Raw genomic sequence first — 288358 nt, forward strand, 5'->3', positions numbered from 1 at the left:
TGTTTTGCCTAATCTTACTGGGGTAAGGGTGCTGATATCCATGCTTCTCCTCATTGAAGTCAGTTCTGTGGAGAATAGTTTTCAATTGCTGGAGTTGACTTTATTTCTTACCTGAGGATATCTTACAACTTCTCTGTCATTGTAATATATGCAATATTAATGAGTCTAGAATATTTATAGTACTAATTGAATGAGCTACATGGGTTGGCTGGAGGCAAAGTGTGTTATCCATTTCAATAACACCCTAGAGCACTTCAGCTCTTCTCAGTTCATCAGCAATTATTAAGGAATTTTAAAGCATAAATATAACAAACCAATGGCATCATGAAGAAAGCCTCTACTTCCTCAGGAGTTTGCGGAGGAACTAGTGGAGTTGTTCAAGTGAACCGGTATGGACTTGAAGGGCCGACATGGCCTGTTTCCGTGCTGTAAACGGTTATATGGTTGTATGGAGGTGAATCCACGGGCACTCAGTGACTCTGAGGGGACTCTCTTCTGCTTTTCTTTCTCAGACAAATTATACAGATGGGACAATGATAAGCGAAGCATTCCCTTCCCACTCCATGTTCTTTCACAGCCCCCAGGTCCCCGTACCAAGGGACAACACAGCCTGATCTCATCAATTATTGTGCACTTTTCACACCCAAGCGACGTAGCATGAATTTGAATGAAAAGAACAAAAAAACATAATTTTTAATCTATTTATTCACAGGATGTGAACATATCTGTCGATTCCTGCAATTATTGATTACCTTTACCTGAGTTTGAACTGAGGAGCCAGTTAAAAGCCAATCACATTGAAGGATCTGGAATCATACAGGACCTGGAATTGATAATCATACCACATTTCATCCCTGATATTTCATGGGTTCACAGTTAAAACTAGATGTTTCAACTTTCCCTCCAAATTTATTTACCTGAATGGAGTTTCCACAGTGGGATTCCAAATTGTCTCCTCATTAATTTAGTTACCCAAACAAACCTGTCATTTTTATGGGTAGTAACATTATTAAGCAATGAAATATAATTAGATATTAAATTCAGGAATGTGCAGACAGCAATCAAGGTCAATGATCTTGCCAATAAAATGATAAAGAGAACATAGTTTCAGTTACATCAGTTAATCGGTTAAAATTGGTTACATCAGTTAAAAAAGGCTTTGCTTTCTCGTGTTCTATTTACATTATCAGGCTAAAGTCAGAAGGAAAGATTGTGCTTGCATTTTTTGTGACAGACGACATGAACGAGCTTCAGATTTTCCACAGTAAACAAGTGTTTGTAGAACTTTTCAACTTTATCATTGTCAATGTTTTGATTTAGCACTGCTTTGACAATATCTGGAATGATGGTCCGTTTCTTCTCAATCCTGTGAAGAAAATACTGAACTAAGGATGATCATGTTAAGTCATAGGTCTGCAAGTCTATCTTTCAAGCACTGTTGGCTCTTGCAAAGTGGAAGGGTCCAATGTGAATCAGGGTATGATTTTTCAGGGAAGTGCAATACATTCCAAATCTTCTCGAAGAGAATACAGGTACTCCACGACGTGACCTGCGTGACTTACGTCTGTCGATCGAAAATTTGTTGAAAAAATTAAAATGTATGCGCTTTATTTTGTATTTGACAAATTATAGCAGGGATACAGGGCATGTAAGAGTCAAAATGCGCTTATTTCCCTTGTTATTCGGCGTCCTGGGGTCCGTAGGCTGGACGCAGCCATCTTGATTCCCATGTGCATGCATGAGTCTTCGGTTGGCGCATGTAAACCCACCACGCGTGTACCAACCAAAGACTTGCCCATGCGCAAAGGAATCAAGATGGCCGCACCCAGCCTATGGATCCTGGACATTGACGCAATTCTGACATACATCCATTCCGAGAAACAACCGATCCTTTAGTCCAAATTACGGTTTTAAGTCAGAGAGTAACTGTACAGTAAAATACAATTATCTGGAATTCAAGCAATTAGCAGCCACAAAAAAAAAAATTTGGCCAAAAAAGTTTAAAAAAAACGATTTCTTATACTTTTAAAATTATTTTATCCCTGCTCGGAATGGTGTTTTTAATACTGGAAATCTTCAGCAGGTCAAGCAGAATCTGTGAAAACAGTTATCAATTCAGGATGAAGTTCCCCCTCGGCAGGTTCTGACGAAAGGTCTTTGATCCAAAATAATGAACTGTGCTTCCCTTTCTGTAGATGCTGCTGGGTTTTACCCGTATTCTATTTTTAAGATTTCCCTGATTTGTTTTTAGTTTTTGATTTGTGTTGTCTTATGGCTCCTATTGAGAACCAGCTCTCTCCTTCCTTCAGCATCAACCATCACTCTTCAGTGAGGACCAGGAGTGAACAGACTGGCACCCTGAACTACTATCATGAAGTGTGGGATTGTTTTGTGCCTCTTAAACCTGCGCTAAGGGCAATGCCTGGCACAATCCTGTCTTGGGAATAGGTCCCTCTGGCCTGCAACCTCCCTCATTCGTGGGCTTTACCAATTCCCTGAAACTTCCGTAATTTTCCCACTGCTCTTCAGCTTGCGGGTCCCTTGCTTAAATATGCATGTGGCTGGGACACGATGATTAAAAAAGGCAGCCCCTTATTATTGTGGCCTACTCAGGAACTCCAAATCATTCCTTCAATCTGTCTTGTGGAGTGAATTTACATTCTGAGTGAAATACCAGCTGTCACTTCTCATCAATATCTGGCAGGCTTTGGGACAGTGGGCAATTTCCTAGGTCTCTCATGTTGTGCCCCAGTTAAGATCAGCCCTCTTTGATATATCTTCTGAAAGCCTAAAGTGGTGCTACAAGGAAAATTTAAAGAAACAGTATGCAGTAATATTTTTCTCATCTGTTTGACATGTCAACTGACTAAAGGAGGAGGAATTACAGTAAAACTCTGATAAACCGCTATTGAAAATTCATGATGGATCGGCAACCCTATCATTAGGTGAAGCTTTCTTCATTTCCTTTCCATTCCCCGGACCCTAATTCTTGTACTCCCTTTCCCATTCATCAATTCTGTTAAGCAGCCAACTCATTAGCACATTTTATTATAATACAATCTAACATCTAAAAAAGCAACTTTAAAGTGTGTTGGAGTATTAACTGTAAGTAACTTCTAACAACATGGAAAATCTGTCATAACACCATGCCAAATTAATGGAGTTTACTGCACAGATTTTGATGAAATTTGCAACAGGTTTATATAGAATATAGAAAAATACAGTGCAGGCCCTTTGGCCCAACCCATATATTCCTTCCTAAAAAAGAGTACTAACCCCACCCTTCCCCGTAATCCTCTATTTTTCTTTAATCCACGTGCCTGTCTAAGACTCTCTTAAATGCCCACAAAAATTCAGCCTCCACCACCATCCCTGGCAAAGCATTCCAGGAACCCACAACTCTTCATGTAAAAAAAAAAATCACCCTGATGTCTCCCTGAAACTTCCCTCCCTTCACTGGGCATGTTTGTTGATCCTGCCCTGGAAAAAAAAAGTGCTGGCTGCCCACCCTGTCTATGCCTCTCATTATCTTGTAGACCTCTCATCTCATCCTTTAACACTTCAAAGAGAAAAGTCCCAGCTCTACTAACCTTACCTCATAAGACTTGTTTTCCAATCCAGGCAACAGTCTGGTAAATCTTCTCTGCACCCTCTACATAGCTTCCGTATCCTTCCTATAATGAGGTGACCAGAACTGAACACAATATTCCAAGTGTGTTCTCACTAGAGATTTGTGATGACCTCCTGAACTCAATTCCCCTATTAATGAATCCCGCATCCCATAGGCCTTCTTAACTATCCTATTAATTTGTGCAGCGATCTTGAGTAATGTATGGATTTGAATCCCAAAATCCCCCTGTTCATCCACCCTCTTATGTAACCAACCATTAACCCTGTTCTCAGTCTTCTGGTTGGTCCTTCCAAAATGCATCACCTCACACTTATCCAGATGGAAATCTATCTGTCACTTTTCTGCCCAACTCTGCATCCTGTCCTTATCCCATAACTTTCAACAACTTTCAGGTGCATCCACAACTCCTCCAACCTTCGTGTCATCTACAAACTTACTGATCCATCCTTCTGCTTCTTCATCCAGGTTATTTATAAAAAATCACAAAGAGCAGGGGTCCAACAACAGATTCCTGTGGCACTTCACTTGTCACCGACCTCCAGGCAGAATACTTTCCGTCCACTACTACTCTCTGCTTTCTTCCTACAAGCTAATTTTCTATCCACATAGCCAAGATTCCACTGATCCCATGCCTCATGACTTTCTGGATGAGTCTCGTGGGGAACCTTGTCAAATGCCTTGCTAAAATCCATGTAGACCATATCTACTGCTCTCCCCTCATCAATTTCTTTTGTTACCTCCTCAGAACACTCAATTAGCCTTGTGAGGCACGACCTTCCCTACACAAAGCCTTGCTGTCTATCCTTGAATAGACTGTACTTCTCCAAATTCTCATAGATCCTTAAGAATCCTCTCCATTAGTTTGCACACCACTGACTTAAGACTCACCGGTCTATAATTCCCAGGAGTCTCCCTATTACTTTTTTTAAGTAAAGGGACTACATTTGCCATTCTCCAATACTCTGGCACATCCCCTGTGGCCAAAGAGAATTGAAAGATCATAGCTACTGCCCCAGCTATCTCTTCTCTCACTTCCCACAGAAGCTTTGGGTATATCGTGTCCAACCCAAGGGACATCAATCTTAATGTTTTTAAGAAGATCCAACACATCCTCTTTCTTAATCTCAACATCAACCAGCACACAAGCCTGTTCTATTCCAACCTCACCCTAATCAAGGTCCTTTGCTCTTGTGAATACTGAAGCAAAGTATTTATTTAGGACCTCCTCTGCCTCCAGGCACATGTTAAGCCTCAAGCAACTGGCAATTTTTTTTTTAAATCACAGAAAATAAATAGGTAAAACAATACAAAAGTTTAAAATTTCCGTCTTCCCCACGCAACATGCAATCTCAAGCAACCAGAGAATTTGCTTATCCAATCCCCACGGGTGCCGGATAATGTATTTAGATTTAATTGCCTACCTGTGATCCAGATTCCAAGTGCTGAAGATAATTCTGTTCTCCTTGTTACTGTATGGATTGATGGAATGGTCATACCCACACGATATACTATCAAATGATCCCTAAAAATGTGTAGAAATTCAATTAATTATTTTCAGCATGACCTCTTTTTTTCCTTATCTTGAAAGGAGACTGGCTGATAAGCTTGTTTCAATGGCAATATTGCTTGGAGAAAGTGCTCGAGTCCTTGCTCTATCAACTGCATTCAAACAAAGTGCTGTGCACCCAAATTTCCTCAAACACATATGTCAATGGTGTGCAGAACGGGAGTAAGGAACTTGAATTGTGGTAAGGCTATTTCCTGTTAGTCTATGTTTTCACATCCTGCTCCTGGCTACCTTTCCAGTTCAGCACTGACAAAGCGCAGGGATAGTGGAGATGGTGCCTCTTAGATTAGATCAGATCCTCACCTGCCCTCTGCTCTGCATATAAAAGAAACCAAAAATTTCCTTCCAAACAAAAAATTAACAAGTTTTCACCATTGCTTTGGTTAAAATTGATCTCCAAAACCTTTTGACTGTTATGACAGAAGCTTTTGGGGTGCTATATATCCCCAGTGACTCCGGGAAACCTTGGTCTCATAACTGCTGAAGCTGGAGAAGGAACATTCAGGGTGGTAATGAGAGCCTCAGGGCCCTGCATCAGGAGCACCCAGGTGGGCTTGTGCAAGCAGTGAACAAGCCCACTACCTCACAAACCACCCACCCACCTTGACTCCTACTTAAGCATCATCATCCCCTTCAGAAAACTCAAAAGCCAGAGTGGAAGCAAATCACCTCTGATCCCAGGGCACTGACACAGGCTGCTTTATAAACTCCTGCCGTCACAGTTGATGCAATATAAAATGTAAGGCTTTCTACTTTTATTCCATCTTTAGGTTAATTGAAAATATTGTCTGATGTTTGTGTCTCTGTAAAAGAATGTTCTGATGAATGGCCCTTCGTTGTGACCACCTTCACAAGGGCCATTAGGGATGGGTAATAAGGGATGGGTAATAAAGGATGGCCCTGCCAGTCATTCCAGAGAAAGTACTACACAAAAAATATTTGTCCAGCAAGACTTACCTGTCATCTGGCTTTTCCAAGATCAATAGGAATAGATCAAATCCAATACATTGAAAATCTAGCTCCAATTTAGGATTTTTTAAAATTTAAAAATCTGTCTTATCTCGTGCTATCTCTCATAATTATTTTTTTTCGTCCATCAAGAATTGATCAATCTTCCTCTATAGGAAAATTAAAGGTATTGTTTCATTTGCAAATTTATTTAAGGAAGGTTGTTTAATGTCTTTTCAACAGCCGGCAAGTATAACTTACCAAATTCTCATTTTTTTTAGATATTTATACATTAGAAATTTCTTAAATACCACATTATAGGATTTTTCATTTGTATATCCACCAAATTAAGGGTTATATATATAATAGATTATTGAAATTACATCCAGTACTTCACGATGATTAAAAAAGGCTTGGGAACTGTTTCATTCTAATATTAACCCCATTTGTGACAGATCCAAATCTGAAATTGTTACATTGACACACATGTTTGGTCTTGTTCATCCTTAGAAAACTATTAGAAGGAAATTTTTAATAGCTTTTCAACTACACTCCAGCTATGACCCCATCCAATAATTGCTCTTTTCATAGTTATTGACCCAGACACTTGGAGTTTTTCTGTACCTGTTGAACAGGTTGTGGCCTCCTCTACACGAGCTGCCCTATTCAAATGGAAAGACTCTAGACCGCCAACAGAGATATCATGTATTTGAATCATTGATGAAATTTGAAGATACATGGCGACCTTTATGTCTTAATAATCTAATCTGATTAGATGTATTTACTCTTCCAGATGAGATATTGACAAACCTTTTATTTTGATTTACGGTAGGAACCAAAAACTACAAAATATATGTAACCCTCAAGGTAAGCTGCTCAGCTGTTTTTTGTTAGTTTTTTTTTAATTAGGTTAGGTGGGGTTTTTTTTTATATAATACTTCTGATTTTTTTTCACCAATTCCAGTGGAGGGGGATCGAGTTTATATTGTTTGATCTTAATATGTGATATTGTAATTTCAGTTTTGTTCCCTTTTCTTCATTGTACTGGACTCATTTTAAAACCAATAAAAAAGATTAAAAAAGAAAAGACTTACCTGGCAAATAAAATGGCCATTGTTATCACAAAGCCGACTTTTTTCAATTGCTGTCCTGTCAAAGTAACAGCCATTAAATTTACTTTGTTTAAGCCTTTTTTCAATTTGTTTTACAAATGCATCGTACATATTCACCATTTTTCCTTCAAGTATTTTCCCGTGGTTCTTCACCTGCAAAAAAAAGAGGTGTCCACTTAAAATTAGTTCAACAAGAAAGTCTGCAGATTCTGTGGTTGAATGCAATACACAAATGTGCTGGAGAAACACAGCCGTTAACACAACATTCAGCGGAGCATAGGAGATGGCAGTAGAAGAATGGGCGAAGGGAGATAAATGTAAGGCCTCTGAGTTGCTCCAGCACGTTTGTGCTTTATTCTTAAAATTAATCAATTTATCTCTTGACTGAATCTTGAATGTAATTGCACCATGGATGCAAAACAGCTGAGATTATAGATATTTCAAAAAGAGAATAACTGCAAATTGAATATTTGCAAGGAATTATTTCAAACATTCCAACACTGGCAATCACAGTTTCAGATGCCCTGTATGTTTGTTGAGTTTTCCTTTACATTTTAACGATTTCATTCATCTTCATTAAAATCTACCTGTAAGACCAAGCTTTTGATCATCTGCCTTTATTGTTCTCTTGCATTCATGATTTTACGTGTCAATATTTCCTGTGAAGTAGTTGGGACATTTCAGGACTTGTATACAGAATGCATTTCCACAAGAGGATGATCATTTTGAATTCCATGCCACATCTCTGACTGAGATTCTGGTTACATTACACCCCTTACTTCTAAAGCCCGACAGATGGACATGTTGGTTCATGAAGAAGCTGGATAAATTCAAATTCTCTTCAATTAACAAAGACTCAGGTAACTTTGAGGAAATATTTAAAATAATGAAGCTGCAGAATAAAAGGCCTGCATTTATGAAGCATTTTTCACAACCTCAGAACTTTCCAACATGTTCTACAGCCAATTAATTAATTGCCAAATAAAGTGACATTGGGGAAATATGGTAACCAATTTGCACACAACAAGGTCCCACGATAACATGAAGGTGAGTACAAGTTCTACTTATTGATAATGTTGGCTGCGGGGTAATGAATTCCCTACTCTTCGTCAAGAGAATTGAATTGAATTGGGTAGTCACATGATTGAAATACAGTAAAAAGCTTTGCTTGTTGTCCAGGAAGTTATAGTCAAGGTGTTTGTGATCGTTTACCAAGATTCTCTGGATTCTCAGTATGTCACAGTGGATTGGAAGAAAGTGAATGTCACAGCACTGTTTAAGAAAAGGATGTCGGAAAAAGGCAGGTAACTATTGGCCAGTTAGTTTGATATCTATAGTTGGAAAAATGCTTGAAGCTATCAGCAAGGGAAAAAAAATAGCAAGACATTTGGAGAGAAATCGCTCCATAAGGCAGAAGTGGGATGGATTCAGGAAGGGCAGGCCCTGTTTGACAAAATTATTGGAGTTCTTTGAAGTTATCTCAAGCGCATTGGATAGAGAGGAAGAGGTGGACATTGTGTTCTTGGATTTCCAGAAGGTATTCAATGAGATGCCACATAAAAGACTGACCAATGGAGTGGGGGGGATGTATTAGTCTAGATGGAGGATTGGTTAACCAATCGAAGGCAGAGAGTTAAATAGATGTTTCTTTTGTTGGCAATCAGTGGAGACCCAGAGTGCCATAGGGGTCGGTGGCGGGCCCACGACTAATCATGACATACAGGTACTCCCCGTCTTGCGACCTACACGACTTATGTCCATCCACACATACAACCGTAATTTTGTTTAAAATATATATAAAATTTACATGGATTATGTTGTATTTGGCAAACTATAACAAGGAGAGAGGACATATAAGAGGCAAATGTACTTACCTTGTTAGTTGGCGTCCCAGGGTCCATATGCTGGGTGCAGCCATCTTGATTCCTGTGCGCATGCGTGAGTCTTTGGTTAGCTCATGTGCAGTGGGTTCGCGTATTGGAGTTCATTTGGCACAAGCATGAGAGTTAAGGGTGCAAATTCAGTATTGTTGGGGTGCTTAATTCTCGCGCATGCGCACAGGAATCAAGATGGCTGCTCCAAGCTTACGGACCAGGGGATGCCAACTAACAAGGCAAGCATGGACCAAAATGTGGAAATATTCGCCAAGGGTGATCGACAAATTCAGGAAGCTTTAAGTTGCTATCGTCAAATCTACGATGAAAAAAAGATTTGATTAAAAAGTTTTCTTTAAAACTTCGGTACGCAAAATTCTGACTTGCATCCATTTCAAGATACGACCAATCCTTCGGTCCCAATCATGGTCGTATGCCGGGGAGTACCTATACATTGACAATTTGGAAGAGGAGACCAAGGGATGTGCATCTAAGTTTGTTGATGTAACTAAATCGAGTGGAAAAATAAACTGTGCAGAAGAGTTTCCAGAGAGACATAGGCAGGATAAGCAAGTGGACAAGGGTGCAGTAGATGGATTACAATATTGGTAAATGCAAATGGTGAAGGATTGCAGAATGCTGTCATGGGAGGGGCTTTGGCGTGTATGTGTATGGTTCGTAAAACATTGGTTTGCAGGTCCAACTGGTCATCAAGAAGACACTGAAGATCTTCTGCAACTTTACAGGATACTGGTGAGACCACTTCATGCTGTTCTGGTCTCCTTACTTGACAAAAGATACACTGACTTTAAAGGCGGAGGACAGCAGGTTTATTATGTTGATTCCAGAGATGAGGGGGTTAGCCTGGGAAGTGAGATTGGGTGATCTGAGACTACACTCGCCAGAATTCAGAAGAATGAGAGGGAATCTTCGAGAAACATAAAAAACTAAAAGGGGCAAGTAGAGGTAGGAAAGTGCTTCCATTGGTAGATGAGATCAAAAACCAAGGAATACAGCCTCAAGATTCAGGGGAATAGGACAGACTTGAGGAGGAATTGCTTTTCCCAGAGAGTAGTGAATCTGTGGAATTTTTTACCCAAGGAAACAGCGGATATTTTTATGACGCAGTTAGATAGATTTTTGCGTGGTAAGGGAATTAAGGATTATGTGGAAATAGCTCATCGGTGGCGCTAAGTCCATGACCAGATCAGCCATGACCTTATGGAATGGCAGAGCAGGCTTAATGAGCCAGGTGACTTCTATTTCTTCTGTTCTTAAGTCAATTCATTCAGGGGAGAGAGCAATAATGACAAATATATAAACAGCAGTGCCAGGAGTAGGGTTACAAGAAATCAAGTAGGGAAGGACATAGGGAACAGTACAAAAACATATCACAGGGTATCAAGAAATAGACAATTAAAAATAATGCAGAATATTAGAACTTGCAGGACCCAATACAAGGAGCTCAACACAGCTGCAGCAGACAAATCTACAATGTGCTCAAACATACATTCATTTTCAAAGTGCAATCCAATCCTAAAGGACCGAAAAACATTTATTTACTCGATTAAGGAGGAAGGTCTCAGTTGTTGATTTCACTATACAGTAAAATCCCTGTTATCTGGAATTCAAGCACCGGCAGCCTCAAGCAACCAGCAAAAAATAATTGTGGAAAATAAGTACAGGTAGTCCTCAACTTACAACCATAATGGGGACTGAAGGGTTGGTCATAACTTGGATTGGTCTTAAATTGGATTCGCGCATCTTAACGCGGTATTAAAACAATTTAAAAACAAATGTTAAACTTTAATTAAGAATCTCAGCATATGTACAGTATTTTTTAGAAATTTTGGTCATATGTGCAGACGTAACTCATGAAGGTCATAAGTTGTGGACTACCTGTTAGTAAAAATCACAAAAGTTTAAAATTAGAGGCCCCCCCCCCCCTTCCCTGCCCCAAGAGATCAGTTTGCCAATCACACAAGATCCAATCTCAAGCAACTGGCAAATTCACTTATCCGGCATCTACCAATCCCTATAGGTGCCAGATACTGTGGAGTTTTATTGTATTTGTTTGATCGCAGGATAAAATTACACCTCAAGAACTTTTATTTTGAAAACCTAAGTAGAGCAAGCATTAGACACCACAATTTTACTTTGGCAAAACTCTTGCAAATTCATACCTCTGTCAAATAATTTCTCATTCGTTTGCCACAGCTGAATCTCATGTAATCTGATTTGGTTTTGAATCGCAAGTCCAGACCTGTAAATTAGCAGATTATTATTATATTAATGCTTCTAATTTGTGGAAAAGATGAACACAGTGAAACTGTTTATCTGGTATGCTTGTGCCTTTAATGAGTGACTGACAGATTTTCAGAACCGTCGGATGTTATTTTCGCATTTATAATCAGTTTTGAAAAGTTGTGATAATTTTTCCAGTGAACCTGATAAATTTAATGCAAGGGTGGGAAATGGAGCCCCATTGAGTTTAAAACAAACAAGGAGGAGTCACGTGATGGAGTAGTGGCCGGACGGTGAACTCCAGCCCTCTCCAGAAAAGTCGGGAAAAACGAGAGAAAATACAAAGGCACAGAAATACAAGTTAAAGAAAAGTGAATATAAAGGTGGAAAGAAGATGGAGACAAAAGGAGAAAAATCAAAATCAACGGAAAGAAGAGAGGAAGAGAAGACAACGGAGGAAAAAGGTGAAGGCCTTACCTGTCCGAAGAGGCCCGCTGTGGAGAGAAGACCCCACTACCTCAGGTCGGTAGAAAGAGAACTACAACAATGGCTCACAGAGCCGAGTAAAAGTGCGCAACCGCGCATGCGCGACTCCTCGCGCATGCGCGATGCGCATACAAAAAAACACACCGACGGGAGGGGGGACCAGCTGGGGAGTCGATCTCCACAGCCGGCAACGACAGCTGCAGAACACCTGCAGCAAGAAGACACCACAGAAGACAATGGAAACAAGAAAGAAGAGGAGGAAAGGGCAACAAAGAAACAACAGATGGTCAACCTAGAGGAAGAAGAAGAGGAAGAGGAAGAGTACAGGGAAATAGAAGAAGAAAAGATAGGCAAGGTAAAGGAGGTACTTGCTCTTGTTAGAGGATACATGGAGTCATTTAAAGAATGGCAAACACAGGAATTCAATGATTTAAGAAGAAGAATAAACAACACAGAAAAGAAAATAAATAAAATGGATATGACCTTAACAGAAATGGGGAAAAAAATGGACAAGATGGAAGAACGGGCAATAGCAGCAGAAATGGAGGTAGAAGACTTAAAAAAGAAATTGGAGGAATCTAATAAAAAAACTAAAGAGACACAAGAATTACTAGCCCAAAAAATAGATATAATGGAAAATTATAACAGAAGAAATAACATAAAGATAGTGGGCCTTAAGGAAGATGTAGAAGGCAAGAATATGAGGGAGTTTATAAAAGAATGGATCCCTAAGGCCCTAGGATGTCCAGAACTACAGCAAGAAATGGAAATAGAAAGGGCACATAGAGCATTGGCCCCTAAACCACAACCACAACAAAAACCAAGATCTATTGTAGTAAAATTCCTAAGATATACTACAAGAGAAAAGGTGCTGGAGAAGACAATGGAAAAAGTAAGAGAGGGCAACAAACCACTGGAGTATAAAGGGCAAAAAATCTTCATTTATCCAGATATAAGCTTTGAACTCCTAAAGAAGAGAAAAGAGTTCAATGCAGCAAAAGCGATTTTATGGAAGAAAGGATATAAATTTACACTGAAGCATCCTGCGGTATTGAAAATATTTATTCCAGGACAACAAAACAGACTATTCTCGGATCCAGAAGAAGCACGAAAATTTGCAGAACAATTACAAAAATAGACTGAGGGATGAAGACGGGTAATGAGAGCAAAAATTATCACGATTGATATGTATGTGGGTAAAGACAAAAATAGACTGAGGGATGAAGACGGGTAAGGAGGGTAAAAATGACCACGATTGATATGTATGCGGGTAAAGAGGTATAAGAGTGAATAGAGACAACGGGCATATGTGAAAGTATCTGTAATTAGAGGAAAACATAGAAAGTATAGACAAGAATTAATAAGGGAAGGTAATGGAATAGAGAGAATAAGGAGGGAACTAAAAGAGTGACCTTTGTGACATATAAAAAACGAAATCTTTTCTGGGGGGGGCTGGGTGGGGGGAAAAGAGCGGTCACTGCAAAATCAGTTGACGCTTGCGAGTGGATTCGCAAATCCAAATGGAGAGGGGAGATGTGGTTGTCCGACAAGGGATAAAGGGCAACTCAGGAGGGGAAGGGGAGATTGGGGATAAAGAAGATAGAAATAGGAGAATAAGGAAAATGTTGGATGTTGTAGGAATGTTGTCTGGTAAAGAGTTGAAAATAAGAAAACAGAAATGGAAAAGGAGGAAAGGTAATGATGGAAAAACGGAAAGAGAAGATAAACAAAATATAAAATGGCTACGCTGAACTATATGACTCTAAATATTAATGGAATACATAACCAAATTAAAAGGAAGAAACTACTAAATTTACTGAAAAAGGAAAAAATAGATATAGCATTTGTCCAAGAAACACATTTAACTGAATTGGAGCACAAGAAATTAAAGAGAGATTGGGTAGGACATGTAACAGCAGCATCGTATAATTCAAAAGCAAGAGGAGTGGCTATATTAATTAGCAAAAATGTGCCATTTAAAATAGAAGAGGAAATAATAGATCCAGCAGGGAGATATGTTATGATAAAATGTCAGATATATTCAGAGCTTTGGAATCTACTTAATATATATTCACCTAACGAAGAAGATCAAAAGTTTATGCAAGATATCTTTTTGAAGGTAGCTAATACGCAAGGGAACATACTAATAGGAGGGGATTTCAATCTGAATTTGGATCCAAATATGGATAAAACAGGGAAAAAAATTAACAGGAAGAACAAAGTAACCAAATTTATAATTAAATCAATGCAAGAAATGAAACTTGTGGACATATGGAGGAAACAAAACCCAAAAGAAAAGGAATACTCATACTACTCGACTAGACATAAAACATACTCAAGGATAGACCTATTCCTGTTATCAGCCCACATACAAGGGAGAGTTAGGAAAACGGAATATAAAGCTAGACTATTATCGGACCACTCACCCCTGTTATTGGCAATAGAGCTAGAAGACATCCCTCCAAGAATGTATAGATGGAGTTTAAAACAAACATGAGAAACAGACACCAGTGAGTTTCAAGGAATGTCCAATGGGTTTAAAGAAAGTGCAGGAAACAATACCCAGTGGGCCAGATGCAAAATCATGGGCATTTCCGAATAATCATTCAGGGATTCTCATTTAAACCTTTAAGCCACCTTGATATTGGACAGCAACACGAGAACAAATTCTGCATTAAATCTCATACAGCTGCACTGAAGTGTAACCTTATCTCCAGCACTGATTAATCTTTTTTTCCCTTTCACTTCACCCATGGCAGAAATACCGTAAATATTCGAGTATAATGCGAAAAATGTTGTACCGAAATTCGAGCTCAAAGTAAGGTGGGGGGGGGGGGGGTCACATTATACATGGGAGTAAAATTTAAAAAAACATTTCCGCCAGTTTTAACGATAAGTAAGATTATCAGCAGCCGCCTAGAGGGGGCGGGGGGAGAGATGCTAGCACGACTCGAGCTGGTGGGGGGGGAGAGACGGCAGTGCGACTCAAGCGGGTAGGGGGAGAGACGCCAGTGCGAATCGGGCAGGTGAGGGGAGGGGGCTTGTATTATACATGGGGTAAAATTCCCCCCCCTTTTCCCCTCAAAAATGGGGGGGGGGGGGGGGGGGCGGTCCCGCATTATGCACGAAACGCATTATAGATGAATATTTACGGTAAATGTTGAGATACTTAAAGCACTACTTCAAAATGTAACACACGTTACCTTCAAACCATTTCAGATCATCCTCACGGTTTTCAGCTGAAATATTTTCATTGGATTTTTGGATAAGATTCTGTAGCAACACTCTTTTCTTGAATGATTTCTCATCAGATAACATTTGGCTAGCAATCTGAGTTAACTCTTCACTGTTTGCATAAAATGTATTCAAAACTTTATTTATACAGTAATGAAGCCCTGTAAATTGAATGAGATACAAGTTATTAGTGGTAAGTAACAGCTAAGCAAAATCGATCAATACATTTAAAATTTGATTTTATTGCTCTTGATTTATCGGAGGACATGACTGCAAATTGTTTTGATCTGGATTAAGCCAGGCTGCTGACCGTTTCTGAGCCATACACATGAAAACTACATGTAGTCATGAGATCTAAATTTTATATTAAGTACTGTATAGACATGTGTAATAGTCGATACCATATAAAAGTCGACCCCCTCCCCCTATTTTTGATCCAAAATCTGGTATTTACCATATATCGTGAACTATTCCCTCGGCCCTGCCTGGCCAATCTCCTACCCATCCGAGCTCCCAACACCCCGATCGCAGGCCTACCACCCGATCCTGGCTGTCTGCACATCCACCTCGAAAGATGCAGGTACTTACCGTGGTCAAAAGTAGTTATTGTGTAATAGCTGATCCCCCCCCCCCACTAACTTTTACACTAAAAATTGATCCACCCTTGGAGAAAGTTACATAATCTAAGGAAAAAAAATGAAATTTTTCTTAAAATCTGGCCACCATACCTGCGTTACATATGTGCAAGGATATAGTGTGGTCCCCTGTGCTTCTCTGCCTGCCACCCCCCCCTCCCCAACCTTATCCTTCCTCTCCTGGTGGGGGGGGGGGGGGTGGGTTGGGTCCATTCCAATCAGGCTAAGTCAAGATGAATGTAAAAGACTTGGAGAATGTTGAACTCCGACAGACCCTGTGTTCAATGTGTTTTTCTTTTCTTTTTTAATTTGTTATTTGTCTTCGATCAGTGGCGTCTTGCTTTTTTTAATGTTAAATAAGCACTTTTGCCTTTTCATTTAAGTTAAATTACTTTATTTAAATTTTAACGTGATTTTTTTTGTTATTTTGTGTTGTTGGGGGAGGGGGGATAAAACCAGACTCAGGAGAAGAAATGTAAATATGCTTGATGAATGAGATGGTTGAACTGTCTGAGTTTGGTAAAATCATTAAAAAATTGGTCCATAAAATTTGACTATTACACACATAAATACAGTATGTCTGTCTTCTTTGCCTCCGCAATGTGCCTTTTAGGACACTCCTGAGAGAATGTGATGTTCAGGTAAGTGGGAAACCTACCTAGATAGAAGCACATTTTAAACTCAATAGGACCATTCCCCAACTCTCTGAACTCATTTCCTCCCTCTGACACAGTCCTGGCCTTATACATACACACTATTCAATTTCCACTTCCAACCCCTCAATCCTAATGCTGTGGTCCATGTCAACACAATGTCAATTGTCTTGATGTGGACCAGTTGGTCTACCTCAACATTGCCAAAGATCTCTCCTCATTGCTGCCTCCAAATGACCCTCCCCAATACAAACTCAAATCACTCCCTCAAATGACCCTCCTCCAATGCTGCCACCATCAAACCTATCCAGTGAGATCCTAAATTGCCTCCACCCCACCAATGCTGCCCTTGATCCCTCCTCTCTCAATGCCCAAGGCTGGTCTCCTCTGAACCGCAGTGTCCAAAGAGAGCATGATTTCAGATTTATTGTCAGAGTACACACTTTATATCACATACAATGCTAAGATCCTTTTTGTCCTGTGGGCGAGGCAGAATTACTACTTATTGGTAGTGCAAAAAAATAACTGCACAACTTACAAATATAAACAAATAAATAAATGTAAACAAACTGAAAAAGAATGAGAAAAAAAAAATTAAATAAAGTGGAAGACTCCTTAAATGAATCCCTGATTGAGTTTGTGGTTGAGGGGTCTGATAGTGGAAGGGAAGCAGCTGTTCCTCAACCTGGCAGTGTGAATCTTGTGGCCCTGAGACCTCTTTCCCAATGATAGTAGTGGAAATTTACAAACCAAGTAAGTGCACAAGAACAGGGTACATGGGATATGTGGAAAATGTCGGTCCATCCAATATTTGGTGCACAGAATTTGTTAAGTGTCAAGAATTGGGTCGTGTTGATGTTCAAAGGAATCTAACGTGCGTCTCCAGCAAGCATGGCATGCCTGTTTTATTGTGAGAGAATTTAAGTACAGGTGTGAAGATTTCTTATTCCAGTTATGATAAGGATCCAGCTGGAACATTTGGTACAGATTTTATAACCTTTTTTTTTTGAAAAAATAATACTTGCCATGGAGAGAATGCAGGGATTAATTATACTTCTTCCTTGAATGGCGAGTTTACCATTTGAGAAGTTCAGTAGACTAGGCCTGCAGTCTTGAGAGAGTTTAGGAAAATGAGGGTGATCCCACTGTAGCAAAATTCTTTCAACAGTATTGATTTAGAGAAAGAGGGGAGCATTTAGGACATCAATGAGGAGAATTTTTCAAATAAATGAAAATCCCCGTTACCCAGAATTCAAGCAACCGGCAGCCTCAAGGAACTGGGAAAAAAAATCACGGAAAATAGGTTAAAAAAATACGCAGGTTCTCCAATCAAGCAACACGCAATCTCAAGCAACAGAAAATTCACTTATCCGGCACCTATCAATCCCCATGGGTATTGAGGGATTCAGTTTACTTCGAATATTTATGCCCTAGCATGCTGTGGAATCTCAGTTGCTCAAGGCAGAGAATGATAAGATTTCTGGTTCTGACGAGGATAATGCTGTAAAATGGCACTGGGCATAAAACAGCCGTGATGTTGATGAATGCTGGATCATGTTTAAAGGGATTGAAGCGGGGTAATGACCTAAAATCTCAGCCATCCCTTTATTTCCACAGATGCTGCTGAACTCCCCGAGTTCCTCCAGCAGTTCTTTTTTCCCTCTGTTGCTGAGCCCTGCATCTGCAGCTCCTGCCATCTCGAATGATAACTTCTTCCCTCTCAACCAATGGTTGCCACCGTCATCCAATGTCCAAACCCACAACCATGGAATGGACCTGTTTGTACTGGGAAGTCAATTGAGATCTGGCTGAGCTCAGAACCAGCACTTTGCCCACTGTATCATGCCCCGCCACGCCGTCCCTCAACCCAGATCATCATTTCACCCTGCCACCCTCTGCCAGGATACCTCACCCTGCCCCTTTCTGCCCATCCTCATTTACCTCCATTCCACTGCTGCCCTTCCTTAAGAATGATGACCTCACAGTGATCATTCAAGGTGTAAAAGTAGTCCGCATCAATTTCAGTCCCATCTTCAAATAGGCATACACGACATCCCTTCTGTGGCAGCTATTCAAAATCAAAATGAGCAGTTATCATCATGTTTTGAGTGAACAATATTGCTATTTTAATAAAATAGTTTTCAAACGACTCATTGAATCAACTGCCTATAGTCTCCCATGCCCAGACATACCATATCCAAATGTGGAATCTCGGGCACTTGTTGGTCTTAAGTGCCCGAGATTCCAGTAGCTAAAATCCCTGGGTCAAGGCTTCAGCTAACAGATCATGAATACCTTATGTACATGTGTAAAGGTCGATCCCCCTATATTTTTGCCCAAAAATCTGCTATTTTCCATATATCGCTGTAAAAGTCAATTACCCCATTTTTGGCCCTGGCTGCCTGCCCATCGGAACACCCAATGCCTCAAAAGCCATCAGAAATTTAAAAGAAACATTAAACTAAACCAAAAAAATGAAACTTAACATTCTCCATTTATATCCCAGAATTATTCCCGTTGATGTCATGGATACTGTACCCAGTCAAACTAAATCTGTCTATAAATTCAAGCCGTAAGAAGAATGGTGGTGGTGCCAGATCTGCTACAATGGAAGCACGGCCACTGGTGCGGACCCACGGAGAGCGAGGAGAAGGAGACACAGCGATCCTCTACCACCCAGTCCAACTACTGACGTCTCCGTTCAGGTTTTAAATGACCTGTTAAAGGAACTGACGGTGGTTATTTAAAATCCTGCATCTGCCGGGTCTGGGACCAAGATGTTTTGCAGTGGCCTGAGGGGGTTGCAGACTCTGGGGAAGCAGGGGGCTTGCTTAGGGCACCAGAAAATGAGCAGCACGGTGACCACCAGCGAGGGGCTCTGAGCACAGGTTAGTGGCTTGAGGCGAGGAACCCATGTAGTGCGGGATGCTGGCGACTGTGGTCAAGAAACTCGCACCAGGCTGCAGACTGCTGGAGAGTGGCTTGAGACTTGCTGAAGGGGTACCAGGTATCGGAATGGAATCCAAAAGGGTGCCGAAGGTGGGAGGGGCTCCCGAGGGATCATGGGTGCAGAAGACTTACTGATCATGTCGGTGGTTTGGATCTGGAGCTTGGGATGGCTAATCTTTGTCTAACAAAAGTCCATATTCTGTAATATTACACCTGCTTCATTACATAACAATAAAGTGATTTTGAACCATATGCATGTTTTAACAATGCATTGCAACTGCATTACACTTACACTTGCTTTCATTTAAACAGGGTAAATCGTGGTGTTTCCATGTGGAACCAATGGCATTTATCTGGGTACACAAATCACTAACCCATACATTTTACCCAACTTTAGAGTTGGGCAATATCTCCATTCATATGAATCATATTACAGCTTTGCAACTGGCCCCTAAACTCATTTTGACCCAGAACCACCTCTGGACTTGGTGGTGAGTCCATTGGTGACATAATTGCAGATCCAACGCACCTCTCTCTTTCTATGTTTGACTTGTGTTGCAGTGCATGGATGCAGAATTGGAAAAAGTGCTAACTTGAGAGGGTAGATGGGCTGAGGTTCTCTTCAGCCCTTGATCAGATCTCAATCTGGCTCAACAACAATGAAAAGTCCATGTATTTACAATCATTCGTATTGGATTTGTCAATATCAAACAGGCATTACTGGCAGCTGCATTGTGTGATAATTCAGAGTTCAGTCACCAACATTTCCAAATGATTATTTAAATAACAAATCAAAATCATACAGTTTAAGACCCTTCATCAGAACTGGAAAAGAGACAAGAAAAACAGGAGAATTGCAGATGCTGGAATGTATGAGCATGCAGTGAGAAGGTTGAAAGGACTCATCAAGTCAGGCAGCCTTCATGGAGAGAAACAGTCAGTCAATGTTTGAGGTCAGGACCCTTTATCAAGACTGAAGTGGATAGAGGAAGCAGCACCGATAAATAGGGGAGCAATTAGAGAGTGGTGATTAAGTGGCAGAGAAGATCACTGGAATCTCCCTCCCCACCATCTACCGGGATCACTGGAATTTCCCTCCCCACCATCTACCGGGATCACTGGAGTCTCCCTCCCCACCATCTACCGGGATCACTGGAGTCTCCCTCCCCACCATCTACCTGGATCTCTGGAGTCTCCCTCCCCACCATCTACCTGGATCACTGGAGTCTCCCTCCCCACCATCTACCGGGATCACTGGAATCTCCCTCCCCACCATCTACCGGGATCACTGGAGTCTCCCTCCCCATCATCTACCTGGATCTCTGGAGTCTCCCTCCCCATCATCTACCTGGATCACTGGAGTCTCCCTCCCCACCATCTACCGGGATCACTGGAGTCTCCCTCCCCACCATCTACCTGGATCTCTGGAGTCTCCCTCCCCATCATCTACCTGGATCACTGGAGTCTCCCTCCCCACCATCTACCGGGATCACTGGAGTCTCCCTCCCCACCATCTACCTGGATCTCTGGAATCTCCCTCCCCACCATCTACCGGGATCACTGGAATTTCCCTCCCCACCATCTACCGGGATCACTGGAGTCTCCCTCCCCACCATCTACCTGGATCTCTGGAGTCTCCCTCCCCACCATCTACCTGGATCACTGGAGTCTCCCTCCCCACCATCTACCGGGATCACTGGAATCTCCCTCCCCACCATCTTCCCGGATCACTGGAATCTCCCTCCCCACCATCTTCCCGGATCACTGGAGTCTCTCTCCCCACCATCTACCGGGATCACTGAAGTCTCCCTCCCCACCATCTACCGGGATCACTGGAGTTCCCTCCCCACCATCTACTGGGATTGTTGCCTAAAGAAGATGCACAAAATCATTGAGGACCTCTTCCAGCTGCTCTCATCAGGAAAGAGATACAGGAGGATCAGAGCCAGCACCACCAGGCTGAGGAACAGCTTCTTCCCACAGGCAGTGAGAATGCTCAACGGCCAAAATAACTGTTCACACTAATCATCCGAAACTCTAAAATGAATGAAACAATATTTATTTATTTAATGTATACTTGTCCTGCATGTGTATTGCCTGTCTGTATGTGTGTTCTGACTGGCTGGGTGTCTGTACGTTTTGCCCCGAGAACCAGAGAACCAGACAACTGTAGGTAGGGAAGAGACAACTGTAGGTGGGGGAGAGATTACTGTAGGTGGGGGAAAGACGACTGTAGGTGGGGAAGAGACGACTGTAGGTGGGGGAGAGATTACTGTAGGTGGGGGAGAGACTACTGTAGGTGGGGGAGAGATGACTGTAGGTGGGAAAGAGATGACTGTAGGTGGGGGAGAGACTACTGTAGATGGGGAAGAGATGACTGTAGGTGGGGGAAAGGTTTGAAGAAAAATGAGAATGGGATCAGGTGAAAGAGAGATGGAAACAGTGGAACTGGATAGGGGTGCGGTTTCAAAACTGAAGAGACAAGTAGCTTGGTAAGCTTCGGGGAGGAGGTGTGAGAGTGGATAATATCTTTGATGCAGTAAAACTAGTAGAACTGGATGACTTCTTCCATACACTAGTAAAACACGAAAGTCTTCAGACACCATTGTTGGTAAAAACACAATGCTGGAAAAACTCAGCTGATCAAATTCACTCATTGACCAGATCATATCTTATCCTTAAGTTTACCCTAAAAAGACTTATTTTCTTCCCTTTCACCTGAAAAATTAACCCTGTTTCTCTTTCTATAGATGCTGCTATTTGGCATGTAAATCCAAGACTGCAATGTACTAAGAAACACAACATGGCATTAAAAAATAAAAACAACATGCCTAATTTGCAATACTGAGGAAATACCCCAGAGCAAATTTTAATATTTTGTATCTGAATCAGTGAGACTTACTGAGAATTTTTCACACTGCATTGTAAAATGGAGATTCTCCGGAAATTATCCCGGGAACCCTCCCATGAACCCATGGTGTGAAATGGTCTGCCTGGGAATTTTAAACAGGTCCACGGAAATTGTTTTGGACCACTCGCTCCCTGCGGTGTGAAGAGCCAAATGGCCAAGCAGGTGAAGCCTCGTAAAGTCAGAGCTTGTTGGCAATTAAAATTAAAAGATACATACCACCTGACAACAGCGGACTCCTTCAGACCGTCGTGATGGCAGCGCAATGCGGGATGAATGGCTGTCCTCGTTAACCATGATCCCTCACGCGGCTGTATTTCCCAGAGTGGTTCCATCTGCATGAGGGATTATGGGAAACAAAGTTGGCCATTCATCCCACACTGTGCTGCCGTCAAGACATGCTAAAGTATGGTGGAGGGGATATGGTGGGTGGGTGACTGACCGACCAATCAATGGACAGACGGAGGGAGGGAGGAAGCAGGTGGGTGAGCGAGTGACCTATCGACAGCCGGGAGCGGTGGGTTGGCGAGTGATGGATGGGCAGGGAGTGAGCGCGCAGGCAATCAACAGATGGATGGGGGAACTTATTCTTACTCCCGTGACTGTGTCATGCATCATCGGTTTGGGGGGGGGGGGAGGGTGGGAGCCCATAAATTGCCGAGGAGGGCAAATTCCCAGGAATTTGGACCATGGTGTATGTGATAGTACAGATTCTATCACCAATGTGTATATGTACAGATTGTAGTGTAGGATGATTGTGATTGGCTGAAAGCGAAGCCAAGCCTATTGGCAGGTCTTAAAGGGTTGCTCCTAGCCAGACCTGATCATTCTGGACTGGTCGACCTACATGTGATACGCTCCAGTCTTCTAGTTAATAAAAGCCTTGCTTTGGATCAATAAGCCTTCGATTCTTTCGACGCGCTCTACAGTGTGAAAGGCCCGGGAGGTCCTGAATTCCTGGGAATTTCTCCAAGACAAATTAGGGTCACCACTCGCTCGCCTGTGGTGTTAAAGTGCTACTGCAATTGACTATTTAGAGCCAAACTGGCAGATGAAAGATAAATTAGATACACAAAAAAAGGAAAATGTTTCAAAACTGTTTCAATGACATTCAGCATCTGATTTATCTACGATGTGGCTTATGTGGTGATGACACAATGTATTGATGAGAAGTGGGTATCACCTATCTTGCATGCTACACTGTTAACAGTTTAAAGAATGTCCATGTTTAAAACAATGCATGATACTTTTATAACCATTAAACTATTGCAATCCACTCATTCAATTGTTTTGTGGACAAATTTACATTGTAAGCAGTTTTGTAAATGATTGGATTTGTATAATTAATGGCTTCCATGTACACTGGACAACAATTTTTTTATCTCCAAGCTTTGCTTCCTGAAAAAAAAATGGGGATTATGATAGACAACGTCAAGCTGAAAACAAAGATGATTTCAAATTTGCTGTATCACACAGAAAGTTGGCAAAAAAAAACATGAAATTAACTTTTATTGAATTTAGCACGTTTAATCACATAATGATACTGACAGCGCTTGATGTCCTGTTTTGCGGAAACTGCCAAAATGTTTGGCCTGGAAGAAAACGGAGGTCCTCCATCAGCCAGCTCCCCTCCATGACTACCAGCCCCCCCACATCTCCATCGGGCACACAGAACTCAAAACGGTCAACCAGTTTACCGACCTCGGCTGCACCATTTCATCGGATGCAAGGATCGACAACGAGATAGACAACAGACTCGCCAAGGCAAATAGCGCCTTTGGAAGACTACACAAAAGAGTCTGGAAAAACGACCAACTGAAAGACCTCACAAAGATAAGCGTTGTCATACCCACGCTCCTGTTCGGCTCCGAATCATGGGTCCTCTACCGGCATCACCTATGGCTCCTAGAACGCTTCCACCAGCGTTGTCTCCGCTCCATCCTCAACATTCATGGGAGCGACTTCATCCCTAACGTCGAAGTACTCGAGATGGCAGAGGCCGACAGCATCGAGCCCACGCTGCTGAAGATCCGGCTGCGCTGGGTGGGTCACATCTCCAGAATGGAGGACCATCGCCTTCCCAAGATCATGTTATATGGCGAGCTCTCCACTGGCCACCATGACAGAGGAGCACCAAAGAAGAGTAACAAGGACTGCCTAAAGAAATCTCTTGGTGCCTGCCACATTGACCACCGCCAGTGGGCTGATATCGCCTCAAACCGTGCATCTTGGCGCCTCACAGTTCGGCGGGCAGCAACCTCCTTTGAAGAAGACCGCAGAGCCCACCTCACTGACAAAAGACAAAGGAGGAAAAACCCAACACCCAACCCCAACCAACCAACCAATTTTCCCCTGCAGCCGCTGCAACCGTGTCTGCCTGTCCCGCATCGGACTTGTCAGCCACAATCGAGCCTGCAGCTGACGTGGACTTTTACCCCCTCCATAAATCTTCGTCCGCGAAGCCAAGCCAAAGATACCGATACATTGCGTTCATTCAACTGACCTAAAATGTTTTGCCACTGATTTTTGTTTGTACCCAACATCTCCCATTGAGTACAATAGTTGGCCAGCATTGACGGATTCCAGTTGCCCTTTTCCACGGTTGCAATGCCCTGATGAATCCTTTCACCATGTTCAAAACTGACTGCACCAAGATCAGCAGGGAAGAAGTCCAAGTGCAAATGCAGGAAATTAATTTTCAATGAATATGCTTGAAGTCAAAGTAAAATGACAGAAAATCACAAAATAGGTTACATCTAAAAAAACGCTGGAAAACTTTTGTGATCAGCACCAGGATCCATAAAATCCACCCAACCTTCATTGACCGGTGTTATCCCCTAATCCACAGGAGATGTGGAAACTGTCTCCTCCTTTCCAGAAGTAAAATCAGTCCAACTTCGGCTGTGGCATGCAGATGGCAAACTTTCATAAGTCAAGCTCAAAGTCATTCTTGACTGATTCACGGAAGCATTTGAGAGAATATGTCTTGCCCTGCCAGATGTTCATAAAACCCAGTACTGTTGCCCAACTATCATCAGTCACTGCCAATCCTCCTCCCTGACTACCCCCCAATCCAGACCTACACCCAGCCACCTGGTCAATAAAGACACACAAGGTGACCCTGGAAAACTTGAAGCATTTTCCAGAGCAAATGTGTCATATCCATCTGATTGCAATGATGGTGGGAAAAGACAGTCAGATTAGCCTCAAATAATTATTAGTTCATTCTTCTGATGATCGACATGAGTAATCAGCAAGTATATAATCGAACATTGAGGTGTTGTGGTCGTTACAGATCGGGGAAGCATGCTGGACAAGAAATAAATGGAGGGAAGTTTGCAGATGTTCAGATTGTAGTAAAAACACATGGAAATCCCGGAGGAACTCAGCCGGTCTCACAATGTCCACAGGGGGTAAAGAAACTGAGGGAAGAACTCAGCGCGTCAAGAGGTGTCGATGGAGATGAAGGAATGACATCCTTTGGCACTTTTACGCTGCAGCACCTGGGTAGCCCTCCTGGGACCCAGGTGCGATTAGTGGGGCCAAGGTCCTTCCAGAACCTTTTAAGCTGCAGGGGGATCGAGCCGTAAAATCGCCAACCGGCGATTTGAGGGGGACCCTGCCCCCGCGATGATGCGTCGAATAACGCGCCACGCACTTACGGGGAGTGACAAACCAAACTCCAAACGAGAACGGGAATGATCTTCAGATGCTGGCCCTGTACAACTCTGCTGGACTGCTGTGACCACCGCTGCCAGGTGAAGGCTGCAGTCATTGGAGCAGCAGCAGGACGGAAGCTCCGGGCATTTCAGTCGCCCGCAACGGCTGACGTCACCGGAACCACTGGGTCGGCGTCGTTCAAGCCGCCGGTGGACGGGACCTGGTTCAGGTTAATGGGGTTGCCTGGCGACCTTTGGACCACGTTGACCGGGTCGGACCCTTTCTAATTCCCATGTGAGTGGGGCGCCAACCGGTTCACCCCATCTTACAAGGCAGCTTGAAAGGACCTAATAAGATCAATGGGGATGGTTAGAGGAGGAACCTGGTGGGGAAGTGCAGTGAAACTCTTGGAAAGTTGGCTGATCGCATCTGACTCCAGTCTCAGAAGAGCTTCGCCCCTGGAACTGGATCTAAATGCCAAAGGGAGAAACCGTGGCGGAGCTCTTCATTTACTGGCCATGAAAAGGCACCACCTGAACAGAAAAGGCGCCACTGGGGCCGCTGCCCAGTTCCGGGTGGAGAAAGGCCGCCCCCCGCCCGTCCGCGCCCCCTGCCCCTCTCGACTCCACACCTGCCATTTCCGGCACCCTTTCCGCACCAGCTCCTCCAGGCTGCGGGCCGCCAGTCCGTACCTCCGATCATCCTCCAAACTCGCCACCTTGAAAGGTTTCGCTCCCATGGCTCGGTGGCGGAGGGCGCCGAGTGCGCGTGCGCGGCTCCCTTCCCGCCGCCCGCCCCGGGAGGCGGCAGATTTCGGGGTCCTGGTCTTAATGCTTCAGACCTTGACTTGCGTCGGAGGTGGAGTGAGCCAGGGCCATTGAGGAAGGATGCCAGGGCCATTGAGGAAGGATGCCAGGGCCATTGTGGAAGGATGCCAGCGCCATTGTGGAAGGATGCCAGGGCCATTGAGGAAGGATGCCAGGGCCATTGAGGAAGGATGCCAGGGCCATTGAGGAAGGATGCCAGGGCCATTGTGGAAGGATGCCAGCGCCATTGTGGAAGGATGCCAGGGCCATTGAGGAAGGATGCCAGGGCCATTGAGGAAGGATGCCAGGGCCATTGAGGAAGGATGCCAGGGCCATTGAGGAAGGATGCCAGGGCCATTGAGGAAGGATGCCAGGGCCATTGAGGAAGGATGCCAGGGCCATTGAGGAAGGATGCCAGGGCCATTGAGGAAGGATGCCAGGGCCATTGAGGAAGGATGCCAGGGCCATTGAGGAAGGATGCCAGGGCCATTGAGGAAGGATGCCAGGGCCATTGAGGAAGGATGCCAGGGCCATTGAGGAAGGATGCCAGGGCCATTGAGGAAGGATGCCAGGGCCATTGAGGAAGGATGCCAGGGCCATTGAGGAAGGATGCCAGGGCCATTGTGGAAGGATGCCAGGGCCATTGTGGAAGGATGCCAGGGCCATTGAGGAAGGATGCCAGGGCCATTGAGGAAGGATGCCAGGGCCATTGAGGAAGGATGCCAGGGCCATTGAGGAAGGATGCCAGGGCCATTGAGGAAGGATGCCAGGGCCATTGAGGAAGGATGCCAGGGCCATTGAGGAAGGATGCCAGGGCCATTGAGGAAGGATGCCAGGGCCATTGAGGAAGGATGCCAGGGCCATTGAGGAAGGATGCCAGGGCCATTGTGGAAGGATGCCAGCGCCATTGTGGAAGGATGCCAGGGCCATTGAGGAAGGATGCCAGGGCCATTGAGGAAGGATGCCAGGGCCATTGAGGAAGGATGCCAGGGCCATTGAGGAAGGATGCCAGGGCCATTGAGGAAGGATGCCAGGGCCATTGAGGAAGGATGCCAGTGCCATTGAGGAAGGATGCCAGGGCCATTGAGGAAGGATGCCAGGGCCATTGAGGAAGGATGCCAGGGCCATTGAGGAAGGATGCCAGGGCCATTGAGGAAGGATGCCTGGGCCATTGAGGAAGGATGCCAGGGCCATTGAGGAAGGATGCCAGGGCCATTGAAGAAGGATGCCAGGGCCATTGAGGAAGGATGCCAGGGCCATTGAGGAAGGATGCCAGGGCCATTGTGGAAGGATGCCAGCGCCATTGTGGAAGGATGCCAGGGCCATTGAGGAAGGATGCCAGGGCCATTGAGGAAGGATGCCAGGGCCATTGAGGAAGGATGCCAGGGCCATTGAGGAAGGATGCCAGGGCCATTGAGGAAGGATGCCAGGGCCATTGAGGAAGGATGCCAGGGCCATTGAGGAAGGATGCCAGGGCCATTGAGGAAGGATGCCAGGGCCATTGAGGAAGGATGCCAGGGCCATTGAGGAAGGATGCCAGGGCCATTGAGGAAGGATGCCAGGGCCATTGTGGAAGGATGCCAGGGCCATTGTGGAAGGATGCCAGGGCCATTGAGGAAGGATGCCAGGGCCATTGAGGAAGGATGCCAGGGCCATTGAGGAAGGATGCCAGGGCCATTGAGGAAGGATGCCAGGGCCATTGAGGAAGGATGCCAGGGCCATTGAGGAAGGATGCCAGGGCCTTTGAGGAAGGATGCCAGGGCCATTGAGGAAGGATGCCAGGGCCATTGTGGAAGGATGCCAGGGCCATTGAGGAAGGATGCCAGGGCCATTGAGGAAGGATGCCAGGGCCATTGAGGAAGGATGCCAGGGCCATTGAGGAAGGATGCCAGGGCCATTGAGGAAGGATGCCAGGGCCATTGAGGAAGGATGCCAGGGCCTTTGAGGAAGGATGCCAGGGCCATTGAGGAAGGATGCCAGGGCCATTCATGAAGGATGCCAGGGCCAAGTCAGGACCATCAGAGGAGGCACAGTGACAGGAGCATTAGGCAAGGGAGGCAAGGTGGCCAGACCAAGGCAGAACTATCATCTATTGGTCATTCAAAAGCTGCTGAAGAACATTTACACTCCCAGACTTCCAGCAGGACAAGCCATACATAAACACAGGATAAAGTGCTGGGCCAGAGAGTGATCAATTAGAATTGAGGGATCAATTCTAATGGGAGGTTTGTTCAGCAGTCTGATAGCAACTGTTTGACATCTGATGGCAGATGATTTCATAAGCGTGAAACCAGTCATGGTGGGCACAGGCCTTTAATGAGTTGGCTGCTCTCCTGAGACAGTGGTGTTCGTAGATGGGGGCGGGTTAATGGAGGGGAGATCTGAAGTACATTCACCACTTTGTAGGTTTTTGCATTCTCGGATGATGCAGATGCTGAAGCTCACAGCGATGCATCCTGACATGATGCTTTTTTGTACATCTTTGAAGGTTGTTGAGGGATGCAGGGGACAAGTCAAATTTTCTCAGACATCCGAGGAAGTCGAGATGTTGGTGCATAATTCCTGCCCATGGTATTGAACAATCTGTGACCAATCGATTGGTCACCAAGACCAAATCCAGGAGCATCAGAGAACAGAACACAGCCAGCCCCATACTGGGCAGCCGTCAGAAGAGGCAACGTGGTCAGGGCCAGGTGGAAGAGGAGGTAATGTAGCCTGAACCTCATTACAAGAGGACCAAACCTGGTCCATCAATGGAGGTCAGATGGCCAGGAACCAGCTTGGATCATTTGCTGAGGAAAGTAAACCAGGACTAGCCAAGGAGGAAGATGGCTTGTTCATTAATTGTCATGTGCACTGGGTTACAGGGAACAGGTTCATTCACATGCTGTGCAGCACTTCAGCCCATACATAAATGCAATAACTATAGCACAGCCCAGAGTAACATTGTTTTATTATGTGAGAGTCTTTCAGGAAAATGACAGCAGGAGTTGGGTAACTTTTGAATCTGGTGATGTGTGAACATTCATTCATCCTGATGGAAGGAGGAATAAAAAGTGTGGCTGGAGTGGGATGAGTTCTATAATATGTTGGTGCTTTTTTCAAAGGCAGTAGAATATGTATTTGGAGTCAGTGGAGGGAAGTGAAGTTTTTGTGATGGGTCTGAGCTCTGTTCACCACTATCCAGTTTGTGGTGAGGATGGAGCAGTTTCTGTAGCATGAAGCGATGCAACCTGAATAGGTGCATTTGTGAAAGATGTTCCGAGATGCAGGAGACGTACCAAATTTTCGCAGACATCTAAGGCAGGTGCTTGTGCAATTTCTTACCCAACCTGCAGCTATTGGAAGAGGTGGTGTGGCCAGGAAATATCTGGTTGATCTGAGAAACCAATGTGGTTAAGACCATGCCGGGAGAGCATCTGAGGGCAACAAGTTGGCCCAGGTCTATGCTCACTCCATCAACAAAGGGAAGATGACCAGGACCCAGCACGGACTGTCAGCAGAGATAAGAGAACCATGAGCAGGCGGACCAAGCTCTTGCTCAGATTTATTGTCACGTGTGCTAAGGTGAAGTGAAGAGTTTAGATATGTATATTACCCAGAAAATGAATGCATGCATAGATGTAGTTAAACATTTTGCTACAGGCTGTAGATTTACAGAAGCCAAATGGAGAAAGAAAACATTATTTTACTGCAGTGATGTTTGTGAATCTTTCAGTCAGAAGGAGGGTGAAGAATGTGTGGTGGATGGGGTGAATTCTTTAACATGTGTGCATTTCAGTGGCAGGAGCATGTGTAGATGGAAGGAGACAGGAATCTGATGGTCTGAGCTGTACTCACCACTTTCTGTCATTTTACGCACTCTAAGGCAGTTGCAGTTGCTCTTCCACACAGTGGTGCATCCTGACAGGATGAATTTGATGGTGCATCTTTGAAGATTGTTGAATGATGCAGTGGAGAAACTAAATTTTCTCAGACATTTGCAGAAATAGAGGGGTTTGGTGCATATTCTTACCTGTTGAGCTGAATAACGTACAAGCTCTAGATGTACCAGGCTCAGCGTCATGGCGGGGACATTTCTGGACCATGCTATCCCAAATGAGTTAGTGTGTCCCCCCCTACCCACCCGCAGCACCAGCGTCACTAGGGGGTTGCAGACCGCACCAGGTGACATCATCAGAGGGGAGTGTCACCAAAATGAATCACGTGATTTCATCTGCACGCGCAAGAAGCACGCGCATTTGCCTGAAGGGCCAGAAGGAGGGGGAAGTGTGATGGCATTGTAGTCAGAAGAGATCCATGTCAGGTTTGGCACCCACTCCCCCCCCCCACCACTGAGTGAGTTCTCAAACGTCAGTTTGTGCCCCCCCCCCCCCCCCCCAATTAAATCTCTTCTGACACCAACTCTGGGATGCACCGACCAGTCTAGGAGCATCAGGGAACAAAATATGGCCAGCACCACAGCAGTACCCTATCAGAAGAGGCAACATGGCCAGGATCACAGGGGGAGCATCTGAGGTGGCAATGTAGCCAGAACATCATCGGAGAAGCATTGAAGTAGATGTGTCTGGGATCAAACTGGGTCAATAAATGGAGGGAAGATGGCCAGGAACCAGCTTGGACCAATTGCAAAAGAAAGGGGACCAGAACCAAGCTGGGACCATCCAAGGAGGAAGATGGCTCGTTTACTTACATGAAATGAGTTGCAGTGAACAGGTACATTTTTCATACTTTATAGCAAGTCATAAGTACAGAAAAAACAATATAGTTCACACTGAAGAGTTTGAATGGAGCAAGGGTAACGTTTTATTTGAAAACCATTGGAGATGACAATATGGCAAAGAACAATCTGGGATCGTCAGAGTAGGGAAGAAATTCAGGAATGAGCCGGAACCATTGCCAGACGTTGGGAAAAAGCTACGTATATCAGAGGAGGACGAAACAGGGATAACTGGAAGAGGGATGTTTGTCATACACACTAGGAATGTCAGAAGGCAATGTGGCCAGTACCAATACAGAGGGAACAATGTTCCCATGACCAGTGGAACAGGCAATGTGCTGAGGATACAGCCAGTATTATCAGAGCAGGCAATGTGGCTGGGACCAATCTGGGACCATTGGAGAAAGCAATGTTGTCAAAATTGAGCCAACGATTGGAAAAGACAATGTAGTTATGAACAAACTGGGGCCAAATGGCAGGGTATATCTGGAATATCAGAGGATAACGTGGCCAGTCAACAAGCAGAGATGCCCAATTAAGGCTATGTGGCTAGGAGAACATTGGGGAAGATACAGAGGAAGCAATGTGGCCTGGACCAATCTGGGATCACAGTAAAAGGCAAAGTGGCCAGGACGATGCTGGGTGCATTGGAGGAGGCAGAGAACACCTCCCAGTTGTACCAACAGAAGTGAAAATGTGACCAGCACCAAATGGAGTCATCAGAGAAGGCCTTGTGGTCAGGACTTTATCTGGAACATCAGAGCAGTCAGCACATCAGAGGTAATGTCAGAGAAGGCAATGAGGCCAAGACCAAGCCAGGGGAGAATTGGAGGAGGCAATGTGGTCAGTCAGATCCATCAGAGGAGACAATGTATTGAAGACAAATCCAGTAGGGACCACGCAGTGGGTGGGGGGGGGGGGGGAGGAGAGGTTGGGAGGAGAGTTGGAGGGGGCAATGTGGCCAGGGGCAATGCAGCACCTTGGGTACATCCAGTGTGGCTAGGTTCAAGCCAGACGATTAGAAGAGGTATTGTGGACAGAAGAGAGCTGGGCCATTGGAGCAATCAACTCATCTAAGAACCATCAGAACCATTGGTGAATGCACTAAGGCCAGGATATACATATCTGGAAGATCAGAGGAGGCGATGTGACAGATACAAACAGGACCATCAGTTGTTGCAATGTAGCTAGGACCAATCTAAAGCATTGGAAGAGGCCAAGTGCCCAATACCAAGTGGAGCCAACAGATGAGGCAATGGTTGGGATCATGCAAGGAAAGAATTTGTTGAAGAGAAATCTGAAGCATCAGAGACTCCAATGTTGTTGCAACCAGGGCAGCGGAGCATCAGAGGAGGCCATGCAACCAGATCCAGTCCAGAACCATGGATAGAAGCATTGTGGTCAGGACAGAGCTGGACCATTGGAGCAGTCAACGTGGCCAGGAACAATTCAGTACTATTGCAGGATGTGATGTGGCCAGGATATATTCAGGAGATCAGAAGAGGCAATGTGGCTAGGAGAACACTGGAGGAGAATTGGATGTAACAATGTGAAGAGGACCACACCGGGGAGCATCTGAGGTAATGTCATCAGACCACACTGGGACCGTGGGAGGATACTGTGTGGCTAGTACTAATCCAGGAGTATCAGAAGAGGCAAAATGGCCAGAACCAAGCCTATCAGAGGAGAGAATATGGCCAATAGAAAGTAGGGACCAATGGACGAAGCCAGAACCAACTCAGGATCAGCAGATAAGGTAATGTGGATGGACCAATCTGAGAGTGTTGGAGGAAACATTGTCACTTAAGACCACTTTGGGGAACCATCTGAGGAGGTAATACGTTCAGGATCATCAGATGAAGCAATGTGGCTGTGATCATTGAAGGAGTCACTGCATCCAAGTGTAATCCATGAGCATTGGAGAAGGCAATGGTACCAGGGCCATGCCGGAATATTGGAGTAGACAATGGGGCAAGGACCAAGTTGGGACCATTGGAGGAGGTAATGTGGTCGGGATATATCCAGACAATTGAAGGAGTCAATGTTACCATAAATCCTAGATCATTGGAGAAGGCAATGGTGCCAGGGCCATGCTGGAATATTGGAGTAGACAATGGGGCAAGGACCAAGTTGGGACCATTGGAGGAGGTAATGTGGTCGGGATATATCCAGACAATTGAAGGAGTCAATGTTACCATAAATCCTAGATCATTGGAGAAAGCAATGTGGTTAGATCCGAGCCTGGCTTTGAAGGTCATGCGGAGCAAGATGGGATCAACATTTGAGGACAGGGCAGAAGAAACGGTTTGCAAGTTGAGCTCAGGAAATTGGTGACTAATGTACCTCTCAAGTGTGCCCCCAGTGAATTCTGAAGTGTCTCTTCATGACTGACCTCTCACTGTTGGTCTGTGGGAAATGCACTGAGCTGCTTCTCCAAAAATTATCCTCCCAGGATCTGGTGTGGGAGTATGGAAGGATGATCTGCCTTGTATAGAATTATGATGATTGATCAATGTGACTTAATGTTCATACATGTTTTGCTGCTTTGTGAGAGAATGCACGTCAGATTGTAAATACCATAACACATCATGAGGTCCCACGCTGCTCTTATCAGAGCAAACCTTTACCTGCTAGTAAATCTTCTGTTCACCTTGAATTACCTAGGCTATGTGACTTGCAAAATCAAAGCTCAAATGTACAAGCCAAATGTTTAAATTTAGACATATAGCACAGTAACAGGCGATTTTGGCCTATGGGTCCATGCTGCCCAATTTACACCCAATTAACCTACATCCATGGTATTCTTTGAACAGTGGGAGAAACTGGAGCCCCCTGGGGAAATCCCACACAGACCCAGGGAGAACATACAAACTCCTTACAGAGTGGGATTCAAACCCTGGTACTGATCATTGGCATTGTAAATATGAACTAACCACTTTGCCAGGGGTCTCCAAAGTGGTCAATATCGACTCCTGGGGTTGATGGGATAGTCCAAGGGTGATGTGCCAGGGAGGGTCAAAAGAGAGGGGGGGGGTGGGGTTTGATTGAACTTTTGAAAATAATGCTGATGGCAAGGGTGGCCAACCTCTCGTGAGAGCTGGTCTTGGTGGTTGCCATTTTGTTTTTGGCTTCAGCCTCTTCTAGAGAGCGAAGGACTGATGAAGCAGAGAAGGAGGAGGTATGTGTCCAATGTCACCACACCTCTTTCCCCCCCCCCCCCCCACTTCCAGTGCCTGGGGGTCGATGTGGCATCAAGGATTCCATAAAGGGGTCGATGGTCCAAGAGGTTATCATTTGGAAAAGCCAATGAAACGGCAAGTTTTTTCGGCAAGACACTGAAGTACTGATCATGGGAAATCAGTTTGTGTGTGTGTCCAACGAGCAACAAATCTCTCTCTGAAACCAATGAGAACCCTCCTACCTTTTCACTAGAGCCTGGTGAAAATTCATAAATGTTAAATTCTGTGCATAGTATAAGAATTGCCTGATACCGGTAAACTTGGAGGAGTGAGAAGTGAATTTTAAAGCAAAGAACTTTCCTGAACATATACACATTACGCTTAGAATTAGAAGGGGGTTAAAGTTAAGAGTAATGTTAAATTTTGATCCTCTTTTTATGTTGAAAGATAATTGAAAGCAACTTTTGTTTAAGTAACCATTTGTCTCGGTGAATTTCTATTGCTGCTGGGTTTTGGGGTCCTCTGGGCCTGTAACAAATTGTTTCAAAATGCTGATGCCAGGGGTAGGGAAGAAAGGACATAAGGACAGGAAGTAGGCTGATTACTGACTGAGATCAAGGCCAGATTTCTGGATTTAAGCAGTAGATTCTAACCAATTAGCAGACTGATTTACTGCAGGGCCTGCTGTCTGATGACCTGTATTAACTGAGTTCTCAAGTTTTACAAAACGAATAAAGTGTTGCTTTTAACATAGTTGTGGTCCTGAAATTTGTTCAAAAGTTCGGACAGCATGGAAAGTTTCACAGGAGATCACTCGGGACTTCAAGGCAGACCTCTTCTCCCAGAGCTTTGCCATCATGGATCTGCAGGACTCCTTGATTGGCCAGTGACACTTTGTGAGTATAGCATCCTGTGTACCATCCAAGCCATACCCTATGACCAAAGACATTGAGCTGCCCTGTCACATTTGCAGAAACACACCTTAATCTCTTCCTCAATCTCAACCCTACACAAGTCATTTTTAAGAGCCAATGAAAAGCAACTTTATTTCACCTGTCTTGTTTAATCTGTGTATTACTTAATTCACAACATTTTATTGCACTCTCAGGAGAATAAAGTACATCGTATCAGTCTCAGGAACATTTTACTGCCCTCACCATACCCTTTGATATCCGTAACATCTCAGCAGAATGGATATATGTTTTAAATGAACAACACAGAGATTTATAAAGTCCATAATTTATGAGAAATCTTATTTGATGGATTTGCAAATTGTTCTACCCCAATAGTTATGAGATGCCTTTGCATGTTTTGAGCAGATACGCATTGATCCCTGTAATACTCCGAGTGTTTATTCACAGCACCAGCATTGGAGATGGTGCTGTCCCGTTTCCTGGAGGCCTGTACAATGTGTCCTGGGAGTCACAATCTGTTATAGATCTCTAGATGATATTGGTGAAGGCCATAGGAAGGAGCTATATCTGTGACATCTGCCTTTTGACAGCTCATGTCTGATACCATTTGAATTCACTTTACCTCACATTAGGTCTTTAGTTTGTGGAACAGTCCTGTGTAACTAATAGAATTAAGGTCACAGATTCCAAAGTGATCCCCCACTGACCCTGACACTTGTCTTGCCTCAGTACTTAAAAGAAGGTCAATGTTGACCCCTCTCTTGTAGTGTTATGCACATACTGCTTGAGAAAACCTTCCAAGACACACAAAATATTCTGCCTCATCCAAGCCCTTTGCACTTTTGCAGTCCCATTGTCAAAGTTGAGGAAAGTTGAAATTCCCTTTTGTTACAGCCCCTTTATTCTTGTGAATATTTGTAATATTCTTTCATATTTGGCCCCACTAATTGCTGTTGTTATTGGGGGCAGATGTCGAAAGTACAATCCCATCAAAGCAATCATCCCCTTCTCATTTCGAATGTTCACTGACATGTCCTTATGAGACAATTCTCCAAGAACATCCACCATTACACTGGACAACAAAGATTTTGCTTCCTGAAAACATTTGGGTGTATTTTATAGATTTTGGGTTGCTGATCACAAAAATCACATTAAAATTTTCCTATTGTGGACCGTTCTTTAGACATAATCTAGCTTTGTGATTTTCTGTCATATTTTAAGTCTACGTCAATCAACATTTCATTGAAAATTCATTTTCTGTAGACTTAGACTTTTCCCGGCTGATCTTGGTGCATTCAGTGATGAACATGAGGAAAGGTTTCACCAAGACACTGCGACCATGGAAAAGTGGTATTAGGGCAACTGGAAACAATCAATGCTGGCCGACTATTGTTGGACACTGACATGAGAGGCATCAGAATGAAAATCAGTGGCAAAACATTTTTAGGTGAGATGAACTAACCCAATGTGTCAGAATCATTATGTGAATACACAGAATTTAAAAATAACCTCTTGCATGGCATAAAGCTGGCTGTACTTTAGCTCTTAAAAGTGCTTTTGTGGGGCTGAGAATGTGGAAAGGTTCAGGAGTAAAACACAAAAATCTGCAGACGCAAAACTGGAGAAACTCAGCAGGTCAAGGAGTGTCCAATGGTAAAAATACAAAACCGAAGTTTTGGCCATGTAGCCCTTCATCAAGGTATGAAAAAATGTTGGTAGGCATCCAAACAAAAGAGTCAGGGGGAGGGAATGTGGTCACAAAGGCTGGAGGTGATAGGTGACAATCAAGAAGAAGAGGGATGGCTGGGTGAACGGAGGGAGGAGAACTGTAAAGGGGAGGGGAGGAGGGAGGGATAAGAGGAGAACAGGTTAGTGGAAACTGGGATAAGTTGATGTTAATGCCATCTGGCTGGAGAGTGGCCAGACGGAAAATTAGGTGTCGTTCCTCTAATTTCCGGGAGGTCTTGGTGGGATAGCACACAAGGCATGTGTGACATAGAACTGAAATGGTTGGCTATGGGGAGGTCTCTGTCACTGGTGTAGACAGAATGAAGGTGCTCAGCGAAGCGATCTTCCAATCTGTCCCTAGTCTCTCTAATGTAGAGAAGGCCACAAAGGGAGCACTAGATGCAGTAAACCAGTCCTGCGGATAAACAAGTGAACTGTTGCTGCACTTGAAAGGCCTGTTTGAGGCCCTGAATCTCCCTTATCCTCACCTACCACCCCATCAGCATCCAACACATAATCCTCCAGAATTTTTCGCACACAATAGGATCCCACTAGCAGACACACCTTCCCCTCTCCTCCGCTCTCTGCCTTCCATAGGGTCTGCTCCCTCCATGACTCTCTCATGCGGGTGCAGGTTAAAGAGAATTTGGTGAAGGAAGTCAGTGGGTCTAGCAGGAGGAAAAGAGTGGTCAGTGTCTCGATAAAGGGCTCTAGCCTGAAACCCGACCATTCTTTGTCTCCCGCTACGATCCCCCTGCAGAGTGGGTTTTGCCTCAGATCCCAGCACCCTTGTGTATTGAGGGTTTATGTGCAAGATGGCATTGTATAACAGTCTCTCAAATGCATCTTGAGTGCATAATGCAGGGTCTCAAATACATCATGGGTGCTGTGATGGATTATATCATATTTTATAATGTATGTTTTTGATGGAGATTGTGGAAGTAGCGTAGGTCACAAACAAACACAAACACTTCACAAAACAGATTTCATTGAAAATACAAGAAGTTTGCTGAAAGTGAGTTATGCAGGCACTGAGAGCCTTTGCAAAGACAATACAACAAGGAGACTTTGCTAAAGAATTTCGAAAGCAGGTATAAATGGATTATTGTTTTGAAAGTAACAGATGAACAGGATCAGAAGTTTGGGTCCGGTGCTACAATCTGTCTGGTTGCAGTTTGCTGTGATAAGAATGTCATGTGGTTTTGCAGTGAGAGAGAGAGAAAAAAAAGAGTCCAAACAGGCTTTCTTGAAGAGAGAGAGGGAGAAATGGTTTCTGCAGTCATGGCAAGCTGGCAGCTTGTTGAAAACCCATTTTGAAGCTGGGTCGTGAGTTCTGAGTTCAGCCTGTTGAAAACCCTTGTGGTCTATACAAGAGGAAATGGCAGGCTAGAGTGTATCACCTGAAATCAGGGAAACAAAAGGAACTCTGTGGTGCCCTGCAGAAGGTTATCATTTGGAAAGCCCTGATTGGGCAAGCTTCTTCGGCAAGGCACTGAAGTGGCTGATCAGAAGGAATCAAGTTTGTTCCTGTCCAATGAGACTAATCTCTCTGAAACCAACTAGAACCTTCCTGAGCGGTAACCATTTACCTTTAAGCACCAGAGCCTGATGAAGATTCATAAATGTTAAATTCTGTGCACAGAATCAGAATTGCCTGATACTGGTGAACTTGGAGGAATGAGAAGCAAGATTGGACTGTGAATCAAAGAACTTTTCTGAATTTATACACATGTGCATAAAATTAGAGGGGGGTAAAGTTAATAGTAGTAAGTTAGGGTGAGATCCTGTTTTTATGCTTAAAGAAAATTAAAACCAACATTTGTTTAAGTAACCATCTATCTTGGTGAATTTCTATTGCTGCTGGGCTTTGGGGTCCTCTGGGCCTGTCATGCATCATGGGTGCACATTGCAGAGGGAAACAACTGGTACAGACACGTTAACACAACAAATGCAAAGTAAGACATGTACTGATTGTTGCACATGCTATGATAAAGTATATTTTTGATTTTGAAGGCGCTTTGACAACGCAAGTCGGCATTGCCTTGTGGGTGCGTCACGCGGCGAGCAAGCCGCTGACTTCCGGCCGCTGACTGACTTCCGGCCGCTGGCGGGGCCTGCGCAGAGCGCTCGCTGGTGGCGATGCGGACGAGGCCGCGGCGAGCCAGCCGCTCACTTCCGGCCGCTGGTGGCGCCTGCGCAGAGCGCTCGCTGGTGGCGGTAGCGATGGAGATGCGGTGCGCGGACAAGGCCGCGGCGAGCCAGCCGCTCACTTCCGGCCGCTGGTGGCGCCTGCGCAGAGCGCTCGCTGGTGGCGGTAGCGATGGAGATGCGGTGCGCGGACAAGGCCGCGGCGTGGAGACATGTGGGCCGGTGGATGCTCGATCGCGGCTCCTGACAGCAGGTCAGCGGCGTGTAAGTGGTGGAAGCGGGAGCCCCCGCGGGGGGGAGGCGATGCGGAGCGCGGGCCCGAATTCCGCCGCGCTTGGCCTCGGGCCCCGGGCCCCCAGCTCCAAAGGTCGGGTGGGATTGAAAATATCACCTGGTGATGGGAACCGGCGCCTTGTTTTACTGTCATATGTCACGATCTTCGTGGCAGGTCGATAACCTTACCTGATGGCCCTGTGTTTTGTACAGGGAGCAGGTTAACGATAAACTGGGGAAGTGTGGAATTATAATGAAAAATACATCAACGGCAACGAGGGAGAAGTGTTTATTTATGAGCCTAAAACTGCCTGAGCCTTGGGTTTCTGATATCAAACTCTTGAAGCCCCACCCCCCTCAACGAGATGAGGAAAGAATATGGCATCTGATGGAGTCTTCAGGAGGGCATGGCTGTTCTGAGCTCAATAAAAGGGTTTGAGATAGTCAGCACACTTCCTCCTCTTTGGGAACTCGACCCAGGGACATTGGTCTGCTATTTCTGCCCTTTCCTCAGTCACGTTTCAGTGATTGACACAATTTCATCATCCCACATGCTGATCCATGCCCTCAGTTCTTCCATCCTGCCTACAAATCCTTACAATAAAGAAAATGTGGTTAAGATTACCAGTCCCCTTTATTATTCCCACCCATCTGCTTGTTGTACACTACACCTGCCTGATAGCTTTACAATTTATGCTTCTCCCTCTCCTCCAGCTGCAATATCATCTTGCACCCCTACCCATTTGCATCACCTGTTTAAATTATTCGCAGACATTGAGGCAAATCTTCATGCCAAGATACAAATCTCCATGCAGTTTAGGTTCAACTTGTCCTGGTGTTCTTCACCCTGCCTTGGAAGAAGAGTTACCACATCCAAATACCTGAAGGCTGACACCATGCATTTGGGTGTTTTACCTTCCTGTTTCCAAATTTGCTACCCCACGGCGCAAGGAGTAATCCTTAGTACCCAATTTCCTAAATTCCATTTCTTGAGCATTAACATGTCCCATGACTTCAGACTACTTGCACTTCTCTTTCAGAATGTTCTGTACCCACACACATTTCATCACTGATGCATGCAACCATATCTGACGTGCTTATTTCCCCCCTTCCCCCCCCCCCCCCCCAGATAAAACCCTTGACCCTGGTACCATCCTGCTGAACTGTTTGACCTGCTGAATTTCTCCAGCACGGTGTTTATACTTTCTACCTCCTGGATGTTTTCTCCTTGGTGAATCCAACTAATGCTGGAAATGACCCAAAGAGTCAGAGGGTGAAGCTGGACACACATCCCTCAGATGTCATTGTCAGGGGCATTTAACTGCCCAATCTATATTCCACAAGAGTAGGATATCACTCCTCCAAATGCCATTCCTACCTCTGAATTAAATACTGGGTTGCCATTGATGACCTTACCCTGACTTGCTGTGCCCAGGCACTGCCCAGCTTCCTTGTTGTTGTGGTCCATGCTGATATGTTGGTTTTGATGATACAAGTGAAGAGAGCAATAATGCCTTGCAAAGGGAATTTAGAGAGTTGGATAGAAAATTGAAATGCACTCCAGGATAGTAATATTAGGACTGCTCCCTGGGCCCAAAGACTACTTCCTCTCTATCCCCCGCACCCCCACCCCCTTTCTGGTGTTAAACGTGCTCCCTGAGCTATGTGTTGCTGCCCCACCCCAACCCCCAGTGTAATCTGCACCGCTGCCCCCACACAGCCGTGTCCAAGCTTTTTTCCCCAATATGGCGGCACATGAGGTTGCTGTGGCTACTTCAGCTCCTCACAACTGAAATCCCTAAGCTGCTACGTTGTATCTACGATTGGGAAACTTCATCAAAATACAAAATTTCAAATTAGTGGATCAGGTTGGTAAGATTCTGTGAGGTTTAAACTAACTGAAACAGGAAATCTGTAGAGCGGATTGAAGGAGATGTGTGGGAGGCCATTGGAAGGGCTGCTGGACAAGGCAGAAGCATGAAAAAAATTGGGTGGCTTCAGGGTTAAACTGAAAGTTAACCCCTTCAGACTTGCACTTCCCGTGACCTTACTCTCATGTGTAAGATCACTGGAGAAGAAAATGGATTACCTGAGGCTATATCTGAACCAAAGAGAACTGCACGGTTACTGTGCTCTGTGATTACAGAAAATGGCTCCAGGACACCATTCCAGACTCAGCGATCCAGCAGCCCAGACAGAGATACTGGTGCTTTAGACAAGAGTCATGGAAAAGTCTGTGCATTTACATCAACAACAACCAATGTCTCTGTTGTGAAGACCTTTGGCTCAGCAGAGATAGAGTGCCTCTTGATGGAATGCAGAACCTTCTACCTACCCAGGGAATTCTTGGCCACACTGATGACCACAGTCGTTGTTCCGCCTTCGGCTAACGAGGGTAAAGCCATGAAGGCGCTTTATGGTGCCATCTATGAAGCCCAGACTTCCCACCCTGACAGTGCCGGGTGGGAACACCCTGATTGTTGCTGGTGACTTCAATCACGCCAAACCAAAAGTGGTCTTACCATGGTTTCAACAGCATGTGAATTTAGCCACCAGAGGAGAAAACACCCTGGATTGGGTGTACACCAACATCCCTATGGCATACAAGGCTACACCTCTTCCCCCACCTTGGATATTCAGATCACGTATCTGTCATAACCCCGGTGTACAGACTGCAGGCAAAGAAAACTAGGTCAGTTCGCATGGAGATCAGGGCATGTCCGGGAGGGCACCATAGCAGCGCTGCAAGACTGGTTTTAGTCAATGGACTGGAGCTATTTCAGGGAAGCGGCTACCGACAAAGGTCATGTAAACATAGAGGAGTACATAATCTCATTGACTGGCTACATTGACAAGTGCATTGAGGATGTCACCTCGATCAAATGCTTCACAAGCAGGGCTAACCAGAAACCATGGTTGGATGCAGAGGTCCAGGCTCTTAGAATTTGTGATGGGCTGAACTCTCCCATGCAATCTGGAAGCCAAAACAAAGGTATGCGTAGATCCACTGACAGCTATGCGACACTGGTGACGTGAAGTGCATGTGGCAAGGGAGCAAGACTATAACGGATCACATCAACCTTACAAATTAAGGACAATGACATCTCCTTTCTGGATAGACTGAACATCTACGCACGGTTTGATGAGAAGAACAGGATGATGCTAAAGAAAGCTCTGTGTCCCCCTGATGAATGGGACCCCATGTAGCTGCGGCCGAGGTGAGGAGAACCCTATCCAAGGTGAACCCACACTAGGTGACGGGACCAGAAAATATACTTGGTCGGGTACTGAAGGACTGCAGTTGATGGAGATTTTCACGGACATCTTTCACACATCACTGCAGCAGTCCATCGTTCCTGCAGGATTCAAGACAGCCACCATTATCTTGGTATCTAAGAGGGTGACAATAACAGGCCTTAATGACTGTGGCACTGACTTCCACCATTATAAAATGCTTCAAGCGACTGGTGATGGAACACATCACAGGGTTGCTGGATCCATTTCCATTTGCTTATAGAAGAAACCATTCTGCAGACGATGCTATAGCTTTGTTGCTTCACTCCGTCCTGGCCCACCTGGAGAACGATGCCTCATATGCCAGGCTGTTCATTGACTTCAGCTCGGTTTAATATCATTCCCCAGAGGCTGGTGAAGAAGTTGTCTTTGCTAGGACTCAAAACACCTCTCTGTAACTGGATCCTGGACTTCCTAATGGAAAGACCACAGTCTGTCCAGGCTGGTAGCAGCATATCGAGCACCGTTATGCTGAGCACTGGTGCACTTAAGGCGTGTGTGCTCAGCCTGCTCCTCTTCACACTGCTGACCCTTGACTGCGTCGGCGGATCCAGCTCCAGTAGTTTGCAGATGACACAACAGTCGTTGGCCTCATCAGCAACAATGATGAGTAGCACTAAAGAGAAGAAGTGGAAAATCTCAAGAAATGGTGCGAGAGTAACAAACTGAGTCTCAATGTGGACAAGACGAAGGAGATGATCATAGACTCAGGAAGACCAGGAACAACCACCCTCCACTACACATCAACAACTCTGTAGTAAAGAGAGTGGAGAGCACCAAGTTCCTTGGAGTTAACGAGTGGTCTATTGTGGACACTCAACATCTCACTTGTCAGGTGGGTGCCACAGCGACTGAATTTCCTGAGAAGACTGAAGCGGGCAAGGCTACCGGCCACCATTATATCAACCATCTATAGGGCCTTGAACAGCTAAATTCCAATGTACTGTTGTTACAGAGAAATGGATCAGAGGTCGATCCACAGCACCATAAGAGTGGCAAAGAGGATCACTGGAGTCTCCCTTCCTCCCACCCCTAAATCCCAATTGACACGATCTACTGGGATCGTTGTCTGAAGAGGGTGCGCAAAATCACTGAGGACCCCTTCCTGCACTCAGGATCTTTCAACTGCTTTCCTGTCAGGGAAGAGATATATAGGAGGATCAGAGCCAGCACCACCAGCTTGAGGAACAGCTTCTTCCCACAGCAGTGAGAATGGTGAACGACCAAAGGAACTGCTCACACTGACCATCCGAGACTTTAGTTTGTTCGAAGCAAAATTTATTTATTTATATAGATAAAAATACTTGTCCTGCATACGTATTGTTAGTCTGTATATGGGTCCTGCCTGGGAGCCAGGTCTCCTTGATGACACTGGCACAGTGGAAAACCAAGTACAGTGGACAGTAAAGAGGAAATGGAAAGAGAGCAGGGAGAGAGTTACCCAAAACGGGGTCAATTTCCCCATGTGCTGACTTCCTCCAGACCCTCTCTGATGTTACCAAACTGGCGCTAACAGCTAGTCAGAGCCCCACATGAGATGTTTGGTAAATTTTTTTCCAACTTGTAACGTCATGTTTCTGCTGAAAAAAAAATTCTTATAACTGAGAATTTCAATTAAAGTGGTGTTTGGATAATCAGAAATGTACTGTATTAATAATTGAAGTTTTCTTTCTTTTAGGCTTCGCCTTTACATGTGCAAAACAATAAATTGGCTTGCTGACAGAGACTACTTTGTTGAGCTGAAAGATATTGAATACAGAAATTAGTTTCATTTTAGTGTCCAGAGTCCTGATTGGTTCTGTCTAGCATTGAACTTGCTTGTGTTCCTTGGTCCCTCCAATTTTTCCTTCTATGCCCAATTAGTGATTCTATTTGTTTGCATTGTGAACGAGATGTACGGATGGAATAATTGACTTTCACGTGACTGCTGCATTATGGGATGGTGGTTTGTGTGCCAAGAAAACAGATTGTATTACAACTTTTCATAACCCAAAACTCATCTGAATATGTCTCAAAAAATGTGGGTTGGAAAATAATTGTTTTGCAAGTACTGTGGGGGAATTTTATTCTGTATCTTGCTTTTTAGCAGGTGATATTTAAATTTTGAAAGGACAAATTCCTTTACCGAAAACAAAGGTCACCTATGCTCCAGGATAGAAAATAGTCTTTTTGCAAGATTTTTTTTGTGAAGGTTTTCAGGGTTTCCTCTCTTTTGAGGACCTTATGGTGTTGTTCCATATAAGTTGAAAAATAAATGCCACGAAACTCAAACGCAGGCAAATTTGAAAAAAAATCTTTTCTGGAGTCCCTTCACAGAATTTTTAGGTGAGCCGTTAACACTGACAGTCTTTTTGCTTTGTTGCATTGACTGCTGAATCAAATCAAATGGGACTTTTTAAAAAAAAAAGCCTCATTGGTTCTTAACCTTGCCTGCAAATTAATGCACCTGCTTCCTGTACTTCCCAATTTGTTATTTTTTAATCATATTTTGTGGAGGCACCTCAGTTTTTTTAAAATAGTGCGATATTATTGAAATGTATGCACATCTATACAACTCTTGATTTTCTGATTTCAGCTTAAAACTGCAAAATGCCACACAAAATTGGATTTGTTGCTATAAGCTCATCTGGCCATGAAGATGGTTATAATTCCAATGAACTGATGGTGCATGCACCTACAGTTAATGGTTGGCGGTCTCCAAGGTAAGAAAGAGATAAAAGTATTGCAATTAATTACCATGGGGATTTGTGCTTGTAGAGAAATTGCTGAGAATTTTCAAGTTGCTTAATTCTTAGCCTTAAAATTGCTTGCAGATCTTTCAGTTATCTCACAGTGGAGCAAAGGCTTGCTGATATTTCTCAACACCAAGATTCAAATGGAGACATGGAAGCTACAGGGGAAGAGAGATAGGAATGTTACATTATGTTAGTGACTTAAATTTCTTGTTTATCCAATATTTGGAATACTGAATATCATGGGTGTTTAGAAATGTTGGTATCTGGCAAAGCTGCAGTTGTGCTTTTTCCAATTTAAAGATTTCTCTAGTTTTTCATTCGTGAGACTCTAGTAACTGAATGTGTCACAGACATTTACAATTTATATATACCCCAAAATTCTTAATTGCTGCAATTCAAAATTTATTTTGTAAAGAAAAGAATGCAGAAACTAAAATAAAATCAAGCTTAATAGTATACTTAATTGAATTAAAATGATACAATAATGCATAAAAAACCTCAGATTATGTTACACAAGGTATCAAAGCCATACCTGGCTTTGAATGGGATGCAGCGGTTCTCAACCATTAAGTTTCCCAATTCTATGTGCAGTAAAACCCTTGGTATCTGGCACCTTATGGGGATTGTTAGATGGCGGATAAGTGAATTTTCTGGTTGTTTCAGACTATGATTGGCAAACTCGTGGCAAGGCACACCAATTGTTAACTGTTTATTTTCTGCGATCTTTATGCCAGTTGTTTGCGGCTACAGGTTGCCTGATTTCCGGATAACGGGTTTTACTGTAGTTGAAAATAGTTGTATATTTTTGTAGTCAGCACCACAGCTCTGCTTGTGAATACTTTTTGTCTCAAATACAATTAAAACTTTAATTGACATTATCTAGTTATTGGGTTTATTTTAAAAGTTTATATTTATTTGCAAAGGTCTTTGAAAATTGCTGGAGGGTTTTGCCCAATTTGGCAATCAGTAGTTGAGATTGAAACATTTGATGCCTCAGTCCCCCAATTATTTTCATTTTTCAGTAATCTGCTGATGTCTTGTGTTCATTAATCAATCTTTGGTATAGCAAGTCAGTCAGGCAAGCTTGTGCAATTTTTGTAGCAAGTGGGTGAAATTTATGTACCTGACTTCCCAGCTGGAGTTACTACTTTTCCCCCTCCCCAATACAGCTGCAACCTGATCTTTTCTGGACATGCATTGTAGGGGGTTGTGTTCTTAGAAAACGGGCCATTAGGGGCAGCAAGCTTTATCATAACCCAGCGATTGGGTTCGAATCCCATGGTTTTTGTAAAGAGTTTGTACATTCTTCTGATGCCAGCGTGGGTTTTCTCTGGGGATTCCAATTTCCTCCCACCCTTCAAAAATGTACTGGGGCATGGAGGTCAATTGGTGTAATTGGGTGGCATGGGCTCTTAGGCTGAAATGGCCTGGAATGGCCTGTATGTCTCGGCATGCAACTGCTTATCTGCATTCTTCAAGAAATGCATAATCCAGAAAAAAAATTGATTTGTTTACTTTTTTCCACCCGCACATAGATTTTGTGAGTGAATTTTATCCCTTTTCTTAAATTTTTATTTGTCATATACAGTGAGAAGGATTCATCTGTAAATAATCAGTCAACATCAAGCAAGAGAACAATGACAAGAGTGTAGTTAAAAAGAATTAGTGTAAAGCAAGTGCAGCATGTGAACATTGTTCGGGGCTGGCATTCAGAAGCCTGATGACTGGAAAAGGAACTATCTTTAAGTCTGTTGATGTGCAAGTGCATATTCTTCAGTCTTCTCCCTGATATGGGAAGAGAGTATACCTGGAGTATATTGTAAGCCTTTCCAGGACAGTGGGCAATGTGAATGGAGGGTGGGAGGGTTCCATAATAGTCTGAACTCCATTCACCACCACCTACAGCTGCTTTTGATCTCAAGCAAAGCATTTCTTGCACCATGCTGTGATGCATCCAGCAAGTTTACATTCAGTAGAAGGAGGAGGTGTGGAAGGTTCCTTTCACTGTCATGTAATAAGGCAAAAAAATGTAATATACATGATGTACTTCAACTTTTGCCTGCTGTAAAAGCAAACAAAGGTGCAAAGGGGACACATGGAACTTCCTCAGTCATCAAAGTAGAGATGTTATGAATTTCAGGGTGAATTTCAAATGTTTAAATGATTGTAAATGGTTTAAATGGTGATCATCTGAAACTGATTTTTCATTTATGAATCCATTGGCTTGATTTTCTCTGTTCTCTCTTGAGCGAAAACACACTGATATGTTGGTCTTGCAGTCTCCATAGGACACACGTGTCAAACTCTGGCCCGCGATATAATTATATTTGGCCCGCAAGATCATATCAAAAATGTATTAGAGGTGGCCCGCTGGCTGCCGCGCCAGTATAGCGCATGCACAGTAACCGCTGTGTCCCAGGGTGAGAGAGAGAGAAAAAAATCCTGGTCCTTGAAAAGTAGTGGTGGGTGGTTTTATAAACACGCTGTCGTGTCCCCCCGCCCACCCCCCCACCGCAGCGCGGCCTGGCCGGTGTCAGGGGAAGCCAAGGCCGCTTCCCAGCGCCCGGAGCCCCAGTGGCACAGCGTTTCTTGGAGCTGCAGATGGAGTCGGAACGCTGGAGGGAAGATTGGGGCTCCCCGCCGGGCGATGGGGGCGCCGGCCGCCCTGCTCCTTCCCACCGGACCAGCGGCGGGTGCCCGGAGTACACGTGGAGAGTGAGGCTGGTCGGGCAGGTAGGGTGGAACCCCCCGCCAATCTCGGGAGTGGCGTGGGCTGGATCGGGATTAGCCGTGCTCACCTACTCCTCCACCGCTGACCGGGATCCCAGCGCGGTCCTGAGCGCGGAGACTGCCCTGGAAAGGTCCTGGGACACTGGCACGGAAAGAAAAGGGGGATCCGGGAGAAACACAGCAGGTCAAAGGGGGGTACGAGAGAAACTCAGCAGGTCAAGGGGGAGGGGTCCGGGAGAAACTCAGAAGGTCAAGAGGAGGGGGTCCGGGAGAAACTCAGCAGGTCAAGGGAGGTCCGGGAGAAACTCAGCAGGTCAAGGGGGGTCAGGGAGAAACTCAGCAGGTCAAGGGGGTTCCGACAGAAACTCAGCAGGTCAAGGGGGGTCCGGGAGAAACTCAGCAGGTCAAGAGGGGTCCGGCAGAAACTCAGGGGGGGCCTGACCTCGCCAGGACCGTTGCCCACTCCCCCTCCCTGCCGCAGGCTGACCCGCGACTCACGGTGACGGGGCTGCTGATCCGCCGAGATGCCGCCCTGCAGCGAGAGCCGATGCCCCCGCACTGTCGTTGTCCAACCCGATCGCCCGCAAACCCCGCCCTTCCGCACACAGGCCTGAGTAAGTATTATGAACTTTAATCTCAGGATAAAACGATCTTCCAATAGTTTCATGTCACAGTGATAAATATATTCCTGGTTAAAAATGGTCCTGCACCTGGATACAAGCTCATTAGGCATAAAACTTGAAAAGTGTGTAAATCAAAGGATATCTGTACCAATGGAAAAAGGGCATGGCAAATAACCCTGCTAGAGTTCATGACCACAATCAGTCACCCATTTGATTGTTTCAGGAATCATGTTATTCTCCCAAATTCTCAATAGCCCTCAGATTTTACTATTCGACAGCACACTAGCAACATTTGACAAATCCTCTATAGAGAAATATTATTTATTGAATATTTTATTTCTCATTTGTTAATGCTTCTGGAAAGAGTTTATCCAAAACTATTATTAAACATTTATTTTAATAAGAAAAAGTTTAACATTACATATGTTGAAAGAAGAGAAAACATGCAGATGTTGTTAAAAATTTTCAATAAATATTTAGTTCGGCCCTCGACTTAGTCCAAGTTTTTAATTTTGGCCCTCCGTGAATTTGAGTTTGACACCCCTGCCATAGGAGGTGAAAATGTATTACCAGCATATTGGGCCTGAGCCCTTCTTCACGGTAGGGGCAAAAAGCAGGCAGAGATCTCAAAGCTGAGAAAGAAAAGGGGAAGGAGTCCAGACCAATAGCTCAAAGGTGTTAATTGGATGTGATAAGGGGAAGGATGAGAATTAATTATCCCTCTAAAAGGAGACCGGGAAATGGGAAGTGAGGGAGAGAGACAAAATTTGAGGAAAGGAGATGGGGTGAAGAAGATGGGGAGGGGCTGTTTCTAAAGGAAACGAGAGAGGTCGATATTAATGCCATCTGCTGGAGGGTGCTAAGACAGAAGATGAGATATTGTTCCTCCAATTTGCGGGTGGTCTCAGTTTGGCAGTGCACAAGACCTCGTACAGACATGTCAACATGCTGTTATGGAGGACAGAGCTGAGGCACTCAACAAAATGATCTCAGTCAGCATCCAGTCTCTCTGATGTAGAGGAGACCATAACGGGAGCACTGGATGTAGAGGATGATCCATGTAGATTCACTGGTGAAGTCGATATGATTGACGTCTTGGCAGCAGTTAAAAATAAAGGTCCAGAACAGGCAGAAGACCAGATGAAGTGTGTAGTGGGGGATGGAAAATCCTGGTTGTGGAAGATGGAGCTGACAGAAGAGTTTGGCATCATACAGTGTACGGAACTCATTGAGTTGTGGGCAAAAGAGGAGGAAGGTGAGACCTCTACTGAAAGATGGAGCATTCCATGTCCAATAGGGGAAGGTCAGAGGGGATGGTGAAGACCAGGCAGGGGTTGGGGAGACGGTCAGTGGGGTGGATGGGGGAGGGGAGGAGGATGGGTGGATCGGAGGTGAAGAAAGATCCGAGGGAGGGAGGGTTGGCGAAGTCAGGATGAGAGGGGCCAGGGAGAGAGTACATGATGGAGCCTTGGTTCTCTGGGCCGCCAGGGTAAGAGTTTGCATCGAATGCTTGACTCTGTAGCTTCGGGGGTCAGGATAAGAGTTCACGACAGAAACTTGGCCCTGCAGGCCGCTGGGGCTAGGTTGGAGACTTGAGTTGGAGGTCACAGAGGTGGCAGTCTCAAGGGAGGCAAGCTTCCGATCCTTGATTGGCAGCAGGTGAGTGTAGAACCAGCAGCTGAAAGTGTGGATCCAGTGGAGGATGAGGTGTAGGAGAAATGCTTGTACCTTGAAGAAGGGCTCAGTCCCAATACATTGGTAATACATCTTTAACTTCTCTGGACACTGTGAGACTGAGTTACTCCAGCATTTCTGCGTTTTTACTGCAATCACAGCATCAGCAGACTTTGGTGTTTCACTCCTCTCTTGAGCAACCTGTCTGAACTGGTTGAGTCTGCAGGATTTGTTTTGGTTTTCAAGCTAACAAATTGTCCTGATGGGCTTGTTACTGTGCCAACCTTCCTTCTGATGGGATTGAAAAGGTTGAGATTAGTTTGAATTAGACTTTTGCTTGGTTCTGTGATTATGCATTGAATACAGGAGTAAAATCACAGCTGAGCACAATTCAGTTATTGGTAGTAGGAACTGTGGTTGTTTATGTCTACAAATGTTTGCTTTATGAAATTAGTGGTGATATATTGTGAAAAATAAGGTATTAACTTTCAAATTCCTCTTGAAATATCCTTATCTATATTTTGTCAGTTTTTGAATGTTCAAATAGATTCAAATTTTATGTTCTCTGGATATGGATTATCTTTGGATCATGATGTGGTCATAATTGCACATCTTTATCTGAGTTCAATTTGGTTTGTTTAGGTTCTGCCTTTACCCCCAGGAGATTGTCCTACAAATGGTGGAGCGTTGTAGGATTCGCAAACTTCAGTTACTTGCACACCAGTATTTGATTTCGACAAAAATTGAATTTTACATCAGTGAAAGTCTTCCAGATCACTTTGGCTCCCAACACTTGGACGGATTCCGCAGACTTGGGTATGGGTGAATTACAGACTAAAGTATTTCAAAATAGCTGCAAATAATTATGCTGCTACCTGTTGTGTTAAAGTAGGTATATAAAAAAGATAGAAAATTGAAAAATTAGGGATTGGAAGCTAAATTTTCTGGATTAAATTTGATAGGACACTAACCAAAAAATAAAGAAATTTAAAATCTTCAAAATATTTTTCTGATTTCATGAGATTTCATCTCTCAGCATTGTCACTTGGAAAGCAAGCATTGTACATTGTAGGAGTGGGACATTGAGGCCTTGGTTTGAGAGGCTCAGTGCAGGAGTGGGACTTTGAGACTTTAGTTCAAGAGACTTTGATGAGCTGAGGTGGAGGTGTAGGAGTTGAGGCAAGGTAAGGAGGTTTTTCCTAACTCTTTAATAGATGGAATGGCAGTCAGGGGCATGCTCCTCTTGCAGAATGTGGTCAATTAGGGAAACAGACAGTATTCTTGATGACTTCAGCTGCAAAAAGTGCGTCCAATTTTAGTTCCTTTTTAACAGCGTTTGAGAGTTGGAGTTGGCTGAACTCTGGGTCATTTGGGAAGCTGAGGTGGTGATAGGAGTTAAAGGGATGCAGTCACATTTAGGAGGAAGGTAGGTGGGTGACAGGTGATGAAAGGGAATAGGCAGGTAGCGCAGGGAATGCCTGTGGCCATTCCCCTCAGCAGCAAGTTTATCTGTTTTGATACTGCTAGAGGTGGAGAGGGGAACGACCTATCTGGGCCAGGAAGCTCCACACCAGTAGCACCATGGTTAGCTCTGAGCCTCTGAAGGGAAGAGTGAAGACAGGGACTCGATAGTCAGGGGAACAGATAGGAGATTCTGCAGTCACAAAACAGTCTCCTGAATAATGTGTCTCCAGGTTTCATGGGTCCAGGATTTCTGAGTGGTGCAGAATATTCTTGAACCTTGTAGTTCAGCTACACATAACCAGGTATGATATGATTAAAGGTTGGATGTCATTGGGAGCTCAATGTCTAGGGGTACACAGGGTATCGAAAAGATAAGCAGGTAAGCAGAGGCAGGTAGAAAAGGCATGTCAGAAGGGCAATGTTATGCTAGTCATGTGGGATTTTAACATGCAAGAAGATTGGGAAAACCAGGTTTGGGTTGGATCTCAAGAGAGCAAATTTGTGGAAAGCCCATGAGAAGGCTTTTTAGAGCAGCTTGTTGATGAGTCCATGAGGGGACTGGCTGTACATAGATTGAGTGTTGTGCTGGAAAGGGTTCTGAGGAGATTCACAAAGATGATTCTAAGAATCAGAAGGGTTTTCATATGAGGAGTGTTTGATGGCTTTTGGCCTGTAGATGTTGGAATTTAGGAGAATTGGGGGTGGGTGGGTAGAGAGAGATCTTATTGGAACATTTTGGAAGTTGAATAAATGTAGAAAGTTTGTTTCCCATGGTGGGGGTGAGAAAATGATCCAGCTCATGATTAAATGGCAGGGCAGACTGGATGGGATGAGTAGCTAATTTTTGCTCCTTTGTGTATTAGTCTTGTGTTTGTCTTTTAACTCTGGGACCTTGTGGAACAAAATTTTTCTTGACGTTTGATGAATTGAATGGTGAAATGATGGAGCTACTTCACTTATTTGCAGGCCTGTCTTTTTAACAATATGTAAAGGATTTATCCTCTGATTAATGTTGTTTAGGGGGAAAAAAAAAAGGAACTTCATTAAGCAGATAATTCCACAGATTCACTTCTCCCTGGGAGAAGCAGTTCTTCCTCATTAGTCTTAAATCTCCTCCCCAGAATCTTGAGGCTCTGTCCCCAAGTGCTAGTCTCACCTGCTGGGGGAAACAACCACCTTGCTTAGTTCTTATCTATTCCTTTCATAATTTTATGTTTCAGGTTTCCTCCTCATCTTTCTAAACTCCAAATTCGCATTGTCCTCGGCTACTCAATCTCTTCTCGTAGGCTAACACCCTCATTTCTGGAATCAACCTGCCTCTAAAACAGTGTATCCTTTCTCAAGTGAGGAGACCAGAACTGAACACAGTACTCCACAATTTGCCTCGCCAGTATCCTTTATAGTTGCAGTAGAACCTCGCTGCTCTTTAATGCAATCCCACTAGCAATAAAGGCCAATATTCCTCTTCCTTCCTGAAGTTGCTAATCCTGCAAGCCAATTCCGAGACTCATGTATAAGAACTCCCACGTCTCTGCACAGCTCCAATTTTTCAATGTAAATGGTTTGATTTGCAATCTTCAAAGTGGATGACGTAAGATGCACCAGTGTGTTCCTTCGGCCAGATTTTTGTCACTTACTTAAACCAGTCTATATCTCTGCATATTCTGTGTCCTAAATGCAATTTGTTTTTCCACTCAATTTAGTGGTCATAAGCAATCTTGTATATACTACAGTCACTCTCCTCAAATATATGTTGTGACGAGTTGTAAGCCTGACGCTGATCACAGCAGGAACCCACTAATGACTGTCAACTAGAGCCAAATCCACTTATCCCAACTTGACCTCCACTGGTTAACTAAACCATTATCTACACTAATGAATTAATCCCAACTTCATGTATTGTTATCTTATGCAAATGCATTTGTGCAGCACCTTATCGCACAGCTTCCAAAACTCAAAATATACCGCATCCATCTGATCCTTCTATCCATTGCACTTCATGCATCCTCAGTAAACTCCAATATATTAGTTAAACCTAACTTCTCCCTCTTGAATCCATGCTATACCTGGCTAATGAACCAATTTCTATCCCATTGTCTCATTACTTTCCTTATGGTGGCTTCAAGCATTTTCATGCTTTTTTTAAAACCATTTCATTGCATTCACTCTTCCAGTATGGTGGATTAGTCCAGAAAATGTTAGTAAATTCCCGCCAATGCATCTTTTTACTGCTAATGTTTCATTTTTACCATTTCTTTCATAGCCTCTTGAGATGCATTCCGTCAGAACTAAGGTTACATGTCTGGCTTTAAGCCCGCTAGTTTGCCCAGAGCTCCCTCTTTCATGATTTAAAAAAATAAATTAGACAGCACAGTAGCAGGATATTTTGACCCATGCTGCCAATTTACATCTAATTAACCTACACCCCCTGTATTTTTCGAACAATGGGAGGAAACTGGAGCCCCCGGGGTAAAAGAGACGCAGACACAGGAGAACGTACAAACTCCTTATAGACTGCGTGCTATTCGAACCTCTGTTCCAATCACTGCCACTTTAAAGGCGTTGCACTGACCGCTATTCCAACTGTTAGATCAAGGACCCCTCGCCTTTCATCTCTATTACTCTTTGGCATATTACCTGCATCTTTCATAGTCTGACATAAAATACTTGTTCAAGGCCACAGCCATTTCTGTTTTACCCATTATTATTTCTGATCTTCTAAATGAGCTACTTCAACCATTCTTTTCTGATTTGTGTATTTATAAAAACATTTTATAAGCTTTTCTGTTCAGAGCGAGTTTCATTATTTATCTTTTATCACTGAGGTTTTTGTGCTTTTCAAAGTTTTCCCCAAACTCTGGGTACCTCACTACTGTTGACAACTTTGTTGCATTGGCTTTGTCTTCATTTGTTTCCTTCATTATCCAAGGCTGGCAATCTTTCTCATTGTATTTAACCAGGATTTGCTTTGGTTGAACATTCTGAAAAGTCTCTTTGGAAGTCTTCCAATGTTCATCAACTGTACAGCTGTGTAACCTGCTATTGCTGTCAGTCAACTCATCCCTCGTCTCATCGCTGTCTTCTTTGTTTAGCCATGAGGCACTGGCTTTAGATATTTCTTACCCCCCACCTACAGAATAAGAAACTCAGCCATACTTTGATCACTCTTTCAGAGTGCATAATATATTTAATGCATAATATATTGGAAATCTTTCTGTAAGACATGAATTAGTACAGAGTAGGTCAAAGCTTTTAATTCTACAGTGCCTTTTAATATGATCATGCTTGATCCACTTGTAGACTTAATTTTGCTTCTTGTTTTATCAGCAGTAATTTGTCACTAACTTGCTCTTTGAAATTGGTTGTTCCTCTGTCATACTATCTTTATTCCAGAACATAGAGATGTCCTTCAGAAAACGTGACTTCCCTTCTTCTGCCATTAAATTGGCCCTCAACTGCATCTCATCTACACTTGCCCTGACCCCTTCTGACCTGAGACGTAACAAGGATAAGGTTCCCCTTGTCCCTACCTGCCACCCCACCAGCCTCCACGACCAACATAATATCCTGGGCAATTTGCAGCACCAATAATTGGGGTTGCACCACCATACACATCTCTGCATCCCTACACTGCTTCCTGTAGGGACAGCTTCCTCCAGGACTCCCTTGTCTGCTCATCCCTTTACCACGAGTTGCTTTCTCAGTACCTATCCCTGTGACAGCAAGAATGCTACACTCCACCTACATTTCCTCCCTTATATTTTATATATAAAAATAACTGCTTCCACTGACCTTTATTGGTTCCAAAGACGGTGGCACAACATTTAGTGCTGCTGTTTCCCAATTTCTGAAACCCTAGTTGTAACCTGTTAATGTGAAATCTGCTTGTTTCCTATATTGAGATGGTTTTTCCCACATTTCAAAGGAATGTAGGTTGATTATTTGCCTATTGTAAAGTATACCTAATGTACCTAAGCTAGGAAAGGAATTGTTGATAAACTAGGTCGAGTAAGTTTCAGGGCTGCAGGGAGATGAATTAAAGAGACTTAAGAAATTACTGTGCTGGCAGCTGGCATGAACCTGCTAGACAAAATAGCTTACATCATTGTTGGGGTGGGAGGGAAAACACAACTGTTAAATGGGTGACCTTTTCTGAATTCGAGCAGCAATGGAGGCAATCTCCATTATCATCGACTTTTCCCTAATTTTTTTTGTATGGATCTAAATATGGAGCTCCCTAAAATTTTGAGTGTCTAGTGCTGGTTTATTTATTTTGAACAAGGCTTATGAAATTTATTTTAATTGTTCTTGCAGGTATGTTTCCCTATCAGATAATCAGAAGACAGGGTTCAAAGCCCGAGAACTCAAGTCTGTCCATGTTGATGCGGTTGGGAAATATCTGAAATTAACTTTCCACAAAAATCACGTCAATAGATACAACTTGTACAACCAGGTAACAGCATTCATTTATGCACATTAGAACTATTTGTAAGGATATATGAAATCTTGTTTTGCAGACGACAATTCTTCCCACCTTTCTTTCAGTAAGGATTCTATTCCTTTCTCTCAATTCCTCCATCTCTGCCACATATGTTCACAGGAGAAAGTTTTTCATGCCAGAACGTATGAGATGTCCTTCTTCAGAAAACGTGGCTCCTCCTCTACTGCCATTAATCCGGCCCTCAACTGCACCTCATCTACACCTGCCCTGGCCCTTCTGACCTGAGACGTAACAAGGATAAGGTTCCCCTTGTCCCTACCTGCCACCCCACCAGCCTCCACGACCAACATAATATCCTGGGCAATTTGCAGCACCAATAATTGGGGTTGCACCACCAGTCACATCTCTCCCTCTCTCCCTATTCTGCTTTCCATAGGGACAGCTCCTTCCAGGACTCCATTGTCTGCTCGTCCCTTACCATAAGTCACCTCCTTTACCTATCCCTGTGACCGCAAGAAATGCTACACTTGCACCTACATTTCCTCTCTTACCACTAACATGGACCTCCTATTCCTAGCCTCATGTCTCTCTCTTTCTCTTTCTTCTGTCTTCTTTCCTCTAGCTCCCTACTCCTTTCCTTCTATCAGAAAATCATCTTCTCCCTATCACCTTTCAGCTTTTTCTCATTTCCCCATCTGTATCAGCTGGTGCTCCTCTCTTCTCACCTTTTCAGTGGTGTCTGCCTTATTAATTTTTCTTATTCCTGATGAAGAGCCTGGTCTGAAACTTTAGTCAAACTTTATTTCCTATGAATGTTGCATCTCTTAAATCTATCCCTCTATGTCTTTTTCTGAGTTTCTCCAGCATATTACTATATTGCCTCTTGTGCATGGACCTCATTGGGTCATTAATGAAGCCTGACTTTCACCTATGAGGGAATTAAGATGTTCAAGAATGAGATGAGAGAAATTTCAAATTTTGGACAGTGTGGTGAAGTAGGTTATTGGATTAGTTGGGGCTGCTTCATAAAAGGAGGGTAGACTTGTTTCGTTTGGTATGAAATAAGAGTTTGGATGTTATGTTTAAAGAGTTGGAATGGAAAGCCAAAGGACAGCATGGTTGGCGCTAAGGGCAGCGCGGTTGGGGCTAAGGGCAGCGCGGTTGGGGCTAGGGGCAGCGCGGTTGGGGCTAGGGGCAGCGCGGTTGGGGCTAGGGGCAGCGCGGTTGGGGCTAGGGGCAGCGCGGTTGGGGCTAGGGGCAGCGCGGTTGGGGCTAGGGGCAGCGCGGTTGGGGCTAGGGGCAGCGCGGTTGGGGCTAGGGGCAGCGCGGTTGGGGCTAGGGGCAGCGCGGTTGGGGCTAGGGGCAGCGCGGTTGGGGCTAGGGGCAGCGCGGTTGGGGCTAGGGGCAGCGCGGTTGGGGCTAGGGGCAGCGCGGTTGGGGCTAGGGGCAGCGCGGTTGGGGCTAGGGGCAGCGCGGTTGGGGCTAGGGGCAGCGCGGTTGGCACAGCGGTTAGTGAAATGCCTTTACAGAACCAGCTATTGGGACTGGACTGGGGTTCAAATCTCGTGCTGTCTGTAAGGCGTTTGTACGTTCTCCCTGTGTCTGCACGAGTTTTCTCCAGGGCTTCCTGTTTCCTCCCACCCTTCAAAAAAAATATATAGGTTAATGGGGTGTAAATTGGTTAGCACAGACTTGTAGGGCCAAATTGGCCTGTTAAAGTTCCGTAGGTCCAAGTTAAAAAATTAAATTATCAGTAAATTTTAAAAGACTTCTCAGTACCTATCTCTGTAACAGCAAGAATGCTACACTCGCACCTACATTTCGTCCCTTGTATTTTATATATAAAAATAACTGCTTCCACTGACCTTTATTGGTTCCAAAGACGGTGGCACAACATTTAGTGCTGCTGTTTCCCAATTTCTGACACCCTGGTTGGATCCTGTTAATGCTTGTTTCCTATATTGAGATGGTTTTTCTAGGTTTGAAGAAATCTAGCTTAGTATGAAGTCTGAGGGTGATGGTATTCAATGAAGTTTTAAAGAATTGTGTCCAATCTAAATCTTTTGAATATTTTTGATTTTCCAAAGACTTATGTAATACCAATAAACAAAATATTACATTCTCTTTCCATGTAATGTGATATACAGAGTCCTTTTTTCCCCATCTTACACCCTCCCCTCCCTATTCCTTAAATTATACAAATATCAAAATATAAAAATACAAAAACTACCTAATTACCAACAAAGAGAATGATCCCCTTCGAGGCTAGAGGACCTCGGATATTAAATAAAAACTGGTAGGGTCAAAAACACGATGTCTGCGTCACATTCCCCATTTCATACGCTTAATCCTTTACCTGCTGAGACAAATTTTTTATTTTATTCAGAGATTGGGGAGGGGGGTTGTGAATTATATCTGTGCACCTACATGCCTCAGATACAGTTGCCATATTTCAATGAATGTGTCATATCTTTTCCATAAATTGTGGGTGGTTTTCTCCAAGGGAATGCAACCCTGTTTCCATACTCCATTGTGCGATATTTAGCTGGGTTCAATCTAAATCTTGAAACTTTCGAATTGTTTGCATCTGTTAAGTCAAGAAAAAACCCAACACCCAACCCCAACCGACCAATTTTCCCCTGCAACTGCTGCAACTGTGTCTGCCTGTCCCACATCGGACTTGTCAGCCACAAACGAGCCTGCAACTGATGTGGACATTACCCCTCCATAAATCTTTGTCCGCGAAGCCAAGCCAAAGAGACAAAGAGGGCTATATCTATTGTTATGAGATTGCATGGATTAGAAGAAATGGACGAATGAATCAAGGTAGATTCTTGCTAGGCTTTTTATTAAATTTCTGCTGTTAGTTCTGTTCCTACTTTAATGTCAACAGAAGCATTTGAAGAGAATGAAAAGCATGGACACACTGGCAGAAAGTTGAGTGAGTTATTGGCAGGAGTGGAAAAAATATTGCTGCAATGCACTATTGCCATTGGCAAAGGGAAATACTTTCATGGCTCAATTAGATTAAATATGCAATACTTCTATTGAATGGTAGGTTTTTGATTTTTCAACCAAGTAAAAATTTTACATTAATGTAAATATCCCATTCCAGGATAAGGGTTCATAGAGATCTTGAAAATTTCCTGTATTTTAAGTTGAGACAAGGCCATAGGGCAAAAAAGAAATGCAAGGCTACATAATTCCCTTGTTTTTTTTATTGCTGTCCAAAAGTTTGTGTTTGTAGTTTTACCCCAAGTTACAAAAGAACTTTAAAAATGAAAGCTGATGAAGCCATGATCATAGGTAATAAGGCAACTTTCTTGCTGGTTCCTTGTATCATACAGTGGTGCCTGATCTTAATGGTTTTGTTTCTACTCAATTATCGATCACCAAAATGTTTCTGAGGTAGAGAATTTCAAAGATACAAATTCACTCCTTTGTAAAGAAGCTATTTCTTCCCTTGGACTCTTCTGAAGTTTTTAGCTTAAGGGAGTAACCCTTGGTAAAATCCTGTACATCTCTGACATGTCCCTGAATTCCATGGTGACACAATACCCATTTGCTAATCTAAATATTTTTTTTAATTTTAGGTAGCACTGGTGGCTGTAAATATCATTGGAGAGCCAGTTGAATGCAAGGAGACATGCATAACTGTGAGTAAAAATGTTGTTTCCATACTTCATTCTTTGAGCTGACAAACTGCTGACAGAGTGATGAGAACAGGGATGATGCTGAATAGCAAAAATCTGAAAATGAAAAATGCAGAAAACGTTAAAGACAGTGTAAAGTAATATTGGGTGTTAATTGAGAAGGATGACTATGATAGAATGATGCTCAGGGAATAAGAACTGATTACAAATTTTAATTTTTAGTGATTCAGCATGGGAACAGGCCCTTCTGGCCCACAAGCCTGTGCTACCCAAATATACCAATTCACCTACAAGCCCAATATGCTTTTGGAGAGTGGGAGAAAACTAGAGCACTCGTATCATTTACTTCAAACTAATGTATATTAGTTTGGAGGGAAAAAAACCTGAGAAGAATTCCAAAGACGATGATGTCGAAAACACTGACAAGGTTTCATTATTCTAAAAAAAAAACTAGTGTGCAATTGGCCCCCTGCTTTGCCTGTTGTACCTGCAAGATAACTGTGATCTCATATTTCTCTGCATAATCAACATCTTTCGTCTTTTTTTTAAACTTCCTAACAAAATTCAAGTTCCACCTGCAACCACTTTGCCGTTCATCTAATCTATCCATACTTCACTTTCTATGCATCCATCTGGCTCCTTAATTTCTCAAGTGGTGGCATCAGCACACATAATGCTTTACTCATTGTCTCATCCGCCTGTCATTGTTATGTGGAAGGAAACCAATGTACCTGGCAGAAGCCAGGTGTGAACTGACCTCGGCCCTTTCTGTTCATTTCAACCTAATAATTCCAGGAATGCATTGAAAAAAAAGGTTTTTATTTATCTTGTAGCCCACTAAAGACAAATTGATTGATCACTATCTTGGATGCAGCCCAGATGATCCAGCACTGGATGCAACTTACTTTGGGTAAGTGGTTGAGCATTTAAACAGCAAAACATAGCTGTAAGAATTGTTGCACTCCACCGTGGAGTTGCAAGATATGCATATGACTGCAGATCCGTGTACAGATTTAGGCTTTGTCAAATTTTGACTTTTTTTTAACATTTACAAGTAAAAATGACAGAATTTCATAGAAAATTGGTCTCTTGATTGACCTTCTTCCTCTCCAAGATATCAATGATTTGATGAAGTGCTCATCTCCAACATAAGTTGAGGACAATAGAAGTTTGTCAATTCTTTAGAGAATTGTGATAGCTGTTCAGTGGCATGAACCTGTTGGAATCCATTTCATCTTTCTGGTTTCATCCACACTAATGATGAAACTATTTGTGAGTACCTTGGTTACTTTCCCATGACTTGAGTTGAATATCTTGTGTGAATTGCCTTCACCAGCAGATGAGAAAGGAACAATACATTACAAACTAATAAATAATTGTACAGATTCTTCACATTTAAGAAATTCAGTTGGAAGTTGATTTTTGTTTGCAAGTCAGAACATTTTTTTATTTTAACCCAGTATCTTTGCCTCGTAACACTTGAAGTCCCCAGCATATCGCCTCTCTAACTTGTACAGAGGTACTTGTAACTGCCAAAGTGTTTTCTCATTAAATATTTGAACTAAATGCCATCTACTACAGCTGGATTCTTTCTTCTGGCACAATTGGTTTGCAATTTATATCAGGCTACATGCTGAAATATCATTGCACACATGGTTGAAGTACTTAATGCATATGGGTTGCTCATATATCAAGTTATAGAAACTTAGAGGACCTGCAATAATGAGAAAAAAATGCAGACTTTGTAAGTTTTAGTTATTTTCAGTTTATTGCATCATGAGCATTTATGAAAACTGTCCTGCAGTTTTGAGCAATTTCATTTGCTCAAAAGTGAAAATATTGACAGGTGTAGTTCAATATTTGGCACAACATAACACTCACGTTTTTGCGCAGTCCTCAAATCAAACTGAAGTGCTGTGCAAGACTCATGCGTGAAGCCCCTACAAAGCTTTAATTAGGTGTATTGCAGAGTCTTTGCTTTTATTCAAATTTTTAAGGTTTTCATGGGAACTGGAAGGTCTGAAAATTTCCTGGGACTGATCAAGTGTATTCTCATTTTGTGGGAAGCTGGAGAAGAAATTTCTGGAACCCTGGCGGAAATATTTGATTTGTTCATCATGGGTTATTCAAAAAGGCATGGAAGAACAAACTAAACAACTACAAACCATTGATCCCAGAGCACTGGAGAAATGTCACCAGCACATTCTCCCCAAAATAGTCTCAGTTCACTGGCGTTGCAACCAAATCAATGTCAACTTTCGCTCTCCGCTTTACCTTCCCAGAATTGAGGCACTGATTGCACGTAATTTGTATGATTGCTGTTAGATTCTTGGAACAGACACAATTCCAAGACAAAAACAGTTAATGCAGTCAATGGAATAATCATGCAGTAATGCGTACTGGGTAATTATGGATAAATCCATAAATAGTTGTTAGTGGTTAGCTGATATTCAATAGTCAAGCAATGCATTTTCAGAGAATACGAGTACATCATTAAATTGTAAGATTTTTTTGAAATACATTACAATAGAAATTTCAAGATATTTCTGTCAGAAATGTGTGTTCCCTTTTCCCTGCTAGCTAAATTCGACCTTCCAATATGCATCACACCAAAATCTGGATTGAAATTAACCAGGACACAGCAAACTTCACCTCATTACTGCAACATCACTTTGCAGTGTCCTTTCTCAGGATTTCTGCTTCTACAACTTGTGTCCATGTATTTTGTTACCTCTGAAATTGCCCTTTCCAACAAATTATTTCTCAGTTGGCCTTCTCTCTATTAACTTGAGGTTGGGGAAAGATCTGCCTGTGTTGCAACAAGTTCAAGTTGGCCATCTGACCATGTCACATTTCTTTTGAGAAAATGTCTTGTTCTTGTCTATTCCTCCAGATTCTCCACTTTGATCAACTTTTTCCTTGGTTCATAGAAATTTACAGATGGATAATGAATTCCAACATTGTCTCTGATGTCCACATCGTGTGAACTTCATTGGCTCTTGTCTTAAGCATTTCAGAATCAGAATTTATTGTCAGGAACATATCATGAAATTTGTTGTTTTGCAAATATTTACAGTGCAAATACTACTATAAATACAGTTCAAAAATAAATAGTGCAAGAAAGGAGGATAAAGTGAGGTGGTGTCTGTGGTTAATTGTCAATTCAAAAATCTGATGGCAATGGGGAAGAAGCTGTCCTTGTGCCTTTGGGTGCTCGTCTTCAGGCTCTTGTACCTTTATCCTGTTGGTAGCAGTGCGAAGAGAACATGGCCTGGGTGGTAGGGATCCTTGAGGATAAAAGCTGCTTTCTTAAGACACTGCCTCTTGTAGATGCCCTCACTGGAGTGAAGACTGATATCTGTGATGTCACTGGCTGAGTTAATAGCTGGGTTTTTTTGTGTCCTGTGCATTGGTAGCCAAGCAGGATGCTCTCCACAGAACACCTTGAGATACTTGTGAGATCTTTGATATCATATTAAATCTCCCCATGAAGTATAGCCGCTGGTGAGTGTTCTTCGTGAGTGCATCGACGTGGAGGCAGGCCCCAGGACAGATCTTTGGAGATGCGAGACCAAGGAATTTAAAGCATTTAAATTTTAAAATTTTCTAATTTTTAAATTAAATTTAGATGTACAGCATGATAACAGGCCTTTTCAGCCCACAAGTCCATGCTGCCCAATTAACTTACATCCCTGGTTCATTTTGAATGATGGGAGTAAAATGAACTCTGTGGGGAAAACCCACACAGAACGTACCAACTCCTTACAGACAGTGCAGGATTTGAACCCTGGTACCAATCACTGGTGCGGTAAAGGCGTAGTGCTAACAGCACTGCCAACTGTGCCGCCCGTGTTGACACTTTCGACTGCTGATCCCTCGATGAGAACAGATTTGAATTCTCCTGATTTCCTCCTGACGTCCAAAATCAGTTCCTTGATTTTGCTAATGTTGAGTGCAAGGTGGTTGTTGTGAGACCATTCAACTGACTCATCTATCTGTCTCCTGTACGCTTCCTCATTACTATCTGATTCTGCCATGTCATTGGCAAATTTATAGAAGGCTTTGAATTGTGCATGGCCACTCAGTCATGGGTGCAGAATGAGTAGAGCAGTGGGCTAAGCATGCATCCTTGAAGTGCTCCTGTGTTGATCATTAGTGAGGAGGAGACGTTTTCAATTCATACTGACTGTGGTCTTTCAGATTTATTGTCAGAGTACATACATGACATCATATACCATCCTGAGATTCTTTTTCAGTGGGTGAGGCAGTTTTACTACTTATTGGTAATGCAAAACAAACTGTACACAGTGTATACTGTACATGTAAACAAAGAACTGTAAGCACTTAATGAATGTAAACATACTGACTATGCAATACAGAGAAAACTAAAAAAATTCTATAAAGTGCACAAATAAGAATCATTAATTGAATCCCTGATTGAGTTTGTTGTCGAGGAGTCTGACAGTGGAGGGGTAGCAGCTGTTCCTGAACCTGGTGGTGCGAGTCTTTTGGCGAGAACAGAGCGTGTGGATCCTTGATAATTGCTGCCGTTCTTCAATGGCAGGATCCCCTGTCGATGTTCTCTGTCGTGGGAAGGGTTTTGCCTGTGATGTCCTGGGCTGTGTCCATTACTTTTTGCAGGGCTTTACGCTCGGGGGTATTGGTATAGTCCGTGATGTAGCCAGTCAGCACACTTTCCACCATACATCTGTAGAAATTTGCCAGGGTTTCTGGTGTCATACCAAACCTCTGCAAACAATGAAGGAGTCAAGGATCCAGTGGCAGAGGTGGGCCAGGGTTTGTAGTTTGTTGACCAGTGCTGATGGAGTTGAAGGCTGAGCTGTAGTTGATGAAGAGTAACTGGAGGTACATGTTGCCGCTATCTAGGTGATCCAGAGCTGAGAGGAGAGCCAGTTATATTCCATCTTTTGTGGAGCGATGTGATGGTAGGTGAATTGCAGTGGGTCCAGAACTTTATGTAGGTTTGTGTTAATTTTGGCCATGACCAACCTCTCAAAGCATTTCATCACAGTAGATTGAGTGCTCGTGGGCAATTCACTCTGCTTGGTCACCAGGATGATTGATGCTCTTTTGAAGCAGGTGGTAACTTCCGACTGCAGCAGTGAGAGATTGAAAATGTCCATGAACACTCCGGCAAGTTGGTTGACACAGATTTTAACTATCCTGCCAGGGCCTGATGCCTTGCAAGGGTTCACCCTCTTGAATGATGCTCTGATATTGGCCTCTAAGACAAATATCTCAGGGTTGTCAGTCTCTTCAGGGAATCTCGTAGGCACCATTGAGTTCTCCTTTTCAAACCCAGTATAGAGGAGGCTGAGCAGATGATAGACAGGAGTTACAGAATCAAAATCATAATGAGGAGGGAGGAGGAAGATGGCTGGTAACAGTCATGAAAGGGAAGGGGTTAGGCAGGCAGTGGATGGTACTCCTATGCCCATTTCCCTCAGCAACAAGTACACCCCTTGTGATACTGCTAAAAGGGATGACCTATCTGGGCCAGGCAACAGTGGCCAGCCCAATAGCACCATGTTCAGCTCAACCTCAGAGGGGAAGGATGAAGTCAGGGCGAGTGATAGTCATTGGGGACTTGATCATCGGGAATGGGCAGGAGGTTCTGCGACTATGAAAGACTCCGGAATAGTGTGTTGTCTACCAGGTGCTCGGGTCAAGGATGTTTTGAGTGGGTACAGAATATTCTTAAAAGGGAGGGTGAACAGCCAGAGGTCATGGTATATATTGGCATCAATGACAAAGATAGGAGTGGGGTAGCCCTGCAAAATAAGTTTAGAGAGTTGGAAAGAGGCTGGATCTCCAAGGTGGTAATCTCAGAATCATTTGTGGTGCCATGAGCTGGGGATGGTCAGAACAAGAAGATACTGCAGACAAATGTGTGGCTGAATCTTTGCTAGTGAAGAGGCCACCTGTACAAGTGATGGGACAGGTTGCACCTGAACTTGAAAGGAACTAATATTCTGGCAGAGGGGGATTGCTCAAGTTGTTGGGGGGAGGGGGGGGGGCTGGAATCAAAGTGAAGAAGCGGCGGAAGAGGTAGTTGGCGCACCAGTAGGGACAGTTGGTAGGGAGCTTGTGCGGAAGGACAGGTGAGAATAAGGAATGAAATGAATGACCTTGTCTACAGCTACAGATTGGCAAGTAAGATGTGCCCATTGTGGAGTTGTGGTTGAAGGATGGATGTCATTGGGAGTTTAATGTTCAAGGCTGCAGTGTTTTGAAGGGATAGGTAAGAAAGCAGAGTGGGCGGGGGCCTCTGTTGGTGAGGAACAACATTAAATCATTAGAAAGAGGTGACATAGGATCAAGATATAGAATCATTGTGGGTTGAGTTAAGAAATGGCAAGGGTTAAAAGATGCTATTGTATACAGAATTCCATGCAGAAGCCATGATGTGGACAGCAAATCGCAACAGCATATAGAAAAGGCATGTAAGAATGGCAATGGAATGGTAGTCATGGGGAATTATAACATTCAAGTAGATTGGGGAAACCAGGTTTGGACTGGATCTCAAGAGAGAGAGAATTTGTAGAAATCCCAAGAGATGGCTTTTTAGAGCAGCTTGTTGATGAGCCTATGAGGGGATCAGCTGTACTGGATTGGGTGTTGAGTCATGCGCCAGAGGTGAATAGAGACACGAGAGTAAAGGAGCCATAAAGGGGCAGTGATCGCAATATGATTGTTCAGTTTGAGATTTAACAAGGAGAAATTAAAGTCAGATGTGTCAGTATTTCAGTGGAATAAAAGAAGTTGCAGTGTCATGAGAGGAACTGGCTAAAATAGATTTGAAGGAAGCACGACTAAGGAAGACTGAAAAGCAGCAATGAATAGAGTTTCTGCAACAAATGGGGAAGATGTGAGATAAATGCACACCAAAAAAATGGAAATATTCAAATGAAAAAATGTCACAACTGTGGCTGATTAGGGAAACAAAGCCGATGTGGAAAGCATAAAATGAAGCAAAATAGTGGGAAGATAGAAGATTCCAAAGTTTTAAAAAAAAGGTAACTAAAAACTCATAAGGAGAGAAAAGTTGAAATATGAACGTAGGTGAGTAAATAATATCAAAGATGATACAAAAAGCACAAAAAGAATAAAAGAGGTGAAAGTAGTTATAGAACTACTAGAAAATGACACTGGAGAAATAATAATGGGAGACAAGGAGATGGCAGAGGAACTAAATGAATATTTTGCATCAGTCTGCTGTGGAAGACATTGGCAGTGTGTCAGATGTTGAAGGGTATCAGGGAAGTGAGTGCAGTTACTGTTTAAAGGGAGAAGGTGCTCCCAGACCAGATGGATTGCACCTCTGTGTTCTGAAAGAAGTAGTGGTATAGATTGTGGAGGCATTGGTAATGATCTTCCAGGAGTCGATATATTCTGGTATGGTCCCGGAAGACTGGAAAATTGCAATTGTCACACCACTCATCAAGAAGGGAATGAGGCAGCAGAAAGGATATTAGATGGGAAGCTGTTGGAGTCAATTTTAAAGGATGAGGTTAGGGAGTACTTGGAGGCACATGATGGATAGGCCAAAGCCAGCATGGTTTCCTTAAGACAAGCCTATTGAAATTCTTTGAGGAGGTGACAAGCAGCCTGGATAAGTGAGATGCAGTGGATGTTGTGTATTTGAATTTTTGGAAGACCTCTGACAAGATGCCACACATGAGGCTACTTAACAAGATAAGAGCCCATAGAATAACAGGAAATGTGCTTGTGTGGGAAGAGCATTGGCTTATTGGCAGGAAGCGGAGAGTTGAAATACAAGGATCATATTCTGAATGGCTGCCATTTGCTTGTAGTATTCCACAGAGGATGGTGTTAAGGCCGCTTCTTTTTGTGTTAATTATTAATGTTTTGGATTATGGAATGAATGGCTTTGTGGCTAAGTTTGCAGATAATACAAAAGTAGGTGGATGAGCAAATAGTGTTGAGACACAGGTTGAAGAAGGAATTAGATAGATTAGGAGAATGGGTGGAGAACTGGCAAATGAAATATGTCAGAAAATGTACGGTCATGTACTTTGGTTGAAAAAATAAATGAGCAGATTAATTTTTAAGTGGGGAGAAAATTGAAAATACCCAGATGCAAAGGGACCCGAGAGTCATCGTGCAGGAAAACTTGCAAGCTGAATAAGTAGTGAAGAAGGCAAATGAATTGTTGGCATTCATTTCAATAGAATACAAGAGCCGGAATATGATATTGAAGCTCTATAAGGCATTGGTGAGACCTCACTTCGTGTATTATGAGCAGTTTAGGTCTCCTTATTTAAGAAAGGATGTGCTGATGTTGGAGAGGGTTCAAAGGAAGTTCACAAGGATGATTCCGGGAACGAAAGGATCATCATATGAAAAGCGTTTGACAGCTCTTGGCTTGAAACTATTACAATTTAGGTCAATGAAGGGGAATTTCATTGAAACATTTCAAAAGTTAAAAGGCATTGACAGAGTAGATACAAAAAGTTTATTTCCAAGATGGGAGAGTCTAGGACAAGAGAGCACAACTTCATGATTGAAGGACATTCACTTAGAACAGAGATGGGTAGAAATTTCTTCAGCCAGAGGGTGATAAATCTGTGGAATTTGTGGCATAGTTGTGGCGGATGTGGAGACCAGATCATTGGGTGTGTTTAAGACCAGATTAATGGGTTCTTGATTAGTCAAGACATCAAAGGTTGTGGGGAGAAGGCCAGGCAGTAGGGCTATGGGGAAATGGATCATTTCATAATTAAATGGTGGGGCAGACTCGATGGGCTCAATAACTTATTTCTGCTCTTAAGACTAATGGTTGTCCCTTCTCTCTGGTCAATAATCCATTCTTAATCCATGTTGATTGGAGACAGTATTTGGCTTTGCAGTATGACCTCCCACTCTGAATGAGTTACAACATTTCAACTTTCAATAATAGGAACGTGTGATTTTGTTTCTTTACTTTTTAGTTGGATCAGTCTTCACCATGAATTGTTTAAAAGTTTGATTTATTCAAGTTGCCATTACTTTATTTTCAGTAAATCAGAGGTTATCTCGCCCTTGGATGACCTTGCCTTTGATATGTACCAAGATCCTGAGGTGGCCCAAATTATACGTAAATTGGATGAAGAGAAACATGAAGCAGTTAAACATGAACACTATGATTTCGCAAAGAAACTTAAACAAGCTATAGCCGACCTTCAGAAGGTAAAAGGCAATATTTAGATACTGTATTATACAAAAGTTTCAGTAGAGACATTGCCAGTTATGAATGTCATATCAACATTCTGGTTTTGTAGTATATTTTCAGCATTAATGGTCCAAACAATGACTATAAAGCTGATGGGGATTATTCTAATTTTTCGATTTCTGCCCTCAATGTTTATTGCTAGAATGCAAAGATGAGGATCAGTTCGATGCATTTATATGCATCCCAATTTTATTGAAAGATTCATTGAAGTATTTTCATAGCTCTTGCACTGGGAATATTTCAAATGAGGAAGATGATCAAACTTTTTGACAAAAAAGGTGCATTGATATGGATTTTAAATGGAGATGGGCTTCAGAGGAATGGCACATGTCTGAGCAAACTAAATACTTTTCTGCACAATTTTGAAATGCTACGGTATCAACTTTGTTTCCACTTTAATCTTAAAGATAGATTAAAATGTCACTCTTGACCTTGTAGGATGAGACTCCAGTAAAACTGAGCATTATATAGCTGGTATCATTTAAAAGCACATATGGTGTGGACATGAAGGATTCTGTTATATACTAGAAAGTTTATCAGCCTGCAAGGAATTAGTTTGTCATTGATCCATTACTTTTATCTGAACTATAGTGTATGTGGATATGCTATTCCATTTGCAGCAATAGTGTCAAGATTTCAAAATTAAATCAATAATTATACTTCACAGGCCAAGGACTGGAATTGAAGGAAAGTTTAATTTTAAAAGTTCCACCAGTGACTCCCTCTTTCTGTGCTCGAGCCTTAAATATTCGTGTTCCTCTTGCATGTCCCATATTTTATCACCCCATCTTTGGCTTTTGTGCCATGATCAGTTTGGGCCATATACCCTGAAATTCTCTCACTTGACCTCTGGGAAGGAAGGAAGCTCCTTGTAACTTACCTCTTCTTGTGGTTAAATATATTTCTCCTATATTGTACAAGAATCTCTTTGCAATTCTGAGTGCTGTGGTGCTGGGTAAATGTCTTGGTAACTGTCGCTTCTGTTAAATTGATTGACAAACTTTCTGGCAAGGTCTTAGTCCATCATATTTGTATTGGGAAGGCTGAGAAGCAATGCAACTGGCAGCAAAAAAAAAAAAAGCCGGAGTTTAGTTCTCCTGTGGGGATTACAATTATTTTTATATCATGCTGGGAAAATTTTATGAAGCTGTTTATTGAGGAAATTTTAAAAAATTGTCAGCATTGAGTTCATAACTATTATCCAAACAACATTTCAGCCCTGAAAGAAAATAACAATTCTGATTCTTTTCCTAATTATCGCACTTCTTGTATGCCAGAAATTAGTAATGCAATTTATTATGTCGAGGATTTGATGGTTATTCATCTTTGCCAAGTAGATTAAAAGTTGGACTTGACTAATTGGATGATGTTTTCTTTCTGTGATGGTCCTGCAATATATTTAGTCCCACAGCACAAAATTGTTCCCTTATGGCATTACTGCAAAATGCCACTGACCTACAAGGTTTAGGTTGTATATTTAAAAAAATCTCTTGTTCTCTAACTAATTTATGTATTTCTCAAGTTGGTGCACTATTGAAGCTAAGTACAGGTACACAACCCTTGGGGGACAGTGTATCCCGAATTTTGGATTTTTCTGGATTTCGGAAAGCCAGATTTAAGCCCACCCGAATTGTGCTGCTGTATCCACCCCCACCCCCTTCCAGTCGTGCTGCCGTCTTCTCCCCCACTCGCCCGCCCGACTTGCGCTGCCGGTCTATCTCCCCACTTGCTGGATTTTGGAGCTTTCTGGATTTTAGATGTCCGGATAAAGGATTGTGTACCTGTAGCAGTTTTGCTCGTTTCATTGTTCCTAAAACAGAAAGGATCAGATTCTAAAACTGTGGTGGGAGGGAATTACTACTTGAATTTGTTTATTGCTTATTGCATTAGTTTAGTTCCAGCATTCCTGTCATATTGCTGAACTCTCAGACAGGATGTTCTATCGAATTGAAAAGACTATTCCAATCTTAAGTAATGCGACAGCCATTTTGGACATAGCGTAATGCCACAAACAGCAAACTGAATGTAAAATGGCTAGATTATCTATCATGGTGCAAACCTGGCGGTTCTACAATAAAAGAGATTTGATATGCACCAGATTTTAAAAAACACTGGCAAATTGCTACTCCATCAGTTCAACCTTTCTTTGCCCAGCCCCACTCTTGGTTCTGTCAAATATCCAAACTTTTGCTGTGCATAGATTGTTCTTGTTCACTATTCAAAAGTCTTGGGTTGAGAGTGGAAGATCTTCCAGCTTATTAATATTGACATTGAGCCAGAAGATTGAATTGCAGCAAAATTGAGACTGTTGCCAGTGATGTTGTGCTTGTACTCGAGAAAGTTCATTTTGAATCAATTATTTAATTGGCTCCTGGAAACCAAAGTTCAAAATGTAAACCCAGTAAAAGCAAAATGTGTCCATTTTGACAGTTCTTTTGAGATGTGGGCAGAGGTTTAATGGTTAAAAACTGAAGGGAATATTTTCCACTCCTGTCATGCAGGTGGCCCAACAAATTATCATGCAACTGATGTGGCCACTGCAAAGAGGATATTTATTGTCCAAAGCTCTTTTTTATTTTGATTTTTTTCTGTTTTAAACCTTTTGTGCACCTTTATGACAAAACCTACAGTACCTGTATTATGTTTTACCTCTGATCCAGAATAAAAACACATGCTAGTCCTTATTTTTGTAAGATCAGAGATTATCTCTGAGCACAATCTTATTTTTGTGGATTGTATCTATATTAATCATTTGCTTCCTGTAATATCTTTAGTGTTATGTAAATAATAATTATTCAGCATCCACAGCATATTTTTATATTTGAACAGATAGTTGAATTTCATTGAAAATTATTCAGAAAAAAACTAAATTATGCATCAGCCACATGCCTTATTGTACCTGTAAACTGTGTTTCTAGTTTTTATTGCTCAAAGACCAGCCAAATCAGTAACTTTGAAAATTATTTGCAATTTAAATTATTCAAACAAGTAATAATAATTTGTTTTGTTCAGGTAGGAGAATGTCTTGGCCGTTATGAGGTGGAAAAGCGATGTGCAATAGAGAAAGAGGACTATGACCTGGCAAAAGCGAAGAAACTGCAGATGGATGATTACAGGATGCAAGTTTACAAACAACTGGAGCTACATAACTTGTTAGACATGGGAATGGTTAGTATCAATTCTGGTCACACAAAATTTGACATTTATTTATAGTAATAACTAAAATTTATTAAAATGAAGAATATTTTCAGTTGGATGGTCAGTAATCGAAGGATGTTGAGGACATGAGCTGAATCAATGAAGATACATTTTTGCTCTAAGGGACATTATGGAAAATCATGCAACTCAGGCCATTATCAGATCGGTATCATTGTTATTGAAAGGCAGAACAGGCTTGAAGGCCCATGTTGATTAGTCCTGGTCAATCTCCTGTTGGATATCATCCCAGTCTTGAATATCATCTTTGTTGGCCTCCACAGTTTGCTGAGTTAGGGGACTCCAGAGGTTTACAACTTTCTGAATACAAATGTTCTTGCCTCCATCTTAAATGAATGGCCCCTTACTCTGACGATATGATCTCCACTCTAGTTTTTTCTTTCTTCCCCTGACCCTGAGGAACACTTCAAAGCAGTTTTATCAAATGTTCTGTCAAATGAGTTCGCCTTTCATTCATCTATTTTGAGTGGACAACTATTGTATGCCTTGAAATCCTCTCTTGTAATAAAGGACAAAATATTATTTGCATTCCTAATTGTTTAAGTACATGCTAACTTTGTATTTCATAGAACATTACAGGTCTTTTCTGTAAAGAACCCTCTGCATTGGAGCATTTCATAGTCTTTATTTAAGCAGTATTATTTTTGTTTTCCCAGATAAAAGGAGAAAACTCCTAATTTATAGCACACTATTTGTTACAGCTTGCCAACCCAAAAATTACTCATTAGTTCTTGGTGCTTTCTGTGGTCAACCAATCCTCTTTCATACTGCTTTCTGTCATACCATGAGCTCTTCTTTTGTGTCACCTTTATGTGATACCTAAAGAATTGTTTTTTTTTGAAATTCAGATATACTACATCTCCTTTCCCCTTTCTATATGCTTGAAGAACTCTTCAGGAAATTGTTGAACATAATTTTCCTGTGATAAATTCCTGTTATTCTGCTTGATTGTATGATTTAGAAAATCACAGCTTCCAGCTTTGTGTGTCTCCTTTCTTATAGACAATAGGTGCTGGAGTAGGCCAGTTGGCCCATCGAGCCAGCACTGCCATTTATCAGATCATGGCTGATCTTTCCCTTTCAATAACCAATCCCATCCTTAACCCCATAACCCTTAATTCACCTGCCCACAAGAGCCTTATCCAACTCTCTCTTAAATCTATTCAACGAATCTGCCCCCACTCCCCTCTGTGGCAATGTATTCCACAGACCTGCAACTCTCTGGGTAAAAAATTTTTTCCTCATTTCTGTCTTAAATGGCCTTCCCTGTATTTTTAAACTATGCCTTCTAGTCCTAGTCTCACCCATAATTGGGAACGTGCTCCAATTTAACGCTGTCAAGCCCTTTGATAATCCCAAATACCTCAATCATGTCTCCCCTCATCCTTCTAAACTCCATCGCATATAGTCCCAAGTCTTTCTAACCTATCTGCATATGACAATCCTGCCATCCCAGAAACTTGCCTTGTAAACCTGCACTGCACTCCCTCTGTAGCAAGTAAGTCCTTTCTTAAATATGGGGACCAAAACTGGACACAATACTCCAGATGAGGCCTCACCAGGACCCTGCACTCCTATACTCCAATCCCCTCTTTATGAAAGCCAACATACTGTTCACTTTCTTCACTGTTTGCTGAACCTACATGCTAGTTTTCAATGACTGGTGAACAAGTACGCCCAGATCTCTTTGCATTACCCTACTCCCTAGCTTAACACCATTTAAATAATATTCTGCTCTCTTGTTTCTGCCTCCAAAATGGACCCTCGCATTTACTCACATTAAACTTTATCTGCCATCTTTCTGCCCACTCCCCTAACTATCCGTCCCCTTGCGATTTCCTGACATCCTCCTATTTACACTCCCACCCAGTTTAGTGTCATTTGCGAATTTGCATATGTAGTTATTTATCCCCTCATTCACACAACTGAGGGCCCAACACCGACACCTGCGGGACCCCACTCGTCACATCCTTCCATCCAGAAAATGACCAGTTTATCCCAACCCTTTGTTTCCTATTTCTCAACCAATTATCTATCCAGGACAGCACCCTACCCCCGATACCATGCTCCTTAATTTTGCAAACTAGCCTCCTGTGTGGGACTTTAGCAAAGACTTTCTGAAAGTCCAAGTATACCACATCCACTGGCTCTCCCGAGTCCACCCTCTGTTTCGTTCTCAAAAAATTCCACTAGATTAGTAAAGCAAGAGTTTCCTTTAAGGAACCTATGCTGACTATCACCAATACTACTATTCCTTCCTAAGTGTTCTGTTATTTCTCCTTTAATGATGGATTCCAATATCTTCCCCACCACCGACATCAGGCTGACCGGTCTACAATTTCCCGTATTCTCTCTCCCTCCCTTAAGAAGTGGTACAACATCAACCACTCCAGTCTGCAGGCACTTCCCCGGAATCTAAAGAATTTTGGAAAATGTCGACCAGTGTCTCCACAATTTCCAGAGCAACCTCTCTAAGCTCCCTGGGATGAATGCCATTAGGCCCAGGGGACTTATCAGCCCTCAGCCCTAACAATTTACCCAAAACTACCTGCTTCTGGATCTGAATATCCATCATATTCTCGGTTTCCTTTGGTAATTTCACCAAGTCCCTAGATACTGCTTGACCCCTACCCCTATTCTGATCATAACCTATATCCTCCTTGGTGAAAACAGATGTAAAGTAATTGTTAAATTCCTCAGCCCTCTCCATGTCCCCATTGGTAATTTCACCTTTCTCCGTTTTCAAAGGCCCAATTTTGGCCCTAACCAATTTCTTCCTTTTAACATATCTGAAGAAGCTTTTGCTATCCCATTTTGCCAATTTGCCCTCGTACTTCATTTTCCCCTCCTGAATGATTTTCTTAGTTTCTCTCTGTTGGTTTTTAAAGGCCTCCCAATCCAATTCTGAATCCTGTGAAAAATATCTAGAAATACCTGCCATTTTTGCCCAGTTGCCCTCCCAGCTAGAATGTCCTTCCATTTTATTTTGGGTAGCTCCTCCCTCATAGCTGTATAGTCACCCTTATTTAGCTGTAGCTCTAATGTTTCTGACTTCCTTCTCTTCTCCCTTTACATTTGCAGATTAAAAGTAATCATATTATGGTCACTATTACCTAATGGCTCCCCAACCTCAAGGTCCCTTATTAACTCCACGTCATTGGACAGTATCAAGTCCAGAATCAACTTCCCCCTGGTAGGTTCTGTCACAAGTTGCTCCAGGAATGTATCTCGGAGTCATTCTCTAGCTTTCCCACACCTACTTGATTTTCCCAGTCCACTTGCAAGTTGAAGTTACCCATAATGACTGTATCACTACCACTCTGACATGCCATTTTTAATTCTTTATTTATACTGATTCCCATATCTAAACCACTGTTCGGAGGTCTGTATATGACCCCCATTATGGTTCTTTTGCCTTTGCAATTTCTCAACTCTATCCAAACAGACTCTACTCCACCTGATTCAACGTCTTTCCTTTCCATCGCCTGAATGTCATTCTTCACCAACAGAGCCACTCCACCTCCTCTACCTAACTTTGTCTTTTTGATAGGACATATATCTTGGAACATTAATTTCCCAATCCTGTCCCTCCTGCAGCCATGTCTCTGTTACTCTAATAACATCATTACCTTTACTGTCCATTTGAGCTCATCCATTTTATTCCTTATACTCTGTGCATTCATATACAATACCGTGAAACTGTACTGCCCTGCTCTCTCCAATTTGCTACCTGACAACCTCTCTGAAACTCTCCTATCCCTCTTTGCTCCCTCCGGCTTTGAGATTTCACCAACAATTGGAACTACCCCTATGTTCTCCTTCCTATCCATTTCCCTATCAGTCTGGTTCCCCTCCCCCTGCCAATTCAGTTTAAAACATATCCAACAGCATTATTAAACCCTGTTGCAAGTATATTTGCCCCCTTCGGATTTAGGTGCAACCCATCCTTCCTGTAGAGGTCATGTCTCCCCCAGAAGAGATCCCAATGGTCTATGAACCCGAAAACTTTCACCCTGCACCAATCCTCCAGCCATACATTTAACTTTATGATTTTTTTTCATTTTTGTCCCTTTGCGCACGCAGCACAGGTAGCAACCCTGAGATTATGACCTTGGAGGTCCTGCTTTTTAATCTCAGTCCTAGCTCACGGTACTCCCTCTTCAGAATCTCCTCTCTTCATTTGTCAATGTCATTGGCACCCATGTGTACCAGGACATCCGCCTGCTCACGCATTCCTCTCAGATACCATGAACCCCGTCCGAGATATCCCATACTCTAGCTCCTGGAAGCCACATACCATGCGGGAATACTTGTCAGGTGCACAGAACCTTCTGTCTGTTCCTCTGATGAATGGAGTCCCCAATGACCACCTTGTCCCTCTTCCATTCTGCACTGCTGGCTCCCTTGATCCAATCTCAGCCTGGCCATCTTCCCCAACATCATCCAAAACAATATATTTGTTGCTAAGAGGAGTAGCCACTGGCATGGTCTCCAGTGGCTGAGCAACCTTCCTCCCACCCTTGACAGTTGTCCACTTACCTGACTCTCCCATTCTGGGGGTAACCACCTGCTTGAAAGTCATGTCAATAACTTCCTCACTTTCCCTAATGCCTCAGATCATCACGTTGCAACTCCAGTTCCTTAATTTTATCCTTTAACCATTGTGTCCCGGTGCACCCCTTACATGCATGCACTTTGGAGAGGGGAAAGGCCCTCTCACTTGCCTCCTCACTTTCCCTGATGAGCTGTTGGTCCTCAAGCTGGAGCTCCAGATCACTAACCCAGTTTCTAAGGAACTTCACCTCGTTGCACTTAGCACAGACATGGCCACTTGGGAGGGAGGAACTCTCCTGTGGTTCCCACATCTGGCAACTTGAGCAGAGTATTAACCCCATAGGCATGGCTCAGCTCTTTAATGGATACTGACCTAAGAAGGGCAAATAAGAAAGCCCACCTTTCGCCAAAGCCTACAAGTCCCACTCCTTCACCTGGCCACTCCATAATACCTACCCTCCTTTTATTGGCCCTTGACCAATTGACCTATTAACCAATTAATTAAATAAACCTGGCCCAGTGAAAGACCTTAGAATAATACCTCTTACCTGCTCTGCTCAGCTCCTCCTTCCTTCCTCTGTTCCCTTGAGTGTTCAATCAGGCCCCGGTCACTGCCTTTTTATAGGGTCCAGCAGCCTCTTCTCCTCTAATGGTCACCTCTTGAGAGATGTAACATTTATAATTTACCAAAGCATGGAATCTTTTAAGATTTTGTGATATTTGGCAACTAATCATCACATGTTCCATTGGCTGCTTCACACCCTGTATTTTTAGCCTTCTGATTTTTCTATTTATGGGAAAGCTTTTTGGTGTGTTTCTGTTATGAAGACAGATCAAAAAACTTGTTCAAAGTTTGCCACCAGCCTTGTTTTCTTGGACATCATCTGAGGGATCATATTTAGTTTGTCTTCTCACTTCATTTTTTTTGTCTACTCTTTTTGTGTGAATTTTTATATCAATTGAAATGTTGTCAGTTTTTAAATTATTTACTGCTTTTTAAATGTGTTCCCACTTTGGACTAACAACATTGCAATAACAAAAGCCTGTTATTTCAGATTGATTCTGACTCTTGGTTTGCCATGAATGAAGTATTTGACCCTTGAAATCTTTTATTTCTCACTGAAATGTATCTTTGAGAATTGGGTTCCTTTTGACATTGTTTTTCTATCATCTTGCCTGTTCTTTATTTTCCTTGTCTAAATAAATCTTTCTTCCTTCTTTAAGTTTTAATATGTTAGTTTCAGACTCTGGTTTCTCAATCATGTACTGGATATGAAACCAGCCATTTTTGTCTTCTTAAACATGACCACATCTGAAAGGTTTTTTTTTGGGGTGGGTGGGTGGTGGGTAGTTCTACAATGTTGTTTTAGTCAGCTCCTCAGCATTCGTTGATATAGTTTCTGCAAACTTTAACTGGCACCAGAATGGTGGTATGATCTTGTAAGAATCATTACATCAATGCGCTGTTGAGATTCTGTACCCTCCTTTCTCAGTTTGCTGTTTTATGAATTGAATCACAGTTAATATTTAGGAAGTGAATGTTCTTCATTATACTCTGACAATAAAAAAAAACTAGAACTTTTGAACTTTATGCTTTAGAAAGTAACCACAGGTAACTAGATCTGATAATGCTTTAGTTTATAAATCAATGATGTTTTTACTCTCCAGATTCGAAAACTTCCTGAGTTCCCTCTTGAACCAGTAGATCACCCCAGTAGGCTTCAGCAGCAGAAAGTTCTGGGAGTAGAGTCTGAACGGCCACCTATGAAAGCCCATCTGCATGAATCAGCTCAATCAAACTCAGAATTACATCAAACCTCGAAAAAGCCACAATGGTCTCTGACACCGCAGCATTCTCCTGCTCCATTGGCCAGATTACCTTCTCCAAGGGTAAAATATGCATTGTGCTTTGATAAGCATTTTAGTTACTGAAAGGAATGAAAGTACTTACATTGGTTATAATGGATGAAGATTGCTGGAATCTGAAATTGTAATCTTCATATTTCTCAGGCATTTATGATATATTTTAACATTAAGATTGATGAAACTGCTGATACAGCATATATTTCAAGAGGCCATCTCAGCAACTATGAAATACTTTGATATTTCATAGGCAGTGGGGGCATAATTCTCCTTATCCTTGAGCGTTGCTCCACCGGCCTCCGCATACAACTTGTCCTCTGCAGTTTCTGCCACTGGTGGCATGGTCCCTCCCCTGATGCGTCTTTCCTTCTGTGTAGGGCTCCTCCCTCCATGGCTCCCTCATCCACTCTGCCCTTCCTTGGTCCCTACCCCTGTGACTGCAGGAAAGGTTACACGTGCTCATGCCTCCTCCCTCATCACAGTTCAGGGACCCAGGCAGTTCTTCCAAGTGAAGCAAAACTTAGGAATCTGCAGGGTTCATCGGCTACGTCCGGTGTTCTTGTTCTAGCCTCCTTTGCTTTGCATCGGAGGGGCTGGGTCGTGGGGATATCCCATTGGCAATCCATTTAAATTCCCCGCCCCATTCCTATTACGACCCCGATATATTTATCAGTGGTCTTGCATGCTGCCGGGTTGGAGCTGCAATGAATTAGAATCCCTCCTGTTCTGTCTGGGCACCCTTAAACAAAATGGCTTTAGCATTGAATGCTGAGGTTTCTGTTGACCATCTTCCCTTCCCCCTCCCCCTACCCTTTCCATATCCCTCTGTCTCCTTTATTCTAGCTCACCACGCCCTTCTCTCTCTAACCTGTCTCCTTTCCTCCAACTCTGCTTTCACCCCTCTCAATCAATTCTCAGCTTTTCTCTTCTGTTCTATCCTTGGCCACTTGGCTGTAACCTGTGCTCCTCTTTCCTCCCCCCCCCCCCCCTCCTTTTTTAAATTCAGGCACCTGTCTGCTATTTGCTCCTACCTTGACAAAGGGCTCAGGCTGGAAACATATTTATCTTTGCCTACTACAAATGCTGCAGGACCTGGTGAGTTTCTCCAGCATTTTGGTTTATTAAACTACAATCACAGCATCTGCAGATTTTCTTATTTCATGACATCTTTTTCTTGACTGACTAATTTTTGCCTAGTGCTTTCGCATGAGATGCTTCAAATTTATTCTTTGTAAATAAAAAGTATTCTAAGTGGTCAACTTAAAAATTTACTCAATCTTTCCTTTTCATTATTAACATTTTTAAAGTGATTGTAAGCAGCTGGGGGAAAGTTAATGGATCAATTGTGTGACAGGATGAATTCCTGATAACCAATTTATGTTTGAAAAGTTTTCTTAACAGGCCAATATTGAATGTATGCTCTTACACAAGTTATTGGGAATTTATGGGAACTGATCCATGCATGTTGATTGGTGAGGGATATGATGCTTCAAAAGTCACCTGTATTCGATGATTTAGAGCGAAACATAGGAAACTAACCATCAATTTCCTGTTTGCTATTTCTTGTTCTTCCCCAGATGCATACTGGCCCACTTCCCTATGACGAGAGACCACTACCAGCTCAACGCAAGTCATCAGAATTGTATAGTGTCCCCCAACTTGACACTAATGAGATGCTTCCTGTAAAAATGGATACTTCACCCACACCAGGAAGTGGAATCACTGGAGAACCAGAGCCACTAACTGAGAAAGCTTTCAGAGAAGCTAGTTTTGCCATTGATATATTTGGAGAGGCTATGGTGAGCATTATGTGTACGTGTGAATTTACTCTATGTGTGTCTATATAAAACAAAACAGCACAATAGGAGGAATTCCTGCCCGTGAACCCTGTGCTGATCAATTAACTGACCAACCCCGTATATTTGAGGGTGGGAGGAAAACAGGAACACCCAGAGAAAAGCTACACGGGTCACAGGGAGAATATACAAACTCCTTACAGACAGCGCCAGATTTGAACCTGGGTTGCTAGCGTTATAATCTTTGGCTTGGCTTCGCGGACGAAGATTTATGGAGGGGGTAAAAAGTCCACGTCAGCTGCAGGCTCGTTTGTGGCTGACAAGTCCGATGCGGGACAGGCAGACACGATTGCAGCGGTTGCAAGGGAAAATTGGTTGGTTGGGGTTGGGTGTTGGGTTTTTCCTCCTTTGCCTTTTGTCAGTGAGGTGGGCTCTGCGGTCTTCTTCAAAGGAGGTTGCTGCCCGCCAAACTGTGAGGCGCCAAGATACACGGTTTGAGGCGATATCAGCCCACTGGCGGTGGTCAATGTGGCAGGCACCAAGAGATTTCTTTAGGCAGTCCTTGTACCTTTTCTTTGGTGCACCTCTGTCACGGTGGCCAGTGGAGAGCTCGCCATATAACACGATCTTGGGAAGGCGATGGTCCTCCATTCTGGAGACGTGACCCATCCAGCGCAGCTGGATCTTCAGCAGCGTGGACTCGATGCTGTCGACCTCTGCCATCTCGAGTACTTCGACGTTAGGGGTGTAAGCGCTCCAATGGATGTTGAGGATGGAGCGGAGACAACGCTGGTGGAAGCGTTCTAGGAGCCGTAGGTGGTGCCGGTAGAGGACCCATGATTCGGAGCCGAACAGGAGTGTGGGTATGACAACGGCTCTGTATACGCTTATCTTTGTGAGGTTTTTCAGTTGGTTGTTTTTCCAGACTCTTTTGTGTAGTCTTCCAAAGGCGCTATTTGCCTTGGCGAGTCTGTTGTCTATCTCATTGTCGATCCTTGCATCTGATGAAATGGTGCAGCCGAGATAGGTAAACTGGTTGACCGTTTTGAGTTTTGTGTGCCCGATGGAGATGTGGGGGGGCTGGTAGTCATGGTGGGGAGCTGGCTGATGGAGGACCTCAGTTTTCTTCAGGCTGACTTCCAGGCCAAACATTTTGGCAGTTTCCGCAAAGCAGGACGTCAAGCGCTGAAGAGCTGGCTCTGAATGGGCAACTAAAACGGCATCATCTGCAAAGAGTAGTTCACGGACAAGTTTCTCTTGTGTCTTGGTGTGAGCTTGCAGGCGCCTCAGATTGAAGAGACTGCCATCCGTGCGGTACCGGATGTAAACAGCGTCTTCATTGTTGGGGTCTTTCATGGCTTGGTTCAGCATCATGCTGAAGAAGATTGAAAAGAGGGTTGGTGCCAGAACACAGCCTTGCTTCACGCCATTGTTAATGGAGAAGGGTTCAGAGAGCTCATTGCTGTATCTGACCCGACCTTGTTGGTTTTCGTGCAGTTGGATAATCATGTTGAGGAACTTTGGGGGACATCCGATGCGCTCTAGTATTTGCCAAAGCCCTTTCCTGCTCACGGTGTCGAAGGCTTTGGTGAGGTCAACAAAGGTGATGTAGAGTCCTTTGTTTTGTTCTCTGCACTTTTCTTGGAGCTGTCTGAGGGCAAAGACCATGTCAGTGGTTCCTCTGTTTGCGCGAAAGCCGCACTGTGATTCTGGGAGAATATTCTCGGCGACACTAGGTATTATTCTATTTAGTAGAATCCTAGCGAAGATTTTGCCTGCAATGGAGAGCAGCGTCATTCCCCTGTAGTTTGAGCAGTCTGATTTCTTGCCTTTGTTTTTGTACAGGGTGATGATGGTGGCATCACGAAGATCCTGAGGCAGTTTACCTTGGTCCCAACAAAGCTTGAAAAACTCATGCAGTTTGGCATGCAGAGTTTTGCCGCCAGCCTTCCAGACTTCTGGGGGGATTCCATCCATAGCGTTATAATAGTGTTGTGTTAACAGCTATGCTAATTCTGCTGCCTTGAGTTCAAACTAGTGCTTGTAGCCAGCAATAGTTCTGGTTCAATAAAATTAAAAATTCCAGAAATACTCAAGTCAAATGCCTCTATTGAAACAGAATTACCTTTTAAATGATTGGCCTTTTATCAGAAATGAAACGAGTTTAAAAAATCCTATTGGTTGTAAAGAAAGCAGGGAGGGGAAGGAAAATGAACGATTAACGGTCAGGTGAACAGAAATGGGAAGAAAGCAATAAAATTAACACTGAAATATTGTAGATCCCTTCAAAGATCAATTGCCACAGTTGAGTAAGGCAATGATTGAAAAGTTCAGCAACCGATATATGTGGATGAGGTCAGAGCTCGTAAATAAAACATTGGAAGTCCCTGGATTTTGTGAATGAAATCATTTGAAATTGTCAACAAGGTAGAATAGCATAATAAGACCTCAGATCAGTGTGGGAGCAATATGTGATTTGGAAGCAATATTTTTGATTCCAGTTTAAACTTATTTCATTTTTATTTACCTATTGGTTGTTATTTAATATTTGCAATTCATGTCCTAGTTTCTAAGTATATTACCTCTGAGATTCATTGTTAACAAATCCAAATTAACCATCCTACTGATCATACAAGCTAAAAATAGTTTGCATAACTTGTTTATATGCTCCCAACAAATAACTAGCTTGAGGGTCTTGCACTCGTGGGTTTTATGTGCCTGACTGTCATCTCCTTTAGGACCACCTGGAAATCGCTATTGCTCCTCCTTTGATCATTTTGTTTTTAGCAGAGAATGACTAGAATTTGGGGAGAATTTGCTCCAGAAATGTGAACTTTATTACATAATTAGGCGTATAAGTATAGATCAGCTGGTGAATCGAGCATATTCTCTGTATCGGGTTGTGCTCTTGCTTGATTCAAGATTTTTTGGCTATTAGATGCTACTTTTATTGATAACCAGATGTACTTTTCTGTTTGCATGTTGCTTGATAGTATATATTTTCCAGTGAATCCAGTTTTTTTTTGAAGGTGTTAGAGAAGAATACAAATGTCCTGGATCCACCTGCCAGCCTTACCCATGTTTCTGATCCCCTGGTGTTCGGCATACTTGTCCCAGCTCCAGAAACATGCCTGGTCCACAGTATGGATCCCAGTTCTGGCAGCACTCTCGATTCCTTGCTTACATTCTGAGCTCTGTTTTGTGAGGCATTTACTGGACCATAAAGAGATAATTATTATTAGGAGTAAGAATGGTCTTTGGTGTTTCAACCATTACAAAGAAAACCAATGATTCTTCATCATGAAGGCAGTGAGGTAAAATTTCTCTTGGCACAGAACGAGGCAGTAATAGAAACGTAGGGGGATGTATGTTAATTGGGTGTCATTGGGCAGAATTGGGCCATTAGAATTTTTAAATTTTAGTCTGTTTATAATTTCTGTTTAACACATTCAAATCCTTTGTGTAAATTTATAGTCATGCATTCTGTTTGTCATAGGTGGCTGGTGCCTATTCAAAAACTTGGTCGTACAGAGAAGATGCTTTGCTCGCCGTATATCAAAAGCTTTCCACTGTTTCTGATGTGTCCAAGGATGAGCTCAAGAACATGTTACGAGCAGCAATCTTCCTTGTTTGTAGAGCTATCAAGGACAAAGTATCTTCTGTAAGCACTAAACAATGAATGAAGGCTTTCTTCAGTTTAAATAGTTTTTGGGGGCTCTAGGTTTTCCCCATCTGATGCCAACACTTCTTCCTGAATTTAGTGACTCCTGTTGTGGTTTCACCATTTGCTTTTTGGTATATTTGCAATAGGCTTTTTTCACACATTCAGCCATGACTATGATGACTGAACCCACACTTTCACTCTCTCACATGTTTTAAAATTTACAATGTGTAGTGGAACATAAAATGATTTATAATTTATTTCCTACCTTGGATACTACCTACATTATTATTAAGAGGCATTTGACAAGATGCTGCATTGGAGGCTTACACAAAAAATACCCATGGTATTCATCAAAGTATATTACAATGAATTCAGAACAGTTGGAATAAATGGAAGTTCCTTGGGAAACTGTTCTTGCCCCACAATTTTTCACAATTAACATTAATAACCTAGAAAAAGGTTTCTGAGTTTGCTGGTAGTAGGACATGTTGTGATAAGTACGTGGATAAATGGAGTTGCTGGTAGTAGGACATGTTGTGATAAGTGCATGGATAAATTGAGTTGCCGGTAGTAGGACATGTGATAAGTACGTGGATAAGTTGAGTTGCTGGTAGTAGGACATATTGTGATAAGTACGTGAATAAATGGAGTTGCTGGTAGTAGGACATGTTGTGATAAGTGCGTGGATAAATTGAGTTGCCAGTAGTAGGACATGTTGTGATAAGAGCGTGGATAAATGGAGTTGCCAGGAGTAGGACATATGGTGATAAGTACGTGGCTAAATTGAGTTGCCAGTAGTAGGACATGTTGTGATAAGTACGTGGATAAATTGAGTTGCCGGTAGTAGGATATGTTGTGATAAGTACGTGGATAAATGGAGTTTAAAGTGGGAAAGTTTGAGGCCTTTGAGAAGAGAAATCAAAAAGCAGATTATTATCGACATGGAGAGAGACAAAATTAATGAAGTCGAAAGGGATCTAGGTATTCTATGGTATCAATCACAAACATTATAGCAGATTGGTTCAAAAAGTAGTCAATAAGGATAACAACTGTTTGGTCTTTATTGCAGAGAGCTTGGAGCTTAAAGATGGGGTGGGGGGTTGTTGTTGAAATTGAAAAGGGTGTTGGTGAGGCCTTGCCTAGAATATTGTGCATAGTTTTGGTTCTATAATTTAGGTAGTACAAAGTGGAAGATAGCTTTTCAGACTGGAGGCTTGTGATGGGTGGTGTGCTGCACCGATCAGTGATTGTTGTTTGTAAATTATTTGGATGAGAACATGGGCAGTGTAATTAGTAAGTGCTATGACACCAAAATTGGTGGTAGAGTGGATAGAGAATAAAGCTGTCTCAGGTGAAAACCATATCCAGATTATCTGGGAAAGTGGACAAAGGAATGGCTGATAAAATTTAATTATGTCAAGTGTGAAGTAATGCATTTTGGGAAGTTCATCCAGGGTGGGTGACAAGGCCCTGAAAGATATTTGAACAGAGACCAAGTCCATAGTTCAATGAAAGTGACCACACAAGTAAGACAGTCTGGTGAAGAAGGCCTCTGGCATTCATTGGCCAAAGCACAGATGCAAGAGGTGGGATGTCACGTTACAGTTGTACAAAATGCCAGTTTAGCTGCACTTGTCAAATTGTGTTTAGATCTTGTGGTTGCCCGGAATGATGTGATTTAAGATAGGATGGGTGCAGAAAAGATTCACAAGGACCAGAAGTTTTAAGGAGAGAGTAGATAGACTGGATCTGTTTTCCTGAGAGGACAAGAGGTTGAAAGGTTAAGTAGTTAAGATAGGATATATAGTCTTTTTGCCAGGGTCTCAAACTAAAGGATATAGGTTTATCGTAAGGGAGAGGAGTTTAAAGGGACTTGAGGGGTGACTTCTTTGTACTGAAGAAGTCATTGGAATCGGAATAAGCCTCTCATTTCCTGTCTGATGAGAACATAAACATAGAAACAACACTTAGCCTCTGCACGTGGCAGATTTTGTCTCATCATCATGACCTTTGAATCCCTTGGTCTTCTAAAATGTATTTGTATTAGCCAAAGCATCCATCATCCTCTGTCTAGAATTCATAAGCTGTAAATGACCCAAAAGAAACTCATTCCTGTTCTGATGGATTTCCCCTTATTCTGAGAAGACAAATCTTGAGTTCTTGGCTAGAAAAATTAATTTATTTTCCTGTCAGTCTCTATCAAAAGCACATGCAGGATCGCTTCTTGATTTTCTGATCTCCAGTAAATTGACAGTTACGGACATTTTTCTGCCCCATATTTTCAAATCGCTACCTTTTACCTCCCGCTTGCAAATCTATTAATTTTCAATCCCCCATATTTGTCATCAAGAATGACATTGATAACTTGAAGTGTATAGGTTGAATCTCTCAAAATCAACTGATTGGCTTATTTATTGCCCCAAGTTAAAATAGAGGTCTAAATTCTAATTAGAAAAGATGATTGCAACTCCAGTTCGATGCCTCATGAAGAATTGAAATGTGACTTTGATCTCTTTGCATTTGAGATTAGAGGATAGTTTGCCTCGTAATGTAAAACTCCGATAATCTGACACCATCAGGATTTTGACGGTGGACTGGCAGATTTTACAAACAATTAGATGTTGCGGTGAAATCCAAGGCACTTTAAATTCAGTTTTTTAAGCACATTGCAGAGTGGCTTAATACATTTTAGTGAGCCTGAAAGGAAATGAGAATTGTGCTCTGCACCTCAGATCTGGCAGTAAATCTTCCCACATTCCTGAACCTGACTGCAGCTCCAAGTGCACATCAGGTACTCTGTTTAGACCCTGACCCTTGTTGTTCTTTGGACCTCTATCTCTGGCAATACAGTCCACTTGCATTCTAGACTCTTGGCGCTCACTGAACTAATAAGTGAATCAGATGCTAAGTTTTGTTGGTCCCCAGAAGGCATGAGGAAATTAGAAATTGTCTTGTGCATCCTTTTATGACCTAAAAGCCCAATAAACTATATTCTCAGAACCATAGAACTCAAATGGTAAATAATCTTGAAAATATTATGAAAGGAAGATTTTTGAAGTGACTTTGGATTCCTGGAGAAAAAGTCTGCAACACTTTTCTGTTCCACAAATCACGTGTATTGTGGATCTGCATACATCAAGAAATACAAGTTGAAAAAGGATGATTTACTTTTTATCCCCCGACATAAATTCGAAGAGAGCAACTTTTATTCTGCATTTCAAATAGTTGTGTAGTGATCTGAGAATTCAGCACAGCCTGCATTGACTTTTAATTGCCACTAGAGGATAGCCTTGTGTTGCAAAACTAGGTTTATTTGCAGTTGGTAAATATTCAAGTTCAGTGATAATTACTTTTTTTAAATTGATAATTCCAAAGTCATACCAACTAAAATAATTGAAGAAATTAATCCTTAATTAAAAATTAATTAAGAAATTAAATACCAACTAAAATAATTGAAGAAATTAACCTTAAGTGGTTATAAAATGATGCGGCGGCCGAAGATCGTGCAACCCGTGCGCCAACTCCAGCCCGAGGCAGGAATTGGGGGCAGGGTGTCTGGTACATGAGCTCCAAAGACTGGACTTGGCTAATTTCCTGTGGTTCCGTGCCACTTTGTGCGTGTGTTGCTCATGTGGCCTGCAGCATCTTTGGTTCACGAGTTGCACGGTGGCTCCGGTACCACAAGAGGCCCAGATGTATTGGGTGGGGTCCCCCGTGCCGCATAAATAGTTCTGTCTTTCTTTGCAGAGTACTGTTACTCAGTTCTTTGATTCCTGAGATGTTTCTGTGTCATTCTAATTGCTTCCTGGTTGGTGATCCAAGCATTTGTGATATGTAACAAAAATCTGATTCTTTTTGTGAACAGCAGATACGTACTTTTGAATGACTGCTGTCTCAGGTGGACTTGGAAATAACTGAGTTTTTATTTTAAAAAAAAAAGTGTGGAGAAATTTAAACGCTTCCTTGCTTCACTTGTATCTGAATCATCCAATCCCACTCAGAAACTGGAGGAAGGAAGATGATATTGCACTCTTCTCTTCTGGCATGAAAATAATTAATAAATATGAAATGAATGGTTTGCTGTGCCTGGGACCACTGAACCTTTTGGATTCTTGTACACAATTTAAATTTCATATCAAAAGTCATATTTATTTGAAAACTCATGATGCCAGCAAAGGAAAAGGATTGATGTCATTGTATTGCATCCTGTAAGCCAATATGTGGGCACAGACTTGCTTTTTCCAATTCCGCCCCACTGAAAATGAGCTGTAATTCCTTTAAGTGAAAGAGCACTACCACTGCTTGTGAATTCACCAATATCATAATGATTCTTATGTTTAGGTCTTCTCGCAGGTGGAATAATGTTCATTGGGTAACATTTTAGTTGCCATCTTGCCTTTATCTTTTATTCTGCATTAGTTTTTTTTCCCCTTAACTTTAATTTCTTCCAACAAATTCAGTCCATGGGACAGCACGGTTGGTGTAGCGATTAACGCAAAGCCTTTACAGCACTAGTGATTGAAACTGGGGTTTGATTCCCATGCTCTCTGTAAGGAATTTGTATGTTCTCCATGTCTGCATGAGTTTTCTCTAGGGGCTCATGTTTCCTCCCACCATTCGAAATGTTAATTGGGTGGCATGGACTCGTGGGCCAAAATGGCCTGTTACTGCTGAATTTAATTAAAAAAAAATTAATTCCAACACAAGTTTCCACTTTCTTTTCAAACAATCACAATGTTCCTTACAAGTCTTCATTTATTATTTTAGTTACCAATGCCTTGCATCTCTCTCATTTCAAAAATATTACCAAAAACATGAAATATAAAAAATTCAAATTGAAAGGATCTTTTGTATAATCCATTGGGTCTTGGCAGCAAACTTTAATGTGGCTTCACTGCAGCTGTTGCCATGATTGATTTGAATTATGGTTTGTTTTGCTTTAGTCTTGGGTTTCAATGGAAAACAATGGAAATTGACTCATTATCAGATGTTGACAGTATTGGCAGGCATTGCTTAGTTTATTTGCAGGTCTAGGCAAGGGCAGATTGTCCTGTGGTGAACTGTTCGTTGAGGTTTATTTGCCATTAATCCTATTCTTCCCATGGTCTGATAACTGATTGTAGTAAAAACAAAAATGCTGGAGAAATTGGGCAGGTCTTGCAACATCCCTGTCTTTTTATTCAGGAGCCTGCCTGCTTTTTGCTTGTACCTCGACAAAGTGTTCAGGCCTGAAACATTGGTTATATATCTTTACCTCCTATGGATACTGTGAGACCTGTTGAGATCCTCCAGCATTTTTGTGTTTTTACTCTTCTTCCCATCAATCATTTTATGGGCTTCTTCATCTGTCTCTTACTGATCTAAACGGGAAGACAAACCATCTAGTTCTAATTGCGAAGCATAATGAACTACTGATCATTCTCTCCCCCAGCAGTGCAAGAATGGCTTGGAAACTTTTTAAGAGGTGCCAAACTTCTGCTTTTTACCACTAGCAAAGTTTAGGACTTCGTCAAGCTTTATTGATTCTTCAATATGTAGCTCCTTTTTTTTCTATTTTGTTTTTCATATACTATAAACGTAATTACAGTTAGTTGTACTGTGGGGAAACTATTGATAACAGTTTCAATTTAATGATCCAAATCATTGCAAAAAGTCAAAAAATTACCCACTCTGATCCTCAGTTCTCCATTCCATTTTTGTCATTTGCCTTTATAAAGCATGTCATTGACAGAATGGGCAATAATTGGGAAATGGAGATTCATGAAACAAAGTCTTGTGAGGAAATTGATTGAAATGCAGACTATTATGTAGGTCAAAAGGCAGTGAATATTTGAAGTGTTCCTGAGCACGAAACATGCAAGTTAGTAGGCAGGTGTAAAAAATACTTTGGAAGGTTCAGGAGGATGGAGTTTAAAAGTAAAGGAGCTTTATTACAGTTGTACAGAGCGTTAATGAGTGGGACCTGGAGTACAGTGAATAGCTTTGATCCCTTATTTAAGGAAAGGTATGCCAACCCCTGAATTCAGAAAAGATCCAGAATGTTGCCTGGGTTTAAGCATCTGGAGTATGGGGAGAGATTGGACAGATTGGGTCTTTATTCTTTGGAGCGTAGAAGGTTGAGAGGGGATTTGATAGAAGTATTTAAGATTATGAAAGGGATAGACAGAATGGATGTGGATAGACTATTTCCGTTAAGAGGAGGAAAGATTAAAACAAGAGGACATGAGTTAAGAATTAAGGGGCAGAGGTTTAGAGGTAACATGAGGGGGAACTTCTTTACTCAGAGAGTAGTAGCTGTGTGGAATCATCTTCCGGGAGAAATAGTGGCGGCGGAGTCAATTGTATTATTTAAGAAAAGGTTGGACAGGTATATGGATGAGAAGAAGATGGAGGGTTATGGGAGGTGGGACTAGAAAGGGGTGTTTGGTTCGGTGCGGACTAGAAGGGCCTAATGGCCTGTTTCCGTGCTTAAATTGTTATGTTATGTTAATTCTTGTGATGAGATGATTGTCCTATCACAAAAGGCTTGGATAAAATTGCACCTATTTGTACGATACAGCTTCTCGGGGTTTGATAAGGCAAATGTTGAGATGTCTCTGCTTATAGGTGAATCTTGAATGAGGATGCAGTTACAAAATGAGCTAACAGTATCTTCTCACATAGAGTGATGAATCTTCGGAAGTTTCTAATCCATAAGATTGTGGAGACTAGATCCTGGGAGTATTTGAAGAGGACTCTCTGACCTGCTGAGTTTCACCAGTATTGCACTTTTACTTCAACCACTGTGTTAGCAGACACTTTTTTTTAAGCATTTGGAATGACGTGGAGCTGATGCAAAGAGGAATTGAAATTAATGGGGGGGGAGGGGTGGTGTGGTAGGCGGGGCGGTTCAGGTTTAAGGGACCAGAAGGTCTATCTTTATTGTACTCTTTCTAAACTCTGCTTACCTATATCTTCAACTATTTTTCTTCTCAATCATTGTTCTTTTAGATGGGCTAGTTCCAACAATGACCTTTCATTTTCATGTCACAGCTCATTCCTTGTGCATTTTACACAGTCCCTGAAATGTGTGAAGGATGAAAAATTCAGCTGCTTAATCGTGAATCCTTAGTGAATTTAAAATATTTTCAAAATGTAGAAGGCCCATTTACATTTTAAATTTTCATGAGTATATTTTGAACAAACAGTTGGGCTTTTTTTTCATTGTAAAATATATAATTGTTTCTGTTATTATTACAATTTTTTTAGGTTTTCCAAGTATCTCTGAAGTTACTAAAAATGCTGATAACACAGTATGTTCCCAAACATAAGCTGGGCAAAGTGGAAATTATACATTGTGTTGAGAAAACATTACCCATCCTCCTCTGCAAGATTGGAGATGCAACCACGCATCTTCGAAGGGCAGCAATTAATTTCGTACAGGTAAGCAACGGAGTCCTTTTCATGCTTGTGTGTTTAAAAACCCAGGAGAGATGCTTTTGGGGAAATAGCATCTGCCTGGTCTGGTTATCAAGCCAGTCTGAAGATTATATCCGTCAAAATTTGTCTTGCTCTCAGAGTTCCAATTTATTTCATGAGCTCCAAAGCGATGCCAAAGTATGATACATATGTCTATGTAGCAAACTGATTATCATGTTCACAGTCAAAATCTTTATTGGCAGAAACTGAATGAATGACAATTAAAATTAAAGTTTATAGACAAAGGCAGCACTACTGAGTATTTGGCATTGGTTGTATGAGAGAGTGAAGGGCTTGGCTATAACAAAGAATGGAGCTTATTCAAATTCTGCACAAGTATGAGAATTGGGAATAGGAGTTTCCATTCTTCCACTTGCTTTCCCTTGCTTATGCCAGTTGATTCATGTCAAAGGATACAACAGAATCAGGAAGAGTGGGCACAGGAATGACAGATGAAATTTAAGTCTGAAATTTAGGAACTTAAAAGGCAGGAACATCCACAGTGCATGGCAGGTCTCTGTGGAGTGATGTCGAACTTGAGGAGGTACAAGTGTGTTGTTCCCTGAAAGTGGTGCTATGGATTGACAGGGTGGTGAAGAAGGCATATGACATGCTTCCCTTCATCAGCTGGTGAATTGGGTACAGGAGTTGGGACATGTTACACTGGTCAGGGCTTTGAGATTGCCCTTGGAATATCTGGTCACCATGCTATAGGAATAATGTCATTAAGAAGGTACAGAAAAGATTCCCAAGGAAGTTGCTGAGACTAGAAGGCTTGAGCTATAAGGGGAGAATTGATAGGCTGGGACTGTTTTCTTTGGAGACTGAGGGTGAATGTATAAAGATTTATAAAATCATGGACATGGAGAGAAAAAAAGTTTCTTTTTCCCAGATTAAGGGAGTGTAAAATAGGGGACATAAATTCATAAGAGAGGGGGATGATTTAAAGAGGACCAAAGTGGCAAGATTTCCAGAGGGTGATGGTTATGTTGAACAAGCAGTCAGAGGGATATGGACCAAATGTGGGCCAATGTGATGAGCTCAAGTTGATACTTTAGTCAGTGTGGACACATTGGATTGCAGAGCCTGTATCTGTGGTGTATAAATCAATGAGTCCTTATACTTTGCCACTAAGGTTAATGACATCAGTTCAGCCACCTCCCTTGCTTCCTGTCCTTCTGTCTCATTTACTCAGTGCTGCCTTTGTCTATGAACTTTAATTTTAATTGTTCACGATTCTTGGCAGTTCCCTGTCCCCAGTCCTGCATCTATCATAATCCTTTTTCAAAAACAAAACACTAATTTTTAAACTCTTCATCTCCAGTCTCCCTTTCCTCTTCAGTTCACATATCCTTTTCCAAATCTGTACTGTTTTACTCCAGACTGCCATGGCTAAATTAGTTTGCTAAATGTATAATGAGAAATTGCTTTTAGGCTTTTTCAAGTGCCTTCTATGCTAAGAATGCGCCTGAAGAAGCAGAAGCGGCCCTTTAAATTGCCGCTCAGGTGGCAGCGTTTAAAGTGCAACGCCGGCCACCTGAAGGACACAGCTGCACAGGATGCGGCTCTGAGCACACTCCGGCTCCTGCCCAGTGTCAGCTGTGATCAGCAGCCTGACCCTTTCGCATCCGCTTTCTGCCAGCTGCATTCAGGTGGCTGGGGGAGCCACTGAGCTGACCTGATTCTCCCTCTCGGAGGAGGGTTACGTAGCTCACCTCAAGAGCGCCTCCTGAACATTCAGGTGGCCTCAAAACAGCCGCATATCACCTAAACATGCGGCTTTACATGCGGGGCAATTGGCCCATTTTCAAAACCCATTACCACTCTGGTCCCATAAACACATAATCCCAATCAACATCTTTGTCATTGATTTACTGCTGCAAAGACCTCTATTCTCTAACCTTAGAGCTTTTGTTAATTGTTCTCTATTCTGTAAGTGCAGACCATTGTAAATTGGGTTGTTCTGTTGTGCCAAAGTTATGATTGTATTACCTTGACAATCTCGATCACATTTCTCAGTTTTCTTTTTTCCAACAATTACTTCTGACATTAGTTCTTGTGGGAATTGTTGATATCATTAATTTACAATTTGTCCTGGTCCAACCTCCATGCTACTGCCAAGAAATCAACTTCCTCAGAAGCCTCAGGGTGGAAGGGGCCAAGGCAGGAAACGGATGAGATAAGAGTGGAAGCCACTTTTCTGAAGAAGGATGGCATCTCAGATATGACTTAAGAATGTGCTTGAGAGTTTGATTTCTAGTTAAACAAGTCTAAGAAATGCTGGGCTCATTAGTCCCTACCAAAACTCACATCATTATTATGATAAAACTTTGTCAAGTTTATTGTCATCTGATTGTACAAGTCCAACCAGACGAAACAGCGTTCTACGGTCCTCTGCAAAGCATGCAGACACACAACCAGACATAAAACATATAGACAAATAATAAATATGCAGGACAAGTATTTCATCTGTACAAATAAATAAATATTGTTTTGTACATATGAGAGTCTCAGATGGTTGGTGTGAGCTGTTCCTTTGGTCATTCAGCATTCTCATTGCCTGTGGGAAGAAGCTGTTCCTCATCTTGGTGGTGTTGGCTCTGATATTCTTGTACCTCTTTGCTGACGAGAGTTGCTGAAAGATGATATGTGCGGGGTGGAAGGGATCCTCAATGATTTTGTATGCCCTCTTCAGGAATGATCCTGATAGATCACGTAGATGAGGGAGGAAGGAGACTCCCTTAATCCTCTCTGCCTTTCTTGTGGTCCTGTGGATTGACCTCCAATCCATTTTTCTGCAGCTACCATACCACACTGTGACTCAGCGGCCAGGATGCTCTTGATAGCGCTCCTTTAGAAGGTTGACATAATGGTGACCGGTAGCCTGGCCCATTTCGATCTTCTCAGGAAGTACAGTTGCTGATGTGTCTTCCTGACAAGTGAAGAGATGTTGCGTGTCCACAATAGGTCACTAGTTAAGTGAACTCCAAGGAATTTGGTGGTCTCCACTCACTTTAGTAGTTGTTGATGTGTAGTGGAGGGTGGTCATTCCTGGTCTTCCTGAGTCCACGATCTTCTCCTTCATCTTGTCCACATTGAGACTCAGTTTTGTTACTCTCGCACCATTTCATGAGATTTTTCACCTCATCTCTGTAGCGCGACTCATCGTTGTTGCTGATGAGGCCAACGACTGTTGTGTCATCTGCAAACTTGATGACATTGTTGGAGGTGGATCTGGTGATGCAGTCATGGGTCAGTAGCCTGAACAGAAGCGAGCTGAGGACACAGCCCTGAGGTGCGCCTTTGCTCTGTGTAATGGCGCTCAATGTTCTGCCTCTGATCCAGACAGATTGTGGTCTTTCCATTAGGAAGTCTAGGATCCAGTTACATAGTTGTGTTGCATCCCAGTGAGGACAACTTCTCCATCAGCCCTTGGGGAATGATCATATTAAACACAATCTGAAGTCGATGAACAAGAGTCTGGCATATGAGATGTTGTTATCCAGGTGGGCCAGGACTTAGTGAAGCAATGAGGCTATAGTATCATCTGTGGATTGAATTGGAATGGGTCCAGCATCTCTGGGAGGTGTGTTTTGAGTTCCATCGCCAGGCACTCAAGCATTTCATAATGGTGGAGGTCTGTGCCACAGGGCAGTAGTCATCGAGGCCTGTTACTGTCACCTTGGATACTGGGATGACTGTGTCTGTCTTGAGCCCTGCAAGAATGATGTACTGCTGCTGTGAGGTGTTGAAGATGTCTGTGAAGATCTCCGTCAATTGGTCTGCGCAGCCCTTCAGTACCTGACCAGGTATGTTGTCTGGTCCTGCCTTCTTGTGTGGGTTCACCTTGAATAGGGTTCTCACCTCAACAGGGAGAACTGATTATCTCCCTTTTGGCTGGAGAACATGATTGTCATCTACCTTGGAAACATTGGTTGCAGATTGCTTTTTAAAAAAAAAAATTGTGCGTTCATAACCATTCACAAATCCATATAGTGAATTATTGAGAATATCCAGAGTAAAAGGAGCACCAATAATAAGTTCCCATCTAGATGGCACATTACTTGAATTTGAACGAATATTTTTCATCATTGTATTAGAATCCTAAAATGCTTGATCAAGTGGCGTGGTGAAAAAACTATCACTTACCAATCTACATTGATTTGAAAAAAGGTCCTTTCACTCCCTCCTCAAGGCAAATAGGGGTTGGAAGAAAATGTGATCTGTCCTGGAACCTTCATGTTGATGCAGTCACAAAGAAGGCTCGCCAACGGCTATACTTTGAGGTGTCTGAGGAGATTCGGTAGGACACCGAAAACTCGCAAACTTCTACAGGTTTAGTGTGGAGAGAATTCTGGGTTGTTGCATCACTGCCTGGTATGGAGGTGCCAACTCTCAGGACAAGAATAGACTCCAGAGGGTTGTTAAATCGGTCTGTGACATCACAGGCACTAGACTTAACTCCATTGCGGACATCTAAACGAGGCTGTGTCAAAAAAAGTAGCCTCTATCCTCAAAGACCCCCCCCCGCCCCATCACCCAGGCTACTGCCCTCTTTACTCTGCTACCATCAGGGAAAAGGTACTGGAGCCTAAAGACAGGCACTCAACAGCACAAGGACAACTTCTTCCTCACCCATCAGATTCCTGAATAATCAACAAACCAAAGACACTTCCTTTCTTTTTGTGTACATAGCAGCCCACGAACCGAGTTGCAACCTGGCTCACAAAATAGCTGGTGAGGGCCCCACAGACCAACAGCTGTCATCCCGTGTGACCTCCACACGACAGGGAACGGCGGGAACGCCAACCAGAGGCTGGCACTGCGATGTCATCATATAAACAGCTGGCAGAGCAATAAATCAGTCTTCAACCAACTTGACTGTGTGTGATTCTTGCTCCACACTTCACGTAACACGCACGCTACAATAGTGACCCCGGCAGGTCCAACCGGAGTTGGACCAGAAGATGACGACCAACCAGCTCTCCACTCAGTTTCTCTCAATCTGCAACGTTCTGGGCGTTGCAACAACACATATAGTTCAAACAGGCTGAGGTCCAGTTCCACCTTCAACAGATCACTGCTACTACTATGTAGTGAACTCGCACGACCAGGACATGGCAGCAAGGGTCATCGATATCCTATGGTAGCCTCCAGAGCAAGGCAAATATGGTGTCCTCAAAGAACTACCGACCTGAACTTTTAGGTTATCACAGCACGAATGCGCCACCTGTCTGCTGCATTTGGACGGTTTGGGAGATAGGACCCCATCTGCTCTCATGAGCGATATGCTCACACTTTGCGAGGGTCACCCAACTTTTGTTCGCCGACGAGGATTTCAGCGACCCGAGTAAAGTTGCATCCTGGGCATTTGTGCTCTGAAAAGTGAAGAAAGAAAATGGCTCCTTGGTGTTACGGATCGCCAGGCCCCAACCGTCAACAAGGCCGCAGCAGTATAGTTATTACCATCATTGGTGGGGTGTGGGGGCCCGTCGATGTCACCCACCCTACGCATTTCTGGGAAACACCATGGCCAGCTGTTAATGGCTGCAGCGGTTGGCCCACATGACAGCCTCCTCCATGTGTGGGACTCTGTCAGGAACGTGGTTCCTTGTTGACAACAGTGCTGAAATGTGTTTTCCCCCCCCCAAAACCCCCGCCACAGCCTACGACAGCCGACCCAGCATTGAGGGCAGAGAACAGCAGTTCTATATGAACTTACGGCCCCCGCGCCATCCTCCTATGATTTGCTGGCCACCAATTTAGTGGACTTTTCACTGTCGCAGTAGTGGCGCAGCCTCTCCTGGGAGCCAATTTCCTATGCCCCCACTGCCTGCTGGTAGACGTGAAAGGGCAGCATTTGATGCATGCCAGAACTTTTCAAACGATGCCCCTGGAGGAAGCCAAACTATTGGTCCCCACCTCGACTCCGTTGTACTGTATGACGATACCTACACACACGCTTCCTGGTGGAGTTCCATGCAATCGTGATGCCACAATTCTCCGCAGAACCAAAACACCACATCCTAATTGATGACCACCACCCCCCCCCCCCCCCCCACTCCATGCCAGGGCACGAGAAATGCCCTCGCCAAAGAGGAATTTAAGAAAATGTAAGAGTTGGGGATAGTGCAGAGGTGGAATAGCACCTGGAACACTCCCTTTCACATGGACCCAAAGGCAGCAGGAGGGAGGCTGTGTGCTGATTACAGACGCCTCAATGAGGCTACCCCACTGAACAGATCTCCCATGCGCCATATCCAAGATTTTACCGCCAACCTACAAGGGCATGGGTGTTTTTGAAGGTTGATTTAGTCAGGGGCTATCATCAAATCCCAGTACATGCCAAGGACATACCCAAAACCGCCATAATCACCCCCTTCGGCCTGTTCGAATTCATGAGGATGCCCTTCAGGCTGAAGAATGCTGCTCATACTGTTCAATGACTGATGGATATGGTGGGCCGGGACCTCCCTTTCGGTTCATCTACCTGGATAATATCCTTTTTTCCAGCTGCAACCATTCAGATCACACGGCCCACCTCAAACAACTATTTACCCATCTGCAGGGGTTCAGGCTGACCATCAACCCTGCCAAGTGTCAGTTCAGGCAGGACCCAGTTGACTTCCTCAGGCATCGAATTGACAGGTATGGGGCAAAACCACTGCCCAAGATGGTGGAGGTCCTTTGGCGGTTCACGAGACCCTGGACCGTGAAAGGGCTACAGGAGTTCACCGGTATGATTAACTTATACCATTAATTTATACTGGCAGCAGCTTGCATCATTTTCGTGCTCATGGTATAGTAAAATAAAAACATTGCCTGGGATGGGGAGGCCTCGGAGGTATTCCAGAAGGTGAAGGACGCTCTTGGTTAATGCCACTCTTCTAGTTCACCCCAGGCCAGAGGTGCCAATCGCTCTCATGGTGGATGCCATCAGCACAGCGGTCGGAGGGGTCCTCGAACAGCTGATCGGCGGGCATTGGTAGTCCTTAGCCTTTTTTAGCAGGCACATCCAGCCACCTTTGACCGGGAGTTATTAATGTTGTACGTGGCAGTCAGGCACTTCTGATACCTCCTGGAAAGCAGACAATTCAAGATCTTCACAGACCACAAACCACTGACTTTTGCCTTCCACAAAGTGTCTGACCTGTGGTCGGCCAGGCAGCAGAGGCACCTTTCCTCCGTATCAGAATTCACCATGGACATCCAATACATTGCTGGCAAGAGCAACGTGATCACTCTCCCATCCCGCCATAGAGTCCGTCCATGCTCTATCCCAGGGCATAGACTATTCAGCCCTAGCCGGGGCACAACATGACAACCCTGAGATCCTGGCATATAAGACGGCATTTTCTGGGCTGCGGCTAGAGGATGTTGTCAACACCCCTGACAGCGTGGTGTAGGTTCAGCCACATACAAGTCGACATTGTGGGGCCACTTCCAGTGTCCCGAGAAGTGAGATACCTCCTCACTATGGTTGCCTGCACCACGAGGTGGCCGGAGGCTGTCCCAATGGCCGACACGACCACGGAGACCTGCGCCAGGGCACTAATCAATACCTGACTGTTCAGGTTCGGAATCCCGGAACATCTCACCTCCAACAAGGAGGTTTACCTCTGGGCTCTGGGCTGGCCAAACTGTTGGGATCCCAACTCCACCATACCACAGCATTTCACCCGCAGGCCAACGGGTTGGTGGAGTGGTTCCACAGACACTTAAAAGCAGCTCTGATGGCCCGGCTCAAGAGGCCCAACTAGGCAGACTAACTGCCTTGGGTCCTACTGGGGATAAGCACCACGCTGAAAGAGGACTTTAATGCCTCTGCAGCAGAAATGGTCTACAGAGCACCCTTGGTATTCTGGGGGAGTTCTTGGCCACTGCCAAGGCTCCAGAAACCCACACAGTAGCACTGAAACAGCTGCGGGAAAGACAGGGTACCCTAGCCACCCCCCACAGCCCCTGCTGCATGGCCAGCCCAAATCTTACATCCCCAAATATTTGCACACCTGCAAATATGTTTTTGTATGAAGGGGAGTGCACTGGGCACCCCTCCAACGGCCATATGAGGGACTGTACATAATAGGTTGACATGTGTATTGGTCACTGCTAGCAAACGGGAAACATTCACCCTCGACCGCCTGAAACCAGTCCATGTAAACATTAGCCAGCCAGTCGAGACTCGGCCCCTGTGACGCAGAGATAGGCCATCCAAAGTGGCAACAGACAATCCGATCACTTGTTCGGGGTGGGGGGATCATGTCGTGGCCTGGCTCATAAAATGGCTCGTGAACGCAACGCTTGTGAGAGCCCCGCAGGGACCAACAGCCATCATCCCGTGTGTCCTGTGGGAATGCTGGACTGTCACTCCTGTTGTCAGAGGCAGGGCTGGCAGAGCAATAAATCAGTCTTCAACCTAGATTGTGTGTGTGTGTCGTTTTTACTCCACACTTCACGTCGTGTGCATGCAACACCGTATTTTTATAGTCATATTGTAAGATGGTTAGAATATGAACATTTCCACTATAATGCTGCCAAATTACACTGAACTTCATGACTTGACTCTAAATTCTGATCCATTCCAAAAACAATTTTGTGGAACTATTGTTCTCAAGATCCATATGTTCAGATCTTTTTAATGAAAAGTTAAAATAGGAATAAAATAATTTAATATTCTACCTAATGTCACAAATATTCAAAAATTCAAACAAAAACCTCACTGAACAAAGAAATGTGGAACGGGTTGTACTAATAGGTTTGACTGAATGAGACTGTTTCTTCATCACTCTTGCTTGTAAGATGGTGACTGATGTGATTTTAGTAATTGTGTGCATCATATTCTTCTTCTTTGGCTTGGCTTCGCGGACGAAGATTTATGGAGGGGGTAAATGTCCACGTCAGCTGCAGGCTCGTTTGTGGCTGACAAGTCTGATGCGGGACAGGCAGACACGGTTGCAGCGGTTGCAGGGGAAAATTGGTTGGTTGGGGTTGGGTGTTGGGTTTTTCCTCCTTTGCCTTTTGTCAGTGAGGTGGGCTCTGCGGTCTTCTTCAAAGGAGGCGCCAAGATGCACGGTTGGAGGCGATATCAGCCCACTGGCGGTGGTCAATGTGGCAGGCACCAAGAGATTTCTTTAGGCAGTCCTTGTACCTCTTCTTTGGTGCACCTCTGTCACGGTGGCCAGTGGCCAGTGGAGAGCTCGCCATATAACACGATCTTGGGAAGGCGATGGTCCTCCATTCTGGAGACGTGACCCACCCAGCGCAGCTGGATCTTCAGCAGCGTGGACTCGATGCTGTCGACCTCTGCCATCTCGAGTATTTCGACGTTAGGGATGAAAGCGCTCCAATGAATGTTGTGGATGGAGCGGAGACAACGCTGGTGGAAGCATTCTAGGAGCCATAGGTGATGCCGGTAGAGGACCCATGATTCGGAGCCGAACAGGAGTGTGGGTATGACAACGGCTCTGTTCACGCTTATCTTTGTGAGGTTTTTCAGTTGGTTGTTTTTCCAGACTTTTATTAAAAGCATATTAAAAGCTCAACTGCTGACAACGTGTGTCTTGTCTGCTGGCAAAGTGGTGTACTGTATGATTGCATTGTCATTTTAAGCTCTGATTTATTTCATAGATGAACACAAGGGAACAATCATTTCAACAATTTAGTGTTAAATTGTGCACCTGAGAGATTTATTGAAATCATGAGCAATTAATTTAATGTTTACTTTCAAATCAAACTTTGCAATGAAGCTTGAGAGCTGTATTTGTACAACCATATTGATCATTTAATCAGTGAGTAATGAAATGCCCATGAGACAATTTTTCTTTAATTTCCATCTGCTATTTTCCTATTCTTAACCAAATCAAAATATTGCTGCAAAAATAAACCTTCATTTCTCTGACCAATCTGTATGATTATTTTAAATAGCACTTTTCATTGTTACAAAATTGTCCTTTCACCACTGATTTGCACAAATCTTGCATGGTCATTAATCCTTAACTTTTAGGGTTGAGCCATGTTGAAATTGGGCCTTTTGTTATAAATTGATGCTTTGAAATTTTGCTTTTGAAATTGTTATTTCCTATTAGTAATGCCATTTTCTGTCTTCATTTGAACATGTATGCATTTCTGTCTAATGCATTTGTAGATATTTTGTTTATGTATTGCATATTCTGCCAGCACAATTTGGAAAACTGTGGAAGTCAACCTCCACTAAAATGAAATTAGACAACAGAATAGAACACACACGGAGCAAAATATCACATAAGCACACAGATCTTTATTTCAGTAATAGTCAGTTCATATATGGGAGTAGGGCTAATCAGGAGATGTCAATTTCTGATTCCTGTCTGAAATCTTTAGCTCTCTTTCCAAAGATACAGAGATTTCATTCTATATTTATATAATTTCAAATGGTTAAGGCGTAGAAGTGACTCCCACCTTTGCATTACATCATTTTATCATTAAAAAAGCATGTTCTTAGCTCTATTTTCTGGTGTTTATCTTAGACAAAAGAATGGTATGTTTTCTTGTCTGGTGAATAATCAACATTACCCTGAAGAATACAATTTTAATAATGTTTATGCATTTTTATCTGTCTTGACAAGGTCCACAACCTATTTTCTACAGTTTGCAAAATGAGTTCAGCCATTTTATGCCACACTATGATTTTAACCATTTTATGATTATAAGCTGCCTTCTAATTCTAACAGTAAAAGCTTTAAGCATTGAGATATAAGCTATACTTACCCAGAGACCTGGGCATTAAGTATTCTTTCAAGAGTAAGTGATCATATTTTAATTGGGCACAACGAATAAGCATTTACTTCTTTGACAGCCAGTATATAAAGTGTTTTGAGAGTCTGGTCAGGACTTGCATCAACTCTAGTCTATATAGGACTCAGGAGCCCCCATCACCCCATGCAAGTGGATCCTTGGCTTCCTGTGTAACAGTGAGGATGGATAAGAACATTTCCACGATCATGGTAAAGGTCCTAAAGGTTGTGTACTCGGTTCACTGCTACGCTCCCTCGACACCAACGAATACAGCTGAACAACATTACAACTCCATGTTCAAATTTGTTGATGACAGTAGTGGGCTAAGTAATAAATAATGATGAAATGGAATGTAGGAAAGGGATTGAAAGTCCATTGGACATAGTGCCAAGATAAAAATCTCTCTCTCTTTCCCCAACCCCCACCCCCCAATATCATTGGGACAAAGTAGATTATCATTGACTAAGAGAGGGGGCAGGGTCTTAATAGAGTTGAAGATGAAGAGTGAAGGCTTCAAGTTCTAAATAAATGTCTAATGCCCTGACCTGGGACAAGCAAATTGATGGTTTTACTTTTCTGCAAGACTAAAGAAGTTTGGCATGACTCCCTTGCCCCTCAACTTTTGTAGGTGCACCAAGGAAAGTATATTTGATGGATGCATCACATGCTCAAGATCAGAAGAAACTACAGAAGGCAGTGAATGCAGATATAATGTAAACTTCCCTCCATGGATTCCATCAACCTCTCCTGCCTTGGAAAGGCAGTCATCCTACCCAATGACCCCCATCACACCCCAGGGACACTCTCTTTTCCCTTCTTCCATTGGGAAGAAGGCTTAAAAATTGGGAAATGCACCAACCGCCTTAAAGATATCTGGCGGGCATCAGCTCCTGAATGAACCCCATACCAATGCTCCCATGATGCCCTTGTTTGGTGCTTAATTGACTTCTTTTCATGGTAATCATGTATTCTGTGCTCTACACACAGTTTGTAATGCCAGAGATAAATGTTGATTGGTATGTAGAAGAATGCTTCTCATTGAATGAGGTATTTTGTGACAAACTTAAACTGTCTACGGTACGCATTTGTCTTAAATAAATTGAGTTTTTTTTGGGGGGAATATTTAGCTTTGTTTTGTTTGGAACAATATTCAAATATTTGCACTTTTATTAAAACATTCTTAAATCATGCTTGAAGAGGGACCCCCCTACTTGTGTGAGAAGTTGGGTTTGGGAAACATTTATTGGGAGAATTCAGCACTTGTCGTTCTAATCTTCTGCAATATTTCCATGTCAGAGGACATTACAAGAAATGTTTAACCTCTGATCAATTCATATCACTTTACAGCAATTAGGATGACAAAGTGAGGAAACTACCTTGCCATCTTGAATTACATTGGTTCAAACCTGGCCTCTGGTATTCTTCATGGTCTTGTGATCATGTGGATTACCTCCAGGTGCTCCATTTTCCTTCATTGCAAGCAAGTGCAAGTTGGTAGATGAATTGGCCATTGTAATTTGTCCCTAGTGTGGGAATTGTAGAATCTGGATGGGGAAGGAAGGGAGGGTAGCATGAATGAAATCGTTGGACCGAGGAAGATGGAATTGGATTTAATGGGTTTTTGTTGGTGGCCATGGATTCAGTAGCCCACAGGGCCTGTGTCTATGCTGTGTCATTCAGAGTTAATCTGTAATGCAGTCAAGCACAATATGATAATACTGTCTTCCCTTTCCATTACGCCTAAGGGAATTGTTGCATCTCTACAAAACTCTGGTAAGATCCCACACTTCGAGTATTGTGTTCAATTCTGGTCTGGAAGGATGTGGAAGCAATGGAATGGAGTCAGAGGAGATTCATCAGGATGTTGCTTGGATTAGAAAACGAGTCTTATGAAACTGGGACTACTTTGGAGCATAGAAGGATAAGAGGTGTAGATAGGGTGGACACCTAGCACCTTTTTCCCAGGGCAGTATCAGCAAACACCAGAGGACATGTGCACAAAGTTAAGGGAGGAACGTTTAGGGGAGACATCAGGGGTAAGTATTTTATCCAGGGAGTTGTGGGTGCATGGAATGCCTTGCTGGGGATGGTGGTGGAGGCTGAAATATTAAAGGTATTTAAGAGACTCTTGCACGTGAATGAAAGGAAAATCGAGGGTTATGGGGTAGGGTGGGTTTTAAAGAATATATGAGTCAGCACATCGAGGGCCTGTCTTTGGCTTGGCTTCGCGGACGAAGCTATGTCCTGGATGAAATATTTTGATATAAAACTGATTGATCTGGTAAAATAATTGGATGCCACTGAGAAAGCATTGATTTAAAAAATGTAACTTTACATCATGCACCTGAATCATGCGGTGGTAACTGTATGTTCATTATTAGCGGTGAAAGTTGGTGCCAGATCAAGTAAATCTGAACAGTCCTGAAATGATCCTCCGAACTCTGTGGCTGTTGCAATGATTTTTTATAGATAATTGATGTTTTCTTAAAATTTGTTGATTGCTGTTTATGTTGTGATTGTAACTATGTGCGGTGTCCTCAATCAGACAACTTTGAAGCGTCACAATTTAAAATTGAGTGACTATTTTTCCTGTCAGGAAATGGCACTGCTTAAAGAAGTACGACCATTTCAGATCATCCCACCCCAGTTGGTGCAGCGTCTGAAGCCACACATTCCAGTCCGCTTGGTAATTAATCAGATTGAATTAGTGGAGCGTTTACTGAAGGAGTTGGGCACGGAGGATAGTGGCTTCACCACAGACAATGTCATGAAGGTAAGTGAAATCCCGTAGCATCAACTAAAACCTCTGGTTAACCTTCCTGTAAAATTAAATACAAAAAACAAAGGGGTAACATCTCATTAAAAGTGTGCATATTTTCTCCCTTTCTTACTTTCAAACCAGTCTTGTAAGGGCAAAGAGTTGGATATTAAAAATCTTGCATAATGGTCTGAATATATTAATTGTAATATATTACACAAGTAATAGAACACATTCAGAAAATTGCTGTCAATTTAAAACAGTAATGCACCTTATAAATAAGTTAATGCATTAACTTGTAGTCATTTGTCTGCATATATGAAAATATAATTGGTTTCCTATTAATACTTTTGAATAGTTCATTTTCAAGGATGATCCTTTTAGGTCTTTTCTATGATCCTGTAGGCTTAACGGAGAGTTTTTCATTCCGTACCAAAATTTTGACCTATTACTGACCAAATATTTAAATGCAGTCTTCAGCAGTTATTAGGGCTTACATATCGAATGATTTTTTTAATGGGGAAGTTGCATCTTCCTTTTTGGTGGATCAAAATGGAGAACAGCTGATCTGTAATTTGATAAATCAATCCATGCCAAGAGAAGTAACAATTTGTGTTTCTAACCATTTCACTTGAAAAGTTGTCAATTTGAAATCAGAACAGTTTAATCTTAGTTGTATTCTGGGGGTGGGGGGGGGGGGGGGATGGGGTTCAATCATATTATTGCTTTCTGTAGCAACTTGTGAAGTGACTTGCAGACTTTCCAAGATCTCAGGCCTTTACAATTGACCCAGGTATGTCTGTCTTTGGCGGGGGTGGGACAGTGCCACATAAATTCAACTTTTGAAACTGTTATCCACAATGTACAAGTTGCTTTTAAAATCAGCAATTTACAGTGAATCCAAATTAGAACTTTACAAAGTTGTTCGAGCAGATTTTTTAATCCAAATTTTGGAACTTGTGTAGTTCAGCAGAGATCTTGGGTTTTTGGTGCCATTGTTATTTAAGCTGTTAGTTGCATATTTTGCCCCTTTTCTGGTGAGCTCCTTGTGAAATTCGTAGGGCTGTGTGATTTTGGACAGATTGGAAAACCGAGTTTAGAACCTCCTAGTAAAAGCAAAGCTCTGTTCCTATTCAAGCCAATAAGCATAGTTGTCTACCAGAAAGAAGGTGTTTTTAGCTTCAATATCTTGAATTGATGAGTTAATATTAAAAATGATAAAGGCAATATTTTTAAAACTTGTTCCAAATTGAACGATTCTGGTTGTCACAGATGTGAAAGGTGATCTGGATATTCTTGGGATAGGACTTCAGGATAACTTGGTTTGGAGTAACTTGTAGTTGATGACCTTGCTCTCTCCATCTGCAAGAAGGCTGTGGCTTTTTATCCAAGAAAAGTGTCTGGGAGATGGCAGGAGAAATGTTTCTGCCTTTTTTGGGATTCTGAAAGATTTCGTGTTTACGCTTCAAGTTGGAGTATGTATTAAAATATTGGATATTTAATAGAAGAAAGACTGTAGAATACTGAACATATTCTAGCTATCTCTGTTTTAGATTTTGTTCTGTTGCAGCCTGAATTATAAAACCTTGACTGGAATTACTGGAATAATTCAAAAGTATCCTGTCCCTTATGATTTTTTTTTAGTGTCATAATTTTTCTTTGCATCTAAACAGCTAATAACCCTGAGAAGGAATTGCAGTGGGAGGAAGGGGGTGGTTGGTAAAAGATTTAAAACTATCAAATTTTTCAAAAATTCGAGGCCAGATCAATTTTAGTACCTAAGTGTCATTTGAGAGAAAGCCAGCAAGAATTGCAACATTGTTGGTGCAAGAGTTATATTTGAGGTCATGTGCTGAGATTCCAGTCACCACTGGCAAACTAAATAATACTGATGGGGAGTTTGGCCTTGACTTGTATTTCTCACATCCAAATGAAAAGGGAATCTAGTGCTTACATAAGTGACATGCTTTTAGAAAATATTCATGGAGAACCAAAAACCTATACTCGTCTTGAATTGATGTAAGCAGTGAAAACCTCAGAAGTGTATTCCAGAACTTTGGAAGGATTATTCAAATATGGATTGGACATTCTCACAGGGAAGGGGGCAAATGGCACTTGAGGTTTTTGTATCTTGTGCATTTAAATCTATTTTTTTGAGATCTTAATTCATAGAATGTTATGTCAATGAAACAGGAAATTCATCCTATCTGTATGAAAAACTTAATTCATACTTTTTATGCGCTCTAATACTGTTAAGCAACCGTCTATTTATTTAAGTGAATTGCTCAAACAAAATGCAGGGCTAATACGTGCAAAGAATTTGGTTAAAAAGGTGACTGTTACACAAAGAAAATCTGGTCTTTTTTCTGTAGTCTCCAGCGTCTCTTACTCACTTTCATGGGATGCTTTCTTTGATGCATCTGCCTGGAAGCATCTCAGCTTGGATTAAGAACTGCTCTCGTCAAGTCTGCAAGAAACTGCAGTGAGTTGTGAATGCAGTTCAGACCATCGCAAACCAATCTCTTCTCCATTGACTCCACTCCACTTATACTAGTCATTCTCAGCCTTTTTTTTTTAGCCATGGCTAACTTTGCTCAAAGTTTATGGTTCTCCTTCCCTGTGAAGCAGTCAAATTTAGTATGCTTCTTCCATACTTCTCTCCAAACAACTACATAAATGTTCTTTGGCCCCCGGTGGGGGTGGGTGGCGTATGGCCCCAGTTGAGAATGGCTGATCTGCACTTCCTATTGCCTTGAGAACCTTGCAAGGATATGATGAGACTCGTTATACCCAGTTCATACTCTTTTTCCACCTCCTGTCTGGCAGAAAATGCAGAAGTTTCAAAACACCATTGGATAAAAGGACAGTTTCTTCCCTGTTTGTGGATTCTGGATGGATCTCTCATTAATAAAACTTGATCGCTTGATCTCACAAACCTACTTCATCACATCCCATGTACTTTTAACAGTACTTTCTGACACTATTTTGCTCTTTTTAAATTTTTTTCTGCATCTTGGTACAGTTTTCAATTCAAAGCTAGTCCAATGGTTTATTTCCTTGAAAGCTGCACGCTGATCTGTTAGTATGCAGCATTGGTCTGAGGATGGTTAAAGTGATCATGAAAATGCAGTGCCGTACGAGTTCCTTTCACTATAATAACTAGTCATTTTATTGCCCCAAAATTACTTCAAAATTGACAGTTATGTGCATTTTCGTGTCTACCATGATAGGCTGCAGTTGAGCAAGGAGTCCTGAACCTCTGGCAAAAGCTCAGCTCAATCTGTAAAGAAGGATGGCAGCTACAGATAATATATACTTACAACTGAGGATTTTCTGATAACTGCCATCCATTCAGTGAATTTTTGGACCATTAAACAGCAAGCAAAATTTCTCCAAGGAATTAGGAAGGTGATTTTTAGGAAATCTGTGAAATTGTATCAATGATGACACCAGAATAAGTTACATCTGCAGTGCACTGTAATTTCACACTTGGCGAGTAAAGAATACTGCAGGAAAATCCTGACTAATTTATCAGAACTGGCTAATTAATGAGGTTGATTTTGATTGCCAAGGAGTGAGATTCTTGAATGCAGCAATATGATGGTTTAAGTTACTGGGCTACAGTTCAAAATCAGAATTTATTGTAGCATCATAAAATAATTTTTTTTAAAGTACAGTGTCTGTGATTCATTGATTATTCGGGAATCTGATGGCAGCAGGGAAGACACTGTCCTTGTGCCACAGAGTGCTCATCTTCAGAGTCCTGTACCTCTCTTCTGATGGTAGCAGACCGAAGAGGGCATGGTGTGGGTGGTGAGTTCCTTGAGGATAGAGGCTGCTTCTTAAGATATTGCCTCTTGTAGATGTCTTCGATGGAATAAAGACTGGAGCCTGTGATGTCACAGGCCGAGTTCACAATCCTCTGGAGTTTTTTTTGTTGTCCTGAGCGTTGGCATCTCCTTATCAGACAGTGATGAAATCAGCCAGAATACTCTCCACAATACACCGGTCGAAGTTTTCAAGAGTCTTCCATGTAATATTGTATCACCTCAGACACCTCCCAAGTATAGCTGCTGGAGAGCTGCCATCTTGATTGTATCGACATGGAAGCTGCAGGCCAGATCCTCAGAGATGTTGACACCCAGGAGTTTGAAGTTATTGATCCTCTCCGCTGCTGACCCCTTGATGAGGTCGAGTTTGTGTTCTCTTGACTTCCTCTTGAAGTCCACAATTAGCTTCTTGGTTTTGCTAACATTGATTGCAAGGTTGTTGGTGTGACATCCTTCAAGTACCTGATACCTCTCCCTCCTGTATGCTTCCTCAGTGCCAACTGTGATTCTGCTGACAGACATGGTGTCATCGGCAAATGTGTAGATAGAATTGGAATTGAGCCTAGCCACACAGTCATGGGTGAATAGTGAGTAGACCAGGGGGCTAAGCTCACAGTCATGGGTTAATAGTGAGTAGACCAGGGGGCTAAGCTCACAGTCATGGGTGAATAGTGAGTAGACCAGGGGGCTAAGCTCACAGTCATGGCTGAATAGTGAGTAGACCAGGGGGCTAAGCTCACAGTCATGGGTGAATAGTGAGTAGACCAGGGGGCTAAGCTCACAGTCATGGCTGAATAGTGAGTAGACCAGGGGGCTAAGCTCACAGTCATGGGTGAATAGTGAGTAGACCAGGGGGCTAAGCTCACAGTCATGGGTGAATAGTGAGTAGACCAGGGGGCTAAGCTCACAGACATGGGTGAATAGTGAGTAGACCAGGGGGCTAAGCTCACAGTCATGGGTGAATAGTGTGTAGACCAGGGGGCTAAGCTCACAGTCATGGGTGAATAGTGAGTAGACCAGGGGGCTAAGCTCACAGACATGGGTGAATAATGAAGTAGACCAGGGGGCTAAGCTCACAGACATTGGTGTATAGTGAGTAGACCAGAGGGCTAAGCTCACAGTCATGGGTGAATAGTGAGTAGACCAGAGGGCTAAGCTCACAGTCATGGGTGAATAGTGAGTAGACCAGAGGGCTAAGCACAGATCCTTGAGGTGTCCCTCTGCTCTTCTTGGCATTGAGATTATTGATGCCTTTTTGAAGGAGGTGGGAACCTCCGACTGCAGAAGTGAGAAATGAAAAATGTCCGTGCACACTCTGGCTGATTGGTTGGCACAGATTTTCATTACTTTGCCAGTTACGCTGTCAGGGCCTAACACCTTGTGAGAGTTCACCCTCTTGTATGAGACAGATATCACAAGGTCCTCATCCTTTGTAGGGATTCTCATAGGCATTATTTTCAAAGCAGGCATAGGTGTTCAGCTCATCGGGCTTAAGGAATTGATCAATAAAATTCTTCGTTTTATCATGCCACGTAAGAATTAAATAATTAATGAAAACTAGAATTTTTAAAAGTTGCTCTTGACAGTAAGGGTAATGTTTTAACTACTGGGCAATCGTGAATTACATTGTTTAAAAATTAATATATTGGGAATTAAGTCTGCTTTGTCCTTGTCCAATTTGGCTACTTCATGACTGCAAGATCCCATTGAAATTGACTCAAATCTGTTTGAAATGGCTCAGTAACCTCATCAGTTCTGGAAGATGTCAGAGATAGACGTGCATTCCAGTAGCAGCTGCATGTCTTGAAAGCGGGCATGAATAAAATTAAGAGGTGAGCAGTACAGTTTCTGATATTTTTGACAACAAAAGGTTCCTGGTGTTGCTAAAACTGCATATAACTTTTTTGGTAAAGAATGGAGTAACAGGGGGATGTGGCAAGATGGCATAGAAGAAAGAAGTATGTTCCACCTTTCCCCAGCTGGATTATTAAATACCTGACTTTAAAGAGTACAAAAGTGGTTAAAAATAATATTTATAGTTTTTTGAATAACAGTGATCCATCATGGCTACTAATGTGAAGAAATCTAAAACTCAACTTCAGAAGAAATTATCATATAAAAGTATAGACAATCTGAGGCCGACCTGCACAGCTGAATCCACAGAGTCGTTGTTGGGAGTCTCCAAACCTCAGAGGACTCCTGCCCGTTCAAGTTTGACCTCTGCACCGATCCTGCAGTTGCAAGATGGCGCCGGCACTTTGGTGAGTTCGGTCATAGCCGACCGATAAAGGGGCCTGTGAGCCCGCAACATTGCTGGGTGGCCCGGAGATGCGCAGTGTAGCGTTGGAGGATGCCCCTGCACAGCCGGTGGTTCTGCCGGGCATGCGCGGAGCATCCTGGATCCGGGACGTTTTGGAAAAAGTGTGGGCTGGGTGTCCAAACCCGCAGCCGCACAGTCAGAGGACCTATGGTGACTGAAGAGAAACCTTGTTGGAATTTGCCCAGGAGGAGGAGGAGTCTGTACTTACAGAAGGTAGACCTCAAAAAGTGGCTATGGAATCTGGATTGGACTCAGTGTTCATGTTTTGGAAGGGATTGGTTTTCAAATGGATAATATGTCAAAACAAATGTCAACTCAAATAACCCAAGGATTTATGGATGTGAAAATAAAAATGAATACTTTGTGTGAAGAAATGTCAACTATGAAACAAGAAATGACTAGTTAAGAGTGATATTAACAGATGTATAAAATCTGTTGATATTGTACAAGATAATTTTTTAAAAATTGAAACAGCTTTTTCTGAATGTCAAAATCAAGTGGAAAGCAATAAAGAAAAAATGGAAAAAGTGGAAAGTTCTTTTGTAGTTTGGGGGATTCAAAGAAGGGATTTATCAAAATCAAAGCCGGAGAAATAATGTGAAAATAGTTGTCTTCCAGAGGACTTTGAAGGTTCTGATCCAATAAAAAAAATTTAAACATTGGATCCCAGAGGTATTGGGTAAAGAGTTTTTTTCTGAAGGTTTGGAACTGGATCGGGCCTATAGAACATTGAGGAAAAAAAAACACTTCCTGGACAAACACTTTAATTCAATGTTTGAAGTATCAAGATAAAGAAATGATTTTACGAATGGTTGTACAGAAAGCGTGGCAGAGTCAATCCCCATTGATGATTCAAATTAATAGTTTTTTTTAATGCCGATTTGAGTCAAGAGGTTATTAGAAGACGACGGGAATTTAATTCGGCTAAAGGTGTCTTATGGTGAAAGGGCTATAAGTTTGCTTTTCGTTATCCTGTGATTTTGAAGGTTTTTTATGGAAATTTTCAATCTCAATTTTTTGAGAACAATCACGATGCCTTGTGGGTTTGGAAAGAATGGAAAGAAAGAAGAGCTGACACAAAGTCTTCTTGACATTGAAGATCAGGAACAATCATTGGGCTTGGAAAACATTGGGTTGAATATATTTACTATACTTGATTGTTCTTAATTAAATAATGAATATGTATCTGGCGGGGGGGGGGGGGGTAGATTACACTGAAAGCTTTGACTGTCATCTACCACTAGTGGGTTTACCACACCCAGATTTTTAGGGTATTACTACCTTTTGGGTGGTTTTTAATTTTTGGGTTTTTAAAAAATATATATTTTGTTTATTGAGGGGTGAGATTTTTTTTCTGGTGTTTTTGAAGAATTATAAAGGGGAGCATTATTTTATAGAGTAAATATATTAGTAGTTAGTAAAAATGTCTACTTTGAATTTTGCAACTTTTAATGTTCAGGGATTAAATCATCTAATTAAGCGAAAGAGGGTATTGGCTTATATTAAAAAAAATGAAAATTGATATTGCCTTTTTACAAGAAACACATTTGACCGAAAAGGAACATTTGAAATTGAAAAGAGATTGGGTTGGACATGTGTTTTTTTCTTCTTTTAATTCTAAGGCAAGAGGGATGCGATTTTGATTCATAAAAATTTATCATTTGAATTGGAATCTTCAGAAGGTAGATTTTTACGGGTGAATTGTAAAATCTTGGCTGAATCTTGGACTTTGCTTATGCACCTAATATAGATGATGAGCGGTCTGTTTCAGAAGCTATTTTATTGTTAACTCAAGCTAATGAAAATATTTTAGTTGGGGGAGATTTTAATTGTGATTTGGAATCTTTATCGGATAGAAACCCGAAGAGTATAAGGAAATCAAAGACAGGAATACAGATCAAAGCGTTGATGAAAGATTAAAAATCTGGTAGATATTTGGAGAAAGGTTAATCATACAGAGAAAGATTTTTCTTTTTATTCATCACGACATGATTCGTTTTCTAGGACTGATTTTTTTTGGTATCAGCATACCTACAGGGTAGAGTATCGCAAGCTGAATATAAAAGTAGAGTTCTATCTGACCATTCATTATTATTTTTTTCATGTGAAAGTTCAGAAGTGGTACGTTCATCATATAGATGGAGGTTTAATGCAATGTTATTGAAAAAAAACAGAGTTTGTTATTTTTGTTAAAGAGCATATCTCTTTATTCTTGACTGAGAATATTAATTCTGTGGATAGTCATTTTGTAGTATTTGAGGGGGCAGGTTATTAGTTACTCTACGAAAATTAAGAAACAATTTAGGGCAGAAAGTTTAATGTTGGAAAATCAGATTGCTGAGTTAGAGAAAGATTTTCAGAAGGAAGACAAAAAAACTGCATTAGCAAAATTGAAATTACGTTATAATACTTTACAAACATCAGCTTGAGCTGATCGAACTAAATAGAACTAAACAATGTTATGAGTTGGGAGAAAGAGCTCATAAGGTACTTGCTTGGCAATCGAAAGTTGAACAGGCATCTTGGACTATTAATGCTGTTAAAAAGTATTTAATAATTACCTATAAACCTCAGGAAATTAATGACCAGTTTTATTCAATATATCAAAAATTATATACTTCTGAGGGGAAGTGAGATAATAGTTCTATTGGATCTTATTTATCTAAATTGAGGTTACCGGTGTTAGATGAGAAAGATATCCAGGAATTGGAATCTCTGTTTATAGATTTTGAAATTAAGGATCTATTCAGGAAATGCCAAATGGAAAGTCCCTAGGGCACGATGGAATTCCTGTGGAATTTTATAACTTTTTTTATGATTTATCTAGTGTATTTGGAGATGTGTTAAAACAAGTTACTGAAGAACAGAAGTTGCCGGAATCTTGTTCAAGTGTTTTAATAACTGTTATTCCAAAAAAAAGATAGAGATCCATTAAAGATGTCTTCATATAGACCTATTTCTTTATTAAATGTAGATTATAAAATTATAGCCAAGGTACTAGCTAATAGACTTGCTACGTACTTACCTAAGTTGATACATACTGATCAAACAGGTTTTATTAAGAATAGAAATGCATCTGATAATATTCTTCGATTAATTACTTTGGTCAATGAATACCGAAAGCAGCCTAACCATCCTATGGTGGTTGCACTAGATCAGAAAAGGCTTTTGATAGGGTTGAGTGGGATTTTTTATTTAAGGTGTTAGAAAAGTTTGAATAAGGCCCTTTTTTTATTGGTTGGGTTAAAGCCTTGTATATGAACCTGATTGCTAGGGTGGTGACAAATGGTCAGATTTCTTTCCTATTTAGGTTGACTCGTTCAACTCAGCAGGGCTGCCCATTGTCACCTGCCTTATTTGTGTTGGCTATTGAACCATTAGCTCAGATTATTGGGCAAAATTATGAAATTAGAGGGATTAAGGCTATGAATGAAGAATATAAGATTAATTTATTTGCAGATGATGTATTGATCTATTGATGGAACCGGAACGGTCATTGAAGCAGTTACAAGAATATTTGTTGAAATTTGGAGAATTGTCAGGATATAAAGTTAATTGGGATAAAAGCGAAATTTTACCAGTTGGAATAGGAGATTATTCAGAATTTTAAATTATTACAAAATTAAAGTGGACAAATAAAATTAAATATTTAGGTGTGTTTGTAGATGTTAATTATCAGTCATTATATCAGTTAAATTATGTGCCTATATTAAAATGGATTAAAGAAGATTTGATTAAGTGGAAAGATCTTCCATTAACTTTGTTTGGAAAGGTCAATTGTATTAAAATGAATATTGTTGCTCAAATTCAATATTTATTTCAGTCAATACCTTGTTTACTTTCAAAAGGTATTTTTGAAATAAGGTAGTGTGGGAGTTTTTATGGAAAGGTAAATTTGCTCGAGTGGCATTGTATAAACTTATGTGGAAATATGCGTTAGATGGACATCAGTTACCACATTTTCAAAATTATTATGAAGCGGCCCAGTTGAAGTTTATTAGCAGGTTGATGGACTTAGATTATCCTCCTAGCTGGGCTAAAGTGGAAATGGCGTGTATTTCTGAGGGTGAGATACATGAATTTATATTTCGTTGGAACTTGAATTTGCTACAGGAATATAATATGCCAGTATTGAAACATTTGTTAAAGATCTGGATTTTTAAAGAATAGGGTTTTGGGATCAAAAGATAAATTATCAATTTTAACTCCATTGTATTATTATCAGCTTATTCCTTTTTCACTGTTTAATAATTATTTAATGTGTTGGGATTTTAAGGGTATAAAGACAATACAGGATGTTTTGAAGAGGGACAATTTCTTTTAATCAGCTGAGAGAAAGATTTGATATATCTGTAAATTCTTTGTTTGTGTATTACCAACTTAGAGCCTTGGTAAAGGATAATTATGGTAGACAAATGAATTTACCCACTTTGTCGAGATTTGAGTCTTTGATTTCCTCTGTACCAAAGAAGGGTTATATTTCTGTTATGTACAATTTGTTACAAATAATATGGATAAACTGTATTGGGGAAAATCTAAACTTAAATGGGAGAGTGATTTAGTGTTTATTTTTCCCGAAGATAATTGGACAGATATGTGTCAGGACAATGTAATTAAATTGACAAATGCAAGATATGTAATGGTTAATTATAATTTTTTACATCAACTGGAGAAACTGAAAAAATATGGGTTTAGTAATTCAGATTTATGTTTTAGATGTGATTCATGTATTGGAACTTTTCTAAATGCTGTTTGGATTTGTGTTAAAGTTCAACCATTTTGGCAAGGAATTAAAGTAGTTTTGGAAAAATTGTATAAAACATTACCATTAGATCCAACGATTTTTTTTTTGTTGGGTAATTTGATTTCGTTGAGGGGATTAGGTTTGGATAAAATTCAAATTGCTTTTGTACATTTGGTGTTATCAGTAGCGCGTAAATGTGTTGCGAGTACTTGGAAAGACAATACAGAGATTAATATACTATGTTGGAATAATGAATTGAAAGCTTGTATATTTACATGATACTTATACTTAACATGATAATTATTCCCTTTTTGTTAGCAAATGGTCTCCGTATTTGAAATATATGCATTTAGATATACTTTGAATTGTTCGCAACATTATAATTTTTTTATATATATCATTTATATTTTTGGCCCCCCTTAAGGGAGCTGGCTGAAGGGGTGGGAGGGTGGGTTTGGGATTTATCTTGTAAAATCAATTTTTGATGATTATTGGATTGTATGTTATTTTTTTTATCTTTAAATAAAGTTTGACACAAAAAGAATGGAGTAACCAGCACAACAGTGGTTATCATAGTACTCTAGTTCCAATAAAGTATTTAAGAATTAAGTAAGGGCAAGAAACATACAGTATCTGCTAAAGATATATGGAAGAGGATTCAGTCACCTTCCTTTCAAGTTCATTATGTTGATTGAGGGAAAAAATGATGTGGCACTGCTGGTTCAACATTTCTGGATATGTTTTCTTTCAGTTAAATACCCATGGTATCTGATAACCTGTGGGGATTGGTAGATGACAGATAAGTGAATTTTCTGGTTGCTTGAGATTGGGTGATTGGCAAACTACTAGCAAGGCGTGCCAATTTTAAAATTCCCTTTTTTTTTAAATTTACTAATTTTCTGCAGTTTTTTTTTACCTCTTGCCTGAATTCTGTATAATGGGTTTCACTGTACAAATTTGGGTTGTGAATAAGTTCTCCATCTTCTGTAAGTTTGCAGCAGAAGCTTTGGAACACTCGGCATCAGAAGTTCGTGATGCAGCTGTGCGGATTATCTTTGACATGTATCGTCAACGAAAGAGTGCAATTCTGCATTATCTTCCACCTGAGGATGCAAATATTCGCAAGAATGTACTATACAAATCACTTTTTGACGGGTTTGCCAAAATTGATGGGAGGCCAACAGAAGCTGAACAACGAGTAAGTTTCAGTGGTGGTTGAAGTGCGCTGCGTTCAACTTTTCACACTTCCCGGTTCACAATGTCTAGCTCTTCAAGTAATTTTGGATTATTTCTCCTTTTAAACCGCTTGTCGGTGTGCATTTTTTTGGGGGGGTAATCATAAAATGGAAAAAAATCCAATTCCAAAGGTTAATTTTATTTCATATACCAGAGAAATGAACATGACATTTTGAAAGGAAGTCTCAAGAGTTCATTGAAAGCAAGTTGAAAGTAGCACACCTGGCATATTGGGTTCACTTTCTTGTAAGAAAGGGAAAAGGTGCAAGGAATTACTGAAAGCTACGTGAGAAATGATTACTCATACAGATAAAAATATATTTAAAAAAAAAATGATTTATTCATTCACGTGTTTCTGCTAGGCGCATAAAAAGGCAGCTGTGGAAGAGGCAGAGCGGCGGAAGAGGGAAGAGATAAGAGTTCTTCAAGAGCAACTTGCGGCATTGAGAGAAATGCAGGCTGAAGTCCAGGCTGAGAAGGTAAATAAATCCGACTTAACGGTGCAATGTACAATAGTCCAAAATAACAAATTAATGTGAGAGGAACTGGGTGAGAGGCTAATTGGATGGCTCAACTGATGGAATGATGAACTAAAGCTTTTGTGTTGGGTTCTGGAACCCTACACCTGGCCAAGGAGGTTAAACAATGGTTGTCTTCAGAACCAATATCTGAGGTGACAGTAGTGGAGAAGGAAATAATTTTTCTGTTTGGCTCAGCTGCTGATCATTAACTTTTGGTACGTTTTCCATTGAGTGTGTCCTGATTACGTACAATTTTTCCATAATATCGAATGATGAGCTCTAATCTCGTTCTGAATTAGTGGTCCCTACTTGAAATAATGTCTGCTTTGTTTTCTTTCCATGGATGCTGTCCGACCTGCTGAGTCCCTCTACAATGTTTGCTCACTAGTTTTTCTTCTGAAAAATTACAAATCTGTCTTTTGCTAATTTATATTTGGAGTTCTGTTTGAAATACTTGTTATTTTTCAGCCATCCTCCTTTCACATTTGTGGGTGGGGAGAAACTTGCACTCCCCTTGCAGTGCTATTTGCTTTCTTTGAATCTAATCTGCTGGCCTTGTCTAGTGGCTTGGCTCTCCATGATTTTTGCCTTTGTCTCGCACATTGGTTCTGCATTTGACATTTTTTTTACTGTGCGAGGTTTATAAATTGAGATAAACAGAATAGAACATTATTTTGAATGCCTCCTATAATTCTGGCCTAGTGCAATGGGATTGATTTCTGTTTGATCTCTTCAAAGTATGCCTTTAATAAGTTGAAAAGCTTAGCTTTAGACTATTGTTTTACCCTAATATTGACTGCACCGTTGACTAATAATGAATTGCCATCAAATAGTACATTAATAAGGTGTTGTAGTCCCTAATATAACTGATCTTCTGGAATTGTATTCATTTGAAATTTTATATAAATATGCAAAAGAAGCAGACAAATTTAACAAGCATCAGGCAAGAGAAGTACTGTATATTATTCCCTTGACTATTTAGGGGCTTTCTTTGAAATTTTAATTCCATGAGGACATGACAAATCTCGAGAGCTTGAATAATCGAGCAGTTAAGTTGAAATGTGCCTGCTGGTATTAATACAAATGTTTGCACAAAGTCAACAAAAATGATGGACTGTTGGCATTTTTGTAGTTGAAAGGAAGAAAAGTCTCCAGTGTTTTTACAGCGCAAATGGCCTTTTCATTAATAATATGCAGATTTGTCAGGCTTGTACTGTTAAACTGCTGACTGTAACTGCAGTGACACCTTCCATCCTTGTTTCTTTGCTTCTTTAAACTGGTTCTTTTTACTCATCAAACTTATTCCCGTTCGTTGGCTGCTCTTGTTTTTTTTCATTTTACTCTTGTATTTTTTGCTTTGCTTTGATGTCCACTGTCAATTCCCAGCAGTACATTGGTCTTTATGGCAGCTTGATCCATTCATTTGGCCTCACAAATTGGCTCTTCCAGTAAATCTGTTATAGTTTTGTTGCTGTATTGTGCTTCCCCGTCATAGTCGTACAGCATAGAACATGAAACCTTGTGAGTATTTTCAGTAAAGAGCGTGAGGAACTCCCTTCCATTGAACGGTACTTTTAATGTAGCTAGTTTAGATGTTTTTGTTAAATTGTGCAGCAATTTATTTGGCACTGCAGCTGTGTGTTAAACATTGATTCTTTCAGTAATTCATGTTGTGAGGAAAGTAATGGCTTAAAATTCATTTTTTCAGGGGAAAGATATCGAAAACAGCAAACGTTCAAAAACAGGTTTGTGTAGATATATTTCTATAATCTATGCACATGTAAAGAAAAGTACGTGATAGGCTTATTGCTTTTCAGTAATAGTATTAGCACTCCATTCAGCTCCCATTCAATGGTCATGACTCATCTTTTCAAATGCCTTTTGCTAGTAATTCATTAAATAAAGGGTTAATTTTTTAAACATTGTTAAACATTTGTTCAAAATGCTTGCAGCCACATCAACTCTCGCCCTCTTGTCCAACTCCCTTGCTGTTTGTTAGCCCCATCTCAGCATTTCACTGCTGACTCACTCCTTCTGAATGGGAGGAAGATAGGGCAAGAAATTTGGCAAATTAAGTCGGAGTATTGCAACTCCTCTGCCCTTCTCCTGTGTTGCTCCCCTCTCTCACTCTCATTCTGTCAATACATTGGGATAAGAGGTGGTGATGTAGCAGAACTCCATTGTGTTCTGCGACACTTCATTCTCAGCTCTATGGACAGATGAAACATGAACATTTCACCATGGTGAAAATGCAGAGGATTTGCATACTTCGTGTTTTTTTTTCAAATTTAACAGAGATTCATGGATTGCAGAAGCATAAAAAATCAATTTATTTTATTCGTCGTGAAATTGCGATGGAATATATCGATTTACTTCTGATTCTTGTTAGTATAATACAGATCCTAAAAATAGAACATAAACACTGAAGTAAATGTGAGTCCACGCAAACATTCAGAAAGAATATGCTGTGATCTGAGGCAATCCAAATACTTTATATATGTATGAATTTTCCAATAGATTTCGGTATCACCTATTAAAGTGAGGCTAAAATAATGAACAAAATTAATATTTGAAATTGGGCACTGCAAATTGTGTAAGAAAGGGACCAGAAAAGAAGAAATAGAACAGGAAGATACTGATCGATTCTTGTGTCATTTCAGCAATATCTTGGTAATTTTTATTTGTGACTTTAAAATGCCTGCTTCTTTCTAGAACATGGGACAAAACTTCCTGCCTCACAACCAGAAATAAGAGTTGAACCATCCACAGTTGCTGAGTATTTGGAGAAGTAAGTCCACGTTTAACAAGCATGTCTAAAATTTGTATCAACCAAATTCCATTGCTCAATCACTTTGAATTGTTCATCCTGATTGAACAAAGTTGGCACGATTGAAAGTTGTGCAAGATTTGGTCAGAAGCACTTTCGTGACTATAATTTGAATGAGTGGAATTTGAGGGGCAGTTGCGAGAAACTTAATATTCACAGTCATTCACAAAATCATAAAGAATAGTCAGGCTTAACCAGATTTTCATTCCAAGATTTCAAACTGCTGTCTTAGAGAGTGGATCTTTTTACCGCTGTAGTGAAAACATTTAGGTACAAGAATTCAGAAGCTTGTTTTGTTATCAGCACAATTGCAAGGCTGTGTGTTATCAGCTGAATATATGAGTAGAACTTTGATCATTCATTGTTATAAATAACATGTACAGGCTCAGAGAGGATTAATAATACATATAGATGGAGATTTAATTCTTTGTTGTTCAAAAAATGTAGAATTTTGTAATTTTATGAGATCAAATGCAGCTATTTTTAGAAATATAGATTCAGTTAATATTAAATTTGTTTTATGGGATGCTTTAAAAGCATATTTGAGGGGATAAATTATTAGTTTTACGACTAAAATTAAGAAATAATATGTAGCTGAAGTCAATAAATTAGAGAAGGAGATAGAGATTTTAGTAAAAGATTTACAGCAATGGAAGTTAAGAAATATGTTTGATATGAAATTACGGAATAATTAATTACAAATAAGTTTGAGAAGTTATTACAGAGAACTAAACAAAGATATGAATTAAGGGAAAGAGCTCATAAGGTTTAGCTTGGCAATTAAAAACGGAACAAGTTTCAAGAACAATAAATGCTATTAGGAAAGATTCAATGATTATATTAATATAAACCTCAAGAGATTAATGATGTGTTTAGGGAATTTTATGGAATTATATACATCTGAAGTTGAGGAAGATGAAGCTAAAATTGATAAGTTTATATTTGACCTTGATTTACCTTCTTTGAGTAGTATGGATATTAAAGATTTAGATGCTCCTTTTACTTCTAGAGAGGTAATAGATGCATTGCAGTCTATGCCAAATGGGAAGTCTCCAGTTGATGATGGCTTTACTTCTGAATTTTATAAAAAAATTTCAGGGCTTACTAATTCCATTATTTATGGAAGTATTTAAACAGGTGACTGAGGTTCATTCTTTTACGGATTCTTTTTCTCAGGCAATTATTACAGTTATTCTTAAGAAAGATCGAGATCCGTTGAAAGCTGGGTCTTGTAGACCAATTTTGTTGTTGAATGTTGACTATAAGGTTGTAGTGAAGGTTTTAGCTAATAGATTGGTAAATATTTACAGATTCAATTCATTTGGATCAGGCTGGATTTATTAAAAATTGTTATTTGGAAGTCAATATTGTGAAATTAATTTCTTTGATTAATAGTTCTCGGGAGGAATCCAACCTACCAAATGGATGCGGAGAAGGCTTTTGATAGAGTTGAGTGGAGTTTGTTTGTTTAAAATTTTGGAGATATTTAAATTTGGTCCAATATTTATTGGTTGGATTAAGGCTTTATATAAAAATCCTATTGCAGGAGTTGTGACAAATGGACAGTTATCTTTACCCTTTATGTTGAATAGATCAACTAGACAAGGATGTCCTTTGTTGCCAGCTCTCTTTGCGTTAGTTATTGAACGTTTGGCTCGGATGATTAAGCAAGATGGTAATATTAAAGATAAATCTGATGAATTTAAAATTAATTTGTTTGCGGATGATGCTTTGATATATTTAACAGAATGACAGACTTCGTTGAAGCAGTTGCGTTATAGATTGGAACAGTATGGCAAAATATCAGGCTATAAAATTAATTGGGGGAAAAAAGTGAAATTATGTCATTAACGGCAATGGATTATTCTCCTTGTAAACATATTGTTAAATTTAGATGGTCAGATCAAATTAACTATAGAGGTGCTAAGGAAGATAGTAATTATAGTCATTTAAATGAATTATTTACCGTTACTTTCTAAAATTAAAGATGATCTGAATTGATGGAAAGATTTACCAATTACATTAACAGGAGTAGTTAATTGTATTAAAATGAATATTTTTCCTAGGATTCAGTATCTATTTCAATCTATTGTAAGATTCCCAAAAAATGTTTTAAGGATTTGAACTCTATGGTGAGAACATTTTTTATGGAAGGATAAAATGGCAAGAGTATCTTTACAAAAATTAACTTGGAAATATGAATTAGGTGGTTTACAACTTCTGAATTTTCAAAATTATTATGATACGGCACAGTTGAGATTTATTAGTAGAATGTTTGATTTGGAAAAATCATTGATATGAGCTAATATTGAATTATTTCAAATTGGTGAGAAGAGGATGGATTAGTTTATTTATAGATGGAACTCTTTAAGTTATTGAGTAATTATAATTTACCTATTTTAAAACATTTAATTGAAGTTGTAGTTACGCAAGGGAAGATTTCAGGAAAAAACTCCTTTGTATCAAAATAAGCTTTTTCCCTTTATGCTTAATAATCAACTTTTGAAGTTATGGGATCAAAAGGGTATTAAATTTGTACAAAATTGTTATAAAGCGGGTTATTTTATTTCTCTTCAAAGAATGAAAGAAATATGATACATCTTCAAATACTCTTTTTTATTATCAAATTAAAGCTTTATTAATGGATAATTTTGAACATACTTTATGGTTACCTAGGCAAATTAAGTTTGAAATTTTACTTACAGAGGGTGGTAAGAAGGGATTTATATCTGTGATGATTTTTTTTATTACAGAATAAGATGCCTACGTTGGATATATATAAATCTAGGTTGAAATGGGAAAAGGATTATTCATCAAGATGATTGGATGAATTTATGTAGGGATAGTATGACTAAAATTATAAATGTTAGGTATTGGTTAGTTTGTTATAATTTTATTCATCAATTATATTTAACTCTGAAAAGATTAAGGAAATATTTAATTTCTTCAGATTTATATTTTCGATGTCAGAAGGAAGTAGGTTCTTTTTTTTTTACATTCTTCTTCGTTATGTGAAACATAACATTCCTCTATTTTGGAATAGAGGAATTTTTAGAAGTTATTTTGAAAGTGAAACTTTCATTAGATCCTTTTGTATTTTTGTTGGTTAATATTAAGAGGTTGAGTTTAGAATTAAAATTAAATAGATTTCAAATTGCATTTTTTGAGACTAGCATTAGCTGTAGTTAAAAAATGTTTAGCAATTACTTGGAAAGTTGAGACTGATGTGGAATTTTTGTATCCCATTGGAGAAAATAACATATCTTTTTTATTGTAAAACTTGGAGCCTTTATTTGAATTATATGGGTTTGAGTTTCTAAATCCCCCGGCCGCACAGTGGTGGAGTTTCTCTAATCTATGGTAATTATTTAATGAAATTTGTTAAGGTTAATCTCCTCCTTTTCTTTCTTTTGGGGATAGGTTGGTGGGGTTGGGTGGGTTGTTGGGAGTTAGTTTGTATAATATACCACGTATGTAGGTTTTTCTAAGTTATCTAATAATCGTATATGATTTTTGAATGTATGTATCATGGTTTCAATAAATAAAATATTTTTTAAAAAGAGTTCAAAAGCTGATGTGGGGCATTCTGGCTGTTTGTCCACCACTAATTAATATCCTGAAGTCAGTTTACAACACATTGTGGGGAAATCAAAGTCATATTTTCGATTGTACTTTTATTCTTTCAGCTGAAGCTATTGCTAGGCTGTTAAATTAAATGAGGACTCCCTGATTTGAGTGAGTGCTTTACAAGCAAAGTAGAAATGGATGCATTATTTTATCGAATGTTTCATACATATTTTTGTGCATTACTTAACTACAGTGCACTGGGAGTCACATGTCAAATAATTTGACTGAATTGTTTATTGTCACATACAGATATAAAGTGGAAAAAAAACTTTGTTTAATCATGCCATTCTGGCAGCTCATAAAAAGTCAACAGGCTCCATCCCATTTTGGATACACAAAAAAAAGTTTGCAGAAAATGGTCACAAGATTCATGACCATGTTAATGTTTAACATTAACTTAATAGGCCAATCACTTTAAACATTTAAAACAAAATTAACTGCATTCTCGAAGGGAATCCTGCACAACTCCTGTCCTGTCATAGTCCTGTAACTATCCTGGATTCAGCCAAGTTAAGGCATTAGCCCTTTATTGAGAAAAGCCCAAGTCTCTATTTGGAGAGTCAGCCACTCTCCACAATACATCGATGGCTCCTTTGTGGAGAGCACAAAGTTCCTTGGTGCGCATATAATGTATGACCTATCCTGGATCAACTGCTCATTAGTCAGGAAGGCACAGCAACACATGCTTTTTTAAGGAGGTTGAGGAGGACAAGACCCCCATCTTGACATCATTTTACAAGAACACAATTAGAGAGTGTCCTATCTGGCTACATCATTGTATAGGACAGTAGTTACAAAGCATCTGGCCTGAAGTCAATACAAAAGGTCATCAAAACAGCCAAGAAGTTCATTGGGGACTCCCTTTCCTATGTGGACATTCACAGAGAGCGTTGCTTATAAAGAATTATTGAGAACCCTTTCCATCCACCATACATCTTTGACCCTCTACCATCATGAAGGAGGTTTGAGAGCATCAAGAACAGGACGGCCTGGCAGTGAAGTAGCATCTTCCTGCAGGCTCTGAGACTGATGAACAGTATTGTCTCAGTAAATGATTCCTATATTTTTTTGTGTGTTTATTGTGTATCACCATGGTCCAGTGAAAAGCTTTTCCATTTGGTTGTGTATGTACAGTCAGATAATAAACTTCAAATATAAGACAAGAGGTATTTAATTTTCTTGAACTAATTTCATGTTTTAAGATTTGTGTATGGTCAGAATAAGGTCATGTGAGCAGCTAGTATTGGCTTTGAAGTACACAATGTAACATCAGACACTGTTGTTAATTATTTATATCTATTTATTTTGGCCTTTTCAACTCCATGTCAGCTCAATCATTTCCTTTCCGCTGCCTTGACACTTCAATTATTGTCTCCGTTTCAAGATAAATTAGTCCAGTATCAATTGCTCTCTGATGTAATACCCAAATTATTGCTATTCAAGTACCAGATTGATAGTATGATCAGTTAACCACCCCACCATCCAAGTAATAATCCATCTGAAATAATTTCTGTTCATTTGGAAAATGAGCAGCTTTTATCACTGAAATCAATTGCAAAATGCTTCATCTTTGCAATAGCAACTTGAAGGAAAGAAGCTGAAAGTCAAAATGTTTTCTGGAGTTAAAAACATTTCAGGCTTGTAGGAACAGTATGTAATGTTCCATCTGGGCATCCAACCAGATGGCATCAGTGTTGACCTCCAATTTCCTTTAAACTTTCCCACCTCCCCTCCCCCAACCAAGTCTCTCTCTTATCCTTCTGTCTCCTCCAGCCCTTCACACCCTTCCTTCTCCATTAAGAGAGCGACCTTCTTCCCCTATCACCTCAGCTTCTTTTTTTAATCTTTAACCCTCTCACCTATATGCTCCTGTGACTAACCTGTTGACCTGTGCTCCTCCCTGTTCCTTTCTCCCTCCCACCAGCCCCCCCCCCCCCCACCCCCGAACCTATCTTTTTATTCAGGCATCAGCCTGCTTTTCACTTGTATGTTGGTTAAAGGCCCAGGCCTAAAACGTTGATTGCACATCTTTGCTATGTAAGGAATACTGGTTGACTTGCTGAGTTTCTCCAGCAGTTTTCTGTATTGACTAGCTATCATTTACCTAAACTATTAGGTCTCATTAATAATAATTATTTCCCAAATTCAGCTGGGCTTTCTCTAACTTGGTTAATTTTATTCAAAACTGCTTTACATCTCGATTGATAGTTCATCTGTGTGGCTCCTTTTTTTTAAAATTTGTGGCATGTCAGAGAAATTCCTGGAGCAATGTCAGTTGAATTTAACATGAGCCCATGTAGCCAGTTACAATTATCTTGGTACCAAGGCATTGAGCTTCAGATGTGTCGGCAGTGGGAATTAAAGGTTGGGAGGATTTAATGGCCCTCTTTTGAACCCCAGCTTAATTACTGGGCTGATATCAGATGTGCCAAATAAAGCCTGGGTTTGATATGGGGTCAGGATAAATAGTGTAGATAAATTGTTGTATTACTTATCTACTGCTCTTTCTTAGTGATGTACTACATTACTGTTGCTCTTTCTTAATTCTAGAGCAGTAGTTCTCACACACATAACACTTTAAGCCATGGGTGCTCTGCGATTAATAAGGGATTACTTAAGGTGGTAGGTGGATGGAAAGAAAAAGTTTGAAACCCACTTTTTAATCGTATATAATTGACTCATAATGTGCATGGTTTCATAACTCTAAAGGAAATGAGCCAATCACAGTTTTTCTCAAGCAAAATATTTCAGTAACAATTGGGTCTCAATCTTCCCTTCCCACCTACATACCACCTTAAACAATCCCTTACTAATCACAGAGATCTGGTGGCACAGGGATTACTTAAAGTGGTATGCAGCAGAGCCCACCTCATTGACAAAAGACAAAGGAGGAAAAACCCAACACCTAACCCCAACCAACCAATTTTCCCCTGCAACCGCTGCAACCGCGTCTGCCTGTCCCGCATCCGACTTGTCAGCCACAAACGAGCCTGCAGCTGACGTGGACATTACCCCTCCATAAATCTTCGTCCGCGAAGCCAAGCCAAAGAGAATGTGAGTGGAAAGAAAAAGGTTGAGAACCACTGTTCTAGAGCATACCATCTCAAGGTTTAACCCCTTGCTTTCCATTGTTAATCCAAGCATATTCATTTGCAGCCCTGCTTAAATCAGCTACCTTGTTTGTTTGTTCCAGGAGAGCTACATGATGAGATTGCTGTCTAACTTCAGTTCTCTGCCCCATTCCCCTGCTGACATGTCTGTCTGTGGTCTTCTGCACTGCCAGACTGAGACCACCCACAAATTGGAGGAAAAAATACCTTGTATTCTGTTTTGAGTGCTCTCCAACTGGATGGCATGAACATTGATTTCTCTGGTTTCCATTAAGCCACTCCCTCCTCCTTAACCATAGCTCTGTCTCTCTTCCCTTTTCCCCTCTGTCTCTTTTACCTCAGCTCTGCAGCCACAGCCAATGCCCCCTTTCCCATATCATTTCTAACCTTTTCTCTCTCATGACCTCTTCTTTATCCAATTATTATCTTTTGTCTGTTGCTCTGTACTCCTCCTTCTGCCATTTATTTTATGCATGGGCTACCTGCTTCTTCCCATAGCTTGAAGAAAGGCTCAGGCCCCAAACATCGGTGACATATACCCTGCGAGTCCTGAAGAGTTTGTAACAGCACTGATTTACCACAGCTTACAAACACTCACTCATTTCTTTTAGCACACCATGAAGTTGATGTTCTTTTTTATTCACTCGGCACAACATTTCATTCTTCAAGTCCCCAAACACCACCGAGCTAAACTCATCTGACCTTCTCATTGGCTCACTACCACCTGGGTGATCCTGACATTGTATCAGCTATCTTGTTTGTTCCTCCTGACGAAAGTAAAAACATGACCATGGCAACCACCACTCCTCCCCCCTCAGCCTCCAAGCCATGCAAGGATGCATGTCCCACTACATAATGGTCTGGAGGGCTGACAGTTCAGCCCCACCTTGTCCGATAGTGCAAGGCAGGCGATGCATGGTCAGACTGGCAAGGGTGCAACTTGTCCTCTGACCCTGGCTCAGATGCAGAACATGGACCGTTGATATATGCTGGTTTCAGCTTGCCAATGGAAACTGTCACCTTTTCCATTCCTGTCGATCACTAAAGTCTTTGAATGGTGTTGTAAGACCTGAAAAGGACCAGGCTGAGGTGGATTGAGAACATCATTGTACTGGAAAAAGAAGAATTTGTGGTGGCTCACCACAAGGCAGGCGAACTGGCCCTGCTTGTAAGACACGCGGCGGGGCAGCCAGCCAAAATGGCGGCGTTGGGGTTTTCCCTTCCTTCCAGCTCGGGGCTCAGAAACCCGCGCTTGGGGACCACGTGACGCCCGGATGATGACAGTGCGGTTCTCAGCCAGGTCCGGACTGGGAGTATAAGTGCAGCCCATCAGCCTACAATAAACTAGTCTGCTCACTGAGCTCAACCCGTCTGGTTGCGTGAGTTATAACCATGTAACAATTACAGTGCGGAAACAGGCCATCTCAGCCCCTCTAGTCCGCACCAATTTTAGTGATCTCCTCTAGTCCCACCTACCTGCTCCCTGTTCATAACCCTCTAATCCTCTCACATCCATGCACTTATCCAACTTTCTCTTAAATGACAAAATTGACGCTGCTGCAGCCACCTCTTCCGGAAGGTCATTCCACTCAGCTGCAGGAGCAGTGTAGCCAACACTACAATTTCAGCATTCTAAATCATTCGGCACGTACACTGCAGTGATGCCTGCCATGTAGGAGTAGGTTAGAGCAATCTCATGTTTTTTTACGAAGACTATTAACATAACTAGCCAGATCATAGAGTATTATGCTTGGACTCAGATTCACAAACTCGCCTGGAAAGGTTAGCATGGTGCCCATATACTAACTAGCTCTGCCGCTACACATCTAAGGTCTTCCTAAACAGCAATACACACTCCAAGGAGAACTGTGGGCAAGTGTTCACTGAACGTAGATGCAACACCACCTGCTGTTAATGCCTTCAATTTGTCGATGGAAACGCTCAATGATGCCTTTGCAGATGATAAGCCCTAGTGCGAATACGTGTAGTGCCCAGAAGATCAGTGAGAGCTTGGGACAACACCAATTTGAACTGAGACCCTCGATCCATTATAATAGTGACCGAACACCGAAAGATGGAATCAAAAGATTCACAAAGTCCTGGCGACTGTCTCCGCAGAGATGTCAGTGATAGGAATTGTCTCCTTCCACCTGGTAGTCCGGTCTTCACATGTGAGCAGATGAGTATATCCCCGAGATGGTGAAGTGGGCCTACCAAATCCAGGTGGAAGTCATGAAAATGGGAAACCGGAATAACAAAATCTCCTAGCCTGGATTTTGTGCGTCTGGAGACTTTAGAGTGTTGACGCAGCAAGCAGGTCCTTGCCCATAATCCAACATCCCATTTAACATGAGGTCAGGTAAGATGTATCAGGATGCAATAGATTGTTTAGACATTCAAGAATCTCCTGCCTCGTAGCCGCCGACACAAAAGGCCTAGGCCTTCCTGTGGAAAAATTGCAGACTAACTTTTTACCTGATTCATCCATGGTCACATCTTGAAGATGGGAGACGAGAGTTGATCCAGCGATATCAGATGAGATTGAGATTGGTGTGCTGTGCATGAGCTATGGTAGTGAAATCAATGGCAGTAATTGTATGAAAGGCTTCATTGTTGTGCCTGGACAGGACGTTGGCCACAGCATTCGCTTTTCCTCGGATATGCCATATGTCCGATGAAAATTGCAGTATGAAGTCCAAGTGCTAAATCTTGGGGCATGTTGAGATGTGTGCTTGTACTTGCAATATGCATAAGAGGCTAGTTGTCTGTATAAATGGTGAAAGGACAATAAAAGGCCAAAATGTTTCACTGCGAGATAGATGGCCGAGTTCTCGACCAAACATACTATACTTTGCCTGAGCCAGTGACAGCTTGGCTGAAAGAAATTCCAGAGGTTCCAATACCCACAGGCTAGACCTAACACTGCTCCCACAGCTTTGACAGATGCATCTGTGGTAAGAGAGAGCAAGGCGTTGGGCTTTTAATGTACAAGCGTTGTACATCAAAACTCTTCATATCATTGAAAACATGCTCAGCATCCCAAAATTAATGGTCTTTTCGACACTGACTTATTGGTCCTTTTAGTAGTTCAGTAAGGGGTAATAGAGATTCTGCAGCATTTGGGAGGAATCAGTGATAAAAATTCATCATGCTTAACAAAGTTGCAACTGGCCAAACGTAATGGATGTAGAAATTCTTGAATCTCTAGCACTTACAATTCATTGAGCAAAATACCATGTTGCGTAACTCTGACCCAAAAATATAAGATCACTAGCACCAAAATACTGGGATTGCTCACAGTGCCAAACTCATCAAGCCTCTGAAACAATAAGATATGTGGATCTTGTGCTCCTCTTCATCCACACTTGCATCCAGAATATCGTTGATGTAAACAAAATAAAGGCCGGTGAGTACATGGTCAATAAATTGTTGGAATATCTGAGCTGCATTCCATAGACAGAAGAGCATTCACAGAAACTCAAGCATGCAGAAAGGGATGATGACTGCCGTCTTTGCAACATCGGAAGGCTCGACTGAAATCCGACAGTAAGCATGTACTAGATCTATTTCTGCGAATACATTTGCCATAGAGGTTTGCTGAAAAGTCTTGTAAATTCAGATGTTGTATCGGTCAGGCACAGTAGAATTGTTCAGGGCACAATAATCACCACAAGGCCACAAATCCCCAGGAAATTTTTTTTGGAACCATATGAAGTCCAGCAGCTGTCAGATCTGTGGACTATGCCCAACTCTTGCATGTGGTCAATTCCGATTTCGCAATTTTTAAAAAAAAAAAGACATTTCAGGAATAATCTACAAGCTGCACTACCACTGGAGGACCCCCGAGTATCTATATGATGGGTTACTGCATGCTTAACGTCTGTGTGACAATGCGATAGGGTCTCTTGAACAAGGCTTGGAAAGACAGGAGCCAGGTTGAAGGCTCAGCAGTTAGCTGATGATATTGGAACTCACTTGCAAACTTCAGCCATGACACATATCCACCAACAAACCAAATTCTTTCAAGAAATCTGCTCCCAAAATGGAATTTGCCACGTTTGCAACCGTAAAAACCCAACAAAAAGGTTTCTTGAGACATGAGTGACCTTGGCCATATGTTTGAATATTAGAATCATTCGCGGCTAAAAGAATGCGTGACATATTGGGGTGTTTGTTCCTCCACGTTTGGAGGGACCACTGAAATCTCTGCACTAGAGTCAACAAGAAATTGAACACCCAATGAGGAAAAGACAATGGCCAACCTGCCCATGGGTAGCAGTTGCCTCTACTGCCGGGCTTGGTGATTTCTCAGCTGCCATTCGTGGAAGTTGCAAGATGGCTGACAGGACCAGACAGCAGCACCCTATCTCCAATGCTTCCAACAAATATGCTGTCCTTCACCTCTGCCACATCTTCAGCCAACATGATTCCAACCAAATTGACGGAAGGGATTCCACTGCGTGCCCAAAGCCTGGACCTCCATAGTCAGTGCTACCATTTGCTGCTCCAGCTTGGTTATCTTCGATCTAGAAGGTGCTGGCGTGTCACATGGTGCAGTAAGCAGTTGTTCCAATTCTGTTTGCCCCTGTTCACTTGGGGAAGAAGCCTAACCTATCTTCAAAGCAGAGGTCGGCATGATCCACCAACTGATTGAGGGTGGGCACCAGATGCTCTTGAACATAAGGAGGTCAACATCGACAGGTAAAAATCATTTTCGACGGGATCTCTTCCAGCTACCCTGCGCCATCTCCTCAACGTCTATGATAGTTGCCTATCGCCCAGGCTGTCAACAGTTAGTAATTGGGCAGTACGAGTCTCTAGATGGCTGTGTACACTGCAGAATAACCACCTTAAGCATGTCATGTAAGCGATTACCATCTGGATCCACTAAGACATCCTCCACTTCACAGGCAATCTGCTCTGGAAAATACTCCACAAGTAAACAGTACTTTGTCTTCTGACTCATCACACTGAGGGCAGAGAAATATGGTTCGAGGATCATCAACCATGCTAGTCATTATTAATAAAAGTGGGGGGGGGGGGGATCTTTACTTTGACCACACCCCCCCCTCATTGCTCCTGTAAGGGGTTTAACCTCATCACTGTCCATTTTAAATTAGAAAGTACTGTGAGCACATGGGGGTCACCACTTGTAAAGGCACAGATTTACCACAGCTGACAAACAAATGCATTCACTTGTTTCTTTCACCACATGAAGTCAATTTTCTTTTTTTTTTATTCACTTGACACAGCATTGCATTCTTCAACTCCCCAAACATCACCCAGCTAAATTCCTGTGACCCTCTCATTGGCTCACAGCCACACAGTTGATCCTGATACTCACTGTCCTCCTGACAAGGTAAGTACACGACCACGACAAGTTCCTCCAGTATTTCTGTGTTTTAACTAGTCTGGTCTCTGTGACAACAAACCACACAGATTATGAATCTTGAGCAAATACCCAGACCAATATTAGCAATGTCCTGTGAACAAATAAATCACTTTTTCTCTATTTGTCTCATTCTAAAATGATTAGTCAGTCCATGCTGCCAGAGTATAGGGAGACCTCCATTCCAGCATATCCCATAGATACTATTTAATATTCTTTGTATTTTTCCAGCTATTAAATATGAGGATTATTTTCAGCGGTGAAATAATGCCAGCTTGAATAGAATGATGAGAGCATTATTTCCAATGTACAAGCAGAAATGCCTGAATGTGTACTTTTATTCAGTTATTGTAAATGTTTGTGATATTCCCTGCTTTACCGTCACAGAGAACAGATACTTGCAGTAATGGGTGTCGCTAGGTGAACCATACAATCTGCTTTGCATTACAATAGCTTAATTCTACCCCAAATTAATTTCCTGATGTTACACACTTTTGACGAAAACAAAGTTTTAAAAAAACAGGAAAAATCTACACAAATAGATCAATACAAATAGATAAAGGGGGATTTCTTATGACATTTATTGATAGATACACTTAGCACTTGGTTAGAAGTGGATAGTGGATGAATGCCTTTTTGTTGAAAAGGGAAATGATTGAAGTGGGCCTGGTGCTACATTAACAAGATCATTGTATAATGATTGTTGTTGGAGTGCTAACAAAAAGCGGAGGTTTTCCCAAGACTTCTGAGGTAGCAGTGAAGAGGATGAGTTAATTCTATGTTTTTGCCACAGCAATACCGTCAAAGCTTGTAATTTGTTACTTGTCATTTTCAATAATTGGAATGAGTTTGTTGTATTTCAATTTCCCCTTTCAGTTTATGCATATTCTGTGGGGAGAGGAACGAAATGTTCACTGATGAAGGCTTGGACATCCACTACTGGAAGCATTGTCCAATGTTGAGACGTTGTGAGCATTGTAAACAGGTGTGTAGAATTCATTGACAATTTACTGTCTGAGCCTCACTAATCTGGCATTGCATTTTGACCATTAGAACATTGTGTTTAAATGTAAATTTTTGAAGTACTGTACCATTTACAAATCCTTTATCTGAACATCTAAAATCTGGAAAGCTCCAAAATCCAGCAAGTGGGGACTGGCGGTTTGGGAAGGCAGCCGAGTGGCGGCAATTGGGGGGGGGGGGGGGGGGTGCGGCAGGGCGACTGGGAAGGGGGTGGGGGATGGATACGGCAGCTCAATTCGGGTGGGCTTTCCAAAATTCGGAAGACACTATCCCCCAAGTGTTCCGGATAAAGGATTGTGTACCTGTACTTTAGAATAAAACCTGCAAATTTTTTTGTGTCTGGTCTTTTCATCCATTGTGGTTGTGTTGACCATGATGCTATTCTAAACTAATCACATCACGGTTCATAACCTTGCATTCTTTGCTTGTCTATGTGTCTTTCTAAATGTCTAATAAATATTTCTGTTGTATCTAATTCCATTGCCACCCCGGCAACTTGTAATGGCCACCTACCACTCCCTGTTAAGCTAAAATTAATTGCCTTACCTATCTCCTGTAAACTTTCTCTCGACAAAATGACCCTGAGAGGCATTAATCAGCGAGCTAGAGAATTTTGTATCCCATCAGATTGTCCCCACCCTAGACTTGGATCCAAGTCGATCCAATCTCTCCTTTGAACTTGTACACCTTAATCCAAGCAGCATCCTGGTGAATCTCTTTTACATTCTCCAAATTTTCCACATCCTTCTGAGAGTGGCGACAAGGACTCCATGCGAGACCAAAGTTTTATAATGTTACGCATGATTTTTATCCCAATCCACTTTATCCACTCAGAGAAACACCTTCTACCATTATCCTCTATCATTCATTTCTGATCAAGTCAATTTTGTATCCAGCTCAGCTAACTCACCATGGATTTTATGGACCAGCTCACCAAATCTATATCAATGACATCCTCTACTCTACCTTCATTTATCATCTTTTTCAGTTCCTCAAAAAAAATGGATCAAATTTGTGAGAGAGCATTTTCCTCTTGGACGTCCCATGCTTTTCCAAATGTAGATGACAATAAACTCTCTGGTTATCCAACCAACTAGCCTTTAAAAGGTTTCCGCATTGGATAACGGTAGAGTTCATTGTCAGGCACATTGTACAATTTTGTTCCAAAATTCTTGGTGCATCTAAACACCCACTTTATTTAAAATAAAATAAAAACAACTACAATCATATAACCTCAGAATTAATCAGAGACAGTAAATACAAAAGATGGATAGTTAATTTTTGTAGTTGCCTTAATGTAAGAAAAAATGGCATTACAATACTTCAGAGATCCTTTTTATGGTGCCCAAGAGTAGTTCATAGTTAGTTTACCAAGGGAGGTTCGAGAATCTGAGGTCTGTTGGACTTCAGGCGTCTGTACCCACTGCCTGAAGGTAGCAGTGAGGAGAGATTGTGACCTGTGTGATGGGGGTCGTTGATGTTGATTGCCTTCTGGATGCTTTTGATGAATGGGAGGTCAGAGCTTGCTACGTTTGCCTAGTCCTGCAGCCTTTTGCGATCCTGAACACTCGAATTACCAAGCCAGGCTGTGACGCAATGTGCTTTCTGCAGTGCACCTGTTGGAATATAAAGGAGTCTTTCTTTTCTTTGGCTTGGCTTCGCGGACGAAGATTTATGGAGGGGTAATGTCCACGTCAGCTGCAGGCTCGTTTGTGGCTGACAAGTCCGATGCGGGACAGGCAGACGCGGTTGCAGGGGAAAATTGGTTGGTTGGGGTTGGGTGTTGGGTTTTTCCTCCTGCCAAATCACCTTCGAAAAAAATAGGTACAGTTGCCTTGCTGTTCTTGCTCCCGGAGAGGTTTTCTGATATATGCACTCTCAGGAACTTTTGGACTTGCCCTCAAACAGTGCCTGCCAATTTACTTCCCTCGACCCTGCCTAATACTGTTGTAATTTGCTTTACCCCAATTGTAGAAAGTTGTGCTTAAATATCCTATAAAATGATTTTTTAAATTCCAAGTATTTCTGCAGTATTGTTGCCTACGGTACAGCATGTTTACAGTTAAAAGCGTCAGGTTGTGAATAAGAAAATAATATTTTGTCCCAACATTTTGCTGCTTGGTATAATTTCAGAGTTTAAAAAAAGGTTATAATTCTGTTGGGAAATGTGTAGGCTGAATGAGACTAAAATTGAAGTCATTTGATACCCTTCATTTTCCCATCAGCGACTTGTTGATTTAAATTTAATTTAGACACCTAACACAGTAACGGGCCCTTCTGGCCCACGAGGCTGTGTTGTCCAATTGACCTACATCCCTCATATGTTTGGGAGGATGGGAAAGAAACCCACGCAGACACAGGGAGAATGTCCAACTCCTTACAGGCAGCACAGGATTCAAACAGGGGTCACTGGCATTGTAACAGCATTGAGCTAACCACGATGCGAGTTGTGTTGCCCTTAGTTCATTGAACTTTTTAAGGTAACCTGAGAAATATATGTGCTTGAAACTCATGACTCCAGAAAAATAGAGCTGCCATAAAAATATCTCGGGCAAAATAGAAGTAAGAGAAAAAGAAATGTGTGGAGAAAGTAAAGGCTCAATGAATGAATAATGCATTGTGTCAAATGTTTAAAATTGAATGCACGTTTTACCTCTCCTTGATTGTGAGGTCTGATGTCTGCTCTTTCCCTAATAAAGAGTATGACGTTTCCACAACGTGCTAAAGCAAATGGGGACAACAGGGCCGTAAGTCTCCAAAGAACAGACTAAACGGTAGTATAAGTCTGCAACATAACTAATGTATTGATGATTAGTTGGGACAGAATTACTTTATCGAGCAGAGTACTGTGTTTTAGCATAATGCCAGTGGAGTATAGACTTTGAATAAGGAGGTGCCTTTTTAGTGTGTTCTATTTTCTCAGACCTTTCGTTTGCAGTGCAGTAACAAACAGACACAATTTGATAAGCATCTTGATCTATAAACTAAGCTGATTCAGAACATGTACCTGAGAATGTACCTCAGTAGATTGTACAAAAGCCCTGAGTGCAATGTCCCTTTGATTTGGTGAATTATAGGCCTTGCTGAGACAAGGCAGTGATGTAACCCCTTATTTAAAGAATTAGATAAATTAGCAAGGCAATTTAAATAAAGTATAGCAGAAAATTCAAATTTGTAGAATACCAAGAAGAGTTCAGTCAGAATCTAGACCCAGGAGGATTTGCTGCAGAAATGGAAGAGAAAGGTCAGGAGAACCAAGGTAAGGGAAGTAGATGTGTATTTCTGAGGTTCAAGAAGTGATTCGGAGATGTCATGTTGTCTCTCTGGTGCCAGGAATATTTGCTATTCACAAGAATAGCAAACAGAACATTCTGGGGGGTGGGGGGGGGGTGGGCAGGGAGAAGGTATCTGATGGTGTCAAAATTAGAAGAAAAAGAGATGGTTATTTCAACATATTTTAAGGACTTAAAAAGATTACTGAATAAGACCTGAAAGGTAGTATCTCCTCGTCATATCTGCTGCCATTGAATGTAAATCTTGTAGGATCCATGCAGATAAAAGTGTTGCTGAAGTTCCTGTAATTATTCAAAAACGTTCCGTCACTGTATTCATGGTAGTAAATTTGATTCAACATTGGCCTCATGGGAGAAGCCAGAGAGTTGGAGTGGATGATTGTTTGTCTGTGAATAGTGGTGTTCTTCAAGGATTGGTGGAAGGTCCATTACTGTTTGTCATCTGCATCAGTGGTATCGATGATGATGTGGTCATTTAGTTCAACGCATTTGTAGATGATACAGATTAGAGGTGTAGTGGACGGCAAGGAAGTCTATTAAGGCTTGCAGAGGGATCTGGATCAGCTGGAAAAATGGACCTGAGAATACAGATACATAATTCCCTGTAAGTGGTGTCATCGGTTGATAAGGGCGTAAATAGAGCTTTCGGCACTTTGGCCTGCATAAATCAAAGTATTGAGTACAGGAGTACTCAATAAAGTTGTATAAGATCCTGGTGAGGCCAAATTTGAAGGATTGTGTGCAGTTTTGGTCACCTAACTACAGGAAATATTATCAATAATATTGAAAGAGTGCAGAGAAGATTTACTAGGATGTGGCTGGGACTTGAGGAACTGAGTTACAGGGCAAGGTTATTCTCTGGAGCATAGAAGATTGAATGGAGATTTAGTAGAGGTGTACAAAATTGTGATGGGTACAGATAGAGTAAAATCCACTGAGATTAAGTGAGATACAACCCAGAGGATTTTTAACATTTAAGTAAAATGTTGACAGGCAAATGGATGGGAGGGGGTGATTTGGGCCAAGCAGAATAATGGTTTGGCACAGACTAGAAGGGCCAAATGGCCTATTTTCTATGCTGTTAAGTTCTGTGGCTCCAAAGGGATAAAGAGGGGCAGCAGTAAGCAAAAATGATGTGTTGAATAATGAAAGGGGGGGGGAAGCTGAAAAACAGAAATGGAACTTGGACTGGCTCAGCAGACTGGGCAGAAGTAATGTTTCAGGACTAAGATTTTGCTCAACACTGAGAGAGAGAAAGTAAGTTCATTCTAATATGCTGAGATGGTGGTTTGAGGGAGATTGTATCAAGGCTTTAACTCTGATAGAGTGTGGACAAAGTTGCTCTGGGGATAAACGGCAAATGGAGAGGGAAAACAAACCAAGGAATGCTGTACATCCCATACAATAAAGGAGAATGTGACAACTGTGTACACTGTTGGAGCCATTTACATGACCATGTCGATTCTCTGAGACTTGGACTCCCTTCTAATTGATGTACAGCTTCAGATTTGCAAGGTTTTCCCCATAATTGAATCCATCTTGAGAAGTTCTAGTGGGGTAATTGTTTGACTTCTGAGGAAAAAATAGCTGATGAAAGAACTTGGAAAAATCATTGGGAAAACAGGATAATATATAACTATTTAAAAATGCATTAATTAAGCACCAACGCATTAATAAAGGACACTGCTTTACCTCCTGAGTTTCTCCAGCTCTGTGTTTTTACTTCAACGTGGTGTTTGAAGATTTTTGTGTTTTACTACCATCTTGCATTAATCCCATATTTATATTTCCCACATTCCCCTCTTCTGAACCCTGCCCAACCTCCCACCCCCAGAGTGTAGCTGTGTGGCAATTTATTATGGCCAATTAGCCTACCATCTTTCATGGCTTTGAAATGTGGACTGCACTGTGAGCATCCAGAGGAAATGGACGTGGTGACTGAGTGAATTTGTAAAATGGTACACAGAGTGCCAAAGGACGGGATTGCTCGAGATGTGAGGCACCAACTCTACCAGCTGAGGCTCAGCGCAATAACTTGGCATTCATAATAACGTAATAATGGAGATGGCAACTCTCATATCTGTGTGACCAGTTGACTGAAATGTTGTGTTCCGAAAATAATTTTGGTCTGGTTTCTCTCTCCAGGTAGTAGAAATAGCCAGTCTCACTGAGCACAGTCTGACCGAGTGTGATAAAAAAGATAGCTTTGGGAAGTGTCCTCGATGTGGTGAGGCAATAGCAAAAGAAGATCTCCAGGAACACCAGAAGATCAAGAGCTGCAATGGTAAGATAATTACTATTTGTTTAGTGAGAATGATGAAATTACTGTGCAAGCACAATTAATGCTGGTGGAATTTAGCAGGATGTGCAGCTTCCAGAGAAGGTGTAGATATATTACCAACATTTCAGGCCTGCGCCCTTCTTCAGGATATCAGCAAATAGCAGTCTGAATCAAAAGGCTGGGAGAAAGGGCAGGGAAGGAGCACAGATAAAAGGTAATAATTAGACATGGAGGAGAGGACGACAAGAGAGGAGAATTGATCAGGGGAGGGGATGGCTCTGTGAATGCAAAACTGGAAGAACAAAGACAATAGGTAAAAGGAGAATGAAAGAAAGCGAGAGGATAGGGGAGGGGGGATGGGGGGCTGGGGGCTAGTGGAAACTAGGGAAGTTGGTGTGAATGCCATCTGGTTGGAGGGTGCCCAAAAACAACATGAGGTATTTTGTCTGCAAATTACTCTGGCATTCAAAAGCACTCAGAAACTATTATAGTTTAAAAACTTCAGAGGAATTAAAATAACTAGATAAACTTGTAAAAACTTGTAAATTAGTTCTTAAAAAAAATAGAAAATTACCTTAAAGTTGTGTAATGCATCTGTGTTGATATTAATATTTAGGATAATGTTTAATGTTAAGCTATTTTTCTTTTAAATACATCTTGGTTAATGTAGTGGGTTTGGAACAGGGTTACGCACATCCATACAATACATTCAGAAGTGAGGTAATCTTTCGTAGTCTTGACATCTGCAAGGCAAAGTTATGAAGGTCACAAGGTTTTCAAGAAACTAGAATTGGCAATTGTTAAAGATTCCAGCAAATGATCACATGGTTTCCAAGACTTGAGATTGATCTCATTGGTGATATTACATCAGATGATGTCAGAGAACTATATGACTGAAGGCAGTTTGAATCTGAAGACTACTGAAGAAACACTTGACATCCTGGAAAGGCAGGATAATAATCTCCTTATTATAGGAAATACAAAATAAAGTGGCTTTTAATGAGTAAGACCACTTCCGGGCAGCCTCATATGCCCTAAAGATGGTTACTCCTGTTTAAGAAAAAATTCATCATGAAAATCAGTTTCACAACCCTAACAAGAAAGGAGGAAAACATTCATGAAGAATCTCTCTCTGAAAGACAGCTCATCAGGAGACTTGAGTTTAAAGAGATCTGAAGACATAATGTTTAAAAGCATTTATTACTTCTGAACCACAATTTAAAAAAGATTCTGAAGTTCAACAGGAAGATTGAAACTGGACTTTAAAATTGACTTCTCAGACTCGTTTAAACTGTAATAATTTTGACTTTAAAACACACACGTTTGTACATAGTGGTGTTAAATTTAGAGTTAAGTTTAAAGATAAGTTAGAAATGTTCTGTTATTAATAGTTTAATAAAAGCTATTTTGAATTTACCATTATCTGGTGATTTTTTTATTGTTGTTCCTTTGTTAGTATTAATAATGTTTTATTAGTTCGTAAAAGTAGTCTTGTTGTCTCAGAAGTAGCTCTCTCGTTCTCTCCTTTGGAATGAATGAAGTCAGTTTTCCAACCAGGTTTCTTGAGGTCACTACATGAAGTTAACATTGCAGCTCAACTTCACAATGTTGGAATGCAGTTGGGTAAGGACTTGGAGGTTTTGCATCTTCAGAATTACCTCTGGTTGTTGTTATGAACCTTCCCATAAGAAAAAAATTGTGTCCTCATGTTATATTTTCTCATATTCTTTTGTAGTCAATAGTTTAAGTTATGGATGTCTTGACTGTAAAGATGTACAGAGAAATGTTTCTCATTCATGCTAAATATGAAAATTTTGAGGAAATATCTTGATTGTAAATAATTTTAATTTAGATTATTTAATCTCATAATTATAATTTCATAACAAATAGTGCAGTCTTTATTATTGTAGAATTTATTGCTCCACCTGTCATTTATTTACACGTTTCTTCTTTGGCTTGGCTTTGCGGACGAAGATTTATGGAGGGGTAATGTCCACGTCAGCTGCAGGCTCGTTTGTGGCTGACAAGTCCGATGAGGGACAGGCAGACACGGTTGCAGCGGTTGCAAGGGAAAATTGGTGGGTTGGGGTTGGGTGTTGGGTTTTTCCTCCTTTGTCTTTTGTCAGTGAGGTGGGCTCTGCGGCTTCTTCAAAGGAGATTGCTGCCCGCCGAACTGTTAGGCGCCAAGATGCACGGTTTGAGGCGATATCAGCCCACTGGCGGTGGTCAATGTGGCAGGCACTTAGGCAGTTAGTCAGTCCTTTTACCTCTTCTTTGGTGCACCTCTGTCTCGGTGGCCATATAACACGATCTTGGGAAGGCGATTGTCCTCCATTCTGGAGACGTGACCTACCCAGCGCAGTTGGATCTTCAGCAGCATGTATTCGATGCTGTCGGCCTCTGCCATCTCGAGTACTTCGATGTTGGTGATGAAGTCGCTCCAATGAATGTTGAGGATGGAGCGGAGACAACGCTGGTGGAAGCGTTCTAGGAGCCGTAGGTGATGCCGGTAGAGGACCCATGATTCGGATGCAATCCGCCTGATGGAGATGCTGGTAGTCATGGTGGGGAGCTGGCTGATGGAGGACCTCAGTTTTCTTCAGGCTGACTTCCAGGCCAAAGATTTTGGCAGCTTCCGCAAAACAGGACGTCAAGCGCTGAAGAGCTGGCTCTGAATGGGCAACTAAAGCGGCATCGTCTGCAAAGAGTAGTTCACGGACAAGTTGCTCTTGTGTCTTGGTGTGAGCTTGCAAGCGCCTCAGATTGAAGAGACTGCCATCCGTGCAGTACCGGATGTAAACAGCGCCTTCATTGTTGAGGTCTTTCATGGCTTGTTTCAGCGTCATGCTGAAGAAGATTGAAAAGAGGGTTGGTGCGAGAACGCAGCCTTGCTTCACGCCATTGTTAATGGAAAAGGGTTCAGAGAGCTCATTGCTGTATCTGACCCGACCTTGTTGGTTTTCATGTTGAGGAACTTTGGGGGGCATCCGAGGCGCTCTAGTATTTGCCAAAGCCCTTTCCTGCTCACGGTGTCAAAGGCTTTGGTGAGATCAACAAAGGTGATATCGAGTCCTTTGTTTTGTTCTCTGCACTTTTCTTGGAGCTGTCTGAGGGCAAAGACCATGTCAGTAGTTCCTCTGTTTGCGCGAAAGCCGCACTGTGATTCTGGGAGAATATTCTCGGCGACACTAGGTATTATTCTATTTAGGAGAATCCTAGCGAAGATTTTGCCTGCAATGGAGAGCAGCGTGATTCCCCTGTAGTTTGAGCAGTCTGATTTCTTGCCTTTGTTTTTGTACAGGGTGATGATGATGGCATCACGAAGGTCCTGAGGCAGCTTTCCTTGGTCCCAGCAGAGCTTGAAAAACTCATGCAGTTTGGCATGCAGAGTTTTGTCGCCAGCCTTCCAGACCTCTTGGGGGGGATTCCATCCATACCTGCTGCTTTGCCACTTTTCAATTGTTCAATTGCCTTATATGTCTCTTCCCGGGTGAGGACCTCATCCAACTCTAGCCTTAAGGGCTGGTGAGGGAGCTGGAGCAGGACAGATTCTTGGACTGAGCGGTTGGCACTGAAAAGAGATTGGAAGTGTTCTGACCATCGGTTGAGGATGGAGATCTTGTTGCTGAGGAGGACTTTGCCGTCTGAGCTGCGCAGCGGGCTTTGGACGTGGTGAAGGGCCGTACACAGCCTTTAGAGCCTCGTAAAAATCCCTGGTCGCTAATGTCCGCGCTGAGCTGGGTTCGTTTGGCGAGGCTAGTCCACCACTCATTTTGGATCTCCCGGAGTTTGCGCTGAAGATGGCTGCATGCGCGACGGAAGGCTCGTTTCTTCTCTGGCCAGGGCGGCTTTGCAAGGTGAGCCTGGTGGGCAGCTCGTTTCTTTGCCAGCAGCTCCTGGATTTCCTGGTTGTTTTTGTTGAAATAGTCCTTGTTTTTCCTGGAGGAAAAGCCCAGTATCTCTTCAGTGGATTGCAGTATGGCCATTTTCAGCTGATCCCAGAGGGTTTCAGGGGACAAGTCCGTGAGGCAGATTGCATCCTCGAGCTTTGCTTTGAGGTTTGCCTGGAAGTTTCCTCTCACTTCGTCTGACTGCATTTCCAACATTGAACCTCTTTCTGGGGGCTTTACTGTTCCTGGACTTTGGCGAAGTGAAGGTTAAGCTTGCTGCGAACAAGCCGGTGGTCAGTGTGGCATTCCGCGCTGGGCATGACCCTGGTGTGGAGCACATCTCGTTTGTCTCTCTATCGCACCAGGACGTAGTCCAGGAGGTGCCAGTGTTTGGATCGAGGATGCATCCAGGTAGTCTTCAGGCTGTCCCTCTGCTGAAAAAGGGTGTTTGTAATGACAAGCCGCTGTTCTGCGCAGAGCTCCAACAGGAGGCGCCCGTTGTCGTTGCACTTGCCGACACCAAGCTTGCCCAGGATTCCTGGCCAGGTTTCTGAGTCTTTGCCGACGTGAGCGTTGAAGTCACCAAGTATGACAACCTTGAAGGCTGTAGGGTTGCGTTGAATGAGGTTGCGCAGATCAGTGTAGAACTTGTCCTTTTCTGCTGGTTCCGCCTGGAGGGTTGGAGCATAGACACTGATGAGGGTGATGCGACACTTGTTTTGAAGGGGGAGTCGCATGGACATGATCCGGTCCGAGTGGCCTGTCGGGTGGTTTTCGAGTTTGGAGGCAATGGAGTTTTTGACCATGAAGCCTACACCAGATAGGCGTCGTTCATCCATAGGCTTGCCAGACCAGTAGAGTGTGTAGCCCGCGCCACGTTCTTGGAGGCTACCTACATATGCAAGGCGGACTTCACTGAGAGCAGCTATGTCGATGTCAAGTCTGAGGAGTTCATGTGCGATGAGGGCAGACCGACGTTCAAGTCGGTGGCCGTCAGCCTTGTCTAGCATGGTTTTGATGTCCCAGCATGCTAGCTTGAGTTTGTGAGCATCTTTTGAGGGGGAGGACATGGAGGGGGAGGACGGGGACATGTCCTCGGGCCTGCGCAAAGGAGCTTTTAGGTGGAGTGCAGTGTGCGCAGTACTGACCCTACCCTTTACACCCATGGTTTGTGTGCCGTGGCCAAGCAAGCTGGGACGTGGCAGCGAGGTCCTTGGGTCGTAGGTTTTATATCGGAGTGGCCTTCTCCTATGCAGGTTTCTTACCCGGGCTGGAGGGGCCTGCCTCCCCTCCTAGGTCGGACCATACCTGGTTGCAATCCAACCTGTTGGCCTCCGCCTGCTTCTTGGGGCCTCTGCCTGCTTCACTCTGCCGAGGCCGGGGCCACTGCCTCCCCCTCACTTTTGCCCGGATCGGGGCTGCCGCTGCCTACCTTCTGCTCAGACTGGGGCCGCGGCTGCTGCGCCTACCTTCTGCCTGGATCAGGGCCGGGGTCGCCGCTGCCTTCCCTGTGGCCGGACCGGGGCTGCCGCCTCCTTTCTGCCCAGACCGGGGCCTCCGCTTGCTTCGCTCTGCCGAGGCCGGGGCCACCGCCTCCCCCTCGCTTTTACATGTTTAACATTACAATAATCTCAATATCTGAGTTACACTCTGTAACCATTGTCAAAAATGGTTTGTGACAGCCATTTTTCAGTAAATTTAAATATTTTGGTTAGGTTTCAGTTTCAAATTTACCTCTCTTTTTCAGTTCTTGATAGAAGCATGTTATTGGTGCTTGGGAAGCTAAAAGGTCTGAAGGCAGATAAGTCACCTGGACCAGATGGACCACATGCTTGAAAGAGGTAGCTTAAGAGATTGTGGAGGCATTAGTCGTGAAGAAATCACTGGAGTCAGGAATGGTTCAAGAGGACTATGAAATTGCAAATGTTACTCCACTATTCTCGCACCATTTGATGATATTTTCCACCTCATGTTGAAGATGTCCATAAGGATCTATTGTCAGTGGTCCATGACTCATTCAGTACAGAACCGGGTACGTTGTCTGGACCATGTCTTGTATGGGTTCACCTAAGATGGAATTCTCCTCACCTTTGCCACATCTGTGCAAGGATTCCATTTATCAGGAGGAGATGCATCTTTCTTTGGCATCAAAATATTCTTCTCATCAAACGATGCATAGAAGGTGCTCAGTCTGTCCGGAAGGGAGGTGTCATTATCTTTTGGTGTCGACCCCTTGCCACATGTGCTGGTGTTGCACAGCTGACTGGGTCTTCTGTGCATCTTCTTTGCCTTCCAGATTGCATAGGAGAGTTCAGCCTAGGCTGATAGTGCCATCTTGTCTCCTGTCCTGAAGGCAGCATCACGAGCTCTGAGACGTGCCTGGACCTCTCTATCCAATCATGGTTTCTGCTTTGCCCTGATTGTGTAACATTTGAGACATCCTCGATGCACTTGCTAATGTAGCCAGTCACCAAGCTCGTGTACTCTGCAATGTTTACATGGATGTTGCAGGTGGCCCGAAACAGCTCCAGTCTGTGGTCTCAAAGCAGTCTTGTAGTACTTCTGTTGTCCAAACAATCCACCCTCCAGCCACATCTACCTGCAAACTAGCTTTGTTTGTTTTGCCTGTGGTCTGTAAGCCGAGATTAACTGGATGAATATGTGATCTGAATAACCAAGGATACTAAAGCGGCAAAGGGCAGCCTTGTACGCACCAGGGACGCAGGGGGCGAATTTTTTTAAAATTTAGAAATGCAGCACGGTAACAGGCCATTTCAGCCCACGAGTCCATGCCGCCCAATTTATACCCCATTAACTTACACCCCCAGTGTGTTTTTGAATGGTGGGAGAAAACCAGAGTCCCCAGAGAAAACCCATGCAGACATGGGGAGAATGTACAACTCCTTTCAGTCAGCGCAGGATTCAAACCTTTGTCTGGTCCCAATCGCTGTTACTGTAAAGGTGTTGCACTAGCTGCTACACGAACCGTGAAGTTGACATGCTGTTGAAACCTTGATGGAACAGCAATTGAAGTCGCCAGCTACAAGTATGGCCCCATCAGGGTGGGACATCTTAGCTTCACAGATGGCTGCATGAAGCTCCTTCATTGCTTCACCCTCATTTACCGAAGGCAGAACAAAAATTGGCAAACAGCATGGCTGAGAATTCCCTGGGTATCAAGAAGGGTCTGCATTTCACCAACATGAACGTCTTTATTACAGACAGATTTGTGCATCAGTTTTCGCTGATGTAAGTGCATAGTCCCACTCCTCAAGGTTTGTCAGAGGCACCAGCATTTCTATCTGCCCTGAGGAGATAAGGCCATCAAGCGGGATTGTCAAGTTTGGAATGGAGTCCTGGAGCCACGTTTCTGTAATCCACGAGCACAGCAGCCTTGAAGTTCTTTGTGGTTCAGATGCCACCTCAGGTAATCCATTATCTTCTCCAGCGATCTTACATTTACGAGCAAGCTCACATGTCTGAATAGGTTACCTCTTGGCTTATTGTTCAGTTGCCATTTAAATCAGTTTGCAGGCTCCACTTGCTATGCCTTTCAAGAACAAACACCAGTTGGACAATCTCTTCAGCTACTCTAAATGTGTAAAATAACTTTTCTGAAAATATGGAAGAATTCAGTAAAATTAAATTTAGAATTCAAACAAAATCAAACCAATAGTATGCTGCAATTTAAAAAAAGTCTTCATCGTTGCCTGGGTGCAGCCCTTTGGCTTGCCGTGAAATTTTCATTGCGAAATTTTGAATACAAAAGAAATACCAAAGACATGAGAGAGTTCATTGTCATCAAGAAACTGATATGAACCTGGGTGAGTTTACCTCAGTGAAGGCATCACAATTAAAAGCTTGGTGTTGATTGTTATTACTTGTGCAGATGGAAAGAGAAGGCAGGTGAAATTGGACCGCTTTTCCTGGAGGTGTTTTTATCTCAGAGAAACCTTCTCATGGATTACACGATTAAAACCTGAATTAGAAAGCTCCAGCCGTAACACAATGGAACCATGGTAATAAACATTTTAAATATCTGCTGCACATCAGTGAAATGATCATGGACTAGGTGTAACATGGATGGGCTGTAAATGAGGTTTATTTTTAAAAGTGTGCAACTTTTACCATTAATCTGCCATCGTCAGGATCTACTTGACTCCCTACTGCTTGGAGGATTTACCTGTGCTGAAATTGGTTCAAAAATAGGTACAATAAAACTTCAATTCTTCCACACTCTACAGCTCTGCCATGCTGACTGATTTTCTACATGACTGAATGTTTACTGCAGACCAGGTGAATTTCAATAGAGCAGGAAACGTAAAGCAGTTGCTGCTCAAGCTACAGGCTTCCTTTTTTTTGGATCGCAATTCGTATTCTGGCAGCACATTCAGCCTGTAGTTCAGTCCCTGGTCTCAATTACACTTACAAACAATGGCTCAGGTGGTATAATTTGTTCTCTGAACCACTGACTCTCATTCGGGACAAATGAATTTGTTAAGTGTTGTGCGATCAGGATTTCTAAACAGACCAAAACTGGATTATTGGAGTTTCTGTGCAATTAATTCTGAATTTTTTTTTGGTTATGCAGTTATCTCTTTGGAGAGGTGGATCATTGCTTCTATTGGGCTTTGGTTCTCATTTCCATTAAGCTGGCAAGCTCTGGAGAGTAAGAAGTACCTCAGAGTATGTAAGACCACTTGAGAATGAGTTTTGCCAAGCAATTTAAAGGCTTAATTTAGCAGCATGTATGAGAACCACCTTATTCATTTAAATGCCGTTTTTTAAAATTATTTGACTTTGAAATTGCAAATTAATTGATTTTTAAATAGTAAATTTAAATAAAGCATTTATTTGATTTCTATTAGTTTTCATATTGAGAGGGATAGCAAGTCATGTAAAATATTTCATATCCACCAATATGATGTCAAATACCTTGGGGTGGCATGGTTAGTGTAGCAGTTAGCGCAAAGCCTTTACAGCACCAGCGATCGGGACCAGGGTCCAAATCCTGAGCTGTCTGTAAGGAGTTTGTATGTTCCCCGGGGGCTCTGGTTTCCTCCACTGTTCGAAACTACCAGGGGTTGTAGGTTCATTGGGTGTAAATTGGGTGGCATGGACTTGTGGGCTGAAATGGCCTGTTACTGTGCTATATGCCTAAATTTTTTTTAAAAGGGCTCAAACCTGATGCATTGGTTATGTATCTTTATTTTTGCTCCATAAATGACCTGCTGAGTTTCTCCAGCATTGTGCTTTTACTTCCACTATGGTGTCTGCAGACTTTCACGTTCTACTCCTACTTACTGATGTCAAATGGAATTTTATGAGCACCATAAAAAAGAGATGATCCAGATGTAAGGAGATATGAATGTACTAGACATCTTGCATCTGCCAGAATGGTAGAGCAATGCTGTCACTTCACTTTAATGAGGGCAAAATCAACTGTATGGTCTTAAACATCTTGTCCAAGTGGATTACTGCACAGAAAATGGAGTATATGGGATAGGAGTGAAGGATGTTGCTAGGTGAGAAAGAGTTAAAGCATTGATAATGGCTGAATATTGTGCAAGATGATAAGTGGTAACCAGATGAAATGGTTTTGCTCCAAAATTGAGCTTGGATCCAAAATTTTGGTGAAGAATTGGGGTGTTGATATTTTGACTATTTTATGGGGAAATCTGAAACAAAACAAAACACTACATAATTATTGTTAAACAAACTCTGCAGGCATAGTGTCTATAGATTTTGCACATATCTTAAGAATCTATACCATTTTCTTTGTTATTTGGCCTGGGATGCTTTGGTACTGAGATATTTTTGGATGCTTAGGCACAAATTCAGAGTGAAGGGGCAATGCGATAGATGATCCACCATAAATAATAAAGCCTGCTTGAAGAAATGCAAGGCATGTTTATTTCTGATTCTTTGTTTTTAGCAATGGTGTGGTGTTGACTGCGTTTGCAAGTGGTTTGCTTGCATTGCTGGTTATCTGAATGATTTCATTCCTTCTCCACCTCCTTCTCACTCTCTTAACCTCATCTACCTCTCCACCACCCAGTGATAGCAACTCTGATGTAGATTGCAATTTCAGCAAATCAAGCCAATGAAAAAGAAAACTAAACTTGAAATAATTGTCCCTCCAAGCAAGGCTGGCAAACATCTCTGTAAGGGAAATGCAAAACACCTTTCTCTTCCCCTTGAAAGACACTTTAACCAACTGGATGGAGAAATGAGATCTAAAATGCTCCAAAAATCTAATTTCCATGTGCAGCTTCATAACTGAACCAAAAGGCCAGGCAAGGTCTTCCAAAATGCCAGGCAAGGTCTTCCAAAATGCCAGGCAAGGTCCTCCAAAATGCCAGGCAAGGTCTTCCAATATCTTGTAGATGCCTCCGACATGCGAAGCGTGGAATCTGGACTGCATCAGTGCTTTGATATTCTTTGTTCATGGCTGTCATTGTTTGTACATCCCACACTGCCTCCCTGGAAGCATTTATGATCTGAAATGATCTATAAATCAGATCAGATATGGATGGCAGATTTCTTGGAGGATTTGAGTTAAAGCTATGTTTATGTTTGAATTATCAACACTGATGGCTTTTTAATCTAGATTTATCTAATTGATTTTAATTTCTCAACCTGCTCTTGTGGGTTCCAGGCTCTTGTTTCCAGATATAGCCACTATTGTGCAAAATTCAAAGGGATCTGTGGTTTGGCAAATTAGATAGAGGTTGATGTAGAAACTAGTGGTAATATGGCCATGTCCATAAATATTCTCATACACATATATAATGTTCAGTTTACCTACAAAGGTGGAAAAATGTTGGTAACACTGGACAATGAAGATTTTGCTTCCTGAACACTTTTGGGTGTATTATGAATTTTGGCCTGCTGATCATGAAATAAATACCTTAAAATTTTCCTCTATCACACTTTTTTTAAAAGATATGACCTCTTTTTGTGATTTTCTGTTTTATTTTAAGTCTTCTTCAAACATGTGGTGCAACACGTCATTGAAAATTCATTTTCTGTATTCGTACTTGGACTTCTTCCCTGCTAATCTTGATCTAGTCAGTATCAAACATGGTGAAAGGTGTCACCAGGATTTAGAGAACATGGAAAATCAGTATCAGGCCAATGCTGGCCGACAATTGTTGGACCCTGACATGAGAGGAGTCAGATGCCGAGTACAAACGGTAATAAGCAGCAAAACATTTTAGGTCAGTTGAACTGACGCAATGTGTCAGCATCATTATGCGATTGAACGTGCAAAATTCAATGAAAGTTAATTTAATGTTTCTCCAATTTCCTATGTAGTATGGCACATTTGAAATGATCTTTGTGTTCATCTGAAGTTGTCTATCATAATCCCCAATTTATTTTCAGGAAGAAAACCTTTTGGAAAAAAATTATTGTCCATTGTAATTAGAATGCATGGTACACCAAGTTATGATGTGCTTTCATTCAACTCTTTCTGCAGCTGCCAAGCCTGAGAAAATAGCCAACCACTGTCCACTGTGCCATGAAAATTTCCAGCCAGGGGAGGAGGTAAGAATTTAAAAATTGTTGTGGGGATTCCATTTGCTCTTCCTCTTTGGTGCAATGGTTATATTTTATTTTGTATTATAATGGAGATGTTGCCTTTTTTCATTGTTTGAAAAACGTTCTTTATTTCTCCCTTTGCTTATCTGGTGATTTTGTTGCTATTTGCCAACATGGTGGTACAAGGCCAATGTAGTTCTGTTTTGTGTCCCTCTGCTGACTTGATATGAAATATGAAAATGAGAGAGTCTGTATTGTAAATACAGAATTACAATGTACAGATCCACCAAAATTCTTAAATGTTGCACAGGCGCACAAGATAACCCACAACAGTAGTATAACCCAAATTACCACAAAATGCCACGAGGCAGAAAAAGAGAAAGAAATATAAAAGGATGGATAAATATTTGCAGTTGCCTTGAGTGAAAAATAAAGTGCAGACAGATCTTTTGGTGGTCCCAGAAGTAATACAGGATGATTGTAGCAATGTCACACTTCATGTTCTGTACCTTTACTGCAGTTCACTCTGTACCAAACTACTCATATAATAATGATTTCCCCTGCTGTATTGGTAGCAACTCTGGCAGTGTGGGATTTGCCAGTGTTGCTGGCTTCCTTGAGTGCTAACATCCGTTGGTTCCGCTGGTGTGCCTTTAATAGCCCAAATCACTTTATGAACAGGAAAGATTTTAACTCCCTAAACGAGCAGTTTGGTGTGGATTACAAGAATATTTAATCACGATGCCATGTTTCTAGGAAGTTCATATTCTTCAACTTCAGGACATTTTTAGCGCTGCTTGATAGGATGGATCTGAGCGAATGAGGGTGCACAATGCTTCTTTGTCTACTCACAATTGTTTTGGGGATTCCCAAAACAATTGTTTTCAGACCACACTAACTGAATACAGATACAATGAGAATCACTGGGATCCTGAAATACATTGTCTTGGTTCAGGGAACATGCAATGGAAACTAAAGAAATGTGACATAATCTGTTGATGGCTGTTATTAACTTCCCAACTGAAGATGGCATTTGAAATATAATGGACATCCGAAGGGACCACTTTCAAGATACTGAATGTGTAATCATTCAGCAATTAAATATCTCATGAAAGTTCAAAAGAAGTTAATTTTATTAAGCCATTGGCAAAACGAATCATATTCAAGTACAAAGGATGCCATATAGTGAAATTTCAGTAAGAAAGCTGTTTCACTAAGCTAGCAATCACTGGATCTGAGTTGTATGAAGTGACAGTGTCCTGTGCAATGGGAATGTGCCACTGACGCTCTTCTGTGATTACTGAATTCATTTAAGATGGCCATTGTCAGGAACTGTACACATGTCCCATTTTAGCTTGGCCTTTGGGAATAAACTATTCTGACTGGATTTTGTCCTCGTCCAAATTTGTGGAAACTCATTTCAACATTTATAATAAAAATCTTTCTCACCAAAAAGAAAATGTAATGATGTTCAATTGCAGAGAAAGTCCAAGTCTTTGGAAAGGTCTTTTCTATGTAAGCATGTTAAATGTTTTTCCAATTGTACACAAGATGTTATTTTTAATCAATCTAATGGATTCTTTGTTCTTCACTGAATGGATAGTTTTATTGTTTAATACCCAAAGGAAGTTGGCCATGTACAGTATTTTATAGATTCTGATAATTACTTGATTTCATTGCCATATTTGACAACATATACTGCCCCCCACCCCCCCAAAATTTCAGCAGGGAATATTAAGAATTTTTTATTGTATTGAAGGGTAAGTTGGCGAATGTGTTCCTCCTGCAAGGCCCCTTTTAGATAATGTGTGTTTGTGTGTGTGCACCTTTACTCACCTTAATGGAAAATATTACGAGTCCAGAGGACCCCAAAACCCAGCAGCAATAGATATTCAATAAGACAAATGGTTACTTAAACAAAAGTTGCTTTTAATTTTCTTTAAACATGAAAATAGAATTACACTTTATCATAACTAACTTGACTTAACCCCCTTCTAATTCTAAGCGCACGTGTGTGAAAGTTCAGAAAAGTTCTTTGGTTCACAGTCCAATCTCACTTCTCATTCCTCCAAGTTCACTGGTTGCAGAAAATTCTTATACTGTGCAGAGAATTCAACATTTATAAAGTTCACCAGGCTTTGGTGCTTGAAAGGTAAATGGTTACTGCTCAGGAAGGTTCCTGTCGGTTTTCAGAGAGAGATTTGTTGAACGTTTACTTCCATCAGGCACTTCAGTGTCTTGCTGAAGAAACTTGCCCCGTCAGGGTTCTCCAGATGATAACCTCTTTCTTTCAGGTCACCAAAGAATTCATTTTTGTTTTTCTTATTCGAAGTGGAACATGAGACAGCCAGTCCTCTCCTCTTTCATGAACCACAATGGCTTTGACCAGTCGTCTTCCAGATGGCTTTCCACAAGCTTTCCAGCTTGTCCTGTTCCAGTCAATCTGCGGCTCCAACAAGATCTTTCATCTGTTGCCATTAGTGGTCTCTTGAGCAACCTTCAAAACTTTTGCAAAAGCTGTGGAGCCGATATGTCTAACATGGGGCAGAGCTCCAGTATTTCAAATAAAATCTGTTTTCAATTGTTTGTATGTAACCTACTCTAACAAACCTTTCCCAATTTATCTTCTGAAAACATATCTATATACTGAAACAAAACCCTCAAGCCTTGCATGGCCGAGACGGTGAAGCTGAAGTTGTTAAAACCCTGTCACTGTAGCTCTTCACCGTGTTGGGCTGAGACAAATAGGCACCCATGCTTGCTTGCAGCTCGCTGCCGGCCTCCTCACTCACGAACAACTTTAGTTGCGTCCTCCTGTCCACTGCACGGCAAGGCTCAGACTGCTTCCCCTCCACTGTGCAAATGCTGATTGATTGACCGGCGCGCTGGGACCCGAGGCCGCATGAGGGTGGGAGGGAGAGAAGCTGGGCAGCGGAGAGCAGACAATTGATCGCTTGCTTTGAGGGGAGCTCAACGAGCACAGGCCCCCAAGCAAATTGAATGAGGCGCAGGGGCTTGTGGCCACTCGCCTCATTCAATTTGTTTGGGGGAACCGTGCTCATCAAATAAAGGCTCAGCGTGGAACCTAATCACAGAGGCCCAGCGCTCCCTTCAAAGCAAGCGATTGATCATACCATTGGCATGTACTACAAACACTGCTGTTGCGCTGGTGGCAGGGGCCGCCGTAGTTGGCCTTCTCACCAGGGGTAGTGAGCGATGGCAATGGCTCTGTAAAACACAAAGAATAGGGTCCGCAAAGCTGTGGGCCAGCTTCCTGGACAGCTGCAGTACCTCCGTAGGCTTGTTGCTGGGTGAGTAATTGGCAACCTGCTAAGTTTCAACTCCATGTGTAAGACCTGGGTGGGGGTTGGGTGTGATTTTTGAGACAATTTTTGGGGTTTTAAAAAAAAAAGTGAGTCTTTTACGCCATTAAATACGATGTTATTGAAAATGCAAAGCTGACTATGGTTAAAATATGAAATGAAAACAAAGATATGAAATTATTCAGCAAGCCAGGTAGATCTTGTGGAGTGGGGCTCAGGGTTAACGTTTTCAGATCAGTGACCTTTCATCTAAATGATTGACTGGAGAACTAAGTAGTACATCACAAAGAGCCAATTACATTGTTATGGTCAATGTGGGATGAACTGGGTTTCCCAGTTTTTTTTTTTGTTTGCATTAGTAGACTGGTTTACTTGATTTCCCTTGTTATGTATGGGAACCTTTTTTAATACAAGTTGATTTACTGTTTACAATGTGCAACTGCAGAGATCAAGTACAGTACATTTCCCCTTATCTGAAGTTCTGTGAACCAAAATGTTCCATTAACCGAACTCTTTTGAGGCGCCGACAAGTTGAAAAACATTTATCACCCGACTTGCCCATATGGGGCTCTGATGCTCTGTTGGCACCAGTTTGGTTACAGCAGAGCTCAGAGCCAGCTGGGAAGCCGGACACTGAGCGGCTGGATGTTGGCTCAGAGAAGCAGGTTAGAATCTCGAGCCATTTGTGAGCAACTGGAGAAAGTTGGCAGGTCAAGGGGAGAAATTAGAAATCCAGTTGTCCTCGTTTAAGGTAACTCTCTCCCCCTTCTCTTTCCATTTCTTTACCCTCTGCTGTACTTGGTTTACAAATTGCGTGTTGCTGTCGCAGAATCCTTTGTCCGGGTATCGTTAAGGAGAGCGTTCTCTCTGGCAGGAGTGGAGATCATAGTTGGGTCTGGCGGCAGTGAGGTGTCGGGGACCGATGGCAGCAGTTAGGAGAAGCCAGAGACCAGCGATGGCTGATGCCACTGTGCTGTTTTTGGTTGTTTTTTCAGTTTTTAACCGGGGGGGGAGAAAACCCAATAACCAAAAACAGTCCAGTCTCAAGCTTTTCGGATATGGGGAAATGTACTGTCTGCCTTTTTTTTTTGCTTTTAACATGTCTCAGTAGAATAACACGAAAAATGTTTGCATATTTATAATAATCATAATTTCAGTAGATTTAGTGTAAGATTTAGTTTAATGCTGACCCTAGTTAATGATTCTTGAAACTATTATGAAAGAAAAAATCATTTGACAAATCGCTAAGCGAGATCGACCTCATCCATTACTCTAGAAAAAGCAATCCTTCAGCAAGTGAAACAGAAATTAACATGCTGGAGAAATCCTCCATGACTGTTAGATGAAGCTTTAAAATTGTATGGCTGAAATTTCCCATAGACTGTATTGATCGTCTTTCGGTTCATTGTTTGTGCAGTTCATCTCTGGACACAAAGGTGACTTTGTGGTCCCAGACTGGAAGCGCAGAGTCAGGCAATAATGGGTGTGCTGGAAGTGAATTCTGCATCCATAGACTAGCTTCATTAATATACCTGACACCAAATAAATCAATTTCCAAGGTAGATTATGTTCTCACTGTACAGTGCACCTATTGAAGTATTTACTGGAAAATATAGTATTTGAATCTACTGTACTTGGCAAGTGCAGATAGTACTTCGTTTAATCATTTGAGTGCATGGATTATTAGCAAAATTAATTAACTTATTGATGAAAACTCATTCCTGGTGACTAGTTCACAAAAGAAATGACCTTGATATTTGATTTTCCACTCATTTATCTTGGCTGACTGCCCAGTGAGAAAGCAATGCAGTGAGATCTCCTAGAATAAATTAACCATCTTTGGCTTACCAGTTCAAAAAGAACCCCTCCAATCTATCCTTGAAGAAAAGTGGGTGGGAAACCTTCTGCTCGTGTATTTAAGTAAAATCTCATGTAAGGCTCATGACCCTTATTGGATTTCTTTTTTGGGAACTTCTTGAAGAGAAACAGAGATCAAGTCATGACCAATATTATAATGGTGGTTCTGTCTGGCATCTCAGTTGGCTCAAGTTATGTCACAAAGCATTGTGCGGCTGTGTGCATTGAACTGTAACGTGTTTCCTATTATAAATTAGAATCAGTGCTATAACACAAATGCCCCCTGTTGTATTGGTCACTACAGTGTGAAACCCCATACCGATTCACTGCGGAGTGAAAACGCTCCCCTTGTACCGGTCACTGCGGAGTGAAAACGCTCCCCTTGTACCGGTACTGCGGAGTGAAAACACTCCCCCCCCCCCCCCCCCTGTACCGGTCACTGCAGAGTGAAACACCCTCACCCATACCGGTCACTGCGGAGTGAAACCCCCTACCCCCCCCCCCCCCACCCCCCCGTACTGTGCACAGCTTGAAATTTAAATTAATAGATTGCAAATAGAAGAATTTTGACACATTTGATGAAACATGGGAAATGTCATATGGTGTAATGGTATTTTATGAATAATATTTACTTTTTGCATATAAATTTTTAAAAATCAATTGTGAGAAAAATTAAATTTTGTGAATTTTGGGTATAGTGGGAGAAACAGGACAAGTCACAATGGAAGTAAATTTAAATGCAATCCAATTGTCAACTGGGAATGGCAGCCGTGGCAACTGTAGTTTGTGTAATTAATATTTAACATACAGGAAAAAAAAATTTAATGGTGAAAATAGCTGGGAAATTCATGAAAAAGTATTAGCATTTCATAGTGATCCAATTTATCAAAATCTATTTCCATATGTACGCACAAATCTTGCAGTTACAACCTTGAGGGAAAATACTGTGGTGCTGTTTTAAATGCCACTCCATTAAATGCGTTGAGCTTCTGAATAAAGCTATGGCTTTGTACATTGAAAGGGAAAACTATGCTATCTGGCAGACATAGTGACCTAGTTGCCCTGTGTGGTTTGCACAGATTTCAGCCAAGGCTCTGTTTGCATCTCCATTCCAGAAGTCGCTGCTCACTGCACAGATTATGACTAACAGAGGCCTCCTTGTTCTTTCAACTCTCTTAGCCCTGGAAAGTGCATCTCATGGGAAGAGACGGCTGTAAAATGAACCCCCGCAGAATGCAGACATTACAGAGGACCCAACAAATCCAACAAGGTAAAAATATTTACCGAATATTTATCAAAGCCATCTTGAGCTGGATCAACTGATATTTTTCAATTTAAGATCCTCTGTTAGTGCAAAATGCATCTTTGTGCATTATCAAGATTTGTATACTAATCTAGGAATTTTCTGCTATTAATAATGGAAGCATTTTTTCCAGATGTATTGGATGTAAAAAATTTTGTCTTGCAGCCCAGAACAGAGTGATCAAGATTGTCAGACTTTGTTTCATGTGCAAGTTCACATTTTGTGGACTGCCAGTTAAACATTGCTAAACAGCAGCAAATAACACGAATAGGAGGATATCCCTTTATACATTTAAAGTCACTTCTTCCTTAAATTTGGATTTTGAAAATTGGTATATTCTGACTTTCCCCTTTCGGATTTTCAGTCTTATGCACCTGAGTGGCTCTAGTTTGCAGATCCGTTTTGAATCACTGTTGTCACCAATGAGTAGAAATTCTGCCTGGCCTGCAGGAAAAAGAATCTCAGGGTTGTATGTGATGTCAAGTATGTAAATCTGAACTTTGAACATCACTTGTTCTCTCATTCAGATTGATCCTCCTATTCGTGTTATTTGCTGCTGTTTAGCAATGTTTAACTGGCAGTCCACAAAATGTGAACTTGCCCCACTGAAACGAAATAGTTCAGGCACAAGTGATAAAAGATCACAGCTGTCATGCGAGTACCTCATCTTTCTTGTTCTATTCACTGCTGATCCAATAGACTGCCTAATAGATCAGAAAGCACACACTTCCTTATCTTCCCCTCAGAAATAATACCATTTTTTAACCATGAAAGCCATGAACTACACATATAGCGCGTGCCTTATATGCATATTTTGCAAAACAGGTATCCCCTGGTCCTACTGTACCGATCTGGATCTCCAGACTTAAATGCCTGTGATCTGGCTCTCAGCAGGTTCTGGATTTCATTGTTCATCCAGGTCTTCTGGATGGGGAAACCCCTGAATGATTTGGTGGGGACACACTCATCCACAGCTGTCTCCGGTATACTCGTTCAGATGCTCAGCAGAGTCCTTGAACATCGCTCAATCTGCTGACTCGAGGAAGTGCTTCAGCCTCCTGTGACCACCTTCCAGCTGTCCTGATCTCTGGAGCCTCTCTTTTTAGGCTGTCTATATGAAAGTAGAAGGAGCACAGCCAGGTTATTTGACTTGTCAAAGTGTGGTCTCAGGAAAGAACGGTCGGTCTTCCTTATCTTGATGAAGCAGTGATTGAGTGTGCTGGAACTTCTGCTACAGCGGGTTATATGCTGGTAGTAGATAGGCAGCATTTTCTTGACATAGGCCTGGTTAAAGTCACTGACTAAGATTTTGTAGTGCATCAGGCGGGGCCGTCTGTTTACTGACCGCATCATGCAGCTCTGCAAGTGAATCATTTAAAACAATAGATCCGCAGACTTGTCCTTTATCTCTGCTGTCTTCAAAAATAAACAAAAAAAAACTTTGAGAAAAACTCATCAGGTCAAGCAGCACAGTGGAAAGTAAACCGTTAATATTTCAGATTTAATTGAAAAGGCTCTGCTGCCTGACCATTTGAACTTTTCCAGCATCTATGTTTTATACTTACTGATTGAAAACCAAATTCATCCCCTCGTCTGTAACTTAGAACTGATTTTACACAATACCAAACAAACTTACTATTTTAAAAAAAAACCCATGTGGATATTTATTATAGAATGTGATGAAATAACTTGTTTATTCATTCCAAATACATTTAAAGTCCTTTCAGATGGGTCTCCAATCATTGATAGTAAAAGAGACTGTCAATGCATATTTGAACTCTTCAGAAATGGATTGTGGTAACTTATGCTTTAAATCCATGTCCAACAGCCAAATTGAAATAATTTAATGAAATCTCATGCAATTGAGTGCAATGCTCTCTCCAGTCTCCAAGAAGCTGTCTAATGCAGGGGTGTCAAACTCAAATTCACAGAGGGCCAAAATTAAAAACTTGGACTAAGTCGTGGGCCAAACTAAATATTTATTGAAAATTTTCAACAACATCTGCATGTTTTCTCTTCTTTCAACATCTGTAATGTTAAACTTTTTCTTTTTAAAATAAATGTTTAATAATAGTTTTGGTTAAACTCTTTCCAGAAGAAGCATTAACAAATGAGAAATAAAATATTCAGTAAATAATATTTCTCTATAGCCTTTAAGCTTCTTTTAAATGTATTTTTTTTCACGTCAACAAGTCAAAAAAATAACAACTTCCTTCAATGACAAACAGGTTTGTCTTTTAAAATGATGAACATATATTCTGCCTCCCACCTGTCTTGAAAGGTCCTGTTTTCTGTCTTTCGTTTGGCCATTTTTCGTAAGGGGTTTATTACATGTGAGTTGGGCGACAGGTCACAGATGCTAGTGAAAGTAAAGAGAGGAGGTGGGGGAGATTAGCGGGCTGACGCCAACGCATTTGCAAAGCATTCTGGGATTTGTAGTATTCGCTGTGCATGCGGTATACTGGCGCGGGGTCCAGCGGGCCAGCTCTAATACATATTTGATATGATCTTGCAGGCCAAATATAATTATATCATGGGCCAAATTTGGCCCGCGGGCCTGAGTTTGACATGTGTGGTCTAATGGTTTGCTGTGTAACACAAAGCTATTTTCATCATTAATATTAACCCAATAATATTCTTTGAACCAACAGCCAAATTGAGCAAAGGACAATGGAGGCTAACTTTATTGCATTGATTGTGTTTGAGCATGAACACATCTTGACCTTTTCACTACATAATAACCAAGTGTTCTTAATATGCACCCGCATTTCTTGAGTTAACATTTGTTTTCATCTCAGATTTTTTTTCTTTTGAATTTACTTTAACTCATCATTTTCTGTTGCAACGTTGCACTCCGGATGTGCTTTTGGGCCTGGATCTAGATTAAAATTCATCCAGCCAGAATTATGACCTGATGCTTTCCTATGAAATTCTAATTAAACCATGTTGATTTTGCAAAATTCATGAATGTTTCCAAATTTAACTGAGTCCCCATTCATCCATCAAGTAGCAGATTTGCGAGATCCAAGTCATCGCTTATAATTCTGAAAGATTATTTGATTTAGACCAGTTTTATCATTTGTATTTAGAACGTCGATAACACTCTTAAAAATATTTCTCAGGTACTTAACAAACCCAACTTTTTTGCAGGCCATTTTCCTGTTGATGAAATTTGAATGGTTATTTGATAGCAGACTGCATCAAATTCATTCCCCTTGCAACACTCTTTGAGGAGTATTCAAGATTCCTTTATTCTCATGATTATGTAATAAAATGGGTGTATATTATACTAAAATTTGCTTTAATGTGCTGACAGGCAGACAGATTCAACATCAGTTTGTCAAATGTGTCCAGAAAAGTTTTCTAAACCAATATATAGAGGTACCAACTAGAGAGAGTGCAATACTAGATCTCTTATTAGGAAACAAGTCAGAACAGGTGACAGAATTATGTGTTGGGGAACATTTTGGGTTCAGTGATCATAATGCCATTAGATTCAAGTTAATTATGGAGATGGATTGGTCTGGGCCTTGGGTTGAGATTCGAAATTGGAGAAAGGCTAAATTTGAGGAAATAAAAAAGCATCTAGATTATGTGCACAGGGATAAGTTGTTTTCCAGCAAGAATGTGAAAGGTAAGTGGAGGACTTTTAAAGGTCAAATTTTGAGAGAACAGAATCTGTCAAGATCAAAGAATCTTGGACTTCAAGGGATGTTGGGGATCTGGTTCGGAAGAAGAGAGGGATGCACAAGCGGTATAGGCAGCAAGGAGAAAATGAGGTACTTGAGAATAAAAAAAATGCAAGAAAAATTTCAAAGAAATTAGGAAGGCTAAAAGTAGACATGAGGTTGCTTTGGCAGACAATGTGGAGGAAAATCTTATGGGTTCCTACAGGTGTATTAAGAGTAAAGGACAAAATTAGTCTCCTTGAAGATCAAAGTGGTTGGCTTTGTATGGAGCCAAAAGAGATAGGGGAGACCTGAAATGTTTTTATTTTCCTCCGTATTCACTCAGAAAACTGGCATAGTCATGGGAAGTGAGGAAAAAAGCAGTGAGTCACGGAACCCACATAGATTGAAGAGGAGAAAATGTAAAATAAGAGTGGATAAATCGTCAGGGCTTGACAAGATAGTCCCATGTCCTTGACGGAGGCTACGGTAGAAATTGCAGGGGCTCTGTCAGAAATATTTAAAATGTCCTTAGCCATGGGTATTATTCTGTAGGATTAGAGGGTCGCTCACATTGTCCTATTGTTTAAAAAGGCTGCAAAAGTAACCCTGGAAATTAAAGGCCGATGAGCCTGACATTAGTAGTAGGTAAATTATTGGAAGGTGTTCCAAGAGATTGGATATACTGTAGCGGCGGCTACACTGCTCCTGCAATAACACATGCAACCAGACGGGTTGAGCTCAGTGAGCAGACTGGTTTATTGCAGGTTGCTGGGCTGCACTTATACTCTCAGCCCGGACCTGGCTGAGAACAGCGCTGAAGGGCGCTGACATCACCTGGGCGTCACATACTCCTCAAGTGCGGATTTCTGAGCCCCGAGCTGGAAGGAAGGGAAACCCCCAATGGCACCATTTTGGCCGGCTGCCCCGCTTACAAGCAGGGCCGGTTCGCCTGCCTTGTGGTGAGACGCCACACAGCACCCCCACCCCCCCCCCCCCCCCAGAACCGGCGCCAATGTCCTTTTTTGCCGGGCGGCCTCACTTCTTGGGCTGGGGAACAACCACGGGCTCGGTGAGATCGAAGTGCACTGGCATCAGCCTGTCCATGGTAAACAGCTCATGCTTGCCACCCAAGTCCAGTGTGAACATCGCGCCAGAACACTGTATTACCCTGTACAGCCCCTCGTACGGTTGCTGCAGAGGTGCCGCAGTCGGGCCCCGCTGAATGAAAACGAACTCTGCGGAAAGCAGCTCGCCAGGGACGTGAGTCGGACGGGTGCCCTGCCTGGGCGGAGGTGGGGGTTTGAAGGAATCCAACCGTGCCCTGAGGTGAGGAAGTAATTCTTGCGGCGACCGCTGGGGATTGTGAGGTGCGTTGACGAACTCACCAAGTAGTGCCTGCGGCGCACCGTAGACCAGCTCAGTTGATGAAGCCTGCAGATCTTCCTTGGGAGTGGTGCAGATGCCCAGGAGCACCCAAGGCAGTTTGTCTGCCCAGTCAGGACTGGTGAGGCAGGCCATGAGCGCCGACTTAAGGTAGCGGTGCAGACGTTCGACCAGTCCATTGGCCTGCAGGTGGTAGGCCGTGGTGCGGTGTAGCTGTATCCCCAACCTGTTGGCGAGCTGTGCCCATAGCGCCGATGTGAACTGGGTGCCCTGATTGCTAGTGAGGTGAGCTGGGATGCTGAACCAGGCGACCCAACCATGCAACAGGGCTCAGGAGCAGGAGTCAGTGGAGGCGTCTGGGATCAATATCGCCTCGGGCCAGCGAGTGGTGCGGTCCACCACCGTAAACAGGTAATGGTTGCCCTGGGAAACGGGTAAAGGTCCGACAATGTCCACGTGAATGTGGCTGAACCGTACCCGGAAGTGCTTGAACTCCTGTACGGGCGCCCTGGTGTGCCTGTGCACCTGGACGTCTGGCAATGGGTGCATGGTCTGCCCCAGCCCGCGATCTGCTTCCACAGCCCACGCCATATGAACTGTTCTGCCACCATCCGGACTGTGGACCTGATGGACGGATGTGAAAGGTCGTGGCTGCCTGCGCCACTACTGTGGAACCACTGGCCCCGGGGTGCCCAAGGAGATATCGCACAGGATGGTGCCTTCGCCGCTCAGAGTCGGGAGGTCTCAGAACCACAGGCTGGTGATGGTAGTCTTGAAGACGCTCGTCTCCTCATCAGCTTCCTGGTCCCGGGCGAGTTGGTCGAAGTTGAGGCCAGTCGTCAGCGAGCAGATGGCCAGTCGCGAGAATGCATTGGCAAACACATTGTCCTTCCCCACCTTGTGCCGAACGTCAGTGGTAAACTGCGACATGAAGGAGAGGTGACGCTGCTGGCGGGCTGACAAGGGATCCTTGGCCATCGCAAGTGTCTGGGTGAGGGATTTGTGGTCAGTGAAGATGGTAAAAGTCCTCCCCTCCAAAAAATAACGGAAATGCCGCACCTCCAGGTACATGCCCAGTAATTCGCGGTTGAAGGCACTATACTTGCGTTCCGGCGGGCGGAGCAGGCGGCTGAAGAATGCCAGTGGCTTCCAATGCCCATTCACCTGCTGCTCCAGGACGGCACCGACGGCTCTGGCAGAGGCTTTGACGAGAGTGCCATATGCAGGTTGGTGGGCGAGCATGGTGGCCTTGGTGGCTTCAAATGCAGTGCATGCTTCTGGGTTCCAAGCGAGTGTCTTGTGCTTGGCTGCGATGAGGGCGAACAGTGGCTGCATGATGCACCAGCTCCCGGGATGAAGCGGTTGTAAAAGTTGACCATACCCGCGAACTCCTGAAGCCCCTTGAGGCTGTTCAGACATGAGAACTCCCAGATGGCAGCAACCTTCGCAGCAGCGGGTTTGGCTCCTTCGGCCGTGATGTTATGGCCCAGGAACTGCATGGTCTCTTTCCCAAACTGGCACTTGGCCGGGTTGATGGTAAGGCTGAAGTCGGCCAGCCAGGTGAAAAGGGCACACAGGTGGGCCTTGTGTTGCGCCCGGATTTTGCTGGCAACAAGGATGTCGTCCAAATAAATAAAGACGAAATCCAATTCCCTGCCCACAGAGTCCATGAAGCACTGGAAGGTCTGAGCGGCGTTCTTGAGCCCAATTGGCATGCGCAGGAATTCGAACAGGCCAAACGGGATGATGATGGCCGTCTTGGGTATGTCCTCAGGGTGCACTGGGATCTGGTGATATCCGCGCACCAGGTCAACCTTGGAGAAGACCCTCGTGCCGTGCAGGTTGGCCGTAAAGTCCTGGATGTGAGGGATGGGGTAACGGTCAGGAATGGATGCCTCATTGAGCTGTTGATAGTCTCCGCAGGGACGCCAGCCGCCGGAGGCTTTCAGGACCAAGTGGAGCGGCGAGGCTCATGAGCTGTCGGACTCCCGAATGATCCCCAACTCCCAACAGGTGCGAAAACTCCTCCACTACCTGGAGCTTGTCAGGCGGTAGCCGGCATGCCTTGGCGTGAACCGACGGGCCGTGGGTGGGGATGTGGTGGAACATTCCATGGCACTGCGAGGCAGCGGAGAACTGTGGCTTGAGGAGTGTTGAGAACTTGTCCAGGATCTGCTGGAACTCGTTTCTGGGCACGCAAATCGTGGCCATCTGCGGTTGCTCCGAGAGGGAGGCGTCGAGGCGAATGGCCTGCAAGGTACAGGCGCCTACCTCGAATGTCCACCAGAAGCCCATGTGGTAGGAAGAAGTCTGCACCCAGGATGGCAGTCAGAAGGGACGAGACGGTAAACCTCCACACAAAATTCTGTTGGCCGATCAGTTCCATCGGGGACCTGTCCCCCAGGGCGTCGAGGTGCAGCACACCAGCAGTCCGAGGGACCTGTCTTGTCTCCATATGTCTGGATTGTCGTTGCGTTGGCCGGATGGAGGGGAGGTCCACGAGGTCGCCTCCTGGATTCGGTGGCCGGTGTGACGCTGATCTGGGCTCCATTGTCAACGAGGAACCGCCTGCCGCTGCAGGTAGAGGAGGCTGTGTTCTCGGCCAGCCGCCGCAGCCATTAACAGCAGCCAGCCTGGTTGTTTCCCTGGAACGAGCAGGGCTGACGACACTTCCGAGCCTTGGCTCCCCAGCGCTGGTGGTAGAAGCAGAGGCCTGAAGCGGATGCTGTGGCCTTGGTTATGCTCTTTGGGGCCCCAGAAGGGGCCAGGTGCTCTATCGCAGCGCTGGGGGCGGACTTGGCGTGGTCGTGCCTGTGCCTCGTGACCTGCTGGACCACTGAGCCTTCCGAGAATCGTACGAGCCATAGTTCTTGGGCCTTCTGGGCGACCTTCCTCGGGTCAGTGAAACTCTCCTGGACCAGCAGCGGCTGGATGTTCCCTGGCATATGTTCGAGGAAGATGCGCTCAAAAAGTGGGCAGTTGGTGTGCTCACCCATGAGTGCGAGCATCTCGTCCATCAGTTCCATCGGGGATCTGTCCCCCAGGGCGTCGAGGTGCAGCACACCAGCAGTCCGAGGGACCCGGTGAGTACTCGCTTGATGTTCTCGTACGTCCTCGGCGGGTGGGTGCTGAGCAAGGTGTAGCACATGTCTGGCGGTGGCCTGGTCCAGGGCAGCGACCACATGGTAGAATTTGGTCGTGTCGGACGAAATCTGACAGAGATTAAAGTAGGCCTCTATGTGGCCGAACCAGGTCTCCGGCTCCTGAACCCAAAATTCAGGCAGTTTCACGGCTATAGCACTGATCCCAGGCTTGCTCACGATGGGTTCAAAGATGTTTGAACCAGTTGGGGTCACCAATTGTAGCGGCGGCGACACTGCTCCTGCAATAACACACGGAACCAGACGGGTTGAGCTTAGTGAGCAGACTGGTTTATTGCAGGCTGCTAGACTGCACTTATACTCCCAGCCCAGACCTGGCTGAGAACCGTGCTGGAGGGCGCTGACGTCACCCGGGCCTCACATGGTCCACAAGCGCGGGTTTCTGAGACCTGAGTGGAAGGAAGGAAAACTCCCCGTCGGCGCCATTTTGGCCGGCTGCCCTGCCGCGTGGCTTACAAGCGGGGCCGGTTCGCCTGCCTTGTGGTGAGCCGCCACAATACAAATATTTGGACAGCCAGGGACAGATTAGGGATAGTCAACATGGCTTTGTGCACGGTAGATCATGTTTAACCAATTTTGTATAGTTTTTCAAGGAGGTTACAAGAAAAGTTGACAAAGGAAAGGCTCTAGATGTTGTCTACATGGACTTCTAGTAAGTTCTTTGACAAGGTCCTGCATGGGAGGTTAATCAGGAAGGTTCAGACACTAGGTATTCATGAGGAAGTAGTGAATAGGATTCGACAATGGCTGGATGGGAGGAGCCAGAGAGTAGTGGTGGATGATTGCTTATCAGATTGGAGACCTGTGACTAGTGGTGTGCCTCAGGGATCGGTACTGGGACCATTGTTTGTCATCTATGTATCACTGATCTGGATGATAATGTGGTAAATTGGATTAGTAAGTTTGTAGATAATACTAAGATTGGAGGTGTTGTGGAGCACGAGGAAGGTTTTCAAAGCTTGCAAGGGGATCTGGGCCAGATAGTAAAGTGGGTTGAAAAATGGCAGATGGAATTTAATGCAGATAAGTGTGAGGTGTTGCATTTTGGAAGGACTAACGAAGAAAGGACATACATAGTAAATGGTAGAGCACTGAGGAGTGAGGTAGAACAGGGATCTGGGAATACAGATAAAACTTCCTTGAAAGTGGTGTCACGTGGATAGGGTGGTAAAGAAAGCTTTTGGCATATTGGCCTTTGTAAATCAAAGGATTGAGTATAAAAGCTGGGATGTTATATTAAAGTTGTATAAGACATTAGTGAGGCCAATTTTGGAGTTTTGTGTGCAGTTTTGGTCGCCTAACTGCCGGAAGTATATCAATAAGATAGAGAGAGCACAGAGAAGATTTACTAGGATGTTGCCAGGACTTCAGGGATTGAGTTACAGGGAAAGGTTAAACATGTTGGGTCTTTATTACCTGGAGCATAGAACAATGAGGGGTGATTTGATAGAGCTTTTACAAATTATAAGGGGGATAGACAGGGTAAAGGTAGATAGGCTTTTCCCCATTGAGGGTGAGTGAGATTCAAACAAGAGGACTTGGGTTAAGGGTGAAAGGGGAAAAGTTTAGTGGGAACATGAGGAAGAACTTATTCACTCAGAAAGTGGTGGGAGTATGAAACAAGTTACCAGCTGAAGTGGTAGATGCGGGTCGATTTTAACATTTAAGGGAAATTTGGACAGAAATCTGGATGGGAGAGGTGTGGAGGGCTATGGGTTGAGTGCAGGTCAGTGGAACTAGCAAGAAAAAGTGGTTTGGCAAAGACTAGAGGGGCAAGGTGGCCTATTTCTGTGCTTCAATTGTTCTATCAGCAGAAATTGCTGGCGCCTCTTACAGAAGCAAAAGACCCTGAATCACTGAATGTCCATGGATTCAACTCCAGTGCTCCTGCAGCCTCCGCAGGCACACCAACTCCAGTCCAAACAATCGGCAGCCCGAGCTCCAGATCCAAACTCCCAACATACCAGGAAGCCTTCAGCCCTTTTGTACCCTCTTGTGTCTTGGTTCTGATACTTGGTTTCCCCATCAGCCAGGCTTGAGACAGTCACCCGCAGCCTACATGAGTTCACCTTGAGTCACTAACAGCCTGCCACCTATGTGTTCCTCAGCCACAAAACCCCTCATTGGTCTGCCACCATGGTCAGTGTCCTGTGGGTCATAAATAAATCACCATTGACTCCTTTAACAGGCGGTTTAAAGCCTGGATGGAGCTGTTGGTAGTTGGGCTGGGCAGTTGGATCCCAGAGGGGAGAGCTCTGTCTCCTCCTCTCAGTGTTCGTGGATCTTCACCAGTGGCAGCCATGCTGTCACAGCAGCTCTGACAATACTGCTATTTTTAAAAAAAAAAGAATTAGTCCAAGTGACTTTTGTGGCAACAAACAAACTGGATTATCCAACAGATAGTCCACATTCCATCATCTGCATCTTCTATGTGTCTTGGACTTGTTGGTTATTGTGGCAACAACAGAATTTTCACTGTACATTAGAGGTGTGTGACACCACGTGAGTAGCATGTAATTTTTATCTTTGTACTTGTTTCAGCATTCCTGATGAGCACTGACAACCAATGCTAGTTAATAGCCACACACCCTGTCAACCATCCACTTGTCCTTATAGCTGAATTTCCCCAACTGCTTGCTTGATTTCTGACCCAAACCGGGGTCCCAGTCAGCTTTGCCAATGCCAGCCCTCTTTCCTCACCGAAACCCAGACATGACTTTGGTTCTGAGCAGCATGTATTTGTCTGCCCGTGTATAACACTTTTGCAGTGGATACTCAACATCAAAGGCTGTTAGTGCACCACTCTCAAGACTGCCCAAGGCAGCATTGGTGCTCTAGAATTTCAAGGGATTGTGAACTTTTGTCTGACATGGTAATAGAAAAAGCTTTCCCACAAATACTTCAATATGGGAATTATCAGTAAAGTTTGAATGTCTGAACTATCTATTACAGTTTTTAAAGAAATTAGGAATTAGATATTCTCAGCCACTAAGGGTGTGCAAAATGCATTGCACAGAGAAAGAGAGACCTACTAATTCTGGGCAGCACACACCAGCCATAAAATTCCATTGCCATAAGGCAAAGGATTTATGCTTGATAGACCAGACATTACATGATTGAACTTCCTATGGGACTAAGAATCAGACAGAGGGGAGGGTTAAAGAGAGAAGCTGTTACTTGAATTGCATGGTGAATTGGGAAGCGATGGGCACAGAGAGAAGGGGGAGTAATCGGAATAGGGAGATGACGATCATGATCTGGGGATTTGCTGAGAGATCAGGGGTAAAAGGGTGAGACTGGTGGTTGTGAGGAGAATTTCACATTCGGCACATTTCCGATTATCTGAAAACCACTTAACCAAAATTCTTATCTGGGGAAAAAATTGGCAGCGACATGCCATCACAAGTTGGGAAAAAAAAATGTTTTCCTAAATTTATTGCATTGTTTCTTGTTAAGAATTAAACATTATTCCATGCTTGAAAAACCTGTTGTTTTTTCTTGTTTAACCATTGATGCTGCTAGGCCTGCTTAAAGCAGTTCCTCAGTTATATGAAAAATCTAGTTAACTGAAAAACGTTAATCAGAAACCTGCTGTATAGTGAAGCAGCTGGTTGTGATTCTTCAGAAGTTGGAAGACCAAGCAAGTCTGGGGAGGTTGGTCATGTATGCAGTTAAGCTGGAACATTATGCAGGGGTCAACTGGACATAGTAGGAACCCTCGTAAGGGACAAAGGTATCTGGGGAAGGGGTGCAACGTAGTGGGGATGTAGGTTATGGCTGGCTGAGGAAAAAGCATCTAAGGAAAGTACAGAGGGAATTTGTATGAGAGTGGAGCATACAAGTCATAATTATGACAACTTTATTTAATAATGAACCAGACCTTGACTCTTCTGGTAAGACATGCTAAGTATGAGTAACCTGAAACACTTGTGGGTCTCAAAAGAAATTTTTGAACATGTAATATAAATACAGAGGACCCCCATCAGTTTTGACAGTCGCATGCTACAACACAAACTATCCAATTGCATTTTGTCTTCAGGTTTTGGGTAAAATTGAGAGGTGGAATGGACCAAAGTGAAATGAATCTGAAATTAATGCTATTTCTTATCGCTCCACATTTTCACTTCACATGATTAGACCTGCTTTTTCTTCTTATTCAAGTGTTGAACCTGAGTAACTGTAGCTATTCATTAGCTCAAAAAATTGTAATTCAAATCTAGTAACAGTCCAAAGATAATTCAGGGAAGTTGTCGGTTATGTTGAGGCATTGATAATCGATCAATTGACGAAAGCTTCACAGCTAATTTGGAGTTGTTGGATATATCGGTGCAATTTGGGGATGGTCTCAGACTCATTGAAAATCTTCTGATTTTCACTCTGTAATATATACTTTGGGGCCCTAATTGTAACTATCAGGCATGTGATTAAAATTGTATAGTATCAGATGATTTTCCAGAGCATCAATTTACTTAATAATTTGAGCGCTAAAGAAATATTTTGTTCTGATCCTCCAGTTTTGTTGTGCAAACTAACCAATGCCGAAGAAATGCTCTGTGTGGATGCCATATTGCTCACGTCAAATACTGGTGTTAACTGTGACAGATGCCTTTTAACTGTGGAAATTTTAATTAAGTTTAAACATTGGTCATGAACCTAAAATCACTCCTCGTTAATTAAATTGTTGGCATGTATATGGAAGTTGCTAAGTAAATGTCTTATCTGACTTAAGGATTTGAATAAGCTTATCTGCTGTGGGGGTGTGAATACAGATAAGACAGTCTATAATTGTTTCATTTCTTAATTTGAACTTTTTTAAAAATAGTTAACATCTGGCAAGAAAAAAGACATTAAAGCAGCACTGGGATAATTTGTGCATTGGAAAAAATGCTTCAAATCATTCCTGTACAGAATAGCAGTGGAGGAATTTGTGATTGTTTGTCCTGCTTTTAAGTAGAACTCCTTGGTTTGTTTCTAACAGATTGGTTTGAGCAAGTTGGTTACAGAAACTTTTGCTTACAATTAACCCCCAGATTTTCTAACCACAATTCAAACTGTTATTACAGCATGAAAATTTTTAATCAAAGTAATTGAGTTTTTTTTTAAAAAAAACAGCAAAATCGACAACCAGAAGTAAAATCCCTGCTCCAAGAGCAGGGCTGAACAAAACCACAAGCAGAACTCTAAATCGTCAATGAATTCACTGCAGAAAAGGCAGGCTGCGTGGCTAATTCGACACAAAGCATCGTCATTTGTGAAACTACGGAGAACACTAAAATCCCAATATCATTAAGATCGATGATGGATTGATGCCTTGAAGATTAAGAACCTTCTGACCATTTGGAATCATTTTGAAGTTCCATCAAACATCTCCTGAGGCTCTAACTTGATTCTTTTGAAGAGCTGTTAGTATAGGCAAAATGGAATTTATTAAATTTGTACTTTGTGTTACAGACACATGTCTGGAAACTATAAGCAGAGCATTTAAAAAGGGAGTGGTCTATTTAATTCTGTTACATCATAATTGTTCTACATTTTGTTTCTGAGCTCATTTTTCATTCAACAGTTTTGACCAAGAATGGAATCACACAGCTGTCGAGTAATCATTCCAAGGAACCTCAAGAGTACATTGTTAAAAGATTATATTGGGTATTCCCTTTACATTTGGTGTTTCCCTGAATAGATGATCAGAGTAATAAATTATATTTGCAAGATACATAGTTTGTATCAAATCCTAAGTTGTGGAAATTGGATTTCTTTCTAAGAGAAGGAAAACTTGCAAACTGCACTGAGGTGTAACAGCTTCAAGCTGATCATGACCAGATTAACTCATTTACTTTTGGGGCTGGATTTGTAAGTAACCAAGTCATTTACCAAAAACATTTTCCTGAAAGTTGGAGCAAAATATTTTATGCAGCAAATCTGTGGCAAACACTTCTGTGCGAGTTCAATTTAAGATGGATTGGGAAAGGTTCAGCAACATTGCAGCCCTTTCATGCATCTCTGGGAGAAGCCTGATTGCTTTTACTTCATGAATAGACTCATTTAAAGTGAAGTAACTTAACTTATGTAAACACTAGACAAGGAAAATATTGATGGTAAAATATGGTTTAGGGAGGATCTATGAAGTAAAATAAAAAGCACTATTTCTCATTTCATGTTTTGATGTTTAATTATTGTTGAAGTGGAGCATCAAGTGAAAAGGGCTACACATGTACAATTCACCTGATTTTCCATTTATTTAAGTAATGTAGACAGTTATTTAGTGTAAGACTGGAATATGTGCCCAAAATTGAGGATCTCAAAATAATTGCAGAAAATGACCTTACTCGAGACCTTAATGTGCTGTCATATGCAAAGTGCAATTGTTTGTTTAAAGTTGTTGAATGCCATCTATATGCAATGTTTATGTGGAAATATTTCCAAAACAAAATAAAACTCTTCTAAAACTTTGACATTTTACCGCCCTGTGCAAATGGACACCATCTGTGGAGACTTTAAGATTCAGCCCAAGGACAGTGAAGTAATAGGATGCTAACTGTCAGAAGCACAGTAAAATGTCTCAGCACTTGAAAATGATCTCAAATCATTACCTTCAATTGCCAAGTGTTTGGACAGGTTAACTATATCTGAATACTTTTTTTCCCCTCTTTTTAGCAATATCAAAACAGCTGTGCAAAGTCGATTCTGGTCAAAACTGTGCTGAAAAGTGAAACTGAAATGGGCTTTCAGCTCTGCTACCCAAGGTTCAGTATCTTGTACTCTCATCAAGCCTTATTTAGCTGATGGAGAAAAAATTGCAGAAAATCTTCATTAATTGCATTAAAAACTGCATAATCTTGTTTTGCTTTAGTTTCACTGTTTCAGAGAGTTTAACAAAACTAGGAAATTATTGTTGGAGTTGAGCTTTTTAAACAATGTTTTAATCACTGGTTCAGCAGTTGAGAGATTGAACATAATTTGCTTCTCATTTCACTAAAATCAAAAAAATATTTAATGTATTTTTTAGCAATGTGACATATTCTTGTCAAATGTTGTCTAGTTTTGTATTTATTGCAATTTTCTATTAGATTTAATCTGCCTTCATTAATTCATTTTAAATTGTATTCATTCCTGCAGATAATTTCCGTGAGACTTGTTTTTAAATCCACTTTGTGGACTGGGAGAAGTGAAGTAGCTTTTTTCTTTATTTCCCTTGCAATTTTGTTCTCTCCCTTCTTGAAGTAATGAGTCTAAATTTTCATGAGTCTAAATTTGAGCATGAGGCCAAGCACACAAGTGCTGATCAGCAAAGAGTATTACTTGCACAGAACATCAGCAAATCAGGAAGAACACCGCACCACCTTTTTTTTTGATAAGAAAGAAATTTCCTGATCATTCCTCGTGGAAATGCTGGTCACGAAAAGATGAGCCTGTGTCTGAATAGAATTGAGACCTATTTGCAATTAAATAAAACTGCATCCAGCAGATTTAAAAGAGCATAGTTTTGCACTTTGTTGTACATAATATTTTTAAATGAATTTCCTTTTCATCTGTGCAAGTCATGATAGTTGATAAGCTGAACTGTTTGGTTGAGCAAAGCACATGAATTGTTTTCTTCTCCATTAAAGTCTGAATTTTTTTTTCAAGTTTCTTAACAACTCTTTAATATCAGCAAAATAAGAAAATACTGGAGTGGGCTTTCAACCTGAAGAATTAACTTTTTTGTTAATCGATTAATTGCTTCTTAACCTGTTGATAGTTTCCAATGTTTTGTTTATATTTTGGAGATTAGGGCAGATGGTCAAGGTCTGCTTTAAGGAATTTCATTAAGGGACTGATGACACAGATATGGAGACACTCTTTGAAAAGGATGAGAATTGTGAATCCTTCAAGCATGCCTTAACTGGAAGTAAGAATACATTAGTTTGCACACTCTTCATGAATGAATTGAACCTGATGCAATTCTTGTGTCCACAAAAGAGTCGTCATCCTCTCTTCATTTCTTTGCGGAACTATGGTCTTTGGTTTTCCAAATGCTCTTCTCATTGAAATACGAGGTTCTGCAGGAACCACAAAGGTCAAAAATTGAATCCCTGTCAATGACTTGGCCTCGGGACCATTGCAGGTGATGACCCAGATCTCTGCCACGCATAGTTTTTGGCTCTGTCCAAACAAACATTTGTTTGGAACACAAACGAACATTTTCAGCGACCTAGTTCCGAGGATTCAATTTGGGATGGCAGCAATGTGGAAAATTAAGGCTTGAATCTGGAATTTGGGCACTATGTGGTCTGAAGCTAATCTTGGCACCAAGATTATGCCTAGTTTCAGACAGTTGCTATGGAGAGGAATGGTGATAGCTTGGGTTTATTTTTAATTAAATTGCTTTTCAATTTTTCAATGATTGCCATTTTTGCTCTTGTTTAACTTTTCAATGTTTTCTGAATTAAATCACGCCAGTGGAGAAGTATTTTTGGCATTCCTGTGCACTTGTCAAATTTTCACTGTCAAATGTGTCCTGAATAAATTATAACTTCAAGGCGCAGAAGAGGTGGTTTGTTATTCACAAAAGAACAGTGTGTAACCCGCTGTTTTCTCTGTTCAGGGGGGACACCCTGGTGATGACAGGAGACTTGACACACAGCTCCAAGAACAGGGATGAGACGACGCACATCCTCTAAAGTCCACAGACTGCCTGAATATATTTTTTCTTTTGATTCATGACTTCCAAAAGAAAGAATGAGCACCTCATTGATCATAACAGCGAAGGCCTGGGGGTTGATGGGGAGAAATGCTTGTGTCCACAAAAGAGTCGTCATCCTCTCTTCATTTCTTTGCGGAACTATGGTCTTTGGTTTTCCAAATGCTCTTCTCATTGAAATACGAGGTTCTGCAGGAACCACAAAGGTCAAAAATTGAATCCCTGTCAATGACTTGGCCTCGGGACCATTGCAGGTGATGACCCAGATCTCTGCCACGCATAGTTTTTGGCTCTGTCCAGCGTGAAAGATATAATTGAAACGCAGACCGTGTATGTCAGTTTTTATGAGATGCGGCCTTCAGTGTACAGGGATTTGACAGCATTGGTTTACCCCCCTTCTACAGACCATTGTCAAGTATATCCATGTCAAAGCAACCCCATCAAAAAGTATTAAACCACTTTGTTTTTATTAATTGAGAATTCAAGTAGAACTTGTCACAAAATTTGCTCGTGGCTACTACCATATTTCTTGCCTAGCTGTGCAACTATATTCTCAGACTGCACTCTTGGTTGATGGATCTGGAGGGATGAATTGCCTAGTCTTCAAGATTCCTTTGTGGATGCAATTACATGAAATGCTTTAGTCTGCCTCGAGGCTGAATAGCCATGAGCAGAGATCATCACCTCCAGCATTCCCACAGCTACAGACTCCAATCCAAGTGATCAGAAACCAAGCACCAGATCGGTACCTCCGACACAATCAGGAAACCTTCAACACCCTCTCGCATCCTGGTTCCCATGCCTGGCACTCCTTCAGCCAGTCTGCAGCCATGTGTGAGTCCTTTGACCTTAGTTGTCTGCAACCATGGGTTTCTCTCGAGTTGCCAACAGCCCAGCTTCCACAAAGGCCTTTATTGGTCTGCTGCGTGGTTACCGACCGTCCTGTGGGTTCATCTTGTGCTTTTCCTTCTCAAACAGGGTGGCGGGGGGGGGGGGGGGGGCCGTTAGTCTTACTTTCTGGTGCCCTACACCAGTCCTCTGCTCCCCTGGAGTCTGCAACCACTTGCGACTGCTGCTGGAGTCACAGGATTTTAAAATAAACCCTCAACGTCTGGGTCCACGCCACCAGCAACACCACCATTTTTATTTTCATATCAGAGTGTTATTCTATGCTTTGGTGCCATCAGCCATGGAATTTCCAGGTCTAGTGGAGAATGTCACTGATCTCATCTTGTAGGAAAGGCAGACGAGCTTAGAGCATGGATGGCCACATGGAATTATGTTTTTGGACCATGAGTGAAACTTGGTTTGCAGGAGGGGCAAGACAGGCAGCTCAACGTTCCAGGCTTCCATTGTTTCAGACACAAGAGTGCAGGAGGGATGATTGGGCGAGGAATGATGCTGCTCGTCAGGGAAAATATGACAGCTGTGTTCAGGCAGGACAGGTGAGGGGTCTCGTCTACTGAAGTTATATGGGTGGAACTGGGAAATGGGAAAGGGATGACCATATTCATAGAGTTAGACCACCCAATAGTCAGAAACAAATTTGCATGGTGGACTGCAGGAAATATAGTGATGACAGGAGATTTTAACGTCCCACATTGACTGGGGGCCCCATGGCCTAAAAGGGCTGGATGGCTTGGAGTTTGTCAAATGTGCTCAGCGCAGTTTTCTAAATATATTGAAGTACCAACTAGTGAGAGTGCAATACTGGATCTTCTGTTCAGGAACAAGACAGGACAGGTGACAAGTATTTTGGGGCCAGTGATCATTTTGCCATTAGTTGAAAGATAATTATTGATCGGAAAGACCTGATCTTGAGCTTCTAAATTGGAGAAAGGAGCAATTTTGAGGAAATGACAACGGGTCCCAAAAGGATTTTGAGAGTACAGCGTTTGTTATAAAGGTAAAAGTTACCAAGCTTGCAGAACCTTGGGGAGCTGGCTGAGACGAAGGTGGAGGAGTGCAAAAAATCAGGGGAGCTAAAGGAAGACATGAGGTTATTTTGGCAGCAAAGAAGAAGAAAAATCATAAGGGCTTTAGATATAATAAGATCAAAAGACAAAATTATCCCTCTTGAAGACCAGAGGTCGGGGGGGGAGGGGGGGGTGTTAAATGTTTTTTTTTTTTTGCATGCTTATTTACTCAGGAAACGCACAGATTTCAGGGAAATAAGGCAAACAACCAGTAAGGTTGTGAAGCCCAAGGAGTTAGTGTCTTAAAGCGAATAAATTCCAAGGTCCTGTGGCTTGAGGAAAGCTAGTGTAGAAATTACAGAGACCTGGCAGATTTAAAATTTCCTTAGCCACAGGTGAGGTGCCAGAGGGTTGGATAGTAACTTGTTGCATTGTTTTAAGAAGGCTCTAAACCCCCGCCCTCCATGAAATTACAGGCTGGTGAGTCTCAGTACCAGGTGAGTTTATTGGAAAGTGTTCTAAGAAATTGGAAATACAAGTATTTTGATAGGGCCTAATTAAGGGTTGTCAGGATGGTTTTGTGTGTGGCAGGTCATGATTAACACATTTTGTGGAATTTTTCAATTGATGAAGATGTTGTCTACCCGGACTTTAGTAAGACGATTGACAAGATCCCACATGAGAGGTTAGTCACGAAGGTTCAGTTACTCAATGTTCATGGTGAGGTCATAAATTGTATTCGACATTGTATTTATGGAAGTGGCCAGAGAGTGATAGTGGATGATTGCCTCTCTGACCAGAGGCCTGTGTCTAGTGGTGTGCATCAAGGACTGGTGCTGGGACCATTGTAATTTACCATCAGTAATTTATAATCAGTAATCTAGAATGATAATGTGGTAAATTGAATCAGCAAGTTTGCAGATAACACTAAGATTGGAGGTGTTATGGACAGGGAGGAAGGTTTTCAAAGCTTGCAGAGGGATGTGACCAGTTTGGAAAATGGGCTGCAAAATGGCAGATGGAATTTAATGCAGACAAGTGTGAGGTGTTGAATTTTGGAAGGACAAACCAAGGTAGGACATGCAGTAAACGACGGGGCACTGAGGAGTGTGGTAGAACCAACAGAGGGATCTGTGAATACAGATAAATAGTTCCCTAATAGTGGTGTCACAGGTAGATAGGGTTGTAAAGAGCTTTTGGCGCATTGGGCTTCATAAGTAAAAGAATTGAGTATAGGAGTTGGGATGTAATAGTAAAGTTGGTATACGTCATTGGTGAGGTCTAATTTGGACACTGGGCAGATTTGGTCACCTAACAGCAGGAAAGATATCAATAAAATTAAGAGTGCTGGGAAGATTGACTAAGATGTTTTTGGGACTTGGGGAGCTGAGTTAGAGAGAAAGGTTAAACAGATTAGGGTTTTCTTCCCTGGACCGTAGAAGAATAAGGGGATATTTGATAAAGGTTTACAAAATTATGATGGATATGTCGGCTTTTTCCACTGAGGTTTGGTCAAACCAAACCAGAGGACATGAGTTAGGGGTGGAAGGGGAGAAGTTTAAGGGGAACATTTCGGGGAATTTCTTCACACAGAGTGGTGGGAGTAAGAAATGATCTGCCAGCTGAAGTGAATATGAGTTCATTTTTAACATTTATGAAAAATTTGGACAGATCCATGGCAGGATATGGAATGGATGCAGGTCAGTGGGACTAGGCGAATAATAGTTTGGCACAGATTAGAAAGGTCTGTTTTTCTGTGCTGTTATATTCTCTGATTCTATTGCCTCCAGAGTCTGGAAATGGACCACAGGTTATATCCAATGATCAATGCACAAAACTGCTGGAGAAACTCAGCAGGTCACATAACATCTATCGGAAGTAAAGGGTAACCAATTAAAGTTCAGATTTATTGTCAGATTACATGCATCACATATAACCCTGAGATTCTTTTTCTTGTGAGCTTGGCAGAATTTCTTTTTATCAGTAGTGCAAAATAAAACTGTACTCAAGAAAAGATGTGTAAACAAAATAAATTCAAACAAATTAAAATACTGAAGATAAACATTCGGTAATAAATAATGTGCAAAATAAGGGACCTTAAAGGAATCCCTGGTTGAGTTTGTTGTTGAGGAGTCTGATGGTGGAGGGGTATCAGCTGTTCCTGAACCTGCTGATGTGAGTCCTGTGGCACTGATACTTTTTTCCTGATGGCAGCTATAAGAACAGAGTGTGTGCTTGGCAGTATGGATCCTTGATGATCGCTTGTAGATTTTCTCGATGGTGGGGCAGGTTTTCCTCTGATGTCCTGGTTGCATCCACCACCTTTTGCGGGGGTTTCCACTCGAGATATTGGTGCCCCCATTCCTAGTTGTGGTGCAGCCGGTCAGCACACTCTCCCATACACATCTGAAGAAGTTTGCTGACATTTTAAATGTCATACCAAACCTGCACAAACTCCAGAGTGGCTCTGACATTTGTTTGTTCAGTCCAGGAAAGTTCCTCCTAAGTAGTGACTCCCATGAATTTAAATTTGCTCACCCTCTCCACCTCTAATTCCCCCTATAATCACTAGTTCATACACCTCCAATTTTCCCTTCCCAGATTATGGTCTGGAGGTGAGGATTTAATTACATTATGGGGTAATGATCCTAGGTCTTGGAGTTTAATGAGCAGTTAGTGGATGCCAAACTGGTTTGTAAAGAGTATCCTGATATATGCATCTATGTTGTCCAGTTGTTCCAGGACTTTGTTAGGCTAGTGAGATGGCATCTTTGGAACAGATCCATGTCGCTGCTCAGACAGGAGTTGATATGCTTCAACACCAACCTTTCAAAATACTTCATCACTGTGGATGTGAGTGCACTGGATGGGTAGTCATTTAGGCAGGTTACCACACTCTTCTTTGAGGCCTGTTTGAAACAGGTGTGTATTGGCCCTGCTGGAGTGACATATCCATGAATACTTTGGCAAGTTAGTTAGCATAGGGTTTCAGTACTCTGTCCCGACTGGATGATTTCCTTAGATTCACTCTGCTGGCAGCCTGCATGTTGTTCTTGGATACTGACAGTAGAGAATCACCAGGGTATATGGGGATGCACAAGCATCTTCCTTGTTCTGGTGGTCAAATTGGGTATAGAAGGCATTAAGTTCACCTGGGAATGAAGTGTGCTGTCTCTTACTGCACCAGATTTTGTTTTGTAATAGGTTGCGTCATTTAGGCCCTTCTACGGCTGTCAGGTGTCCTTTGTTGTTTCCATTTTTGGTCCATAATCTCCAGCATCCATCATTGGCCTTTTCTGGGTCGTACCTTCACCTTGAGTAGCGTTCTGGATTTCTCTCCTGAACTGCCTGTGGTCTGGCTCTCAGCAGGTTCCAGATGCCACTGTTCATCCAGGATTCTGTTTACGTAAAACCCTGAGCCCTACTTCAAGGTATGAGCAAAAAGCACAGGTGGGCAGAGGAGGAGGAGTCCAGGTAAGGGGTCATGAGTAGATAGAGGTGCAAGGGTGGAAGGGTAAAAAGCTAAGGCGATATGGGGAGGTGGTAGCTCTCTGAATGGAGAGGGAAGGGGGTTTGGAAGGAGGAGGTTACAGAGAGAGACTCAGGGGAGGGATTTAACAGAAAGTGGAGGTTGATGCTAATGCCAACTGGTTGGAGAGTGCCTGGATGGAATATTGGGTGTTGTTCCTCCAAATTTGCAACTGATTGTGTCCCCTGCTCCAAAAACCTTGCAGCAAAAAAGATACAATCCACGTTTAGGAAGACCTGAAAAAAGACAAATGGAGGGTCACAAGGATGAATGAAGTCAAGCCAATACCACAGGATAAGAAGATTTCAATGGCTTTATTACAATTAAGAATATTGTGATGTCCCGCTACATATCTCTCAGGGAATCTTGCAAATTCTTCTGAAAAGGCAGAGTGGTCTTTCATCTCACAAAACATTGCCCTCTCCAATATCCTGCAAAACTCAGAACAAAGCACCTGACCGTGGATGAGGCTTCAAGTTGGAATAGATGTTCCTGGGTGTGCCCAGCTGTCAGGCTTTCCTAATGGATGGTAGAGGCCTTTGAATTATATGTATATCTCTGTTCGGCTCCGAATCATGGGTCCTCTACCGGCACCACCTACGGCTCCTAGAACGCTTCCACCAGCGTTGTCTCCGCTCCATCCTCAACATCCATTGGAGCGCTTTCATCCCTAACGTCGAAGTACTCGAGATGGCAGAGGTCGACAGCATCGAGTCCACGCTGCTGAAGATCCAGCTGCGCTGGATGGGTCACGTCTCCAGAATGGAGGACCATCGCCTTCCCAAGATCGTGTTATATGGCGAGCTCTCCACTGGCCACCGTGACAGAGGTGCACCAAAGAAAAGGTACAAGGACTGCCTAAAGAAATCTCTTGGTGCCTGCCACATTGACCACCGCCAGTGGGCTGATAACACCTCAAACCGTGCATCTTGGCGCCTCACAGTTTGGCGGGCAGCAACCTCCTTTGAAGAAGACCGCAGAGCCCATCTCACGGACAAAAGGCAAAGGAGGAAAAACCCAACACCCAACCCCAACCAACCAATTTTCCGCTGCAACCGTGTCTGCCTGTCCCGCATCGGACTTGTCAGCCACAAACGAGCCTGCAGCTGACGTGGACTTTTACCCCCTCCATAAATCTTCGTCTGCGAAGCCAAGCCAAAGAAGAAGATATCTCTGAGAAAATGTTGCTGATCAAATCTCGTAACCCTTTGCTGACTGAATGATTTTACTCGTGGGTTTGAGACGATAGGGCTGAGAATTCCTTTGGCTTCTGAGAAAGTAGAGCTGTTTAAGAATGGAACAGAGATCGTTACAGCACAGTACAGGCCCTTCAGCCCACTATGTTGTGCTGAATTATCTAAACCTACTCAACAATCTAAACTTTTTTTTCGTCTGCCTGTCTAAGAGTCTTCTGAATCTGCCTATTGTACCCCCTCCCCAAATCACCACTGCTGGCAATGCATTCCAGGCACCCACAATTTGTCAAAAAGCTCCCCTAAATTTTCCACCCCTTACTTTACACAGATGTCTTCTTGTGTTTGTTGCTATTGCTCTGGGAAAAAGATGATGGATGTTCACTCTGTCTAAGCCACCCATAATCTTGCAGAGCTCTGTCAAGTCCTCTCTCACCCTTCTTTGCTCCAAAGAGAAAATCCCTTGCTCTGTTAACCTTGCCTTATTATTCTTGTTCTCCAATCTTAGCAACATCCTGATAAATCTCATCTGTATCCTCTCCAAAGCTTCCAAATCCATGAGGTGACCAGTACTGAACACAATATTTCAAGTGTGGTCCAACCAGAGTTTAAAAGAGCTGCAACATTACCTGACAGCTCTTGAACTCAATCCCCCGAATATTGAAGGCCAACATGCTACAAGCCATCTGTAGGGCACTACCAGTAATCACAAAGAAAATCAGAAGAAACAATAAAGGCTTTAATACACAGAAGAACCTTGCTGGCCCGAATCCCAGGATAGGAATGGTGGCAAGGGAAAGGTGGCTCAACCTTTATGGCCCAGAACCACGGGGGAGGAGTCGTAGGGTATGAGTCATCTGTGGGCAGGCCAGCTCCATATATACAGTAGCCAACAATAACTATATACAATGGAGGAAAACATATAACCACACCATCTTAACTACCCTAACAAGTGGTGTAGCAACCTTGGGAGGTGTATGAATTTGGACCCCAAGATGTCTCAGTTTTTCCACACTTAAAAATCCTTCCTAAATGCATCACTTCACATTTATTTGAATTGAACTCCATCTGCTATTTCTCTGCCTAACTCTGCATCCTGTCCATATCCTGTTGTAACCTGCGGCAACCTTCTACACTATCCACTAACAACTCCAACTTTGGTGTCGTCCACAAACTTACTGACCCATCCCTCTACTTCTTTGCCCAGGTCATTTATAAAAGTCATAGATTAGGAATCCCAATCAGATCCCTTCAGACTCCACTAGTCACTGACCTCCAGGCAAAAATGTTCTGTCAACTTCTACACTCTGCTGTCTGCAGGCAAGATGATTCTGACTCCACAAAACCAAGATTCCATATGCCTTAACTTTCTGAATGAGTTTACCAAGGCTGACCTTGTCAAATACCTAATTAAAATCCATCAACACCACATCTGCCTCTCCTTCATCGATTTCTTTTGTCACTTCCTCAAAAACTCCACTCGACTCGTGAGGCGCGACCTCTCATAAAGCCGAATCTCTAATCAGAGTTTGCTTTTCTTTAAATTATTTTTATTGATGTTTTAAAAGAAAAACAATCGAACAGTTCAATTATACGATGCGCAACAAGATTCGAGAAAGAAGGAGCATTAAAACATTATACAGCAACATGGGGAGATCCAGAGCAAAGAAGGACCATCATGGCAGTAAAATAAGATTTAACAAATCACAAAAACAAAGAAAAATGTCAAAACCCCTTCCTCGAACCAAGGTTGAAAGTAGCCGTGTATGTATCAAGTGTCAGCAGTTTGGAGAGGGACAGCCAAATTCCAGAACAACATTAAATCTTATGATAATAGATTATTATCATAACCCTAACCCTAATGTCTTATGGAATTTAACATTTGAATCCTTGATAGCACATCTAATTTTTTTTCTAGAGTTAAACAAACCATAATATCCCTTAGCCATTGTGTATGTGTAAGTGGGGTATTATCTTTCCATTTAATCACAAATTGCATGTCTGGCCACGATGTAAAAGGTGAAATTCAAATTGCTTAAGGTGGGATGCGAGTGAGAAGGGAAGGTTGAGAATCACTGCTCCAGACCCAATTGTTACTGAACTATGTTGCTTGAGGAAAATTGTCATTGGCCCATTTCCTTTGGAGATATGAAACTGTGCACATAACAGGTCAATGAAGTACGATTAAAACAGTGGTTTTCAAACTTTTTCTTTCCACCCACATATTATCTTAAGCAATCCCTTCCTAATCACAGAGCACCTATGGCATAGGGAATACTTAAAGTGGACTTGAGGAGCTGAGTTCGAAGGAAAGATTAAACAGTTTAGGACTTTATTCCTTGGAGTGTAAAAATATGAGGGGAGATTTGATAAAAGTATAGAAAATTATGATGGTGTAGCAGTACGCTGGTGGCGGGCGGGTGTGAAATAGACAGAACCAGCACTAACAGATCCAAACTCATGATAGCTAGACACAACAGGCTGGCAACTTGCCACTACAGCATAGTGACTCAGCAGTGCCTGTAGGTCTGCTGAGAAGCCCTGGCCTACTCAACGTGAATGTCATGAGGTAGTACGTTCTCCAAATGTCATGACGCCAGGTCACCTGTTGTTTGTCTATATCTAGCCTGACAGCACGTCAATATATTACTCTTCTCTCGCTGAAACCTGAGGTGTTATTAATCTTATTTCAACTTGATGGCATTTGTCTACAATTTACATCTGCCACATTGGGTTTAAATTTAATTTTAGACATACAGCACAGTAAGTGGCGCTTCTAACCCAATTGACCTACAACTCCAGTATGCTTTTGAACGGTGGGTGGAAACTGAAGCCCCCAGAGAAATCCCACACAGACAACGGGAACTCCTTACAGACTGTGCAGGATTTGAACTCAAGTCCTCTTCGCTGGTGCTGTAATACCATTGCTTTAGTCGCCTTGCTAACTGTGCTGTTTAGAAAGAGAGAATTCAAGTAGGCTTTTTCCACTGAGGGTAGGTGAGAACAAGCCAGAGGACCTGGGTTAAGGGTGAAAGGGGAGAAGTTTAAGGGGAGCATTGGGGAGAATTTCTTCACACAACATGTGGTGGGAGTGTGGGATGAGCTGCCAGTTAATGCAGGCTCAATTTTAACATTTAAGAATAATTTGGACAGGTGCATGGTTGGGCAGGGTATGTACTGGGTGCTAGTCAGTAGGATGAGGTAGAATAATAGTTGGTCACAGATTGGCAGGGTGGAAGGGCCTATTTCTGATCTACGGTAATAGAAACCTAATGATGGAATCTCCTAAGGAGCATCATCATATCTCATTCTCTTTACACTAGTTAAGTTTGATTGCTGTGCACCAAATTCTAATTAAGGAATCTGCAATCTGGTCTTTTCAGCTGTGGACAGGATTCCAGGGGTAACACCACATGGTTGATGGGCATCAGCAAGTCCTACTGCCTCGCTCACAACCTTCAACATCTTTGCAATCCCTGTCCAGTTGGTCACCAAGTAAGCAAAGAAAATAATTGACAGAATTACATGGCAGGTGTGGAGTTGATTATTTTGTGCTGTGTTTAATAGAGTAGTGAGACACACTGTATTTGCAAACTTTACACGTATTCTAAATTGTTTTTCTGATTAGAGTTTATTTTTAAAAATGGAATATTGATGGAAGCAGTACTTTTCACATTTAAACCATACAGTGGTGAAGATATTGCAGGTGGGCTTCAAGTACCTTATACTTCATTGTGTGGATCCGGTTAGCTGCCGGAAGACTTTTTCCCTGCAAATCTGATTACATCTGTGAGAAATTTTTGCTCTTGGTGGGCCACCCTCATCTAAATTGACAGAGCAGTCTGGGATGGTTGGCTGTGATGTACAAGTGGCTGACAGTCAGTGATGAGAGGTGAACTGCTAACCTTGTGATGCAGCACCACAACGTCTGGCTCCCAACTGATCTCGTGTGGACTATAGTGTTGAGGGCAGAGCTCCAGAGAGCAAACTACTGCTGTTTAACACCTTTGTTCTGCACACATGGTATCCATCTGTACCTCTGTCAGGAAGAAAAACTCGGTATGAAAAGCTTTATTTCAACATTGAGCTTATTGATTCCACTAAGATATACAAAGAAAATACGTTAACATCTGCAAAGCCCAGTATGGGCTTCCAAACTCTGGAACACCACTTCTGCTACTCTGGCATGTAATACTCTGAGCCTGGTCTGTTTCTGCTTTCGTACTGCTACATTCACTCTCTATAAACATCCCTTCCTACCTGCAGACGTCTAATCTCATGAAAAGTTGCTCATACAGTAAAGGTCCTAAAATCCCGACTGCTCAGAGATTGGGTTGGTCCACAGTTTCCGGATTCTCAGGCAGTACTTTTTAAAATTCAAAAAGGAATAAAGAAGAGATGAACAGGTAAATGTTGATAGTTGATTCATCATCAAATACAGATGAATTTCATTTATCCAAACGAGTAGTTTTAAAGAAAAATAAAGTCCACACTTAATGTAAACATTATTTTTTACTAAAAAAAGCATGCAATGCTTGAAATTATGTCCAAAAATGAAAATTGTAAAAGAAAAATACAGTATACAAATGAATTTATTTGTGATAAAATTACCTGTATTAAGCGTGCTTGCTTTTTGCTGCCGTGCATCTGTGGTGCTTAATCACACAAGAGCCTGCCAAATTTAAAGAGTCTGGATTTTCTGACAGTCCGGATTTTTGGACTTTAACTGTATAATCCTTGTCTCCATCAACTCAACCGTACAATTTTGGGTTGGCTTTTATTTGTAATCGTAAGTAAGTGCGTTCAGCAACTGATTGCATTAATAGTTATTCCACAGAACACCGGTTTCACAAAGATTGTATTTGCACGTCTTATCAGTTCTGTTGCACATCCGTGATCATTAGAAATCAGAGATCCTGGTTGGAATTAGCAGAAACGTCAGGTATCATTTTATCTATACCATTAGCTGATCTTCTTACTGTGTCTTTATAATTGCAGTTCTGCATTTATTCACAAATAAGGGTGTTTGTTAATCTCCTGGGGTGTGGCTTTAAACAATCTGCTCACATGTGACATCCCTCGGCTAAATTGGGACAGCGAGCTAGCTGTCTGGAGCTGGCATTCCAGATTGTGGAAGGATTTAAGATACTCCCAGGTGATGGAGATGGTGCCTCCTCCTGCATAACTGGTAGACCCTGTAAAGGCAGATCTGAATGGGGAGAATTGCATGGCAGATTTAAGATGGATATGATGTTCACCTGGCACAGTAGTTTGGGATGTGATGGCTTTGGTGCCTCTAGAAAATTCCTGCTTTTGTAAGATTGGGTGACAAGACACAATCATCCAACTGCATATCCATAGAATTATAGAATAGGTCAGTACAGAAATAGGCCCTTAGACCCTTCTAGACTTTGTTGAACTGTTATTCTGCTCAGTCCCACAGTAAACAGTCCATATCCTTTCCATCCTGTCCAAATTCTTCTTAAATGTTAACATTGAGAGTGCATAAAGGCAGCAGCCCTTCCACCTCACTTTGAGTGAAGAAATTCACCCAATATCCCCTCTAAATTTCTCCCCTTCATTCTCTGGTTTCTATCTCATCTTTCTTCTTCTTTGGCTTGGCCTCGCGGATGAAGATTTATGGAGGGGCATGTCCACGTCTGCTGCAAGCTCGTTGATGACTGACAAGTCCGATGCGGGACAGGCAGGCACGGTTGCAGTGGTTGCAAGGGAAAATTGGTTTGTTGGGGTTGGGTGCTGGGTTTTTCCTCCTTTTTTTTTCTTCCTATCTCATCTAACCTCAGTGGAAAAAACCTACTTGCATTTGCTCTATATATAGGATTATTACAAACTAACAAACCTTTTAAATTTTGTTTGGCACTAAAGGGACTTTCTTCACACTAACATAGGGACAGTAACGGAACATTCGCCAGACGATGGTAAATTCAAAATAATAGTTTTTTTAAAAATTAGACTTAACATTTTTATATTAAACATAATATTTCTTACTTTAAATGAAGTGGCTATTTTCTTCCACGATGAAGTTAAATGAAGTGGTTGTAAACAAAAATAGATCCAATAGAAATCTGTCCTCTTTTTCAAAGAGACAGCGGAGTGGTCTTCTTTATTTCAAAAGCCACTGATTCTGTGTTCCCCTTTTCCCAGGAGTAACACACACACCAGCACCAATTCTGGTTACTGTAACTCAACCCTGTTTTTCACAAGAATTACAAACCCTATGTCACAAGGTTTTGACTTCTGTAAATTCCATGCTGAACTGATCCCCTTGCCTCTCATTTTGATAATCTATTTCTCCAAATCATGTGACAGTTACTGGATTTTTTTTGTAAACCATGTGATCTTCATATTTCTATCCTGTGGACAAAACAACTTCAAAAGATTACTTCACTTCTGTTTCAAAGGCTTAAGTATATAAGTCACATGGCTCTGAGTTTAATTTCCATTGTTCAAGAGACCTTGTGGCTTAATTTAAAAACAGATGGCTTCTTCAGCACTTCTTATTGATTAATCAAGACCCACTTCAAATCAATTAGCTCTGTCCTTCCCAGACATGTCGATTCTGAGAATTAACTCTCTTCTCTGAAAACAATGGTTTTCTGTAACCTGTGTATGACTCTGTACCAGCCCACAACGAACTAAGAATACAGGTGCAATATTTTATCTCTACTATTTACTTTACTTAGAACATTTTATATATGAGAAATATAGTTTAACATTAAATTAAAGATTAACATAAATCTGTTACAGTATGCCATCCTAATTTTGTTTCCCGCTCCCCTCATTATTCTACACTCTCTGTAATTCAGTTCCTCAAGTCCCGGCAATGACCTAGTAAATCTTCTCTGCCTTCTTTCAATCTTATTGATATCTATCATGCATTTAGGTGACCAAAAACTGTATACAATACTCCAAATTTGGCCTCACCAATGTCTTATACAACTTTACCATAACATCCCAACTCCTATACTCATATTTTGATCTATGAAAGTCAATATGCCAGAAGCTCTCTTTTTGACCTTAACCACCTGTGGCACTGCTTTCAGGGAATTATGTATCTGTATTCCAAGATCCCTCTACCTCAAGTAGTTTTTTTCTACGAGGTTAGATGAGATACAAATCAGAGAATGTGGGTGAAGAATGAAGGGGAGAAATTTAGAGAGGATATTGGATGATTTTCTTTTACTACACTCTCAGTGGCCCACCACTTACCATTTACTGTGTATGTCCTACTTTGGTTTGTCCTTCTAAAATGTAACACTTCCCACTTGTCTATATTAAATTCTATCTGCCATTTTCACCCTTTTTTTCCCCAGCTGCTCCAGATCCCTCTGCAAGCTTTGAAAGCCTTCCTTGCTGCCCACGACACCTCCAATCTTTATGTCACCACAAGCTCGTTGATCCAAATTACCACATTATCATCAACACAACCCATTCTCAACCCTTTTTTTGAGGCTGTGGCTTCCCTAAGACTCTGCTCAAAATTTTGACTGTGAAACAGTCAAGCCTTGGCTTCTCCCATACTTCTCTCCTAACCCAAGGAGAAAAGAAAACAAGACTTTCACTTACCATAAATGAGCTGTGACCTCCAGAGGTGGCAAAAGGGCTTCTGTTGAGAATGGGTGATCTGGCTCATCGATCTAGATGACAACAATGGGCCCAGTACCGATCCCTGAGGCACACCACTAGTCACAGGTCTCCAGTCAGAGAGGCAACCATCCACCACTACTCGCTGGCTCCTCCCATCCAGCCATTGTTGAATCCAGTTCACTACTTCACCAAGCGACTGAACCTTCCTGACTAACCACCCTTTGGGACCATATCAAAGGCCTTACAAAGGTCTTTGTAGACACCACCCACAGCCTTTCCTTCATCAACTTTACTGGTAACCTCCTTAAAAAAACTCCATGAGATATGTTAAAGATGACTACCGCCCATAAAGCCACGGTGATGATATGTAATCAGTCCCTGACTATCCAGTGCTCGCTGATTGTGTTCTGGAGGTGTGGAAATCTGGGATCCAGTTACCCTGGGGTGTTGAGTTCCAGGTCTTGGAGTTTGCTGGTCAGTTTTCAGGAGATGATGGTGTTACATTCCTAATGTATGTGTCTTTGCTGTCTAGGTGTTCTATGGCTTGGTGAAGAGTCTGTGAGATTGCACAACTAAAGTCCTGTTGCTGTGGTAGGCAAATTGGAACAGATCCATGTCACCCCTCAGACAGGAGTTGATCTGCTTCAACACCAGCCTCTCAAAACACTTAATCACCATGGATGTGAGCGCCACTGGTCAGTAGTCATTTAGGCAGGTTATGATGCTTTTCCTGGGCACAAGTACTGTTTTTTTTAAATTATTTTTCACACTTTAAACCATACTGACCAAAATACATACAGACATTTTTCTCTTGAATATATACAGCATCATTTTCTCCCCTATTTCCCCCTCCCTTCCCTCCCTCCCTCTCCCCCTTCCAATTTATTCAAAGTTCAATCTACAAGATACATTAAACCTGTTAAACAATGTCATCACTTAATAAAAATAAACAAGAAATTTGTGTCTTTTACTTTTACATATTGAGTCAGTTCATTTCGTTGTCTTCTCCTTCTGTCATTTTAGGTGGTGGAGGTCCGTGGTAGGATTTCTCTATTATATTTCATGTATGGCTCCCATATTTGTTCGAATACTGTGATGTTATTTCTTAAATTATAAGTTATTTTTTCTAATGGAATACATTTATTTATTTCTATGTACATTGTTGTATTCCCAAGTTGTCTTCTAATTTCCAAGTTGACATAATACATTTTTTTGCTGCAGCTAGGGCTATCATAACAAATCTTTTTGTGTTCCATCCAAATCGAGTCCAAGTTCTTTACTTCTTATATTTATTAGAAGGAAGTTCTCTGGGTTTTTTGGTATATTGCTTTTTGTGATTTTATTTAATATCTTGTTTAGATCTTCCCAAAATTTTTTCACTTTCTCACATGTCCAAATTGCATGTATTGTTGTTCCCGTTTCCTTTTTACAGCAAAAACATCTGTTTGATACTGTTGGGTCCCATTTATTTAACTTTTGGGGTGTGGTGTATAGTCTGTGTAATCAATCATGCGTAACCTCGTGTTTATTGTATTTCTCATAGTTCCGGAGCATAGCTTCTCCCATGTTTCATTCTTTTTCTTTATGTTTAGATCTTATTCCCATTTTTGTTTAGGTTTACAGTTTGTTTCCTCGTTCTCCTTTTCTTGCAGTTTGATGTACATGTTTGTTATAAATTTTAAAATTATCATTGTACCTGTAATCACGTATTCAAAATTGCTTCCTCCTGGTAACCACAGACTGTTTCCCAATTTGTCCTTCAAGTAGGTTTTCAGTTGGTGGTATGCAAACATTGTATCATGAGTTATATTATATTTGTCCTTCGTTTGTTCAAAAGATAATAATTTATTTCTCAAAAAAACAACTCCATTCTTTTGATCCCTTTTCTCTCCCATTCTTTGAAGGAAAGGTTATCTATTGTGAAGGGGATTAGTTGATTTTGTGTCAATATTAATTTTGGTAGTTGATAATTTATTTTATTCCTTTCTACATGAATCTTCTTCCAAATGTTGAGCAGATGGTGCAATACTGGTGAATTCCCGTGTTGCACCAATTTTTCATCCCACATATATAGTATATAATATAACATAATCAAACATAACATAACATAACAATTAGAGCACGGAAACAGGCCATTAATCCCTTCTAGTCCGCACCGAACCAAACACCCCTTTCTAATCCCACCTCCCTGCACAATGCCCATAACCCTCCATCTTCTTCTCATCCACATACCTGTCCAACCTTTTCTTAAATAATACAATTGACTCCGCCGCCACTATTTCTCCCGGAAGATCATTCCACACAGCTACCACTCTCTGAGTAAAGAAGTTCCCCCTCATGTTACCTCTAAACCTCTGCCCCTTAATTCTTAACTCATGTCCTCTTGTTTTAAACTTTCCTCCTCTTAACGGAAATAGTCTATCCACATCCATTCTGTCTATCCCTTTCATAATCTTAAATACTTCTATCAAATCCCCTCTCAACCTTCTACGCTCCAAAGAATAAAGACCCAATCTGTCCAATCTCTCCCCATACTCCAGATGCTTAAACCCAGGCAACATTCTGGTAAACCTTCTCTGCACTCTCTCCACTCTGTTTATATCCTTCCTATAATTAGGCGACCAGAACTGCACACAGAACTCCAAATTAGGCCGCACCAACGTCTTATACAATCTCAACATCACCTCCCAACTCCTATATTCCATGCAATGATTGATAAAGGCCAGCATACTAAAAGCCTTCTTCACCACCCTATTCACGTGAGTTTCTACCTTCAGGGAACGATGTACCGTCACTCCTAAATCTTTCTGCTCTTCTGCATTCCTCAATGCTCTCCCATTTACCACATATGTCCTATTCTGATTCTTCTTACCAAAATGAAGCACCTCACACTTATCAGCATTAAATTCCATCTGCCATTTTTCAGCCCACTTTTCTAAGCAGCCCAAATCCCTCTGCAATCCTTGAAAACCTTCTTCATTATCCACTATTCCACCTATCTTAGTATCGTCTGCATATTTACTAATCCAATTCACCACCCCATCATCTAGATCATTAATGTATATAACGAACAACAATGGGCCCAATACAGATCCTTGAGGCACACCACTGGTCACCGGCCTCCAACCTGACAGACAATTATCCACTACCACTGTCTGGCCTCTCCCTTTCAGCCAATGTTCAATCCATTTGACTATCTCAAAATTTATACCTAAAGACTGCACCTTCCTAACTAACCTTCCATGTGGTACCTTATCGAAGGCCTTACTGAAGTCCATATAGACAACATCCACTGCGCTACCCTCATCCACATTCCTAGTCACCTCTTCAAAAAATTCAATCAGATTGGTCAAACATGACCTTCCTCCCACAAATCCATGTTGAGTGCTCCTGATCAGACCCTGTCTATCCAGATGTTTATAAGTACTATCTCTAAGAATTTTCTCCATTAATTTACCTACCACAGACGTCAAACTTACAGGCCGATAGTTGCCAGGCTTCCTCCTTGAACCCTTTTTAAATAACAGAACCACATGCGCAATGCGTCAATCCTCCGGCACTATCCCCATATCTAATGACATTTGAAAAATTACCGCCAGAGCCTCTGCTATTTCCTCCTTCACTTCTCTCAATGTCCTGGGGAAGATCCCGTCTGGTCCCGGAGACTTATCCACCTTTATATTCTTCAAAAGCCTTAAAACTACACCTTTTGTAATCTCTATATTCCCCATATTTACCCAATTTGCTTTTTTTATCCCACATCTCCCAATATCCTTCTCCTTAGTGAATACCGAAGAAAAGAAACTGTTCAATATCTCCCCCATTTCTCTAGGTTCCACACACAGTTTTCCACTCTGATTTTCTAAGGGACCAATTTTGTCTCTAGCTTTCCTCTTACCATTAACATATTTGTAGAACTCTTTTGGATTAGTTTTCACCCTGCTTGCCATAGTTTTCTCGTACCTTCTTTTAGCTTTCCTAATTCCTCTCTTAAGATTCCTCTTACATTCAATGTATCTTTCAAACATATGTTTCAAATATATGTTCAGGTATCTTCTCTCCTATTTTATCTAGCTCTAATCTGGTCCAATCTGGTTTTTCTCTTGTTTGATAAAAATCTGATAGGTATCTTAATTGTCCTGTTCTATAATAATTCTTAAAGTTTGGTCGTTGTAAGCCTCCTTGTTTGTACCATTCTGTTAATTTATCTAGTGCTATCCTCAGTTTCCCCCCTTTCCATAAAAATTTCCTTATTATTTTCTTTAGCTCCTTGAAGAATTTCTCTGTTAGGTGAATTGGTAGTGATTGAAATAGGTATTGTATCCTTGGGAAGATGTTCATTTTAATACAGTTTATCCTTCCTATCAGTTTTAGTGGTAAGTCTTTCCAGAGCTCTAAGTCATCTTGTAATTTTTTTCATTAATGGCTGATAATTTAATTTGTATAGATGGCCTAGATTATTATCTAGTTCAATACATAGATATCGAATTGCTTGTGTTTGCCATCTAAATGGTGATTCTTCCTTAAACTTTGTGAAATCCGCATTATTCATTGGCATTGCTTCAATTTTATTTGTGTTGATCTTGTACCCCGATACTTCTCCATATTCCTTCAATTTCTTATGTAATTCTTTTATTGATATTTCTGGTTCTGTTAAGTATTTTATAACGTCATCTGCAAATAGACTGATTTTATATTCCTTCTCTTTTATTTTTATCCCTCGTATTTTATTTACTGTTCTTATCAGTTCTGCTAGTGGTTCTATAGCTAACACGAACAGAGAGGGAGATAGTGAACATCCCAGCCTTGTTGATCTGCTTAATTTAAATTGGTTTGATATATATCCATTTACTGTCACTTTCGGCAATGGTCCCTTATATAATGCTTTAATCCAATTAATATATTTCTCTGGTAGGTTGAATTTTTGTAGTACTTTGAATAAATAATTCCATTCTACTCTGTCAAAGGCTTTCTCTGCGTCTAAAGCAACCGCTACTGTTGGAGTTTTGTTTCCTTGTACTGCATGGATTAAGTTAATGAATTTACAGATATTGTCCGTTGTTCGTCTTTTTTTAAATAAATCCAGTTTGGTCTAGTTTTACTATTTTTGGTACACAGTCGGCCAATCTGTTTGCTAATAGTTTTAGCTATTATCTTATAATCTGTGTTAAATAGAGATATTGGTCTATACGATGCTGTTGTTAGTGGATCTTTCCCCATCTTTGGTATTACTGTAATTATTGCTGTTTTGCATGAATCTGGCATGTTTTGTGTTTTTTCAATCTGGTTCAATACTTCCAGGAGAGGAGGAATTAACAATTCTTTAAATGTTTTATAGAATTCTATTGGGAGTCCATCCACTCCCGGTGTTTTATTGTTTGGTAGTTTTTTAAATATCTCCTGTATTTCTTCTATTTCAAATGGTTTCATTAATTTATTTTGCTCCTTTCTTTGTAATTTCGGTAGTTCAATTTTAGTTAGAAATTCATCTATTTTGTCTTCTTTCCCTTCGTTTTCAGTTTGATATAGTTGTTTATAGAATTCCCTGAAGTTTTCGTTGATCTCCGTTGGGTTATACGTAATTTATTTGTCCTTTTTCCTTGATGCCAATACCATTCTTTTAGTTTGTTCTGTCTTAAGCTGCCACGCTAGTATTTTGTGCGTCTTTTCTCCTAGCTCATAATATTTCTGTTTTGTCTTCATTATGTTCTTCTCCACCTTATATGTTTGTAGTGTTTCATATTTTATTTTCTTGTCTGTCAATTCTCTTCTTTTAGTTGTATCTTCCTTTATTGGTAATTCTTTTTCTGTATTTGTTATTTCCCTTTCCAACTGTTCTATTTCACGATTGTAGTCCTTCTTCATCTTAGTTACATAACTTCTTATCTGTCCTCTGATGAACGCTTTCATTGCGTCCCATAGTATAAATTTATTTTTCACTGATTCCGTATTTATTTTAAAGTACATTTTAATTTGTCGTTCAATGAATTCTCTAAAATCCTGTCTTTTATGTAGCATGGAGTGTAATCTCCATCTATACATTCTTGGTGGGATGTCCTCCAGCTCTATTGCCAATAACAGGGGTGAGTGATCCAATAACAATCTAGCTTTATATTCCATTTTTTTTAACTCTTCATTGAATGTTGGCTGATAACAGGAATAGGTCTATCCTTGAGTATGTTTTGTGTCTACCCGAATAATATGAATATTCCTTTTCCTTTGGGTGTTGTTTCCTCCATATATCCAAAAGTTTCATTTCCTGCATCGTTTAATTATAAATTTGGTTACTTTGTTCTTTCTGTTAGTCTTTTTTCAAGTTTTATCCATGTTTGAGTCCAAATTAAGGTTAAAATCCCCTCCTATTAGTATATTCCCTTGCGTATCTGCAATCTTCAAAAAGATATCTTGCATAAATTTTTGATCTTCTTCATTAGGTTCATATACATTGAGTAAATTCCAAAATTCTGAATATATCTGACATTTTATCATTACATACCTCCCTGCTGGATCTATTATTTCCTCTTCTATTTTGATTGGTACATTTTTATTGATTAATATAGCTACTCCTCTGGCTTTTGAATTATATGATGCTGCTGTTACATGCCCTATCCAATCTCTCTTTAATTTCTTGTGTTCCACTTCAGTTAGATGTGTTTCTAGCACGAATGCTATGTCAATTTTTTCTGTCTTCAGTAAATTTAACAGCTTCTTCCTTTTGATTTGGTTCTGTATTCCATTAAAATTTAACGTCATAGAGTTCAACATGGCCATTTCATACTTTGTTTATCTTTCATTTCCGTTTCCTCATCACCACCTTCCCTTCTTATCCATTTCTGCTTTCTTTTTTTCAACACATTATAAGACAGCATTTCTAAAACATAAAATATTTCCACTATTCCCGTTTCTAAAATTCCTTTAACCCCAATAGTCCCTCCCCTCTCTGAGTTGCCCTTTGTCCCTTGTCGGGCAACCACATCTCCCCTCTTCATTTGGATTTGCGAACCCGCTCACAAGCGTCAACTGATTTCGCAGTGACTGTTATTCTTCCCCACCCAGCCCCCCAGAAAAGAGTTTAATATTCATATATAACAAAGCTCACTCTCTTAATTCCCTCCTTACTTCCTTTCTTCCCTTTCTTTCTCTTCTTAGTTCTTATACTTTATTCTTCTTCTTTATATATAGTTTGTTGTCATTTTGTTCTTGTTACATCTCTTCATCTCTCTGTCGGTTTTGTAGGTGTTCTGCAAATTTTCGTGCTTTTTCCGGATCTGAGAACAGTCTGCTTTGCTGCCCCAGGATAACTATTTTAAGCACCGCTGGATATTTTAACATAAATTTATAACCTTTTTTCCATAGGGTTGTTTTTGCTGCGTTAATCTCCTTCTTCTTCTTCAGGAGTTCAAAACTTATGTCTGGATAGAAAAATTTTTTTTGACCTTTGTATTCCAGTGGTTTTTTGTCTTCTCTTATTTTTTTCATTGCCTTCTCCAATATTTCTCTTGTCGTATATCTTAGGAATTTTACTAGAATGGATCTTGGTTTTTGTTGTCGTTGTGGTTTAGGGGTTAATGTTCTGTGTGCCCTTTCTATTTCCATTCCTTCCTGTAATTCTGGTCTTCCTAAGACCCTGGGGATCCATTCTTTTATAAATTCTTTCATATTTTTGCCTCCTTCATCTTCCTTAAGGCCCACTATCTTTATATTGTTTCTTCTATTATAGTTTTTCATTATATCCATCTTCTGAGCTAACAACTCCTGTGTTTCTTTAACTTTTTTATCAGTTTCTTCTAATTTTTTTAAGTCATCTACCTCCATTTCTATGGCTGTTTCTCGTTCTTCCACCTTGTCTACTCTTTTTCCTATTTCTGTCATGACCATCTCTAATTTATTCACTTTTCCTTCTGTACCTTTTATTTTTCTTTTTATTTCACTGAATTCTTGTGTCAGCCATTCTTTTACTGTGTCCATATACCCTTTAAAACGTTTTTTATCCATGTACTGTCCCTTCCCTTCATCTTCCATTTCTCTGTGTAGAGTTTGATGTTCTCCCTCCTCTTCTTCTGGGTCCATTCCAGGATCTGTGTCCTTCACCTCTGTCTCTTCTGATCTTCTTGTTGGGTTGTTTGTTTTATTTTGTTGGGTATTTTTGTTTTATTAATTTTATTAAAGGTTGTCTTGGTGTTGGTCTTCGTCCTCTGAGTTGCTCATCTGAAAAGAAGGAGGAAAGACGCCAGAAGAGAAAGGTGAAGGCCTTACCTGTACGAAGAAGCAGGGACCTGCCGTGGAAAGAGGAGTCCACTCCCTGAGGTCAGTGGAAACCCCGCAGGGTTGCGACCCACTGAACGCAGGACTACAAAGATGGCTCACGGAGCCAAACAGAGGTGCGCAACCGCGCATACATGAAGCACACGACAAAGACAACACTGATGGGAGGAGGGACCACCTGTGGAGTGGGAAGATACAGAAAATAACAGGAATGGGAGGGATGAGAATGAAAAAAGGAAATCAGAGACACAGCAGATAACCAGCCCAGAAGAAGAGGACCAACATCAAGACTCCATAAAAAAAACCAACAAACTGAGACAAGCAGCTCAACAAGAAAGTCAGAAGAGACACAGATACAAGGAAGAGAAATAGAAGACACAAACCCTAGAGCAGACACAGAAGAAGAAGAAGGAGAACATCAAGCTCTGCACAGAGAAATAGAAGATAAAGGGAATGGACAGTACATAGATTTAAAAAAATTTCAAGAATATATGGAAGCAGTAAAAGAATGGCAGACATGAGAATTTAATGAAATAAAACGAAGAATAAAAGGTACAGAAGAAAAAGTGAGTAGATTAGAGCTGGTCATGACAGAAATAGGGAAAAGCGTAGACAAGGTGGAAGAACGATAAACAGCTGTAGAAATGGAAGTGGACGACTTAAAAAGGAAATTGGAAGAATCTGATAAAAAAGTTAAAGAAACACAGGAGTTGTTAGCTCAGAAGATGGATATAATGGAAAACTATAATAGGAGAAACAATATAAAGATAGTGGGCCTTAAGGAAGATGAAGAAGGCAAAGATATGAAAGAATTTATAAAAGAATGGATCCCTGGGTCCTAGGAATGCCAGAAATACAGGAAGGAATGGAAATAGAAAGGGTACACAGAACATTTGCCCCAAAACCACAGCAACAACAAAAACCAAGATCCATTCTAGTAAAATTCCTGAGATATACAACAATAGAAAATATATTGGAGAAGGCAATGAAAAAAATGAGAGAAGACAAAAATCCACTGGAATACAAAGGACAAAAAACATTTTTTCTACCCAGATATAAGTTTTGAGCTCCTGAAGATGAGGAAGGAGTTTAACGCAGTAAAATCGATCCTATGGAAGAAAGGCTATAAATTTATGTTAAGATATTCATTGGTGCTTAAAATAGTTATCCTGGGGCAGCAAAGCAGACTGTTCTCGGATCCGGAGAAAGCACGAGAATTTGCAGAACGCCTGCAAAACAGACAGAGAGACGAAGAGATGTAACAAGAACAGGAATGATGACAAACTTCATATAAAGAAGAAAAATAATGTATAAGTAAGAACTAAGAAGGGGAAGAAAAGGGAAGAAAGGAAGTAAGGGTGGAATTAAGAGGGTGAGCTTTGTTATATGTGAAGATAAAAGTCTTTTCTGGTGGGGGTTGGTTGGGAGAGAATAACAATCACTGCAAAATCAGTTGACGCTTGCGAGAGGGTTCGCAATCCAAATGGAGAGGGGAGTTGTGGTTGCCCGGCAAGAGACAAGGGGCTACTCAGGGGGGGGGTACATTTGGGGTTAAGGGAATTTTAGATGTGGGAATAGTGGAAATATTTTATGTTTTAGAAGTGTTGTCTTACAGTGCGTTCAAAAAAAGAAAACAGAAATGGATAAGAAGGGAAGGTGGTGATGAGGAAGCGGAAAGGAAAGGTAAAGAAAGTATGAAATGGCCATGTTGAACTATATGACTTTAAATATTAATGGAATACATAACCAAATCAAAAGGAGGAAGCTGTTAAATTTACTGAAGAAAGAAAAAATTGATATAGCATTCGTGCAAGAAACACATCTAACTGAAGTGGAACACAAGAAATTAAAGAGAAATTGGATAGGACATGTAACAGCAGCATCATATAATTCAAAAGCCAGAGGAGTAGCTATATTAATCAATAAAAATGTACCAATCAAAATAGAAGAGGAAATAATAGATCCAGCAGGGAGGTATGTAATGATAAAGTGCCAGATATATTCAGAATTTTGGTATTTACTCAATGTATATGCACCTAATGAAGAGGATCAAAAATTTATACAAGGTATCTTTTTGAAGATTGCAGATATGCAGGGGAATATACTGATAGGAGGGGACTTTAACCTTAATTTAGACTCAAAGATGGACAAAAATGGACAAAAGACTAGCAGAAAGAATAAAGTAACCAAATTTATGGTCAAATCGATTCAGGAAATTCAACTTTTGGATATATGGAGGAGACAACACCCAAAGAAGAAGGAATACTCATATTATTCGGGTAGACATAAAACATACTCAAGGATAGACCTGTTCCTGTTGTCAGCCCATATCCAAGGGAGAGTTAGAAAAACACAATATAAAGCTAGATTGTTATCGGATCACTCACCCCTGTTATTAGCAAATGAGCTGGAGGACATCCCACCGAGAACGTATAGATGGAGATTAAACTCCATGCTACTTAAAAGACAGGATTTTAGAGAATTCATTGAGCAACAAATTAAAATGTACTTTGAAATAAATACAGATTCAGTGAAAGATAAATTTATATTATGGGATGCAATGAAAGCGTTTATCAGAGGGCAGATAATAAGTTATGTAACTAAGATGAAGAAGGACTACAATCGGGAAATAGAGCAGTTGGAAAAAAGGAAATAGCAAGTACAGAAAAAGAATTAGCAATAAGGGAAGATATAACAAAATGAAAAGAATTGGCGGACAAAAAATAAAATATGAAACACTACAAACATACAAGGTGGAGAAGAACATAATGAAGACAAAACTGAAGTATTATGAGCTAGGAGAAAAAAAGCACAAAATATTAGCTTGGCAGCTTAAGACAGAACAAACTAAAAGAACGGTATTGGCATCAAGGAAAAAGGACAAATAAATTACATATAACCCAATGGAGATTAATGAAAACTTCAAGGAATTCTTCAAGCAATTATACTGAACTGAGAACGAAGGGAAAGAAGACAAAATAGATGAATTTCTAACAAAAATTGAACTACCGAAATTGCAAACAGAGGAGCAAAATAAATTAATAAAACCATTTGAAATAGAAGAAATACAGGAGATATTAAAAAAAAACTACCGAACAATAAAACACCGGGAGTGGATGGACTCCCAATAGAATTCTATAAAACATTTAAAGACTTATTAATTCCTCCTCTCCTGGAAGTAATGAACCAGATTGAAAAAACACAAAACATGCCAGATTCATGCAAAACAGCAATAATTACAGTAATACCAAAGATGGGCAAAGATCCACTAACACCAGCATCGTATAGACCAATATCTCTACTTAACACAGATTATAAGATTATAGCTAAACTATTAGCAAATAGATTGGCCGACTGTGTACCAAAAATAGTAAAACTAGATCAAACTGGATTTATTAAGAAAAGACGAAGAACGGACAATATCTGTAAGTTCATTAATTTAATCCATGCAGTACAAAGAAACAAGATGCCAACAGTTGCCTTAGACACAGAAAAAGCCTTTGAGAGAGTAGAATGGAATTATTTATTCAAAGTATTACAGAGGTTCAACCTACCAGAGAAATATATTAATTGGATTAAAGCATTATATAAGGGAGCATTGGCGAAGGTGACAGTAAATGGATATATATCAAACCAATTTAAATTAAGCAGGTCAACTAGGCAGGGATGTCCACTATCTCCCTCACTGTTTGCGTTAGCTATAGAATCACTGGCAGAACTGATAAGAACAGAAAATAAAATAAAAGGGATAAAAATAAAATAGAAGGAATATAAAATCAGTCTATTTGCAGATGACGTTATACTTAACAGAACCAGAATTATTAATAAAAGAATTACATAAGAAATTGAAGGAATATGGAGAAGTATTGGGGTACAAGATCAACACAAATAAAAGTGAAGCGATGCCAATGAATAATGCGGATTTCACAAAGTTTAAGAAAGAATCACCATTTAAATGGTAAACACAAGCAATCCGATACCTATGTATTCAACTAGATAATAATCTAGGCCATCTATACAAATTAAATTATCAGCCATTAATGAAGAAATTACAAGATGACTTAGAACATTGGAAAGACTTACCACTAACACTGATAAGAAGGGTAAATTGCATTAAAATGAATATCTTCCCAATGATACAATACCTATTCCAATTGTTACCAATTTCCTTAACAGAGAAATTCTTCAAGGAGCTAAAGAAAATAATAAGGAAATTCTTATGGAAAGGGGGAAAACCGAGGATAGTGCTAGATAAATTAACAGAATGGTACAAACAAGGGGGCTTGTTTATTATTATAGAGCAGCACAATTAAGATACCTATCAGATTTTTAACGAACAAGGGAAAAACCAGATTGGATCAGATTAGAGCTAGATAAAATAGGGGAGAATGTACCAGAACATATACTATATAAGTGGGAAGATTAGCTGTTGCAATATAAAACTCACCAGTACTGCACCATCTGCTCAACATTTGGAAGAAGATTCACATAGAAAGGAAAAAAATCAAATTATCAACTACCAAAATTAATATTGACGCAAAATCAACTAATCCCCTTCACAATAGATAACCTTTCCTTTAGAGAATGGGAGAGAAAAGGGATCAAAAGAATAGAAAATTGTTTTTCAGGAAATAAATTATTATCTTTTGAACAAATGAAGTGCAAATATGGTATAACTCATGGTACAATGTTTGCATACCACCAACTGAAAACCTACTTGAAGGATAAATTGGGAAGCAGGCTGAGGTTACCAGAAGGAATCAATTTTGAATATGTGATTACAAACACAACGATAATTAAAAAATTTATAACAAACATGTACATCAAACTGCAAAAGAAGGAAAATGATGAAATAAGCTACAAACCCAAACAAAAGTGGGAACAAGATTTAAACATAAAGATAAAAAATAAAACATGGGGAAAGTTATGCTCTGGAACTATGAGAAATACAATAAACATGAGGTTACACATGATACAATATAATTGGTTACATAGGTTATACACCATGCCCAAAAAGTTAAATAAAGGGGACCCAACTTTATCAGACAGATGTTTTCGCTGTAAGAAGGAAATGGGAACAACAGTACATGCAATTTGGGCATGTGAGGAAATGGAAAAGTTTTGGGAAGATCTGAATCAGGTATTAAATAAAATCACAAAATGCAACATACCAAAATATCAAGAGATCTTTCTTCTAAGTAATATAAGTAGTAAAGAACTTGGACTCGATTTGGATGGAGCACAAAAAAAGATTTATTATGATAGCCTTAGCTGTAGCAAAAAAATGTATTATGTCAACTTGGAAATTAGATGATAGCCTGAGAATACAGCAATGATACATAGAAATGAATAAATGTATTCCATTGGAAAAAAAAACATATAATTTAAGAAATAACATCACAGTATTCGAACAAATTTGGGAACCGTACATGGAACCCAACAGAGAAGTCCTACCGCGGACCTCCACCACCTAAAATGACAGAAGGAAAAGACGACGAAATGAACTGACCCAGTGTGTAAAAGTAGATGACACAAATTTCTTGTTTATTTTCATTGTTTGACGACATTGTTTAATGGGTTTAATGTATCCTATATGTTGAACGTTGAGTGGGTGGGGAGGGGGTTGTGAAGGATGGAGGGAAGGGAGGGGGGAAAAGGGGAGAAAATGACACTGTGTATATTCAAGAGGGAAATGTTTGTGTGTATTTTGGTCAGTGTGGTTCATAGTGTGAAAAATTTAAAAAATTTAAATAAACCTTAGAAAACTTTGGCAGATAGCAAGTCCGCTGACCAGCTCTTTAAAGCCTGGTATGGGGGCACCAATACCTCTAAGCGGAGAGCCCTGCAAAATGTAGTGGGCGCGATCGTAAACCCCTCACCACCATTGCGAAAATCTAAATGGAACACTGCCATTGGAGAGTAGCAACAATCTTCAAAGATCCACACCACCAAGTACACGCTCTGTTTTCAATTATGAAAGGTGTAAAGGTGCCACAAAACTCATAACCAGGGTTTGGAACAGTGGCTCCCCCTCCACTATCAGACTCCTCAACAACAAGCTCAATCAAAAACTCATTTAAGGACTCTTACCTTTGCACCTATTGATGTAACCAACCACCCTGATCTTCAAGAGGACCAATTTTGTCCCTTGACACTGGTACCAATGTGGACCATGACATTTGGCTGCTCACTTGGCCGTTTGAGTATGCTGTGGACTCAATCTATGAAGTCCCTAGCCCTGGCATCTGGGAGGCAACAGGCTAGTTACTCTGTATAGAACACAAACATTGGTTTTGTATCTTTGCCTTCAGGACACTACATGACCTGCTGAGTTTCTTCAGCAGTTTTGTGTATAAGACTACAATTGTACCATTTGTCGCATTTCTTATTTGACACTTTCCTTTGTGGCTGTCATCGTGTAGGTTGCCTCTGTACCCACTGCAAGGAAAACTACTGGCAGCTAAATGAAATTCACCGTGTATTTGGCATGACCCATGCAAGTAGCATCTTCACATATCTTCTCATCTTTCAACCATGTCAAGCGCTGTTGCATTCTGGTTTGCAGCCAGTGCACCAATCTTGAGGGACCCGATGTAGTGTTGCTTTTCCACACTTCAAAAGAAAAGGAGCAAAACCTTTTCAAGGCAGTCTTTCTAACATGAATTGGCAAATGGGTATCAAAAGGTCAAAAGATAGTGACATGTGGCCATCAGGGGAGCAGTCATTTACAAATGTGTCCTACAATTTAAACTGATTATAACACTTGACATCGAAGATTTTTCTTCCTGAACATTTTAGGTGTATTTTATGGATTTTAGGTTGCTGAATACAAAAGTCACCTTAAAATTTTCCTATCACGTACTGTATTTTTAGATATATTTTTGTGATTTCCTGTCATATTTTAGGTTGATATATAGGACTAGGTGTTACAATCCCTGACGTTTCTGTATTGGTTATATTGATCCTCTCTCATTGAGTTAGTACAGTTGGTTGCCTCAATTACAATAATGGAGGATGACCACGAGGAAATATTCACCTCTATTTCAAGGATACAAAACCATAAAGTGAAACATGTCATTTAAAATTCATTTTCTGCATTTACACTTGGAGTCCTTCCTTGCTAATCTTGGTCCAGTCAGCGATGAACAAGGTGAAAGGTTTCACCAAGACGTTGTGACCATGGAAAAGCAGGCACTGACATGAGAGGGATCAGATGCTGAGTACAAATGAAAATCAGCAGGAAAAAGGTTTTTAGGTCAGTTGAACTAACGCAATGTGTCAGCATCATTATGTAATTAAATATGTGAAATTCAATAAAAGTTAATTTAATGTTTCTCCAACTTCCTACGTGATACAGCAAATCTGAAATTATCTTTGGGTTCAGCTTGAAGTTGTCCATCATATACCTGAATTTTTGTCAGGAAGCAAACATTTTGGGGGAAAAAAATTGTTCTTCAGTATGATTTATGATCACAATTATGCAAAAGCTAATCCTAATGTTTGGTATAGGCCTCATCCAGCAAGTTCAGTGGCATTGCATGAAAACAAACTCATGTGGATCTTGTTTCTAAGATACCACTCACTGTCTGCCAACACGTTGGATTCCAGGAACTAGATTGTAGATCTGAGTGTTGAATGAAGTTGCATGATATTCAAATGGAAACTGCCAAGAAGTAAAAAAAATAAGGTTCTGATGAAAGCCCCTTCACCTAAGATGTTCTATGTCATGAGGGAGGAGGTTGTTCATAAGAGAGACACTTCAAACCTTCTACATTTTGTAAGCCCAAAGGGACTGAGAGATGAGAGGAGGAGGCGTGGTGAAGCCATCTTCAATTCTTTGGTGTCTAAGCCTATAATGGCAAATGCCCCAAATTAAGTTTGTTTTACCACTTCTCCCTACCTGAAGATTGTCTCTCACTGCACTCCATCTGTAATCCCTGCTTCTCTCAAGCTCTATGACCATGTACTCACCCAGACTCGCTTCGACAGCACTTTCTTGCTACTTTTGCCTCTGCCCCCTTCTTGTGCCTTGTATTTTCCAGCTCTCATTCCAGATCTCCCAATTTGGCCCCCACAAGGATCTACGCAGCACTGACTGCTGCACTCTCTGCCGAGCCCTCTGCCCCTTCTCTTCCCCACCCTCACCACCACAATTCAGTTCATGCACCTGCCAACATTTTCCATACCTTGATGAAAGCCTCATGCCCGAAACATTTCTTGTGTATCTATATAAAGTACACTGTTGGATCTGCTGAGTTTTTCCAGCATCGTGTTTTTATTTTACCTATCACTTATTGAAAGTCTGACTTTTACACTTTATATTTTGACGACACCTTCTGGAAAAGGGCTGGATGGCTTGGCATTTGTTAAATGTGTTCAGGAAAGTTTTCTAAATCAATAATAGAGTTACCAACGGGAGAGAGTGCAATACTGGATCTCCTATTAGGGAACCAGACAGTTTGGGTGACAGAAGTATGTGTAGGCGAACATTTTGGGTCCAGTGACCATAATGCCATTAGTTTCATTAATTATGGAGGAGGAAGGCCAATTTTGTGGAAATGAGGAAGGATCTCTGAAGAGTGGATTGGGATGTTGTTTTCTGGCAAGGATGTGCTCAGTTAGTGGAAAACCTTCAAAGGCAAAATTTTGAGAGTGCAGAGTTCGCTTGTTCCTGTCTGGATTAAAGGCAAAGTCACCAGGCACAGGAAACCCTGATTTTTCAAGGGATATTGGTGATCTGGTTAAGAAAGGAGAGCCGGTATAGGGAGCAAGGAGCAGATGAGGTGCTAGAAAATGTAAGAAAATACTGAGGGAAATCAGGAAGGCAAAAAGAAGACATGAGGTTGCTTTGGTAGATAAAGTGAAGGTAAAGCCAAAGGTTTTCTACAAGTATGTTAAGAGTAAAAAGATAGTAAGGGTCCCCTAGAGGATCAGAGTGGTCAACTATGTATGGGATGGGGGAGATCTTGAACAGTTTTTTTTTTCATCAGTATTTACTCAGGAAACTGGCATGGTGTATACGGAAGGAAAGGAAACAAGCAGTAGTGGCAGGGAACATATGAGATTAAAGAGGAGGAGGTGCTTGCTGCCTTACAGTGAATAATGGTAGATAAATCCCCTGGGCCTGATGTGATATTCCCTCAGACCTTGAGGGAGACATAGTGTTGTTTCAACTGGACGATTTGGGGCACTGAATGAAGCTGAGGGGTGCAAGTGGGAAGGGATGAGTGGATGGGGGAGTTGAGGTGGAGGGGGTGCAATCCCTAAGGAAAGCGCAGAGGAACGTTGGGTGGTGGGATCACATGGGTACATCTTCTCAGTAAGAACAGGCTATTGTGTTGGCTGGGGAGCCTTTCATCAAAATCTCTGGTTGACACCAAAACGTGAATTCATCATGTCTCTAACAAACCAGCCAAGTATTATAAGCACAAATGGGTTTCTGACCTCCATAAAAATGCTTCCTGCTATGACAATACAAGATGGATTTATGAGGGAATAAGTGTAAGTTACACTCTAATGGCCTCACCCTTCTTGTATTTCAAGAGCCTTCGGGGAAGTCTATCCAGAGTTTACTATAGTTATTAAAATAAAATTTGTATGCACTATTATTTAAGGAAGATAGAAGAATTCCTCAGAATTGTAATGCAAGGTATCAGGTAACATAATCCTCTCTCTCAGCTTCTGAATTTGTGATTTCTTGTTCAACCTCATATTTGGTCCTCTAGCTCAATTTTTTTAATACTCTTCCTCCCCTCTTTTGATTCTGATGCTGTGGTAATTAAGCAGCTTCGATCCCCCCTTTCTAGTGACAGATTTTCAACTATTAGCCCTGAATGTTGAAGTGTCAGGCTACTCGACAGTGAGATCAGTCAGGAATTCATCTTGAACAATTGAGATTGTTGCTCTCACATGCCAGCTTCCTGCATCGATGCTCAGTTCTTTAGTCTATCTGTCAACTTGTTAGCACCTCTGTATAAAAGGTTAGTTCAAGTGAAACATGAAACACCTGCAGGCACTACGATTGTAGTTTAAAAACACAGCAAATGCTGGAGGATCTCAGCCGGTCTCGCAGTGTCCATAGGAGGTAAAGATATCACCGACATTTCGGGCCTGAGCCCTTCTTCAAGGAATAAGCAAAGAATATGAAAGCCTGAAGACCAGCCGGGGGAGGAGTCCAGACCAACAGAAGGTATAAATTGGATATGATAAGAGAAGAGGTGAGTTTAAAGTTCCAATTTATTGTCAGAGAACATCACATACAACCCTGAGATTCTTTTTCCTTTGAGTCCAGCAGAATTCCTAATTATCGGCAAACCGTGCAAATACAGAGATATAAATATTCAGAAAGAAATGATGGGTAAGGTATGAGTCTTCAAATGAGTCTGTTGTTCAGGACTCCGATAATTGCTGCTGCTCTCTGACAGTAGGAAGAGTTATGCCTGTGGTGTACTGGTGCAGCTTCTACCTTTGGTGGGGTTTTTTTGCTCAGACGTATTGGTACCCCCATACTAGGCCTTGATGTAGTAACGCATCTGTGGAGGTTTGCCAAGGTTGCCAAAGTCCACAAACTTCTGAGGAAGTAGAGGCGCTATCGTGCTTCCTTCACAATGGCATTAATACGATGGGCCCAGGACAGGTCCTCTGAGATAGTGATCCCCAGGAACTAAAAGTTGCTCACCTTCTCCACCTCTGATTTTCCCCAAATGATCACTGTGTTGTCCATCTCTGGAGTCTACAATGAGCTCCTTGGTCTTGGTGACATTGAGTTGGTGTTTTTAGGCTGGGGTTTTTATCCCTCGAGGAGGGGTGGTCTCCTTTACTGACACATCATTTCTCACCTTAAAATGCATAGAAGTTCAGGGCATCTGGGAGGGAGGTATCACCAGCACAGGCAGATGGTGTAGTCTTGTGGTTGGTGATATCTTGGCCGCCCTTCACATGCATTGCGTGTCCTTGCTGTCCAGGAAGCGACTATGAATGCGCTGGGCATGTGCACGCTTTGCTTCCCTGATGGCCATGTACAGCTTGGCTCTTGCAATAGTGAGGGCTACCTTGGGGGGGGAAAAACTGTTGCCCAATCAGGATGTAAGGGGTCAAGTGCTACGGCATCCATATGACAGAAGGAAGAACAGTTTATATGAGGGGTGTGGCAAGTCCTTCACACTCTGAAGGCAGCATCTCAGTTCCTGAGCAGCTCACACACTCCTGCAGTCATCCATGACTTCTGATTAGAGCGAGTAGTGATGGACTTGGGCACAGTGACATAATCAGAACACTGGTGCCATATACTCCTCCAGATTTATGCAGTTGCCAACAGTTGCTTCCTCCTTGAAAATGTGCCAGTTAGTGTGCTTGAAGGAGTCTTGGCGTGTGAATGGCCACCGCTGGCCAGGTTTTAACTTGCTTCGAAACTGGTCTGGAGTATCTGGCGAGTGGTCTATATGCTTGGATTTGCATCAGAGATGTGGTCTGAGTATCCGAGGTGTGGGTGGGGCTCCGCCCGATACACGTTGGAAATGTTCAAATACAAAGGTCCAATGTGCTTTCCCCCTCTCATAGCAAAATCCACATACTGATGGAATTTAGGGTCATCTGGCTGAAATCCCCAGCGATGATCAGTCCATCAGGATGTGCGGTCGGCATCTCATTTATCGCCTCATACAAATCTCTCCTTTAGCATTAGTGCCAAGGGGTGGGGGAGATGTGCACACCTACTATGAACACCGTGGTGAATTCTCATGGTAGATAAAATGGTCTACATCTGACACCAGTGTTGAACAATGACCAAAGACTTGTGCAGATTCCTTACACCATTTCGTGTTGATGTTAATGCACTGGCCACTGCCATGGGCTTTACCACACAGCAGCATCTCTGTCTGCCCAAAATAAGGTGAGCCCATCCAGCTGAATGGTGGTGCCTGGGATCCTGTCACTGAGCCACGTTTCCGTGAAGACTAGAGAATGGTAGGTCCCTGTCCTCGCACTGGGCAGACCTCCTGAATCAGATGTTGTCCATTTTGTTGACCAGGGAACAATGTTTAGGAGAAGGATGGATGGGAGAGTCGGGCAGCAGGGGTTTATCCTCAGCCCAGCACGGACCCCTGCTCACTTATCACACTTCCTCCACCTCACATTTTCTTCACCGCAGTCCCGAGGCTTTTTAGCCTAGTCTCTGCAGCAGCCCGTGGTTGCATAACTCAACACGCAGATATGAGTAAATACATGCACACTCTATACATTATAGAAGAAACTGCCCTCAGTGATACACTTTTCAATGGCATGGGAGTGCAGGACGATTATAAACCAACAGACACTTCACAGCCAAGCGTGAACAGAGTCAAGCAGGACAAGTGGACCGTGTCATTTCAAACAAACGGGACACATATTCCTTCAAGCTGGATACAGGGGCAAAGGTCGATTTGATCTGTGAGTGTGACATCTGGGCAATGAAGATAAAGCCATACATCCATGCAAATCCTGTACAGCTCAAAGCCTACAATGGACAGAACATCAACACGAAATGAACATATAAACTCAAGGTGAAAGTTAAAGTTAAAGTGCACCACCTCAGGTTCACAATAGTTCCAGATGGACATGAATCACAGCTTGGTGACAAAGGATATGAAAAATTAAGCTCCATCAAGAGGGTGTACACACCAGGGAACCTATTGTGTTAGCTGATGCATTAACCAGGGCAACGACACAGAGAGAAGCACACAATAAGAGTTCCACAGAGACAGATGTGAATCTCCACACTAACCAGATCACTGAATCTCTTCCCATATCTAACATGAAATCCAAGCTGATTACAGCTGAAAAGGACACAGTTCTACTGAAGGTCATCAAGAATCTGATGAAGGATGGCCTAGAGGTGAATGTCAGCCATTCTACAACATTAGAGCTGAGCTGAGTGTTGTCAATGGGCTTCTATTCAGACAGAGCAGAATTATCAATCTTCAATCACTGTGAGTAGAGAAGCTGAAAAGGGTGCACGAGAGGCACCTGGGAATAAAAAAATGAAAGAGGAGGGCCAGAGCTGCAGTGCATTGGCCAGATATAAATGCTGACGTTGGCAGAAAGCAATGAGACCTGCTTGAAACATCACACAAAGCAGATAAAGGATCCCATGATAATAACTGATGTACCAGCAGAACCATGGTAGAAAGTTGGGACTGTTCTGTTCCACATGGATGATAATAATTACTTGCTGGTTATTGACTATCTATCGAACTATTTGGAGGTTGTACTGCTTCCTAACATGTTTGCTGCTTGTATGATCAAATATATGGAATCGATCTTTGCAAGACATTGAATTCCTCAAATTGTCTACAGTGAAAGTGGACCATGCTACAGTGGTAGAGAATTCCAGAACTTTGCAGAAGAATATGATTTTCAAGTTCTCTATATCCACAGTCAAATGGCAAACCAGAGAAAGGAGTTCACAGAGTTAAACAGCTGCTTAAGAAAGCACAAGGTAGTGGCTCAGATCTTTATCTAACTCTATTGAGTTACAGAGCTTCACCACTTGAAAACGGCATGTCTCCCGCTGAGCTCCTAATGAGATGTAGACTATGCACCATGCTACCTGATACTGCAGACACAAACAGGAACAGAGTTGTTGAATGGAAAGAAAAGCATCTGCAATGGAGACAAAAAGAAAACTGACAAGTTACCATGAAGCTTAGGGCCACTGAGATAACAAGACACAGTGAAACTCAGAGATTTCAACACTTAGGATGAAAAGACCACTGTTCTGGAAGAAGTAAATAGAAGATTCTACACTGTCAGAGGGTGGTCGAATACTGAGGAGGAATCAAAAGAGCCTGCTGATAAATGCAAGAGACCCTGCAGGAACAGACAAATGCAGAAGATCCAGCCTGCCGAGCATCAGAAGAAACACCAGCAGTGTTAAGAAGATCCGTGTGCGTTATCAAAGCACCTGACAAACTGAATCTCTAAAAGAAAAAGAACTGAATACTTAAAAGGTTGTGCTGCCAATGTTTGTGTTTACACTTGTGTTGAACTTTAAATTGAAATTAATATTGTATTAGTGTGTTATTTTGTTAGATTAAACATCTCAAGGAAAGGGGATGTAATGATAGAGTGCTAATGATCCTCCTGACCACTAGAGGGAGTTGGAGATGAGTTGGTAGTGTCGAATCCTGAGCTCAAATAAAGACAACACTCTTAGGTTGAGTTCAAATATGCTCAGTTTTATTCCACCATTGCTGTTTTTTTACTCCCTTGTGGTCCTGTGCAACATGCCAGCCATTACAATTGATAACCAATCTATATGATCCTGCAAGGCATTATAGTCGATAACCAAACTATATTATTTATCACTACAGCAGGTAGCAACTTTAGTTGGATTCAAGATGGATGCCTCCACACGGACACAAATTCTTTTAGGTAATAAAATATAGTTGCTTTAAAAGAACCCATTTCTTTTATTACTTTAAAAGGAACATCACAATAGAATTAAGCAGAATTTGGTCTGCTAATTGCTGGATCATAACAGCTCTGATAATTATAAACTGTTGTGCAGTTTGGCATTCATAGTTGTTTGGTGCATCTTTGCAATAATGGCATTGAGCAAATGAGCTGCACGTTGAATCCACTTTTCAATGAACCAAGGTTGGTTCTCTGGGTTAATAATGGCAGAGTGAGGAATATGCCAGGAAATGAGGTAGCAGATGGTTCATGGTTGCTAAATTAGCTCTGAATTATCCAATGGTAGGTCCTCAATTCTTAGACAGAACTTTGTTTCTGAAAGGGTTGCACAACTGTCACTTCCATCTATCAGATAATCAGGGCTTAGTTAGTTGGCATTTTTTTACATGGAAACTTTGGAATTATTCAGTCAAAACTGAGCATACTTACCTGTGGTGTGTCTCGATGTGGGTACTTTTACAAAGCCTTCCTGTGCTGCGGAGTTTGTTGGAGGGGAAACATCGTATTCATTGGGCCTGTGGAGTGGCTGCAGCCAATTTACACTGCAGTTGCTCTGTTAAAACATGTAGGGGTACGAATAGAAAATTACAGGATGGAATTTGCATTAAAAAATCCTATCCCAACATTTTTACACCACCTCTGGAGCAGAAATTTTCCTGGTTTTGTAAAAGTGTCTAGGCTTAATGTTGGACATTGAGGTCGCCCACACAGAGTCAACCGAAAGTTGAGATGTTTCCTGAATACAAGGAGTCTTTTTCTTTAAGTGCTAAATCCACTCAACACTCTTGCAATGATATTATTCAAATGATTTGCAAACATCACTCAGCATGTGGGTATCTCCCAGGATCAAATCCTGGGGATGATTATTGGCCTGAAACTAGAGTAACCATGGGGCTGAGAGAACTTAGCAAATGTTGGGAATCCTCCTGACAATTTCCATCTGAAAATTCTCTGCCCATATCTGTAAATTATCTATACCCTATTGTATTCTTTGATTGTGTGTATATATATCTATATATATATATAGATATATATATAGATATATCTACAGATCTCCCTCTCCCCCCTCCCCTCTCCTTCCCATGTTTCCCTAAACTTTTCCCCCTTCAATTTCAATCCATGTCCTCTTGTTTGAATCTCCCCCATACTCAGTGGAAAAAACATGTCCACATTGAGTCTATCTGTCCCCCTCATAATTTTAAATACCTCTATCAAATCACCCCTCAATCTTCTAAGTTCCAGCCTGCTCAACCGTTCCCTGTAACTCAAACCCTGAAACCCAGGCAACATTCATTTAAATCTCTTCTGCAAATACAAATATCACCGATCTCCCTGTCCCCAAATGCTCACCGTCACTGACCTTCCTGAAGTGCATTTCCATCTGACCCCAGCCACCCACAGGCTGAGTGTCCCAACACCTCTGAGGCTGGCATCCACCTTGCCCCCAGCTGCCTGCAGGTGGAGCCGCTGATGCCTCTGATGTGGGTTTGCATCCCAGCCCTTGCTGCCCACAGGCCCGGGCTTCCAACACCTCCATCGCTAACCCCCGTCCCCACCGACCAGGTGCTGGAGCCACCTTGCCTCTGCCAGTGACCCTGACTGCAAACATGTCATAGCCCCGCCCCCCAACTCCCCTCCCCCCAATCTACACAGGTCCTAGTCTCAACCAACGCCATTCCGGTGCCCACGCTGACACCATCACCAGTTCCCACACCAACCTTAGCGAGAGGGAGAGAGTGAGTGAATTGTGGGGTGGGGGGGGAGAGAGAGAGTTAGTTTATATTTTTTAAATGTGGCGAACCTCACTCCAAAGGAAATCTGAGTCTCATTCGTTGAAAATGGCATCTTGAGGCCTAACATCTGCACTGCTGACGTCAGGCCTCAAGACGCCATTTTGTTAGAGTTGAGGCCAAAGTTTAGAAAGTAATTTAAATTTAGTAAAAACAATTATTACAAGTTTTAGTTATCGCTATCCACTTCTTCCGCGGAACCCAGTTTAGGAGACGCTGTTGTATACAAACAAGTAACTGAAACCAGAGAAAATTAGAATTGAAGCTTAAAGGTGCACCTGTCCACATAAAGCATCTATTGTTCCCTGGGCTGGGATTATCAAACTGATAAGGAATTGAAAGAAGAGTCTGCTTAGTCTGAATAATAAGCATTTGTGGTGGGAGCTATCTATAGTAGAAAACCTTTGTGCATGTTTTGAGGTAATGAGCAAGATCTTTTGTTTGAAAATGCCTCACATACAGTGATTTATGACAACTTCCAGGCAGAAAAATTCTTGTAATTAGTATTTTTTAGATAGCAATTGTTGGAAAAAAAGGACAGAAAAAATTAACATAAATTAATGTAATTACTGCATGGCATAAGTTCCAGTGTGCATTAGTCCCAGTGTTTTACAAGGAGCAACATGGCCTGAGTCATCAACTGGATGTCGAATTCATGAGGGGAGTTTTGCGGTGCGATTTAGAATGCAGGCTTCCCCCCAAAGAGTAGTAGGGGTCCTGCAGGATAAATTGCGGTGCAGGAATTGACTAAAAATTCCTGCACTTTCCTTTTGAGACAGTCCATGTGGTGGTAAATTTTGTGGATGGTGCTGTTACATGCCCGCACTCTAAAAACCCTAATTGTTATGTAAAGGTTTGCAATGAAAATAGTTTACTCCATCGTTCCAATGCAGATGGTCATTTCTGCAGCAATGGGTGGTGACTTGCGTTGTGCTTGTGTGAAATGTTAAATGTTAACTGTGACCATTCAGTCCCTCCTGTCTAGACTATCCTTTACAGTGATAATCCCATGTTACTAAAATGGGAGCTCGTAATAAATGGAAGAGCTTGTAGCATGTGTACTACTGCGAAGTGTGGAAAGAATACACATGAGGAGTCAAATTTGAAGACTGATTTATTGCACTGCCAGCTCTCCTTGCTGCTGACGTCGAGTGACATCATGATAGCTCTGATCTCCAGCTGCTTGCTGTTTCCCGTCATGCGGGTCGTCACCTGGGATGAAGGTCATTAGCTCCCACGCAGTCTGCGCAGTCACCACGTTGGTCAGCCATTTTGTGTACCAGGTCACATCCTGGTTAGTGGGCCGCTATGCATACCTTCACCCCACCCCAAGAACTGGCAATCGGAGCGCTGCTCACTGCTTTTGCTGGCCTACCTCTGCGATGTGATGGTTGCAGGGAGACCAGTTGGCTAATGTCCAGGTGCGCTGGTTTAAGGCAGTCGATCATGAAAGTCTCTTCCTTATCGCCGACCTCCACCACACATGTCATCCCATTGAGCCTAATTACTTTATACGATCCTCATACGGTTGTTGCAAAGGTGCCCGATGTGTCCCCCTCTGCATGAAAATGTACTCGCAGGTTTCTAAGTCATTGGGGACATTGGGCTTGGCCTGACCGTGTGGCAGAGGCTGCAGAGGGACTAGACTGCCCAGTCTTTCCCTCAGCTTAGTCAATGAGACTGTCGGGTCCTTGGTGAAAGCCAAGAACTCCCCTGGTGTTTCCAATAGTGTGTGGTACACCATCTCTGCTGAAAAGGTGTCAAGGTCCTCTTTTTGCGCAGTGCAAATCCCCAGGAGGACCCAGGGTAACTCGTCTGCCCAGTTCAGACCCTTGTGCTGAGCGACCAAGGCTGCCTAAAGGCAGAACTGGCTCCACCAACCCATTGGCCTGAGGGTGACAGTGGAGCTGAGTTCCCAGCAACTTGACCAGAGCCCTGAAGTGAACTGTGTACCTCTATCAAAGGTCATATGCTCTGGGACTCTGATCCTCGACATCCAGGTGTTAATCAGTGCCCTGGCGCAGGTCTCGGTGGTTGTATCGGCCAGCGGGACCATCGCTGGCTACCTCATTGAGTGGTCAATCATGGTGAGGAGATATCTTGCTCCATGGGAGACCAACAGCAGCCCTACAATGTTGATATGGACATGGCTGAACCAACATCACATTGGATCGAAAGTCTGGGGGTGGTGCCTTGATGTCTGGCAGAGTGTGCAGGTCTCGGCCCACTGATTGACCTGTTTCTGGAGGCTGTGCCAGGCAAATCTACTGCCCACCATTTTAACAGGTCCTGATGGCTGGGTGCGTCAGGATGGGCACAGTGGCAAAAACCTGCTGCCTCCACACTGCCGGCATAATGGGACAAGTTTGCCAGTGGAGACGTTGCAGTGGAACGTCTGGTTGCCAGGACCGATGGCGACATCCTCCAGCCTAAGGCTGGAAACTGTTGCAGGGATCTCAGAGTCCTCCTGCTGACTTGACTGCGGGGTGGGACGGTGCATTGGCTACCACATTGGTTTTACCTGTGATATGTTGGATGTCCAAGGTGATCTCAGACAAATATGAGAGGTGTCACTGCTGCCTCACTGACCATGGGTTAGACACCTTATGGAAGGCAGTGGTTTGTGGACTGTGAAGACCTGGATTGCCTGCATTCCAGCAAATGCCAGAAATGCCTGATTATCAGTAAATGCCAATAGCTCCCGATCAAAGGTGCTGTATTTGAGTTCAGGTGGCCAGAGGTGCCTGGTGAAGAAGGCCAAGGGGCTGCCATTGATGAATTGTTCCAGTGCGCCCCCTACTGCTGTGATGGAGGCATCTACAGTGAGGGCGGTTGGCATCTCTGGCCAACACCACCCTTCTAGTATACCCCAGGCCAGAGCTTTCTGGAACATCTCTGAGGCCTCATTGTCCCAGATAATGTCCTTACCCTTCTCTGTCATGAATGTGAAAAGGGGGTCTATGATGTGAGCCGCTGCCGGTATAAATTGGTGATAAAAATTCATCATACTGGCGAATTCTTGCAGCCCCTTCACTGTGCGGGTCTGGGCTGCATTCTTAAATCCAAAGGGCATTCACAGGAATTCAAAAGAGTCCGAAAGGGGTGATGATGGCTGTTTTAGGGATGTCATCAGGATGGACTGGGATCCAATGACATTTGAAAATACCCGTGCCCTTGTAAGTTAGTGGTGAAGTCTTGGATATGGGACAGGTGTGGTAGCCTCAATGAGGTGGCAATTGTACCACACGGCCTCCAACCTCCTGCTGGCTTTGGTACTACATGCAGTGGGGAGGCCCAGGGGCTGTCAGAATGATGCACAGTCCCCAGCTCTTCCATTTAAAAAAATTCTCCCTTGGTGAGGGTGAGGTTCTCGGGGGAGGGGGAAGATGACGAACCTTGGTGTGAAGTGATAATGTGGTGCCTTACCCTGTGTTTTGGCTCGGTGGTGGAAAACTGTGGCACCATGATCAAAGGGAACTCCGCTGGGATCCATGTGAATGCATTGTGGTTAGTGTAACGGAGTTGAGGTGGGGGGTGGGGGACAGGTAACTTGACTTCCCCCATGGGCAGATTTGAAAAGTCTCGGCGTGCATCAAATGCTGCCCTTTAAGATCCCCCAGCAGGCAGTGGGGTTGCAGGAAGTCTGCTCCCAGGAATGTTGTGCCACAGCCGCAATCGTGAATGTCCACATGAACCGGTTGCTGCCGAAGTGGAGTGGGACGGGGCAGGTGCCGAACATTTGTATGGTGGTGCTGTTCACTGTCTTCAGTGCCGGACCTGGTTTGCCGTTCCGGGTATCGCAGGCCAAGAGGGAGAAGGACACTTATTTCGGTGCCGGTGTCAATGAGGAAGCGCTTTCCTGACAGAGAGTCCCACACGTGAAGGGGGCTGTCACATTGGCCAACTGCAGCAGCCATTAATGACGGCTGGCTATGACGTTTCTCTGAAAAGCGCAGGGTGGGCCACATCGACGGGTGATAGTAGCAATACTGTTGGGTCAGGGGGGGGGGTCCACTTGCCTTCTGTTCGCAGTGGCCTTGTTGCCGGCTCTGTGCGGGGCCTAACGACCTGCTTCACCAAGGCATCGTTTTCTTTCTTCACTCTTCAGACCACGTCTTCCTGGGCTGCAACTTTCCCGGGGTCACTAAAGAACTCGTTGGCAAGCAAGAGTTGGATATCCTCGGGCAGGTGCTCCAGGAAAATCTGCTCGAAGAGCACTCAAGGCCTATGTCCCTCAGTAAGGGCAAGCATTTCACTTATGAGGGCAGATGGGCCCTGTCCCCCAAACCTTCCATATACAACAATTGGCCGGAGCGCTCGCGCTGTGAGGCCCAAAGGTGCGGGTTAATAGCTCTTTGAGGGCATCATACTTGCCTAGCTCCGGAGGCTGCCATAGGAAATCGGCAACCCTTGCTGCTGTCTCCTCGTCGAGTGAGCTCACCACCTGGTAATAATGGGTGTTGTGGCCATTGAACTGTCGAAGGATGGAATTGGACATCGGCCTGTTTGACCGACGTGTGTGGCTGCGATGCTCAGGAAGTTGGCAGCTTCAATGAAACTATGTGAAAAGCTGTTCGTTCAGTTATCTTTGAGTCCAATTGCCAGTTGGACCTGTCAGGATCACAAATGTATTGTGCGTGCTACCACGAAGTGTGGAAAGAAGACACCCACATGAGGAGTTGAAGTTGAAGACTGATTTATTGCACTGGCAGCTCTGCTAATATTCTCTCCACACTGCTGATGACAGGAGTAACCATTGGGTGGTGTTTCCCACCATTGCTCACTGTTTCCTGGGTGGTCATCGGGGACGAAGGTCATTGGCCCCAGCTGGGTCTGTGCGGTCGCTGCGTTCGTCAGCCATTTTGTGTGCTGGGTTGTGTCCCGGCTAGTGGGCTGCTACCTGCTCAATGTTTTGTTTACATGTATAGGCTGAGCACAGTTTTACGCCACCAATAAGTGGTAATTCTGTCTCACCCACGAGAGAAAGAATCTAAGGATTGTCTGTGATATAAATGTCATGTAAAATGTCATGTCACTATAAATTTGAAACCTGAACCAATTTACATACCAAGTATTGATATTCATGAGGCTGACTTGAAGGATGACAGAGTTGGACAGTCACGTGATGGAGTAGTGACCGGTAAGAAAATACCAGCCCTCTCCAGAAAAGTTAAAAAAAAGTAAAGAAAAAGCAAAGCCACAAACACAGAAACACAAATTAAAAATATAAGTGTGAAGAAAATAGCAGCAAAGAAAGAAAAACCAAAAACAAAGGGAAGAAAAGAAGAAGGAAAGACGTCAGAAGAGAAAGGTGAAGGCCTTACCTGTACGAAGAGGCCCACCGTGGAGAGAGAAGCCCGCTCCCTGAGGTCAGTAGAAACCCCGAGCGCAGGACTACAAAGATGCCTCATGGAGCTAAACAGAAGTGCACGAGTGCAATGAAAGCATTCATCAGAGGGCAGATAATAAATTATGTAACTAAGATGAAGAAGGACAACAATTGGGAAATAGAACAGTTGGAAAGGGAAATAACAAATACAGAAAAAGAATTAGCAATAAATAAAGATACAACTAAAAGAGAATTGGCAGAAAAAAAATAAAATATGAAATACTACAAACATCTAAGGTGGAGAAGAAAATAATGAAGACAAAACTGAAGTATTATGAGCTTGGAGAAAAAACGCACAAAATACTAGCGTGGCAGCTTAAGACAGAACAAACTAAAAGAATGGTATTGGAATCAAGGAAAAAGGACAAACAAATTACTTATAACCCAACGGAGATCAATGAAAACTTCAGGGAATTCTACGAGCAACTGAAAATGAAGGGAAAGAAGACAAAATAGATGAATTTCTAACAAAAATTGAACTACCGAAATTGCAAACAGAGGAGCAAAATAAATTAATAAAACCATTTGAAATAGAAGAAATACAGGAGATATTAAAAAAACTACCGAACAATAAAACACCGGGAGTGGATGGACTCCCAATAGAATTCTATAAAACATTTAAAGACTTATTAATTCCTCCTCTCCTGGAAGTAATGAACCAGATTGAAAAAACACAAAACATGCCAGATTCATGCAAAACAGCAATAATTACAGAAATACCAAAGACGGGGAAAGATCCACTAACACCAGCATCGTACAGACCAATATCTCTACTTAACACAGATTATAAGTTAATAGCTAAACTATTAGCAAACAGATTGGCCGACTGTGTACCAAAAATAGTAAAACTAGATCAAACTGGATTTATTAAAGAAAGACGAAGAACGGACAATATCTGTAAGTTCATTAACTTAATCGATGCATTACAAGGAAACAAAACTCCAACAGTGGCGGTTGCTTTAGACGCAGAGAAAGCCTTTGACAGAGTAGAATGGAATTATTTATTCAAAGTACTACAAAAATTTAACCTACCAGAGAAATATATTAATTGGATTAAAGCATTATATAAGGGACCATTGGCGAAGGTGACAGTAAATGGATATATATCAAACCAATTTAAATTAAGCAGATCAACAAGGTAGGGATGTTCACTATCTCCCTCACTGTTCGTGTTAGCTATAGAATCACTAGCAGAATTGATAAGAACAGAAAATAAAATACGAGGGATAAAAATAAAAGAGAAGGAATATACAATCAGTCTATTTGCAGATGATGCCATAATATACTTAACAGAACCAGAAATATCAATAAAAGAATTACATAAGAAATTGAAGGAATATGAGAAGTATTGGGGTACAAGATCAACACAAATAAAAGTGAAGCAATGCCAATGAATAATGCGGATTTCACAAAGTTTAAGGAAGAATCACCATTTAAATGGCAAACACAAGCAATTCAATACCTAGGTATACAATTAGATAATAATCTCGGCCATCCAGACAAACTAAATTATCAGCCATTAATGAAAAAATTACAAGACGACTTAGAGCACTGGAAAGACTTACCACTAACACTGATAGGAAGGATAAACTGTATTAAAATGAACATCTTCCCAAGGATACAATACCTATTTCAATCATTACCAATTCACCTAACAGAGAAATTCTTCAAGGAGCTAAAGAAAATAATAAGGACATTCTTATGGAAAGGGGGGAAACTGAGGATAGCACTAGATAAATTAACAGAATGGTACAAACAAGGGGGCTTACAGCTACCAACCTTTAAGAATTATTATAGAGCAGCACAATTAAGATACCTATTAGATTTTTATCAAACAAGGGAAAAACCAGATTGGACCAGATTAGAGCTAGATAAAATAGGGGAGAAGATACCTGAACATATGCTATATAAGTAGGATGAAAAGTTGGTGCAATATAGGAATTCACCAGTATTGTACCATCTGCTCAACATTTGGAAGAAGATTCACGTAGAAAGGAATAAAATAAATGATCAACTGCCAAAATTAATACTGACACAAAATCAACTAATCCCCTTCACAATAGATAACCTTTCCTCCAGAGAATGGGAGAGTAAAGGGATACTCACGATACAATGTTTGCATACCACCAACTGAAAACCTACTTGAAGGACAAATTGGGAAACAGTCTGAGGTAACCAGAAGGAAGCAATTTTGAATACATGATTACAGATACAATGATAATTTAAAAATTTATAACAAACATGTACATCAAACTGCAAGAAAAGGAGAACAAGGAAACAAGCTGTAAACCTAAACAAAAATGGGAACAAGGTCTAAACATAAAGATAAAGAATGAAACATGGGAAAAGTTATGCTCCGGAACTATGAGAAATACAATAAACATGAGGTTATGCATGATACAATATAATTGGTTACACAGGCTATACATCAAACCCCAAAAGTTAAATAAATGGGATCCAACAGTATCAGACAGATATTTTCACTGTAAAAAGGAAACAGGAACAGCAATACATGCAATTTGGGCATGTGAGAATGTGAAAAAATTTTGGGAAGATCTAAACAAGATATTAAATAAAATCACAAAAAGCAATATACCAAAAAACCCAGAGATCTTCCTTCTAAGTAATATAAGAAATAAAGAACTTGGACTCGATTTGGATGGAGCACAAAAAAGATTTATTATGATAGCCCTAGCTGTAGCAAAAAAATGTATTATGTCAACCTGGAAATTAGAAGACAACCTGAGAATACAATAATGGTACATAGAAATAAATAAATGTATTCCATTGGAAAAAATAACTTATAATTTAAGAAATAACATCACAGTATTTGAACAAATATGGGAACCGTACATGGAATACAATAGAGAAATCCTACCATGGACTTCCACCACCTAAAATGACAGAAGGAGAAGACAACAAAATGAACTGACCCAGTATGTAAAAGTAGAAGAAACAAATTTATTGTTTATTTTTATTAAGTGATGACATTGTTTAACAGGTTTAATGTATCTTATAGATTGAACGTTGAATAAATGGGAAAGGGAGGGTAGGGAAGGGAGGGGGAAAAAGGGGAGAAAATGACACTGTATATATTCAAAAGAAAAATGTCTGTATGTATTTTGGTCAGTATGGTTCATAGTGTGAAAAATAAAAAAATTAAAAAAGGATGACAGAGTTGAAAGTAACACAGCTATGCCCCAATTCTGTGTCTCAGTCAGTGCTAACTAATACTTTGCAATAACAGGGACCTTCCAATGGCCAACCATTTTAATTCCACACTCCACTTCCACACCAACATGTCTGTCCATGGCCTCGTGGCTCTGCCAAACTGAGGTTACCAGTAAATTGGATGAACAACAGCAGATATTAAATCTAGGCACTCCCCAATCAGATGATATTAACACTGACCTCCAGTTTCTGTTAAGTCCCTCTTTCCCTACCCCTCTGTCTCCTTTCCTTCTGCTCCCACCGACTTCCCTCTCCATTCAGAGTGCAATCCCCTCCCCCATTACTTCACAGCTTTTATTTCCCTTCTCTTCCCCCATCCATATCCACCAATGACCACTTGCCTGTGGCTTGTGCACCTCCCCTGACCTTTCTTCCTTTCTCTCATCTCCTCCCCTTTCCTTTTTATGCGGGTGCCCACCTGCTTTTTGCTCAGTCCTTGATGAAGGGCTCAGGCCAGAAAGGTTGACCATGTCCCTTTGCTTCCTGTGGACGCTCCGTTACCTACTGAGTTTCCAGCATTTTTTGTGTATTAACTTCTACTTCCAATTTTTTTTCCCCAAAGTTACTTGGTTTGACACGACTGAATGGATTGTACGTGGCTTTGTTCCTTAGTGAATAACTCCGCATTTGATGTGTTTTGTGGTTAGGTATTTCTGCCACTTCCTGCTAATTATGGCTATTTTTCTTTAAATTTGGGCATTCAAGGTAGCAGGCCATTTCAACCCATGAGTCCGTGATGCCCAATTACACCCAATTAACCTACAACCCCAGTACGTTTTGAACGGTGGGAGGAAACCCATGCAGACGTGGGGAGAATGTACAAACTACTTACAGACAATGCGGGATTTGAACCCCAGTCCTGACTGCTGGTTCCGAAACAACATTGCACTAACCACTACACTGACTGTGCCACCCCATAAACTCACACAGACATGGAGAGAAGGCGTAAACTCCTTATAGACAGCGCAGGATTCGAACCCTGGTCCTGGTCACTGGCGCTGTAACAATGTTGCACTAACTTCTACACCTACTGTACTGCCCATTGCTTGCCATTTATGTGTGTCCCAAAAGAACCAAAATCTAAATTTTCTGATTAAATCGTGCATTAACGTGAAACGGAAGGGTGTTTACCTTAGCTTCCTGTTGCACAATCTTAAATTATCTGTTCCTTGTTTTCAAAATTCCATTGAAATTTTTGAAGTTAACCCACAAAATGTTTGATACTGAAACTAGAAAGACCGCTTAGTTGCATGGGATCTGGCCTCATTAAACATCTCATACCTGTAATGCTCTGAATTAATCGCATGTTGCCATGTCAGGCTTTGTTAAAACCATTTGTGTTGGAATTGGGTTTGAGAATTTAAAAAAAAATCTCACCCAGCCTGATACACTGTGGGAGTTATAATTATCCCCCCTAATACTGCATTCAAATTACTTTAATTTGCAGTCTTCGTTTGTACCAAAAATGCTATTTCCATTTGCTGTTTAACTTGACAGGTCATTGCAACCTGCTCCTAGCAGTGTGACCTGGAATATGTAATTGAACACAATTTTAATAGTGTCCCTGGGATGTTTGGGAATGAAGTGAAGCTTGCTTTTGTAAAATGAAATCTACTGATAAAATGTTGCCATTATGAATCCTATCCATTCCTGATAAACACATAAGAATTAGAAGAAGGAGGAGAACATGCAGACCCTCATGCAAGCTCTGCTATTTAATGACCTTGGGCAGTCTTTTACTGCCACTTTCCTGCGCAAAACTCAAATCGTTTGACTCTCCTAGTATATAAAAATCTGCCAATTGTTTTTCAAACCTCTACAGTCTCATTTAGTAGAGTTCTGAACATTCATGTTCCTCTGGGTGGAAAAGTTTTCTTGTCACTCCCTGGAATGGCCAGGACCTCGGCGACTCTTGGTTCCGGACACTGCAACTTGACAAAGGAGTAAATGTGCATCTGCCCTGTTTCAAGTTCAGAAAAATGAAATATAAAATATAAATAATTCTTACAGGGATTGCACATTAATTTAATGACCAATATTCTGTCATTATCATTTGAGTTCCTTTTAACTTATCTGAATTCCAACTTTGTCATTTCTTGAAAATGGCAAAACCACCATTTGTTGCAAGATTTTTTTAATGAAAAACAATTTTGATCCACCGCTGTCTTAGTGATATTGTCTCATTTTTTGAAGATGGAAAGCTTTTCGATCATGATTGATGAAAGAACAGTGATATTGTGATATGTTTTTGGGAGCGTGATCTCAGTCTGGCAGTGCATGAGGCTATGGACAGACATGTTGGCAAGGGAATGGGGTGGGGAATTGAAATGGGTGGCCACTGGAAGATCCCCGCTATTGCAGAGGACAGAGTAAAGGTGCTCAACGAAGTGAGCTCCCAATCTTCGTTCAGCCTCTCTGATGTGGAGGAGACCACAACAGGAGCACCCGATGCAGTAGACGCGAAGTGTTGCTCCACTTGAAAGGACTGTTTGGGGCTCCCAAGTGGTAGTGAGGGAGGAGGTGTGGGTGCAAGTGGAGCATTACTTGAGGTTGTTAGGTGCCAAGGGGGTGACTGACTCTGCTAAATGACATATAATGATGAGTATTGTTACGAGCCCAGGGGACCCCAAACCCCAGCAGCAATAGATATTCACCAAGACAAATGGTAACAAACAAAAGTTGCTTTTAATGATCTTTAAACATGAAAATTGAATCACACGTAAGGCTTTTGTTGTAAGAGTGGGTCATTCGGGTTAAAATGAACTCTGATCAAGACTGAGTACAAAGTGAAGTCAATTAAAAGTCGAACTGTTGCTGTTGCCTGCAATTGAGGCAGTGATCTGGAGATAGATTGATATATATACAAGAACAGAATAAATTTTGCTTTATCCTGATTTTAAAGGCAGTATTCTAGCCACTTGGTTAGAAGTTCTGGTGTCCTTCACGAGAAACTAATAGGTCTATTGATTCAAGATTTAGTTTATTGCCATGTAATTAGAAACAGTGTCATTTTACATGAAATTGCTTTTGTCTGCTGTAAGGCAGACAAATTTGCCATCAGCAGAAATGACCTGAAGTGCCTCTTAAAATCAGGGAAAGAGAAGCAAAAGAGATTTCCACCCCACCCCCAGAATAACCGTATGTCCGTGGATTTGCCCTAATATTTCTGCAATGTCCACAACCATACAGAGTCCAGTCCAAACCATCCCAACCCAAGCTCCAAATTCGAAACTCGGACACAATTAGGAACCCGGTTCCAAGCCATTCACCAGCGGCCTCCAGCCTCCAGGGGTTCCTCGCTTCGATTCACCAGTTGCCAGCTGCCTGTATGGGTCCTTCAGTTACAGAACGCCCTCACTGGTTGGATGAGACATTAGTCAGATATTTTTCCTTTCACAAAGATTGTTTATTCAGTGATTACAAGAAATCACATTAGTACAGTCTTACCTTATTTCAGTTACATACTATTTACAATTAAAATTATTACATTGCCTTCCCAACCCAGAATGCACTTGAGCTCCTGTGGCGCCAACCGGTCCCGCAAATCTCCCATCGTACCCATGGACACTGTCTGCTCCCTCTAGTCAGATTGACTTACAGTGTCACATGGATGTAAGAAATGATGACGTTATTTTAATGAACTTTGGAGGAGTTCACTCTGTGACCTGGCCAATAATTATCACACAGTATTTTACTGAAGACGATTATCAAAGACCTGGTCTGTAAATGGACCGTCAGAATTGCAACATTTTAACAGTAACTAAATTACAATGCAATTAGTTTGCTGTAATGTGTTCCAGATTGTTCTCTCATTTAGTTCGCTGTAATGTGTTCCAGATTATTCTCTCTTTTAGTTAGCTCTAATGTGTTCCAGGTTGTTCTCTCTTTTAGTTTGCTGTAATGTGATCCAGATTGTTCTCTCTTTTCATAAGCTGTATTGTGTTCCAGGTTGTTCACTCTTTTAGTTCAGTGTCATGTGTTCCAGATTGTTCTCACTTTTAGTTAGCTATAATGTTTTCCAGATTGTTCTCTCTTTTAGTTTGCTGTTATGTGTTCCAGATTGTTCTCTCTTTTAGTTCTCTGCACTGTGTTCCAGGTTGTTTACTCTTTTAGTTTGCAATAATGTGTTCCAGATTGCTGTTTCTTTTAGTTCGCTGTAATATGTTCCGAATTGTTCTCTCTTTTAGTTAGCTGTAATGTGTTCCAGAGCCAGCTCTTCAGCGCTTGACGTCCTGCTTTGCGGAAACTGCCAAAATGTTTGGCCTGGAAGTCAGCCTGAAGAAAACTGAGGTCCTCCATCAGCCAGCTCCCCACCATGACTACCAGCCCCCCCACATCTCCATCGGGCACACAAAACTCAAAACGGTCAACCAGTTTACCTATCTCGGCTGCACCATTTCATCAGATGCAAGGATCGACAATGAGATAGACAACAGACTCGCCAAGGCAAATAGCGCCTTTGGAAGACTACACAAAAGAGTCTGGAAAAACAACCAACTGAAAAACCTCACAAAGATAAGCGTATACAAAGCCGTTGTCATACCCACACTCCTGTTCGGCTCCGAATCATGGGTCCTCTACCGGCACCACCTACGGCTCCTAGAACGCTTCCACCAGCGTTGTCTCCGCTCCATCCTCAACATCCATTGGAGCGCTCACACCCCTAACGTCGAGGTACTCGAGATGGCAGAGGTCGACAGCATCGAGTCCACGCTGCTGAAGATTCAGCTACGCTGGATGGGTCACGTCTCCAGAATGGAGGACCATCGCCTTCCCAAGATCGTATTATATGGCGAGCTCTCCACTGGCCACCGTGACAGAGGTGCACCAAAGAAAAGGTACAAGGACTGCCTAAAGAAATCTCTTGGTGCCTGCCACATTGACCACCGCCAGTGGGCTGATAACGCCTCAAACCGTGCATCTTGGCGCCTCACAGTTTGGCGGGCAGCAGCCTCCTTTGAAGAAGACCGCAGAGCCCACCTCACTGACAAAAGGCAAAGGAGGAAAAACCCAACACCCAACCCCAACCAACCAATTTTCCCTTGCAACCGCTGCAATCGTGTCTGCCTGTCCCGCATCGGACTGGTCAGCCACAAACGAGCCTGCAGCTGACGTGGACTTTTTACCCCCTCCATAAATCTTCATCCGCGAAGCCAAGCCAAAGAGAGAGAGAGTTCCAGGTTGTTCTCTCTTTTAATTAGCTGGAATGTTTTCCAGATTGTTCTCTCATTTAGTTCGCTGTAATGTGTTCCAGATTATTCTCTCTTTTAGTTAGCTCTAATGTGTTCCAGGTTGTTCTCTCTTTTAGTTTGCTGTAATGTGATCCAGATTGTTCTCTCTTTTCATAAGCTGTATTGTGTTCCAGGTTGTTCACTCTTTTAGTTCAGTGTCATGTGTTCCAGATTGTTCTCACTTTTAGTTAGCTATAATGTTTTCCAGATTGTTCTCTCTTTTAGTTTGCTGTTATGTGTTCCAGATTGTTCTCTCTTTTAGTTCTCTGCACTGTGTTCTAGGTTGTTTACTCTTTTAGTTTGCAATAATGTGTTCCAGATTGCTGTTTCTTTTAGTTCGCTGTAATATGTTCCGAATTGTTCTCTCTTTTAGTTAGCTGTAATGTGTTCCAGATTGTTCTCTTTTTTGGTTAGCTGTAATGTGTTCCAGATTGATCTCTCTTTTTGTTTGCTGTAATGTGTTCCAGATTGTTCTCTCATTTAGTTAGCTGTAATGCATTCCAGGTTGTTCTCTCTTTTAGTTAGCTGTAATGTGTTCCAGGCTGTTCCCTCTTTGAGTTTGCTGTAATTTGTTCCAGATTGTTCTCTCTTTTAGATAGTTGTAATGTGTTCCAGGTCGTCTCTCTTTTAGTTAGCTGTAGTATGTTGCAGATTGTTCTCTCTTTTAGTCCACTGTAATGTGTTCCAAGTTGTTCTCCCTTTTAGTTCGCTGTAATGTGTAACAAGTTGTTCTCTCTTTTCGATAGCTGTAATGTTTTCCAGATTGTTCTCTCTTTTAGTTTTCCATAATGAGTTCCAGATTGTTCTCTCATTTCGTTCGCAGTAATGTGCTCCAAGTTGTTTTCTCTTTTAGTTTGCTGTAATGTGTTGAAGATTGTTCTCTCTTTTAGTTCTCTGTAATATGTTCCAGGTTGTTCCCTGTTTTAGTTCTCTGTAAGGTGTTCCAGATTGTTCTCTATTTTAATTTGCTATAAGGTGTTCCAGATTGTTCTCTCTTTTAGTTTGCAGTAATGTGTTCCAGATGGTTGTCTCCCTTAGTTCGCTGTAATGTGTTCCAGATTGTTCTCTCATTTCATTCGCTGGAATGTGTTCCAAGTTGTACTCTCTTTTAGTTCGCTGTTATGTGTTGAAAGATGTACTCTTTTTTAGTTTACTGTAATGGGTTCCAGATCGGTCTCTCTTTTAGTTCTATGTAATGTGACCCAGGTTGTTCACTCTTTTAGTTCGCCGTGATGTGTTCCAGATTGTTCACTCCTTTAATTCGCTGTAAAGTGTTCCAGATTGTTCTCTCTTTTTGTTATCTGTAATATGTTCCAGATTCTTCTCTCTTTTAGTTCGCTGTAATGCGTTCCAGATTGTTCTCTCTTTTAGTTAGCTGTAATGTGTTCCAGATTATTCTCTCTTTTAGTTAGCTCTAATGAGTTCAAAGAAATTCTCTTGTTTAGTTCGCTGTAATTTGTAACAATTTGTTCTCACTTTTAGTTAGGTGTAATGTTTTCCAGATTGTTCTGTCTTTTAGTTCGCTGAAATGTATTCCAGATTATTCTCTTTTTTAGTTAGGTGTAACGCGTTCCAGGTTGTTCTCCCTTTTAGTTAGCTCTAATGTGTTCTAGGTTGTTCTCTCTTTTAGTTTGCTGTAATTTCTTTCAGATTGTTCTGTCTTTTAGTTAGTTGTACTGTGTTCCAGATTCTTCTCTCTTTTAGATCACTGTAATGTGTTCAAGTTGTTCTCTCTTTTAGTTCGCTGTAATGTTTTCCAGATTCTTCTGCCTTTTAGCTCACTGTTATGTGTTCCAAGGTGTTCTCTCCTTTAGTTCGCTGTAATGTGTTCCAGGTTGTTCTCTCTTTTAGTTCGCTGTAATGTGTTCCAGGTTTGTCGGTCTTTTAGTTCTATGGAATATGTTCCATGTTGTGCTTTCTTTTAGTTAGTTGTAATGCATTCCAGGTTTTTCTCTCTTTTACTTAGCTGTAATGTGTTCCAGATTGTTCTCTCTTTTGCTCCTCCTCAATGTTTTCCAGATTGTTCTTTCTTTTAGTTAGTTGTAATGTGTTCCAGGTTGTTCTCCCTTTTAGTTTGCTGTAAAGTGATCCAGATTGTTCTCTCTTTTGGTCCTCCTTAATGTTTTCCAGATTGTTCTTTCTTTTAGGTTACTGTAATGTGTTCTAGATTGTTCTCCCTTTTAGTTAGCTGTAATGTGTTCCAGGTTGTTCTCTCTTTTACTTTGATCTAAAGTGTTCCAGATTGTTCTCTCTTTTATTTAGCTGCAATATGTTCTGGGTTGTCCTCTTTTTCAGTTGGCTGTAATGTGTTCCAGATTGTTCTCCCTTTTAGTTAGCTGTAATGTGTTCCAGATTGTTCTCTATTTTAGTTGGCTGCAATGTGTTCCAAGTTGTACTCTCATTTATTTCTCTTTCATGTGTTCCAAGTTGTTCAACCGTTTAGTTTGATGTAATGTGTGCCAAGTTTTACACTCTTTTAGTTCTCTTTTAGTTGTTCACACTTTTAGTTCACTGTAATGTGTTCCAGGTTTTAACCTCTTTTAGTTAGCTGTAATTTGTTCCTGATTCTTCTCTCTTTTAGTTTGCTGTAATGTGTTCCAGATTCATCTCTCCTTTAGCTCACTGTAATGTGTTCCAGGTTTTACAATCTTTTAGTTAGCTGTAATTTATTCCAGGGTTTTCTCTCTTTTACATAGCTCTAATGGGTTCAAAGAAGTACTCTCTTTTCGTACGCTGTAATGTGTAACAATTTGTCCTCTCTTTTAGATAGCTCCAATGTGTTCCAAGTTGTACTCTCTTTTAGTTCGCTGTAATGTGTTCCAAGATGTTCTCTCTTTTTGTTCGCTGTAATGTGTTCCAGATTGTTCTCTCTTTTATTTTGCTGTAAGGTGTTCGAGATTGTTCTCTCTTTTATTTCTCTGTAATGTGTTCCAGGTTGTTCACGCTTTTAGTTCGCTGTAATTTGTTACAGATTGTTCTCTCTTTTAGATAGATGTGATGTGTTCCAGATTGTTCTCTCTTTTAGTTAGCTGTAATGTATTCCAGATTGTTCTCCATTTAGTTTGCTGTAATGAGCTCCAAATTCCTCTGTCCTTTAGTTCCCGGTAATGTCTTCCAGGTTTTACACTCTTTTAGTTAGCCGTAATGTATTGCAGGTTTTTCTCTCTTTTAGTTAGCTCTAATGGGTTCAAAGAAGTACTCTCTTTTAGTTCGCTATAATGTGTTCCAGATTGTTCTCTTTTTCGGTTAGCTGTAATGTTTTCCAGATTGATCTCTCTTTTTGTTTGCTGTAATGTGTTCCAGATTGTTCTCTCGTTTAGTTAGCTGTAATGTCTTCCAGGCTGTTCTCTCTTTCAGTGAGCTCTAATGTATTCCAAGTTGTACTCACTTTTAGCTAGCTGAAATATGTTCCAATTTGTACTCTCCTTTAGTTCGCTGTAATGTGTTCCAGGTTTTACCCTCTTTTAGTTTGCTGTAATGTGTTCCAGATTTGTCTCTCCTTTAGTTCACTGTAATGAGTGACAGGTTTTACAATCTTTTTGTTAGCTGTAATGTATTCCAGGTTTTTCTCTCTTTTACATATCTCTAATGGGTTCAAAGAAGTACTCTCTTTTAGTTCGCTGTAATGTGTTGCAGATTGTTCTCTCTTTTAGATGGCTCCAATGTGTTCCAAGTTCTACTCTCTTTTTGTTCGCTGTAATGTGTTCCAAGTTGTACTCTCTTTTACTTTGCTGTAAAGTGTTCGAGATTGTTAGTTCTTTTATTTCTATGTAATGTGTTACAGGTTGTTCACGCTTTTAGTTTACTGTAATGTGTTCCAGGTTGTTCTCTCTTTTAGTTAGCTGTAGTATGTTCCAGATTTTTCTCTCATAGAGTCCACTGTAATGTGTTCCAAGTTGTTCTCCCTTTTAGTTCGCTGTAATGTGTTACAATTTGTTCTCTCTTTTCGATAGCTGTAATGTTTTCTGAATTGTTCACACTTTTAATTCGCTGTAATGTGTTCCAGATTGTTCTCTCTTTTAGTTAGGTGTAATGCGTTCCAGATTGTTCTCTCTTTTAGTTAGCTGTAATGTGTTCCAGATTGTTCTCTCTTTTAGTTCGCTGTAATGTGTTCCAGATTGTTCTCTCTTTTAGTTTGGTGTAATGCGTTCCAGGTTGTTCTCTCTTTTAGTTAACTCTAATGTGTTCTAGTTTGTTCTCTCTTTTAGTTAGCTGTAATGTATTCCAGATTGTTCTCCATTTACTTTGCTGTAATGAGCTCCAAATACCTCTGTCCTTTAGTTCGCTGTAATGCCTTCCAGGTTTTACACTGTTTTAGTTAGCCATAATGTATTCCAAATTTTCCTCTCTTTTACTTCGCTGTAATGTGTTCCAGGTTGTTCTCTCTTTTAGTTAGCTGTAATATGTTCCCTATTCTTCAATCTTTTACTTAGGTGTAATGTGTTCCAGATTATTCTCTCTTTTAGTTCGCTGTAATGTGTTCCAGGTTGGTCAGTCTTTTAGTTCGATGGAATATGTTCCATGATGTGTTTTCTTTTAGTTAGTTGTAATGCATTCCAGGTTGTTCTCTATTTTACTTAGCTGTAATGTGTTCCACGTTGTATACTCTTTTAATTTGCTGTAATATGTTCCAGATTGTTCTCTCTTTTAGTTTGCTCTAAAGTGTTCCAGATTGTTCTCTCTTTTATTTCGCTGTAATTTGCTCCAGTTTGTTCTCTATTTTAGTTGGCTGTAATGTGTTCCAAGTTGTACTCTCATTTAGTTCCCTTTCATGTGTTCCAAGTTGTTCACCCTTTTAATTTGATGTAATGTGTGCCAAGTTCTACACTCTTTTAGTTCTCTTTTAGTTGTTCACCCTTTTAGTTCACTGTAATGTGTTCCAGGGTTTACAATCTTTTAGTTAGCTGTAATTTATTCCAGGTTTTTCTCTCTTTTACATAGCTCTAATGGGTTCAAAGAAGTACTCTCTTTTAGTACGCTGTAATCTGTAACAATTTGTCCTCTCTTTTTGCTAGGTGTAATGTTTTCCAGATTGTTTTCTCTTTTCGTTCGCTGTAATGTGTTGCAGATTGTTCTCTCTTTTAGATAGCTCCAATGTGTTCCAAGTTGTACTCTCTTTTAGTTTGCTATAATGTGTTCCAAGATGTTCTCTCTTTTTGTTCGCTGTAATGTGATCCAAGTTGTACTCTCTTTTAGTGTGCTGTAATGTGTTCCAGATTTTTCTCTCTTTTATTTCTCTGTAATGTGTTGCAGGTTGTTCACGCTTTTAGTTCGCTGTAATTTTTTCCAGATTGTTCTATCTTTTATATAGTTGTAATGTGTTCCAGGTTGTTCTCTCTTTTAGTTTGCTGTAATGTGTTCCAGATTGTACTCTCTTTTTGATAGCTCTAATTTGTTCCAAATTTTCCTCTCTTTTACTTCGCTGTAATGTGTTCCAGGTTGTTCTCTGTTTTAGTTCGCTGATATGTGTTCCAAGTTGTTTTCTCTTTCAGTTCTCTGTAATGTTTTCCAGATAGCTCTCTCGTTTACTTAGCTGTAATGTGCTCAAAGTTGTTCTCTCCTTTAGTTCTCTGTTATTGGTTCCAGGTTCTTATCTCTTTTCGTTAGCTTTAATGTGATCCAGATTGTTCTCTCATTTTGTTATCTTTGATATGTTCCAGATTCTTCTCTCTTTTAGTTCGCTGTAATGTGTTCAAGATTGTTCTCTCTTTTAGTTAGCTGTAATGTGTTCCAGATTATTCTCTCTTTTAGTTAGCTCTAATGAGTTCAAAGAAGTTCTCTCGTTTAGTTCGCTGTAATCTGTAACAATTTGTTCTCACTTTTAGTTAGGTGTAATGTTTTCCAGATTGTTCTCTCTTTTAGTTCGCTGAAATGTGTTCCAGATTATTCTCTTTTTTAGTTAGTAGTAACGCGTTCCAGGTTGTTCTCTCTTTTAGTTAGCTCTAATGTGTTCTAGGTTGTTCTCTCTTTTAGTTCGCTGTAATTTCTTTCGGATTGTTCTGCCTTTTAGTTAGTTGTACTGTGTTCCAGATTCTTCTCTCTTTTAGATCACTGTAATGTGTTCAAGTTGTTCTCTCTTTTAGTTCGCTGTAATGTTTTCCAGATTCTTCTGCCTTTTAGCTCGCTGTTATGTGTTCCAAGGTGTTCTCTCCTTTAGTTCGCTATAATGTGTTCCAGGTTTTACCCTCTTTTAGTTAGCTGTTATATTTTCCATATTGTTCTCTCTTTTAGTTAGCTGTAATGTATTCCAGATTGTTCTCCATTTAGATTGCTGTAATGAGCTCCTAATTCCTCTGTCCTTTAGTTCGTGGTATTGTCTTCCAGGTTTTACACTCTTTTAGTTAGCCGTAATGTATTCCAGGTTTTTCTCTCTTTTAGTTAGCTCTAATGGGTTCAAAGAAGTACTCTCTTTTAGTTCGCTGTAATGTGTAACAATTTGTTCTCACTTTTAGTTAGGTGTAATGTTTTCTAGATTGTTCTCTCTTTTAGTTCGCTGTAATGTGTTGCAGATTTTTCTATCTTTTAGTTAGCTGTAATGTGTTCCATGCTGTTCTCTCTTTTTGTTAGCTGTTATATGTTCCGAATTGTTCTTTCTTTTAGTTAGCTGTAATGTGTTCCAGATTGTTCTCTCTTTTGGTTAGCTGTAATGTGTTCCAGATTGTTCTCTCTTTTGCTCCACCTTAATGTTTTCCAGATTGTTCTCTCTTTTAGTTAGCTGCAATATGTTCCAGGTTGTTCTCCCTTTTAGTTAGCTGTAATGTGTTCCAAGTTGTACACCCTTTTAGTTTGCTGTCATGTGTTCCAGATTTTTGTCTCTTTTAGTTAGCTGTAAGGTGTTTCATATTGTACACTCTTTTAGTTCTCTCTAATGTGTTCCACGTTGTTCACCCTTTTAATTCGCTGTAATTTGTTACAAGTTGTTCTTTCTATTAGTTTGCTGTAATGACTTCAGATTGTTCTCTCTTTTAGTTTGCTGTCATGTGTTCCAGATTTTTGTCTCTTTTAGTTAGCTGTAAGGTGTTCCACATTGTTCTCTCTTTTAGTTAGCTGTAATGTGTTCCAGGCTGTCTCTCTTTCAGTGAGCTCTAATGTATTCCAAGTTGTACTCACTTTTAGCTAGCTGAAATGTGTTCCAATTTGTACTCTCTTTTAGTTTGCTGTAGTGTGCTCCAGATTGTTCTCTCTTTTAGTTGGCTGTAATATGTTCCTGATTCTTCAATCTTTTAGTTAGGTGTAATGTATTCCAGATTATTCTCACTTTTAGTTTGCTGTAATGTGTTCCAGATTGTTCTCTCTTTTGCTCCTCCTTAATGTTTTCCAGATTGTTCTTTCTTTTAGTTTGCTGTAATGTGTTCCAGGTTCTTCTCTCCTTTAGTTCGCTGTAATGTCTTCCAGGTTTTACACTCTTCTAGTTACCCGTAATGTATTCCAGGTTTTTCTCTCTTTTAGTTAGCTCTAATGGGTTCAAAGAAGTACTCTCTTTTAGTTCGCTGTAATGTGTAACAATCAGTTCACACTTTTTGTTAGGTGTAATGTTTTCTAGATTGTTCTCTCTTTTAGTTCGCTGTAAAGTGTTGCAGATTGTTCTCACTTTTAGTTAGCTGTAATGTGTTCCATGCTGTTCTCTCTTTTTGTTAGCTGTAATATGTTCTGAATTGTTCTCTCTTTTAATTTACTCTAAAATGTTCCAGATTGTTCTCTCTCTTATTTCGCTGTAATTTGTTCCAGATTGTTCTCTCTTTTAGTTTGCTGTAATGTGTTCCAGGTTGTTAGCACTTTTAGTTCGCTGTAATATATTCCAGATTGTTCTCTCTTTTAATTAGCTGCAATATGTTCCAGATTGTCCTCTCTTTCAGTTGGCTGTAATGTGTTCCAGATCCTTCTCCCTTTTAGTTAGCTGTAATGTGTTCCAGATTGTTCTCTATTTTAGTTGGCTGTAATGTGTTCCAAGTTGTACTCTCATTAGTTCTCTTTCATGTGTTCCAAGTTGTTCACCGTTTTAGTTTGATGTAATGTGTGCCAAGTTTTACACTCTTTTAGTTCTCTTTTAGTTGTTCACCCTTTTAGTTCGTTGTAATGTGTTCCAGGTTTTACCATCTTTTAGTTAGCTGTAATTTGTTCCTGATTCTTCTCTCTTTTAGTTAGCTGTAATGTGTTCCAGAATATTCTCTCTTTTAGTTTGCTGTAATGTGTTCCAGATTCATCTCTCCTTTAGTTCACTGTAATGTGTTCAAGGTTTTACAATCTTTTAGTTAGCTGTAATTTATTTCACATTTTTCTCTCTTTTACATTGCTCTAATGGGTTCAAAGATGTACTCTCTTTTAGTACGCTGTAATGTGTAACAATTTGTCCTCTCTTTTAGCTAGGTGTAATATTTTCCAAATTGTTTTCTCTTTTAGTTCGCTGTAATGATATCAAGATGTTCTCTCTTTTTGTTCGCTGTAATGTGTTCCATGCTGTTCTCTCTTTTTGTTAGCTGTAATATTTTCCGAATTGTTCTCTCTTTTAGTTAGCTGTAATGTGTTCCAGGTTGTTCCCTGTTTTAGTTCTCTGTAAGGTGTTCCAGGTTTTTTTCTCTTTTACTTAGCTCTAATGGGTTCAAAGAAGTACTCTCTTTTAGTTCGCTGTAATGTGTAACAATTTGTTCTCTCTTTTAGTTAGGTGTAATGTTTTCCAGATTGTTTTCTCTTTTAGTTCGCTGTAATGTGTTGCAATTGTTCTCTCTTTTAGGTAGCTCCAATGTGTTCCAAGTTGTACTCTCTTTAATTCGTTGTAAAGTGTTCAAAGTGGTACTCTCTGTTAGTTCGCTGTAATGTGTTCCACATTGAACACTCTTTTAGTTTGCTCTGATGTGTTCCCGATTGTACTCTCTTTTAGTTCTCTGTAATATGTTCCAGGTTTTTCCCTGTTTTAGTTCTCTGTAAGGTGTTCCAGATTGTATTCTCTTTTAGTTTGCTGTAAGGTGTTCCAGATTGTCCTCTCTTTTAGTTAGCTATAATGTGTTCCAGGTTGTTCACTCTTTTAGTGAGCTGTAATGTGCTCCAGATTATTCTCTCTTTTAGTTAGCTCTAATGAGTTCAAAGAAGTTCTCTCGTTTAGTTCGCTCTAATCTGTAACAATTTGTTCTCACTTTTAGTTAGGTGTAATGTTTTCCAGATTGTTCTCTCTTTTAGTTCGCAGAAATGTGTTCCAGAATATTCTCTTTTTTAGTTAGTAGTAACGCGTTCCAGGTTGTTCTCTCTTTTAGTTAGCTCTAATGTGTTCTAGGTTGTTCTCTCTTTTAGTTCGCTGTAATTTCTTTCAGATTGTTCTGCCTTTTAGTTAGTTGTACTGTGTTCCAGATTCATCTCTCTTTTAGATCACTGTAATGTGTTCAAGTTGTTCTCTCTTTTAGTTCGCTGTAATGTTTTCCAGATTCTTCTGCCTTTTAGCTCGCTGCTATGTGTTCCAAGGTGTTCTCTCCTTTAGTTCGCTGTAATGTGTTCCAGGTTTTACCCTCTTTTAGTTAGCTGTTATATTTTCCAGATTGTTCTCTCTTTTAGTTAGCTGTAATGTATTCCAGATTGTTCTCCATTTAGTTTGCTGTAATGAGCTCCAAATTCCTCTGTCCTTTAGTTCGTGGTAATGTCTTCCAGGTTTTGCACTCTTTTAGTTAGCCGTAATGTATTCCAGGTTTTTCTCTCTTTTAGTTAGCTCTAATGGGTTCAAAGAAGTACTCTCTTTTAGTTCGCTGTAATGTGTAACAATTTATTCTCACTTTTAGTTAGGTGTAATGTTTTCTAGATTGTTCTCTCTTTTAGTTCGCTGTAATGTGTTGCAGATTGTTCTATCTTTTAGTTAGCTGTAATGCGTTCCATGCTGTTCTCTCTTTTTGTTAGCTGTTATATGTTCCGAATTGTTCTTTCTTTTAGTTAGCTGTAATGTGTTCCAGATTGTTCTCTCTTTTGGTTAGCTGTAATGTGTTCCAGATTGTTCTCTCTTTTGCTCCTCCTTAATGTTTTCCAGATTTTTCTCTCTTTTAGTTAGCTGTAATGGGTTCCAGATTGTTCTCTCTTTTAGTTAGCTGTAATGCCTTCCAGGTTGTTCTCTCATTTAGTTCGTTGTAATGCGTTACAAGTTGTTCTTTCTATTAGTTTGCTGTAATGTCTTCAGATTGTTCTCTCTTTTAGTTAGCTGTAATGTGTTCCAAGTTGTACTCTCTTTTAGCTCTCTGCAATGTGTTCCAAGTTGTATACCCTTTTAGTTTGCTGTCATGTGTTCCCGATTTTTGTCTCTTTTAGTTAGCTGTAAGGTGTTTCATATTGTACACTCTTTTAGTTCTCTGTAATGTGTTCCACGTTGTTTACCCTTTTAATTCGCTGTAATGTGTTCCAGATTGTTCTCTCTTTTAGTTTGCTGTCATGTGTTCCAGATTTTTGTCTCTTTTAGTTTTCTGTAAGGTGTTCCACATTGTTCTCTCTTTTAGTTAGCTGTAATGCCTTCCAGGTTGTTCTCTCATTTAGTTAGCTGCAATATGTTCCAGGTGGTTCTCCCTTATAGTTCGCTGTAATTTGTTACAAGTTGTTCTTTCTATTAGTTTGCTGTAATGACTTCAGATTGTTCTCTCTTTTAGTTTGCTGTCATGTGTTCCAGATTTTTGTCTCTTTTAGTTAGCTGTAAGGTGTTCCACATTGTTCTCTCTTTTAGTTAGCTGTAATGTGTTCCAGGCTGTTCTCTCTTTCAGTGAGCTCTAATGTATTCCATGTTGTACTCACTTTTAGCTAGCTGAAATGCGTTCCAATTTGTACTCTCTTTTAGTTTGCTGTAGTGTGCTCCAGGTTGTTCTCTCTTTTAGTTCACTGTAATGTGTTCCAGGTTTTACCCACTTTTAGTTGGCTGTAATATGTTCCTGATTCTTCAATCTTTTAGTTAGGTGTAATGTATTCCAGATTATTCTCACTTTTAGTTCGCTGTAATGTGTTCCAGGTTGGTCAGTCTTTTAGTTCGATGGAATATGTACCATGATGTGTTTTCTTTTAGTTAGTTGTAATGCATTCCAGGTTGTTCCCTCTTTTGCTCCTCCTTAATGTTTTCCATGTTGTTCTTTCTTTTAGTTTGCTGTAATGTGTTCTAGGTTCTTCTCTCCTTTAGTTCGCTGTAATGTCTTCCAGGTTTTACACTCTTCTAGTTAGCCGTAATGTATTCCAGGTTTTTCTCTCTTTTAGTTAGCTCTAATGGGTTCAAAGAAGTACTCTCTTTTAGTTCGCTGTAATGTGTAACAATTAGTTCACACTTTTTGTTAGGTGTAATGTTTTCTAGATTGTTCTCTCTTTTAGTTCGCTGTAAAGTGTTGCAGATTGTTCTCACTTTTAGTTAGCTGTAATGTGTTCCATGCTGTTCTCTCTTTTTATTAGCTGTAATATGTTCCGAATTGTTCTCTCTTTTAGTTAGCTGTAATGTGTTCCAGATTGTTCTCTCATTTGGTTAGCTGTAATGTGTTCCAGATTGATCACTCTTTTTGTTTGCTGTAATGTGTTCCAGGTTGTTCTCTCTTTTATTTACTCTAAAATGTTCCAGATTGTTCTCTCTTTTATTTCGCTGTAATTTGTTCCAGATTGTTCTCTCTTTTAGTTCGCTGTAATGTGTTCCAGGTTGTTAGCACTTTTAGTTCGCTGTAATATATTCCAGATTGTTCTCTCTTTTAATTAGCTGCAATATGTTCCAGATTGTCCTCTCTTTCAGTTGGCTGTAATGTGTTCCAGATCCTTCTCCCTTTTAGTTAGCTGTAATGTGTTCCAGATTGTTCTCTATTTTAGTTGGCTGTAATGTGTTCCAAGTTGTACTCTCATTAGTTCTCTTTCATGTGTTCCAAGTTGTTCACCGTTTTAGTTTGATGTAATGTGTGCCAAGTTTTACACTCTTTTAGTTCTCTTTTAGTTGTTCACCCTTTTATTTCGTTGTAATGTGTTCCAGGTTTTACCATCTTTTAGTTAGCTGTAATTTGTTCCTGATTCTTCTCTCTTTTAGTTAGCTGTAATGTGTTCCAGAATATTCTCTCTTTTAGTTTGCTGTAATGTGTTCCAGATTCATCTCTCCTTTAGTTCACTGTAATGTGTTCAAGGTTTTACAATCTTTTAGTTAGCTGTAATTTATTTCACATTTTTCTCTCTTTTACATTGCTCTAATGGGTTCAAAGATGTACTCTCTTTTAGTACGCTGTAATGTGTAACAATTTGTCCTCTCTTTTAGCTAGGTGTAATATTTTCCAAATTGTTTTCTCTTTTAGTTCGCTGTAATGATATCAAGATGTTCTCTCTTTTTGTTCGCTGTAATGTGTTCCATGCTGTTCTCTCTTTTTGTTAGCTGTAATATTTTCCGAATTGTTCTCTCTTTTAGTTAGCTGTAATGTGTTCCAGGTTGTTCCCTGTTTTAGTTCTCTGTAAGGTGTTCCAGGTTTTTTTCTCTTTTACTTAGCTCTAATGGGTTCAAAGAAGTACTCTCTTTTAGTTCGCTGTAATGTGTAACAATTTGTTCTCTCTTTTAGTTAGGTGTAATGTTTTCCAGATTGTTTTCTCTTTTAGTTCGCTGTAATGTGTTGCAATTGTTCTCTCTTTTAGGTAGCTCCAATGTGTTCCAAGTTGTACTCTCTTTAATTCGTTGTAAAGTGTTCAAAGTGGTACTCTCTGTTAGTTCGCTGTAATGTGTTCCACATTGAACACTCTTTTAGTTTGCTCTGATGTGTTCCCGATTGTACTCTCTTTTAGTTCTCTGTAATATGTTCCAGGTTTTTCCCTGTTTTAGTTCTCTGTAAGGTGTTCCAGATTGTATTCTCTTTTAGTTTGCTGTAAGGTGTTCCAGATTGTCCTCTCTTTTAGTTAGCTATAATGTGTTCCAGGTTGTTCACTCTTTTAGTGAGCTGTAATGTGCTCCAGATTATTCTCTCTTTTAGTTAGCTCTAATGAGTTCAAAGAAGTTCTCTCGTTTAGTTCGCTCTAATCTGTAACAATTTGTTCTCACTTTTAGTTAGGTGTAATGTTTTCCAGATTGTTCTCTCTTTTAGTTCGCAGAAATGTGTTCCAGAATATTCTCTTTTTTAGTTAGTAGTAACGCGTTCCAGGTTGTTCTCTCTTTTAGTTAGCTCTAATGTGTTCTAGGTTGTTCTCTCTTTTAGTTCGCTGTAATTTCTTTCAGATTGTTCTGCCTTTTAGTTAGTTGTACTGTGTTCCAGATTCATCTCTCTTTTAGATCACTGTAATGTGTTCAAGTTGTTCTCTCTTTTAGTTCGCTGTAATGTTTTCCAGATTCTTCTGCCTTTTAGCTCGCTGCTATGTGTTCCAAGGTGTTCTCTCCTTTAGTTCGCTGTAATGTGTTCCAGGTTTTACCCTCTTTTAGTTAGCTGTTATATTTTCCAGATTGTTCTCTCTTTTAGTTAGCTGTAATGTATTCCAGATTGTTCTCCATTTAGTTTGCTGTAATGAGCTCCAAATTCCTCTGTCCTTTAGTTCGTGGTAATGTCTTCCAGGTTTTGCACTCTTTTAGTTAGCCGTAATGTATTCCAGGTTTTTCTCTCTTTTAGTTAGCTCTAATGGGTTCAAAGAAGTACTCTCTTTTAGTTCGCTGTAATGTGTAACAATTTATTCTCACTTTTAGTTAGGTGTAATGTTTTCTAGATTGTTCTCTCTTTTAGTTCGCTGTAATGTGTTGCAGATTGTTCTATCTTTTAGTTAGCTGTAATGCGTTCCATGCTGTTCTCTCTTTTTGTTAGCTGTTATATGTTCCGAATTGTTCTTTCTTTTAGTTAGCTGTAATGTGTTCCAGATTGTTCTCTCTTTTGGTTAGCTGTAATGTGTTCCAGATTGTTCTCTCTTTTGCTCCTCCTTAATGTTTTCCAGATTTTTCTCTCTTTTAGTTAGCTGTAATGGGTTCCAGATTGTTCTCTCTTTTAGTTAGCTGTAATGCCTTCCAGGTTGTTCTCTCATTTAGTTCGTTGTAATGCGTTACAAGTTGTTCTTTCTATTAGTTTGCTGTAATGTCTTCAGATTGTTCTCTCTTTTAGTTAGCTGTAATGTGTTCCAAGTTGTACTCTCTTTTAGCTCTCTGCAATGTGTTCCAAGTTGTATACCCTTTTAGTTTGCTGTCATGTGTTCCCGATTTTTGTCTCTTTTAGTTAGCTGTAAGGTGTTTCATATTGTACACTCTTTTAGTTCTCTGTAATGTGTTCCACGTTGTTTACCCTTTTAATTCGCTGTAATGTGTTCCAGATTGTTCTCTATTTTAGTTGGCTGTAATGTGTTCCAAGTTGTACTCTCATTAGTTCTCTTTCATGTGTTCCAAGTTGTTCACCGTTTTAGTTTGATGTAATGTGTGCCAAGTTTTACACTCTTTTAGTTCTCTTTTAGTTGTTCACCCTTTTAGTTCGCTGTAATGTGTTCCAGGTTTTACCATCTTTTAGTTAGCTGTAATTTGTTCCTGATTCTTCTCTCTGTTAATTAGCTGTAATGTGTTCCAGATTGTTCTCTCTTTTTGTTTGCTGTAATGTGTTCCAGATTGTTCTCTCTTTTAGTTAGCTGTAATGCCTTCCAGGTTGTTCTCTCATTTAGTTAGCTGCAATATGTTCCAGGTGGTTCTCCCTTATAGTTCGCTGTAATTTGTTACAAGTTGTTCTTTCTATTAGTTTGCTGTAATGACTTCAGATTGTTCTCTCTTTTAGTTTGCTGTCATGTGTTCCACATTGTTCTCTCTTTTAGTTAGCTGTAATGTGTTCCAGGCTGTTCTCTCTTTCAGTGAGCTCTAATGTATTCCATGTTGTACTCACTTTTAGCTAGCTGAAATGCGTTCCAATTTGTACTCTCTTTTAGTTTGCTGTAGTGTGCTCCAGGTTGTTCTCTCTTTTAGTTCACTGTAATGTGTTCCAGGTTTTACCCACTTTTAGTTGGCTGTAATATGTTCCTGATTCTTCAATCTTTTAGTTAGGTGTAATGTATTCCAGATTATTCTCACTTTTAGTTCGCTGTAATGTGTTCCAGGTTGGTCAGTCTTTTAGTTCGATGGAATATGTACCATGATGTGTTTTCTTTTAGTTAGTTGTAATGCATTCCAGGTTGTTCCCTCTTTTGCTCCTCCTTAATGTTTTCCATATTGTTCTTTCTTTTAGTTTGCTGTAATGTGTTCTAGGTTCTTCTCTCCTTTAGTTCGCTGTAATGTCTTCCAGGTTTTACACTCTTCTAGTTAGCCGTAATGTATTCCAGGTTTTTCTCTCTTTTAGTTAGCTCTAATGGGTTCAAAGAAGTACTCTCTTTTAGTTCGCTGTAATGTGTAACAATTAGTTCACACTTTTTGTTAGGTGTAATGTTTTCTAGATTGTTCTCTCTTTTAGTTCGCTGTAAAGTGTTGCAGATTGTTCTCACTTTTAGTTAGCTGTAATGTGTTCCATGCTGTTCTCTCTTTTTATTAGCTGTAATATGTTCCGAATTGTTCTCTCTTTTAGTTAGCTGTAATGTGTTCCAGATTGTTCTCTCATTTGGTTAGCTGTAATGTGTTCCAGATTGATCACTCTTTTTGTTTGCTGTAATGTGTTCCAGGTTGTTCTCTCTTTTATTTACTCTAAAATGTTCCAGATTGTTCTCTCTTTTATTTCGCTGTAATTTGTTCCAGATTGTTCTCTCTTTTAGTTCGCTGTAATGTGTTCCAGGTTGTTAGCACTTTTAGTTCGCTGTAATATATTCCAGATTGTTCTCTCTTTTAATTAGCTGCAATATGTTCCAGATTGTCCTCTCTTTCAGTTGGCTGTAATGTGTTCCAGATCCTTCTCCCTTTTAGTTAGCTGTAATGTGTTCCAGATTGTTCTCTATTTTAGTTGGCTGTAATGTGTTCCAAGTTGTACTCTCATTAGTTCTCTTTCATGTGTTCCAAGTTGTTCACCGTTTTCGTTTGATGTAATGTGTGCCAAGTTTTACACTCTTTTAGTTCTCTTTTAGTTGTTCACCCTTTTAGTTCGCTGTAATGTGTTCCAGGTTTTACCATCTTTTAGTTAGCTGTAATTTGTTCCTGATTCTTCTCTCTTTTAATTAGCTGTAATGTGTTCCAGATTGTTCTCTCTTTTTGTTTGCTGTAATGTGTTCCAGATTGTTCTCTCTTTTAGTTAGCTGTAATGCCTTCCAGGTTGTTCTCTCATTTAGTTAGCTGCAATATGTTCCAGGTGGTTCTCCCTTATAGTTCGCTGTAATTTGTTACAAGTTGTTCTTTCTATTAGTTTGCTGTAATGACTTCAGATTGTTCTCTCTTTTAGTTTGCTGTCATGTGTTCCAGATTTTTGTCTCTTTTAGTTAGCTGTAAGGTGTTCCACATTGTTCTCTCTTTTAGTTAGCTGTAATGTGTTCCAGGCTGTTCTATCTTTCAGTGAGCTCCAATGTATTCCATGTTGTACTCACTTTTAGCTAGCTGAAATGCGTTCCAATTTGTACTCTCTTTTAGTTCGCTGTAATGTGTTCCAGGTTGTTAGCACTTTTAGTTCGCTGTAATGTATTCCAGATTGTTCTCTCTTTTAGTTAGCTGCAATATGTTCCGGATTGTCCTCTCTTTCAGTTGGCTGTATTGTGTTCCAGATTGTTTTCCCTTTTAGTTAGCTGTAATGTGTTCCAGATTGTTCTCTATTTTAGTTGTCTGTATTGTGTTCTAAGTTGTACTCTCATTTTGTTCTCTTTCATGTATTCCAAGTTGTTCACCCTTTTAGTTCACTGTAATGTGTTCCAGGTTTTACCCTCTTTTAGTTAGCTGTAATTTGTTCCTGATTCTTCTCTCTTTTAGTTAGCTGTAATGTGTTCCAGATTATTCTCTCTTTTAGTTTGCTGTAATGTGTTCCAGATTCATCTCTCCTTTAGTTCACTGTAATGTGTTCCAGGTTTTACAATCATTTAGTTAGCCGTAATGTATTCCAGGTTTTTCTCTCTTTTAGTTAGCTCTAATAGGTTCAAAGAAGTACTCTCTTTTAGTTCGCTGTAATGTGTAACAATTTGTTCTCACTTTTAGTTAGGTGTAATGTTTTCTAGATTGTTCTATCTTTTAGTTAGCTGTAATGTGTTCCATGCTGTTCTCCCTTTTTTTTTTAGCTGTAATATGTTCCGAATTGTTCTCTCTTTTATTTAGCTGTAATGTGTTCCAGATTGATCTCTCTTTTTGTTTGCTGTAATGTGTTCCAGATTGTTCTCTCTTTTAGTTAGCTGTAATGCCTTCCAGGTTGTTCTGTCATTTAGTTAGCTGCAATATGTTCCAGGTTGTTCTCCCTTTTAGTTAGCTGTAATGTGTTGCAGGTTGTTCTCTCTTTTACTTTGCTCTAAAGTGTTCCAGATTGTTCTCTCTTTTGCTCCTCCTTAATGTTTTCCAGATTGTTCTTTCTTTTAGTTAGTTGTAATGTGTTCCAGGTTGTTCTCTCTTTTAGTCTGCTGTAAAGAGTTCCAGATTGTTCTATCTTTTGGTCCTCCTTAATGTTTTCTAGATTGTTCATTCTTTTAGTTTACTGTAATGTGTTCCAGATTGTTCTCCCTTTTAGTTAGCTGTAATGTCTTCCAGGTTGTTCTCTCTTTTAGTTTGCTCTAAAGTGTTCCAGATTGTTCTCTCTTTTATTTCGCTGTAATTTGTTCCAGATTGTTGTCTTTTTTGTTCGCTGTAATGTGTTCGAGGTTGTTAGCTCTTTTAGTTCGCTGTAATGTATTCCAGATTGTTCTCTCTTTTAGTTAGCTGCAATATGTTCCGGATTGTCCTCTCTTTCAGTTGGCTGTAATGTGTTCCAGATCGTTCTCCCTTTTAGTTAGCTGTAATGTGTTCCAGATTGTTCTCTATTTTAGTTGGCTGTAATGTATTCCAAGTTGTACTCTCATTTAGTTCTCTTTCATGTGTTCCAAGTTGTTCACCCTTTTAGTTTGATGTAATGTATGCCAAGTTTTACACTCTTTTAGTTCTCTTTTAGTTGTTCACCCTTTTAGTTCGCTGTAATGTGTTCCAGGTTTGACACTCTTTTAGTTAGCTGTAATTTGTTCCTGATTCTTCTCTCTTTTATTTAGCTGTAATGTGTTCCAGATTATTCTCTCTTTTAGTTTGCTCTAATGTGTTCCAGAGTCGTCTCTCCTTTAGTTCACTGTAATGTGTTCCAGGTTTTACAATCTTTTAGTTAACTGTAATTTATTCCAGGTTTTTCTCTAATTTACATAGCTCTGATGTGTTCAAAGAAGTACTCTCTTTTAGTGCGCTGTAATGTGTAACAATTTGTCCACTCTTTTAGCTAGGTGTAATGTTTTCCAGATTGTTTTCTCTTTTAGTTCACTGTAATGTGTTGCAGATTGTTCTCTCTTTTAGATAGCTCCAATGTGTTCAAAGTTGTACTCTCTTTTTGTTCGCTGTAATGAGTTCCAAGTTGTACTCTCTTTTAGTTTGCTGTGATGTATTCCCGATTGTTCTCTCTTTTAGTTCTCTATAATATGTTCCAGGTTGTTCCCTGTTTTAGTTCTCTGTAAGGTGTTCCAGATTGTTCTCTCTTTTAGTTTGCTGTAAGGTGTTCCAGATTGTCCTCTCTTTTAGTTAGCTATAATGTGTTCCAGGTTGTTCACTATTTTAGTTAGCTGTAATGTGTTCCAGATTGATCTCTCTATTCATTAGCTGTTATGTGTTCCAAGTTGTACTCTCTTTTAGCTATCTGGAATATGTTCCAAGTTATACACCCTTTTAGTTTGATGTAATGTGTTCCAGATCGTTCTCTCTTTAGTACTAGGTAATGTGACCCAGGTTGTTCACTCCTTTAATTCGCTGTCATGTGTTCCAGGTTTTACCCTCTTTTAGTTAGCTGTAATATGTTCCTCATTCATCAATCTTTTAGTTAGGTGTAATGTGTTCCAGATTATTCTCTCGTTTAGTTTGCTGTAATGTGTTCCAGGTTCTTCTCTCCTTTAGTTCGCTGTAATGTCTTCCAGGTTTTACACTCTTCTGGTTAGCTGTAATGTATTCCAGGTTTTTCTCTCTTTTAGTTAGCACTAATGGGTTCAAAGAAGTACTCTCTTTTAGTTCGCTGTAATGTGTAAGAATTTGTTCTCACTTTTAGTTACGTGTAATGTTTTCTAGATTGTTCTCTCTTTTAGTTCGCGGTAATGTGTTGCAGATTGTTCTCTCTTTTTGTTATCTGTAATATGTTCCAGATTCTTCTCTCTTTTAGTTCGCTGTAATGTGTTCCAGATTGTTCTCTCTTTTAGTTAGGTGTAATGTGTTCCAGATTGTTCTCTCTTTTAGTTAGCTGTAATGTGTTCCAGATTGTTCTCTCTTTTAGTTCGCTGTAATGTGTTCCAGGTTGTTCTCTCTTTTAGTTAGGTCTAATGTGTTCTAGGTTGTTCTATCTTTTAGTTCACTGTCATATATTCCAGATTGTTCTCCATTTAGTTTGCTGTAATGAGCTCCAAATATCTCTGTCCTTTAGTTCGCTGTAATGTCTTCCAGGTTTTACACTGTTTTAGTTAGCCGTAATGTATTCCAGGATTTTCTCTCTTTTAGTTAACTCTAATAGGTTCACTCTCTTTTAGTTCACTGTAATGTGTCACAATTTGTTCTCTCTGTTAGTTAGGTGTAATGTTTTCCAGATTGTTCTCTCTTTTAGTTCGCGGTAATGTGTTGCAGATTGTTCTCACTTTTAGTTAGCTGTAATGTGTTCCATGCTGTCCTCTCTTTTTGTTAGCTGTAATATGTTCCAAATTGTTCTCTCTTTTAGTTAGCTGGAATGTGTTCCAGGTTGTTCCCTGTTTTAGTTCTCCGTAATGTGTTCCAGGTTTTTTTCTCTTTTACTTAGCTCTAATGGGTTCAAAGAAGTACTCTCTTTTAGTTCGCTGTAATGTGTAACAATTTGTTCTCTCTTTTAGTTAGGTGTAATGTTTTCCAGATTGTTTTCTCTTTTAGTGCGCTGTATTGTGTTGCAATTGTTCTCTTTTAGGTAGCTCCAATGTGTTCCATGTTGTACTCTCTTTAATTCGTTGTAAAGTGTTCAAAGTGGTACCCTCTTTTAGTTCGCTGTAATGTGTTCCACATTGAACTCTCTTTTAGTTTGCTGTGATGTATTCCCGATTGTTCTCTCTTTTAGTTCTCTGTAATATGTTCCAGGTTGTTCCCTGTTTTAGTTCTCTGTAAGGTGTTCCAGATTGTTCTCTCTTTTAGTTTGCTGTAAGGTGTTCCAGATTGTCCTCTCTTTTAGTTAGCTATAATGTGTTCCAGATGGTTGTCTCCCTTAGTTCGCTGTAATGTGTTCCAGATTGTTCTCTCATTTCATTCGCTGGAATGTGTTCCAAGTTGTACTCTCTTTTAGTTCGCTGTTATGTGTTGAAAGATGTACTCTTTTTTAGTTTACTGTAATGGGTTCCAGATCGGTCTCTCTTTTAGTTCTATGTAATGTGACCCAGGTTGTTCACTCTTTTAGTTCGCCGTGATGTGTTCGAGATTGTTCACTCCTTTAATTCGCTGTAAATTGTTCCAGATTGTTCTCTCTTTTTGTTATCTGTAATATGTTCCAGATTCTTCTCTCTTTTAGTTCGCTGTAATGTGTTCCAGATTGTTCTCTCTTTTAGTTAGCTGTAATGTGTTCCAGATTATTCTCTCTTTTAGTTAGCTCTAATGAGTTCAAAGAAATTCTCTTGTTTAGTTCGCTGTAATTTGTAACAATTTGTTCTCACTTTTAGTTAGGTGTAATGTTTTCCAGATTGTTCTGTCTTTTAGTTCGCTGAAATGTATTCCAGATTATTCTCTTTTTTAGTTAGGTGTAACGCGTTCCAGGTTGTTCTCCCTTTTAGTTAGCTCTAATGTGTTCTAGGTTGTTCTCTCTTTTAGTTTGCTGTAATTTCTTTCAGATTGTTCTGTCTTTTAGTTAGTTGTACTGTGTTCCAGATTCTTCTCTCTTTTAGATCACTGTAATGTGTTCAAGTTGTTCTCTCTTTTAGTTCGCTGTAATGTTTTCCAGATTCTTCTGCCTTTTAGCTCACTGTTATGTGTTCCAAGGTGTTCTCTCCTTTAGTTCGCTGTAATGTGTTCCAGGTTGTTCTCTCTTTTAGTTCGCTGTAATGTGTTCCAGGTTTGTCGGTCTTTTAGTTCTATGGAATATGTTCCATGTTGTGCTTTCTTTTAGTTAGTTGTAATGCATTCCAGGTTTTTCTCTCTTTTACTTAGCTGTAATGTGTTCCAGATTGTTCTCTCTTTTGCTCCTCCTCAATGTTTTCCAGATTGTTCTTTCTTTTAGTTAGTTGTAATGTGTTCCAGGTTGTTCTCCCTTTTAGTTTGCTGTAAAGTGATCCAGATGTTCTCTCTTTTGGTCCTCCTTAATGTTTTCCAGATTGTTCTTTCTTTTAGTTTACTGTAATGTGTTCTAGATTGTTCTCCCTTTTAGTTAGCTGTAATGTGTTCCAGGTTGTTCTCTCTTTTACTTTGCTCTAAAGTGTTCCAGATTGTTCTCTCTTTTATTTAGCTGCAATATGTTCCGGGTTGTCCTCTTTTTCAGTTGGCTGTAATGTGTTCCAGATTGTTCTCCCTTTTAGTTAGCTGTAATGTGTTCCAGATTGTTCTCTATTTTAGTTGGCTGCAATGTGTTCCAAGTTGTACTCTCATTTATTTCTCTTTCATGTGTTCCAAGTTGTTCAACCGTTTAGTTTGATGTAATGTGTGCCAAGTTTTACACTCTTTTAGTTCTCTTTTAGTTGTTCACACTTTTAGTTCACTGTAATGTGTTCCAGGTTTTAACCTCTTTTAGTTAGCTGTAATTTGTTCCTGATTCTTCTCTCTTTTAGTTTGCTGTAATGTGTTCCAGATTCATCTCTCCTTTAGCTCACTGTAATGTGTTCCAGGTTTTACAATCTTTTAGTTAGCTGTAATTTATTCCAGGGTTTTCTCTCTTTTACATAGCTCTAATGGGTTCAAAGAAATACTCTCTTTTCGTACGCTGTAATGTGTAACAATTTGTCCTCTCTTTTAGATAGCTCCAATGTGTTCCAAGTTGTACTCTCTTTTAGTTCGCTGTAATGTGTTCCAAGATGTTCTCTCTTTTTGTTCGCTGTAATGTGTTCCAGATTGTTCTCTCTTTTATTTTGCTGTAAGGTGTTCGAGATTGTTCTCTCTTTTATTTCTCTGTAATGTGTTCCAGGTTGTTCACGCTTTTAGTTCGCTGTAATTTGTTACAGATTGTTCTCTCTTTTAGATAGATGTGATGTGTTCCAGATTGTTCTCTCTTTTAGTTAGCTGTAATGTATTCCAGATTGTTCTCCATTTAGTTTGCTGTAATGAGCTCCAAATTCCTCTGTCCTTTAGTTCCCGGTAATGTCTTCCAGGTTTTACACTCTTTTAGTTAGCCGTAATGTATTGCAGGTTTTTCTCTCTTTTAGTTAGCTCTAATGGGTTCAAAGAAGTACTCTCTTTTAGTTCGCTATAATGTGTTCCAGATTGTTCTCTTTTTCGGTTAGCTGTAATGTTTTCCAGATTGATCTCTCTTTTTGTTTGCTGTAATGTGTTCCAGATTGTTCTCTCGTTTAGTTAGCTGTAATGTCTTCCAGGCTGTTCTCTCTTTCAGTGAGCTCTAATGTATTCCAAGTTGTACTCACTTTTAGCTAGCTGAAATATGTTCCAATTTGTACTCTCCTTTAGTTTGCTGTAATGTGTTCCAGGTTTTACCCTCTTTTAGTTTGCTGTAATGTGTTCCAGATTCGTCTCTCCTTTAGTTCACTGTAATGAGTGACAGGTTTTACAATCTTTTTGTTAGCTGTAATGTATTCCAGGTTTTTCTCTCTTTTACATATCTCTAATGGGTTCAAAGAAGTACTCTCTTTTTGTTCGCTGTAATGTTTTGCAGATTGTTCTCTCTTTTTGATAGCTCCAATGTGTTCCAAGTTGTACTCTCTTTTAGTTCGCTGTAATGTGTTGCAGATTGTTCTCTCTTTTAGATAGCTCCAATGTGTTCCAAGTTCTACTCTCTTTTTGTTCGCTGTAATGTGTTCCAAGTTGTACTCTCTTTTACTTTGCTGTAAAGTGTTCGAGATTGTTAGCTCTTTTATTTCTATGTAATGTGTTACAGGTTGTTCACGCTTTTAGTTTACTGTAATGTGTTCCAGGTTGTTCTCTCTTTTAGTTAGCTGTAGTATGTTCCAGATTTTTCTCTCATAGAGTCCACTGTAATGTGTTCCAAGTTGTTCTCCCTTTTAGTTCGCTGTAATGTGGTACAATTTGTTCTCTCTTTTCGATAGCTGTAATGTTTTCTGAATTGTTCGCACTTTTAATTCGCTGTAATGTGTTCCAGATTGTTCTCTCTTTTAGTTAGGTGTAATGCGTTCCAGATTGTTCTCTCTTTTAGTTAGCTGTAATGTGTTCCAGATTGTTCTCTCTTTTAGTTCGCTGTAATGTGTTCCAGATTGTTCTCTCTTTTAGTTTGGTGTAATGCGTTCCAGGTTGTTCTCTCTTTTAGTTAACTCTAATGTGTTCTAGTTTGTTCTCTCTTTTAGTTAGCTGTAATGTATTCCAGATTGTTCTCCATTTACTTTGCTGTAATGAGCTCCAAATACCTCTGTCCTTTAGTTCGCTGTAATGCCTTCCAGGTTTTACACTGTTTTAGTTAGCCATAATGTATTCCAAATTTTCCTCTCTTTTACTTCGCTGTAATGTGTTCCAGGTTGTTCTCTCTTTTAGTTAGCTGTAATATGTTCGAGGATGTTCTGCCTTTTAGTTCACGGTAATGTGCTCCAGATTGTTCTCTCTTTCAGTTCGCTGTAATGTGTTCCAGATTGTTCTCTCTTTTGCTCCTCCTTAATGTTTTCCAGATTGTTCTCTCTTTTATTTAGCTGTAATGTGTTCCAGATTGTTCTCTCTTTTAGTTCGCTGTAATGTGTTCCAGATTGTTCTCTCTTTTAGTTAGGTGTAATGCGTTCCAGGTTGCTCTCTCTTTTAGTTAGCTCTAATGTGTTCTAGTTTGTTCTCTCTTTTGGTTAGCTGTAATGCGTTCCAGATTGTTCTCTCTTTTAGTTAGCTGTAATGTGCTCCAGATTGATCTCTCTATTCGTTAGCTGTTATGTGTTCCAAGTTGTACTCTCTTTTAGCTCTCTGGAATATGTTCCAAGTTATACACCCTTTTAGTTTGATGTAATGTGTTCCAGATCGTTCTCTCTTTTGTACTATGTAATGTGACCCAGGTTGTTCACTCCTTTAATTCGCTGTAATGTGTTCCAGGTTTTACCCTCCTTTAGGTAGCTGTAATATGTTCCTGATTCTTCAATCTTTTAGTTAGGTGTAATGTGTTCCAGATTATTCTCTCTTTTAGTTTACTGTAATGTGTTCCAGGTTCTTCTCTCCTTTAGTTCGCTGTAATGTCTTCCTGGTTTTACACTCTTCTAGTTCGCCATAATGTATTCCAGGTTTTTCTCTCTTTTAGTTAGCTCTAATGGGTTCAAAGAAGTACTCTCTTTTAGTTCGCTGTAATGTGTAACAATTTGTTCTCACTTTTAGTTAGGTGTAATGATTTCTAGATTGTTCTCTCTTTTAGTTCGCTGTAATGTGTTGCAGATTGTTCTATCTTTTAGTTAGCTGTAATGTGTTCCATGCTGTTCTCTCTTTTTGTTAGCTGTAATATGTTCCGAATTGTTCTCTCTTTTAGTTAGCTGTAATGTGTTCCAGATTGTTCTCTCTTTTGGTTAGCTGTTATGTGTTCCAGATTGATCTCTCTTTTTGTTTGCTGTAATGTGTTCCAGATTGTTCTCTCTTTTCGTTAGCTGTAATGTGTTCCAGATCGTTCTCTCTTTTGCTCCTCCTTAATGTTTTCCAGATTGTTCTCTCTTTTAGTTAGCTGTAATGTGTTCCAGATTGTTCTCTCTTTTAGTTAGCTGTAATGCCTTCGCGGTTGTTCTCTCATTTAGTTAGCTGCAATATGTTCCAGGTTGATCTCCCTTTTAATTCGCTGTAATGTGTTAGAAGTTGTTCTTTCTATTAGTTTGCTGTCATGTCTTCAGATTGTTTCTCTTTTAGTTAGCTGTAATGTGTTCCAAGTTGTACTCTCTTTTAGCTCTCTGCAATGTGTTCCAAGTTGTACACCCTTTTAGTTTGCTGTCATGTATTCCAGATTTTTGTCTCTTTTAGTTAGCTGTAAGGTGTTCCACATTGTTCTCTCCTTTAATTCGCTGTAATGTGTTCCAGGTTTTACCCTCTTTTAGTTGGCTGTAATATGTTCCCTATTCTTCAATCTTTTACTTAGGTGTAATGTGTTCCAGATTATTCTCTCTTTTAGTTCGCTGTAATGTGTTCCAGGTTGGTCAGTCTTTTAGTTCGATGGAATATGTTCCATGATATGTTTTCTTTTAGTTAATTTTAATGCATTCCAGGTTGTTCTCTCTTTTACTTAGCTGTAATGTGTTCCACGTTGTATACTCTTTTAATTTGCTGTAATATGTTCCAGATTGTTCTCTCTTTTAGTTTGCTGTAATGTGTTCCAGGTTCTTCTCTCCTTTAGTTCGCTGTAATGTCTTCCAGGTTTTACACTCTTCTAGTTACCCGTAATGTATTCCAGGTTTTTCTCTCTTTAAGTTAGCTCTAATGGGTTCAAAGAAGTACTCTCTTTTAGTTCGCTGTAATGTGTAACAATCAGTTCACACTTTTTGTTAGGTGTAATGTTTTCTAGATTGTTCTCTCTTTTAGTTCGCTGTAAAGTGTTGCAGATTGTTCTCACTTTTAGTTAGCTGTAATGTGTTCCATGCTGTTCTCTCTTTTTGTTAGCTGTAATATGTTCTGAATTGTTCTCTCTTTTAATTTACTCTAAAATGTTCCAGATTGTTGTCTCTCTTATTTCGCTGTAATTTGTTCCAGATTGTTCTCTCTTTTAGTTTGCTGTAATGTGTTCCAGGTTGTTAGCACTTTTAGTTCGCTGTAATATATTCCAGATTGTTCTCTCTTTTAATTAGCTGCAATATGTTCCAGATTGTCCTCTCTTTCAGTTGGCTGTAATGTGTTCCAGATCCTTCTCCCTTTTAGTTAGCTGTAATGTGTTCCAGATTGTTCTCTATTTTAGTTGGCTGTAATGTGTTCCAAGTTGTACTCTCATTAGTTCTCTTTCATGTGTTCCAAGTTGTTCACCGTTTTAGTTTGATGTAATGTGTGCCAAGTTTTACACTCTTTTAGTTCTCTTTTAGTTGTTCACCCTTTTAGTTCGTTGTAATGTGTTCCAGGTTTTACCATCTTTTAGTTAGCTGTAATTTGTTCCTGATTCTTCTCTCTTTTAGTTAGCTGTAATGTGTTCCAGAATATTCTCTCTTTTAGTTTGCTGTAATGTGTTCCAGATTCATCTCTCCTTTAGTTCACTGTAATGTGTTCCAGGTTTTACAATCTTTTAGTTAGCTGTAATTTATTCCACATTTTTCTCTCTTTTACATTGCTCTAATGGGTTCAAAGATGTACTCTCTTTTAGTACGCTGTAATGTGTAACAATTTGTCCTCTCTTTTAGCTAGGTGTAATATTTTCCAAATTGTTTTCTCTTTTAGTTCGCTGTAATGATATCAAGATGTTCTCTCTTTTTGTTCGCTGTAATGTGTTCCATGCTGTTCTCTCTTTTTGTTAGCTGTAATATTTTCCGAATTGTTCTCTCTTTTAGTTAGCTGTAATGTGTTCCAGGTTGTTCCCTGTTTTAGTTCTCTGTAAGGTGTTCCAGGTTTTTTTCTCTTTTACTTAGCTCTAATGGGTTCAAAGAAGTACTCTCTTTTAGTTCGCTGTAATGTGTAACAATTTGTTCTCTCTTTTAGTTAGGTGTAATGTTTTCCAGATTGTTTTTTCTTTTAGTTCGCTGTAATGTGTTGCAATTGTTCTCTCTTTTAGGTAGCTCCAATGTGTTCCAAGTTGTACTCTCTTTAATTCGTTGTAAAGTGTTCAAAGTGGTACTCTCTTTTAGTTCGCTGTAATGTGTTCCACATTGAACACTCTTTTAGTTTGCTCTGATGTGTTCCCGATTGTACTCTCTTTTAGTTCTCTGTAATATGTTCCAGGTTGTTCCCTGTTTTAGTTCTCTGTAAGGTGTTCCAGATTGTATTCTCTTTTAGTTTGCTGTAAGGTGTTCCAGATTGTCCTCTCTTTTAGTTAGCTATAATGTGTTCCAGGTTGTTCACTCTTTTAGTGAGCTGTAATGTGCTCCAGATTATTCTCTCTTTTAGTTAGCTCTAATGAGTTCAAAGAAGTTCTCTCGTTTAGTTCGCTCTAATCTGTAACAATTTGTTCTCACTTTTAGTTAGGTGTAATGTTTTCCAGATTGTTCTCTCTTTTAGTTCGCAGAAATGTGTTCCAGAATATTCTCCTTTTTAGTTAGTAGTAACGCGTTCCAGGTTGTTCTCTCTTTTAGTTAGCTCTAATGTGTTCTAGGTTGTTCTCTCTTTTAGTTCGCTGTAATTTCTTTCAGATTGTTCTGCCTTTTAGTTAGTTGTACTGTGTTCCAGATTCATCTCTCTTTTAGATCACTGTAATGTGTTCAAGTTGTTCTCTCTTTTAGTTCGCTGTAATGTTTTCCAGATTCTTCTGCCTTTTAGCTCGCTGCTATGTGTTCCAAGGTGTTCTCTCCTTTAGTTCGCTGTAATGTGTTCCAGGTTTTACCCTCTTTTAGTTAGCTGTTATATTTTCCAGATTGTTCTCTCTTTTAGTTAGCTGTAATGTATTCCAGATTGTTCTCCATTTAGTTTGCTGTAATGAGCTCCAAATTCCTCTGTCCTTTAGTTCGTGGTAATGTCTTCCAGGTTTTGCACTCTTTTAGTTAGCCGTAATGTATTCCAGGTTTTTCTCTCTTTTAGTTAGCTCTAATGGGTTCAAAGAAGTACTCTCTTTTAGTTCGCTGTAATGTGTAACAATTTATTCTCACTTTTAGTTAGGTGTAATGTTTTCTAGATTGTTCTCTCTTTTAGTTCGCTGTAATGTGTTGCAGATTGTTCTATCTTTTAGTTAGCTGTAATGTGTTCCATGCTGTTCTCTCTTTTTGTTAGCTGTTATATGTTCCGAATTGTTCTTTCTTTTAGTTAGCTGTAATGTGTTCCAGATTGTTCTCTCTTTTGGTTAGCTGTAATGTGTTCCAGATTGTTCTCTCTTTTGCTCCTCCTTAATGTTTTCCAGATTGTTCTCTCTTTTAGTTAGCTGTAATGGGTTCCAGATTGTTCTCTCTTTTAGTTAGCTGTAATGCCTTCCAGGTTGTTCTCTCATTTAGTTCGTTGTAATGCGTTACAAGTTGTTCTTTCTATTAGTTTGCTGTAATGTCTTCAGATTGTTCTCTCTTTTAGTTAGCTGTAATGTGTTCCAAGTTGTACTCTCTTTTTGCTCTCTGCAATGTGTTCCAAGTTGTATACCCCTTTAGTTTGCTGTCATGTGTTCCCGATTTTTGTCTCTTTTAGTTAGCTGTAAGGTGTTTCATATTGTACACTCTTTTAGTTCTCTGTAATGTGTTCCACGTTGTTCACCCTTTTAATTCGCTGTAATGTGTTCCAGATTGTTCTCTCTTTTAGTTTGCTGTCATGTGTTCCAGATTTTTGTCTCTTTTAGTTTTCTGTAAGGTGTTCCACATTGTTCTCTCTTTTAGTTAGCTGTAATGTGTTCCAGGCTGTTCTCTCTTTCAGTGAGCTCTAATGTATTCCATGTTGTACTCACTTTTAGCTAGCTGAAATGCGTTCCAATTTGTACTCTCTTTTAGTTTGCTGTAGTGTGCTCCAGGTTGTTCTCTCTTTTAGTTCACTGTAATGTGTTCCAGGATTTACCCACTTTTAGTTGGCTGTAATATGTTCCTGATTCTTCAGTCTTTTAGTTAGGTGTAATGTATTCCAGATTATTCTCACTTTTAGTTCGCTGTAATGTGTTCCAGGTTGGTCAGTCTTTTAGTTCGATGGAATATGTTCCATGATGTGTTTTCTTTTAGTTAGTTGTAATGCATTCCAGGTTGTTCCCTCTTTTGCTCCTCCTTAATGTTTTCCATATTGTTCTTTCTTTTAGTTTGCTGTAATGTGTTCTAGGTTCTTCTCTCCTTTTGTTCGCTGTAATGTCTTCCAGGTTTTACACTCTTCTAGTTAGCCGTAATGTATTCCAGGTTTTTCTCTCTTTCAGTTAGCTCTAATGGGTTCAAAGAAGTGCTCTCTTTTAGTTCGCTGTAATGTGTAACAATTAGTTCACACTTTTTGTTAGGTGTAATGTTTTCTAGATTGTTCTCTCTTTTAGTTCGCTGTAAAGTGTTGCAGATTGTTCTCACTTTTAGTTAGCTGTAATGTGTTCCATGCTGTTCTCTCTTTTTATTAGCTGTAATATGTTCCGAATTGTTCTCTCTTTTAGTTAGCTGTAATGTGTTCCAGATTGTTCTCTCATTTGGTTAGCTGTAATGTGTTCCAGATTGATCACTCTTTTTGTTTGCTGTAATGTGTTCCAGGTTGTTCTCTCTTTTATTTACTCTAAAATGTTCCAGATTGTTCTCTCTTTTATTTCGCTGTAATTTGTTCCAGATTGTTCTCTCTTTTAGTTCGCTGTAATGTGTTCCAGGTTGTTAGCACTTTTAGTTCGCTGTAATATATTCCAGATTGTTCTCTCTTTTAATTAGCTGCAATATGTTCCAGATTGTCCTCTCTTTCAGTTGGCTGTAATGTGTTCCAGATCCTTCTCCCTTTTAGTTAGCTGTAATGTGTTCCAGATTGTTCTCTATTTTAGTTGGCTGTAATGTGTTCCAAGTTGTACTCTCATTAGTTCTCTTTCATGTGTTCCAAGTTGTTCACCGTTTTAGTTTGATGTAATGTGTGCCAAGTTTTACACTCTTTTAGTTCTCTTTTAGTTGTTCACCCTTTTAGTTCGCTGTAATGTGTTCCAGGTTTTACCATCTTTTAGTTAGCTGTAATTTGTTCCTGATTCTTCTCTCTTTTAATTAGCTGTAATGTGTTCCAGATTGTTCTCTCTTTTTGTTTGCTGTAATGTGTTCCAGATTGTTCTCTCTTTTAGTTAGCTGTAATGCCTTCCAGGTTGTTCTCTCATTTAGTTAGCTGCAATATGTTCCAGGTGGTTCTCCCTTATAGTTCGCTGTAATTTGTTACAAGTTGTTCTTTCTATTAGTTTGCTGTAATGACTTCAGATTGTTCTCTCTTTTAGTTTGCTGTCATGTATTCCAGATTTTTGTCTCTTTTAGTTAGCTGTAAGGTGTTCCACATTGTTCTCTCTTTTAGTTAGCTGTAATGTGTTCCAGGCTGTTCTCTCTTTCAGTGAGCTCTAATGTATTCCATGTTGTACTCACTTTTAGCTAGCTGAAATGCGTTCCAATTTGTACTCTCTTTTAGTTCGCTGTAATGTCTTCCAGGTTGTTAGCATTTTTAGTTCGCTGTAATGTATTCCAGATTGTTCTCTCTTTTAGTTAGCTGCAATATGTTCCGGATTGTCCTCTCTTTCAGTTGGCTGTATTGTGTTCCAGATTGTTTTCCCTTTTAGTTAGCTGTAATGTGTTCCAGATTGTTCTCTATTTTAGTTGTCTGTATTGTGTTCTAAGTTGTACTCTCATTTTGTTCTCTTTCATGTATTCCAAGTTGTTCACCCTTTTAGTTCACTGTAATGTGTTCCAGGTTTTACCCTCTTTTAGTTAGCTGTAATTTGTTCCTGATTCTTCTCTCTTTTAGTTAGCTGTAATGTGTTCCAGATTATTCTCTCTTTTAGTTTGCTCTAAAGTGTTCCAGATTGTTCTCTCTTTTATTTCGCTGTAATTTGTTCCAGATTGTTCTCTTTTTTGTTCGCTGTAATGTGTTCGAGGTTGTTAGCTCTTTTAGTTCGCTGTAATGTATTCCAGATTGTTCTCTCTTTTAGTTAGCTGCAATATGTTCCGGATTGTCCTCTCTTTCAGTTGGCTGTAATGTGTTCCAGATTGTTCTCCCTTTTAGTTAGCTGTAATGTGTTCCAGATTGTTCTCTATTTTAGTTGGCTGTAATGTATTCCAAGTTGTACTCTCATTTAGTTCTCTTTCATGTGTTCCAAGTTGTTCACCCTTTTAGTTTGATGTAATGTATGCCAAGTTTTACACTCTTTTAGTTCTCTTTTAGTTGTTCACCCTTTTAGTTCGCTGTAATGTGTTCCAGGTTTGACACTCTTTTAGTTAGCTGTAATTTGTTCCTGATTCTTCTCTCTTTTATTTAGCTGTAATGTGTTCCAGATTATTCTCTCTTTTAGTTTGCTCTAATGTGTTCCAGAGTCGTCTCTCCTTTAGTTCGCTGTAATGTCTTCCAGGTTTTACACTCTTCTAGTTACCCGTAATGTATTCCAGGTTTTTCTCTCTTTAAGTTAGCTCTAATGGGTTCAAAGAAGTACTCTCTTTTAGTTCGCTGTAATGTGTAACAATCAGTTCACACTTTTTGTTAGGTGTAATGTTTTCTAGATTGTTCTCTCTTTTAGTTCGCTGTAAAGTGTTGCAGATTGTTCTCACTTTTAGTTAGCTGTAATGTGTTCCATGCTGTTCTCTCTTTTTGTTAGCTGTAATATGTTCTGAATTGTTCTCTTTTTTAATTTACTCTAAAATGTTCCAGATTGTTGTCTCTCTTATTTCGCTGTAATTTGTTCCAGATTGTTCTCTCTTTTAGTTTGCTGTAATGTGTTCCAGGTTGTTAGCACTTTTAGTTCGCTGTAATATATTCCAGATTGTTCTCTCTTTTAATTAGCTGCAATATGTTCCAGATTGTCCTCTCTTTCAGTTGGCTGTAATGTGTTCCAGATCCTTCTCCCTTTTAGTTAGCTGTAATGTGTTCCAGATTGTTCTCTATTTTAGTTGGCTGTAATGTGTTCCAAGTTGTACTCTCATTAGTTCTCTTTCATGTGTTCCAAGTTGTTCACCGTTTTAGTTTGATGTAATGTGTGCCAAGTTTTACACTCTTTTAGTTCTCTTTTAGTTGTTCACCCTTTTAGTTCGTTGTAATGTGTTCCAGGTTTTACCATATTTTAGTTAGCTGTAATTTGTTCCTGATTCTTCTCTCTTTTAGTTAGCTGTAATGTGTTCCAGAATATTCTCTCTTTTAGTTTGCTGTAATGTGTTCCAGATTCATCTCTCCTTTAGTTCACTGTAATGTGTTCCAGGTTTTACAATCTTTTAGTTAGCTGTAATTTATTCCACATTTTTCTCTCTTTTACATTGCTCTAATGGGTTCAAAGATGTACTCTCTTTTAGTACGCTGTAATGTGTAACAATTTGTCCTCTCTTTTAGCTAGGTGTAATATTTTCCAAATTGTTTTCTCTTTTAGTTCGCTGTAATGATATCAAGATGTTCTCTCTTTTAGTTCGCTGTAATGATATCAAGATGTTCACTCTTTTTGTTCGCTGTAATGTGTTCCATGCTGTTCTCTCTTTTTGTTAGCTGTAATATTTTCCGAATTGTTCTCTCTTTTAGTTAGCTGTAATGTGTTCCAGGTTGTTCCCTGTTTTATTTCTCTGTAAGGTGTTCCAGGATTTTTTCTCTTTTACTTAGCTCTAATGGGTTCAAAGAAGTACTCTCTTTTAGTTCGCTGTAATGTGTAACAATTTGTTCTCTCTTTTAGTTAGGTGTAATGTTTTCCAGATTGTTTTCTCTTTTAGTTCGCTGTAATGTGTTGCAATTGTTCTCTCTTTTAGGTAGCTCCAATGTGTTCCAAGTTGTACTCTCTTTAATTCGTTGTAAAGTGTTCAAAGTGGTACTCTCTTTTAGTTCGCTGTAATGTGTTCCACATTGAACACTCTTTTAGTTTGCTCTGATGTGTTCCCGATTGTACTCTCTTTTAGTTCTCTGTAATATGTTCCAGGTTGTTCCCTGTTTTAGTTCTCTGTAAGGTGTTCCAGATTGTATTCTCTTTTAGTTTGCTGTAAGGTGTTCCAGATTGTCCTCTCTTTTAGTTAGCTATAATGTGTTCCAGGTTGTTCACTCTTTTAGTGAGCTGTAATGTGCTCCAGATTATTCTCTCTTTTAGTTAGCTCTAATGAGTTCAAAGAAGTTCTCTCGTTTAGTTCGCTCTAATCTGTAACAATTTGTTCTCACTTTTAGTTAGGTGTAATGTTTTCCAGATTGTTCTCTCTTTTAGTTCGCAGAAATGTGTTCCAGAATATTCTCCTTTTTAGTTAGTAGTAACGCGTTCCAGGTTGTTCTCTCTTTTAGTTAGCTCTAATGTGTTCTAGGTTGTTCTCTCTTTTAGTTCGCTGTAATTTCTTTCAGATTGTTCTGCCTTTTAGTTAGTTGTACTGTGTTCCAGATTCATCTCTCTTTTAGATCACTGTAATGTGTTCAAGTTGTTCTCTCTTTTAGTTCGCTGTAATGTTTTCCAGATTCTTCTGCCTTTTAGCTCGCTGCTATGTGTTCCAAGGTGTTCTCTCCTTTAGTTCGCTGTAATGTGTTCCAGGTTTTACCCTCTTTTAGTTAGCTGTTATATTTTCCAGATTGTTCTCTCTTTTAGTTAGCTGTAATGTATTCCAGATTGTTCTCCATTTAGTTTGCTGTAATGAGCTCCAAATTCCTCTGTCCTTTAGTTCGTGGTAATGTCTTCCAGGTTTTGCACTCTTTTAGTTAGCCGTAATGTATTCCAGGTTTTTCTCTCTTTTAGTTAGCTCTAATGGGTTCAAAGAAGTACTCTCTTTTAGTTCGCTGTAATGTGTAACAATTTATTCTCACTTTTAGTTAGGTGTAATGTTTTCTAGATTGTTCTCTCTTTTAGTTCGCTGTAATGTGTTGCAGATTGTTCTATCTTTTAGTTAGCTGTAATGTGTTCCATGCTGTTCTCTCTTTTTGTTAGCTGTTATATGTTCCGAATTGTTCTTTCTTTTAGTTAGCTGTAATGTGTTCCAGATTGTTCTCTCTTTTGGTTAGCTGTAATGTGTTCCAGATTGTTCTCTCTTTTGCTCCTCCTTAATGTTTTCCAGATTGTTCTCTCTTTTAGTTAGCTGTAATGGGTTCCAGATTGTTCTCTCTTTTAGTTAGCTGTAATGCCTTCCAGGTTGTTCTCTCATTTAGTTCGTTGTAATGCGTTACAAGTTGTTCTTTCTATTAGTTTGCTGTAATGTCTTCAGATTGTTCTCTCTTTTAGTTAGCTGTAATGTGTTCCAAGTTGTACTCTCTTTTTGCTCTCTGCAATGTGTTCCAAGTTGTATACCCCTTTAGTTTGCTGTCATGTGTTCCCGATTTTTGTCTCTTTTAGTTCGCTGTAAAGTGTTGCAGATTGTTCTCACTTTTAGTTAGCTGTAATGTGTTCCATGCTGTTCTCTCTTTTTATTAGCTGTAATATGTTCCGAATTGTTCTCTCTTTTAGTTAGCTGTAATGTGTTCCAGATTGTTCTCTCATTTGGTTAGCTGTAATGTGTTCCAGATTGATCACTCTTTTTGTTTGCTGTAATGTGTTCCAGGTTGTTCTCTCTTTTATTTACTCTAAAATGTTCCAGATTGTTCTCTCTTTTATTTCGCTGTAATTTGTTCCAGATTGTTCTCTCTTTTAGTTCGCTGTAATGTGTTCCAGGTTGTTAGCACTTTTAGTTCGCTGTAATATATTCCAGATTGTTCTCTCTTTTAATTAGCTGCAATATGTTCCAGATTGTCCTCTCTTTCAGTTGGCTGTAATGTGTTCCAGATCCTTCTCCCTTTTAGTTAGCTGTAATGTGTTCCAGATTGTTCTCTATTTTAGTTGGCTGTAATGTGTTCCAAGTTGTACTCTCATTAGTTCTCTTTCATGTGTTCCAAGTTGTTCACCGTTTTAGTTTGATGTAATGTGTGCCAAGTTTTACACTCTTTTAGTTCTCTTTTAGTTGTTCACCCTTTTAGTTCGCTGTAATGTGTTCCAGGTTTTACCATCTTTTAGTTAGCTGTAATTTGTTCCTGATTCTTCTCTCTTTTAATTAGCTGTAATGTGTTCCAGATTGTTCTCTCTTTTTGTTTGCTGTAATGTGTTCCAGATTGTTCTCTCTTTTAGTTAGCTGTAATGCCTTCCAGGTTGTTCTCTCATTTAGTTAGCTGCAATATGTTCCAGGTGGTTCTCCCTTATAGTTCGCTGTAATTTGTTACAAGTTGTTCTTTCTATTAGTTTGCTGTAATGACTTCAGATTGTTCTCTCTTTTAGTTTGCTGTCATGTGTTCCAGATTTTTGTCTCTTTTAGTTAGCTGTAAGGTGTTCCACATTGTTCTCTCTTTTAGTTAGCTGTAATGTGTTCCAGGCTGTTCTCTCTTTCAGTGAGCTCTAATGTATTCCATGTTGTACTCACTTTTAGCTAGCTGAAATGCGTTCCAATTTGTACTCTCTTTCAGTTCGCTGTAATGTCTTCCAGGTTGTTAGCATTTTTAGTTCGCTGTAATGTATTCCAGATTGTTCTCTCTTTTAGTTAGCTGCAATATGTTCCGGATTGTCCTCTCTTTCAGTTGGCTGTATTGTGTTCCAGATTGTTTTCCCTTTTAGTTAGCTGTAATGTGTTCCAGATTGTTCTCTATTTTAGTTGTCTGTATTGTGTTCTAAGTTGTACTCTCATTTTGTTCTCTTTCATGTATTCCAAGTTGTTCACCCTTTTAGTTCACTGTAATGTGTTCCAGGTTTTACCCTCTTTTAGTTAGCTGTAATTTGTTCCTGATTCTTCTCTCTTTTAGTTAGCTGTAATGTGTTCCAGATTATTCTCTCTTTTAGTTTGCTCTAAAGTGTTCCAGATTGTTCTCTCTTTTATTTCGCTGTAATTTGTTCCAGATTGTTCTCTTTTTTGTTCGCTGTAATGTGTTCGAGGTTGTTAGCTCTTTTAGTTCGCTGTAATGTATTCCAGATTGTTCTCTCTTTTAGTTAGCTGCAATATGTTCCGGATTGTCCTCTCTTTCAGTTGGCTGTAATGTGTTCCAGATTGTTCTCCCTTTTAGTTAGCTGTAATGTGTTCCAGATTGTTCTCTATTTTAGTTGGCTGTAATGTATTCCAAGTTGTACTCTCATTTAGTTCTCTTTCATGTGTTCCAAGTTGTTCACCCTTTTAGTTTGATGTAATGTATGCCAAGTTTTACACTCTTTTAGTTCTCTTTTAGTTGTTCACCCTTTTAGTTCGCTGTAATGTGTTCCAGGTTTGACACTCTTTTAGTTAGCTGTAATTTGTTCCTGATTCTTCTCTCTTTTATTTAGCTGTAATGTGTTCCAGATTATTCTCTCTTTTAGTTTGCTCTAATGTGTTCCAGAGTCGTCTCTCCTTTAGTTCGCTGTAATGTCTTCCAGGTTTTACACTCTTCTAGTTACCCGTAATGTATTCCAGGTTTTTCTCTCTTTAAGTTAGCTCTAATGGGTTCAAAGAAGTACTCTCTTTTAGTTCGCTGTAATGTGTAACAATCAGTTCACACTTTTTGTTAGGTGTAATGTTTTCTAGATTGTTCTCTCTTTTAGTTCGCTGTAAAGTGTTGCAGATTGTTCTCACTTTTAGTTAGCTGTAATGTGTTCCATGCTGTTCTCTCTTTTTGTTAGCTGTAATATGTTCTGAATTGTTCTCTTTTTTAATTTACTCTAAAATGTTCCAGATTGTTGTCTCTCTTATTTCGCTGTAATTTGTTCCAGATTGTTCTCTCTTTTAGTTTGCTGTAATGTGTTCCAGGTTGTTAGCACTTTTAGTTCGCTGTAATATATTCCAGATTGTTCTCTCTTTTAATTAGCTGCAATATGTTCCAGATTGTCCTCTCTTTCAGTTGGCTGTAATGTGTTCCAGATCCTTCTCCCTTTTAGTTAGCTGTAATGTGTTCCAGATTGTTCTCTATTTTAGTTGGCTGTAATGTGTTCCAAGTTGTACTCTCATTAGTTCTCTTTCATGTGTTCCAAGTTGTTCACCGTTTTAGTTTGATGTAATGTGTGCCAAGTTTTACACTCTTTTAGTTCTCTTTTAGTTGTTCACCCTTTTAGTTCGTTGTAATGTGTTCCAGGTTTTACCATATTTTAGTTAGCTGTAATTTGTTCCTGATTCTTCTCTCTTTTAGTTAGCTGTAATGTGTTCCAGAATATTCTCTCTTTTAGTTTGCTGTAATGTGTTCCAGATTCATCTCTCCTTTAGTTCACTGTAATGTGTTCCAGGTTTTACAATCTTTTAGTTAGCTGTAATTTATTCCACATTTTTCTCTCTTTTACATTGCTCTAATGGGTTCAAAGATGTACTCTCTTTTAGTACGCTGTAATGTGTAACAATTTGTCCTCTCTTTTAGCTAGGTGTAATATTTTCCAAATTGTTTTCTCTTTTAGTTCGCTGTAATGATATCAAGATGTTCTCTCTTTTAGTTCGCTGTAATGATATCAAGATGTTCACTCTTTTTGTTCGCTGTAATGTGTTCCATGCTGTTCTCTCTTTTTGTTAGCTGTAATATTTTCCGAATTGTTCTCTCTTTTAGTTAGCTGTAATGTGTTCCAGGTTGTTCCCTGTTTTATTTCTCTGTAAGGTGTTCCAGGATTTTTTCTCTTTTACTTAGCTCTAATGGGTTCAAAGAAGTACTCTCTTTTAGTTCGCTGTAATGTGTAACAATTTGTTCTCTCTTTTAGTTAGGTGTAATGTTTTCCAGATTGTTTTCTCTTTTAGTTCGCTGTAATGTGTTGCAATTGTTCTCTCTTTTAGGTAGCTCCAATGTGTTCCAAGTTGTACTCTCTTTAATTCGTTGTAAAGTGTTCAAAGTGGTACTCTCTTTTAGTTCGCTGTAATGTGTTCCACATTGAACACTCTTTTAGTTTGCTCTGATGTGTTCCCGATTGTACTCTCTTTTAGTTCTCTGTAATATGTTCCAGGTTGTTCCCTGTTTTAGTTCTCTGTAAGGTGTTCCAGATTGTATTCTCTTTTAGTTTGCTGTAAGGTGTTCCAGATTGTCCTCTCTTTTAGTTAGCTATAATGTGTTCCAGGTTGTTCACTCTTTTAGTGAGCTGTAATGTGCTCCAGATTATTCTCTCTTTTAGTTAGCTCTAATGAGTTCAAAGAAGTTCTCTCGTTTAGTTCGCTCTAATCTGTAACAATTTGTTCTCACTTTTAGTTAGGTGTAATGTTTTCCAGATTGTTCTCTCTTTTAGTTCGCAGAAATGTGTTCCAGAATATTCTCCTTTTTAGTTAGTAGTAACGCGTTCCAGGTTGTTCTCTCTTTTAGTTAGCTCTAATGTGTTCTAGGTTGTTCTCTCTTTTAGTTCGCTGTAATTTCTTTCAGATTGTTCTGCCTTTTAGTTAGTTGTACTGTGTTCCAGATTCATCTCTCTTTTAGATCACTGTAATGTGTTCAAGTTGTTCTCTCTTTTAGTTCGCTGTAATGTTTTCCAGATTCTTCTGCCTTTTAGCTCGCTGCTATGTGTTCCAAGGTGTTCTCTCCTTTAGTTCGCTGTAATGTGTTCCAGGTTTTACCCTCTTTTAGTTAGCTGTTATATTTTCCAGATTGTTCTCTCTTTTAGTTAGCTGTAATGTATTCCAGATTGTTCTCCATTTAGTTTGCTGTAATGAGCTCCAAATTCCTCTGTCCTTTAGTTCGTGGTAATGTCTTCCAGGTTTTGCACTCTTTTAGTTAGCCGTAATGTATTCCAGGTTTTTCTCTCTTTTAGTTAGCTCTAATGGGTTCAAAGAAGTACTCTCTTTTAGTTCGCTGTAATGTGTAACAATTTATTCTCACTTTTAGTTAGGTGTAATGTTTTCTAGATTGTTCTCTCTTTTAGTTCGCTGTAATGTGTTGCAGATTGTTCTATCTTTTAGTTAGCTGTAATGTGTTCCATGCTGTTCTCTCTTTTTGTTAGCTGTTATATGTTCCGAATTGTTCTTTCTTTTAGTTAGCTGTAATGTGTTCCAGATTGTTCTCTCTTTTGGTTAGCTGTAATGTGTTCCAGATTGTTCTCTCTTTTGCTCCTCCTTAATGTTTTCCAGATTGTTCTCTCTTTTAGTTAGCTGTAATGGGTTCCAGATTGTTCTCTCTTTTAGTTAGCTGTAATGCCTTCCAGGTTGTTCTCTCATTTAGTTCGTTGTAATGCGTTACAAGTTGTTCTTTCTATTAGTTTGCTGTAATGTCTTCAGATTGTTCTCTCTTTTAGTTAGCTGTAATGTGTTCCAAGTTGTACTCTCTTTTTGCTCTCTGCAATGTGTTCCAAGTTGTATACCCCTTTAGTTTGCTGTCATGTGTTCCCGATTTTTGTCTCTTTTAGTTAGCTGTAAGGTGTTTCATATTGTACACTCTTTTAGTTCTCTGTAATGTGTTCCACGTTGTTCACCCTTTTAATTCGCTGTAATGTGTTCCAGATTGTTCTCTCTTTTAGTTTGCTGTCATGTGTTCCAGATTTTTGTCTCTTTTAGTTTTCTGTAAGGTGTTCCACATTGTTCTCTCTTTTAGTTAGCTGTAATGTGTTCCAGGCTGTTCTCTCTTTCAGTGAGCTCTAATGTATTCCATGTTGTACTCACTTTTAGCTAGCTGAAATGCGTTCCAATTTGTACTCTCTTTTAGTTTGCTGTAGTGTGCTCCAGGTTGTTCTCTCTTTTAGTTCACTGTAATGTGTTCCAGGATTTACCCACTTTTAGTTGGCTGTAATATGTTCCTGATTCTTCAGTCTTTTAGTTAGGTGTAATGTATTCCAGATTATTCTCACTTTTAGTTCGCTGTAATGTGTTCCAGGTTGGTCAGTCTTTTAGTTCGATGGAATATGTTCCATGATGTGTTTTCTTTTAGTTAGTTGTAATGCATTCCAGGTTGTTCCCTCTTTTGCTCCTCCTTAATGTTTTCCATATTGTTCTTTCTTTTAGTTTGCTGTAATGTGTTCTAGGTTCTTCTCTCCTTTTGTTCGCTGTAATGTCTTCCAGGTTTTACACTCTTCTAGTTAGCCGTAATGTATTCCAGGTTTTTCTCTCTTTCAGATAGCTCTAATGGGTTCAAAGAAGTACTCTCTTTTAGTTCGCTGTAATGTGTAACAATTAGTTCACACTTTTTGTTAGGTGTAATGTTTTCTAGATTGTTCTCTCTTTTAGTTCGCTGTAAAGTGTTGCAGATTGTTCTCACTTTTAGTTAGCTGTAATGTGTTCCATGCTGTTCTCTCTTTTTATTAGCTGTAATATGTTCCGAATTGTTCTCTCTTTTAGTTAGCTGTAATGTGTTCCAGATTGTTCTCTCATTTGATTAGCTGTAATGTGTTCCAGATTGATCACTCTTTTTGTTTGCTGTAATGTGTTCCAGGTTGTTCTCTCTTTTATTTACTCTAAAATGTTCCAGATTGTTCTCTCTTTTATTTCGCTGTAATTTGTTCCAGATTGTTCTCTCTTTTAGTTTGCTGTAATGTGTTCCAGGTTGTTAGCACTTTTAGTTCGCTGTAATATATTCCAGATTGTTCTCTCTTTTAATTAGCTGCATTATGTTCCAGATTGTCCTCTCTTTCAGTTGGCTGTAATGTGTTCCAGATCCTTCTCCCTTTTAGTTAGCTGTAATGTGTTCCAGATTGTTCTCTATTTTAGTTGGCTGTAATGTGTTCCAAGTTGTACTCTCATTAGTTCTCTTTCATGTGTTCCAAGTTGTTCACCGTTTTAGTTTGATGTAATGTGTGCCAAGTTTTACACTCTTTTAGTTCTCTTTTAGTTGTTCACCCTTTTAGTTCGCTGTAATGTGTTCCAGGTTTTACCATCTTTTAGTTAGCTGTAATTTGTTCCTGATTCTTCTCTCTTTTAATTAGCTGTAATGTGTTCCAGATTGTTCTCTCTTTTTGTTTGCTGTAATGTGTTCCAGATTGTTCTCTCTTTTAGTTAGCTGTAATGCCTTCCAGGTTGTTCTCTCATTTAGTTAGCTGCAATATGTTCCAGGTGGTTCTCCCTTATAGTTCGCTGTAATTTGTTACAAGTTGTTCTTTCTATTAGTTTGCTGTAATGACTTCAGATTGTTCTCTCTTTTAGTTTGCTGTCATGTGTTCCAGATTTTTGTCTCTTTTAGTTAGCTGTAAGGTGTTCCACATTGTTCTCTCTTTTAGTTAGCTGTAATGTGTTCCAGGCTGTTCTCTCTTTCAGTGAGCTCTAATGTATTCCATGTTGTACTCACTTTTAGCTAGCTGAAATGCGTTCCAATTTGTACTCTCTTTTAGTTCGCTGTAATGTGTTCCAGGTTGTTAGCATTTTTAGTTCGCTGTAATGTATTCCAGATTGTTCTCTCTTTTAGTTAGCTGCAATATGTTCCGGATTGTCCTCTCTTTCAGTTGGCTGTATTGTGTTCCAGATTGTTTTCCCTTTTAGTTAGCTGTAATGTGTTCCAGATTGTTCTCTATTTTAGTTGTCTGTATTGTGTTCTAAGTTGTACTCCCATTTTGTTCTCTTTCATGTATTCCAAGTTGTTCACCCTTTTAGTTCACTGTAATGTGTTCCAGGTTTTACCCTCTTTTAGTTAGCTGTAATTTGTTCCTGATTCTTCTCTCTTTTAGTTAGCTGTAATGTGTTCCAGATTATTCTCTCTTTTAGTTTGCTGTAATGTGTTCCAGATTCATCTCTCCTTTAGTTCACTGTAATGTGTTCCAGGTTTTACAATCATTTAGTTAGCCGTAATGTATTCCAGGTTTTTCTCTCTTTTAGTTAGCTCTAATAGGTTCAAAGAAGTACTCTCTTTTAGTTCGCTGTAATGTGTAACAATTTGTTCTCACTTTTAGTTAGGTGTAATGTTTTCTAGATTGTTCTCTCTTTTAGTTCGCTGTAATGTGTTGCAGATTGTTCTATCTTTTAGTTAGCTGTAATGTGTTCCATGCTGTTCTCCCTTTTTTTTTTAGCTGTAATATGTTCCGAATTGTTCTCTCTTTTATTTAGCTGTAATGTGCTCCAGATTTTTCTCTCTTTTAGTTAGCTGTAATGCCTTCCAGGTTGTTCTGTCATTTAGTTAGCTGCAATATGTTCCAGGTTGTTCTCCCTTTTAGTTAGCTGTAATGTGTTGCAGGTTGTTCTCTCTTTTACTTTGCTCTAAAGTGTTCCAGATTGTTCTCTCTTTTGCTCCTCCTTAATGTTTTCCAGATTGTTCTTTCTTTTAGTTAGTTGTAATGTGTTCCAGGTTGTTCTCTCTTTTAGTCTGCTGTAAAGAGTTCCAGATTGTTCTATCTTTTGGTCCTCCTTAATGTTTTCTAGATTGTTCTTTCTTTTAGTTTACTGTAATGTGTTCCAGATTGTTCTCCCTTTTAGTTAGCTGTAATGTCTTCCAGGTTGTTCTCTCTTTTAGTTTGCTCTAAAGTGTTCCAGATTGTTCTCTCTTTTATTTCGCTGTAATTTGTTCCAGATTGTTGTCTTTTTTGTTCGCTGTAATGTGTTCGAGGTTGTTAGCTCTTTTAGTTCGCTGTAATGTATTCCAGATTGTTCTCTCTTTTAGTTAGCTGCAATATGTTCCGGATTGTCCTCTCTTTCAGTTGGCTGTAATGTGTTCCAGATCGTTCTCCCTTTTAGTTAGCTGTAATGTGTTCCAGATTGTTCTCTATTTTAGTTGGCTGTAATGTATTCCAATTTGTACTCTCATTTAGTTCTCTTTCATGTGTTCCAAGTTGTTCACCCTTTTAGTTTGATGTAATGTATGCCAAGTTTTACACTCTTTTAGTTCTCTTTTAGTTGTTCACCCTTTTAGTTCGCTGTAATGTGTTCCAGGTTTGACACTCTTTTAGTTAGCTGTAATTTGTTCCTGATTCTTCTCTCTTTTATTTAGCTGTAATGTGTTCCAGATTATTCTCTCTTTTAGTTTGCTCTAATGTGTTCCAGAGTCGTCTCTCCTTTAGTTCACTGTAATGTGTTCCAGGTTTTACAATCTTTTAGTTAACTGTAATTTATTCCAGGTTTTTCTCTAATTTACATAGCTCTGATGTGTTCAAAGAAGTACTCTCTTTTAGTGCGCTGTAATGTGTAACAATTTGTCCACTCTTTTAGCTAGGTGTAATGTTTTCCAGATTGTTTTCTCTTTTAGTTCACTGTAATGTGTTGCAGATTGTTCTCTCTTTTAGATAGCTCCAATGTGTTCAAAGTTGTACTCTCTTTTTTTTCGCTGTAATGAGTTCCAAGTTGTACTCTCTTTTAGTTTGCTGTGATGTATTCCCGATTGTTCTCTCTTTTAGTTCTCTATAATATGTTCCAGGTTGTTCCCTGTTTTAGTTCTCTGTAAGGTGTTCCAGATTGTTCTCTCTTTTAGTTTGCTGTAAGGTGTTCCAGATTGTCCTCTCTTTTAGTTAGCTATAATGTGTTCCAGGTTGTTTACTATTTTAGTTAGCTGTAATGTGTTCCAGATTGATCTCTCTATTCATTAGCTGTTATGTGTTCCAAGTTGTACTCTCTTTTAGCTATCTGGAATATGTTCCAAGTTATACACCCTTTTAGTTTGATGTAATGTGTTCCAGATCGTTCTCTCTTTAGTACTAGGTAATGTGACCCAGGTTGTTCACTCCTTTAATTCGCTGTCATGTGTTCCAGGTTTTACCCTCTTTTAGTTAGCTGTAATATGTTCCTCATTCATCAATCTTTTAGTTAGGTGTAATGTGTTCCAGATTATTCTCTCGTTTAGTTTGCTGTAATGTGTTCCAGGTTCTTCTCTCCTTTAGTTCGCTGTAATGTCTTCCAGGTTTTACACTCTTCTGGTTAGCTGTAATGTATTCCAGGTTTTTCTCTCTTTTAGTTAGCACTAATGGGTTCAAAGAAGTACTCTCTTTTAGTTCGCTGTAATGTGTAAGAATTTGTTCTCACTTTTAGTTACGTGTAATGTTTTCTAGATTGTTCTCTCTTTTAGTTCGCGGTAATGTGTTGCAGATTGTTCTCTCTTTTTGTTATCTGTAATATGTTCCAGATTCTTCTCTCTTTTAGTTCGCTGTAATGTGTTCCAGATTGTTCTCTCTTTTAGTTAGGTGTAATGTGTTCCAGATTGTTCTCTCTTTTAGTTAGCTGTAATGTGTTCCAGATTGTTCTCTCTTTTAGTTCACTGTCATATATTCCAGATTGTTCTCCATTTAGTTTGCTGTAATGAGCTCCAAATATCTCTGTCCTTTAGTTCGCTGTAATGTCTTCCAGGTTTTACACTGTTTTAGTTAGCCGTAATGTATTCCAGGATTTTCTCTCTTTTAGTTAACTCTAATAGGTTCACTCTCTTTTAGTTCACTGTAATGTGTCACAATTTGTTCTCTCTGTTAGTTAGGTGTAATGTTTTCCAGATTGTTCTCTCTTTTAGTTCGCGGTAATGTGTTGCAGATTGTTCTCACTTTTAGTTAGCTGTAATGTGTTCCATGCTGTCCTCTCTTTTTGTTAGCTGTAATATGTTCCAAATTGTTCTCTCTTTTAGTTAGCTGGAATGTGTTCCAGGTTGTTCCCTGTTTTAGTTCTCCGTAATGTGTTCCAGGTTTTTTTCTCTTTTACTTAGCTCTAATGGGTTCAAAGAAGTACTCTCTTTTAGTTCGCTGTAATGTGTAACAATTTGTTCTCTCTTTTAGTTAGGTGTAATGTTTTCCAGATTGTTTTCTCTTTTAGTGCGCTGTATTGTGTTGCAATTGTTCTCTTTTAGGTAGCTCCAATGTGTTCCATGTTGTACTCTCTTTAATTCGTTGTAAAGTGTTCAAAGTGGTACCCTCTTTTAGTTCGCTGTAATGTGTTCCACATTGAACTCTCTTTTAGTTTGCTGTGATGTATTCCCGATTGTTCTCTCTTTTAGTTCTCTGTAATATGTTCCAGGTTGTTCCCTGTTTTAGTTCTCTGTAAGGTGTTCCAGATTGTTCTCTCTTTTAGTTTGCTGTAAGGTGTTCCAGATTGTCCTCTCTTTTAGTTAGCTATAATGTGTTCCAGATGGTTGTCTCCCTTAGTTCGCTGTAATGTGTTCCAGATTGTTCTCTCATTTCATTCGCTGGAATGTGTTCCAAGTTGTACTCTCTTTTAGTTCGCTGTTATGTGTTGAAAGATGTACTCTTTTTTAGTTTACTGTAATGGGTTCCAGATCGGTCTCTCTTTTAGTTCTATGTAATGTGACCCAGGTTGTTCACTCTTTTAGTTCGCCGTGATGTGTTCGAGATTGTTCACTCCTTTAATTCGCTGTAAATTGTTCCAGATTGTTCTCTCTTTTTGTTATCTGTAATATGTTCCAGATTCTTCTCTCTTTTAGTTCGCTGTAATGTGTTCCAGATTGTTCTCTCTTTTAGTTAGCTGTAATGTGTTCCAGATTATTCTCTCTTTTAGTTAGCTCTAATGAGTTCAAAGAAATTCTCTTGTTTAGTTCGCTGTAATTTGTAACAATTTGTTCTCACTTTTAGTTAGGTGTAATGTTTTCCAGATTGTTCTGTCTTTTAGTTCGCTGAAATGTATTCCAGATTATTCTCTTTTTTAGTTAGGTGTAACGCGTTCCAGGTTGTTCTCCCTTTTAGATAGCTCTAATGTGTTCTAGGTTGTTCTCTCTTTTAGTTTGCTGTAATTTCTTTCAGATTGTTCTGTCTTTTAGTTAGTTGTACTGTGTTCCAGATTCTTCTCTCTTTTAGATCACTGTAATGTGTTCAAGTTGTTCTCTCTTTTAGTTCGCTGTAATGTTTTCCAGATTCTTCTGCCTTTTAGCTCACTGTTATGTGTTCCAAGGTGTTCTCTCCTTTAGTTCGCTGTAATGTGTTCCAGGTTGTTCTCTCTTTTAGTTCGCTGTAATGTGTTCCAGGTGTGTCGGTCTTTTAGTTCTATGGAATATGTTCCATGTTGTGCTTTCTTTTAGTTAGTTGTAATGCATTCCAGGTTTTTCTCTCTTTTACTTAGCTGTAATGTGTTCCAGATTGTTCTCTCTTTTGCTCCTCCTCAATGTTTTCCAGATTGTTCTTTCTTTTAGTTAGTTGTAATGTGTTCCAGGTTGTTCTCCCTTTTAGTTTGCTGTAAAGTGATCCAGATGTTCTCTCTTTTGGTCCTCCTTAATGTTTTCCAGATTGTTCTTTCTTTTAGTTTACTGTAATGTGTTCTAGATTGTTCTCCCTTTTAGTTAGCTGTAATGTGTTCCAGGTTGTTCTCTCTTTTACTTTGCTCTAAAGTGTTCCAGATTGTTCTCTCTTTTATTTAGCTGCAATATGTTCCGGGTTGTCCTCTTTTTCAGTTGGCTGTAATGTGTTCCAGATTGTTCTCCCTTTTAGTTAGCTGTAATGTGTTCCAGATTGTTCTCTATTTTAGTTGGCTGCAATGTGTTCCAAGTTGTACTCTCATTTATTTCTCTTTCATGTGTTCCAAGTTGTTCAACCGTTTAGTTTGATGTAATGTGTGCCAAGTTTTACACTCTTTTAGTTCTCTTTTAGTTGTTCACACTTTTAGTTCACTGTAATGTGTTCCAGGTTTTAACCTCTTTTAGTTAGCTGTAATTTGTTCCTGATTCTTCTCTCTTTTAGTTTGCTGTAATGTGTTCCAGATTCATCTCTCCTTTAGCTCACTGTAATGTGTTCCAGGTTTTACAATCTTTTAGTTAGCTGTAATTTATTCCAGGGTTTTCTCTCTTTTACATAGCTCTAATGGGTTCAAAGAAATACTCTCTTTTCGTACGCTGTAATGTGTAACAATTTGTCCTCTCTTTTAGATAGCTCCAATGTGTTCCAAGTTGTACTCTCTTTTAGTTCGCTGTAATGTGTTCCAAGATGTTCTCTCTTTTTGTTCGCTGTAATGTGTTCCAGATTGTTCTCTCTTTTATTTTGCTGTAAGGTGTTCGAGATTGTTCTCTCTTTTATTTCTCTGTAATGTGTTCCAGGTTGTTCACGCTTTTAGTTCGCTGTAATTTGTTACAGATTGTTCTCTCTTTTAGATAGATGTGATGTGTTCCAGATTGTTCTCTCTTTTAGTTAGCTGTAATGTATTCCAGATTGTTCTCCATTTAGTTTGCTGTAATGAGCTCCAAATTCCTCTGTCCTTTAGTTCCCGGTAATGTCTTCCAGGTTTTACACTCTTTTAGTTAGCCGTAATGTATTGCAGGTTTTTCTCTCTTTTAGTTAGCTCTCATGGGTTCAAAGAAGTACTCTCTTTTAGTTCGCTATAATGTGTTCCAGATTGTTCTCTTTTTCGGTTAGCTGTAATGTTTTCCAGATTGATCTCTCTTTTTGTTTGCTGTAATGTGTTCCAGATTGTTCTCTCGTTTAGTTAGCTGTAATGTCTTCCAGGCTGTTCTCTCTTTCAGTGAGCTCTAATGTATTCCAAGTTGTACTCACTTTTAGCTAGCTGAAATATGTTCCAATTTGTACTCTCCTTTAGTTTGCTGTAATGTGTTCCAGGTTTTACCCTCTTTTAGTTTGCTGTAATGTGTTCCAGATTCGTCTCTCCTTTAGTTCACTGTAATGAGTGACAGGTTTTACAATCTTTTTGTTAGCTGTAATGTATTCCAGGTTTTTCTCTCTTTTACATATCTCTAATGGGTTCAAAGAAGTACTCTCTTTTTGTTCGCTGTAATGTTTTGCAGATTGTTCTCTCTTTTTGATAGCTCCAATGTGTTCCAAGTTGTACTCTCTTTTAGTTCGCTGTAATGTGTTGCAGATTGTTCTCTCTTTTAGATAGCTCCAATGTGTTCCAAGTTCTACTCTCTTTTTGTTCGCTGTAATGTGTTCCAAGTTGTACTCTCTTTTACTTTGCTGTAAAGTGTTCGAGATTGTTAGCTCTTTTATTTCTATGTAATGTGTTACAGGTTGTTCACGCTTTTAGTTTACTGTAATGTGTTCCAGGTTGTTCTCTCTTTTAGTTAGCTGTAGTATGTTCCAGATTTTTCTCTCATAGAGTCCACTGTAATGTGTTCCAAGTTGTTCTCCCTTTTAGTTCGCTGTAATGTGGTACAATTTGTTCTCTCTTTTCGATAGCTGTAATGTTTTCTGAATTGTTCGCACTTTTAATTCGCTGTAATGTGTTCCAGATTGTTCTCTCTTTTAGTTAGGTGTAATGCGTTCCAGATTGTTCTCTCTTTTAGTTAGCTGTAATGTGTTCCAGATTGTTCTCTCTTTTAGTTCGCTGTAATGTGTTCCAGATTGTTCTCTCTTTTAGTTTGGTGTAATGCGTTCCAGGTTGTTCTCTCTTTTAGTTAACTCTAATGTGTTCTAGTTTGTTCTCTCTTTTAGTTAGCTGTAATGTATTCCAGATTGTTCTCCATTTACTTTGCTGTAATGAGCTCCAAATACCTCTGTCCTTTAGTTCGCTGTAATGCCTTCCAGGTTTTACACTGTTTTAGTTAGCCATAATGTATTCCAAATTTTCCTCTCTTTTACTTCGCTGTAATGTGTTCCAGGTTGTTCTCTCTTTTAGTTAGCTGTAATATGTTCGAGGATGTTCTGCCTTTTAGTTCACGGTAATGTGCTCCAGATTGTTCTCTCTTTCAGTTCGCTGTAATGTGTTCCAGATTGTTCTCTCTTTTGCTCCTCCTTAATGTTTTCCAGATTGTTCTCTCTTTTATTTAGCTGTAATGTGTTCCAGATTGTTCTCTCTTTTAGTTCGCTGTAATGTGTTCCAGATTGTTCTCTCTTTTAGTTAGGTGTAATGCGTTCCAGGTTGCTCTCTCTTTTAGTTAGCTCTAATGTGTTCTAGTTTGTTCTCTCTTTTGGTTAGCTGTAATGCGTTCCAGATTGTTCTCTCTTTTAGTTAGCTGTAATGTGCTCCAGATTGATCTCTCTATTCGTTAGCTGTTATGTGTTCCAAGTTGTACTCTCTTTTAGCTCTCTGGAATATGTTCCAAGTTATACACCCTTTTAGTTTGATGTAATGTGTTCCAGATCGTTCTCTCTTTTGTACTATGTAATGTGACCCAGGTTGTTCACTCCTTTAATTCGCTGTAATGTGTTCCAGGTTTTACCCTCCTTTAGGTAGCTGTAATATGTTCCTGATTCTTAAATCTTTTAGTTAGGTGTAATGTGTTCCAGATTATTCTCTCTTTTAGTTTACTGTAATGTGTTCCAGGTTCTTCTCTCCTTTAGTTCGCTGTAATGTCTTCCTGGTTTTACACTCTTCTAGTTCGCCATAATGTATTCCAGGTTTTTCTCTCTTTTAGTTAGCTCTAATGGGTTCAAAGAAGTACTCTCTTTTAGTTCGCTGTAATGTGTAACAATTTGTTCTCACTTTTAGTTAGGTGTAATGATTTCTAGATTGTTCTCTCTTTTAGTTCGCTGTAATGTGTTGCAGATTGTTCTATCTTTTAGTTAGCTGTAATGTGTTCCATGCTGTTCTCTCTTTTTGTTAGCTGTAATATGTTCCGAATTGTTCTCTCTTTTAGTTAGCTGTAATGTGTTCCAGATTGTTCTCTCTTTTGGTTAGCTGTTATGTGTTCCAGATTGATCTCTCTTTTTGTTTGCTGTAATGTGTTCCAGATTGTTCTCTCTTTTAGTTAGCTGTAATGTGTTCCAGATTGTTCTCTCTTTTAGTTAGCTGTAATGCCTTCGCGGTTGTTCTCTCATTTAGTTAGCTGCAATATGTTCCAGGTTGATCTCCCTTTTAATTCGCTGTAATGTGTTAGAAGTTGTTCTTTCTATTAGTTTGCTGTCATGTCTTCAGATTGTTTCTCTTTTAGTTAGCTGTAATGTGTTCCAAGTTGTACTCTCTTTTAGCTCTCTGCAATGTGTTCCAAGTTGTACACCCTTTTAGTTTGCTGTCATGTATTCCAGATTTTTGTCTCTTTTAGTTAGCTGTAAGGTGTTCCACATTGTTCTCTCCTTTAATTCGCTGTAATGTGTTCCAGGTTTTACCCTCTTTTAGTTGGCTGTAATATGTTCCCTATTCTTCAATCTTTTACTTAGGTGTAATGTGTTCCAGATTATTCTCTCTTTTAGTTCGATGGAATATGTTCCATGATATGTTTTCTTTTAGTTAATTTTAATGCATTCCAGGTTGTTCTCTCTTTTACTTAGCTGTAATGTGTTCCACGTTGTATACTCTTTTAATTTGCTGTAATATGTTCCAGATTGTTCTCTCTTTTAGTTTGCTCTAAAGTGTTCCAGATTGTTCTCTCTTTTATTTCGCTGTAATTTGCTCCAGTTTGTTCTCTATTTTAGTTGGCTGTAATGTGTTCCAAGTTGTACTCTCATTTAGTTCCCTTTCATGTGTTCCAAGTTGTTCACCCTTTTAATTTGATGTAATGTGTGCCAAGTTTTACACTCTTTTAGTTCTCTTTTAGTTGTTCACCCTTTTAGTTCACTGTAATGTGTTCCAGGGTTTACAATCTTTTAGTTAGCTGTAATTTATTCCAGGTTTTTCTCTCTTTTACATAGCTCTAATGGGTTCAAAGAAGTACTCTCTTTTAGTACGCTGTAATCTGTAACAATTTGTCCTCTCTTTTTGCTAGGTGTAATGTTTTCCAGATGGTTTTCTCTTTTCGTTCACTGTAATGTGTTGCAGATTGTTCTCTCTTTTAGATAGCTCCAATGTGTTCCAAGTTGTACTCTCTTTTAGTTTGCTATAATGTGTTCCAAGATGTTCTCTCTTTTTGTTCGCTGTAATGTGATCCAAGTTGTACTCTCTTTTAGTGTGCTGTAATGTGTTCCAGATTTTTCTCTCTTTTATTTCTCTGTAATGTGTTGCAGGTTGTTCACGCTTTTAGTTCGCTGTAATTTTTTCCAGATTGTTCTATCTTTTATATAGTTGTAATGTGTTCCAGGTTGTTCTCTCTTTTAGTTTGCTGTAATGTGTTCCAGATTGTACTCTCTTTTTGATAGCTCTAATTTGTTCCAAATTTTCCTCTCTTTTACTTCGCTCTAATGTGTTCCAGGTTGTTCTCTGTTTTAGTTCGCTGATATGTGTTCCAAGTTGTTTTCTCTTTCAGTTCTCTGTAATGTTTTCCAGATAGCTCTCTCGTTTACTTAGCTGTAATGTGCTCAAAGTTGTTCTCTCCTTTAGTTCTCTGTTATTGGTTCCAGGTTCTTATCTCTTTTCGTTAGCTTTAATGTGATCCAGATTGTTCTCTCATTTTGTTATCTTTGATATGTTCCAGATTCTTCTCTCTTTTAGTTCGCTGTAATGTGTTCAAGATTGTTCTCTCTTTTAGTTAGCTGTAATGTGTTCCAGATTATTCTCTCTTTTAGTTAGCTCTAATGAGTTCAAAGAAGTTCTCTCGTTTAGTTCGCTGTAATCTGTAACAATTTGTTCTCACTTTTAGTTAGGTGTAATGTTTTCCAGATTGTTCTCTCTTTTAGTTCGCTGAAATGTGTTCCAGATTATTCTCTTTTTTAGTTAGTAGTAACGCGTTCCAGGTTGTTCTCTCTTTTAGTTAGCTCTAATGTGTTCTAGGTTGTTCTCTCTTTTAGTTCGCTGTAATTTCTTTCAGATTGTTCTGCCTTTTAGTTAGTTGTACTGTGTTCCAGATTCTTCTCTCTTTTAGATCACTGTAATGTGTTCAAGTTGTTCTCTCTTTTAGTTCGCTGTAATGTTTTCCAGATTCTTCTGCCTTTTAGCTCGCTGTTATGTGTTCCAAGGTGTTCTCTCCTTTAGTTCGCTATAATGTGTTCCAGGTTTTACCCTCTTTTAGTTAGCTGTTATATTTTCAATATTGTTCTCTCTTTTAGTTAGCTGTAATGTATTCCAGATTGTTCTCCATTTAGATTGCTGTAATGAGCTCCTAATTCCTCTGTCCTTTAGTTCGTGGTAATGTCTTCCAGGTTTTACACTCTTTTAGTTAGCCGTAATGTATTCCAGGTTTTTCTCTCTTTTAGTTAGCTCTAATGGGTTCAAAGAAGTACTCTCTTTTAGTTCGCTGTAATGTGTAACAATCTGTTCTCACTTTTAGTTAGGTGTAATGTTTTCTAGATTGTTCTCTCTTTTAGTTCGCTGTAATGTGTTGCAGATTGTTCTATCTTTTAGTTAGCTGTAATGTGTTCCATGCTGTTCTCTCTTTTTGTTAGCTGTTATATGTTCCGAATTGTTCTTTCTTTTAGTTAGCTGTAATGTGTTCCAGATTGTTCTCTCTTTTGGTTAGCTGTAATGTGTTCCAGATTGTTCTCTCTTTTGCTCCACCTTAATGTTTTCCAGATTGTTCTCTCTTTTAGTTAGCTGCAATATGTTCCAGGTTGTTCTCCCTTTTAGTTAGCTGTAATGTGTTCCAAGTTGTACACCCTTTTAGTTTGCTGTCATGTGTTCCAGATTTTTGTCTCTTTTAGTTAGCTGTAAGGTGTTTCATATTGTACACTCTTTTAGTTCTCTCTAATGTGTTCCACGTTGTTCACCCTTTTAATTCGCTGTAATTTGTTACAAGTTGTTCTTTCTATTAGTTTGCTGTAATGACTTCAGATTGTTCTCTCTTTTAGTTTGCTGTCATGTGTTCCAGATTTTTGTCTCTTTTAGTTAGCTGTAAGGTGTTCCACATTGTTCTCTCTTTTAGTTAGCTGTAATGTGTTCCAGGCTGTTCTCTCTTTCAGTGAGCTCTAATGTATTCCAAGTTGTACTCACTTTTAGCTAGCTGAAATGTGTTCCAATTTGTACTCTCTTTTAGTTTGCTGTAGTGTGCTCCAGATTGTTCTCTCTTTTAGTTGGCTGTAATATGTTCCTGATTCTTCAATCTTTTAGTTAGGTGTAATGTATTCCAGATTATTCTCACTTTTAGTTTGCTGTAATGTGTTCCAGATTGTTCTCTCTTTTGCTCCTCCTTAATGTTTTCCAGATTGTTCTTTCTTTTAGTTTGCTGTAATGTGTTCCAGGTTCTTCTCTCCTTTAGTTCGCTGTAATGTCTTCCAGGTTTTACACTCTTCTAGTTACCCGTAATGTATTCCAGGTTTTTCTCTCTTTAAGTTAGCTCTAATGGGTTCAAAGAAGTACTCTCTTTTAGTTCGCTGTAATGTGTAACAATCAGTTCACACTTTTTGTTAGGTGTAATGTTTTCTAGATTGTTCTCTCTTTTAGTTCGCTGTAAAGTGTTGCAGATTGTTCTCACTTTTAGTTAGCTGTAATGTGTTCCATGCTGTTCTCTCTTTTTGTTAGCTGTAATATGTTCTGAATTGTTCTCTCTTTTAATTAGCTGCAATATGTTCCAGATTGTCCTCTCTTTCAGTTGGCTGTAATGTGTTCCAGATCCTTCTCCCTTTTAGTTAGCTGTAATGTGTTCCAGATTGTTCTCTATTTTAGTTGGCTGTAATGTGTTCCAAGTTGTACTCTCATTAGTTCTCTTTCATGTGTTCCAAGTTGTTCACCGTTTTAGTTTGATGTAATGTGTGCCAAGTTTTACACTCTTTTAGTTCTCTTTTAGTTGTTCACCCTTTTAGTTCGTTGTAAAGTGTTCCAGGTTTTACCATCTTTTAGTTAGCTGTAATTTGTTCCTGATTCTTCTCTCTTTTAGTTAGCTGTAATGTGTTCCAGAATATTCTCTCTTTTAGTTTGCTGTAATGTGTTCCAGATTCATCTCTCCTTTAGTTCACTGTAATGTGTTCCAGGTTTTACAATCTTTTAGTTAGCTGTAATTTATTCCACATTTTTCTCTCTTTTACATTGCTCTAATGGGTTCAAAGATGTACTCTCTTTTAGTACGCTGTAATGTGTAACAATTTGTCCTCTCTTTTAGCTAGGTGTAATATTTTCCAAATTGTTTTCTCTTTTAGTTAGCTGTAATGATATCAAGATGTTCTCTCTTTTTGTTCGCTGTAATGTGTTCCATGCTGTTCTCTCTTTTTGTTAGCTGTAATATTTTCCGAATTGTTCTCTCTTTTAGTTAGCTGTAATGTGTTCCAGGTTGTTCCCTGTTTTAGTTCTCTGTAAGGTGTTCCAGGTTTTTTTCTCTTTTACTTAGCTCTAATGGGTTCAAAGAAGTACTCTCTTTTAGTTCGCTGTAATGTGTAACAATTTGTTCTCTCTTTTAGTTAGGTGTAATGTTTTCCAGATTGTTTTCTCTTTTAGTTCGCTGTAATGTGTTGCAATTGTTCTCTCTTTTAGGTAGCTCCAATGTGTTCCAAGTTGTACTCTCTTTAATTCGTTGTAAAGTGTTCAAAGTGGTACTCTCTTTTAGTTCGCTGTAATGTGTTCCACATTGAACACTCTTTTAGTTTGCTCTGATGTGTTCCCGATTGTACTCTCTTTTAGTTCTCTGTAATATGTTCCAGGTTGTTCCCTGTTTTAGTTCTCTGTAAGGTGTTCCAGATTGTATTCTCTTTTAGTTTGCTGTAAGGTGTTCCAGATTGTCCTCTCTTTTAGTTAGCTATAATGTGTTCCAGGTTGTTCACTCTTTTAGTGAGCTGTAATGTGCTCCAGATTATTTTCTCTTTTAGTTAGCTCTAATGAGTTCAAAGAAGTTCTCTCGTTTAGTTCGCTCTAATCTGTAACAATTTGTTCTCACTTTTAGTTAGGTGTAATGTTTTCCAGATTGTTCTCTCTTTTAGTTCGCAGAAATGTGTTCCAGAATATTCTCCTTTTTAGTTAGTAGTAACGCGTTCCAGGTTGTTCTCTCTTTTAGTTAGCTCTAATGTGTTCTAGGTTGTTCTCTCTTTTAGTTCGCTGTAATTTCTTTCAGATTGTTCTGCATTTTAGTTAGTTGTACTGTGTTCCAGATTCATCTCTCTTTTAGATCACTGTAATGTGTTCAAGTTGTTCTCTCTTTTAGTTCGCTGTAATGTTTTCCAGATTCTTCTGCCTTTTAGCTCGCTGCTATGTGTTCCAAGGTGTTCTCTCCTTTAGTTCGCTGTAATGTGTTCCAGGTTTTACCCTCTTTTAGTTAGCTGTTATATTTTCCAGATTGTTCTCTCTTTTAGTTAGCTGTAATGTATTCCAGATTGTTCTCCATTTAGTTTGCTGTAATGAGCTCCAAATTCCTCTGTCCTTTAGTTCGTGGTAATGTCTTCCAGGTTTTGCACTCTTTTAGTTAGCCGTAATGTATTCCAGGTTTTTCTCTCATTTAGTTAGCTCTAATGGGTTCAAAGAAGTACTCTCTTTTAGTTCGCTGTAATGTGTAACAATTTATTCTCACTTTTAGTTAGGTGTAATGTTTTCTAGATTGTTCTCTCTTTTAGTTCGCTGTAATGTGTTGCAGATTGTTCTATCTTTTAGTTAGCTGTAATGTGTTCCATGCTGTTCTCTCTTTTTGTTAGCTGTTATATGTTCCGAATTGTTCTTTCTTTTAGTTAGCTGTAATGTGTTCCAGATTGTTCTCTCTTTTGGTTAGCTGTAATGTGTTCCAGATTGTTCTCTCTTTTGCTCCTCCTTAATGTTTTCCAGATTGTTCTCTCTTTTAGTTAGCTGTAATGGGTTCCAGATTGTTCTCTCTTTTAGTTAGCTGTAATGCCTTCCAGGTTGTTCTCTCATTTAGTTCGTTGTAATGCGTTACAAGTTGTTCTTTCTATTAGTTTGCTGTAATGTCTTCAGATTGTTCTCTCTTTTAGTTAGCTGTAATGTGTTCCAAGTTGTACTCTCTTTTTGCTCTCTGCAATGTGTTCCAAGTTGTATACCCCTTTAGTTTGCTGTCATGTGTTCCCGATTTTTGTCTCTTTTAGTTAGCTGTAAGGTGTTTCATATTGTACACTCTTTTAGTTCTCTGTAATGTGTTCCACGTTGTTCACCCTTTTAATTCGCTGTAATGTGTTCCAGATTGTTCTCTCTTTTAGTTTGCTGTCATGTGTTCCAGATTTTTGTCTCTTTTAGTTTTCTGTAAGGTGTTCCACATTGTTCTCTCTTTTAGTTAGCTGTAATGTGTTCCAGGCTGTTCTCTCTTTCAGTGAGCTCTAATGTATTCCATGTTGTACTCACTTTTAGCTAGCTGAAATGCGTTCCAATTTGTACTCTCTTTTAGTTTGCTGTAGTGTGCTCCAGGTTGTTCTCTCTTTTAGTTCACTGTAATGTGTTCCAGGATTTACCCACTTTTAGTTGGCTGTAATATGTTCCTGATTCTTCAGTCTTTTAGTTAGGTGTAATGTATTCCAGATTATTCTCACTTTTAGTTCGCTGTAATGTGTTCCAGGTTGGTCAGTCTTTTAGTTCGATGGAATATGTTCCATGATGTGTTTTCTTTTAGTTAGTTGTAATGCATTCCAGGTTGTTCCCTCTTTTGCTCCTCCTTAATGTTTTCCATATTGTTCTTTCTTTTAGTTTGCTGTAATGTGTTCTAGGTTCTTCTCTCCTTTTGTTCGCTGTAATGTCTTCCAGGTTTTACACTCTTCTAGTTAGCCGTAATGTATTCCAGGTTTTTCTCTCTTTCAGTTAGCTCTAATGGGTTCAAAGAAGTACTCTCTTTTAGTTCGCTGTAATGTGTAACAATTAGTTCACACTTTTTGTTAGGTGTAATGTTTTCTAGATTGTTCTCTCTTTTAGTTCGCTGTAAAGTGTTGCAGATTGTTCTCACTTTTAGTTAGCTGTAATGTGTTCCATGCTGTTCTCTCTTTTTATTAGCTGTAATATGTTCCGAATTGTTCTCTCTTTTAGTTAGCTGTAATGTGTTCCAGATTGTTCTCTCATTTGGTTAGCTGTAATGTGTTCCAGATTGATCACTCTTTTTGTTTGCTGTAATGTGTTCCAGGTTGTTCTCTCTTTTATTTACTCTAAAATGTTCCAGATTGTTCTCTCTTTTATTTCGCTGTAATTTGTTCCAGATTGTTCTCTCTTTTAGTTCGCTGTAATGTGTTCCAGGTTGTTAGCACTTTTAGTTCGCTGTAATATATTCCAGATTGTTCTCTCTTTTAATTAGCTGCAATATGTTCCAGATTGTCCTCTCTTTCAGTTGGCTGTCATGTGTTCCAGATCCTTCTCCCTTTTAGTTAGCTGTAATGTGTTCCAGATTGTTCTCTATTTTAGTTGGCTGTAATGTGTTCCAAGTTGTACTCTCATTAGTTCTCTTTCATGTGTTCCAAGTTGTTCACCGTTTTAGTTTGATGTAATGTGTGCCAAGTTTTACACTCTTTTAGTTCTCTTTTAGTTGTTCACCCTTTTAGTTCGCTGTAATGTGTTCCAGGTTTTACCATCTTTTAGTTAGCTGTAATTTGTTCCTGATTCTTCTCTCTGTTAATTAGCTGTAATGTGTTCCAGATTGTTCTCTCTTTTTGTTTGCTGTAATGTGTTCCAGATTGTTCTCTCTTTTAGTTAGCTGTAATGCCTTCCAGGTTGTTCTCTCATTTAGTTAGCTGCAATATGTTCCAGGTGGTTCTCCCTTATAGTTCGCTGTAATTTGTTACAAGTTGTTCTTTCTATTAGTTTGCTGTAATGACTTCAGATTGTTCTCTCTTTTAGTTTGCTGTCATGTGTTCCAGATTTTTGTCTCTTTTAGTTAGCTGTAAGGTGTTCCACATTGTTCTCTCTTTTAGTTAGCTGTAATGTGTTCCAGGCTGTTCTCTCTTTCAGTGAGCTCTAATGTATTCCATGTTGTACTCACTTTTAGCTAGCTGAAATGCGTTCCAATTTGTACTCTCTTTTAGTTCGCTGTAATGTGTTCCAGGTTGTTAGCACTTTTAGTTCGCTGTAATGTATTCCAGATTGTTCTCTCTTTTAGTTAGCTGCAATATGTTCCGGATTGTCCTCTCTTTCAGTTGGCTGTATTGTGTTCCAGATTGTTTTCCCTTTTAGTTAGCTGTAATGTGTTCCAGATTGTTCTCTATTTTAGTTGTCTGTATTGTGTTCTAAGTTGTACTCTCATTTTGTTCTCTTTCATGTATTCCAAGTTGTTCACCCTTTTAGTTCACTGTAATGTGTTCCAGGTTTTACCCTCTTTTAGTTAGCTGTAATTTGTTCCTGATTCTTCTCTCTTTTAGTTAGCTGTAATGTGTTCCAGATTATTCTCTCTTTTAGTTTGCTCTAAAGTGTTCCAGATTGTTCTCTCTTTTATTTCGCTGTAATTTGTTCCAGATTGTTCTCTTTTTTGTTCGCTGTAATGTGTTCGAGGTTGTTAGCTCTTTTAGTTCGCTGTAATGTATTCCAGATTGTTCTCTCTTTTAGTTAGCTGCAATATGTTCCGGATTGTCCTCTCTTTCAGTTGGCTGTAATGTGTTCCAGATTGTTCTCCCTTTTAGTTAGCTGTAATGTGTTCCAGATTGTTCTCTATTTTAGTTGGCTGTAATGTATTCCAAGTTGTACTCTCATTTAGTTCTCTTTCATGTGTTCCAAGTTGTTCACCCTTTTAGTTTGATGTAATGTATGCCAAGTTTTGCACTCTTTTAGTTCTCTTTTAGTTGTTCACCCTTTTAGTTCGCTGTAATGTGTTCCAGGTTTGACACTCTTTTAGTTAGCTGTAATTTGTTCCTGATTCTTCTCTCTTTTATTTAGCTGTAATGTGTTCCAGATTATTCTCTCTTTTGGTTTGCTCTAATGTGTTCCAGAGTCGTCTCTCCTTTAGTTCGCTGTAATGTCTTCCAGGTTTTACACTCTTCTAGTTACCCGTAATGTATTCCAGGTTTTTCTCTCTTTAAGTTAGCTCTAATGGGTTCAAAGAAGTACTCTCTTTTAGTTCGCTGTAATGTGTAACAATCAGTTCACACTTTTTGTTAGGTGTAATGTTTTCTAGATTGTTCTCTCTTTTAGTTCGCTGTAAAGTGTTGCAGATTGTTCTCACTTTTAGTTAGCTGTAATGTGTTCCATGCTGTTCTCTCTTTTTGTTAGCTGTAATATGTTCTGAATTGTTCTCTTTTTAAATTTACTCTAAAATGTTCCAGATTGTTGTCTCTCTTATTTCGCTGTAATTTGTTCCAGATTGTTCTCTCTTTTAGTTTGCTGTAATGTGTTCCAGGTTGTTAGCACTTTTAGTTCGCTGTAATATATTCCAGATTGTTCTCTCTTTTAATTAGCTGCAATATGTTCCAGATTGTCCTCTCTTTCAGTTGGCTGTAATGTGTTCCAGATCCTTCTCCCTTTTAGTTAGCTGTAATGTGTTCCAGATTGTTCTCTATTTTAGTTGGCTGTAATGTGTTCCAAGTTGTACTCTCATTAGTTCTCTTTCATGTGTTCCAAGTTGTTCACCGTTTTAGTTTGATGTAATGTGTGCCAAGTTTTACACTCTTTTAGTTCTCTTTTAGTTGTTCACCCTTTTAGTTCGTTGTAATGTGTTCCAGGTTTTACCATATTTTAGTTAGCTGTAATTTGTTCCTGATTCTTCTCTCTTTTAGTTAGCTGTAATGTGTTCCAGAATATTCTCTCTTTTAGTTTGCTGTAATGTGTTCCAGATTCATCTCTCCTTTAGTTCACTGTAATGTGTTCCAGGTTTTACAATCTTTTAGTTAGCTGTAATTTATTCCACATTTTTCTCTCTTTTACATTGCTCTAATGGGTTCAAAGATGTACTCTCTTTTAGTACGCTGTAATGTGTAACAATTTGTCCTCTCTTTTAGCTAGGTGTAATATTTTCCAAATTGTTTTCTCTTTTAGTTCACTGTAATGATATCAAGATGTTCTCTCTTTTAGTTCGCTGTAATGATATCAAGATGTTCTCTCTTTTTGTTCGCTGTAATGTGTTCCATGCTGTTCTCTCTTTTTGTTAGCTGTAATATTTTCCGAATTGTTCTCTCTTTTAGTTAGCTGTAATGTGTTCCAGGTTGTTCCCTGTTTTATTTCTCTGTAAGGTGTTCCAGGTTTTTTTCTCTTTTACTTAGCTCTAATGGGTTCAAAGAAGTACTCTCTTTTAGTTCGCTGTAATGTGTAACAATTTGTTCTCTCTTTTAGTTAGGTGTAATGTTTTCCAGATTGTTTTCTCTTTTAGTTCGCTGTAATGTGTTGCAATTGTTCTCTCTTTTAGGTAGCTCCAATGTGTTCCAAGTTGTACTCTCTTTAATTCGTTGTAAAGTGTTCAAAGTGGTACTCTCTTTTAGTTCGCTGTAATGTGTTCCACATTGAACACTCTTTTAGTTTGCTCTGATGTGTTCCCGATTGTACTCTCTTTTAGTTCTCTGTAATATGTTCCAGGTTGTTCCCTGTTTTAGTTCTCTGTAAGGTGTTCCAGATTGTATTCTCTTTTAGTTTGCTGTAAGGTGTTCCAGATTGTCCTCTCTTTTAGTTAGCTATAATGTGTTCCAGGTTGTTCACTCTTTTAGTGAGCTGTAATGTGCTCCAGATTATTCTCTCTTTTAGTTAGCTCTAATGAGTTCAAAGAAGTTCTCTCGTTTAGTTCGCTCTAATCTGTAACAATTTGTTCTCACTTTTAGTTAGGTGTAATGTTTTCCAGATTGTTCTCTCTTTTAGTTCGCAGAAATGTGTTCCAGAATATTCTCCTTTTTAGTTAGTAGTAACGCGTTCCAGGTTGTTCTCTCTTTTAGTTAGCTCTAATGTGTTCTAGGTTGTTCTCTCTTTTAGTTCGCTGTAATTTCTTTCAGATTGTTCTGCCTTTTAGTTAGTTGTACTGTGTTCCAGATTCATCTCTCTTTTAGATCACTGTAATGTGTTCAAGTTGTTCTCTCTTTTAGTTCGCTGTAATGTTTTCCAGATTCTTCTGCCTTTTAGCTCGCTGCTATGTGTTCCAAGGTGTTCTCTCCTTTAGTTCGCTGTAATGTGTTCCAGGTTTTACCCTCTTTTAGTTAGCTGTTATATTTTCCAGATTGTTCTCTCTTTTAGTTAGCTGTAATGTATTCCAGATTGTTCTCCATTTAGTTTGCTGTAATGAGCTCCAAATTCCTCTGTCCTTTAGTTCGTGGTAATGTCTTCCAGGTTTTGCACTCTTTTAGTTAGCCGTAATGTATTCCAGGTTTTTCTCTCTTTTAGTTAGCTCTAATGGGTTCAAAGAAGTACTCTCTTTTAGTTCGCTGTAATGTGTAACAATTTATTCTCACTTTTAGTTAGGTGTAATGTTTTCTAGATTGTTCTCTCTTTTAGTTCGCTGTAATGTGTTGCAGATTGTTCTATCTTTTAGTTAGCTGTAATGTGTTCCATGCTGTTCTCTCTTTTTGTTAGCTGTTATATGTTCCGAATTGTTCTTTCTTTTAGTTAGCTGTAATGTGTTCCAGATTGTTCTCTCTTTTGGTTAGCTGTAATGTGTTCCAGATTGTTCTCTCTTTTGCTCCTCCTTAATGTTTTCCAGATTGTTCTCTCTTTTAGTTAGCTGTAATGGGTTCCAGATTGTTCTCTCTTTTAGTTAGCTGTAATGCCTTCCAGGTTGTTCTCTCATTTAGTTCGTTGTAATGCGTTACAAGTTGTTCTTTCTATTAGTTTGCTGTAATGTCTTCAGATTGTTCTCTCTTTTAGTTAGCTGTAATGTGTTCCAAGTTGTACTCTCTTTTTGCTCTCTGCAATGTGTTCCAAGTTGTATACCCCTTTAGTTTGCTGTCATGTGTTCCCGATTTTTGTCTCTTTTAGTTAGCTGTAAGGTGTTTCATATTGTACACTCTTTTAGTTCTCTGTAATGTGTTCCACG

The 288358-nt window shown here is 40.6% G+C and overlaps 2 protein-coding genes and 1 non-coding gene across 13 annotated transcripts; 2 read left to right on the top strand and 1 right to left on the bottom strand.

Moving 5' to 3' along the window:
* Positions 1–687: 687 nt before the first annotated feature.
* Positions 688–26660, bottom strand: dffb (DNA fragmentation factor, beta polypeptide (caspase-activated DNase)). 4 transcript variants are annotated; one of them, XM_069919051.1, is made up of 9 exons: positions 26533–26660; positions 18326–18452; positions 15066–15257; positions 11316–11395; positions 7376–7411; positions 7241–7290; positions 5053–5153; positions 3596–3674; positions 688–1366 (listed from the first exon to the last, which is right to left on the bottom strand). In XM_069919051.1, exons 1-9 carry the CDS (start codon positions 26638–26640, stop codon positions 1198–1200), a joined length of 942 nt encoding a protein of 313 aa, XP_069775152.1. In that variant the 5' UTR covers positions 26641–26660; the 3' UTR covers positions 688–1197. The 4 variants fall into 4 exon arrangements, with proteins under 4 accessions (XP_069775152.1, XP_069775153.1, XP_069775154.1 ...); XM_069919052.1 differs by lacking the exon at positions 3596–3674 and adding an exon at positions 22461–22576 and having other exon boundaries at positions 7241–7411; positions 26533–26616; XM_069919053.1 differs by lacking the exons at positions 3596–3674; positions 7241–7290.
* Positions 26661–39551: 12891 nt separating this feature from the next.
* On the top strand, positions 39552–175109 carry cep104 (centrosomal protein 104). Of its 8 annotated transcripts, none has more exons than XR_011351843.1 (23): positions 39554–39660; positions 45539–45665; positions 51368–51541; positions 56504–56642; positions 60224–60286; positions 61117–61193; positions 69325–69493; positions 72549–72704; positions 78975–79196; positions 80747–80968; positions 84462–84626; positions 91878–92051; positions 105457–105633; positions 117504–117710; positions 118111–118227; positions 119978–120014; positions 120982–121057; positions 134099–134207; positions 139684–139822; positions 151190–151257; positions 157611–157701; positions 171062–173837; positions 174534–175109. XR_011351843.1 is itself a non-coding variant. In XM_069919057.1 (23 exons), the coding sequence occupies exons 2-22, from the start codon at positions 45553–45555 to the stop codon at positions 172657–172659; spliced, it is 2751 nt and encodes a 916-aa protein (XP_069775158.1). In that variant the 5' UTR covers positions 39554–39660; positions 45539–45552; the 3' UTR covers positions 172660–172692; positions 174534–175109. The 8 variants fall into 8 exon arrangements, 7 of the variants coding, with proteins under 7 accessions (XP_069775162.1, XP_069775158.1, XP_069775157.1 ...); XM_069919057.1 differs by having other exon boundaries at positions 172604–172692; XM_069919056.1 differs by lacking the exon at positions 174534–175109 and having other exon boundaries at positions 172604–172692; positions 173721–174492.
* LOC138756008 (small nucleolar RNA U109) lies at positions 136886–137041 on the top strand. The gene has a single exon (XR_011352687.1). It is a non-coding gene; the product is annotated as a small nucleolar RNA U109 (small nucleolar RNA).
* Positions 175110–288358: the final 113249 nt, after the last annotated feature.

This window comes from Narcine bancroftii, chromosome 2, assembly GCF_036971445.1.
Source record: "Narcine bancroftii isolate sNarBan1 chromosome 2, sNarBan1.hap1, whole genome shotgun sequence".
Lineage (NCBI taxonomy): Eukaryota > Metazoa > Chordata > Chondrichthyes > Torpediniformes > Narcinidae > Narcine > Narcine bancroftii.

Excerpts from the sequence above, each read along its gene's own strand:
- dffb (XM_069919050.1), bottom strand. The coding sequence starts at position 26,640 with ATGGGAGCGAAACCTTTCAAGGTGGCGAGTTTGGAGGATGATCGGAGG. Across the intron at positions 7,412-11,315 it reads TGAGAAATTATTTGACAGAG|GTGAAGAACCACGGGAAAAT; the intron begins GTATGAATTTGC and ends TTTTTTTTGCAG. Across the intron at positions 1,367-5,052 it reads ACTTGGAATCTGGATCACAG|GATTGAGAAGAAACGGACCA; the intron begins GTAGGCAATTAA and ends TTTTCTTCACAG.
- cep104 (XM_069919054.1), top strand. The coding sequence starts at position 45,553 with ATGCCACACAAAATTGGATTTGTTGCTATAAGCTCATCTGGCCATGAA. Across the intron at positions 79,197-80,746 it reads CCAGATTACCTTCTCCAAGG|ATGCATACTGGCCCACTTCC; the intron begins GTAAAATATGCA and ends GTTCTTCCCCAG. Across the intron at positions 134,208-139,683 it reads GTTGTGAGCATTGTAAACAG|GTAGTAGAAATAGCCAGTCT; the intron begins GTGTGTAGAATT and ends TTCTCTCTCCAG.